Source organism: Apus apus, chromosome 8, assembly GCF_020740795.1.
Source record: "Apus apus isolate bApuApu2 chromosome 8, bApuApu2.pri.cur, whole genome shotgun sequence".
Lineage (NCBI taxonomy): Eukaryota > Metazoa > Chordata > Aves > Apodiformes > Apodidae > Apus > Apus apus.
Genome location: NC_067289.1, coordinates 9,150,503 through 9,425,657, shown reverse-complemented (window position 1 = coordinate 9,425,657; position 275,155 = coordinate 9,150,503). Strand labels below are relative to the sequence as shown.

General features: G+C 40.0%; 3 protein-coding genes across 12 annotated transcripts in view; 2 read left to right on the top strand and 1 right to left on the bottom strand.

Annotated features, from left to right (window-relative positions):
• Positions 1–98,872: 98,872 nt before the first annotated feature.
• DOCK10 (dedicator of cytokinesis 10) lies at positions 98,873–245,552 on the top strand. 10 transcript variants are annotated; one of them, XM_051626315.1, is made up of 56 exons: positions 98,873–98,992; positions 155,956–156,075; positions 162,978–163,067; positions 170,894–170,976; positions 175,018–175,090; positions 175,404–175,535; positions 175,807–175,941; positions 180,207–180,390; positions 182,031–182,116; positions 184,286–184,369; positions 185,486–185,641; positions 186,849–187,070; positions 187,772–187,894; positions 188,506–188,588; positions 194,904–195,026; positions 196,314–196,393; positions 198,491–198,678; positions 199,295–199,360; positions 200,189–200,281; positions 202,133–202,256; positions 202,408–202,529; positions 203,170–203,256; positions 203,794–203,886; positions 205,408–205,526; positions 208,345–208,414; positions 209,924–210,037; positions 210,779–210,850; positions 211,103–211,249; positions 211,751–211,834; positions 214,571–214,667; positions 215,945–215,989; positions 216,417–216,592; positions 216,714–216,830; positions 217,540–217,651; positions 218,370–218,491; positions 218,577–218,691; positions 218,860–218,926; positions 219,259–219,306; positions 219,960–220,061; positions 220,731–220,855; positions 221,618–221,730; positions 222,891–223,028; positions 224,593–224,775; positions 225,347–225,457; positions 226,822–227,037; positions 227,735–227,792; positions 228,124–228,222; positions 229,708–229,814; positions 230,289–230,411; positions 231,297–231,410; positions 237,114–237,260; positions 237,759–237,969; positions 240,220–240,410; positions 241,079–241,179; positions 241,548–241,686; positions 244,828–245,552. In XM_051626315.1, the coding sequence occupies exons 1-56, from the start codon at positions 98,873–98,875 to the stop codon at positions 244,945–244,947; spliced, it is 6,570 nt and encodes a 2,189-aa protein (XP_051482275.1). In that variant the 3' UTR covers positions 244,948–245,552. The 10 variants fall into 10 exon arrangements, with proteins under 10 accessions (XP_051482275.1, XP_051482274.1, XP_051482284.1 ...); XM_051626314.1 differs by lacking the exon at positions 98,873–98,992 and adding an exon at positions 123,179–123,343; XM_051626320.1 differs by lacking the exon at positions 98,873–98,992 and adding an exon at positions 123,262–123,343 and having other exon boundaries at positions 185,501–185,641.
• A 10,637-nt stretch (positions 245,553–256,189) lies between these two features.
• On the top strand, positions 256,190–260,736 carry CCDC195 (coiled-coil domain containing 195). Its single transcript, XM_051626560.1, has 3 exons — positions 256,190–256,451; positions 257,741–257,996; positions 260,604–260,736. The coding sequence occupies exons 1-3, from the start codon at positions 256,190–256,192 to the stop codon at positions 260,734–260,736; spliced, it is 651 nt and encodes a 216-aa protein (XP_051482520.1).
• Positions 260,737–262,960: 2,224 nt separating this feature from the next.
• Positions 262,961–275,155, bottom strand: part of LOC127387964 (guanylate cyclase soluble subunit beta-2-like) — a 17,107-nt gene continuing 4,912 nt past the window's right edge. The window contains exons 7-17 of the mRNA XM_051626896.1: positions 274,762–274,865; positions 273,016–273,232; positions 271,112–271,432; positions 270,208–270,356; positions 267,924–268,070; positions 267,490–267,644; positions 266,661–266,875; positions 266,450–266,572; positions 264,204–265,678; positions 263,877–264,092; positions 262,961–263,469 (exon numbers count right to left, since the gene is read on the bottom strand). Coding sequence (XP_051482856.1) covers positions 265,527–265,678; positions 266,450–266,572; positions 266,661–266,875; positions 267,490–267,644; positions 267,924–268,070; positions 270,208–270,356; positions 271,112–271,432; positions 273,016–273,232; positions 274,762–274,865 — 1,583 coding nt within the window. The 3' untranslated portion in view covers positions 262,961–263,469; positions 263,877–264,092; positions 264,204–265,526. The remainder of the gene's footprint in view (positions 263,470–263,876; positions 264,093–264,203; positions 265,679–266,449; positions 266,573–266,660; positions 266,876–267,489; positions 267,645–267,923; positions 268,071–270,207; positions 270,357–271,111; positions 271,433–273,015; positions 273,233–274,761; positions 274,866–275,155) is intronic.

The window sequence follows — 275,155 nt, the reverse complement described above, 5'->3', positions numbered from 1 at the left end:
AGAATCAAGGTGCACCGTGCACCAACAGTTGGATTTATTTCTAAAACTAATAACAAATTATGGTGATAAAGTACCTTCAAATGTATATTCACATGAAAAGCAAGGCTAGGACACAACCAAGGCCTTGACTACAGAGCACAGGAGAACCTCCTGCAGATTTACTACCCCCAGACTAGAACATTAATGTTACTCCACATCCAAGAGCACTCAAGATAGCCACCCAGACACATTGCAAAACACAGTGACCTCCCTCTTTCATGCAGCAATGCCCAACACTGACATTGGAACCATAGCTGCAAAAAAACAGCCTTTTCCTAAAACTCCCTCTCCTATTCACTAGTAACTCACTCCACTGCCCACTGTAATAGCACATATCCCAGCACACTTCTTGCAACCTGGTGAAATGGCAGGGAAGCTTCCACATAACATCACCAAGATGCCATTTCAAAAGGCTGCTTTAAGAAGGATTAAAAAGACATAAAAACAGGGTCTGAAGATATGGAGTGTTTTTCTTCTTGTCAGGGAAAATTATCTGTAAAGAAAGTACCAACAGTGTAGAACTGGAGGCAGTCCTGGAAGGAGAGAATTCTTTCCCTAGCCCAGAGGCTAGCCCGTGGCTCTGCTTCTGATTTTCTCCTTCCTTGAAGGATACCTTAAGAGCATCTGTGTCTGAGTGGTAATTGGGGAATTCTTTGATTTTCATCAACTGGAGATTCCTGTCACATAATAGCCTCTTATTTCTAATACTCCTCCAGAATTGAAGACTTTCTCTGCCTCAAGTCATCCACCAAAATCAGAGAAATTGTCCAGATTTCATTCCATGATACTTTAAAACAAAAATATCACTATATAGTCATTGCAACTCCATAAGTCATTTAAAGAACTACACATTTTAATCCACAAGTGTGAAGCTATCTTAACCACATGGTTTGTCCCAGAAGTTGAACTAACCCAGATCATCTTAAAGACTACATATGTTATTATTGCATCTTTTGGCAGCTTCCACATCTTATCATTCTTGAACCAAGGTTTTTGGGGACCATATCTCCATCAGCTGTGGAAGGAAATGTCTGTTCTGCCTTCCAGTAGCACTGTGGGAAGGGCACTGGGGGAATATCATGACCTCTGCAAGGCTGGCAGTTCCATTCCTGGCTAAAGAACAGAAAAGTCCCTCATCCATCCCCACAACCAGACAGCATCATGGGATTTCCTGCATGGATGGCAGAAGAGCTGGATCAAAACCTGGGTAATCTCTTTTGTGTGTGTTTGTTCCCCCCCCCCAAAGTTTCTTATAGAACAGTGCTGTGATCATCTTTGAACATGTTTAATCACAAGCTTAATGACTGGTTTTCACAGCTTAGTTAAAAAAAGAGGCTAATCAATACAAATATATGCACCTCTCTAATTTACTATCTGTGTTCTCAAGTCTACACATGGCTTTCTGGTCTGCAGACAGCTATCAGTAGAGAACTATTCATTCCTGAGAGTAGCTGCCAATCCCCTCCCCCCATCTCCTTGCCTCCTAGTCCTTCTTGGTAGCTACAACCAAACAGAATTCTGGCACATGTCGATTATTTGCACTCACTTTGAAATTCTTGAAAACTTGTGCAAGGCTTCATTACGTGGCATATAGATGAACTGACTTTATGTGTATGTACAGGCTCACACACACATATATAACATAAATATACATAAAGACAGGGAGATATATCACTTGACCTGTGGCTGGCATTTGCACACTGGGAAAATACTAATAATCTGCTATGGAAATGCACACTGGCAAATTCTCATCTTACCTATGCTGCATCCTAAATCTTGGTTTAGCACTCACCCTGAAGCACCTTTAGCACTGAACTGCATCCATGAAAAAAGTTGCTTAGATTTTTATTTGGATTTAAAGCTGAGCTAGTAAATATATTTCTAAATGACAATGGGTTAATTTGACGAAAATGCATCTTAAAACCCTGGAGGTTCTGCAGTTGCTCCTTCCCCCACCCATATTTGGCTCCTTTTGCCTCTCCTTCCATCCTCACATGCACACTGCTGCCACAACAAGTAAAACCACACACAGGCAGAGTAAAGGAAGCTCTCATTGCTCCATCTCTATCCTGGCATTCACTTCAGCTGTTTCACATCCCTCTGTAGCACCCTTTCAGTTCCCTGGAGCACACTGGCTCTATTCCTCTCAGCAAATGTCTACAACTGTCACACACATTTATCTTTTCAGGGTACTGAGACAGATTCTTCTAAAGGTACAACAGTGGAAAGGTCTCCACCCATGTAAAAAGCCAGTTTAAGTTAAATGCTTAACTGCCATCTATGCCTTTAAGAGAAATATTTTAATTTTCCCCAGTGATCATTTTTTTTTCACATGGGACCAATTTTGCTGTTATTGCTTAGGCAAAATTCCCATTGCAGTCTATGAGGAACTTTGCTTGAATACAAGAATGTGGAGCAGAACCCTGTGTTTGTTTGCATAGACCACAAATCACAAAAATCATGTCCTGATGCAAGTGATTTATCCTACATGACAGCTGGTGCAACTGGGCTATTTTTAGCCATTATTTGTTTTAAAATATTTCATTACATTTACCATTCAAAAAAGTCAACTGATTTTTTTTTTTTTTCGTAAACTGGATTAGATTGAAAGATTCTGGAAGCCTTCCAAACCCATTAATTACTAAATGGTATATTTTCAACAGAAATGTTAAGCTATAAGTAGTTCTTCTGGAGCCAGTTAGCTCCTAGCTAAAATCAATTAAAGCTGGTAAAGATACATTTCTATGGTCAGATCCCAAATACAGACATCTGTATTTATTGCATAGTGGATGCTGGCAAAATCCTCCAACATAGATGCAGTCTTTCTAGAAAAACTGTGCTTTTACTGGTTAGCACATCAACGGCAGGAGGTGGGTTTATTTTTCCAGGATAAACCCAGCTGTGGCAGTATGGTTGCACTCACATGATGCTCTAGTTCTGCTACAGTAGCTTTGATTTCCAAGCCCCAAAGAAGCACCCTTTATCCTATGGAGTATAAAGGCAGGCAGTTTAAGCTTGCTTCTCACACCCCCACCCTGCTGCTCATTCCCATTTGTGTGGCCTTGCAGGGAACTAGGTCATGGAAATGATCCAGAACAGAAATAATTTTGGGTGGGAATGAGGGAGAATAAACAAAAAACAAAGAGGGTGTTCTTTTCAACCAAATCACTTCCTTGTACTAAACAATGCAGAGGGCACTTCACAGCGTGAGAATGGTACCCCTGCCAAAGTGGTCAATGACTTTTAAAGCGAGAAGTCCTTACACTACAGACACTACTAGTGTGCTTAAGCTTCTATCTGAATGACTCCAGTGCCCAGGCAGCACACATGCCAAAGCCATTTCATTGAGACTTGGCCTGCTAAGCCTTCAGAAGCAAAGAAAATCCTGCAGGCAGTTGGGGAGCTGACAGGCCATCCTCCCTGCCCTAGAAACTCCACAACAACTCTCACAAGCACATGCAACCACTTGATTCCTTTAACGCAAGCAGAGAAGGATATGAACACAGTATACAAATGTGACCATGAATGCGAGTTAAAAGTGCTTTACCAGAGCACTTGACAATCTCCAGGCATCTCAAATTTGTGTAAGCCAGCACTGCAAATTAAAAACAAAACAAAACACACCAAAACAAAACAATCTAGAATGTAGCTCTGCTTTCCTTTCACCCCCAGCTATTCCTCTGGCCTTGTGCTGGCACAAATGCTGCCTGGCTGTGTGATGAAGCAGATTGGGAAACTGGTCAAGCTGAGAACTAGCCTGGGATTTTGGCACCACATAGATGTTATTACTTGTGAGAGGACCACCCTGCCTATGTGATCAGTGGGCAGCAGAGAGCCAACACAGCCCAGCAGATGGAAGGCAGGGAAGTTGGGTCTCATTCAGGAGCAGCCAACTTCTTGCTTTCATCCAAACTACTCAGACTCAACTGTGAACAAGGAGCCTGAGTGAGCTCCATGGCATTTCTGAACTCTGCAAAGACAAAAAAGCTCGCAGAGCACAAAAATCTGTCAAAGTGACCCATGATGAAGTCTAGAACAAGAGGTCTGGGAATTGGAGAAATTTCCCACAAACTTGAAGTTTCCTATCTGCACTCAATATAATCCACAGTTTTTCTCCAGCAGTGCAGGTAAGTCAGTCCCATCTAGTTAAGAAATGGGCAAAAGTGGGGAAAGTCAGAGTTGTTCTCTTTCACCAAAAAGGCATCTGGGCCACTAAACAGCATGGTAAATACTGAAAGACATGGAAGACTTGGAGAAAAAAAATGCAGTTTAGGGATAGAAGCCTCATTTTAAGTGCTTGGGTGTCTACATACAGGCTGTGTAAACACTTCCCTTACCATCTCAGATTGAGCAAATGGAAAGAGCATTCAGAAAATCCTTATCTATAAAGACAAAAGCATTCAAGTCTGCAACAGCATATAAGTCATGATAAATGCTTAGACCAACATGAGCTATTTTTCACATGCTCAAATATAAACCAATTTTTTAAAATAGCAAATTATTCTAATTACTATGGAAACAACTTCCTGCATGCACTCCCTAGGTAAACTCTTAAGAAAAAAATCAGGGTTTTCCACAACTATAGCTGGATAATCACCATGTCAGTTAACGTATTTTTTGTACTCCCTCTTGCTTATTTTCTTGGAGAAAATATTGTGATCCTTTATATTCCTTCACTATAATAGCCATTCCTATCAATGAGAGGAGCCCAAATTGCCACCACTCAGGAAGAAAGGAATGCAAATGAGGAATACCAATTAACCCCTTTACAATTAAAAATATCTCTATCTATTATAGCACCCATTAGTGATACTCTATTTAATGGTCTGTCAACATTTCCATTAGACCTTTTCCCCCTGCTCCCACACAGAACTAAATCCTAGCTAATCACCTTGAATATACCTCTATGAATTTACACAATACATATACACACCTCAAATGAGGCAAAATACAGATTGTTATCTTGAGCTATTACATTCTCCAAAGTACCTGTTTCCTCATATCATTCTAAATACTCTGTATTCTAAATAAACTGAAAAATTATGGATAGGTTTTTTTCAGTGCTACAAATACTTCATGTACAAAACCTCCAAGTAATTACAAAGACCTGTCCTAAACATACTCTGAAAATTGTAGAACAAAGCTCAGTTCACAGCAGATTCCTTTTGTCCAATATTCTTCACATTATACCACCCTTTTTCAATACTAGATGCCAGACAGTGGGTTAACATTTGGTGCCATGTACTGTGAAACCTAGAAATGACAGGGTGAATTAAGGACAAACTTCAGCCTTAATAGCTTAAGATCCGCTCACATCCTTATGGTCTCACCACATTCTCCACACTACCATAATGTATTTTTTTGTGTGTCAGATTCATTACAAATGTATCACATTCATATATATTTCATTTCAACTCTCAAAATATACTTAAGAATTTTATAGTATGCTCATCAACCATCCTCAGTTAAAGTGCTGACATACTGAAGAGAATAAGAATTCTGTAACCAGTACCCAGATGGAGAAGAAGAGGTATACAAGATGAATCCAAAGCTATAGTTTAACCCTCATTGTCAGAACAAGATTTTTCAGTAAATTTGCAATGGTATTATTTGTTATCTATATGCACCTTGGCACCGTTTTGAGCACCAAGCTTGCACACAGCAATTAAATTATGCCAGGTTTTCCTGGCTTGTTTATAATCCTCAGATAGAGGGGTCCATAGCTCTGATGAAAACTAATTAAATACATGTTGTATACAGATGACCCTTTAGAAACAAGAACTGCACCCTGCTCACTAAACTTAACTGTTTAATATAGTGTGACTGGTTTTTGTTTGGAATTACTGTTGGCAAACTAATTAGATCAACTGAAAATGACTCACATTTTATATAACACAGCTCACAAAATACTGGTAGGAAAAACTGTTTTTCATACTCAGTCCATAGGCATACAAACCAATGCCACCACAGACTTAAGTGCTAGAAATACTGCTTTCTGCCAGCCCTGCCAAGGTATCCTTAATTTCGAGACTGGTTAATTTACAGTTCCCTTAATTCATGAGGCTATTCTAGTTCATTAAGTCAGAAACAGAACTGCTTGTAAGATCAGGACTTTTGTACATTTGTAACACCAAATTTCCTCAACCTATAGTTAATAATTCCATTATTTCTAGAATCATAGAATCATTTTGGTTGGAAAAGACCTTTGAGATCATCAAGTCCAACCATTAACCCAGCACTTCCATGTCCACCACTAAACCATGTCCCTCAGCAACACATCTACATGTTTTTTTAAGTATCTCCCAGGATGGTGATTTGACCACTGCCCTGGGCAGCCTGTTCCACTGCCTGATAACCTTTTTGGTGAATAAATTTTTCCTAATATCCAATCTAAACCTCCCCTGATGCAACCATTCACTCTGGTTTCATCTCTTGTAAGTTGGAAGAAGACACCAACCCCCACCTCACTACAGTGTCCTTTCAGGTAGTTGTAGAGAGTAATGAGGTCTCCCCTCAGCCTCTTTTTCTCCATACTAAACAACCCCAGTTCCCTCAGCCTCCCATCTTGTCTATTATAAAGACCACCAGAAACCTTCTGGGCTGCTATATAGCCATATACTTAACACAGCACTTCAATCCATGTCCTGGTTATCTTCTCAATCCCACAGCATGCTTTAAAGAGTAGAAGACACAATGCTAATCCCATTACATGCTTTAACTGGTAGTAGGAGGACACCATCAAACTACAGGACTCTGCATGACTGAGCAGTCTTATGCTACATCTTTCAAACACCTTGAGGAACTCTTCAAGTGATTATATCCTCCTCTACATAAGACTCCTCCATTGCTTTTGGTCTTTCACGTCATACTTTTAAAGTGGTTTTCATCCAGAAAGTTTTGCTGAATACCTCTGCACTACTCCAACTGTCCAAAGTGTTGAGAAGTCAGATCTAATGCCCCTGTATTTCTCTCACTGCTTCTCTGTCCACATTGCCTTAGGCAAACTTTCTTCAGAATACCACACAGAAATCTTTAGTAGGATTTTGGTTCCTGCATTCCAGATTAAGAACAAAGCTAAGTAAATTTCTTCCTAATATTTAATGTGAATCTACTCTTTTTCAGATTTAAACCATTACTTCTCATTATCCAAGAAAAAACAGTGAGTCTCCCCCTCTCCTTCCTTTATACCCATATTTCTCCAAGTTAAATTGCTCTGGCAATCTCTGAGAAATACATAATCTTTAGTAAAATAGGCCTTGAAGTCTCTCATTTCCATAATTTAAACAAATCTGAAGACAGCTCTGCGGTGGGATTTTTTTTTTTCCTTAATCATTCTTGTGACTCATAAGTAGGATATGAAATAGTAAAAGGTGATGTGAACTCTCTGCCAGAATAGGCACTCAAGAATGAAAGTGGCATTACAGTTCCTTATCTTCTGCTTCTCATTATTCTTGTTTCATGCCTCTTCATTGCCAAGATAGTTTAACATTTCTGATGCTTCATATTTTACTGAGGTTTAATTGCAAATAGCTTCAAGGGAGGAGGAAAAATGCAATAAAGGCAGACATAGGCTAAGAGATTACTGTTTAAACAGTAAATGTTGATGCTGTATAATTTAAAACAAATTAACTGGGAGGATAGCAAAACGGACTGAAATGAGACTTGACTGTTACCTGATCCCTAGCAGATGAAGGTCAGTGTGACAAAGGTCAACGTAACCAGTGCAGATTTTGTGTTCAGCTCCCAGGTTTTAGGGTTACAAAGATGCAATTCCAAATAACAAGGAACATATGTTTTTAAACAAGCTGACTTCCACATTAAGTAAGATAGAGGCACTGAGTAAATTTCCATCTACTAAAGTGGAAGGGTTTTACAAATATAGATGAGAATGTAAGAGGATTCCCAAAAAACAGTCTCAACAAATGAAGGAATACAGAAAGAAAAAAAAAAAAAAGCATCTAGATTAAACTTGAGCAGTGGGAATTAACTAACAGCACATTCAAGAAAGTCCCTTTCATTCTACCACTGGTCAGTATGATCTACACCAATACTGCTGCTCACCACTTACAAAACAATGTGTGGGATGAAATACAGACATGGGTGTTTGATACAGAGTTACAGCCAGACTCTGCCTCACAAGTGCATTAAGCAGTAAATGTGACTGGCCCAAATCATCTTGCATGGATCACGATAGTGCTGGCTTACCTGAAGAGCACAGAAAGCCTTTCCCTGCTATGGATTTCCCACTAAGCTTGCTCCCCTCTGAGCAATAATGTATTATCTGAATATCCATTATAACATCTTAAACCCCCTTGTAGGTATACAGGCTTACAAAAACATTTTCACAGGTATTTTCTGCCCTCCAGCACAAAGCAAAGTGTTTTGTATAATACAAAAAATCCTGGAGCCCCATCTTCAGAGGTTTGCTTCTAATGAGTCTGAGCGCCTTTCCTAGCTCTCAAGGAGACCCACTCATTGACCAACTGCATATTCTGAGGAGAATTGTGTAGATTGGAATGAGACTCTCTACATGACACTCCACTGCTCATCTCCCAGATAACATCTAAGTTTTCCTTAACCTGTACAATAAAAAAACCTAAGGAACAGCAAAACATTCCTAGGAAACTGATTTCCTGGAGATTTCTCACTCTTGCTATGAAAAAAATTGCAGAGGCCTGGAAGAAATAAAGGCTAGCAGTAGGAAAGTTTCGCTGCTGGACCAAGGTTTTGGTCAGCTATTGTGACAGGAAGGTAGGAAGGACTCCTATTCCAGTAGATTCCTTGGGGAAACTTTTACATCAAAAGGGATAAAGGATGAGGCCTGCTAGCACAAACACTGTGCTACACCTCATGCAGTGTACAAGCTCTCACAATGAAGGGTAGTATGATCACTACTAACAGTAGGACTTAAGTGATTCCAACAGAAATTTATCTGCTCTGATTTTGTCTCTGATCAGACAGCTGCTTTTACTGGATCCAAGAAAGGTCCTTCAGAAATGTTACTTGCCATCGCAGAAACAAGACTTTAGCTGTGGACAAAATTACCCCAAATCCCTGTCTTCACCTATGGGGCTTCAGGTTCCTTGGACAAACAGGATTTGTTTACTGTTTGGAGTAGTGTTGCTCAGAGGGCACTCAATCTAATTATCTACAGAATTTCAAATATCTGTAGTATAGTTTCCCCAGCCTGCGGTAACATCTCTGACAAGAGCTTTAGTTTAAAGCTTTGTGTCATCCAACAGCAAACCACAGTTTTCTTGTGTTTTTTGTTTGGTTGGTTTTTGTTTTGTTTGTTCATTTTTGGTGTTGTTTTTTTTTTTAATATATTCAGGACTTGTTCATGGCTGGAGCTGGAGTTTTCAGTAACCAGATCAAATTGTCTAGTGGTTGAATTAAGACAGTTATTAAATACTACCAACATTTGAACACCCTTAAAATAATTTGCACCCACTCATCCATAATTCTGCTATTCATTAATAGTTCGAACTTGACTTAGATTTTTGAAGGTCAGATGTCTGGCCTTGTGCTAGGTGTTTCTGTCAGTCAGGTGTCAGATCCAAGCTTAGACTCCAAACTTCCCATTCATTTACTGGACAAGTGACATTTGTTACTACTGAGCACTTTTGGAAAACTCTGCTGGTGAATGTTGCTGTGGCAGCAGGTTAAGATCTAAAAGCCAGAGAAAACTGTTTGTGCTGCTTTAAAAGTAGCTTCAAAATTGAACAATTTTTAATTATGCTTTTCCTATTTGAAGCATAAATCTAAAGCTATTAACAGGCATCTTTCTGTCCTAATATTTTTTCAGGATTGTGAATCATCCCTGTATTGAAGAACAAGAATCAGATCTTGCATGTCTCCACACAGATTTAGCAATGTTACAATAAAACTTAATCCCTTTTTCACTCTCCATATCTTTCTTCAGACCCAAAGCAGCATCTGGCATTGCTGTAATATGTAACTACTCTAAAAATATATTACTGTAGGCAGCAACTATGACAGTGAAGACCTGATGGAAAGCCACCAGTCCAGCCCCCGCCACATCTCACTTCTGATAGTGCTTTTTTTGCTCTCTACATCAACAGGAACAACATATAAAGAGCTGCACCCCCTCACAGCTTTCCTTAGATACTCAGTGACTTAACAAAATGGCATTTGCACTGTCTCACATGCCACAAAAGTTCATAGCACTTTTGAGCAGATGGCCCAAAATAAGAGGGTGGTAAGAAAGTCTGAATGAGACTGTTCAGAAGGACATACTACAGTTTTAACTTGGCAGAATTTGCCAGAAATACAATTCTCTTCCCAAATTCAGAATCTCAAGTGCCAACAGTTTTATACTTTAAACTTTGCTTATTAGTCTGAAGACAGGAGGGAATGACCAGTTTCTGAAAGTAGTGAGGTGACTCTGCAAGCAAGTCCAAGCTAGGACTACACAGAACGCCAGAGCTCTTGACTTCATTTTCAAACGGAGATAGACAATGCAGTAACAATACAACACTTGTCCTTTTATGTATCAGATTAAAAATACTGGATACCTGAAGAGAATTTTGTAGATTGCTCCAGGAGTTGGCTGGGCTTCTACAGACAAACTGAGTTTTCACATGTCTTCACTATGCTTTTTAGTTGTTGGTGGTGTCTGCTTATCTATACACATGCTGTCTGGAACTGTTGCTCATTCTGTACATGGTTCCAAGCAACAAGGACACCATCATTACAGATGAAGTTGAAAGATTTTCAGCATGAACGAAACTAAATGCAACAGCAGCATTATCAGGAAATGCTGTGACACATTCACAAAGTTACTAACGATATCCCTGTCAACATTAAGAGCTTAAAAAAAAATGCCTGCCAGTCTAAAGCACCAATACAGAAACAAACTCATTTATTTTCCTATCCAAAATAACCTCCAGTACTTCAGAGCATGACACATGACCAAAACCTGACCTTGCATCTTTGATTTGGGGCTAGAACAAATACGCACAAAAATTTACTTAACCACATTTTTGCTCAACTTTGATCTACTAAAACATATGCAAAATAAGTTCAAAGTTACCAGTGCAAAAGCAAGAGAGAAGAGAGTCTGGCTTATAAACAAAGGACTACAGCTAATTGTATTTAAGGCACATATGTATGGCTGAATATTTTATTTTCATTTCAGATGCCAATATTCAACCATCTGGTTTTCCTTGAGGCATTTCTTTTGTGGCTTTTTCTTTTTTAATAGACAGTCTTCAATAGCAAGGCACTAAAAACAAAAGAAAATCAAGTTCTTTAGTGTGAACCACTGCAGGCTACCAACCACCACTCTATTGTTAAACCTACATGAAACAACATCAAGAAAGTCTCTATTTTCTAAAACAGTTCTTTATTACCTAAAACATTCATTCCCCCTTTATCCACTAAATGTTCATCTTAATGGCCATATGTCTGGACATTTATAATTAACAACTTTTATCTAAATAAATACAGTGCTTTGAATTTTTAATAGGTTTGCTCATTAAGAAACCACAAAAAAAAGGCAAACAAAAAAATCTCTTTCTAAAACAAGAGCAGAGATGTGTGAATTTCATGAGGTGCTTGCAGGAAGGAGGCAGTAGATTCTATATGACATTGACCACTCACACTGAACAAGCACTGCATACCTGCATGGATGCATCAGTTTAAAGCAGATAAAATGCCCAATGAAAAGGACTTCCAGGCAGTGAACAAACCACAGACCCACTGCTTAGACACTGCAGGGGATCTTCTAGCTTGGACTAGCCTTGGAGACATCTGCAGCCAAACATTAGTCTACAGCACAGCACCAAAAGACCTCCATTTTTTTGTGACTTTACAATCTAACCATGCTGACTGATTAAATGTGCTTTCTATTTTTGATATAAGAAGTGTGAAAGGCAGAGAACTGAAGTCATTCCTCCAGCCTTCTCACACTGGTACAGTGCTGTCAGCACTTCAATGGGCACTGCACATGAGCACTCCCTCCTCACAGCAGGGGCTCTCAGCTTTCACTACCCATGCTGCCACAATGATTCGTGATGTACTAACAACCAAATTCTTGTTAGATTTCCACATCCACTTATTATTTCCCTTCCTTGTTTATATAAATTACCATGGCTTGTTATTTGTCAGGATTCATATCTGTGAATTTAATGGAACTGCACTTCTCAAAATCACCCACACTGTCAACAGCTCTAATTTGTTTATGTCAAATCAGACTGTTTTTTCCCCCATTTACCCTTCTGTTTCATACCATTTATATTAGCTTGTCAGCTGGGATTTTATTTATTTGCTTTGGAAGGTTTGCTTCTGTGAAACCCTGATGGCAGAAGAACTGCACAACTCAAGGGACAAGTAAAAATATATAAATGCTTTCAACACCAAGCTGTTACTTCCAGTTCAGTTCTGGTCAAGAGCAACAGAAGTTTTGGCCAGTTTTTGCATTTACCAGAAAAACGGACATGAGATGGCTTCCTTTTTTTTTTTTCCTGTTTTGTTGTTTTTTTGTTTGTTTGTTTTAACTAGGTAGATTGCTCTATTTTGCTAGCCACCACCCAAGAAAATGTTTAAGAAACACTAAATTTGTAATTAGAAATGTAGGCACCTAGAAATGTTATTAACTCTTCTAAACAACAACATTGTAAGAACTCAGAAGGCTTGCTCAGCACCCTTTCTCCTCTACCAATCTAAGCACGATTGCTATACCTCTTCTCTCAAAAAGGTATCAGGTCATAGGATAAAGAAAATAGAAATATTCTTTCAGTAAAAACTCTGCAAAAAGTTACTACCAAGATATCAATGCATATAAGAAAATTTAGTATGACCTAAGAATTGAAAAATCATTGCTCACACAGATGCACAGTATTTGCTTTTCAGTGTCATCCAAGGTGTGATACTGTAGACAGTGCCTGCACTGTACTGGGTGCTGCAGAAACCCAAAGCAAAGAGACAATCACAGCTTACACTGATCATATAAGAATGAGCTGCAGCCTGGCAAAACAAAACTCATCCTTTGAAAAACTAGAGGAATACTTAAAAAGAAGGTATTTTTGTCCAGATTCAATGCAAGTTACAGCAAATGTTTAAGGCTCTAGTGATTTAGAACAGATCTGGAGGTCTCTCCATTTAGTGCTCAGGATGAACCAAAATACAGAGAAAAAAATTACTCTCTATTACTCCCCCCTCCCCAGTCTCCTAAAAAAGATAAAAGGGAAATGAGAAAGCAAAAATTCAAGGCTGCAAATTAGGACTAGAGCAAGTTTAGTGGAGCAGGGAAGGGATAGTAATAGGGAGGAAAGTAACAAAAAATAAAGATATGCATGTTAATATAAAAATAAAACCTGCTATTAACAGTAGCAGATAAGAGAGTCTAAAGTTCCCACGTGGCAGAGCTGACAAGAAAAAGGCACAGGACTCATCTGGACAAAGGATGGAGTCAGATTCTGCAGAGTACCTGGTGAGCTGAAGACAGAGCCAGAAGCCTCCTTCCCACATGTCTGAAGGAGAGAGGGAGTGAGGGACCACCCTGTGTTTTATAGGGTATGGCAGAAAATGGGAGGGAATACTGAGGTCATCCAAACATTTTCTGTTCTGCCCCCTGTACTTCCTCAGAAATGCCTTCTGTCTCTCTTGGGCTTGGCCATCAGAGATCATCACATCAATGTAACAAAATAAGTTTCAGCCCCCTTGAGCCATAACAGAAGCTGAGGGAAAAACTCCAGTATTTTCCTAAACTGGATCCATGATCCTTAAAAACCAAATTATTGACAGAGAAGGTGATTCTGGTGGTTATGCAGTGCTCAGTATTTTTAAGAGAAAGAGACACATAACTCAAGTCATGTTTTTGAAAGGGCTTGGTCCCTAACATCTCATCCTACTCCATGGAGCCACAGAGGCTGTATCCCTCCTCTCAGGCACTTGCCATTCTCTCTCTGTGGCCTTCTCCAGCTCCATCATCACCCCGTGCAGAAGCATGCTAGCAGCCCTGTTCAACAAAGGAGGTGAGCATCTGGGCTCTGCAGGCAGGCACAAAAACCAGCTTTGCTGTTCTCCACCCATTTTTGTCCTATACCAATTTAATCAAGCAGCAAGCTACTTTTGTCAGTGCTCTTCGGCAGCAGCCTGACACACCAGCTCATTTGCTGGCCAACCTGCTTTTTAGACCTTTGACAATAGCTCAGCATTTTAAATGCTCAACACATCATATATTGCTATTGCAATGCTCTGATTCCCATTGCATTGTGGTACTAATTTTTTCCAGTTGTGGCAAGATTTACATGCTGGCAAAGCCTTAACAAAATGATCAATGGAAAGTATTTCTGGATATTATGACATAGTTCTGTTTAGAAAGAGAACAAAAGTCCTATATTGCAGTTATCACGCTGAAATCAACAAACACTTCTTTCTGTTAAAACACTTATTAGAATTTGTGCATTTTTATTTATTCTAACTTTTCTCCTGAAAAAAATATCTTACATTTCACAGCACCAATATTAGTGCAACTACAGTGTCATTAGTGCCAGTTGCTATTTAAGGAGATAATCCCAACTTTACAACAAATAGAAATGCTTTGGGCTAAATTTAGCTTTCAAGATTCTAGCATTTATGTGGAAGAGGGACTTGGAAATTGCAGTACATCTGAAGTCAGTGTGTACTTGCCAGATTTTAATAGGACAGGATTTATTCAGGTTTATTTGCTGAGTTGAGGAAAAAAGCACCTGGTAATGACAACAAATATGTAAGATCAAATTTTCTTGCTCATTTAAACAACATGCCTTCAGCTGTACATATGCATAACATGTACGGATTTTACAAACAATTTGAAACTGATTTAAGTCCTGAATGAGACATATTCTGAGTACCTCAACAGGGAGTTGCAATCATCATCATTCTCCTCGCAGCCTACTGAGACAAGACTGATCCCATCTGCTCAGGCAATGAAGCCAGAAATCGAAGTTGAGATAATGCAAAATCTAGACTGGTTTTTGTGTTTTGTTTTGTTTTTCTGTTTGTATCAGAGAGATCTAATCTTTGGGACAAAACAATCTTAATCTGGAAGCCTAATAAAATTACAGCTAAGATTTTAAAACATGCACAAGCAATTCAGCTAGACATCCAGATCATCTCTTTGAAAGATTCCACATGCTACAGAAAGTAAGCTTAGAAAAGCTGTGTCATCCATTGTCCTGCTCCAGGTCAAGAGGGGGATACATAATCCAACCCACAGGGGTTTTCTTAACCTAGCATTTAAGGCTTCCAACGATGGAGAATAGACTATCTCCTTGTGAAACCTGCTCCAGCCTGAAAATTCAGCTAAGAGTACATTACTCTGCTATAAATGGGAGACCTGAATAACAGGTCATCTTCCTATTTACAACAAACTTTCACAGACCCTAAATTATTCACCTCAACTTCTCCTCATAGCTTTTGTTATCTAAGAGAGATCTAAAGAAGTGTAGCCAGCAGATCAAGACAAGTGATTCTGCTCCTCTACTCTGCCCCGGTGAGACCTCACCTGGAGTACTGTGTCCAGCTCTGGAGCCCTCAACACAAGAAGGATGTGGACCTGTTGGAGCATGTCCAGAGGAAGACAACAAAAATCATCAGAGGGCAGGAGCACCTCTCTTATGAAGACAGGCTGAGGGAGTTGGGGTTGTTCAGCCTGAAGGGAAGGCTCCAGAGGGACCTTGTAGCAACCTTCAAATACCGAAAAGGGGTCTATAAGAAGGCTGGGGAAGAACTGTTCACTAGGGCATGTAATGATAGGACAAGGGGTAATGGCTTTAAACTAGAGAAGGGTAGACTTAGGTTGGACAATAAGAAAAAGTTATTTAATATGAGGGTAGTCTATCACTGGAACAGGTTGCCTAGAGCAATCATGGAGGCCCCATCTCTGGAGACATTCAAGGTCAGGCTGGATGGGGCTTTGAGCAATCTGTTCTAGTGTGAGATGTCCCTGCTTATTGTAGGGGGTTGGACTACATGACCTTTAGAGGTTCCTTCCAACCCAAGATACTCTATGATTCTAACAACAATCAAACAGAGCTAGAGTTTTTGTCTACATCTTTCTCAAAACACAGCTCCCAAAAGAGAACTTCTAGGACTCAATGTGGTGCATATGACGATCCTATTCATTCATGCAAGAGCAATTTGTTTGCCTTTTTCAAGCAGCAGAATGGTACTGGAGCTTTATGTTCCATTTGTGGTCTGCTAATGAGTATTTTTAGCAGTGCTGCTGCCTACCCAATTTTTCCTCATTCCACACTCGAACATTAATCCGCCCTTTTCTTCTTATATGCAGCATCACCTGGTGAGCATGGGTGAATCTGGCAGATGTATCATCATTGCTCACTAGTTCCCTTTTTAATGTTGTGGGGGAAATTACTATTCTTGTAAACAGGTCTTTAATACAAATAGCCCACTTTATATGAGAAGCCAATGGTTCCAACAACCAAGTAAGCAGCAGTAATAGCTGTTGCTTCTTTACTACTAATTCATGTCAGCCTTTGTAACGGCTTTTCCTTCATCATTACTGTTTGGTTGATATTAAGCACGAATTAGACTCACTTCTTTGCCAACAGAGCCCCAAGGAGGCAGTGAGGACACAGGAAGTGGTAAGGCCAGGGCTGGCAGATCTAAGAGTTGAAAATCATATTCTGCAATAATCCCAAAAAGAAAATACTGCATTTATTTTCTATCACTTCTTCATAGGGGAGTAACTCTGAGTATACACTGTTTCAATTGAAACAAGAGACCATTGGAGTAAATTGTGTATATAACCAGACTAGTCAAGTAAGCAAACTGGCATCCATGCAGAAGCACCAAACATAAAAATAGCTTTGATTTTTCCATTGGGCAAGAATCAGAAGCATTAAATAAGATTTACTAGAGGACAAACTTGGCTCATTCACACCGCCTAATTGCTTGATTGCTGTGGTAAGGCTTAAAGACCATGAACTGCAAACAGGTGAAACTATCATAGCAGGGAGATGCAAATTCAAGCCTTGCACTGAAAATCCTCCCCTTTCAACCCAGATACAAGAGGTTGTTAAAGACAAAGAAAGTGAATGAAAAATATATTAACTTCAGCACTCTGTGGATTTAGACCTATATGGACACAATAGGAAAGGATGCACTTCACACTTGACTGTAACTACCGAGTTATACATCCCCACAGCATCATCACAGATTTTGAGAGGACCCTGTCTGTTACACTTCCAATTACATTCTTAGCTTACATGGAGTCAAATAGGACCATAAAGCAGGATGACCTGGCTCCTCATTGCAGAGGTGACACAGTAGAGATCCAAATATTTGCATTGCTGCCTGTAATACAACACTTTAACAACTTAAGGTATGTAGCACAGTTGACAGTGAACACTTGTATCCAATAGCCTATCCTGGTTACATATCCCTGTATCTGTAGCAAAGGCTGCTTCTGAATTTGTTTTACAGGAACAAATTCACCACACCACCTCTGTTAAGTTACATTCTCATGAACACGAGAATAGCAGCCTGGTTATCTTGCAGCTCTGTGAACTTCTATATCTAGATCTAAACTCATGCTTTAGATTCAAACATCCTCCACTATTATAGCAGGACCTTTGCCATTTTTTGGGGTAGGTTAATTGAGAAGGCAGGTATTTCACATAGCCTAGCAATCAAAAAAACCACAACCAGGGCAGAACAGTGTATTCAACTTTTAAAGCAAAAAGGAGTTGTAAACAGTAACTAGTTGTATACTTTGTAGCAATATTTCTCAGCAAGTACATTTAACAGACAAAACACTTGCCTGAAACATTTAAGGCCCAGAGCCTGGTCCCAGCAGGGGTGGCTGTTTTCACTTACTAAATGTATCTAATGTATTCATTATGCAATTGCCTGCCTATCAATGTACAATCTAGGCTAAAACATGGCCCCTTGAAAACATTATATTTGATAACAATCATAAGGATTAAGTTGTCTCTGATAACAGCATCAGCTTCCATCATGTTAGTTAGTTATGCTCACCTCATGTTGCAGCAGCAATGAAGAAGAATTTGAAAATTTCTAAAGAAATATTGAGAATATCATGGAAATCTCATTTTCACTCTTGAGATTAACACACTTTCCCCCCAGCAGCTGAAAAGCATAAATGTATAAATACATTAATGCAAGCAACTTACAGCTCCCTTTTTTATTTAAAACTTGCTTAATTAAGGCATTTATATTTCTGCAAATTACTGCAAAGTGATTGACCTAGAGGTTACTCTGAACCTTACATATGAAAGAATTTACATGAACTTCTTTTCAACAGCTTTTTTCCAAGCTCATTTGATTAAAAAAAAAAAATTTTCAAAATGCTTCTTTTGATCATTACTGCTAAATGAAACTTTTTTAGTTAGCCAGAATGGGAAATTATTTTACCATCTCACCATGAATCTGTTCCTTAAAGCTGATTAGCTCCTATTTCATAACAGCTCTAAGCATTCCATTATCAGCAGTGACTCCCAAATAATCCCTTTGGACACTTAAAATGAAGCAAAATTTACTTTAAAGCAAACTATTGCAAATGCAGCATGCTTCAGATTTCCTAATGTCATTTTAAGTATTATTGCCTATTAGGAACAATAACAGCACAGCTGAAGCTGTTAATAAAAGTGAACACAAGTCACAGTTTTAATTGCAGCCTTAGAGCCATAATAATTAGATTAACATACCCTCTTCACATGGCAAGCAGGATGTCTGCATATCTGATTTCAAAAGTGATACACATCTGTGCAGAAGACTGCTGACTTCCCACACCTGTATGGTATCTCTGATGAGAACAGGAATGCTTCTCCTCTAAACTTACCAGCTAGGTAATGTAACACAATGTACATCTAGCAAAAAAACCATAACAGTTATACTTTGACATTTCGTTAATCAGAGCTTCAGAACAAGACGTAATTTTAAGTAACATACACCGATACGAAGTGTATTGACTAGCTATTCTGGCTATATCTGTCCCGTTGTAAGAAACAACATATTTTCAGTGCCAGATTTAAGCAAGCCAAACTTGCCAAGCAAAATCCTCCTCCAACTCTCAATACTATCCCTTAGAAACCCAGAAACACCTTACATGATATTATTTCCTCTGCTGAAAGGTGTCAGCTACTACACAGGGGTCATTTACATCTCTGGAGGATAAACAGTCAAGTAGAGCTGAAACACCACCCTGTTTATGTCAGCTCATGCAGCCTTCAAGGACACATCTTGTGTGTTTGTGCAGAAGTCGCAAAGCAGAGTTTTATAACCACAGCTGGTAATCGAGAGACTAACTGGGCAGCAAAAATCTAGGGATAATTATATAAGCTTGAAAAGGACCTAGTAAAAGATAAGAGTGAACAAATGAGGAAACAAGAATATTTGGTTGTTCTGAAATTAAATATGTCAGTTCAAAATGCAGATCTGGAATGCAGTACTTCTTACTGTGAGCCACTAGTTGTCTGCAAGCAATTTCCAATCTTTCAGTCATTAAACTTTTGGGAGGATAACTCATAGTCCATACAGGAACAACCACAGACTGGCAAACTCTTCAAACAATAAGAGATTAAACTCTAATGATGCCAGCTCATAAGCAGAATGAAAGACTGAAAACAGCACAGGGCAGAGATTCATTCCATCTATTCAGGCTCTAAAAAGCCAGGAAGAAACTCCAGTGACCAAGGGATTTTAAAGTTTCACTTCACCATCTATGTGCCAGTTGAAAAGGCATAAGCATGTTAATCTACAAAGGTCAAGTATTTCACATACTTGGAGAGCTACAAGAAAACATTTACATTGCACATATTATTATATTCCTGCATTCCTGAAACATTTAAGGAGAAGCATTATAAAAAAAAAAGCAAAGAACCAGTGCAATGATTTTAATAAATACATATATCTACAGTGTATTCTGCACTTGAACTCTGAAAAAAAGGTTCCACTTCCATGATTTATTTTTGTTTTCTATTGATAGACATGGCTAGATAGCTTGTGAGTGTCAGTGTCATCTGATGAATTTACACATTACCAATGACAGTACACTGCATTAGTATGTCATCCACATAAAGTATCCTCCAATGTTAACACCATATAGTTAGTAATTTATTAATTAGGAGATATGTTGAATGATTTTATTCCTTCAGAATGAAAACTAGTTTTCTCATTTGAAAGTCAGTACAAACATGAAAGGAAAACAGAAACCACAGAAATGTGCAACATATGCTGAAAATAATTTTGGCTGCACTACCAAACCATTTCAATGACTTGCAATTTACTGGAGAGAACCACTGCCAATTTCACCTAGTGAAATTAATTCTGTTACTACTTCAGTTGACAGCTGTATTGGCTTCACAGACCCTGCTCATGTCCTGCCTTTGGCTCCAATCTCATCAACCTTTAAAGGGTGGTCTCTGAGGAAATAAAGTTCTGTTCAGTTCTTAACTCCAGCCCTTCATCTTCAGTTATTCATAATGCATCACTGAGCTGCTGAACATCAAAATCACGTGAACAATAACAGCATGACACACAAAATGGTGGAAATAGATGGCAGCCCAACAGCCTCGCTATCACTGTGTTGCAAGTCCTCAAACAAAAGAAATAAGAAAAAAAAAAAACCAAACCCAGAAAAAGTTGAACCCTTTGGCTACCAAGACACTTCTTAAAACCAATTTGAATTTTAGGCTCTCTTCCTAGCCCATTCTAACTCACCATTCTCATCTTTCAATCTCCAGATTCAGTACACATATTTCTTTTGTTTGATTTATGAAAACAGTTCACATTTTGCATTTGATACCTCACACATCTAGCCCTGTTCTTCCTTGTTTCTTGTCCCCATTCCTCTTCCGCCAGACAAAAAAGTAATTTAAAAACCTGCCTTTAACTACTCTTGATAATTTTCCTCCAGTAGCATGGACTCAGAGCACTAATCCATACATCCTCTTTAATGAAATATAATATTCAGAAAAGCCATGGAACAATAATGCCAACCAGTTTCTTTTTCTACTGATATTATTCTAATAAAAAAAATGTGCAGTTTATTGATTTTTTTTTTTTTTTTCCTGAAGGGACCATTACAATTGATTCAAAAGCAACAAGAAGGTTCCTAGTGCTCAGCTGCAGAAAATATATCATGGACACCAAGCTTACTCAGCAAAAATTTGGAAATAATCTCCTCTAGGAAATCAGATTTTATCTTTTTCACTGCAAAATTTCAGTCTCACTTATTCCTATATCAAACCTGCTACAGATCTAAAGAAACAATAGGGGTATGTTCATAAACAAAGACAAGACAGCTGAATCACATAAAGCACCTGTGATGTTCTCACCTCTCCCAGCCTTTCACCTTCCTTTTTACGCTTGTTTTTGATTAAAACCTCTCAAGAATGAGAATTTAGCCTTGACATGAAGCATCAGACACTAAGCATATGATACAGTATGAAAACCAGTGATAGAAATTTCCAAATAGTAAAATCAGATAAAAGGCAGGAAAAGGAATTCAGTTAGGATCTGCTTTCCAAGATGCTTCCTCATCAGGTTTCAGAAGGAGCTTTGCATCCAGAGAAGTAGCCCCCTGCTGCTCCCTGAATAGTTCATTTTGCCATTTCCCTCCTGCTCCCATCAAGAAGTAATGCACAAATGCCTGCTCACCAGCATATCATCCTCCAGATGGAACACTTCTGCTCTATCTTTTTGTATTGAAGGGACAATTTCCACATTAAACCTGCATGAGCTACAGAAAACCCATTTGGAGTCTTACTTCAGTCTAGACTACTGGATCCTTTTCATTAAGGTTTACCTGGTATTTCTTGCCAGCAACCACTACCCCTGTTTTTTATAAAAACCAGTAACACATAACAGCACCATCTTTGAGAAACATTGAGAAGAAAAAGGGCAGGACACCAAAGGGAGAAAAAAACAGACAGAAACATGGTGTTTACTATGAGTAATTCACAGACCTGAGGCAAGAGACACACAGCATGATGTTCTGAACTACTGAAAAAACAGCACAATGTAGAAAACTGGCAATGTTTTCACTAAGTATCTCCGTGAAGGCCCCTGGTCAGTATCATAAACACAGGATTAGAAAGAGTTTGTTTAAGTACTTAGCTGAATTAAAGCACTGGAATAAAGATCTTGGATCCTTCCCAGACAAGTCACTACTTAGGATACAGATGTAATGCAAGAGTTAGGACTTGTAAAAGAGGCTTGGGAAATATGGTCCCTAACAGGCACCTTTGCATAAAGAAATTAATCCCAAACCTAGAAATTTAAGTCAGATGGTCTTCCTTTATTTTTTTCCTTAAGAAAGTCAAATCCTTGATTGTAGCCCAAACTCACCTTAAAGCTTAATTACTTGGATTCATCCCATACAACAAAACAAATTCTCTTTGTAGTGAATAAAAAACTATTTTCCTGCACATTAGAATGAGAGAGAAGGAGGAGGAAAAAAAAACCACCAACAAACAACAACCTAGATATAACCCACTCCCTCTTACATGATTTTATTTTGTTTTTTAAAACTCATTAGGTATCATGTCCTTCCTGGCAAAAAGAGATGTACATATCAAGGACATGTGAAGAACAAGCTGAAAGGACGATACTATCACAGGCTTCCGGCTGCTTGTTAAGACATTGGAGGGAGAGCAATAAACTGTGAGATTGTCCAGACCTCCCAGGTTCTTTGCAGTCTCACAAAGACAACTAACAAATTGCAAAAGCCACTGTTAAAGCCGTAAGAAACACTCTTCACAAAAGCTGCTAACACCTTATTCCAGGGTCCCCCATTGTGAGCCACTGCCAGCTGAGGAGAAGAGGCCATCCCTGAAAAGAAAGCTCCAGCTCTGGGCAACACACCTGAGCTTGGCCCCCCACCTGTGCCCCAGCTCTGCTGCTGGCTACTCATAGGACATTCTGAAAGGCAGAGGGAGTAACAACGTACCCGGGGGGGAAAGCAAAAGGCAGTGCAGCACACAAGGTGATGCACTTAACAGCATAAAGAGAGTACGTTCATCCCTGAACACTCACCAAGCACGAAGTGTTTTGTCTTCCAACAACTACAAATTACTAAAATCCAAAGCAAATACTTTGATCCTGCAAGATAGCCCCCTCCCCTAGACACAGGGCTCTTCCAAATACGATACGTCTCAAACGAGACAGATGAAACCAGGAGGCACATGGCACTGCCCGCCCCAGCGGGCGCTGGCTGGGGCGCCCGGGCCGCGCCCCCTCAGAGGCCGGGGCACCACAGCACGCGCACCAGGCCGGGTCTTCCCTCAGAGCCTCCAGCTCTGAGGAACCACGAGCAGCACTAGACAGCTCCACAAACCGCCCCTCTCTCACCACGCTCCCTCAGGCTCCCAGGCTGGACAAGCCCTTCCAGCTCTCCCCGGGCCCAGCTGACACCTCAGCCCAGCGCCCCAACCTACCTCCCCCCCAGCTGCCCCTTTTCAACGGCTGCGGCTGCGCCCGAGGCGCTAAACGCGGCCTCGAGGGCCCCGGGCGGGTGCCGGGCGCGCGCCGCCGCCTCAGCCCGGCACGCGCCCCCAGGGCGGGGCGGAGCGGCCCCCGCGTGCCCTGCAGCGCCGGCCTGAGGAGCAGCCCGGTGCGCGGCCGCTGGGTACTGGGGTCAGCGGGGTGCCTGGGCCAGTCTCGTTCCTACTCAGCCCTTGGCCAAGGAGAAGTTTGAGCTGGCTCCCCGTTACGGGTTCGGGCTGAAGGCGACTGTCCTACCTGGCCCAGGCAGCGCTGCTGTGCGGCTGCCCACAAGTGCCCCCACATCTAGCAGGAGCTACCGCTGAGGAGCACGAGCCGTGCGTGGTCATGAGGGAGACAAGGTTTGCAAAAAGGCTCTGTCTCTTGTTAAACCCAATGGCCTCAAGTAACTGGGGAAGCCTTGAGGTGCCTGCGCTGCCCCTCCCAATTCAGGGTGCTTGCTGCTGTGCTGTGCGTGGGGAGACCTGGAAGCGGAGGGGCTTGCCAGTCTAGAGCAGGCAAGCAATGGGTAATAGATAACTGGAAGCAGTTCTTGTTTGGCGGTGTGCAGGTAACTGCATTCACAGGCAGCTGAGTCGTCATGCCTCTGCTGGTTTGAAAAACACCCTGGGGTAGCTGCGGTCTGTGAGGAGTCTGTGTGTTGTGTGTGCCCGTGAGCTGTGGCCTCACGTGCGCACCTGGAAACGGCTTCACAAAGTAGGCAGTGCCAGCTGGTACTGGCTGGTAACTTCTGATTTTGTGGGGGCAATTAGGAGCGTTGACTGGCACCCCAGCCCCCGGGCCTGGCGCTTGCGCATCTCTTCCGCAGCACCAGCTGCGTGTTGAGTATCGTGCTGCTGGTGGGAGGATTTCCTGGCCCTGGCCTGCCCACACAGTGCCCCAGGCTCACCCTGCACAGGTCATGCGATCACAGCTTGAGGTTGTGTGGCTGAAGGCTGCAGTACCAGCAGGCTGCTGCCTTTGTAGTGACTCTAAGCCTTCTTCTGGCTCAGAGCAGGAGGAGATGAACAGGTAGTGAATGTCCCAAGAGTGAATACAAAGAGCAATTCACTTGCAACAGCCCTTCCCTCACTGTTGAAAATAGAGCTGCTTAATGAGTGTTATATTCCTCTAACAGTTTTTTCTGCTTCGTTTCTTGGGACCATTTGAGGATACTCATTTGCAAAAGAATACAGGCAATTGTTTTCATGGTTCCCTCCCACCATTGTTACAGTAACCATTCTTTTCTGTATTTTTGTATTATTTTTGGTGGCATAATGGAAGATTTTGATGTTTTCTTTCTTGAGAACCTTACTGGCTCCTCCATAGAGGTTAAAGTGGAGAATATCAGCCTTATTTTCTGCTTCAGATGTAATGCTGCTTTCCTGTAAGCAGCTGTGGGCTGGACTGCAGAGTCAGTATTTCAATGTGTTTAAAAATGTGGAAGCTGCAATAAATGCAATTGAAAGGTTTCGTAATCATGAGTGAAAGGGAACAAACTTGTTTACTTTGTCCTTCTTCCTCAGGGAAATTGAAAATGGGGAGGACTAGCTTAAGTACAAATGTAGGGATTTTTTTTTTTTTTTGGCTCTGTAGAACATATTTTTTTAAACAGCTATAACAGAAATTATTAAGTATGAATTACAAATATAGCATAATAGGAACCCCAAGGTTAGTATGTTCTCTATGTGCTATTAAAATACATATATATATATATATATATATATGTATTTGGAGAACAGTAATTATTGTTGATCCAGAGGGGTTTGGACAGCCTGGAATTCCATGGTTAGGACTCTTACTATAGGGTTAAACCGGGCAAGTCCATTTTCCATTAATTAAGTGTGAGTTTATTTGCATGGAGTTATAAAGAGTGTAAACTTACTATCCCTCTGATAACAGGAGTGATAGGCTTGTATTTGACACATCGTAAGTTTCCTGAAGATTCTGGCTATTCATGTAGCCAAATAACCTTCTTTTACAAGTGTATAAACACAAACCACTTAAATGTTTCCAGTTGTTATTTATTTATACAGGAAGGCCTCTTGGAGTAAACATTGAAGAGAATCCCCTCATGATCCATACAGACAGAATACATTACTGTATTAGACTTGGAATTAATTCTCTTAAGCCATTACTTTGCAAAGAGATCATGGATATCGCAATAAGCAAAGTATTTTCCTCTGAATTCAGTGCTATTTCTGTAAGGCAGTTTCTCAGAAAAATAGTTTTTTGTGTGTGGAAGTGTCTTGGGAATGAGGAGCTGGCCTCCGAGAGGTGAGGAGCTGCAGCAGAACACTTTAATCAGTTGTTTTGGCTCATGCCTGTTCATGCTGCTTAAAAATTGTCTGGTCATTTTTCATTACACGTGGGACATATTGCTGCCTGTTTTGTGGCAGCAACCTTTATAATTATTTATTTTTAAAATTAACTTAGTACTTAAAAAAGGTGTCAGTTTTATAACTTTAAACAGAGAGGGATTTTCAAACACCCAAAAATTCATGAAGCAGCTCTGAAGATCTTAGTCTTACAGAGGACTGAGGATAACAATCGTGTTTTCATTAGAATATTTTGGCTTTTTCAAAATCCATTTATTTTTCTTTGAAACAAAAGCAGGCTGTTAAACAGTGTTCTGGATTATATGATTTCAAAAAATATGTTTAGCCAAGACTTTTTTTGAAGGGGTGTAGAAGATTGAGCTTTGTGCAATTCATAATGATTCGGGCCAGAAAGGGACTTAAAGCCCTACATTTAGTTTCCAAAAGGCTATCCTATGTGAATTTTTTTCTCTTTCACAACAGCGTTGTGAACAGCATGCCTTGGAAAGATCAATATCTTCTTACCTGCTCTAGTTTGCAGAGACTTCACTGTACTTTCCCCCCTATGCTTTTCTTACAATTGACAACTATAATTTTCGTTCCTCTTCAGTCTTTAGCCTTTTTGTTGTGGCTAGATGTAGGAGCCCTGCTTGTGCACAGTGCATCTTTGTTTTACTACAGGCCTAGGCCTAATACTCTTAGGAAGTAATTTGCTGCCCCTAGTTCAGATTCCTGATCTGAAAAAGGGAGACACTGCTATTGCATTGTAAAATAAATAAATAAATAGTAATCATGCAACCTACTTATAAGAAGCCTATATTTATAAAATACTTTTTGATTTCTGAAAATAAGTGTCATTGTGATACTAACAAATTTTTTTTGTATATGGCAGGTCACCAGTTTCTCATATTGGTAAGCTTATTATTAATTAGAGTTCCTGCAGACTTTCACAATGTACTTTTGACTATATAATAAAACTATGTGCTTATGTATAGCACTTTAATAGATAAACATATGTAGGGAGATTTAATTTCTTAACAGAAATTGAGATAGGCTATTCTTCTTTATTATAGGGTGTGTTAGAAGCTGCAGCTGTTTCCTGTTATAACCTGGCACTGAATTATGAAAGAGCATTAAGAAATGCTCCTTTAGTGAGTAAGAATTTTTCTTCATCTTCAGGCATGAAGCAAATCATCAGCTAGTAGATGTGTAGTGTTAGGAGTACCTTATTTATGCTACATACTTATGAAATGGCACTGCTAAAAGAAAGACAAAATAAAATTGCTTTTTAAACCACCTAAACTATGTGCCAAGTATTGAAGTCCAATTTTGAAGTGACTCCTTTTCTTCTCTGTATTTCTTGCATGTGTTTTTGGTTTTCAGGTTGTAGATTTTAGTGATTCATTTTCATGAAAATGAAGTCACAAGCTGAAGTGTGTTAAAGGTAGAAAAGCTCTCCTTGAATACCCAGTAAGAGAGCTACTTTATCAGTATGAGTTTCCATGAGTTTTTGAATGACTGAAGTGACTGTGCTTCAACTGCTTCCCCAGAAACCATATTTTTATTAATTTAAATAAAAATATGTATTGGTTCTCATTCCATTATTGCTGTTTATGTTCAGGTATTTTTCTCTCCATAGTGATGTTTTTTCTATTGTAAATAATGAATTTATGCAGTCTTGTTCTGTTGTTTTTCAATCTTTACTTGGTCAAGCTCTAAATATTTATTCCACTTAATCTGTCTTCACTGCAATTGAGGTATGATATTCATACATGTCTTTCAATGCCTTTCAAGCATTCCCCTAGCAAAGCATACACCTGCTGTGTTCTTTGAGACACTGAGCCTTTAAGTTTAGCAGAGCTGAGCGGCATTATGTCTGTAGTTACCATGTTGAAGCTGCTTACTGCATTTATTTTATTTAGTGTTAGTTCCTGATGTGTGTTTCTCCATGTTCCACTCAAAGAGAAATTAACCCTTCGCTCATTTCTGTTGTCATTTTAGGAAACTTTCTCTGTCTCACTGTTGTGGTGAGGAAGCGGTGGCTATGAGGGTTTGATGTTGTCAGTCTTGTCAGATCTGGGTCATGTGGAGCAGAACTTGTGTACCTGCCTCGTGGTAGGTGGGTTTTGCAGCCCAGAATCGTGGCTGTCTTTGTGTGTGCAAACAGTGCTGCATACTCCTAGCTTACAGCCTGTTCACCTGCAGCTCTTGTTGAGTTGACAGCCAGCTTTTCAAGTGGAATAATAGTTTTTTTGTATCAGTAAGTCAAAATATCATAGTTTTCTGCCTGCTTGATGTTTACGTTTGTGCCCCATTTAAACTCCGCCTTCTCTTTCCTCCACAGAGGAGTGATTTTCAGCTCTTCTGTGTTCTCTAAGTACAACTAGTTATTTTTTTCCACATATGTCAGTGGCTGAAAAAAAGAACGAGTTATTTACAGATCTGTCTTTAGAGAATATGGCAGATATTCTCTAAACAGTGGATTTAAGATATAGCAGTTACTGCTGCAACATGTAGACTGGAGTGGGGAGCTTAGATAGGCATTGTCATGTAAGGCAGAAATAAATGAGGGAGGACGAAGTGCCCCACAAGCCAGTTTTGGCTATAACATGCCTTTTTGCATGAGCACAGTTCAGCAAGGATTGCATTTCTTTCATAGTGAATACCCAATAGTTTTAAGAAACTTATTTTCTATATTTTTATATTTTTTTTTGGCTTTGGGGTTTGGTGTCTCTCTTGCTTCTGTGCAGTAAGTTCTTAAGTTAGGCATTAAGAATTTACCTGTCAAACAAAGAGTTAAGCTTGCAAAAAGGCTTGTGCGTAATAGGTCTACTGCAGTTTTTTAAAACACAGTCCTCTCGGAGTATCGTCTATTCTTAAGATTTTGGAAGCTTTTGAAGCTAGTGATTTTGGAAAAGCTACCCAGGTTACTGAGCTAAAGGACCTGTATATTTAATAGAATTTTTTAGTTCAGTGATTTCCACTGCTGTGGTCTTTCCAGTAACTGGAGCATAAAGAATCATGCTCCACCTTAATGCATCAGATGGAATAGTTTTAATTTACCTTTAGCTTGTCAAGAGGCAGCAAGAAAAAACTGAAAGCCTTAACTTTTTGTGGTGAATATATGCTTAAAAATATTGTGAATGGCTCCATTTCAGTTCTAGCTAGTCAAAATATTCTTGAATGCAGGTAGAAGACCCTTCACCCAGAAACTTATTTCTAGTTAAGAAATGTGTACTCCCTTTTAAATTATTTTTTAATATTTTTAACCAACTTGTAGTCGGAAGTCCTAATGTTCATAAAGTCTGTTTCCATACAACTGTGAATGAAATGTCACATCAAATGTAATAACAAAATGTGGTCAATAGTATTTTTTCCTCCATCTTGCGATGAGTGGCACATACTCTTGATTATTTCTTGAAGTTGCACTTTTTGCCTTTCAGACAGTAAAAAAAAAAACAAAAGAACAATTATCATTGAAGTGTTTTTTATAAATATTTAAAATTTAGGATAGAGATTTGTTTTAACTAAAAGAGGTTGGAACTTTCAAGTAATTTTTATCTTTGTCCTGTGGTTGTAGTGTATGTGTATTAGTCTTAATTACTACTCTCAGAGGGACACAGCTTCCTAGACAACATGGCAAAAAGAGACAAGAAATCCTTTCCCAGTTTCAGTATAATCACAGCAATCCTCAGCACGGCAAGTAGTTGTCATGAGGATTTGGGATGTACTTTTCACTGTACCCTATTGAATGTAGGCTTTAGAGTGGCTTCAGCTGGTATGTTCCTGATGAGTGGAAGCTCTTGTCCTGTTGAAATTAGTCCATTGGAAGGCTTCAGGTTTTCCAGAACCAGCTGGAATGCAAAGCTGCCTTTGGAGCTCAGTTTTGTACATTCAAACACCTTTAGAATTGCAGAATTCACCACCAAACCTACAGGTTCTAAAGTGTCATTTGCTAGCCACCTTGCTGATCTCCAGGAGGCAGGAATTAGTTACCTGTAAGCCTTTGCAGACTGCTTGTGCAGCAGAAAATTGCCTATATCCCAAACAATTGCCCACATGGGGTGTTCAGATGAGTTACATATTTAAAAAAAGTTTTGCCTTTGAAATCTCATTATGATCATTAAGAAGGTTAGTTTAGTTGATAAACAGAGCATTGTTGTTATGGTGTTTTTAAGCATGGCTGCTTGTCCTTGTCAACTACTCATGATCTATCCTGATGAAGTGGGAATTTGGGGACAATGATTGATGATCTGCTGGGATGAAATTGCAAGGAAAGATTGTGTTTATAAAACAGGTAAGTAGTGACAAAGGAAAGGCTCTAACTATTGTGTAAGGGTATTAGAAAGTTGAGTAGGACATGAAGGGACATGAATTTTTTAAAATACCAAGAAATTTTATTCTGTGTTGGGAGGAGGAAAGGGAATTGGACTTCTATGAACCCTTATGCAGAGACAAAAGAATATTTTTCCTTTAGTACATGTTGTGGTCAGTAGAAATGCTGTAGCCCTTTACGGGAACTTTTTTCCTTAGCTATTTTTTTTCATCTAAAATAAGCCATTTTGTAGTTTGATCCTTGTGCATGTACAATGTAACACTTCTTCCTTTGCCTTTCTGCCTCCTGAAGCTCAGAGACAGACTAGAATAAGCAGCAGTGTACTGTGATGATAGTCTATCACACTACTCTTTTTCTTCCTTCCATGGGTGAGAGAAAGAGTGATATGTCATGGGCTTTTTGTCTATTGTAGAAAACAGAGTCTGCAGAGAGCCCAATGCACAGAGAAAAGGAGCAATTCTGCTGTAATTTCTGTGAAGTTCTGTGATGTGTCTTTGAATCAAAGTCATACAGTGATCAAGTGACTGATATTTCAAAAGTTGTTGTAATTTTATGAGGACAACAGACCAAAACTGAGCAGTCAAGAATATTATTATTTAAAAAATTTAAAGCCAGTGCTTTTTTGAAACTATTCATCTTGTTCAAGGTAAAACATTTGATTGAAAAAAATGAAAATCTCCCCTCCTTATCTGTACTATTGCTGTCCCAGTAGAAGGCCTCTCTGTAAGTTGGTGTTTGAGCAGTTAAAACTCACAAAACAGTAACTGGTACAATTTCTGATTCATCTGCTCTGATTTTTAACTGTTCACAGATTGATAAAGGAGCTGTAGTGCTGTACAGCACTACATATAACTGTGAGGCTCCCCCCCGATTCCTCATGCCATCCCTCAAGGATGACAGCAAGCGGCAGAGAGGGTTCAGGGCTCAGTTCCTCCAGAGTGGCAGAACCAGGTTCTTTGGTAAGAAAGAAGGGAAGTAAAAAGAATAAACTCTCCTCCTTTTCCAAACTAGAAATCAAATGAAACAAAGAGTGGTATCAACAGAAAGAGGAAAGGTGGTTTCTTATATTTCTTAGTGTGAAGGTGTCCAGACAAAAACATACGTTTCCTGACTTCCTCACCATCTGTTCTAACCTTCATGTGTACTTCTTGTGTCTGTAGGGAATAAAAGTGCTAACTTCCAATCTAGGTACCTAGCAGCTTTGCATATGGTGTCAAACTGACACCTTTTAACTTGAAACCTGGTTAGAGGAAATGAAGAGCCTTGGTGACAAATGTTCCACTGCATTATTAGGGTAGTGCTTTTTTGTGTGTGTTTTTTTGTTTTGTTTTCTTTTTGTTTGTTTGTGGTTTTTTTGCTTGTTTGGGGTTTTTTTTGTGTGGGGTTTTTTGTGTGTTTTTTTTGGGTTTTTTTGTTTTCTTCCATGGCTGGGAGATATTCCAGACCTTCACCATGAGCTTTTGGCAGAATAGACCATGATTAATCATTTACTGATTTCCTCCAGTATACTGCTGAGCCCATAAGAAAATATGGATTTGAGTATTGGAAGAATGTACATTGCACTGCAGCCTAACAGTTGGGGCATCAGGTTATACTGTGTAACAGTGGTCCTGAAAGATCTGAGACCTGGGACTAAATTTCCTGGTTTAGCCAAACTTGTACAAGAACAAGAAGAGAGAGCATTTTGCATTTTTTTCAAGTTATGTTTAGATTCAGCAACTGGAAAGCTCCAAAGACCTGATAGTTTTGAAACTGAAGGATGGGAGGGAAAAGTGGGTCGATTTTAACTTACTAGAACTAGTAAGAAGTAAGAATAAGAGAAGGAATTTAATACTTGATTGGCTTGGGTAAAAGACAGGAAATTTGCCATGAAGAATGGATTATTTTTTGTGGGATATCAGACATGATGGATAGCAAGTCCAACCTGAGATAGAGGTTTTTCCCGCCACCTCCTTCAATGATCTGATTATTTGATCCCTTTAAAAAAAGAAAAGAAAAAGAGCCTGTACACAGTTTATCAATAGTTTTTATAAAATGAGATTCTCTCTTTCAGAGATATTATGATCTGTTCCTTTGTTTCCATAGCTGCACCACCAGAACACTAAACCTATGTGGTCAAAATAATTTTAATGTACTTTATAGAAATAAATCATTTGTAAACAAAATCAAGACTTTATCTGTCTGCTATGACAACTGAGTCTTTTTCAGCTGTGCAAAATTAAAATCAACACTAAAAGCCAGGAATGATTTAAGGGAAATTACAAACTCACATTCTAATAAAGTACCTTGTATTTTAAGATGGGGGGAACCTAGACAAATTAATAGCTGCACATTTCTAGTTTATCATGAGTAAAGTAAAAGCATTTGTATAAAGTAATACGTACCTGACAGAACAGTACCTGAGAGTAGGTGGTTTTGTATCTTTAATGTCAACAACACTAATTTTTGCACTCCATATAAGTATTCATGTTTTGCATGAATATGAAATATCCATAATCCATATTGAACTTTTTTAAAATCACAGAACAAGAGCAAATGAGTCTGAGAATGGAGATTGAGCCCAAGAGCACTGGTCCTGTGCTTGCAGCAATAGCCCTCAATGATGGGAAGGAAGGAGTCAACCTCTGAGAATTCAAACTGGTTGGTCTCTGAGTTCTCAGTTGGTGGATTCTTCTCCTCAGTGTGTTTAGCTTCCAGAAGAAACCTTCTTGGTAATGCTGGTAAATGGGGAATAGAACATGAAACTTTGTTTTATAAACAAGCAATACATTTGGATTGCTTACCTCTGTGTTTTGGTGGATGCTTACTTTTTGGATCTTGTTATCTGTTTATCAGGTGAACTCAGGTATTCGTTTGTGTTTCTCACACTTTGACCTTGTAATTTTATCAGACTGGCTACATAATTTCCTGTGAAGTAGGCTCAAACTTCAAGTGAGTGTCCAGCCTCTCTGTTAGCTTTCTTTCCTCCTTCCTTACCTTTGCAATCTTTGTGTATTAAAAGCAACACAGTTGGTGTTCCTCATCAGGTTGCTTGGATACTGTACTTAGAAAATTATGTTGCTTCTGAGCACCTCATTTATCTTTGCCTGTTGGAATTTGGCAGTAAAAATTATTCTATTATTTTTTTGCATAAGTATAAATTGAGGGTAACTCCTTTGAGGATAGGGATGTCACCTGCCAGGAAAATCAAGACCAAAGTGTCCTGCTGTATTCATATCTCCCCCCTCTCCTTTTGCAGCTCTTCCATCCACTGTCTAGCCAGCTTCATTGTGGCCTTTTACTGTCTGTAATCTCAGAGCCTGACCCTATTTTAGAGCAAAGTACTTTGTTGTTGTGAACTCAATCCTCATTTTTTGTTTTGGTCTCAAGTTGTCCCTCATTTGTGCACAGCTTACAGAGTAAGATCTGACCTTGAGAAATGAGAGAAGGGACAGCAATAAGGGAATTAAGATCCTTAGAAGACAGGGAGCAGAAGTTCTTCAACCTAATGACTACAGTAAGAGTCTTGTGAATGGGGTACCAAGGAATGCTAAGGAAAGGTCTGGCTTCTCAGGAGGCTCCTTTGTAGCTCACAAGAGATCAAAGCTATGGGTAAAATCCAGTCTTGAAATCAGGGAAGCCAAGGATAGGTTCATTTTATATAAAGCACAAGGTAGTCTACAATAACAATGCCTAATCTGTGGGCCAAATGTGGCTATCAGCCCGATTAATCTGGCTGGATTTTTTCCCCACTTTCCCATAGGTTTTTTTTAGACATGAACATGGCATAAATTGTTGACATAAGTTAGATACATTGTTTCAGGAGCTTGATACTGCTGCCTTCCTTTTTGAGCCTTTCTGGCCCCTTCCTTATTGTTTGACTTCAAGAGCTCTTGGGATGACTTGGCCAGTAATCCACAATTCTTCTAGGTTTTTCCAGGCTTGGGCCCTGGAAGAAGTGCACTTCTGGAGTCTAACTTTACTTTTTCTTCCTTTATTTTTGATATAAGTGATAGAATTTTGACATCTTACCTGTACTATTGAAGTTGCTTTTTGTAAAGACTATACCTCTTATGTGGCATTGGTTTGAATTTTCATTTGATTTCTGATTATAATGTTCACACTAGCCTAATTAAATGCTATGTTTCTACTGGAAAGTTAAATTGTCTCAAATAATTAGACTGGCTGATGACCTGTGACATACATCTTCTTTCTTTGATTTTTTAGCTTGCTTTTGGAGGGCAAAGTTTGAGGTATGTCAGCAGATGAAAACTTGAGTGCAGTCAATGACAAATATTGTGTCTGTGGGAGATGGTGGGGGTGAGTTGCAAGGGTCTGAAACTCCTGGGTGGTGGACTGGAGCTTCAACAAATGTTGAGCTACTATTGTGCATTTGACTTTACCTTTGCAAAAACAGCTGGTGTTTCTTCCCGTGTTTCTTTTCAAAATCAAGTCTTAAATATTTCATTAAATGAAATGTAATTACTCTGGCTGAATGCATATCCTTTGTTTTATTGAAAAGAAGAAAAACTATGAAAGAAAAGTAATTATGTGAGGAAAATAATGTCCCTCATGAGTGGTGTTGCTTCTTTCAAATCCCTGGGTAGTCTTTCTACTGTATTTCTTCACCCTAATTCTTCTTTCTGTCTGAGCTAGACTTGAGAGAGGAGTGAAGGTAATGGGAAAAGTCTGTGCAGATTCTGGGGCTTGGTTCTCAAGATACATAATAACCAGCACAACTCAAAGCTCCCTGTAAATCAGAGGAGGAAGCTCAAAGGACTCAAGTGCACTGAATGTAAGCCATACTGTCTGTATGCTACAAAGCTGATGCTCTGGCCCATCTGCTGTGCTTTTCTAGTGGCAGAACACATTTGGCACAGAATACCTTGCACCAAGTGAAATTGTCCCTCCTGTCCAGCCTGGGAATGAACCAGCTGCATTGTAGGGAGGAAATCATCGATCACTGTGCCACATGATGCAGAGTGTATGTGCCATGTTGGGCAGCAAGAACAGGAGGGAAAGTAGGCTAGACCCCTGCCCTCTCAGAAGATTTTCTTTCTACCTTCTGCTTTCTCCATCAGCTGGCACCTGGATCTTGCTATCCTATGTGCAAGACCCTGAGTTTTCACACCAGGTGCGAGCTCCAGAGGCTGGACAAGTTTTGTTCATTGTGGAAATTTTCTATTTCCTTTCTTGCTTGATTTGTAAAAGGATAGACTGAGGCAAAGCAGGTTTCTCTTGCCTACATAAATTCTGAAGCGTGGTTGTTAGCAAACAGTCTTGGCAACAAGTTTTACTTTTTATTCCATCTTAATATATAGTATTATCAAGTAATGTTTTTTACTGCTCAAATTTAATTTCAAACTGGGAGAAGGACTGCACCATTGGTTTTGGGGAGCTGTTTTGTAGCAGGAAGTCATGTGGTTAGTAGGGTATCGTGTTTGGTAGGAGCTTAAGTCTGAGAGCAACTGGGGTATCAGTTTTGGTATGCAAGTTTATTTTATTATATACTTTTATTTTTTAAAGAGACTGTCTTGCATAAAAATGAATGACTTCCATATATAAGCATTAAAATTACTCAATTTGATAACTTGACTTGGGTAGAAATACTGTTCAGCAAGGGGATTACTGTTAGTATTTGGTGCTGGAACCAAGGTCTCAGTACAGTGTCAGGATTTTTACCTGTCTTATAAAGCATTCTCACACTAACAGAGACACCTGATACTATGCTGGAAGACTCCAGTCTTAAATAATTAGAAGTGATTATTCATTTCACTGTTTTTTAAGAGGATTCAGATTAGATCTTAACTTGATTTGCTGCAGGTGCAATACCTTACAAGGGAAGGAGAAATCACGTTCCAGTCCATCAGCTTATGCCTTAGAATTGAGAATGGATCATATGAAATATTTAGGCTTACAGTGCAAGATGAACAGTCCCACAGAGCAATATAATTCACTAAGTCTTTTGTGTAATGGTGTGTAACTAGGGAAGTCAAGAATAGACGGAAGAAAAAAAATATTCCAAGTACCTTCACTTAGATTTTTTAATTGCCTTCATTACTAATAAACAATATGCAGCTGTATTCTTTTTATTATTAAGAACATTTCCTTTGGGAAACTTGGCAATGCTAATTGAATTTATTTCCTACCAAACATTATCTGAAGACTCTAAATAAGCTTTATCCAAACTTTTCTTTGGGTAGGTAAGTGGTCATTTCAGGCAAAGCAAAGAAATACCTCAGAAAATGGAAAAGAAATTTATTACTTTGGGAATTTTTTCTGAAAACACTATTAAAAAATCCCTATCACTCAAAAGCTTTCTAAGAATCATTAAATATTTAAAGTTAGCTCATTAGGAGTAAAAAAAAAATAAGAATTTAAGCCTTTAAATCCTTTCATCTGCTTTGACATGAACTCAGGAATTTAATCATAGAAACCCTTGGATGCTTGCTGATGATGCACCTGTCAGCTTTCCTTTCCAGTGTAGAAAGCACAGTCAGGCTAATTTTTCAAACTTACAGTCACTTTTGAAGTAACTTTTAGTGTGTTGGAATGAATCAACAAATGCAATTAATACTTTAAAGGAATATTAAACAAAAAGAAGCTGTTTGGTATTAAGAGAACAAAGGGGAAGGGAAAATTTCTTAACCATATAATCTGCTACAGTGTTGGTAAATTCTAGGGGAAAAAAAAATAAACAGTGGAGCACAGGAAAGGAGAGGAAAGCCTACTGTGTAAGGAATTTGAAGTCTTGTAAAACAGGGGGTTTGAAAATGGCAAGCAGAGAAGTCATAACTTACCAGTATTTATTGTGCACAAGTTAGGCAAATAGGAAAGAAACACGCAAGGCTTTGTTTTAGTAAAGTTGAAATCTCTAATCCTTACACATGCATAGTTCCTACTGACCTCACCAAGTCAGAGATGCCTGACTGTCCCAAGCTGTATGGCTGCAGTGGCTTAGAAATCCTCCTGAAATATCTGGGTGAGCCTTCCACTTGTTTGCTCACTTTGTGTTTCAGACTTGCAGCTCACTTTCTCAGTGAGACACTGTGTGCTGCACTGCACTGGATTGTGCTAATGTGGTGATTAACTTGCTTACTTCAGAGGTTCACAGTACACATTTTTCTGCTTAATATCTGAGTGTTAAACATTGTTAAATTGCTGCTCTAACCTTGCTGTGTGAAAAGCCACCTGGTAGTGCTTACACGGCCTTGTGTGTGTCAGCATTTGTCTCTTGATAGTGAAAGCCTAGGTATCACTGCAAGATAGTCGGTCAGAAGTGGGGAAACCAGGACCAACAGAATCCCTGTACCTTTTTCTTGAAAAAAATCCTTATTTCTCCCAAACATACCGGGGAGGGTGAAATGAAAAGTCAGCAGATTGGTGAAACAATTGCTGCCCTAGATACCTGTTTTCTCCTTCTCTCCACCCTAACAGGGACTGAATGGACTGTGTGTGTATCTGCTTACAAGCACCTCCAAAACTACGCATTTATTTTCTTCAGCCTTCTCTACTGTGGGATCAGTAATCTTCAACAGGGGTGACAAGGTGTTTGGGCCAAGTATCTATCTTAGTAATTCCCTATCTCAGCTAAAGGATATCCATCTCTGGATCTGAGACAGGACTTTCCTAAGGCTTGGGACTATTTCACAGCACATCTATTATCCCAACACAGAGAAAGCTGATGAAGGCTTGGGAAGAAAGCTGTTTTACAGTAGCACTTCTGGTCCTTTTATGGAGAATATCTAGCCAAATATGACAGGAAAGCAGCATTATGCAAAGATTGCCTGTGGTTATGAAAGGGGAAATGTACAAAGTGATTAAGAATCAGGATGCACTGAAAGCATTGCATTCAAGCAGCTTAATTATTTTTTTTTGTTAGCTATTATGCATAAACCAGAATAGAAGGTAAAATACTACACAGACCATGGATTTACAACTCACATCAATATAGAGCAAATTCGTACAGAATTATTTTCCTCCACTCACTCCCTGCACTAACTTTTTCTTGAAAACAGAGTTTGTCAAGATCAGCATTATAAACTCAAATACTTTTGGCTCTACTTTTCTGGAAGTTTGTTTTTTTTAAAGTTTTACCACATTTGTTTCTTTTGTACACTTGGTTTCCATTTTGGCTGCTTTTTGTGACAGATAAAAAGTTTAACAGGAAAGTTTGGCGAACTCATCCATTGCTAATGAAAAGATGGAGAAGAGAATTTTTACTTACGGTCCCCCATTAGTCTGGGACAGAAATTACATGTGCAACACAAATGTGATAATTAGAACTCTTTGTCTTAAAAATGAGTAAATACAAACTAACTCTTCATATGTATTCTACATTTCACATTGTTGTCATGGTCACACTTAACACATCTTCTCAACTGCATCTTTCACTCAAGTGTTTCCTTTCTGTAAAGTGTTGTTCCTGTGCCTGTTAACTATAACTGAAGATGTCATGTTGGACTTCTGCTGCTCTTGTATGGATTATGCTCTTGAACATACTTTGTACAGACACCTCTGTGGTCTTGGAGATCTCTAAATTTGTTGTTATCAAGCAGTGGTGGCCTGTAAATTCCACTGGTGCTGTTTAACTTCCTGAAAAACTGGAAGATCCCTCAGATCTTTTGGTTTTAATACATAGATTATTTTCAGTGGCTCTGGTTAGATCAAATGGAAGTTATTTTTATGCTTTTGTGCTGACTTTCCAAATTTTTACATAAGCCATGATTAGTGGCTTAATCTGTTATTAGCAGTGAGAACTTTTGAAGACTAAAGTTTAATTTTATTTCCCCAAAAATCATTCCTGCCACAAACTTAAGCATTGCACACAGGATACAGTTCTGAGCCATATGGCTCAGATAGTAACCTACCTAAACAAAGATTTATTTATTTTTAACTATGGACATTTTTTTTTTTTAATAGTGGTTATATAAGCTCCTACATCAGACGTGTGAAGGATCACAGTCTGCTTTGGAAAAGGAATTAAATTAAGCAAATTAATGTTTCATCAGAAATATTTCTTACTTTTTTTTTGTTAAGTTTGTATAGATATATAGCTATGTGATTTAGCTGATAGAAGAGGGTAACTGCAGTGGAAACTTGAGTATTTCTATTCCACAACTTTTCATTTGGAAATTTTTCAAATGTTCAAATGTTTGAAATAGAAGACTACTGGCTGGGTAAATTCCTGCAGCAGAGCCACAGACCAGTGGTCAGAAAGATAAGCATTATTTTCAGAGAAACAATTCTGCCAGTCAGGCAACCTGACTCTGTACACTTCCAGGAATCCTGATTATAATTGCTTTTCATTTTTAGGGGACAGCACTCTTTCATGCTGGTCCTTGGAGCAGTCATTTCAGGCTGGGTCCTGCCAAGCTTAACGCACACATCTGGTTTTCCCCAAACAGAAGTGTAAGGTCATGCGTGTTCGACTTTTCTGCCCAGAGCACCTTGCTGTGTGTGGCACAGGATGGGGGAAGGGCAATGATAACAGCAGACAATAGAGAAAATGGGCCTAAAAGTGCCTTTGACTGTGGAAACCGCCGAAGAAAGGCTGGCATGTGAAAATATTTCCCCATTACTGCTTGCTGAAGTAAATGAGAGCACTGGTGACAGAAACGGTATAGATTTGTGTTCTTTCCTCATTATCTGCTCCTATTTCTGACAAGAACATCCCCAAACTGCATACTAGGCAAAACCTCTGTTGTGTGCCAGGAACTTGGAGCTGCTAATGAATGCTGATACAGGAGAAGTGCTCCAGTAATTTTTTCATGTAAATGGGATCGACAGTAGGTCAGAGACAAACATGAAAAGGAAGGCAGACATTTAAAGAGTATGATTTAGTGAGGTAATTTGTATGATATTTTATTCCTTTCATACACTAAAAGAAAAGCCTCTGAAATATATAAGTGAAAGAGGAGACTGCAACAGTCTGTGCCTGGGAAACTGCAAGACTCTGTATAGAAAGGTGACACTTGAATCAATTAGATAACCATCACATGAGATTGCTAGCCTTTCAGCTGAGTTTCATTGGGCAAGAGCACTGTTTTTTCAGCTTTTCTTTACCCTGCCCTCCAATCTAATATATGAAAGAGGGAAAAATAAGGTTCAGGGCATGTCACTCTCACTTAAGCCTGCCACAATAAAGTGATACAAATTGCATACTATGAGCCCTGTCTTAAGTCAATAACTAGTCAGATCCTCATTGGGCACAGATTACTTAACCCCATGGAGGTCAGCATAACAGAACATCAACATCAGTGGGCCACTTTGTCTGCTATTGTGTCCCCTGATGGGTAGAACAGATTTTTAACCTCTGATTTGTCATTCAGTAGATAGATGGTTTCTGAGATCACCTTCTGCATTGTACCTATGTTCCCCAGAGTGCAGCAACTGCAGGTACTTGGTCTGAATCAACCCAAAGGTGGACCACAGTACTGAAAGAAGGATGTAGTTGGGTAAATCCCTTCAATAATTAAAGGTATTTATGGAGTACTTGAAAAGGGTTATGCCTAAAGCCAAAATTCTAATTTGCCTTCCTTTCTAACTAATACTATGTATTGTGAAAATGAATAGCTGTTTTTATGAAAAATTGCATCCCTAGCTTTATAGAGAAGGAAATGTCATTGCAATATTGCTTTAACATTTTGCAAGATTTTCTGTTTGTATGGGTAATCAAACCATATTTTCTAAACAACACTGTCTGCCACAAGCACTGCACAAAGTAGCTGAAGGTTAGTATTTAGTGCTTTAAAATGTAGAAGTCTCCTTGAAAATGGGAAGGTGATGAGTTCTGTGATTGTGTCTCTATCGTATCTTTAGCATAATACAAAATTCAAAGTTATTCTGATTAGAATTTTTAATGATCAGAATAATTGCCTTTAGCTTCCTTATACTAAATGCTCTGCATCAATATGCAGGTGAGCTAAGTACATAACTCCCTCGTGCTTTGAAATGATTGCAGCCCTTAATGTAGAAGAGCCTCTTTCTGAGAGCTACTGAGTGCTTTTGCTTTTGTTGACTGCAGTGTGTTCAAAAAAACTTAGAGCTTCTCAAGAATTGCGTCTGAATCTCACTGGATCAGGACCTGAAAATATTAAAAATAAGCTACAGAAGAAAAAGCTTAGGACAGGACCTGTACGAGCCCTGCAGGGGTCAGTTCATTACAGATTCTATTAAAATAAGTGTCTGCTTCAATAGACAGAAAGTTGAAATGAAATCCATCTATGGACATTTGATTTCAAATTCCAGTGTCTCCAAGGAACACAGCATTTCCTCTAGGAGAAAAATCTTTCCTCCTCCACAAGCTTCCTGTCTCACAAAATGTTTTGTGGGTTTTTTTTCAGTTGGTGCAACTTATGCTTCCTTTCCCCTTATCCAAACAAAAAACTTAGATCTTTTATGAATTCTATTGTTTGACCACTTAAAGTGACATTTACAATGGATTGTGAATCCCATTCTCTTTTCTTACTGCATTGGTTAAAAAACCCTTCATTTTGCTGGTATAAATGAGTGCAGACTGAATAGTTGCCTTGACCACAAAGCTGAAAGCTATGTCTGAGTCAAAGTATGTGGAGTCTCAGGAAAATTGAAAGTGGGGGGAACATCCCCTATGTATTTGCTGTTTGCATTTTCTTCACTTTTTGCCACTGCTACAGACAGGTCTTTAACCTTGATGAACTGATATGGGCAGGTAATTCCTTTAAAGAAACAAACAAAACAGTGTAAAAAATTCCCTCTTTGTCAGGTAGCAGCTTGTTTTGTCCTCTAATGAACTGCACAGTGTGCAAGACTGAAATGAGTTGCCAGCATTTAGTTATTGTTGAAGTGACCATTGCTACAACTGATCAGGGTGTGACTACTATAAGAAGCCTAATATTACCTAATCTTTACCTAATTTTGGAGTATAGATTAAGAGCTAAAGCAAACAAAAACTGAGACCACAAACATCTTTATATATCTGCAGTTATCAAAAGCAACTTTTTCAAAGAGCATTGAAGTTCTTGAAGGCAAAACTGAAACTATTATTATTGAAATGGCTTTACAAAGATTTAGGGTTTTTAAGGAAAAACAAAACAACAAAACCTGAAGAGATGTGCAGAAGTGAATAAGAAACTTCTCAGAAAAAAATGAGTTCTATCTGTTAATAATGAATGAGATCTGGAACTAGGCTGTGTCTGTTATGCAGATGGGATGGTTTAGTCGTTTTTATTAAAAGTCAAAATGTGTGAATTACAAATATATGCAGAGACAATTTTGCAAAGGATATTAAAAATCCCTGTGAATTTTTCTGGCATGAGAAAACTTTTAAAAAAATTAAAAATGCTTTCACCCTGAGCAATAATGGCAGTTTAACTTCAATGTAATGGATATCTGAGTGAATGATCTGGTATTGCATTTGGTGAAAGTGAATAGGAGCATAAGAGCAGAATATGAGAGAGTGATAATTTATTATTTCTCACAATATTGAAGACAAAGAAATGGACAATGATATGTTGAGGTATCAGATTTAACTACTAAAAGAGAGTATTCTTTATGCACACCAGGTAATTAAATCTTGGAGCTCATCGCCATAGTAGAGAGAAGATATAACGAGTTTAAAACAAAATTAAAATTAGCAACTGGTAGCCTTCATTCATCATGGTGCAGTGCAGAGATCTTTCTAGAGGACAGCAAGACCTCCCTAGCAAAGGAAGGATTACACTTTGATTGGTATGACTGTTACATTCTTTATGATGTTTCCACAGCTGCCAGTTGTTGAAGGCAAGATGTTGATTTTGAAGGACCTTTGGTCTTATCCATAAGCATTAGTTTACAGTACCCTGGGTCCGTGAATATGGCTGTAAATGTTCCAGTCTGTGTTTAAGAGTGGTACTGTCTTTGCCTGTTTGTGTATCAGGGTGAGCCTATAAAAAGGGAAAAAGGTATTAACCTGTCACCGAGGGTATCTTGGCTGTCTGGAGGTTGTGATAGGAGCAGAGCAAGTAGTGGTGTGTTCTTCTGTACACCTGAATTTTCTTCCACAGAGAAGCTTGCATTAAGAAGGCATTTTTAATCTTCAAGGCAGTTTAGCCTTAGCCTGGGTTTGGTACAACAGCCAGTTTGAAGTCTGCAGTGTGTTCACTAATATCCATCAGAAAAATACCATCTGTATGTGCACTTCAGCAGGAGTCCCTTTTGCTCTACATGTTTGTAAAGTGCCTCATGCAATGGATCTTACAATGGCTGCAGCCTGTATGTATTACTACTTACACGCAACAAATAACAAAAATTAAGAATAACAATATTTTTAAAGGGAAAGCCACTGTCTCTTCTTATTATCCTTTTTTATTTCTCAGCTCAGGCAGCAGTTGAACTAAAATACACTGCATTCATAATGCTGGGGTTTTTTATTAGCCTTTGTGAAAGCTTTACTAAATGTCTACTCCAAGAATTAGACTAAATGCAAATGCAGAACTCTGCACAGAATTATAATACATTTAATCGTATAAGCTAATGCAAAAGATAGCAATGTCATTGATGCTAATTTTAGGGACACAGCCTAAAATTCTATAAATTTTAGACATGTTATCAAACATCAGAAGAATTTTACAAGTTACATTTTCATTTCACAATATATTAGTGGGACTAATTCTGACTGCTCAAAGTCTGGGTTCAACAGCCATTTCATGTTTCTCCTTTGTTCCATGACTCATTTGATTTGAGGATGCTTCCAGGGATTTCAGTTTCTCTGTATTACCTCCATAAAGAGTGAGAAGCTTCTCATTTTGCCTTCTAAACTGATGGAAAACCCTTTGCTGTTTTTATCATGAGCCTGAGCCATAAACAAAGCTCACTCTTACTGTTGGGTATTAAGGGTGTTGCATGTAGGTGGGCAGGAGAGGATCACCTTCTTTCATGACCCTGATTTCATGGCATAGAGTAACATATGTCCCTGATCTGTAGCAAAGCACATTAGTCATGGATTTCTTTCCTGCTCCTCTTGCACATTTTTTGAGGAATACAGAATGACCCACCCTACAACTGAACATCTGCAGGTGAATTTAGCCTCCAGTGATGCACTGTTGTGGCTCACAGATTAGGGAAGAAACCATGGTGCATTCAGGGAGATCATTGGAGGTTATTTTTATTTAATTTTAGTGTTTAGTTGGTATTCCAATTGCATGCAAACATTCAGTTTGGGTGTGTGTGTATGTATGCACACACATAGATAGAAACTGTGATGCTTGTCAGGGTGGTTTTGTCAGAGTGAAGCATTTTTCAAAACATGAAAGCAAAGTTAAATTATTGTTGCCATAAATCTGCAGAATCAATTTGTGCTATTACTGTTTATTGCTATAAATCTACATTGACTATGGTTTTATAATAAATCTTGTCGAGATTTTTTCAAGTGTTTACATTGTGTATTTTAAGATATAATAATCTAATCTTCATACCACATTAAACTCTCCCTGGATATTTCTTCAGAAGAAGCTGTTATCAGAGGACTTTTGAGATTTTAATTCCTTTTCTTCAAAAAAACTGGCACTTCAAAACAGCAATCAAGAACTTCAAACTACTGCTCATGAGTCATGTTCAAAGCCTATTAATTCCCCTAATATAACCCTGATTTACTGATTGAAAAGTCTGTTTCTTGCATTCTGCATTTAACTGTGAATTGTATGAGATGCCCGAAATTTTTATTGTGAAGAAGCCAGTAAATAAGAAGCCAGAAAATTCAAGCTAAATTAAATGAAAAATATAGTCTAACCTGCTGCAAAATCCCATAGATCTGAATTAACCTCAGCTGTGGCAAATGAAATGTGGGGAGTCTGCTTAGATAATTTTGAATATTGACAATTAGTAATTTTTTTAGAAATTACTTTGAGGTGACCAGGATTTGGCTGAAGTCACTTTGATAGCAGTGAACAGATCAAATGGAGGTATCATTATGTAACATCTCTTTTGGACAGCTTAGTATTACTTTTTCTGTGTGGAATAGCAGAATGTCCTTCTACTCTTACATCACCATAATAAAACTTATCTATTCTGAGGTATCCTCTAAAGTTCTAAAGCTGTAGGACTATAAAACAAGTTCTTGCCCCCTGCCCCAGTTTACTGCCATTTCACCTCTCATGTTAGGGGTCAGGACTTTAAAGTGTGCCACAGAGTCAAAGCAAAACAAAACAAGGAACACCTTCAAAAATGTTTGCTTAGCTTATTTGTTGCAGGTTTCTCAGCTCAATAAAGAAGGCTTATGGGATTCTAATGGTTGCCAAGTGAGTTGAGGCTGCTGCAGTAAACCTAGGGTTGACTTTCACAGCTACCTTTGAAGCAATAGGAAATATTTCTTGGGTTTTGAGTGTCTGATTTGGCAGACTTTGGAATCTGAACCTTTGTCCCTGGATCATTTTTTGTTGCTTCTGAGCAAAATTTAGCTTTGCACTAGAGAGTGTTACTGATGTCAGTGAACTTGATCTTGACTGTTTTTGTTACTGGATGATTAGAAAAAAAATTTTGCCCTATGAGGTGACTGTAACATTATGTAAACTAAGTATGTACAATGTCATAAATTGATGGTGACAAGGAAACAAAACCCAAGGAGCAGTGAGTGTGTACACTGTAAATGCAACATTTGGAAAATTAAAATGCAAATACTTCCAAGAGTCATAATTGTTTGAGATCATAAGGAAACCACTTCCATCCTTTTGGGTTTCACTATATAAGGACATAGACTGGTACATATTATATGTTACTGTATTTTATGTAGTCTTCCATTTCTGTTTTTGCAACACTCCATAATTTTGATGAAATATGAACCTGTGTGCATATAACTTTATTCTACGCTTTACTGTTTGCTGGTAGAAAATGACAGATTTATGGTGCTTTTTAATAAAAAGGGATGTTATGGCTACTATGGTGATCTTATTTAAACAGGCATTTTACCCTGTTATCTAGTTAGTTATTGTTGATGTAGGTAAAGCATACCTTTTAGAAATACTTAAGAGATCTCAAGTGATGGGAAATACCAATGTATCCCTAGATAAGATACCCACAAGGTTAGCCTACCTCACTGTCATGCATCGAAATGGCTTCTCTTTTGGTTTTTGGCCTTAGTAACTGTATTAGGTCAGATAAAAATGACAAAGGTGGATTTTTTTTTCCATTTAAAAAATATTTTCAGTAAAATAAATTCTAACTTCAAAAACTTTCCAAATGTAAAGCAAGAAAAAATTAAAAGTAAAAACTCTTCTTCAGCAATTGTTTACTTAACCCTGGGAACTGGCTCAAATTATTTCAAAATGGATAATTACTCTCAATGTCCAAATTTCCCATAGATGTGTTTTTGGTTTTTTGGTTTTTTTTTTTTCATTTCCTGATCCACTTCTATGGCAATATTCATGTGGTACCTGTTAGATATCTAGTAACTCAGTAGAAAAAACATTTTAATTTTTCTCTGGTTCAAACTGATTTGTGCTTGGGACCATAAGAATTTTCCTTATAATGTCATAAATAGATCAGGTGTGTGGTGTTGGTAACGAATCACAGTCAGGGTTGTTGTTTTTTTCCTTTGTTTCATAGAAAAAGCTATTTTCTTCAAACAATGGATAAGGAACCATATCAAATAAGGAAATGGGCAAATCTCTGTATTTTGTGTTACTGCTTTGCAGCAGAGCTGCTACCTAGAGTTTTTCCTAACTAAACTTAGCTTGGTCTTTACTGCTGGTTTACTATAAGGTATATGCATTGTGTCTATGATCCTGATCCCACTGAAGATGTTTCATTTATTTAATGACATTTTCATGGGTAGACCCACAGAAGCTATCACAACTAGGATTACAAAGTATGAGCACAGCCAGAATCAGGGAAAGCAAACATTCACTTCTGCACAGGGCGGTTCAGTTTTTTGTTGAACCTCTAAATGAGTCTGATGGCAGAATGTAGCAGTGGCTACATTCCTCAATGGTGAAAGTGATTGCTTCTAAAAGCTAGGGTCACTTCTGCCAATCTATGTCATCAAACAAGCATTTGGGGAAGGAAAATAAAGCTATGGCTGCTTTGAAAAATCTCAAAACAGAAAATGTCAAAACAACATGGTTGAAGTGCACTTTAATGAATGTGAATAATAAAAACCCATTTCTGTAGACAGGCTTTTCAGCTGAATAGTCACTTCAGTCTACTGCATTTCATTTTGTTAGCTTATCACTGACATTTTAACCAATCCTTCCCAGGGTCCATCTGGTGGTCCATCTGTCTTCAGCATCTACAGTTCACTATGTGACAAATGACATATAGACAATTAAAGAATAACAATTAGTTACAACATTAAACATAAAGGTTACATCCATTGCATACTTCTGTTAACAAACAGTGTCACACTAAGGCAAGAAGAATTTGGCAAGGCAGACACTAAATGTATATTTTATATACTCGAGCAAAACCTATTTAGGTCAAATTATTTCCTGTGATTTTTCCTTTTTTCCTACCCCTCAGGTCTTTTGAATAACAGATGTTGACTATACAGTGTTTTGGTTATGCAGAATGTTTTTAGTACAGTAGTGTTCATTGTAAAGGTCAGATTTACATTCAAAGGAAAATACTCATTATTCATCAACCAATTATTTGTCACTCACCATACGTTATTTCAGGATAATCACCTCAAAGTGGGGAAATTCTAGTACCCCTCTTATTTAAAGCAGCATAAAAAAATTCTGTACAGCTGCAGTGTGAGTTTAACACTTGTTCTATCTCTTCTGGTTCAAAATAATCTCTCCTCTGATAGAAGGAAAGGTTTTGTATGATCTGTGTCAAGTTGCCTGAGAGCAAAAGAGGGAAGAGTTAACAACTGAACTTTGTTCATTTGACTCCTGAATCTCTCTGCAAAGTATGAGTATATATCCATGCACATGGAGAAGAAAACATGGAGGAAGACCACAGCACTCCATGAATCAGACAAATGGTGAAGAAATTGCCCAGGGTGGGCTATTAGCAAAAGGCAGTACAAGAAGAATGGTGACATAAGGTTGAAAAAGATGAAAAAGGAAACCAGGGAAAGTGGCAGGATGATGACCTTTTCACATGACACTGTCTTTGGCTCAGCATGGTTTATTAGCTCAGTGAGTCTCTTTCAGTTATTTCTGCCAAAAAGTGGCATCTGTCCAAATTCCTTAAATGCTATTGATACATTCTGGTAGGTGCAGCTTTCCCACTGGTTGGCTCCTGTTAAAAGCAAACTGAATGCTTAATGAGTGCTTCCGACCTGGTAAAATGTGACTGGACTTTGCAAGTACAGCCTCACTGTAATGGATCTTGGAAAGCAGATGGAGAGGAGAAATCACATTCATACACTTGCAGAGTCGGGGGGTTTTTTATATGTATCTTTAAGGCCTCTTCTAGCACAGATTTTTTTAAATTCTATCATTCGGAACCCCACGATGAGCTGGAAAAAGAGATGTGGTCTTGATATAAGAGACTATCTTTTCTGACTCTGTCATTCTGGCCCCTTTCTCCTTGGAGAGACACATGCTCAGCTACTGCCCCCTTAATTTCTCTCTTCCCCTCTCCTATAGTTCACCTCATCACTGTCTTTTCATTGCATGACCTGATGACATGGAAAGAGAATGATACTTAGATTTAAGTACTCTTGTTATTAGATTGGTATTTCCTGATGGGAAAAGGTGGTTGCTGTCCTAAGTTCTGATCTTTCGGAGATTAAATAATGATAATTATTAAGAATATTGTTGTTCTTGCTGTTCTTATTAATAAGAAACATTTTAAACCCCCACTTTTATTTATCCTATGGGCAACAACAGGGACTGTGAAAACAGTTGCACAAACACTCAGGTTTGTTAGTGGTCAGTGGGACTGTTTATTATTATCAGTGTATCACATACTTTTTTCACCCTTTCAGGACTTGGCAAACCACCTTGGAATATGTGGCTCTTGCTGGACCTAGGTTGTTGTGGTAAATTAATATGCCCCAGGGGAAGCACAGCTATGACTCTAAAGAGATATGGAGCATATACAAGGTTACAGCCATCTGTTGACAAGCACAAAGAAGCAGTGACCTGAGAAGACCAGGTCATACATATTAGGAGAAAGCTTACAAGGGTCAGAACTAAGGAAGAATGTGAAGGAGGATTAAAAGCTTAATCACAAAATTGTTCTGTTCATTTTTCCTTCAGTGTTGGGCAGAAATGAAAAGTTGAGGAGAAGATATGTGTTTTCTTTCCTATGAGGAAAGAGTGGAAGAGATGACCTGGAAGGCAGCCGGAGAAGTAGGCATGGGTGCTGCCTTGGAATGGAGCTAGAGTCCCAGAGAGCAGGAGGCAGCATGGCAGCTGCACTGGAAGAAAGTCAGAGTTGTGTGCGGGGAAATGGAGAAGAGTTTCTGTCACACTGTTCTCAATGTTCTATTTTGAATGACTTTTGTGGGTTAACCCTTTCTCAGCTCCCCAAAATGATAACATTTTATTTGTAAGTAAGCTGGTAGCAATCAGCATGTGGAATCAGCCCTCTAAAAGCCTCTGATTATTCTGAACTATACTGTCAAAAAGGCTTGCAAATAGAAAGCAACATACTCCTCACATGCTGGGGTCTGCTTTGGTATAGAAGGACTTTGCAAACAATGGGGAAAGCAATAGGAGGAGTCCTTGTCTCTGATAAGGAACAGCTGGTCATTTTTCAAGAGCAGGAATTAGCTGCAGTGAGCTATAATTTTGTATGTGGAGTGACAATGTTTTTCTTGGTAAACAAGTAGAGTATGAGTGGAAAGGTGACAAAATTTTCTAACTAATCAGATTAGTCCAGGATAGGGACTTCAGGAAATCTGAATGAATGTTGATGACCCTGGCAGACTGATAGTGATATCAGTACTGCTGGACACAGAACTATGTGAATTAACAAGTCACAGCCTCTTTTTTATGGTAGAAGTTTACCAAAACACCCTTCTATGCTGAATAACGTGAAGAAAAGAAAAAAGATACCTGTTGTTCAAGGGGTACAAGTGATACATGCTCTGTAGTAAATGTTGGTAAGATTTGTACCAAGTGGCAGATATCCCAGTAGTGAACTTCACTGTGTTCGAATTTTACCATCCCCTCTCCTCTCCTACAGTACTGGCAGACAGTAAAATTGACACTCTCCACTGTGGAGATGGCCTCATTCTACTGGTGTGTTTAATGATCTTAGTCCACTTCGAGCATTTGTAAAGTCTGCAAGCAGTCCTCAATCCTTTAGGATGAAAGATGTTCTTGAAAGGCAAAGTAAAGCAGTGATGTAGTCTATCAGACTGTAGCAAAAATCATAATTGTACCTTAATATTTTCAGTAGTAACGATATTGCTATCACTATTTTTAATACCAAATTGATATATTAAAAGGGTGGGTGTTATTTTTGGGATTTACCAGGGTCACATTTCTATCCAAAACGTGTCAAGTTGTTTGCTTTTTCCAATAAAAGCTATTCAAAGCTTTCATACTTTTATGTACATAGTGAATGAAATGTCTGTGTAAGTCCTAGTGGAATGCTTTACTCATCTATTCAGTTTCTACAGTCGATAGTTGACATAAAATTTGTTTTCCCTTTGTTGATTTTTCAACAATGTAATACAGAGTGCCTAAATGTTGCACTTAATTTATTTTTCTGCTTGAATGATGAATGCCAATTTGTCTGGAGGCAACAATTTCCCTGTACTATCAGCTAGTATTTTTTTCTCAGCAACAAATGCAGAGTATTTTTTAAAGAAAATACGCAGTTAAATTGCCACTCTTACAAGGAAAATTTTAGAATAAAACTTCAAAGTGTCCAAATTGCTATAATAGATTCTGTATCTATTTGAAAAAATTATGATCAGGCCTTACATGTTATGAATGAGATTTTTATATATATTATGTTCTTAGAGGATGCTCTTCTATTCTCATTCATAGTTCTCAGTCTTCAATACTAAAGCAAAACAAATTAATACTTATCTACATGCTCTGCAATGATTCCTGTGCAGTCCTGCTCAATCTAGTTCAACTCCATGGGGTTAGGTACCAGTGGCACTAAAGATCTGATCCTAGGAGGGTTTCAGGCACTAACCTCTGCTGAGCAGGGTGGAATGTAATCCTTCTCTTTGGCCCAGCGCAGAGGTGTGTGTGGTACCCAGGACACCAGATTATCTCCTGCGCCCTGAAACACACATTGCTGTGGCTGTATGGCTATTGGTAAAGAAGCTCAGTACTTCGTGTAAGCCTACACCCCCTGCAGTCATCCTGCTCAACTGCAGTATAGACGTGGGTTAGCTTCGTTTGTTAAGAGTCTAATGAACTTCTGTGTAGTTCAGCAAGTGCTAGAAACAGGTGACACTGTGACTGCGTGTTAGCTCTATCAGTTGTCAAACAAAATTCATGTCAAGTCTGATTCCTATACCTGTGCAAGGAATTTAAATGTTGCATGGTTATGAAGACTGCACTGCATGGTCTGTGGATGAGGCTAGGGCAGAGCAGCTTCAGCTGCCCCCCATAGCCCCACTGATTGCACATGCTGCTGGACTGTAAAAGGAGTTGTTCATAATTTGCACCAGGATCCCCATAATTAAGGTCCAAGTTACCTGTGTTTCATCAATAACTAACCATTGAAGAGCTGCTGGACTTCTGTTCCACTTAACTAATGCCCTTCATAAGGTTAGGCTGCGTTTTTTGGTGTGTTGGGTTTGTTTGTTTTTTTTACTTTGTTCCCTGTAAAGGTGCCAAACTGATACTTAGAGAGTAAAATCCTCTTTTCAGTTACAAAGCAGATAACTGTGTGTGAAATAGCAGTGCAGGTTTCAGTCTTCACCTGCAAAGAGTCAAAGGAATACCAAAGACTATAATGTTTTCAGTTTATACTTAGATGAGATTGCTACCCAAGACAGTAAGTGCATCTGGCAATGATGCCGTGTTACAGACAGCCTTCCCTCCTTAACACAGATAAGTTTCTGCATGTCTTTTTGCAGCTGTCAGAACATCTCTGATATTCTGAAAGTTTTAAATTTGCAGTTGTTTTTTATTTGAAGCAAAAAGCTTTTTTCCAATGCAAAGAATATTTCTTTCACAAAAATATTATTTTGGAGCATTGAAGTAGTATGTACTTCAATAACTTGAAATATATCTCTACAAGGCAAAATGCTTCAAATTAGTAATGTTGGAATATGAAGTAATAGAATTTTCAACAGAACTGTGTTTTCTGAGGAGAAGCATTTTTGGTTTGTGGGAGGTTTTTTTGCCAGCACTATTTACTTAGAAAACCCTTCAGCAGTTAGTGGTATCCAGTAGGATCAGGATTTTGGTGCTGAGAGAGAAGTCCAGACTGATATTAAAGCTGCAACTCTTCCTGGCTATTGCTGATCTGAGGGAGATTCAAACTGATGAAATAAAGGTGAAATGCCATGGGCTGTCATATCGCCTGGTAGTGTCCCCTGAATGGCAGACTGAGTAAGGGAGTACCAGTTTTCCTTGAGATTCCTAGTCACCCTTCTTCCAGTGCTGTGCTCTGTCCTGATGGCATCAGTTCCTCTAACTGAGGAAAATGCTGATTTCCTTTGATGGTTTAAAACGGGTTCTGCACTAGCTGGGTTAAACCAACTAATAACACAGTCTACCCAGTGTAGCCAATGTTGTACACAGCCTTACGGTTTGTATTTTTTAATGAACCCAAATGTTTAATGAAGATTCAAAACTCCATTTTCACAGAGCTTCTTGCCACAGAACCTCTTCTTTTAGTCAATTTTTATGTGCTGTAATCAAGTAGAAATACTATCTCTGGTTGCAGCAGAGGCCTTGGATAACACAAAGTAATGGAACTCCAAATATAATTGATAATCCTATTTAAACAAAAACAGAATTTCCAGTGAAGGGCTTTCTACAGTAGAGGTAATAGTACCAGTCTACATACAAGTATTGCTGTATAAAACAGTCCTGAAGACAGTTCACTTTTTTACTCCTAAATACTTCGAGTCATTTGAAAGCTTTTTCCTTGATGTCAGTTGATCTTGCCACTTAGCTGATTTCAGGAGCCCTTGAGACAGTTTGTTTTGTTTTGTTTTTTTCCCAGATCAGCTTTGACAGCATGTCCAAGCCATTTTTTAAAGTAACAGGACTCATTTAATTGAGGGTTGGTCATTCTTACAGGCACAGCTCTATCTGCATCTCCTTTCTAATCACATCAAAAGGCCTCCCAGGTGTCTTGTTTTTTAATATTGAAAATAGTAAGCTTCCAATTCAATAAATGAATAGGAACCTCACACGAGGGGTGTACATGACATCATATTTGGTAGAGCTGACTGGCTGTGGTGCACAGGGATTTGTGAACAAAGCTGCCAGGTCATGTTGTTTCCTGAGAGTATTCAGCACTATCCTGAAACCTGTGGAAAAGCCCAGAAATCCCTTCCAAGTCATAAGCAAGAAAGCTATAATATTATTTTCCTTGCTTTCTTTCTGTCTTTCACGTTACTGCAGAGTTGGTTTGCTCCTTCTCTTAGTGAAAACAGCTTACAGGATCTGACCTAGAATTCCCAGGATTCTGTGTGTCAGCAGAGAGTTACCATCAACATAAGAGGGAAAAACCTGTGTTACTGTCAGTTGGCTTCAAGCTCAGTCATAAGGCTCCATTGCTACAAGGACCCATCTTTTTTCAACTTGTTTGTACACTGGGTAACAGTGGGATGCCCATCAAGGACTGGAGCTCTTAGACATTATGGTAACAGAAATGTGAGAAACAATAGCTGTGCTGGCAGAGAACTGAACAGGAGCTTGGCAGGGAGTCTTTCCTCAGCCCGGGACCCTTTTTAAAGGTGTGGGTAAGATAGCTGTGCAAATTTGCTTGTCCATTTTCTGGCAGAGAGAGGACAAACTGGATTTATCTAGCTTTTGCCTTCTGGTGTTAATCACCGTGCAATGGGATGTTTGCTGTGGCCTTCTCAAACACTGAGTAAGGCTGCTATGTGTGGGTACAGTTGCATTTGAAAGTGAATTCAAAGTTATGTTGAGAGGACTTTACAAATTTGTTCTGATTATGTCAAGAGTTTCTGTATTGAGAATCCCCTCCTAGGTGAATTGTTATCTTATACAGAAAAGGTTGTGTAACTTAAAGAGGGGGAAAAAGGGATAATGTACATTTGAGAGAAAAGCATGAGTGGGAAAATATTACATTGAAAGACTAATATGCCAGCGGCATCCTCTGTTTAAAGGAAGGGCAAATCCAGCAGTCCTCATAGGGGAGGCTCAAATTGAATGTGAAATTTTACCAAACTTTGATATATGTCCATAGAGTGGACATCTGTAATGTGTACATTTAATTTTCTGTCATGTTAACAACATAATTTATGCACTTACAAATACAAAATTATCAATGAAACGAAAGCCATCACTAATACAGCCACTACCAAACATCTGAAGTACGGGAAGTGTTTTGTGATACATGACAAATGCTCTTGTGTGGTTTTGCAAAACTCATGGTTAGCTTTTTTTAATTTTAGCTTGAATTTTCAGAAACTATTATTACAGCTGCATTACAACAAAGCAGATTATACACTATGCACAGAATTAAACTTAATCTGTAGAAGCATATGGTTAATAAGGTGTCCAGAGGTAGTGGGTATTAAAGAGAGGTGAATTTCAGCCAAAGTGTGTTTATCAAGGACTTTCATTGCCAGCTATTTGAAATTCATTTTTTGCCATTTGGAAATTTTAACATTGTAATTCTTACATTTTTCCAGACACAAAGTGCAAACGTATATTTTCTATGTGAATTAGGTTTATCTTACGAAGAGAGTAACAAACCAAAGCAAACCAAAAATTCCCTCAAAAGACTGCCCTGGTGTGGTTTTCTTCTCATAGTCTGGGCTATGATTTGCTTTGCTCCACAAATACAGGTTGCCTGGAAATGGGAATGAAAATGAGGGTTCCCACAGGTGCTGCTGCGTGCCCCAGTGCTGCGAGGAACACCAGGCACAAGGCAGAGTGGGTGGGTAGTTGGAGCAGTTTTCCTGCTACTTCAGAGGATTAAGCCTGGGATGTGCTGCCTGCAGCCTGTCCATCCTGTGGAAATCTGTCAGGGACAGCCCTGAGAAGGGGTTGTGGGGATGGTAACTGTGGAGGTGCTGCGGCAGAAGCCTGGAGAAGCGGGGAGCTCATCCCCCCTGCCGTGCTGGGGAGCGCTCTGGGGGGCCTGTGTGTCTCACACTGAGTGTTTCACTGGGAAAACATAAAATGGGGTTTGTAGCCTGTTTGGTTTATAACACAGAGCTAGGTTTCTTCAACAATAAAAATAGCATTTTGTGTTCTCTTCATACCTTGCTTTGAAGATTACTTGCTGCAAAAAAACACCTGTAGTATAGCAAGCTTGGAGTTCTCCAGATTTGTGTAACAAAAGATTGGTTTTCACACTTCAACTTAAAAATGAGATACATCTAATTTCCCATATCACACATACTTTGTTTTCTAAATGCTGCTTATATTGAAGCTTTCCCTGTAAAGAACATAATGTAGTTGTATTTATGCATAATTATGGATGAAGAATGCCTGACTTTGTGCTTTGTTTTTAAATCACTGTTCCTTAAACTGAAAAACGCGGCCACTGGAGTTTTGTTGTTTCTTGAAGACAAGTGACATGACGTGTTTCCCCAGTGCTGGCAGTATTTTCTGGGATGTGGGTCAGACCAAAGGTGGATCTGAGTCAAATGGGAGAGGACAGCGGTGGGTGTGGGGGGCGGGAGCCACCGTTGCCATGGGGACGGGAGCCCCCGGCAGGACGCTCGGGGTGGTAAACAAGTCAGTCATCTGATTAGGAAGGCAGATTTGAAGGAGCTGCTCCTCAGACTGAGCCAGCTACACTGATACCATATGTCTCAGACAGCAAAATTAAGATCCACTTACTTTATTTCCAATAAACAAGATGAAATTGTTCAGTGCCCAGTCAGAAATCTCGCCAAAAGCAGAAGTGCAAGGTGAATGGGAAGGTCTGACCTCCGTGTGTCCTTTAGTGGGACTTGGGAGTATTCCTTGTCCCATTTATCAAATTGCCATTCACTTACACACGAGGATGTATTAAAAAAAAAAAAAAAAAAAGGCTCCTCAAAATAGAAATGGCACTGAAAGCAGAGGTATATGGAAAAAGCTTGCTAACTTACGTCTGTTTGGATTTATTTTTAGATCTGCAAAGTATTTCTTGTCTTTCTGCTTTGTGTCAATGTCAGCCAACCTCCATGAGGTGCCCTGGCTCTAGTTCCTGTTAGTTATTAGCATTAAGATAGGAGCATTAAGAAGACTTCGGGTTGTGATGGTGTGTTGTCTGATGCTGTCATTTGAGCAGTCTGAGGGAGTCAGAGATCCTGCAAATGCTTCTCCTGTTAGTCTTACAAAGCTATTTCCATGTGCCAGACAGATTAATGCTAATACTTGTGCAGTGAAAAAGCTAAATCTCTGAGACCACACATTCAGTTTCTAATTTGTTTGCAGGTTCTTATTACTTCTTAGCCTACTGTGTCAACTCCAAGTTGACACCTGCAGTGTGTTCCAGAACTATCTTTGCACTAGGCAGCCCTATGTTGCTTATTGCATACATGTTCTATATTTATAGGCATTTCCTAAGGTGGGTAAGTAGTTACTGTGACTGGAAAAACATGGTAACTTTGCTGTTCTGACAAATACATGCCATGGGCCAATAGCATCTGCAGCTCCTATACTGTGGTGACAGGCTCTTTAGAAATCCAGGAATCAAAGAGCATGCTTTGACTTAACTCTATTTTAAAAACCAAAATGGCACACCAAGCCTGCATCCTACAGTGACAAAGTCTGTGATTTGATTATTGGCCTCTGTTTCACAAATGCAAACCTTGAGAAACAAATCGGATCATGCTGTAGGCACAGGGGGAAACAGACGGCAAAACCTCTTCCCCATACTAGCAGAAGTGTGGGACATTGTCAGTGTGGCATGCAGGGTGTCTGGACTTCAAGTAGCAAATTGGTTAGAGTGTCAAGGGCTTTACTAGGTCAGCACTGAAGTAATGAGAAGACTGGAGAGGATCGTAGAGGTGAAGTTCCACTCCTGGTCATTGCAGGCTCCAGTCCCTGCTTTCTAGGAAGTCAGCAAGCTCTTAAGATCGGGAAATCTGCTTTTGTTGTGCCTGTAGGGAGGCTGTTCCTCATGGAATAACATTCCTCTGGTTAAAAACCTTCTGTTGACATCTAATTTTCAGTTTATTCAGGGAAAGCTCACACTGCTTTATTCTTGTGCCAGCATCTTCTATTTTCACACACAGAGATCTTTCCCCTTCCTGGCATTTATCCCTGTGATGTATTTATAGACACTAATGGGCTTCTATCCATTTTCAGCTTTTGTTTGTTAGCAGAAGCAAGTCAAGCTTCACCAGCTCCTTCATTTGAGCAAAATTATAGGCAATATTGTAGTCAAAGCTGTTCAGGATCATATTTTCTTCCCCTACGCATTACCTGCATGCATTTAACAAAGTAGACAATGATGTCTTTGTTACTTTCACAGGTGTAACTCTGGCAGTTTGTTGTCATCTTACATTCACATTATATGCCCATATTCCTCTCAGTTACTTCTACCGTGATGAGCTCCCATTTTATGTCCCGAGGTTGAGTTTTTTATTAGGTCACTATGATCTGACTTTCATGATACTGGATTTCATTCTTTTTCTGTTACTCTTAATTTTTTCTGTTTAACCTTCCAATCTTCTGTTGCTGATACAGACTAAATTTATGTCACTGGCAAATTTCATTAGCAAGCTTTTTGTGGTAAGGTCATTAAAAATATTAAATAAAATGGTTCAGTATATCTCATTGTCATCTCCTATTTATCCATTTACCTTGATCTCTTACTGTTCATTTTTCAGCCCTCACCTTCTTCATTTCGGCTAATAAAATCCCACATGGTGCTCCACTAAACTCTAGATAGTCTGGATCTTTGGGTTAGAAAATCAGTTATCAAAGAAAGCCAAACTGGATGAAGCCAAAGTAATCTGATATGTCCTGTAATTTCTTGTCCAATCCACTCAGAATTTGGGGCTGGACATGACTCAGTTCCACCTGTTTAATTTTCTCAGTGCAATATATTCATTTGAGTTTTATTTCCATGCAGTTCCTGGTCATTTATATAGCCTAATTCCTTAGCCAATTTGCTTTGACTCTTATATACTTTTCCATTTGGTCCATGCTCTGTTTTCTTTCTATTCTGTGTGATAGCTGTTTTTTGAAAGAGCTTAATACTGAACTCCACCTGTAGCAAATAGTGTGATAGAGTGTAGCTGACACAATGATTTATATAGTCCAGAATGATGCCCCTTCCTAGTCCTCATGGTATGTGGTTGTGGATGACTGCCAGGGCAGCAGAAACTCTGTGTCCTGGCCCTATGCTAGCAGAAGATAAGAGCAGAGTCAAAAGTTCAGCTACTTGGAGGGGTGAAGACAAGATACACTATTTGCTGTGAGTTATGGCACAAAAGATGGCAGGCAGGGGAGCATCCAGCCATTTCTTCCCTGTCAGCCTTTCTGACCATGGTTCTTTTACCTATTATGACTTTGGATACATATGCCATACCCTCAGCATAAACAGTGGGCAGGTTCCATATACACTCAGGGTAAAACTTGGAAGAAAAATAAAATAAGAAAAAAAAAAATCTGGAATTTCTTCCTTTCCTCTCAAAAAATAATAATTGTAATAGTAAAAAAGACAGGAGAAGATTATGGAGATGGCTGTAAATTTAGCTACTAACAATGAGATGTCAAGGAGTTACAAAGGAGGCAGGCCTCAGTGTCTTAAAGGTAATAAACTGGTGGATGCCTGCTCCCTTTTGGAAATGTCTGCTAGAAGAGATGAACATAATCACCAGCAGGCCTGACCAGTGAGCTCTGGAATGAGCCCTCAGTGCACCAGGGAATACCCAGTCCTGGAGTGCCTATGCAGTTTCATTGTGTGATGCACCTTCCAGAATAGTTCTTGAACATGCCAACAGCTTCTTCTAGTCCGTTTTCTTCACTTTTAAGGAAGAAAGAGGGAAGGCACTTGGCACTGTGGTCGTCATGCACCTCAAGGTACACAAACGCCCCCCGCAAAAAAAAACAGTGGAAAAATCAAAAGAAAGAGGTTGATATGGACTACATCACAGGCTTCAATTTATCATCATGTCCACAGCAAGTTTCACATCATTACTCAAATAAGGAAAGATCTCAGTGGCTGCCTCACAAACAGAAATTTGTACAGGATAACTTTATCAGTAAAGATTTGGAGAAGTCTCTTTCCTGGAATGAATTTGACCCAATGAGTTTGAACTCTAGAATATTAAATGCAATTTTTCTGTATCTATTAGAACTCCTTTGAAATATTTGTTATTGATTTTCTTTGATACAATAGTGTTGGCTCAAAAAATAATAGTTCAATAGCTGTTACAGAACAACCAGTTATGTTCTTACTCTAACAGCCATCACAATTTCTATTTAAAATTCCTGGTTTTGTGGATTTATCATTTGGCTGTAAAATGTTCCAGACTGAAGCCTGGCATAAGGACATAGCTAGGGACTGTATTTATTCAATTAATCTGGATATTTTTTTATTTCAGAACTGCCATATAATACACAAAAAATCTCCAACTATTTTTAAAAATGATTTTTTTTTTTTGTCTGTAATGTGAATTATGCCACTGGGTATTCAAAATGTCAGATGGATTTTCATTACTAACGGGTTTAGCGCATGGTGCATTATTATATTTTCAGAAAACATTACATGCATTTCTGTCACAAAGCACAGTACCAAAATATTCTGGGCCCACTTCTGTGTGATGTTAAGGCTTGTTTTTTGTGATGAAAAGCTGTTGTGAAGTTGATTGTTTTGGGCAGATGATTCTAGCTGCTTGAGTGTTCAGATGGCAAGGACATCAAGGAAACTTGGGTGCTAAACTTCATCACATTATCTTGGTGGTTGGGATCAGGGTTTGTGTTGCTAACCTCCATTTTCTGTAGATAGTTGCAGCCACAAGCCAGTGTCAGCCACTCAATATAGCCATTCCAGTGCTGAGAAGTGGCTTAAAACCTGTCAGTGTGCAAAAGCAGATTAAAGTTGTCCTTCGCTTACCTTTTTGCTTCTTTGTCTTCTCTAGGTTTTACTTCATGCTTTGTAACAGGAGCAGAGAATTGGAAACACTATCTGGAGTGCAGAAAATCGTTCGCAAGTCCAAAGCACTGGATCCTAGACTGGTAAGCATAAAAGCAACAACAACCCCACAACCTTTTTTCTGATTTGATAATTCTTAGTACATATTTTATTCTAAGCAAAATGTCAACAGTGTATGCTTGTGATTGAAGGCCACAGTCAAGACCCCTAGCTCAGAGACTGACAGGATCTGTTGCAACAGTGTGCACAGGCTCTTGTCATGTATGTGATGAGCAGCACTTGAGCCACGTACAAACTGAACACAGCACAGGCACAGCAGCCTGTCTCCTTCCCTTTTTTTTTGTCCTTGGGTTTGTGCGGTATTGTTGTTCTTGTATCTGTAGAGGTAATGAGAAATCTAAACTGTGTATGTTAATGCTTCACATGTTTAAGTAGTTGTTTATGAATATGGATTAGCCCAGCCAGTGCATTTTAACAATGACAAATATCTTGTTCTTCAGCATTCTTTATCAACAGGTATTCCAAAATTCATGGTGGTTTTAACCTTATGATTTATATAGACTCTGATGTTCACAGAAGTCGATCTGTAACAAATTGCAGGCAAAACAAAGCAGCAAATTAAGTGTAGCAATTAATGTATTCAAGCATATTAACAAGGTCATCTGAAAGTAACGGACTTTAAGGAGAAGAGTTGCCTATGTTACCATTCAGCATCTCTGGAATACCATCTTTTGTAGCAAGTTAACAGTTATAATAATACTCTGAGGCTTTAATGGCTACAAACAGTCCAACAATGTTAGTTTCCAATCCTATGGGTACATTGCTTTCCAACTACAGTAACATACACATAATGCCCAGGTATGAATTTGGCCTTGCCACTCTGCCAGATTTTGGTCAGCTCTGTATGGCTGGTGGTCTTTTGAGGGTACACCCTGCTGACTTGCATGACCAAATTTCACCTACTTGGTGCAATTGAGCTGCAAGAGGTGTGCAACAAAGCACAGTGCATCCCTCCAAAAAGAGAATCACCCATCGCTTTACCAGTATAACTTTCACTTATACTCCTCCTAGAGGCCTGCCACTCAAGTACAGACCCACTTCTCTTATGAGTTCTGACAAGATCACAGCTGGAGATAGTATGGCTGCAGGCATTATGCATTTTCATGCTCTCTGAGTACTGTTTCAGGATGAGAGAGAGTGATAACAAATTTTGACATATTGAGGAAAAAATGAGCAAGTCACATGGACTGCAATTTAAAAAGACAAAATAATAAAACATGAGGCAGTCACATGGACTGCAATTTAAAAATACAAAAAAATAAACCCAAAACAAACAGCAGTAAGATGCAAAATTCTTTTGGCCACCAAGACTTCCAGCCTTTGAAACTTTTTTATTACATATAGTAATTGTACTTCTGTGAGAAATGTTGCAATTATTCTGAATTTTTGCCAGACTTCTTGATCTTAGAATTATCAAAAGCATCTTCTCAGATTTTTTCATAAGTTATATTTTTGTTGATACCTCTCCAGTACAAATGCATGCCTAAGTGGAAATAGAGGGTATGTCTGGATAAAGAAACAAGTAAAGAGGTATAAACCACAATAACAGAACAATTAAATGGAGCTGAAAAATTCATTACATTGTTTCAGGGTCATGGTTGGTTTGGATGGTTATGGGGTTGGGTAAGAGAGACCATGGTGACCATGCTTGTGTTGATCTCAAAAACAGAAACAGCAAGAAACACGGGGCGATGAGATGTAAGGATCTGTGGAGACAAGTCAGCTTGGGTTTTTGTATCATGCATGATAACTTGCATAGACCTAATAAACCATTCCAAGACATTTGAGACAAAAGTAAATAAACCCTAGACTGCATAGATGTAATGGCTCTGGTCTCAGCACTTAGCTCTGGACTTTCTAATCTTCATCCTTTTTCTTTAGATCGTGTCTTTAGAATAATTTCTTGGCTAGCACTTCCATCAGCAAGGGATTGAGGAGGAGACTTAGTCATGCTGTGTCACATGGAGCATAGTGTGGTTACTGTGGTTTTATATGAAACATGGAGGTTTGAGACAGTGAAGGTAACAACTAGGCAAGACAAAATAAGTAATACAGCTTTATATTCAGAAGAAAAATAATTTCTTATGGCAAGTTGATATTTTAAGGTTTGGATCAGAATTGTGGTTACTGCACATTAAGTACAGTGTGACCTGTAGAGCTGGGAATAGGACACTCTATAAAGTGATACATTGCAAGCTCCTGTGTAAAAACAAATGAGGCCATGAATTAGAGATAACTGGTAGAATTCAGCTTATTAGAATGTGTGATGGTATAGGAAATGCTTGGTGCTACCAAGATGCATCAGACTCTACCTCTTTTCAAATACAGACTGTGTATTTAATTGTGGTCAAGGATTTTGACCCCGTAGTTCCTTCTTTGTGCAGGGTTACAAATCTGTGTTATTGCATGTTTCTCTGTATTCCGGTAACTTCAGCTGATGATGTTCTTTGACGATCTCGTGTTCTACTCTGTATGTTGCTGTCTCGGTAGTACTGTCATAGAGAGATGTGGTCTTGCGAGCATTTGCTCTGTAGTTCTGAGCACAACCTGTGATAAGAACAGAGAGCCCATGTTTCTGTTTCTGGTAAATGTTTGTGCAGAGCTACATAAAGGGGGAAGATTACTTTCCTAAGAGATGTTCAAAGCCTCTTGCCCTCTTCATTTCTTGTTAGGAAATATTGTAGCTGAAACTCCTAGCTCCAGAACAATATTTTTAAAAGATCCTACTATATAGGAAATGGAAGTTTGAGCCAAATTCTGACTGTTTCTGAATGCCTGAATCCCCCTGCCTTAGTGTGTTCCTTGCTGCCAGCTCTGTGATTCGATGCTGTTCTGAGCAATTCTTGCTCATTTTTTTATGTTCCTTCTGTTCAGATCATTTATGTTTGGGCTCCACTGATTTTATACGGAGGTGCAGCCTTCTTATCTATACTGTGAGGAATGTTGACCACTATGCAAGGAATATAGCCATGAAGCTTGCCATTTTTTCAAAGTCTTTTTAATACTCTCACTGTTGTCTCCACTTTGTGATTGCTCTGAGAAGGACATAAAGAGTCACTAATGAAAACCCAAATACTGGAAAAACACTTGGAACACTTTAGAGGAAAATCCAAGCCTTTCACCTGAAATTCAGAAACTGTCTTTCAGTTGCAGAACTGATGATGATTTTTTAAGTAAAGCAAAGTCAGTGTATCTGGAAAAGTAATCAGTTACAAAAGTGTACACGTCCTTTCCAAAAACCAAATGTATGCTAGATGCAGCCAAGGACTGTAAGGTATCTTTGTGGAAAAATACTTTTCTAAACACTTGGGGTTTTATTCCCTTGTTATATACCTGCTGTTCTCTATCATAATTCTAGATAGGGCATTTGTTCTTGCAAGTGATTTTTCCTTGTATGTGTCCAAAGGCAGAAGAAAATCATACCAGTGGTAGTCAAAATATTTGAATTATAAATGGAAGGTTACTTGTTACCTGCAACTCAGTAATGCCACTTATGCTCTGTATCTTGACTAAAAGCCAAGTCAGATATCCACTGGCATGTTTGCAGGTCCAAGTCATCGCTACTTCTGCTTCTTCCACTTGAGTTTGCTCCTGATCCACTTGTGTGAGGTATATTTGTATGAATACTGGCTGGACTTGGACAAACACTTTTTCCTATACAGTTAAAACATGCATCCACTACCAGTCCTCTGGTTGGTTAGTAACTGAATTGAGTCAGAACTGTCAGGAACACCAGCTTTGGTTTAATTTTGTCTAATTTTGTTGACTCTCTTCCTGATCCACTTTTAAAAGAAGTGTCTTTAATGATTTCAATAATTGAGCCAACCTTTGTGAAAGAATTTCCCCCAGACTAATAGTCCCATGAAAGAATCTTGGAATTTTTGGTAAGGCAAGTGTTTTATCTCAGATAATTCTCATTAGTACAAATGAAGTACTGTCCATCTCTCAAAGGCTACCAAAAGCCTCAGAGTGTATTGGCTGAAGCCTTAGGTCTCTCCAAAAACTTTCCAGTATCAGGCTTACTGGATTTGTGCACTAAACTGGTAAAGTCACAGTTTTATTGAAAAGTTACAACACTGCCTCTTCTCCAGCAAGGTTGGAGCATAAGTAGAGAAAATTCAGGATTGTCTGTAAAAACACATGTATTATTTTAGAAAGGTTTTGGTACCCAAACTATGCTGCATGGAAGCTGACTGAATCAGTTCCTTCTAAATTACTGAAGAAAATGTAGTGGATTTTTAAAATATTTTAAAAATTATTTTTTGATTTGTGGAAGAAAAGACTTTATTTTACCATTGCTGATATACACTGATACCTGAAGAGAAGGCGAAAGAGGAGAAAAGAAAAACTGCCGTAGTCCTGAATTGGTGTCTGACCAGATAAAAAGCTCTTAATAAATCTCAAAGCTTACGTTATATTTATCTTAAATCAGACAAAGTTATACTTCATTATTACACTCAAGAATTTAGTATCAGCATTACTGACTTCCTAGAAATAAAGCACTGCAGTCTTTTGCTTTGATGGTGGAAGCAAATTCTCCTGGAGTCAGTGAATATAAAGAAACGGAAATCATGGAATGTGGTTTTCAAGTGAACTGGATGCTTTCCAGGTTTCTTTTAATGTAGCTGAAGCAAAGACTTTGTAGGACACCACTGAGTCTCTCAACAAGAGAATTCTAATGGAGCCTGAGATTGTGAGCTTTCTGTTCTGGCAGAACAGAGCATCTTTTCAGTGATTGTCAAGGATGAAACTCAGTTGGGTGCTTCAAGAGACCATGAAACAATCTTTCAAACTGCCTGAAATTTAACTTCTGGAAATATAAAGGCATTATCATGCATATAATCATAGAGCACTGAGAAAACTTGTATGAAATCTAGACCAAGAAGAAAATCTAGGTATTTTTTTTGTTTTTATGGTTCTAGACATCTTGGATGTGAAAGACACTGCAGGAAGAGCCAGAAAAGTGAAAATAAATAACTCAAATGCCCTAATGTCACAAGATAGCTAAGGACCATTTTGGACATATGACAGCCTAGTAAGAGATTTCAGAAAGCTAACATCTACACCATGGCAGTCAGTGCCAGATAAACAACTGAATTATGATGGTGTTGCAAAAGGATTTAACATACAGAAATCTAGAACATTGCTACAATTTTTGCAGAAGACAAGGTTTATCTCTTGTCCTTGTGAAAATATGCAGTATTTCTTTACAAAGAAAAAATAAAAGAATAAAAAAGCAAGAAGACAAACCAATTTCCCAGCATCAAATGGGATTTTTCATCTGTGAAAAATGCAGCTACCAATTTTTTTCCTCACTTCTCCAGCTAGTTTCCTCCCATGTCATCAAATGCTTATATGGATTTCATTAGACCAGCATCTCCTTTAACAATGTCAGATTCCTTTTTAGTACTAAATAAATACTAATTAATATTAATATATTCTTCTTTGCTTTGCTTTTTCTATCTTAGAGCTGCAGCAGATGCAAATTTTATTCATAGTGCTTATATTCCTTTGGAAGGCAAAAGAACATTTTTTTCATCGGATAAGGCAGGTTTCTTGATGTGCATGTGGAATAGCTCTATGTCTGCAAGCAGAAGATGATCCTAAACAAAAACTCTTTACAGAATATGTACAAAATTGTGCTTATTTTATACACCAGAAGTTAAATCTGCATGGGATCTTGTTCATAGGTACCTGGATGGCATCCTCGTTCTTTTCCCCTACAGGAAGCAAAAAGGAAAGCCTTAGATGACACTATGTAATGCTATCCCTAAAGACTTTCTTTTGTCATAGCAAAATGCAAAATATTTCAATGTGTCACAGTCATAATTTTGAGTTAGTTAAGGCAGAAAAAGTCAAACATTCCCAGCAAGAAAAGCATCTTACTCATTTATTTTCCATAACATTTGTTTCTGCATTGTTCAGTAATTTTTTATTTATTTTATTTATGAATGAAAAAACCACCTTGTTCATCTGTGGAGCATTTTTGGTATCATACAGTTTCAAATATGAAGACAGCTTATATTATTTGTCCTTTTGTAGTAACAGAAGTGGAATAAAGTTGCTGTGCTCTGTGATATTATTTTATCCATTTTTGCCAGTAGATCTAAAGACCCAGAGTTAATAAGTCACGTAAAGTGCTGGGGGGAGGTGGAAGACACTGGAGAAAGGATCATGTTGTAACTCAGCTGTGGAGAGCAGCATTTGTTAAGCTTTGTGGGTAATTTTTTCATATTTTGTTCAAAGGAGGAGAATATTACTGGAGTGAATTGCATTCCACTTCTCCCACCCAGCCTCATCCTAGAGGACATGCTTGTGTGTTTTACTTCCATCTGGTTTGTGCCATGCCAGTTTGGAGTCCTCTGTTTTTGCCCTGGCCTTTTCAGTTCTGCTATAGAATCTTTTGTGTCTAGAATAACTAGATACTTTATTCCTATGTTTGAAACTAACATGGTTGCTCACAGTCCGATTTATTCTTAAAGCACTAATTCTTGTCCACCCCAAAGTAATGTATTTGTTGAAAATTGACTTGATGGTGGGAAAGTTCTGCCCATTGACGTATAAAGCTGCTGTTAGGATGAGCTCTCAACTATTAAAGACAATGTAAATTTGGAAAGGTTGTGCTGCAGACATTTCCATTTAGGGTGGTTTTAAGTATCAGGTGTAAGAAATTCATGCCACAAGTTGGTAGCACACTTCCATTTGCTTTAAATTAGTTTAGCTTGGGTTAGGTTTGAATTAACTGGGGAAAGCATTAAGCTGTAGATACACACTAACTTAGTAAACAGCTCCAGCATTTCAAGATACATTTCTTCTTATGTGGTTCTGAATGTTTGGTTCATAGCTCTGCCAGATCAGAGCATGTGGGCACTTACTAATCCACTTCAGCATGAAATGCAGACACTTAGCTCAGGATCTGCACGGATCTACTACAGGGTTGTTTGTTGTTTTTTTTGTCTCCCATTAGATGTTTACTGAAGTTAGCCCAAATTACAACGTATTCTGTCTTTGATAATAATATGAAGGTAGCTGAAGGCAGAATTTGATTCAGTTCTTTTATTTGCCTTGAATCCTGTCTGAAGTTCACACTACTGGCTCAAAATAAAAACCTTTTTTTAAAAACCCATAGTTTATGGGCTCTACAGAGTGAATACTGAGTGGCATATTTGGCAAGTATGAGATCAATCTTGTTCAGGAAATCTGTATTTTACACTATTAGATTATTTTAAAAACATCCTGCCAAGAGAGGGTATAGCCAGAAGATCATTCAGTTATCCTGATTTAAAACATTTGCAGATGTCATTTAGAGCAAAAACCATTTATTTTGTTAGCATTCTGTAGTTAGCATTTTCCTTCTCCATATATGTGCATGTTTGCAGAAAACTGAAGATCTACAACCAGACCATGTTTTCCCAAGAGGGCTGGAGTCAGAGCAGAGACCTTGCTTCAGGTTAGGACCCTGTGGATCAGCAGCCTTGGGGCCTAATTTATACCAGGGTCTTGCCAGAGCTCTAGTTTGCAGCAGACAGGAATCCTGGTGTTAGAATTCTCCTTCTAAAGATTTAAGAGTGGTCAGGTATTCTCCTGCACACCTGAAAGTGTACAGCACTTTTTTAAATACATGAGCCTAAAAAGAACAATTGTAGATTTTAGTAAGATACATAAATTTCTAAGACTGGGAGCTTTCCACCTGTTCAAATTATCTGAGTGTTCAAATACAGAAGGAATGATCGGCTTAGTCACTAGTTTTTAAAATATTTAAGTTATGTTGGACGTAATTTGTTGTAATACTATTTTTTAATGCTTTGTACTTGTCCTGGTTTTACTCCTAGGGGTTGTTAGTTATGCTGTCAGGTTTAAAAAAAAAAAGTATTGTGGCTTAAAATAGTAATTTTTCTCCTTGGAATATCTCTGAGTGCACTGCTGTGGTGCATTTTAACTCTAAAACGAATTTGTTGAAAGGGAAGAGAGCAGTAGGTAGACACGTTTCATTAAATGTCCAATTATATTCATAGCTGGAGCTGTAGTGATTCCTCCCTGACCTTTAATAGAGAAGTTGCTCTCCTAATAATTATAATTGCTTTTTAAACTAACCTAATAGTGCAGTACTAGTCTATAAAGAGCTGTTTAAACTTGAGATTCAGGTAGCTCTTTCTAATTCTAGGCACCTCTTTTGTTCAGGCTAATAGAATCACAGAAGTTATTCCACTGTCCTGGAAGAGGAAGCTTTTTTTGCTTTACCATGCACACAGTGTCTTGCTCAACAGTTAAACAGCAACATCTCTAGCTGAACTGCCATTTTACTGATAACAAATACCACTAAATCTAAGGGCTAAAATAATTATAAATAACAGAAACCCCTTAAAATATGTGGTTTAGAATAGTTTAGGAATACTCTCTATTTTCTCTGTCAAATTTTATCAGGCTATACTAGGTCTTCTAGTTGTCCAAGTGTGGAATATCCCATTTCCAGTGGGAGTGAGTTCAGATCATAAGGAAAAAGGAAGCAGTTCACTGGCAAGATTGCCACACTAGATAAAAGAAAGCATATTGCTGGGGAGGAATGCTAACTAATATTTATAATACTATTAATTAATTAATATGTAATCATACTAATATTAACCTTGGCAATTTCAGAACAAATTACTTCCTACTTTTTAGTCAGGCAGCAGTAAAGAAGGCTGTGCAGAACTGTTCTAAGTGATGAGCATTCAGTTCGCTGATTAAACTGGGGGGAAAATATGGATTAAACTCAAACAGAACAAAACCCCCTGAACTTTCAGTAGAATAGATTTGCTTGGGAAAGTGTTTATTTTGGTTCTGTGTATCAAGTTGTTTCCTTTTCAAATGAAAACTCTCCTCTTATTTCCTAAATGTTCTTAGTGTTCCCCCCTCCTTTTTTTTTTTTTCCAAAACATCTCAACAAATTCAAATTTCCAATCACTTTGTCTGACCTGAATCTCTATCTTACAGCAAATCCATCATTTTCTTAATTTCCTCAACTCAAAGAGCACTGGTTCTCCTGTTATAACCTGAATGAAAACCTACAGCCATACTTGTGCTGAGTAGTTAAGAGTAAATTCAAAAAGAACTTGTTCAGAAAAGACTAAGAGGCCACACTGAGTTAAATGAGGGATAAATTAGAGTAAGCTTGTCAATAGTTATTCAGTTGGAAAGGTCTACAAAGTCCTTCTGTGTATGACCAGCTTGCGTACCTGTAAAAAAAGGGGGAAAAGGGAATACATTCAGAATCTAGTGTTCTCACAGAGATTGGTGAAATGAGCATCCTCCTTGAGGGAGGACGTGGTTTGCAGGTGGCAAAGAGGAACTGGAGATCTGCTGGTGTGAATTACCAGTATGGCATTCAACTTAACTCTGTCAACCTCCCAGCCAATTCCAGGTAACACATGCTGCGTGCTAATAAACACCTTATGGCTTTTTGGTCTGTGGTGGGAAGGGCCAAAGCTGCAAATTTTCACATACATGAAGTACTGCTCTGGTATTAGAAGGATGATTTAATTAACAGGATTCATTGTTGTAAATGCAGAGTATGGGCAAAGGAAATTATTTCAGAATCACAGCAATGTCAGAAGCTGGGCAGGGGGAAGTGGCTGATAAGCTGTTGTCAAGAGGAGAATCAGGCTGATGGAAAGTGCAACAGAAGGGCCCTTGAATGTCTAGATACATCTGCAGTATCTTCAGGCAGTCAGCATTAGTGTAGTAGTGAAATGCAGGAGAAAGTTAAAATATATTATCAGTAAGACATCATATGAAGGTTTCTTGGTTAAGGTTCTTTTATGTTATTTCTTATTTCAATCCATAGCAGCCACCAGGCAACATGAAATTCCTAAAATAATGCTATAAATTGCTTTATTTTGCTATGCTATCATGTCTGTCAGCTTCACTTGGTGATGTCAGTAGAGGAGCCATAGAAGGAGATGCATGTCTGGAGGGTTGTGGTTCTGTTTGTCAATAACCATCTTCCTTTTCTAGATTTTAACGGGTTGATTAAACTGTGTTGACTAGTATAAATATAAATATGGAAAGGTACTAAATGTTTGTCAGAAGTGTTAACAGTGAGACCCAGTTACAGCAGAAAAGACACAAAACAAGTATTCAAGATGTAATTATCATAAGTCTCTTTTTTCCAATCTCTCTAATTACCAGCTCTTTAGCCTCTGTGACTGGAAGTGCTTATAATCCAGGTCAATCAGGCAATGTATAGGAAATTAAAACAGAATTTTATTTTTGGAGGGAATGTGTCAATGTGGATTGTAAATGACATAGAAAAACTGATGGGACAACAGTAGGAATATATCAGTCCTTCAGCAGGAACTCACCTGTTTGCTGTTACTTAGAGAAGGAATCCTTGGGCAGGATTGAATTGTCTAGACTAGTGTGAACAGAAGGGATTTACACGAGCTAAGATTTTGTGCCACAGGTTTAAAATTCCACATTTTCTTTTATAACAAAACAGAAAGCCTTCATTCTTTTTTCTGAAAGAAAGTTCTGCTGGTTATATCTGCTGAAAGTTCAGCTTGTCTGAGGTCATCAGCTGCTTTCACTACTTTTTAAAAGGAAAAGAGCTTCCACTGAACTGTATTTTAAGAGTTACACATTTAGGATGCAGTGTGGTTACCTAGCATCCAGCTGTGGTCTGTAGCTATAGAAATAATTGTGGAAAACTTCAGCTGAATTCAAGAAAAATGAGTATATATGCTTTAGTTTTATCAGGGAGATGCAAACTCTTCCCAATCTGAAACCACAACAGGTGCAGCACTTGAAAAGCACTCAAAATTCAGGCAAATGGGGTATGAGAGGTGAGGTGATCATAAAGCAAACTGTTTGATACACAGATCACGGCTGCATCAGCTCAGATTCTAGTATGTTTGGGCAAGATGCTCAGGAGTTACCCACTGCATATGATTGAGTAAAACATATTTTCTTTAATGTAATAGCAATTCTTGTACCCAGCTTTCTAGGTCTTCATCATCATTAATTATTCTGGAGGAAGGAGATTATACAGAAGCTAAACTTTATACTGTTTGGTTTGTAAGGGTTTAGTATTAGAATCTTACAGACCTCATTTTTCACAGGCTTTCCTACTGGCAGTAAAAGGAATCTAGCAGCCCCTGCAGAGTGTGACTGTTCCAGCACATATGCCTTATGTTTTTTGAGTAACTTTAATACACTGAGGCACATCAGGCCAAATATAAAACTTGTATTTCTGAAATGAGCTTATTTAGGTCAATGTGTCAAAGAAATTAATTATTTTAGATTTCAATTATATTTGGTGAAGAACGGTTAACAGTGAAAAACTTAAAATTGTCAGACTTGAGTAGTGTGTTTATTTGAATCTAAGGTTTTACTGTCATGGAATTTTTTTTTAATTGAAAAAAAACAAAAATACGAATGCTGAAAACTATTTTAATTCCATTGTTTGGTTGAGAATATAAACACAGCTGTATGGAAATTCAGTGTGGTGGTTCCCACAGCAACTGTAGTTTCACCATAGAACACACAACAGTATTCTTACATTTTATTCTAAAACTGAAAATCTGCCACTGCCTGTAAAAAATCTGAGCAATTACACATGCATAGAGAGAGTTACATATATTTTTAAGGAACACCGTTATTGAATTTTGAGCTTCAAGAGTCTTTCATTTCTCATCTATAATTTTCCATTAAGACAGGGTTTTGTGCTACTGTATTTCCATAGAACACAACAATTCCTTTTACAGGCACTTATTTTTGTAGTATTTCAAATGTGAATATCAAAGAGATTAAGGGTTTCCATTTCACTGCAGAAGGACTAAAGGGAATTACTTCTATAATCAGGTTTAATTAAAACAATTTTTGTACTTCATGAAATGAGATTCAGATATTTATTTGAATGTAACTATAGCCATTTAATTAAATCATTAGCAATCACAGAGATGACATTATTAGTTCAAGCTCACTTAGTGTGTATTTTAGCTGGAGACAAAGCCATGGGCTAAGTTTAAGATGGGCACTTATTTTTTATTTTTTTTTCCCCATTGCATTAACATGAAATCTTGTGAATGTAGCATTATTATTAGTTTAGTCTGAGTTACAGCAAGCTCCAAGACTGGAATCCAATGTGCTGAGCCTGAGAGCTGCTTGGAAAAGAGAGCTGACAGGCACAGATACAATTTAAGTAGATAATGCAAACAAAGAACAGGATAGAGAACAAGCAGGTGCTGCTCCCAGACCTGCTGCCCATCACAGTGTATCTTCAGATGATAAGGTAAGATGTAGTAGCCACTGTACCCTCCAGCAACTCTGTGGCAGTTGGGAACTCACCTTCTTGATTTAACAGCTTTATAGGCTTTGGGGTTTTTTTCTGCCTGTATTTTGTTTGACTCAAAAGATGTAATTTCTACTAATGTGAAAAGCTTGAACATCTGTGTAAATTTGTTGTTTTGTTGTCTTCTTTTACTGTGTCCTTGTGCCATTGAAATTTTAACCTGATTTTGGTGCAATGGCACATAAAACTCTGGAGCTGAATTGGGCAGCAGTAATACTTCCAATGAAGAGTAGAAACCTTAGTAGATGAGCATAAAAGAAAAAGAGAGGAAAATCTCTTTGTGCGAGAGACTCCAGAGATGCAGCTTAACAAAATTGTTTCCAGCAGGGCTTTCCAGAACTACATCATACCAGCAGTGTTGCCCTGTGGTGTCTCAGTGCAGAGCCCCAAGCCCAACAAGGGCCGTGTGTTCCTGCGGGGCGGTCAGAAGCTACGCATTTAAAACTAAACCAAGAAATCAATTATTAGGGTATAGAAGAGTTCCAAGAGGAGATGCAATTTTTGTATTGCCAAAATCCAGCCCTAATGAGTGTTATAAAATGTGCTGGTTTTGAGGGAGGCGAGCAGGCAGAGACATTGAGAGGCAGGGATGAGAGCCAGAAGCCAAATTGCAAAGCATTAGTGTGCTAGTGTAGGAATGATAATAAGAGGGCTCTCCTAAAACCTGGAAAGACCCATAGGGAGAAGGGGGATACTTGGCTGTGGTGGTCTTGGACACGAGGTGTAATATGCTGGTACTTTATTCCAGTTCTCTCATTTGCAATTTATGAATACATGAGAAGAGCAACTAAAACCAAAATAAAAGTGGAATTGCCTTTTTCAGTCTTCATTAACATTCTCCTCTTGAACAGATGGGGCTTCACTGGAAATTCTTATGTTAAGTAATGTTCTGTCTGGGCAATATTATATTATTTTAAATAATAGCCAAATTTATAGACAGAATATCTGGATCGTCATGAATAAAAAGCTTAGAGTTAGGAGAGAACCATCTTTTTCATGTCAACTTAAAATTTATCTGAAATTTATATTCTTTCTGTTTTTACTTATAATCCTGAAACCAAGGCCATGTTTAGAAAAATATTCACTGTGGTTTACAGACCACATCTGCTCTGAGATCATCACTGCTGTTAAGTTTTGTTACCAGTTTGAAATTCAGCCTGTGTTATCTAAAGTGGTTGCTGAGACTTACAGACATAGACAGTGTCTGCAAACTCCACTTCAGCTGCACTCTCCCCAGGTGCGTGTGCTGCTGCTCTTTACATGTTGCTGTTTGATTGATCTGTAACCAGGAGGAAAACTCAAGGACTGAGATAGATCAGCAGTAAATTTTCACTCCTTTTTTAAATCTTGTTTGTTTGTTCAGTCTTATCGCAGTTATTTGCATTCACATGGCAGGATGTCACTGAATTAATAGCTGTTTTTGTTGCCATAACAGGTGTAGATTTAAAATAAATACTCTCAGAAAATCAGAAAAATCCTGGAAAACTGAAACCGAATTTGTCAAATTTGGCTAATATTTTTTTAAAGAAAATGAAGCAGGAATTCTAAAATGTTAGACTTTAGGTTTCATTCTGGAGTTGACAAAACATTTGATTTTAACAATTGTGATGTCATCTGAATGTGTGATTTAAGTAATATCAGTAGGTTAATGAGGCTCTAAATTTATAAAGAAAATATCTAATCTTGAGTCAAATTAACTATTTTAACTCTTTTATTGAGAACATCTAAAATGTTTAATATTGAATTAAATTTCTTTCAGAGTTGTTTTGGTTATACTTTCAGCTCTCAAACCAGAACATCATTCATTCTCTCTCAGAAAGCAGGTAGATGTGATCCGCAGGCTCTTTGTTGTTGGGAAGGCAGTGTGTGAAAGAGGCAGAAAGAAAAATACATTTCCTTATTTTTCTTGTTACAATTTGACCTTTGTGCTTGATGCAGCTCTGTTTCGTGGAGCAAGTGTTCATCATCATGAGATCTGTTCTGTCAGTTACACCAAACATTGGATTTCTTAAAAAAATCCTGACAGACATTCATCATTCAAAATATATGATGAAAAGAAAACAAGCTAGTATGATGGGAGAAATTTACCAAGGTGCTTGACTGAAACTTTCCCAAGTTGAAGATGGTGTGCAAAAGGCAGGATTTGGGACAAGGTGATCACTAGTTGCTGTTTTACTGATAGACATTTTCTGGCAAATACGAATCTTAGAATTTGGTTAATCTTTTGAGGAGGAAGGTAGTTTGGAAAGAATTAAAATTAATTCTGTTTTGAGGCAAGTGATTAGAAGGCTAATCTCTTCAGACACCATAGGGGCACTGGTAAGTGGGAATACATGCAGTGTAGATCTTGGTGTGCTCAGCACCCTACTCTTTCTATTGCTGATGCCATTTTCCAGTTTTAATCTGAGAGACTAGTTTTCTTGCTGTAATCAAGCAAGAGCCTTCAAAGAGATGAGAAATGCATGAAGAATGTGTAGAGAAATGCTAGAAGTTAAACATTTTCAGACCTTGATGGTTTCTGTGCTGGCCTCCTAAACCAGAGTGCACCTCAGGAACTTCCTGAGGGAAGAGTGGTTTCTGTATCTTTGGTGGATTTTCCTGCTCTGAACTTTTCCTGACTCACTTTAGATCCACACATGCATTTGACATCCCTAGCATCCCTTGTTTTTCAACCCAATCAGGATTGTAATGCTTCTCATCTGTTGTTCTTCCCTACTCCACACTTGATCTTTGCACGGTTGAAGGGCAAGTTTCCCAGCCAGCTGAGAGCCTGCAGCTCTTGTCAACTTCAATGGGAATTTGAGGAGCAGTTAGTAAGCTCAGCAATTCAGAAGAATTTCTAATGAAAGAATAACTTGAGATGTTAGTAATTTCCTCTCTAGTATTGTGCACAGTTCTAGAATATTTCAAAACTAAAAAGAGCAGCCCTTTCAGAAGCTTTCTGTAAAGAAACTTTGGGAAAACTCACGCTCTCCCTGTGGTGACTGAAATGAGAAGTGTCCCAGGTACTTGAGATCAAGGCTGCCTCTGGATGGTGCTCATTTTTAACTTGGTATAATCTGAATAATATCAACTATATCAAATATATCAGAAGGAGTTACCATTAATAAAACAAGTTCTTAGCATCTTAGTCTGGAGACCTTAATGCCCAACACACTTCACGCTGACTGTTGCAACATTTAAAAAGTTGAAGCTAAAATTAAGCCACGCATCTTGCATAATGTAATCCCATCTCTACCCTCTCACAACTGCATTTTTGAGGTCCAAATTACATAAATTCTGCTTTACTTAGGAGCACCTATAAAAAAATGCTCCAAGAAGAGGAACCTATGATCCCGACCTGTACTTGGAGTTGGTTTATTTTGTACAGATATTTGAGGTTGTTTTAATTTTGCTGCTGATTCTCCAGTCTTGTTAATTCTGTTGTACTTCACCTTTTTACCATTAGCACTCTGGGTTGCAGGGCCAACACCTGTGGTAAGATTGGTGCAAACTTCTCTGTAAATTAGAAATTAATGTTTATGGAGGGGGATGCATTTCACTGCTGCATTTTTCAGTATGTTTTTTTTTTCTTTTCTTTCCCTTTTGCTCCTGAAAGTTTTTTTTATGAAATTCCTTTCTTTGTCAATATTTCTGTCTACAGACTCAAAACCTTCCTACTGTTTTGAACAAGGTATTGATATGGAGTTTAACTCAGAGTGAATTTGGCCCAATAAGTTTAAAGTGTGATGTATATTTTACCAGTTTTTGAGCAAGATCAGTATGCCAGATGCCAATATATACCTAGCATTCATGTAACTATTAGAACAAGATCTGTGTCTTCCAGCTGCTGGATGTCTAATTTTCCAGACTTGTAACTGTGGATTGCAGATACTGCCTTATTTGGAACCTACAACTGTGTCACTAAGTGCAAATATAACACCTCTCTTATACAGTACCAGAATTTTCTTGCTGTTTCTGGAGACATACATTCCTATATAAAGCTGGGTTTTTTTGCAGAGGGCTTTTTACTGTATATAGAGCAGTATCTGACTTGTTATGTATTTTTATTATTTTGCTTCTCTCAAAAATAATTGTTGCAGTGAGGGCCTCATTGGGAGAAGCTTTGTACCAGTACCTGGGCAGAACCTATCTATGGCTGAGAGACTGTAGCATCTTTTTTGGGTTTGTTTTGCTTAGATGCATTTGTGATTTATTTCAGTGTTCCACAGTCAAAGAGTGTAATGTAATACTTAAATCCTTGCTCTGCTTCTCTTCAAGCTTGGTTTAAAGTATGCATTTTTATGGAGGCTCATAAGTGAAAAAACCCAACAAGGAATCCAAGATATCTTTTGGCTATTCAGAGACTGATCTGTGGGATCTTTGAACTGTCTGGTTCATGACGGGGAACACCTTACTTCAGGGCAGCTCAGCTCACAGTGGTTTAGATCACACTGATCCTTTATGGGACAGGGAGGGGATTAGGTGGCAGATGAAGGAGCATGTGTCTACCTTTTTGAACCTGGAGATAGCATCTTGCATTGTGTCCTGGTTCAGTGTTCTGTGATTGCGCACAAAGGTAGATATAGATGCAGGGAGTGAAGCTGAACTCATTTCCAACATTTTTTCTTCTTTTTGTATACACAAAGGAATTCAGTTCACAGAGCATGTAGGCAAAGAGAGGAGAGCACTAGGTTCAACTGGGGAAACTTGAATTCCAGCTGAAGTAGCTTTCCCAAAATGTAAGGCAAAGCATTTCTATATCCCAGACTGTACTTTCCCAGCTTTTGCAGTAACTGTAGTGATATCAATGTGCACTGTGAAGTACTTAGCACATTTCAACAATAGGAATCCTAAGTTAGGTTTTGTTATTACTGGGAGCAAGCTGCCAGGGTAAATGGAGTGAACTGTTATCACTCCAAATGATTACTGGAGCTAAGGGTAAAACATGGTTCACTGGTTTTGACTCCCTTTTTCCTATCTGGTATTTTAATGGCAAATGTCTGGTTTACATTTCTGGAGCCTCCCTTCTGACCTGCACTGTTCATATCTGACTCTCCTGTTCCATTTTCCAGTCTGCCAGCATGCAGGCTTCCTTCTTGAGCTATAGCTGTGTTTCTCCTGAGAGGCGTGTGGCCAGCATAGGTCCCCAAACTTTACTGGCAGTCTTCTTTGTAACATTAGTTTACTGTAGTTATTAAACTTTAATGAACTCAAGTTTCTCAAGTCTGTGTTGGTACCAAGGAGTCTTTGAAGAATTAGCATTGCCTCTACTGGACACAAATATGCTCTTGATATGAAGCTATGGGACAGGGTTTTTTTAATTCTGGATGGAAGCTCTTTTGTGCTGGAGATCTGGTATTGGATGCCAACAAATAAGACAGAAATTAGGAATTCCCAGGCTGTTCCTACCATATTACAAATATGGCCTTTTCAGCTATTTTTTTGGCATCCTTCCTTATTGTAAAAACTGTGTGAACATCTTGTCATGCTCACTAAACCAGGACTTTGAGAAGCATGCTGGAATATTCATCAAGGGAGGCCATGTAACTTGAAAATATGCACATCTTGAATAAATAATTTATTTTTGAAAGAGATGGAATAAAGCTTTCTTTCATCCTTTATACTAATTTTATTAATATTGTTTAATTTTGCCCTTTGTAATGAAAGAGAGTGGTTTTTTTAGCTTTATGTTGTATTCAATTTACCCTGTAGATGGGGGACAATTTTATTCTTAGTTTGAAACGGGATGTATAGCACATTCACAATGTAATAATATTAATAAGTATAGCTACATCTATATAAAATAAAAGGGAGGCTAGCTAATCCTTCTCTATCTACTTTAGATCCAGGAAAATAACACAGATACTGCTGTGGTAACTAGAACTGAGTACTCTACCAAGACTAAATTTATACTGCTCCTCTTGTTTCTTTACCTTGTTGAATTTCAAGAACCAAAGATTTCAGATGAGTGAGGCCAGGCCAACCATTTGTTTGTTTTTTTTTAAATAAAAATTAGATGTAATAATTTTTCATGGGATTGAAACTGCTCCAACATGTTTCTTGAAATGAATTTTCCTGCATTGGTCTTCCTGTTCACCACATTCTCTGTAGCCCTCTTTGGCTTAGTGAATATTTAATTATCTACTGAAAATGAAATAGTTCCAGCAGGAAGAGACAAACTCTATAAAGTCTACTGTTAATATTATATTTTCCTATTACAAAAATATATTGAATTTATGATTCTGATAACAATAATGTACTTGACCATGACTCACAACAGTCTGATATTTCCCTCTTGAATGTCACTTAGCTATTTTCTGTTGCCTGCTAACTTACTCAAAAAATTTTGCAGAGGAGAGTAGTTTTTACTCCTGTTTCTGTATGGCAATAGACCATTTAATCTGTTCTTGACCTTACTCCCTTTATGCTGCTAAGTCATGTCACAAATACAAGTAAAGGTCTTTACACAGTAAAGGAAATTGTGCTAATTCATGTTCAGGACATTGATTCAAACAGAAGGGGATCTGAACTTTCTCATGTTCCTCCCCACTAGGGGAAAGTTCTGGCTTTGGAGAGCTTTCATTTTCCAGAGGAATGAAGTTCCATCAGAAACAGAAATTCTGTATTAGTTCTCTAAAAGCAGTTAGCATAGAAGACCTAATAAAAAGTATTTTCTTGGTAGGTTACCTACATGGGTGAAAGCTTTTTCTTGATGGTGCTTTCCAGTCAACCACTGATCTAAGCCACTTTGCTCATGAGTATTTACCTTATTGCTATAGAAGCTGGTGGAACTTCCAGAGAAGTATGTTATTTATTTGATTAAATTTTCTCTACTCTGTTGAAGCTCTTTTCCAGCTCTTGCTATGCACAATTGGAATAATGCCAGGTGGTGGACAATTATACAACTCCTACCATCTGAATATAGCAGCCTTATGCAAGCAGTTTGTTCCTTATATCCCTCACATCGCCTCAGCTTTTAATAGGCCCAGAGTATCTTGGTGTGCTCCTGGCCAACGTTGTCCTCTGCAAAATGCACTACTAACTAGAAAACAGAAGTATGTTAACTTAGAGCTCTTAACTTCCTCATTCCATAATCCAACCTGAGCAACTGAGGTTAGTCTGTGCAAATATACCACAATTAGGACCCTTTTATTGCTCCACAAGACAGTTCATGTTCATATGTCTATATCTGGCAGCTGCTTCCTTGAGTGGCTGGAAGAAGAGCAGCCATCAGCTCTGCCTTCATTCCTTTTGTGTGTTCTTGTCTTGTGCTCTGTCAGGAATGGGCAGTATTGGTAGTGGACACATATAGTTCACCTGTTCCTTAGAGGAGTTTATCTCTCCCTGTGTTTGTCTCTCTTTCAGGCAGGTGTCAGTTCTGTAACACTGCTGTGGTAACTCTTGACTAGCATGTGCACAGCTGCTCTGGATACCATTTGATCCTTGGGACAGGGGATGTGCCAAGGTTCCTATAAAATTATGTTGGCCATAAGCTTCATATTTTGATAGTAGAGAAGCATGAGCCACTAAGTCTTAGCCTTTTCCCTTGTGACTGGAATGTCTTCTGCCTGCTGGCACTATTTCTAGCACAGCAGCAGAGAAATGGTGACTTCAGAGGAGGATGTGATACAGGCAGAGAAGAAATTGTGAAAAGGAAGATGATCCTATCAATAAAATGGTTATGCTTATTTTTTTAGGTATCCTACTGGTTGGTTTAAACTAGAAAGACCAGTAAAACTTTGTCACCTGAAAAATCTTTGAATGGAGAAGTATCTGCCTTTGACCAGCTGCACAGCATCATTTCTCTCAATGGTGTTACTTTCAGTTTGCAAGAAATCTGTGCTGCCCATTGAAGCATGATATCTTGGAAAGGGACTAGCTTGACACCTTTAGAGGAAGGGTAACGTTCTCCTTGGCACTGAGTATTCCTGTTGTGGAATACAAATGAAGGTTTACAGCTGGTCATTCAGTAAAGCTTATTAGAGTGAGCTTCATTAGCTCTTTTGTATGATTTTGCTAAAGGCTAAGCAGTATTCTTTATGTCTTTGCACGCTTGTATGCAATCTAAATATAGGAACCTATAGAGATGCAATTGGTTACAGAAGACACAGCTGTGGGGTTATTATTTACAATCAAATTAGAGAAAAAGAACAATTGAAGGGAACAGAGACCCCACTAATAACTGCTGGGAGCTTTGATTGAAATACTGTTTTTTCATATGTCCAAATGTATCATCAAGAGAGAAACAATACTCTGTGGTGGCTTTATTATTGGAGGACTAGATTATGTTGGTTTTTCATTGCCAAAATTTACTTTTTATCTATGTTGTTTACCATTTACTGTCTCGTATTAAGCTATTGCTTCCAATTTTTAATTGTATTTCTCTCATAATTTATTGGATTTCTCTGTGGTCCTCTAAGTAGAAAAGAATCCAAACCCCGTATCCCCTTTCCTTAATCAAAACCAAACAGCAGAGCTGGTACCACAGATATTGATGGAAACAGCAGAGCTGGTACCACAGATATTAATGGAAACATCACTTTCCCAGTCAGTGGTGTCACTGTCATGCCACTGGTGGGCAAAGAGGCTCAGAGACTGACATTGACATCTGAAGAAAAAACAAGCTCTGAAGGAATAGTGATTTTAAGCCCACCTTTTTATTAAGTCTGCTCAGCAAAATTCTCCCAGATACCTCTGTACCTCCATGTTGACTTCGTGTACATTTTGTCACAGCAATATCCTGCGGTGCTCCGGTCGCTTAACACCCTCCTTTCAGGTTGTGTTTAACACTCTGCTGCAACCTACTGATCCTCTAAGGAACTACATATTAGGCGATCCTTCATACTAAGCTTCTTCCCTCCTCAGCCCCACCCAAGCAGCAGATTTAAAATAATTTAAACACTCCATTTTCAGCACTCGTGGCATCATTGTTTGGAGGGGAATGCTCTTCTGTTTTGGCATTTCTATATCTGAAAGTTTCCTATAATGCAAACTTAAAATGAGATACAGGTTCTGAAAATGGCTCTCAAGTTTGATGAGCACAGCAGGATGAACAGATTGTAAAGTCACTAACATGACAAATTGTTTCCTTCACTGTTATATTCTTTTCAGAGCTCTAGTAAATTGTCTGAGTTTATGCAGAATGGTTAATAAAATCAGCTTTGATAACAGTTAGTAAGCACTCACTGTTCAGGAGCAGTTTGCTCAATGAAGCTACTGAGAATGATATGCTTAGAAAATAGCAGAGTTTTTCTCTAATAAGATGTCTTAATACCAAGGTGCCAAGATTGTTACTTGTGCTAGGGTGGCAATTGCTACATGCCCCTGTTAGCAGTTTGTCTTCAAAAAGCTGTGTAAAGATAAACTGAAATTCTCAAAGGCACATAGTTGCCAAGTCTTCTTAATGTTGGTAAAAATGGACGACCCGATGCTGCACTGGCCTGAGAAACAAGAAGATAACTGCCATAGTTGTAGAACTGAAATGATGGGTTCTTAAGAATATGACTGGTGAATATTAGAATAAGAGTAACAAGCAGGATGGTCTAGCAAAGGTGTACCTCAGACAACTGGACAAAGGTGACAAGCAGATGGGGAAATATCCAAATTCAACTTCTGAAATTATAGTACATGCACTGATAGGTCCAGGTGACAATGGGAGCTTGAGTGTATGATTATAAGGAAAATGTGTAGAAGAATGAATAAGTGGAAAGGGAAACTATGAACTTGACACTTGGGATCTGTGCCCCTGGGTAGTTGTAGTTTATGGTGTGCCTTTGACTAGACCAGCAATCCGGTGCATCTCTCTTTACATGCAGTCTGCACATGGCAGCTTGAATCAAGGCCCTGTTTAGTAGGGAGGGAAGCAGCTGGTGAGAGGGCTGACTCTGAAGAAGTTTTTGTTAATTGCTAATGGGCTACGTGTTATGGCCACACTTGGTAGTGAGTCATGGCCCATTCTGCAAGTCCCCTTACATGCCAGTCTGCAAGTCACCAAGTTGGTCTTCATCATCATTGCTAGAGGAAGGCAGTCACATGTTCCAAGCACCAGCCTAGAACACTAGTTAGTGTTCAAAATTAATTCAGTTTTAGTGAAAGGATTTGGGGAGGCTCACAGTCTCCCAGAAGCTGTCTTAGTGTACTACTTTGGAGGTTTTAGCATTTAAAATAGTTCCCAAATGGCAGACTAAGAAATTTATTCCAGTGGGTGCCATGCTTTCTAGTTCAGTGTACTAGAGCAGGAGCTGAGGAAAAAAAAATAGCATAAAAAGTCTGGAAAGGGAAGTGTTGCTCTCATGTTGGCATTCTGATTTCACCAGCCTACTGAGCCCCCTCCAAGTTCAAGCCTCAGATCTCAAGAGGAAGCTCATAAGTACTTGCTTATCTGTTATGTCCTTTACATTTGAACTAAAAGAATTCATTGTATTACAGGCACACAGATTACCAGTCTGAACTGTAGATCTTTGCCCTGTTAAATCCACCACAGTGCTGTTGAGTAGTGCCTCAATTTTTGTGAAAACTTTTGGAATAGAAGAGCCATATCTGGAACTGATTTGTGTTCCTACACAGAATAAAAAAAAAATGCTTCTGTATTTCCTACAACAGGCACCAGAAAAGAAAGAGGGAAGAAGCATTTTGAGGTTTAGCCTGAAAGGAGAATTCAGCAGTCTGCCTCCACTCCAGAGAGGGACCTGTCAGAGATGAGTGTTCAGCATTTCATATAGGACCACCTCACCATCTCAAGATGTAGTGTTCACACCCTGTGACTTACTGATCACCTCACACTGATCAGACCTCACTGCCAGTCTAGCAGTGATTTCCCAGTGAAAGCCCAATGTGATAGATTTACTATTAGTTGTTGTTCGGCTCAGCCCACACACTGGCTCCATTCAAGATGCACCATATAACCTTAGTCTTTTTCTGAAGACTGCCTTCAAGTAACTGAAGCCAGCAGCCTGTACCTGCCTGAGACAGGTAGAAGTTGTCTGTCTGGTATTGTGTTAAGAGTGGAAAGCAGCAAGTTGCAAGCTAACGTAAAGAAAGTGGATCATAGACCATGTGCTCCAGGCAGCTAGGGGGTGGCAGGACACTGGTGAAATGTCCTGTTCTTCTCACAGTACTTACATGCCCTGTCACCTGCTTGCGTCTCTGTGCCTGAGATGTTCTCTGTTAGTTTTGGTACCAATAACTAAACCAGAGTGAATCAGTTATTTCCCTAATAGGACTTCTAAATGTCTATTCTGCACTGCATGGTTTAGAAGAGGGAAAACTCCCAAAGGGCAATGACTTGGGAGCAGAAGATCATTGGGGTGTGGATGGCTTGGGTAGGCACAGCTGGGAGACAGAGGTATGAAATATTGTAGTAGTTCTGGGGAGTGGGAACTTCTCAATTATATTCTCTAGAGGGAAGATGATGCTTTTATTTAACACTGGCAGTGGAAGATGGATTATCTGAATACTTGGAGGAAACTGTGTGAGGAGATGAGTTAAGAGCAACTAATCAGCAGGGACTGATAAATTGAAAGAAAGGCAATCCAATATACTTCAGACTATCCTGGGCACCAAAACACTTACACAGATTGGGATCACAAGAAAATAATTTATGTTGGAGAAGTTTCAACCCAGGAGGAAATTATAAGCATATGTTTTGGAGCAGCTGTAACCTAGAGCATTGTGGAATATGATTCTTACTAATTAATATTGCAAAAGCAAGGTCACCAGCGTCTGCAGTGCTACCTTTAGTATATTAGCCAATTACTCTTAGTAATAGGAGTACTCCTAGATAACAGAGGACTTTGAGCCTGGTGCTAGCAAATTAACTGCATCAGAGAGAGTGTCCTGCTTATTAGGCAAAATGGCTGAATGGGAATGAAATAGACAATGTTTTCTATAGGCGGAAAATGTATTAGAAAAATGTAAAACATATGGAAAGCATTTGTAAGACTGGGAAGGGGGAAAATCTCTCAATCAAACTTGTGGAATCTAAAGTAAGAAATGTACTCCGTGAAGAGTAGAAGTTTCAAAGTTAAACAGAAACCTTATAGTTCATATTTTATGCCTTTGTTCTTCCTTTCTTCACTTCCTTATAAAATAGCTTTTCTTACAGGAACCCACTGGGCATAACCAAGCACAGGGTAGTGCCAGCCCACAGTGCCAAGTGTCACTCCCTTCCTACTTCTGAAAGCAGTAGGACTTCCTTTTCCCCCACTGTTGCAGCCCTGCACCCAGCCCAGCCTTCTCAACCACTCCAAGTGCCACTTGTCACTTGGCTCCACTTGGACACTGAACCATTAACCACAGCTCACTGGATGCGGCCATCCAACCAATTACTTATCCACCGAGTGGTCCATCTGTCAAATCCATGTCTTGGATTTGAATTCTCCAATTGAATGCTACAAATTTTGTCAGTTTGGAGACCAGACTATCACGTGGGACAGTGTCAAATGCCTTGCACGAATCCAGGTAGATCATGTTAGTTGCTCTGCCATTATCCACCATCTCTGTAGCCTTCTTGTAGAAGACCACCAAGTTGGTCAGGCATAATTTGCCCTTAGTGAAGCCATGTTGGCTGTCACCAATCACCTCCTTATTTTCCATGTGCCTTAGCTGATTTTCCAGAAGGATCTGTTCCATGATCTTGCTGGGCACAGAGGTGAGACTGACATGGCGTGTATATCCCTGGGTCTTACTTTTCCCCCTTTTTAAAAACAGGGTCTATGTTACCCTTTTTCCAATTGGCAGGAACCTCACCAGACTGCCATGACCTCTCAAATATGAAGAACAGAGGCTTAGCAACTGCATCCTCTAGGTCTCTCAGGACGCATGCATGGACCCCTTCAGGTCCCATAGTCTTGTGCACTTTCAGGTTCTTTCGATGGTCATGAACCTGTTCTTCTGCTACAGTGGGGGATGCTTCATTCTCCCAGTCCCTGCTTTCACCTGCTGTAGCCTTTGCAATGAGGCTGGAACACTTGCCAGAAGAGACTGATGAAAAGAAGTCATTGAGAACCTCAGCGTTCTCAATATCCTGCATAGCTAGGTCTCCATTTTCCTCGGTTGTCCCTTTATCCCCAACATACCTATAGAAGCTTTTCTTATTGCCCTTTACATCCCTGGTGAGATTTAATTCTATCTGGAATTTGGTTCCCCTGACCTGATCCCTAGCTGCTTGGACAACCTCTTTGTAATCCTCCCAAGGTAGCTACCTTAGCTTCCACCCTCTGTATGCTTCCTCCAATTTTATATTACTTTGACTTCTACTGAAGAGTTGAGAGAAACATAGAGTTTAAGTTTAGAAAAAAAGTAGAAATTAAAGTCTGTGAAATAGAAGGATACCTGCCAATGGAGGAAAGGAGGCAAAGATGTCCTATATGTGCAAAGCTTTTGGGTAGAATGGATGGTAATGGCTTACACCTTAAGGATATGAAGTAAATCTGGCACAGAATATGATGTATGCATTTTTCTAGCCAGCTGACTGTAGATAAATGTTCTAATGCTTGCCATTTTGAACAAGCAGTTGTGATGCTACAGACCATTGTTCCTTTCCCATATTCTCTCTAGAATGTTGCCAAGTAGTTTAAAATCTCTGCCTGTTTGGGGGCTACTAAGAGTTAACAGGAAATGGCCCCACTGTGCTGTTCCTGGAGGAGCTGCTAACCATCAGCTGTGTTTGAACACAGCAGGGATTTAAAGTTAGTTCCCAAAAAGGACTTTGGCACCCAGTGTGCAACCAGGTGGAGCTCAGGTGATTTTAGTGCAGCCCCTTTGAACTGCTTTCTGAGTGTCTGAGCAACAGACAAACCTGTTCAGTGTGGTAATGTCCTGTGTGTCCAACAGTATGTTTGTCACAGCTCACTGTGCGTGTTGAAAGGAGCAGGCTCACTTGTGGCTGTGCTTGTTTGAAGACACATTTCTTAAGTAAAAGATCTCCAGGAATTCCTTGTCCTAAACTGTCTTCTTTAAACCACTTAGCCTTTTGGTATTTTGCATTTTGGGTTGATTGTGTAGAAAATAGTAGATTGTTTTTCCCCTACTTGAGAGATTTCAAACTCATGTTTCCCATTCCTCTGGCTATATGGTAAGCAGCAGGAACTCATCTATCTCTTGGTGAAGTCCTGCCACTGAACAAAAATAATTCAGATCTCTGTGGAAATACAGAAACAGAATACACACACAAAGAAAGTGAACATATTTGGCAGTCTGCGGGAATGCTGAAGTATTCTATATCAAATAGTACAGCTATGTTTTTTGACTGGATTTTTGATCTGGTCCAAAGCCATTTGCTAGAGTTTGCAATAAAAATCCATGCCAAGGCTGGAACCCAAAACTAAATTTCCTGGCCTCAAGTCTTTCCTTCATACCTGAAAGTACTGTATTCTGATACTGACCATTTGGAAATGTAATTTCCTGCTGGTTTTTGTTTGTTGCCTGTTTTTTTTCATATAAATCCATGTTAAGAGGAGATGCCCCACTGGTGAAAAAGATGCAGTTATTTTTCACCTTGTTTGTTATTTTCTGACTTAAATGCTGATGATTCTGTTGCAGGTGTGTGCATGTGGCATTTGTGTATGTGTGTAGCTTCAGAACTTTAGAGAAAGTTTGAAAGCATCAGATGAGAAGCTGAGAAGGCAATTTGTTGGATTAATAAGGCAGACAAGCAGTTTAAACATACTAATAAACAATACAGAGCATTAAATATGGACTAAAAGTAGTCAATGATAATTGTAAGTAAGCAAGGACTGGGAGCAAGTGGGATACCCTGACTAACATGTGGTATCTAGTATAAAACTAGACATGACCCATGTCATGTTCTGACCAGCAAGATGAAACCAACAGGGCTAATTTTTAACTAGTCTGACATTTTCCCCTTGAAATTAAATGAAATCGATGTAAAATTTTAAAGTGTGTGATATTTGTATTAGAAAAGCTTTCAGTGGGAAGATGTCTGAAACTTATTTATTTCCAGCATATCATACATTACTCTCCAATGTTTGTGTTGCCTGCAGGACAACTCCTGAACGTAACTGTCCTATATATTCATAAAGACAATATGTGTGGTGGTGTATTTTTTAGACTCTGACTTAAAATTATTGATCTTCCAAAACTCATGAACAGGAAGAGCTAAATGTTATAGTACTGTAACATGTGTAAACACTGATCTCTACCATGCCACTATACACTGGATGGAGTTCTTTGGCACAGTAACTTTGCAGGTACAAAAATCAAATGGTGGAAAATCTTTGGGAAATGGAACACATTCTCTTGCTGATGCAGTACAGGATCTCACCCTTGCATTTGTGTCAGAGTTCTGTAGTTCTTATTCTTCCATCATAATTCTGAATTCTCCATCGTTCATAGGAGTTGGCTCACTCCAGGCCGTTTGTTGTCCTATTGCTCTCATCTCTCAACAGAACTCTTTTTATTACAGAAACCCTCAACCAGCCAATTAAATCCTGCTGTTTTCCAGACAGAAATAGAACATCTTTAGGAACCTGAATACTTATTAACTTGAAGCATTGTAAGCATCAGTGCTTTAGCTCTTGACTAGCTGGGCTGTACTAGACTTCTTTCAGCCCTTCTGTGCTATTCCCACACTTGGTCAAATCTAGTTCTAGCTACAAACTGTCTGAAGAGTATGCAGTGATCTCCATAGGAGACATGATCAAATTTCTTTGTGAGATGGACTTTAACCTTAACAAGAACATAACATACTTGTATTATTTGTTCCTTGATACTGTTCCTTAAAACAGTTCTCTTGGAATTGTTTTGTCTATTGCTGTATGTCCCTCATTAGCTACTTTGAGTAGGTACATCACTGATTAGATGTTTCTGCCCATTTTACTACTTTGAACCTGTGCCTAATTCTCTTCTCCTCTGTAGGCCTCTTCTTCCCCTCTGAACCCTTACCCTGCATTGTGTTGGGAAGAATATGGATCTGACTGGCTTTTATTGTTACTTGAAATACCTCACTGTTTCAGGATGCTGATTTACTGAAGTGTCTACCAAAAGCTGCTGTGAGCCCACACTAAATGAGACAAAGACACTGCATAAAAATCTCACTGATTGACAGTGGGATTTAGCACCATTTAAAGTTCAAGTACCTGGCTGCTATTTCCATACAAAATTAAAATTCAGAAGTCTTTGACTCTGCTAGTCTCCTGCTGTTAGTTATCTCCCTGTGATAGTGTCCCTGTCACTTATAAGCAAGGGCTTTCTGGAGCTGCACTTGGGCATGGTCAGTAAGGCTGGTCACAGGACGTGGGAAAGGCAGGAGCATGTGATCTCAAGTCTGTATTCCACTGCTGCACTAGAAAGCTGCAAAAGTTGCCTTTTTGATGTGTGCAGAAATCAAATAAGGATTGAGACAGAGGGGGTATAAAAAGCTAGAGGTACTGGCAATTACCCAGAAGAGGAGAGATATATAGATCTGTGGGGTTTTTTACATCCTGTTTCTTTTCTGTGTACTCTGTAGGCCAGATTGCCTAAGCAATAGATTTGCCAAAACATTTGCATTCAGACCTTTCCTTCTTCGACAGACCAACTGGCCTTCCAGAGCAGGGTTGTGCTGTATGGTATGTAAGTCCTACTGATAGCACATTCCCCCGTAACTTATAAACAGCCTAAGGCAGGATGGTCTAGATGCAATCATCATTAGCTGAGTACACGACCGGTTGAAAACTGCCCAATACTGTCCAGCTGTCCAATACTGTCCAACTGTTTCAGTTAGTTTGCTAAAACAGGAGGAAATTTCAAGAGAAAGTTACTCCACCTAAGTGTAACTAACATTTTTGCTAGTGATGTAAGAGTAGAACAAATATTATCTATTAACATTTGTAGATGATGCTGTGCAGGTAGTGGTTGCAAGTGCTTTGATGCAGAAGAAACAGTATTCAGAAATTTAAGAAAGTCTGAAATTCACCACTTGACATTCAGTCCAGGTCCAAAGCTTTGCATTTCAGAAAAATCAGATGCCCAAATATGAAATGGGAGAGTAACTAGCCAAGCAGCAGAAAGATTTTGAAGTGTTTGACACCTGGATAGTAGCACCAAGATGGTGATGTTACTGTAAAGGCAAATCTCTTATGGAGGAGAAAAAGCAGAGAGTTTGGTCCAGGAAGAAAAGAAAGTGAATGGTGTGTGGAGGGAAGGGACATAAGCCCTTGGAGATATCCTCAACCCTGTCTCCAAAAAGGCAGGCAAGCTAGATGAACTCTTACGACTCCTGTGACCATACACATCTTTTCTACATAAAGACTTCCTTACCTAACCTAAGGCAAGTCAAGGAAAAACAGGGAATGTAAAATGGAATAAATAATTACAATTTAATTTGTTTTTTAGTATTAGTGGATTATTAATATTCTTTCTGGTTTAATCGCATAGTGTAATTTAGCACTATAGGTGGGAAACCATTTACAGAGACAGAGCTCATCTCCCACCTGTGACTAATCAGCTGGCAAAAACTCAAGTGTCACCACCCCAAGTGAGGTCTGGGAAGGGATAGAGCTTTAAAGAGGGATTTTACAGTGTGAACCTACAGAGAAGGCAGAGACTGGTATTATCCATGCTTTTGTTCATGACGTGTTATGCCTGATTTGCACACATCATTCCATTTCTGTGTTAAGTGTAACCTGATGAGAAATTGGACCTAGAAATTTTAAGCTGTTGGAGTCCACATAAAATCAACGCTTAAGGACATAGTCAGGCACTCCTTGCATGTTAAACTGGAAAATCAGAGAACTATAATTGTTAATGCACCATTAGTGATAAATAATTACATTCTAGTAATAAAAATATTCTTTGTTAGCCCCTGATGCTTTTGATGTTATCTCTCAAAGGAGCTATTAAGTGTCACAGATTTGTGTCATCTTATGGCTGACTAAGGAGAAAATGGCTTATTCCAAAGAAAAGTTGAAGAAATTACCATAAGGAGGACCAAGCAGGTCACAAAACAGGGCAGCAGTCCAATTGTGATGGACCCAGAGGCACAGTCAAAGCCACCTGGGCAGCTTACCATGTATGCACATGCTGATGCTTGAGAGTTCTGTTTAGAGTTTGATATCTGACTGCTCAGCCCACTGATCCAGGAGAAATACCAACACAGTGTGCATGTGCAGTATCACATCCCAGGTGATATACTCATGCAGCCCGTAATACGTTTTTTATATATATTTTTAGTTCTCTTAAGGTGTTACACATTTAAAGTTGTATCTTTTTTCAGCTTTCCGAATGTAGTCATCTTGTAAAACAACTGTTTATGAAAATGCCATCTTTTCACCATCTAGGTCTGCTTTTTACACTTCTGTGAACTCCACCTGCTGCTTGCAGTGCCAAAGCATTGTCAGTCTCCTGGTCCCATCAGCTCTCTAGATATGGATGAGAGTGAAGCATCTCATTTCTGTTCCCGTGTCTCTGGTCCACCCATGGGTCATTTCTAGTTGATTGTTGCCTTATAAACTGCTGAGAGACAGTGAGGCTGTAGTGGAACATCATTTAGACCCTGATGCTACAGTGATTTGACCTGGTGGGAATATCTGTCATAGTTGGTAATAAATGTTGCAGTAAATGAATGTAAAAAACCAGGTGGTTTATTATCACAGGTGCTGAGGGAAAAGGCTGGACCAAAAAGATTCTCCATGACTTTTTACTGTAGGAAGAACAGTGAAGGTCATATTTTAAGCATAGTTTGTTTCCTGCTCTTGCGGGAAATGAGGAGCTCTATGTTACACTGCACAAATGGTAAAGGACAAGGTAGCATATAGATAAAGTAAGTGGTAATCATTGTAAAATTATTCTCTTGAAGGGTACACAGCCACATCTTAGTTTGTCCCTCATATTAAAAAGTCCTTTAGTGGTAACTAAGTTGGAATTTTTTTGCTTATGCAGGGGTGCTTGCCAAAGCCCAGTGAAATTAGTGGATTTAATCCCATTAATTATAATGAGATTTGATTAGCCTCAATAATGTGATGTGTTGTTACTATCGACTAAAATCAAGAATCTGATAACAGCTTCAAAAGTACAGTTGCCAGATGGTATTTAGCACTCTATTCTAGTTATGCAAAGTATATAGAGTTACCCTAAGCAAAGTACTTCTTTTTCCATCTTGTGGAATGTTTTTATTTAAGAGTATAGTAAAAAGAGAGAGATATTGGCACCTGCCATTGATACAGTCAGTGAGACAGAATTATTTTACATTGATATTGGCAAAGCTGATGTTCAGGTTTTCAGTTGGTCTTCTTGAATAGCTGTGTCCATAAGAAGTTATGCAACTATCATGCCCATCTGTGCTTTCGTTTTGGAATAAATTACTTCCTAATATTACAAATATACTCTATTAGTACTTCTATTTACAGTTGTTTTCATATGGACCCAAAGATTCAAGAAATTAATCATTTTGATGACATTTGATTCCTTAGTGTAATATGCTCACACTGCCTGCTGCTTTCATTTACATCATATGAGTTACAAACTGAGCTTGACCTCAAATTGACCCTACTGCTGGAGAGGTGAAAAGGACTTTTGTTTAAAATAAAATCAGTCACTTTAATTTCTTATGTATCTAAATTTAAATTACAAGTAAGCCTGTAGCCATTTTAGTGTTGCTGTTTGTAAATAGCAAGTGATTGCTCAAAGGCATACAAACTTTAAATATTTATATGTTGCAAGCAAATCAGACACAGAGGCAGGTTCTAAGCCCATAGAAACTAGATTTAACTCCAGAATTTCACTTAACATTAATAGGTTATAATCAGCTGTTAAGCCAAGAGTTTATACTTCAGTGAGGACCTTTTCCCCTCTTTCTTCTGCCAATTCATCTTAAAGAGTTGTTGAGATTTTTCTTTATTTTAGACCTGTTTGTGACTGGATAGGAGGGAGAAAGGGAAGAAAATTTGGTTACTTCCCATTACAAATTCCCCTGTAAGAGATGAACAAAGTGGCAACCTTTGGCAAAATAAGCTTTTAGGAAGTAAATTTCAGAATGCTTGCTTACTTTTTTTTGCTGCCACATGTTTATGGTGTAGCATTTTGTTCAGTTCATCTGACTCAAAAGTGGAGATGAGCCCAGGAGTCTTCTAGCTTGGAAAATACAGGTCCCTGGATGTCTTACAGAGTACCAGATTACATTGATTTTTCTCTTCAAAACTATTCTGACTGTTTTCCACAAATAAGTCATCTCTGTCAATGGTGGTTTTGCAGTGTCCAGATGAGATTCCAGCAAGGCTGTGGGAAGCACCTTAAATCTTTCTGCATTTTGGTGGCAAAGTGACTGGGCAGACTTGGTCTCACAGTCTGTGTTTATACATGTATTAAAACCAGAAGTGATGTCAAACACTTTGTGGGAGAAACAGGAAGAGAAATAAAGAGCAAAACTTAACCCAAACCCATGTGAGGTGGCCATGTTTCCACTTTGAGCAGTGAGCTTTAAAACCAGTGTGTGTGTGTGTGTGTGGCAGGGACTAGACTGTGCACAGAAGGCAAAGATGTCTGCTGGGGCACCCACTCTTCCATTTTTATTTTTAATTTTTTGCTCAAGTGGAGAAAAACAATGAAAGTTCTTCCCTTCTCAAAAGATGGTGGTAAATCATGTTACATAGACTTATACTTTCCACTCATGTTTTGTCATGCAGGATTTGCAGTCTCCAGGGTAGCAGTTTCCCATGGCTGCTCCTGGCCCTGGCAGCAGTACATCACTATAGGCATCTTTTTGCCCCCCAGCCAACCACTACATGAAGTGGGCAATGGTAGGCTCAGGCTTTACTTCCTACTGCTCTCAACTGGACCTGTACTCTATTGAAACCTACTCCCACCTTTTTTAAAAATATCAAAATATATACTGGCCTTTCTGTCTTACTTGCATTGTATGGATTGCTCTTTGGCCATGGTCAGTGTCTCCCTTTTCAAAGGAGTTGACTGCATTTGTGTATGTGCAATGCCCAAGAGTTTTGACAGAGGTAAAAAAAGGTTGCTGGTTTTGCTGATTATTTTAATACCATAGCCCTTATAGTCTATGTGCTCTGCATTTTCATGAAGGAAAGGAGATTTGTACAATATCTGCTTGAATAAAGGAAAATATGGCAAAGCATCCAGCTTTAACACAAGAGGATTAGCCATGCAATTATGTTTGCATTCAGCACTCACTCCAGTTCATTTCCATTGGTAATTTGTACCTGTGTGGTAGCAGGCTAAACACAATTTAAAATAAAATTTAAAGGTCACAAGACACATCCTACTAATCATTTCAGGCAGCAGAAAAATCAAGTGGGCTGTGTGTTTAGAAAAGAAAAAGAAGTCTCCTGGAATGCAATCGTCAATGCCAAGTACACTTTGTATAGAGTACCATGGAAAAACAGCATTTAAAAATGGAAAGGTCAGGATCTTGACCTGGTTAACTTCCACAAATGGTAAAATATGCTTACTGTGGAAGAAGAAGAATATGTACCATGGAGGTAAGGGACATGAAAGTGAGAATAATAGTGTGAAGACAATTGATCTTGTCTTTATTATCATCTATGAGTGAAACACATGCAGCTGAAGCTTTTACTAGAAGTTTCAAGGTGCTCTGAATATTCCTAAATGAAGACTGTGATCACATGGAATTACCTTAAGTTTCTTTTACTTTATATTTAGTTTTTCTGTGTTTTTTTTTCAAACTAGAGAGGTAGCTGTAATGATGCACATTTGTTAAGTGCTATGTGGAACAGGTAGAATTTCTACTTTAAAAGGTAAAGCCTGCTCGACCTGTAGTTTTATGTTGGTGATTATATACAGTTTCACCAATGCAAAGCATGACAAGGCTATACACCTGTTGTGGCAGCTAACCACAGTCTGTTTACCAGTGGCTTGTTGTCACAAATAATGAATGAAATTCTGTCAGTGATATCAAATGGAGTCTCTCAGCAATGAATATTTAATGGAATTGATAGTGGAGAAATATTTTTAAATTGAGAACACATCGGTCATCCAGTCATTAAGATAAACCTGAAATTTTCATTGTGATTTTCTTTGCAACTTCCATGTTAAAAATTTATGAGAATTTCTAAAATGGACGTAATGACAATGCGGAGATAGGATGTGAAGAATGAGTCTTGGAAGGGCCCTGCTGTTCAGTGCTGTCGTGCCTGAGAACTTGTAACAACTCTTTAGAATGAAACATGTAAACACCGAATGTGTTGTTTTCTGCACATGGAAGAGAAGCACTCTGTATTTAAAGATGTCTGTAATCCTGGGGGTGCCAGAGCACTTACAGAACATGACGAGTGTCCTGTGAATCCCTGATTAATGCTCCTGCTCTGTAAAGCTGCATCAATACATATGGGAGGTGGGGTGGAAGAGGATATTATCTCTAGAGTTCAGAAGTATGGATGAGGTCAGATCCACACGACATACTCATTTTTCTGGCTGCTTACCTGATTTTATGTTCTGGACAGGGATATTGTTTTATCTGTGTATGTTTGTTCTCATTGACATTTTGTACTTGAATACTACACTGTCCTTTCAATATAGCAGATTTTTTTCCTGCAGTGTTTTCTCCTCAATTTCTTATACTTAACATTCTAAAAGGGTAAGAATTTTGACCCAGCAATGTGACTAAATATGAGGTCAGATCTGGTATTCTATAATAAAGGAAAAATATTCTGACCTTGATGAGCCTGCAAAACAAGTACAAAGCCTGTTTTCTACAAGCACTGTGTTTTCTATTTTGCAGCTTAAAAATCCCAAGCAGTTTTTTATTCACTTTGCAGTTAGTGTGTGATGATAATAGAAACATAAAATAATTTTGGTTGAAAAATATCTGTAAGATCATCAAGTCCAACCATTAACCCAGCACTGCCAAGTCCAAGGTTGTGAACAGTGACAGAAGAGGGAGGGAGCTGGGGGAAGATGTTATGTTGATGGAAAAAAAATTTGCTTTGAAATTTCTGTCTCTAAGCATCAGGTTAGAGATAAAAGAAAATCACTGAATTTTTCACTAATAAAATTAGTGACCATTTCAGGGAAAAAGAAAATGTAGGTAAATTTTTTGAACATTTACACTCCTGAGTAACCTTCTGGCATGATCTGCAATCATCAGATAACAAAGTTAGATCTCTGCATTAGAAAAGTAAGACAATATACTAAGTAATCTTGCAGGTACAGGTATAAAAAAAATGGGAGGTTTCTGTAATCCACTTCAAAAGCCAGTACGATAAATGTTAGGTTGCCAAACCTGTTCAAGAAGCAAACCCTAACTGAATTTTGCTGTATGTTTGTTTTGCTGTGTGTTTGTTTTCTTGTACACCTGTGGGAGACGAGACTGGGGAAGGTGATACTTTGTTCCATTTGTGAGAAAGTGCAACTATTGTCTATTTCAGCTAACACACAGCTGTGAATGACATGAGTTTTCACACATGCTAAAAGAAACAAAACTCATATGAACTTACTACTTAATGCAACTGCAAAATGAAGATTTTGCTTTTGATTAGCAATGGCATTGAAACAAAATTGCTCCAAACATTCCTGAACTCTGAGGAAAGTGTTCCAGACAAAAAGCTGGTTTTAAGTTGGAAACCCAGTCCAAACACTTATTGCCAGCCGATATATGCCATACTAAAATGGCTCTCCATCAGTGATGCTATAATCATCCAACTCTCAGGGTCAGTTGGAAGTAGTTATAGGATTAGACTTCAAACTCATGTTGTAAGAATGCCTTGTTTCTATAATTCTAGACTTCCAGCCTAAGACTTACTGAATATCTGAAGTTACAACTCTGATGTTACTGTTATTTTACTAATGCTAATTACGTCTTTATCAAGTTTTTTAAGGGTGGGAAGTACACTATGGGATACTCAAAATCAAATTGAAAGTCTGTGGCCCCATGTAACTGCTGTCTGAAACCTGAAAAGTAGAGAACTTTTGAAATACAGAGGAACTCTGGGACAAAATAAATAATTATTTTTGCATCGTAATTATTTGATAAGCAACCATATGCATATAAAATCCTGGACAATTGTGCTTTGCATTGTGCCTGACAATTTCAGAGGCAGCAAACACAGCTCAAGTTTGACAAAGTTCCATGCTCAGACTATGACTGAATTTTTACTTTAAAGAATAATTTTAAAAGGGTTGTTTAATGTATCTACCTTTATCGCTCATTATTTCAGTATTTGTGGATATTTCTTGCTTTCCTGCAGGCTTGAAAATGTTTGTGGTGTGGAAGCAGCTGGTTCTTATATTTCTTGATGTCTACTAATAGACTTAAGCAGCCAACTGCTCACTGACAAGTATCTGTGTACTCACTCAACCCCCAGCTTGCCCATGTATAGTTGTGAAGGGAAAAGTCATGTGGAACTGCTTGACCACAGAGCTGACCACATCTGAGCAGGAGCAACAGTACTGTGCCCAAGCCAGGGACGGCTGCAGGTTCCTGACCTATATTATAGTGATAATTTTCTTAAAATAATTGTCCAGAATACACTGAATGGAAGAAACCACTCCTCTTCATTATTCTTTCTCACAGGTGCAATGTGTGTTTTCTTTGCTGTCTGCAACAAATTGCAGTTGAATTTATCATAAATTACATCTTTGTGCTGAGGCAGAATGCTTTCTTAGGGTCACTGAGGCTACTCTTGCCCTTTTTTGTTTTTTCTTTCTTTGCAGCACCCCGCTGTGGTTTCCTATAAACACACTTAGCTGGATTGTTTGCAAAGTGACTGGAGTCTCGTTTTTCCATCTCTCAGTGGCATTTTGTGTCAAGTTTCTCAACAGCAAGTAAACTTTTCCAATGCAGAAGTACTTTCTTACTGAGCTTTAGCTTTCAAACAAGTACTATCTCCAAGATATTACAAGAGAACACCTATTAAATGGTAGAAATATCTATACTAGTATTTTTAATTGTTTTAAAACTATTCTGGTGTGCTTAACACACTTCAGATAATTCACCTTGCTGGGAAATGTTTCCGTTCCAGAGGAATATTTATGCTCTGGTGTTGTAACAGTGTAACAGTGTCCTGTTACCATTGTTGGTTTCGGTATCTTTAATAAGTTTGGAAGAGAGAACTGCGAGCTTTGCAGGCTGCAGTGAATTTGTAGCACGATGTTACCTACAGTGACTTACAGCCCATGTGCTCCTGAGTGAGGATGTAAGCCAGGAGTTCTTGCAACATTCAGTTTCAATAGTCTAACTAAATCTTAACTGACTGGGTTGGGTTTTGTTCCTCAACACCTTTGCAGCTCCGCATGCTGCCCTCTCACTTGTGCATCATCACTGCCTTGTCAGGGATTACACCTGAAGTTCCTCAGGTTTTATTTCAATTTTGTCTTACAGGGCTTGACACGCACTCAAGTGTGTGATCACTCACGGTTGCCTCCTTTCCCAAACCTGCAGGGTAACTCAGTGATGAAAATTCTGCATCACAGAGGAGAACTTCACTATTCTTGTGCGGAAAAATCCAGACATGGCTTTCACAGCAATCTTGTATTTTCCACATTCCAGCTTGGTGTTAAGGCATAAAGTCATATTCCTACTAACAGGAGACACAATTTTTCTGCGGAGGAGGAGAAGGGGAAGAGCTGTGACTACTGTGTAACTTGTGTGGGCTTCAGTGGCTGCACGTGTCGGTGGAGCTCTCCATAGTGAAGAAACAGGGATGCCACACCAAGTGGCAGAAGAACGGGAAGACATGGAGCCTCACTCGGTGTATCAGACCTTGTTGCCTGGCAAATGCATCCCACCGGCTCCGAGAGTTGATTTCTCAGGCAACCTGGCGGCCAGGCTCTCGGTTGAGAGCTGAGCCCACGTTCCCACCCTGGCGAGCGGTTAACGCCAAGAGCAGCTCTTCCTGTGCCGAGCCCAACCCGCGGCCTTGCTAGCAGAGCATCCTTCGGTGGCCACAGGCACGGACCCAGGGCTGCCCGCGCTGCCCCAACTCCCCCCTGCACCCCGCTCCCCCAGCCCCCTCCGGCGGCCCCCGGCGGCGGCCCCGGCCGCGTAGCCTCCGCGGAGCTGCCGGGGCGGGAGAGGGGCCGTCCCGTCCTGCCCCGTCCCGCAGCGCCGTCCCGGTGCACATGGCCAGTGAAGGCGGCGGGGGTGCGACGCTCCCCCGGGGAGGGGCAGCCAACTTGCCGGGGGCGGGCGGCCCCCGCCCCGCACACCTCCCCCGCGCGGGGGGAGCGGGAGGGAAACCCCCAGTTCCGCTTCCTGACGGCGCCCGGGCCCGGGCGGGGAGCGGCGGCCGCGGCGCGGGGCTGCCGGCGCCCATGGCCGGGGAGCGGACCCGGCGCTTCACGCGGAGCCTGCTGCGGCCGGGGCAGGCGGCGGAGCTGCGGAGCAGCGCGGCCTCGGCCGCCGCCGCTGCCAGCGGGCGGCTCCCGCAGCGGGTGAGTGCGCGGGGCGGGGCGGGGCGGCCGCTGCGGGCACCAGCCCAGGTGCGAAGCGCTCGGGGGTCGGGGCAGGAACGGGGCAGCTTGCGGGACAGCGCTGGCTCCGCTCGCCGCCGGGACCGCCGCGCCTCTTGTCCGAGCCCCCTCGTCTCTGTGCTACCCGCGGCTGCTGGTGTCCGCGTCTCTCCTCGGGAGGCAGCCGGCTGCCTTCCTCTCTTGAGTTTCTCTCGTTTTCTTGTCTTTCGGATGAGCTTTGCATGGGCAGGTGAAGTGGAGCACGGAGACCTCGCTATCGGTGCCAAAATGAGCCCGGTGTGCTCCGGGGGTGCGGGCCCGAGCAACCCCGGCTCTCCAGACAGTTGTGAGGTGTCAGTGCTTCACAGCCCGTACGCTCCTCTAGAGACACAACTGCTGAGATGCGCGTCCGATTCCCACCTGGGGCCCGAGGTGCTGCAGAAACGCGGACCCTGGTCTTCCTAGGTTAAAAAATGCGTTACATAGGGCTTCAATCCCCACGTCTCTTCCTCAGTGGAATGGCACGAAAGGGCTGTGAACTGTTACCAAGCTGCTTTTACAGTATCTTCTGTTCTATTTACGTGGTCGTATTTAAGAACTCAGCTGACAGGCACAGATGGCAAATTGTTAGGGCTTACAGAGAAGTGTTGACTAGCCTTTTTCAAATCACTAGCCATTTATGAGTCATTCATTAGCCATTTTTTAATTGAGATCCCATTTGGAGTTAAAGCTATGTGTTACGAGAAATAAATGACTCCTTCTTAGATGATTAAACATATCATTTCTGTGAATCACGTAATTCAGATAAATATTTTCCTTTTTTAGGTTTTCAGGCAACGCAGTTCGTCAAGTAAACTAAAAAGCTGAAAGAGGGAAAGTTGTAAGCGAAATGTCATCACTCATCAAAGTTTACTCCACGCCAGTGCCTTAATGCAATGCACTTGCCCTGCATTAAATGGGAAATAATTCTGTGATTATGCTCCCACAAAGCTAATGGGCCGTTTCTGTCTTCTGAGGGGCCTTGCCCACTAGAAATGGAGAGCAACATTAAAACAGTCTCTCTTCTTGGAGGCAGCAGCCAGTTTATGCTTCCTAGCTGCTTGTACACCACAGGCAAGTTGCTTCTTTACCTCACTAGATTTGCAGTGCTTTTGCAGTCAGCTTTGAACGTCTTCATAAGGCATTTCCAAGTGTCTGACATGCAAAAGCTTCATAGAAACTTTATTTTATCTCCTGACTTCCCACACAGGTTGTATGTGTGATCAGCCCATGTCAAATCCTGAAGTGTCTCTACTACTTCACCACTGGCAGATCTGTGCCCTCTGGACGCAGAGAGTTTAGAATTCCACCCACTGTCAAACAGGATACACTGCACTGTTGCAGTTTTGGTGGAAACATTCTAGGAACCATCATGGTTGGGTTGAGAACCTGTCCCCTTCGAGAGGGTATTGAAGTCCATACAAGAGCTAAACTTGTGTTGGCTGATTTCATCTTAAAGTATTATAAATGAAATTCTATTTGAAGTGTATTTTACTCTGTTGTGTCTCTGGTGCAAGAATGGGGGGAGGGGGGAAAAAAGAGAGATTCATTAATTTAATGAAATCTGAATTTCATGTTCTGGTTCCCCCGAGGATAGTAGATTTTTGAGGTGTTACTATGAGATCTTATACAGATAACTTAGGAATATAGTATTTAGCTACTGCTCTTGCATTTGAGTTATATTTTAAAACATCAAGACTTCAGTCATGGGGTGGCAAAAATAATCTACCACTTCTGTGAGTCTGACTTCCTGTTGACTAATGAAATGTACTGGTGCTGGATTTCATCAGGGCTTTTGATTCAATATCTGAAACAAATGCAGCCAGATCTGCAAAGATGGTCTTTTAAAGATACTGAAGTTAAGATTTGAAGATGCCAGGCTGAATTCTGGTTTCAGTTATACTGCTCAGGGGGAGCACTTAGGGACTTCCAGATGTTACGTTTTATTCACCAGCAGTCACAATGGTTCTGAAGTCTGGGTTGCTTACTGTGTTGAATGTGTATGGCTCTGGGAAGCTTAATGAAGTTACATCTTTTTACTATACTTTTTGGGATTGCTGGTAATGTTGTCTGTGAAAGGCAAATTTTTATAAAATACCTTGTGCTGGGGACTCATGCTGGGGTACAAAGCTGTTATTTTGAGGGTTAAATCTTTTCTAACCTCATCAACTAAAAATCAGCAGAATTGACCATTTTGTCTTGGCTAACAGGCAGAAGGTCCCTTGGCAACTGTAACTGGGCTTGCTGCATGTCCATAGCCAGGTTTAGGGCTGCCACATGGAGCTGTGGCATTCGGTGCTGGGCAGTGATCATTGCCTCCGGATCCGTAACACAGAGCGCTGGGGCTGGCAGGTCTGTTGAGGTGTGTTTTCCAGGGAAGCTCCTCTGGCCCATGTGCCTTGTACAGGGGTGGCACAGCCATTGCCATAAGGCTGTTGTGTTGTTGTAGAAAAGTCCTGCAAGACCTGCAATTTCTGGCTGAATTGTACTGACTGGTCTTTTGCACCAGATGTGAGTATTCTTGAAGAAGAGAAAAAATCTCATCTATTCCACCTGGTGCATTGGTTCTCATCACATCTTGCTCTGCCTGTCTGAAAGCTGGCAGAGTCTGCAAGTAACTGGCTGCTACAAAGTAGGGAAAGTGTAAAGGTGTAAAAAATCAAGCCTTCTGGTACTGCTTGTTTGTCCTGTACCAAACTGCAGCTGGGCCTCTGTCAGCAGGGTTTGTAACAGCACCTGCAGTGGGGTTCATTCCTGTCTCGGCAATTTGGTAAGAGCCTGGGGATCAAACACCTGTTTGACACCAGCTGTTTTAGGTAAAAGTAGAGTGATGTTTCTTTAGGTCTTTGCTGTCTTCAAATATATTTCTTTTTCTTTTATGCACTTTGCCTTAGCTTTTGCTCCTAGTTATTAATTTAATATGGACAAAAGAGTTGCTAGTATTCAACACAAAAAATCTGTTTGTAGAAAGAAAAGCTGTTGGTGTAAGCAGGGGAAAGGGAATGGGAGAAATGAGGATGTTTATCATTTGGTGTATGAAAGAGGATCTCCTGTAGTACCCTGAAAGAGAAAGTTGAAAGGGAGGTTGTGGGTGGAATATATGTGTATATCTTGGGAGGGGGTAGCAGCTGCAGTGTTTAATCACAAGTAACACATTTTATATTAATTACCCAACACTTAAGCAGGTGGAGGGAGTGGCACTATCAGGTGTTTATGGTGTGTGGCAGTAGTTCAGGTTGTTTCCATAAGTGCCTAGTTAAGCTTCCATGTAGAAAACGCAATTCACCAAACCAGTCAGTGAAATAGATTAGGATCATCTAGAAGGTAAATAATTTATTGTATTTTGAAACTTTGTTGTGAAATTCTTTGTCTCCTCTAATAGAAAAGGCTTCTTTGAAAGTTACTTTACCAACATTTAGGAAAGCTGAATAGCTGTGCATAAGAAAGGGAGATTAATATGTGTGTTGCTTCGCTTGTGTCTGTAGGTGCAGCAATACTTCACTGGAAGTTGTTTGTTTTTTTTTTTTAATAGGGATGGGCTAGTCAGTGTTCTTAGAAATCATCTTGCTAGCTGCTTAGCTAATACTGACTTCACATTATGCTGTTATTTTGAGATCTCATTTAATTTGGCTAAGTACTGCTGGCTGCAATACTCATCCTTACTTAAAATATCATGATACTGTTTTTGTAGAAGGGCTGTGGGGGGCCTTGCTCCTCATCTCTCTTCCATACTTAAACAAGGTAATAGCAGTCTGGAATTGGTTTGTTGTTCCATGTGTCTTTTCTTTTTTTTTTTTTTTTTTTTTTTTTTTTTTTTTTTTTTTTTTTTGGCAGAAGTTTCTTTCCATAGCACTGCAGCCAAGCACAGAGTTGTGGTGTGCAATGACCTTGTGCTGGCTGTTTCTCCTGAGTGGAAGGCTGGATTTACATGGCTTTCTCTTCCTCACAAAATGGGTTTCTCTCTTTGCTGTTTTGCCTGAAGATGCTCTAATTCCTCCCTGAAATTATTGAGTACGTTTGTTTTCAGTGTGTATTTTATGTTGAACTGATGGTTCTGCTTTTGCAAGCCTTTGCATTTGAGAGAACTTGTGTTTTGCTCAGGGTGTACAATTTCTCAGGCGTATTTAGGGTATTAGAAACCTTATGTGAATGCAGTGCAATACTGAAGTATTCAACAACATCTTTGTATTTGTATTTTACCTGTGAGCTTTGTTAATGAACCTGTATTCCAAAATGTATCTTTAATTAATATCCTGTGTAACATCACTTACCTGTTCAAAGACAAGACTCACATTGTTTGCAAATAGAATCATAGAATTTTTTTGATTTAAAAAGATCTTTAAGGTCATCAAGTCCAACCACTAAGCCAACTCTGCCAAGTCTACCACTAAACCATGTCCCTCCACATCACATCTACACAGCTTCTAAATACACCCGAGATGGTGACTTCACCACTTCCCTGAGCAGCCTGTTTCAATGCCTGAACACCCTTGATGAATTTTTTTTTTTTCCTAATATCCAATCTAAACCTATCCTGGCACAACTTGCGGCTATTTCTTCTTGTTGTATCACTTGTAACTGGAAGAAGAGACCAACCCCTGCCTTGCTATAACCTCCTTTCAGGTAGTTGTATAGAGTAGCTGTTTCCTTTCTGAGCATTTTTGTTTTTGTTTGTTTTTAAGTGTTTGATGAGTAATTTTGTAGCTGTTCTTCGGTTGGGGTATCCCAAGGACACTTGCAGTGGTGTGGCCCTGACAAGGATCTGAAGGCTTTCAGCTGGCTGCTGGAGCCCCGATGTAAGAGCAAGTCAAGCAAAGGGCATGGGCAAGAATGCACTGCTTGCACATTCTCCAGCCACTGGGCTCCTCCTCTGCAGGCAGACAAAAAGGCCAAAGACTTGTCCTGAGCAATTCTGGGAACTTCCTCTGAGGCTGGCAGTGGGGATTCAGTTGATGCAGAAGTGAGGAAAAGGAGATAAGGGAACAGAGCCTTAAAGAGGGTGGAGGCAGAAGGAGATAAAATGGTTTAGAAAGAAATGTAAAAGCACTGAAGAAAATGGGGGAAAAGAGGAAAGACTTTGTGGGGAAAGAGAAGCTGAAGAAGACAATTAAACGAAGGAAAGAAATGAAGAGAGCTGTGGGAAAGATTTGTCAGGTTGGTGAATAACTCGTGCAAACAATTCTTTAATATGCAACCCCAGGCAGTTATTTAGTGGGTAGGGAGACCTAGACACTCAGATTTAGATGTAGAGTTTTAATGTTGTTTTGAATCTGTCACTTGACTAACACTTTGTTTTAAATTCATGGGAAGTGAGTCAGCTTGAGTAACTCAAAATGCTCTCAGTTTATAAAAGCTGCATTAACTTTTTTTTCCCTTGCTTACAAGGTTAAACAAGGGGTCTGGGGAACAAGAGAATGAAGAGCAGTAGAAAAGAGGAGAGTCTGGAAAACTAAGCCTTGTCTTGGCTTTGGAGAAGGATGGTTGAGCAGAGAGTTTTAATATTGTTGTGGTTTATAACAGGCAGTTTTGTAGCACATATGTCACTTCCAGAAGTCAAAACATGTTTATAACTTTTCTAGCACAAGGTCAAAAGGCTATGAAATAGTGACACAGATGTGATTATTACACAAATAACAAAGATTTGCTTTCAGTATGCAAAATGCAGGCAGTTTCAGACTGCCTGCATTTCACAGAACTCAACAATAATTTTCTGATGAAAGATTGTATTAGCTGTCTGTTTTATACCAACTGTGTATTCTTATACTAGAAAATGCTGACCTTATCCCTGTTTTTGTTGAGAAGAAAAACAAAACACCAGGAGCTAACTGCCCAAGATCATACAATAAATGTATAGTAAAAGCCTGAGCATGACTGTTTCTGAGCTCATCCCCATTTTGGGTTCTCCTGCCTCATATGGCTGAATAATTCTCTTGACTGTTAAGGCTGTTTCATAGTCTGCCCTGTTACTCTCATTGCTGATGTAGGCAATTTTTTCCCTCTCTTGTAAAATGTAAGAAAACTGAGAGCTGTCTGTCCTTTCTGTGCTTGCTTAGTGTAAATAACTTCTGCTCACATTGTCCTTTTCTGGGCAGAACACAAACAGGCACCAAATAGCAAGAGGGCACAAGCTGCAGTAGTGCTAAGTGGTAATGTGTGTCAGTGAAGCCTTCCAGAGCCCTTCTCTTACAGAAGAAATCCAGGATGTTTTTTCTTCTTTCCCACCCCTCCCCTCTCCTTTAGTTTTTAGGTTGGGCTCACAATGCAGCAGTCTATTATCCACACCACCCCCTCCTGCTGCCATGTCAATAATACATAATTACAAGCTAAACACATTGCTTAGATAATTTTAGGTAGATTATTTGTAATCTCTGCTACAATTTTTATTTTCTTTTTCTCCATTATACACACAGGCAGGATATCAGTGTTGCTTTTTTGTTCTTAAATTTTATAGAGTGCTTTAGAAATAGAGGGGGAGATTTCCCTTGGGGCACTGAAGATGGTGCTGCCCGGCCTATCCCATCAAGCTTGTACGGCGGGAATTAACATCCAGCCTCTTTGCTGGGGTAATGCCCTGCTACTTTTTAGCTGGAACCCAAATACTATGTGTTTTGGAACACAATGTAATGTTTTGAGATGATACAATGTAGCTGTGCTGTAAGCTTGTCTAAAAATACATGAGATGAGGAAATCTGGGTACATGAGTGAGATGCGTGGGCTCCTGCAGTGCAGACAGCAGTGCAAACTGTAGCTACAATCAGGATCCCAGGTGAGTGTAGGGAGATGGATGTCTCCCTCCAACAAGAATTGCCTGTTGCATCTGTGAAACAAGATTTTACCTCAGCAGACAAAAAAAAAATAAAAATCGTTTTATAAAAATTGACATTTTAAATTACTAGTTCACTCATTAATGAACAATTAGCTTAGTACCAGATTTTCTTCCCTCTAATGCTGTTGTGCAGTTGATATGATATGCATTGTAGAGAAATTTAGCAAGCTGTCAACATTGTAGTGATTTTTCTGGGTGTAGCTCTGCACTTATAACTTCATGTTTGGAGGAAGCACAAGGCAATTCTATCATTGTGTCTGGAATAGGATTTTCAGCTTTGAGAGTAATGTTGGTTGACTTAAATCAAACATGATTCTAGGCTACTTTGACATGTTGACCTACATTAAATTACGTAGATATAATGAAATTTAATGAATGAGCTAGATACTATAAGGGGATGGAAAAAAGCTTCCAAAAGCTTCCTTTTTTAAGTGCTATTGTTTATCAACAAGATTAATACTGAAATGTTAAGTATGAAACTGGAATGAGTAAGATGTTTAGTATAGCAAAAAAAGAAAAAAAAAATCTTTGATTACTCTCTTTGATTTTGGTTAACCATAGTGGATTTTAATTTTTAAACTGTCATGATTTAAATGCATTCTTTGCCAATGTATGTTCTCTGCTAGATCTCCTGCTTTTGCAACTGTGAGTAGGCTAATGTGTGCTGGCTGACTTTGAGGAGTATACTTCTAATTTATAGGCAATAATTAAATTCTGGTCTCTGAAGATGCTTCTGCTTTTTCTAGAACTGAGTAAAAGGCTCATTGTGTGGGGAGCACAGTGGCTATGCAGAGACAAGACCTAGGAACATCTTTGATCCAAAAGATGTCTGGAACATTCTAACTATGGGTTAAATGTGTCTGTGTTTTAATGCAAGTTCCTCAGTCATCTTTGTTCTAGACTGATTTTTTTTTTAAATTTATTTATTTTTTCTTGATTTGGAGGGAGAGGTTGGCATGGTTTGAAGAAAATATATTTCTAAAGTGTGGGAAACTTCCCCAAATTTTGAGGTTTTTTTCTTCTGATTAGAGTTTTTACCAGGCTTTGTGACAGTGTTAAGGGGTTTGTAAACCTTACTGGATTTCTTGTCCCCCCCCTTCAAATTCCTCTGGCTTTGACAAAGTATGTTCATTAAAATTCAAACCAGAGTTTTGTATTTTGCATGAGTGAAAATAATCATTAGTGAGCTGTGGTGATTACAGGCACTTTTCCTGTGACACCTTTACCAGTTCATTTCTATTTCTTCTTGATGTTAGGATTAATTCCTCTTGTCTTTCTCTCTCCTGGTCCATTAACTACTTTTGCTCTGTGACTAGAATTGATGCAATATAGGACCAGTATAAACTTATCACTTGGAAACTCTAAATGTGGGCTACTGTCTTGTGGGCCTGTGATGCACTGATTTTCTTGCACCTCCCTATTTCTTGCCCTAGTCACCCTCCCTGCTGCCCATTAGCTGTTTCCCTGCTCTTCCCTTTCTGCCCCAAACCCTCTCTCTGTTCTCACTTCTGCTGTGAGACACTTGCTGCTGCTTCCTCCTTACCCTCTCTCCACCCCCTGCCTTCTTGCCTTTTAGCCTTGTGCAAGCTCTGGCAGCCCCAGCAGAGAGTCCAAGCCAAAAAGTCAGCAGAATGGAGAAAGGAAAGGCTGCTTCTGACCAGATATTTCATGAAATGTGTGTGTAGTTTGAGGAGGGAAGCATGCCAGTCATCCGTATCCCTCTTCTCTGCCCTCTGGAAGGAAATACAGCACTCTTTTCTGTGCTATGAGTAGGAGCAGGAGAAAGTATCCAGGGCTTGTTAAGCCTTTGAGAGTGAAAGTGAGGGGCTGAAGTCAGCCTCAGGGGATATTTGTTTGATTGTGCTGGCTTAGATAATAAATAATCTTTGGAGTTCATCCTAAGAAAGAGCTTTCTCCAGTGCTTTGCAAGTACCATGGCACATGTCAGGCTTAATGTCTTTTGTTAGGAAAGCCTCTGTTGCATTTCACAGGCCATAAATTAACTTGTGATATTTGTAGCAATATTTGTCTCTCTTTAAGATAGACACGTACAGCCTTTTTCCTGGCTTCACACACACACACACACCCCCCCCCCCCCCCTTTTTTTTTTTTTTTTTTCCTTTTTCCTTGTTGTTAGAAGAGCCTCAAAAGTGGTCTCGAGTTTCAAAAGTGGTTTAGGGGCCAAAACTTGGGCATCCTTGGGATGGGACTGTTTCATGACTTTGAACTTTTAAGATATGCTTAAAAAAATACAGGAAAGTCCATGGTACAGGACAACTGTGCATTGACAGGGAGACCTTGGGAAAACAAGTCCTGGGTCACACCTCTGATTCTGCGTGCAGAGAGAAAGGGAATGATGAGTAAGTATTAAAAACAGTAATGAGCAGACTTTGATATTTATTCCAGAATATCATGTGGTCTGTATCTTTTGTATTCACATATTTGCAATGCATACTAAAATATGTGCTGAGCTATCATGTCTCTATTGTCAGTATATAGGCACACTTTTTTTCCTTCCATTCACATGTAGCAGGTGGACTTCCAGCAGTGGATAAAGACCAATTACAGTAACAGTGCCAAAGTGAAATATCATACACAGCTCTCATCTGAAAGCAAGTTACTAAAAAGCATCTGCCTGTCCCAAAGCTCACATCTCACTTTAAGCATCCATTGCCTTTCACATGACTAACTGTTGTTTTTCTCATTGAGCTGTGTGATTGCACAGTGCTTCTGTTCTGCTGACACCATTTCATTAAACAGCTAAAATTGCAAACAGTGGTGCAAACTAAGTCATAGAACATTAAGTAGAATTGAATGATACTGGTCTTTTCAGTGCTTCAGAATCAGTAAGAACTGTGAAGATTAGTTAGGACAACTTACCGAACAAATTCAGAAGATACATAGGCAGATATTTAGCTTATTCTCTTTCCTGGCCAAATAATAACCCATGGTTTAACAGGAAATCCCTAGTATACACACAAACAGTTGCAGTCTAGGTATTTGATAACTTTTCTTCAGGTGTCTTTCAGAAACCTTCATCTTTTTATATTTCAAATACATACCCAAGCATGCACATATTTCTGTAGACTTTGGAAAAAAAATTGAGCTCATGAAACACAGCAAATCAAAGTAGTGTAAATCTGCTCATTTTGGAAATGAAAGAAGATGGGCTGATTTTTTTTTAAAGTAGGAGTTATAGCTCCAGCTTGCTGTGGGTGTTGGCAATGAAATACTTTTTGCATTCTATGTATCCTTTCTCCAGAAAGGGTAAGGGGTAACCATTTGCAGACTGGTTTTAGGTGGAAGTTACGTTTTACTTCTGTTGCAATAAGCAGGAGCAGCAAGTAGTACAGCAGGACACAATAACTGATGTCCCTTGGTAGGAGGTTTATGTCCTTTTTTTTTCTTTTTAAAGTTGTTCTTGCAATGAGAACCCTTCCAATTGACCTGGCGTGGCCTGAGTGTTGCCCTTAAACACTATCTTATTTCTTCATTCTCATATTCACCCACTCCCTCGTTTGCTGCCCTCGCCCCTTCCAGGCTTCAGTCCCTGTTGCTCTCTTTGTCTTTCTCCCACTTGTCTGGGAGCCTCTGTTAATGCCTCTCTGTATGCAGGGAACAGTATGTCAGTTGTCTGTCAGGCACCCTATCTTTGCTTGCCATCCATGCCATCTTAAAACCCACTTCTTCCAGGAATTCTCCTTGCCGGTTCTTCAAACTGATAGTCTCCCTGCTCTGAACAGCTACCCCATGTTATTCTGTTTTGCCATGTGCCTCATCCCCATAATGTCTGGTTTTTTGGTATTTTGCCTCTCCTCTAGCTTCAGTGTAAGGTTTTACATTAAGCAAGTGGTTTTGAATAGATAATTGCTATTTGAATGACTGTTCATTAGAGAGAATATAATTGAAATGATAGGCAGTGACTTTTTGAAACAAGAACTTCTCTGCTATGTCTGTTTCCCTACAGAATTTCTGTATCAGTGGTTCCCTGTTCAGTATGGCATGGAAGACAATGGCATGTATTGGTATGAAAATGTCTTGATTTATAAGTATTTTAAAATACACTTAACTAAATAGGTAGAGCCAGAGCATCATCAAGGAAACACCAGTTTCCTTGGAATAACATGGCATGTGTGTTTTTAGAATTTTAAGCGGACATAGTTGGTACTTAAATTCCATGCTGGTGAGTACTGAGATGTGGTAGAACAAGCTATAAGGGCCATTGTATGTGGTCATTGTGCCCTGGCACTTCAGAGTCTCTGTTTCCTACTACAATTCCCTGCGTGTATTTCAGAGGAACCCAGCTCCTGATCCTAAAGGATCTGACAAAGATTCAGATTTGAAAATGCAGATTTCTTTCCTTTGGGGAAGTGTTTGACACAGAATGGGAGTCAGCAAATGACTTATAATTGAAACTTGAAAAGCTGAGGAACAAAACCTGTATGTTGCAGCAATGAGGGGTTGCTTCTTCATGTAAGTGGCTCACCCATAGCTCCAACCAATGTAACTGCCTGGAAATTTGCAGGCCTATTTGTGTTTCTTTTGCTGTTCTTTGGGGGTCTATGCTATGTTTTGGAACATGTATCTTCTTTTTTTTTTTTTTTTTTTTTTTTTTTTTTTTTTTTTTTTAAGTCCAGCTGAATGCTAGATTCTGATTTAGCAGCTTTATGTACTGACCCAGGTGTGCCTCAAGGCACAGATCTCACATAGCACATATTGTGCCTAGCACAATAGCACACCACTCTCTTCTAATTCTTGTTTGTGATGATTTTTCTTCCTTCCTTGAAGAAAAATACATGGAAGTAATAGGCAGTTCATTATTTCATTCAGTTAACTGGTGTTAACACATGTAGGACCAAACAGGTAAGACAGAAGGACAGTGGTCTAATATTTTCTTTTTGCCTGTGTTGCAGCTCCAGGTGTTCCCCATAACCAGGATGCCAAACAGATCATCCTATCATTAGCTAACAAGGACTGTTTTAAAATATCTTTCTCAGTCTTTAAGGGTACAAAAATAAATAAAAATTGAACCATGAGTAAGAAATAATACTTTCTTGTTGCTATTATTGTGAGCTCAGCTTAGGAGATTTTATTTTTGTTTTAGTGACTGTCAGTAAGATAACAGGAGTAAAGTTGGGTGAAGTGCAAGTGCTAACGGTACGGTGGCTTTTAGACAGTTTGGCAGGAAACACTATTTCCTGTTCTGTGTGATATTCTGTTGACTTTCTCATAAATATTAACCCATCTGGGGCTACAACATTTGTTGCTGCAGTGGGATAGACCATGTCAATAACAGCCAAATGTAAATGATTGGTTTAAATAGATTGAGCAGATTCTAATTTAAAAATACAGATTTTCCTCATTAATTCTTTTGATTGCAGAGTAACATCTTCAGATTTCTACCCGCATAGCTGAGTTGGGAAACAGAATTAGATTTACCTTTAAAGTATGGGCTCACATTGGTGTGGTTTCTTCTTCTGAATCCAATTAAGCTTCACAAAGTACTTGTGTCATAGACAGGTGCTGGGTTCCTCAGCACTTCTAAATCAAACAATAATTGTAGGGCTATTTGATAATGAGCTTCCCAGATCACTAGGTAAATCTGCATGTGGGATAGGATGAGGGATCCGTCTTCTTCATTACTTCCTTGAGATGAATTGTACCCTTGTCCCTTGAAACCCCAAGCAAACATTATCCACAGTCCAAAGATAGCAGCAATACCAAGATAGAGGTGAACTTCCCTTAGCCTTTCACTGTGTCTGTTTCTCTTGGTTGACAGTTGAATGAACATTGGTTCAGCAGGATGTCTTTACTTAGGTAAGGTAGTACCTCCTACCAGGGGGCAGCAGGCTTTTATGGCTGCCATTCAAGCTTGTGGTTTATTATCATCAGATGTTGGCACATAGATGTCAAAGCCAGAGGGTGCTTACTTCTTCACAAAGTGGTCAGATGTGCTGATAAGCTTTTGCTGGTAGAGGACATGTTCTCTGGGTGTGTCACCTGAAATGCTGTGGCTTCCATTGCTTGATACTTATTTATGCCACTGACAATCTGCCCCAGTGCTCTCCTCTGTAAATTGCCAACCTGATCTTTTATTAAGATGATGATTCTAGGAAGAGTAGTCATGTTGAATTTAGCTTTCCTACATCAAGAGTTAAGACACTGATACTGAGACTGAGTAGCTGTAACCAAGTCAGCCCTTATGCCTGACAGTGTGTTTTTAGTTGTGTGTATCTGCCTTTACTTAGATGTAACTGTTCCTAATTTGGTCAGCTACTTAAATATATATATATCTATATATATCAAGGTGAGAGCTATTCTGTTGGCTCTGACTCTTTGCTGCCATGAAATCATTGTAACAGTATCTATAAAGTGATAAATGATTGCTAACTTCTGATTTTAGTCTAAGTAGAGCACTAATTATATTTTGGAGTAAATTTCAGCAGAAATGAGCAGTTGCTATCTCTGTATCTTAATTTCTATAAAAGTTTTAAGAGAGATTTGAGAAAATTATCCCTCGGTGTAAAAAGGGGGCAGGTTTAAAGGGAGACTGTATGTATCATCATGTATTCACTTGGATTATCACAAGCTGTAACGAAAACTTTGGCAGTGCAGACAACCAGAGGGTTTACTTCCTTAAAAAAAAAAAAAATCCATCTTTAGGGTCAAAACTCCAGTGTCTAGTCTGTAACATTTGAGTTACTTCTGCATTTGCACTTTTTCAGCTGGAGTTACTTAACAGCTTGAGCATGTTAAATACCCAGCTGCCAGCAGAAGAACAAGGGGGTGGTCCAGCAAGTTGGTCATCTATTTAAAAATCTAATTGCATGTTCAGCACAATTAGAGATTGCTTCCCTGAAATAATTAAGTACATTTGTAAGCGTAAATAACTACAATTTCTTGAAAAGCACTATATAACTGCTTTGTTCCCTATTTCCTGCTGAGGTTGAGAACTTTTGGAAGACTAAATAGAGAAAAGGTCAATGGTTGGGTGCTACCTAAAATTAGCAGGATCCCTTGAAAGTTCTTTTGAGATGTGTCATAACAGAATAAAGAATTACATCATTTCTGTTATATACTAGCCCAATTTTGTTTTAGTAATGCTCTGAAAAAGAGATGGGATTTTTTTGGTAAATATCAGTTAATTAAAAAAAGTCAACAGCAGATACAATTAAGACTTTAATAATGAGAACAAATTACTTGCAACCAGATATTTCAGTCAGTGAGAATGAAAACTCTTTGCACATATGTGTATTTAGCTTATAGTTTCTACTCATATTTTAATCGCCTTTTACAGTTCAGTATTAATCTTTCAAAACACATGTTACTAATCAAAATATTATTCTACTAAAGATTTTTTTTGCCTGAAATACCAGCCAGAAGACATATGTTTTTAGAGACTTTGTTACAACTTAATAAATACAGACCAAACAACTTATAGTTGGGTTGGTTTTGCTAATTTTGTATTTAGTTGAATAAAGAGCTGTATGAATGTGAATGTTAATTGATACCAGCAATGCAGGTTCATTAGTTTTGGGTTTTGTATGATTATATTGTCTTCTGGAGTTCATGTAAAAGAAAGGGAGTGAAACCCTGACAAGAGACATGAAATGAAAAACACATGTTGCACAGAAAAGCTGTCCAGGGGACAGAACACCACAATGGTGCTCATTAGATGCTAGAATAGCTGTTACCCAGTTTGATATAGTGAGCACATTATTGTGCTCTGAAAAAAGCAAAACAATATAATTTCTAAAAAGTGCAGAATGTGGGGTTTTTTTGTTTGGTTGGTTTTGGTGTGTTTTTTTTCAGTTTTGCCTTTTGGGGTGCTTTTTCCTTTCTATGGTGATAAGGCAGTTTTCAGGCACTTCCTTAGGTGGGGCATGAGAGGTAGCAGAGCTGTGTAGGAGTTGTTCCAGGTATATCCTTTCTGAAAGGGCTGTGACATCGCAATGAGAACTGTTGATCTGAGGGACCTTCTGGTTTTTGCATGCTGTTGTATGGGTGGTCTTGCTGCTCCATTATGCAGTTTGGACTTTCTGGCTAGAATAAAATGAGGGGGAATATGAGCCTCCCTGAGGTTCTAGATCTGAGAAGAAATAAAAGGTTTTGGGACTTATCAGCCTCCCATTGTAATCAAGAGGATAACTTCTGTTGGATGATAGCAGCTGGCACTACATACTCACGGATCCCATTTCTGCGAAATGGCTTGGCTTGATGAGGCTGATGTTTATGCCACTAGGATTCTAGGTAGGTGGATACCTATGTAGAAATTCATTACTTGACCTGTGTGCTTTAGCCCCAGAAATGTCATGGTTTGGACATGCATGACATGATCAAATGGGGAAAGGCTGCTTGGTTTGTGCCCCCTGAACCTTTTAATCTTTGGGGTTGTTTTCTCTTGAGCAATATTTAAAACAAACAAAAGCTCTTAAGACCTTTTATTTAGTATTTATAGCCTGAAAACCTTTCAGTCCTGACTTTTAGCAGCTTTATTTTGGGAAAAACTACCATTGGATTCTTGGCACTGATAAGAAAAACGGGACCTGAAGCCACATTATTATAGAGCTAACGGAAGTAATCCGGATTCTTCTTGTGGGATCTTTTCTGTCAGATAAAAAGATACATCTGCAACTGCTCTCTTTTGGGGAGTGGGGTGATGGGACCTCAGCACCTGAGAAAACACCGTTTTTGCTGGCCCTTGTGTGTAGAAATTTTATTTTGGATTTCCTTTCTTTCTTTATCCACATTTTGTGCCTCATTTTCCATTTTGCAGCTGTAGAAGCTTATTCTTGGAAATCGAATGAGATTGTTCCTTTTGGTTTCTTGCTCCTGGCTGAACTCCTTGCATATGGAGTTTGCCTCAAAGTGAAATTATAAGCGGGGATTATACAGCTGACTTGGAGTTGAAAGAAGCCTGATTGGGAGCTGCTTTTGCTTGTTTCTCTGTTAGGTTAGCAACAGTGCAAAGTGAAATTGTGTGGCCTAAATGGCCAGTTTATATCCTCCTGCTCTTGTCTTTGTGTTAGCCTTTGGCTTAAGTAGTTCTTCTGCTTCACTTGTGTTTTGGGCTCTCCCAGACAGGGCACAAATTCAGGCTCTGGTTTGCTAGGCTGAGTAAGCCATGGTGTTGCACACTCATGGAGTAACTGTTTGGAAGGAACTTCTGGAGGTTTAAGTCCAGCTGCCTCCTCAAAGCAAGTCTAACTAAATGAGATTGCTCAGGCCTTTGTCCAGTCACATCCTGAGACTCTCCAAGGATAGAGATCCCTCAGTCTCTATTGTGCCCTGTTCCAGTGTTTGTCCACCGTACATGGTGAAAAACATTTAATTGGGGTTTCACTTGTCACAAGTTCTGTTTATTGTGTCTCATTCCCTGCCAGTGTATCTCCAAGAAGAGGCTGTTGTCTATACCTTACTGCTAGATAGGATATCAAGTGGCAAGATTTCCCATTGGCCTTCATTTTTTGAGGGTGGACAAACATTTTTCTCAGCATTTCCTCATATGTTTTGTCCTCCAGCCTCAGCCTATCTTGGTGATGATCCACCAGACTCCATCCAGTGTGTCAGTGGACTTGTACTGAGGTCCTGAGAACCTGACACATCAACCCAGATACTGTCTTCAAAACATTTGTTCTCTGGACACATCAGCAGGTCTTTTCTGCAACTTCTTCCCTCTTCAAGGTGGCCAGACCTGTCCATGTAATCTCAGTAATGTCTCATCAGAGTATTCCTGTCGTTACTATTAAATATAGTAGTATAGGTTCTAATTCTGTTAGAGCTATCTTGCATTATATCCAGGACTACATTCAACTCTGCTTGTGTCATAGCAGTAGTTGATAATCGTTTTGGCACTGGCCACTGCTTCCACCTCTTCCCCCGTAATTTTCAGCTGCTGAACTCCCAGTAGAAATTCTTATCTTCAAGGCATTTGATGCTTTAAATTAAAAATTTATTAAATTAACCTTGGAATGCTTTAGGCAGCTAAAATCCTGGCTCTCTGGGACAGTCCATCATTCTTGTGAGGGAGTTCGGAAAGGGGTTTCTTGGCTTGAAAATGCAAAAGCTTCCTGTGAACAGCACATGCCGAGCCAGATGGGAATTGCTGCTGATTTCTATCACATGCAATAGTCTGACTCAAAGGCAGAAGGTGTTGGATACTGCTCTTGTCCTGTCAGTCTCGCTTCTGAGAGAGAGAGAGAGAGAGAGAGCGAGAGAGTGTGAAAGAAGGTAGGGAGAGAGGAAGGGTACCAAAACTGGGAAGCAGGAGGTGAGCCAGTTTAACTTCTCTGGCCTGAGTTCATACATGGGGGGCAGAGGGGAAGAGGAAAAAAAAAAAAAAGTTGTTTGCTTTTTGTGGTGTGTTTTGGTTGGTTTGCTTGTTTGTTTTACTTGTCTACTTTAAAAATGAAAAAATGTGCTTGGGTACCAGATGCTGACATGCTATAGAATGGGAGAGTGTGTTGGAAAGCTCTGACCTAGGTGGAGGTGCCATCAAAATTAATTCTCTGCCTAAGATGCAGTGATGTGTGGGGAAAAGTTAATGCAATCCCTGGTAGACACTGGGTCCTCATGTTTGCAGAACTGGTGAAACCCTGTGTGTGCTGGCTTTAGGGCTCTAGGGAAGGAGACAGAGTGAAATCTTGTGTCCTGCCATCTTGCTTGTGGCCATTTTTTCACGTCCCATGCAAGCTGCCACTTAGTGCCACGCTCCAGTTCTCTAAGTAATTTTACCCTGTGTTCATTTGCAATCAATAACATCCCGATACTCCAGGCTCTCTGGCAAGGCCTGTGTTTGCACCTGTCTCTGAAAGCAGTTAGGATTTGTGTATGAAGCCTGACCCATTCATTTAATATCTGAATTCACTCTTGAGAATAAGCAGTTAATGTTTTTTTTTGTTGTGTGTGTTTATTTGTTTGTGGTTTTTTTGCAAACAATATGAGAGAGAATTAATTTCTCATTTAAATTCCTACCTCAACGTTTAAAGCATGTGCATTTTTTCCTACTTAAGTGAGTTGTTTGAAAAGTAAAGGAGCATATGTGTAGATAGGAGCAAGCCAAGAGATACCTTCCCTTGCAAACTCTCTAGTGAGCTGAAAAAGAGAGACCATTATTTTTTAAGTGTTAAAGGCTGAAAGTGTTCTGGTTACAGAGCAGTTCTATTTTTTGTTATCTGTTATTAGCTGGGTTGTCAGTAGAAAAATGTTGTTGGCTTGCACTGGAGGCAAACTGGAATAAGAAACGCTTTTTCTGACAAGATATCACTATCCTAAAATTCTGCTTTACCCCAGATTTGTGTCGTCTTTTTGTAAGTAACCCTAGTTTCCCTCTATTTGTTCTTGATTTCTATTTCTAGCCTGTATTTGAGCACAAATACTAATTTTGGATTGTGGCAAGTTTGTGCCCATTGCAGAAATAGAGACAAGGTTGCACATCCTGAAGATGAGATGTCAGCAACACAAGTTTTATGGCTCTTGTCCAAGGCTTGTGGATGTCAGTGAGTCTTTTTCTTTTTTCTTTTTTTTTTTTTCTTCTTGAAGGTGAGTCTGTGCATAACTTGTCATTCAATTTGAACTGTGTAGTATTTCAAAAGGGTAGATAAAACCAGCAATCCTAATTCTCCAACCCTTCCTTTGAGCTGTCTCCCTAGTTATGGTGAAGAACACCTCACTCATTTTTACAGGTTTTGGACAGTGCAGTTGCTTTTTAAAAGTTTTTTGTTTGTTTGTTTGTTTTAATGTAAAGAGAAGATTTTTATAGACACGGCAATTTAATCTGTTACTTGTCATACCCAGCAGGAGGAGCTGAGCCTGGTGGTGAATTTGTCTTTCTTGTACTACTCCCTAGAGGGTGCCATACACTTATTTTCTGTAGTCCTGTTTGCTCTGTAGCCAGGTGACATTGCAATGATTTTGTGGCAATCCTGGCAAGGTATCTTCTGAATGTTACACTAGTGTAAGCATGACTTACTGCTGTAAGAAATGAAGAGGAGAAATGTGGTGGTTAAATGGTTTAAGTTCCTCTCATATAGTCACAACCATATACTACTCTTTGGACCTTTTGCACTGACTGTAAATTAGTAAAGAATAGTGTTGGTCAAGGATAGCTTAGTGAGAATAAAATACAATCTCAAGATGAAAAAGTTGTGTGTCATTCAGGATCCAAGCTGACATATCACTGCAGCAAATGCCTGCTTTCCCAGGTCCTAAGGAACAGCTGGTGGAAACTAAAGGAATACAGAACCTGTGTACTTTTCAAGGTCTTAGTCATCTTTGGCAAGATCTGTGGGTCTGCTTTGCTGTTTGAGACCTCAGAGCTGCTGCTATTTAACCACTGTGAAGAAATGCTTTAAAATACAGTACATGAATGTTTTTAAATTGCTATGAGTGTTATGAGTGGAAGGCGTGAATACTATTTATGGCTTTTAGCAACTGTGAGTGCATAAGTTTCCCCACCCCCCAATATATGATGACAGTGGTTCAACCTAGTATTGCAAAGCCTCTTGTAGGCTACTGGGCTGGATGTGAAAGTTTTGGAACATAACTGTGTTGGAGGAGAAGACAGTTCTGGAAGATGGATTTTCATAGTCCCCCAGACATCCACTAGCAACCTGGCAGTGGACAGAGAGCAGGAGGTGGTATTGGAATGCTGCCTCTGTGGCAGCGAGAGATCCCACTATAATGTGGTATCTGCCATGTTGCTTTAAGAACACTAGAAAAAGCCACTGGAAGATAAGAGCTTGTGCTCTTCCTTAAGCATAAAACATGCAAGGGAAGGAGGCACATTAATGAGGGTTTCTGTCATCAAGCAGGCTATCATGAAGGCTACCCCTTGGACACAGTAGCTCACCAAAATGTGAGTGGTCCTCATCTGCATCAAGGTAGCCTGTAATTCTGTTATTGTATCTTGCTGCAAATGGGTGCCTGCTACTTGTGTAGGCTAGACCTTAACAGAAGTTTTACTCTAACTGTGGCTCTGTATGTGGAGCCGAGTGACAGCCACTGACCATGTTGCTCATGTGTTGTGGGGAGCTGCTCATCATCTATACCAGGCTGACGTACGTGGAATAGTAACTCAGGATAGCCTTGAAAACAGACTCACTCTGTTCTTCACAAGAGAATTAATGTTTTAAAATTGTTTTGGTCTGACTATGAGTTTAGGTATATGGTCCCGTGAGTCGGCTTCAGAATGCCAATAGGTTACTGTCGGTTACAGTAGCTTTGTGTAAATGCACTTCACACCAACAAATACCTTGCTCAGCTGGATACCTGGGCATCCTTTGCTAAGTTGTAGTGTTGGCACAGCATTATGGTCTGTAACAATGCTGTTCTTGTTATTTGTACTGTTATGCTGTCTCTAGTTCCTGTTAATGGCTTGGGGCTTTTGTGGGCCAGACTGGACCGACTGTCATAAGCAGTTCCAGTGGCATTCCTGTTTTTGTAGGTGGCTCCTGCAGTCGCCTGTCATTGCTGCTTTAGGATCATCACACTTCAAGAGTTCCTGTGTTGCTTCTCAGAGCGTGTCATGCAAACATGTCTTGGAGAGAAGGGCTTGTTTTCTGGAAAACAAAACCGAAACACAACAAATTCAAAACGGTGCATGCCATTTCTTCAGTTGAGCAGGTGTGGGCAAGTGTTCTTGTAACCTGCAGCCATCTCCTTGCTTGAGGAGAATGCAGCCTCCTTTGGGATTGGAAGGATCAGTGTTTCTTTTGGAAAGTCATCCTCTCACTAAAAGATACTCTCCAAGAGCTGTTTCCTTTTCCCATCCTGTTTTAAAACCCTCAGCTGACGACCAGCATACCAATAGGTTATATCCTGTTTATTCAGATCACATGGATTCAAATAACACAAAGAGAAAGTAAAATTAATGACATAAAGAAAGCTGTGGGAAGGAAATGAACTTTTAATATGGTGAGCTAAAGAGGTAAGAAACAAGAGTGTTAAAAAATATTTGGTAGCATCTTTAGAAAGTCTTGCAGCCTGTAGAAACAGAAATGCAGGAATATTGCAGAAGAGAAATAGCCCATTGCTTGGAAGATGAGGGCTTTATTCACTGTTGCAGAACTCCTGTCAGAGACAGTTTACCTCTTCAGGCCCTGACTGCCCATTTGCAGAGCATCTCTTTCATGTGGAAGCTGAGGCTGGATGATGGATAGCTGTTAGCTGGAGGATCCAGATGCCTGTGAACTGATTTCTTCTCATGGATTTTATAAGACATGACAAGTGTGACCCACTTCTGCTCTTACACAGCTTTGCTGCTGTGTGGACCCAGCCCTTGGAGTTGCTGAGGACTGGGTCAGTGAAGTCACCTGAGTTAAAACAACTGTCTTGCCTCTCCAATTCTTTTATTTATTTTTTTTTTTTTCCCACTGAGATACCTTTAGTGGTCTGCTTCCCAGCCTGTTTCTGTCAACCATTATGCCAGTGTTGCACACTAAGCACAGCTGAAATTAGTGGTGGCTAAAAATGGAGTGAGAGTGGGAGGCTTCCAGTGTGGATATTCCATAGCCCAGAGTTGTTGCCAGAGTCTTCATAATGGGGAGTTAAGGAATTGCTTGCCTGAAGGGACATTTTGCTTCCCAGGGTGTTTCACTGAATTCAACTTCTGGATTAAAGTGCTAATTAACACAAAATAGTGCTTGACTGCTTCACTGTAAGAGTAACTAACACTGTTGGTGTATAAGCATAATGTATGCTAATGAGATCCCTACATTTGAAAAACAAAGCTGTTGATGCTGCGTGTGTCCAGGCATTTTAATAGGCTGGGAGGTTTCCTTTCCAGTGATATCTCATGCTGCTGTGAGACTTCCTTAAAGCAGAAGTGTTTTTTCACCTCTTCAGTGGTTTCTTTTCCCCTGTGCTTTAGATATTTTTTAAGCTCTTGAATTTTGATCAAGGCCTAGAGGCTACTTTTAGCTGGCTTTGGCTTATTAGTTTGCTTGGTTTTGGACTAAGTGTAATTTTTCTCTCCTAAGAGAGAGCCAAGATTATGTCATTCCTGCTTGCATCTAATAATAGCTTAATCCACAAATAATTGTAATGAAGTCACTTGGGCCACTGGCAGAGAATAATTTGATCTAAAGACCACTGAAATGAACAGGATTCTTCACAGAAAGTGAAGTGAAGCTTTGGGTCAGACCCTAGGGTGCTATTCCGTGAGTGCGTGCGTGCGCGCACGCGCATCTGTGACGGTGTTGGGCTGTGCTATGGAAACAAATGTCATAAAAATCCCTGCCAGCTCTTCCAACTGAGCACTGGTGAGCAGAAGATGCCCTACAGGCAGGAGATGCGTTAGCAGCCCCCAGGGTAGCAGAGCAGTTGCCATAACAGCCAGCAACAGACGTTACCAGGTCTGTGTTGCTGCCTGTGGAATTAGAGTAGGAATGTAGGTCTTCCAGTTGCCAAGTGCATCTTCTGTGTGGCCAAGGTGCCAGTTGCAGTTCTGGAGTAGGGAGGGAACTGATGAAAATGTAAACAATAGCAGCAACAACAAGCAGGATTACTGCTTTGGTGCAGAAATTACTCAGCTGTGCCACTGTGCTCTTGTCCTTGCCTTAGGAAAGTCAAAATAATAACCATGATCTGAGCCCCCCTCTGGAGGGTATGCTGGTGCACAGGCAGCACATCCCATAAGCATGTGAAGTCTGTGCCCAGTGAGATCCAAGGGGGAAAAGCCAGGTTGGTGCATTGGCAGAGCTGTGGCTGATTTTGTGCAGTGACTGCCAGCGCTGCTGTTTTCCATATGCATTCAAAGCAGCTTAGTCTAAAGAAAGGAAGGCAAGAAATAATGACAATGAGCTTGTTGCTTTTAAAGAATAAATGTTAAGGGTTTTAGCTTTTTGGGCAAATGCTTTCATTAAAATGATCATGTCTTTTGCCAGATCGCTGAACAATTAAGCCAGAAGAAAGTATTTCCACCAAATGTTTTCAGTGCAATTCCTAATTGATATTGCAAGAAGGAGTATTATTCACAAAGATCTCAGTAACAGACATTATACAGTTGCTTATGCCCCCATGGGAATTGAGGACAAAACTGTCATGGCCTTTATTAGAACTCAAAGCCTTTCGATGCAAGGTAAATGTGGGTTTGAGTGCACATATAATAAGGTTATACATAAAGCTTAAAAGCAGCTTCTCTGGAAACCCTTTTGGAAATTCTTTGTTTTCCTAATGTGTAAGAGAAATCCATTTCTGTAGATATTTTTAGTGCTAACTTCCTCTCAAGTGCTGTTATCTTACACTCTCTGCCATTAGGGTTTGCTGTGTTTCCAGGTCAGTCATGTGATTGCAGAGCATCCCTGCCTGCTTTTTGAATGATTTGTCAGGCAGGAGCCAGAAGGGCAAATTGTTACTGCTGGCTGCTGGCAGCTTCTTCCCTGCCTTGATCCCAGTTGATAAAACACTAAATCATTTCCCTCTTACCCTTCTGGGAAGGTCATAGGTGTTTGGATCAGTGTGATACCCTGTCAGCAGAGCCCTTTCTCAACACAACCCTCCTGTGTAGATGTAAAAATATGTTACCCTGCAGAAGGCAAGCGTGTGGGAATGCACAACAACTCCACTATTGAGAGGCATTTCAGAGCTGCCTGCTGCTGTTTCTCATTGAGCCATGGCTGTTTTAGCATGAGCTGGATGAAGCAGTCCAGATTTCTGCATTTTTGTTACCACTTGTTACGTTTACAGCTCAGATGAGCTAACTGTGCTTCAGAAAAATGCAAGGAAGTGAAAATATTACAGCCCAAATCCCTCAGTGAGCTTAACTATGTCTTTTTTTTTTTTTTTTTCTTGTGGCAAAACACCCTAAGGCTAAGTATTTTAAAAACAGCAGTGCTGATAATGAGAGTTAATAACTTTTCAGATGTTTGCTATTTTGCTACATATGACTTTTTCAAAAAGGTATTTCAACTGATGCTGCCAGTTGTTGTGGATGCCTCTGTGTGCGTTTAATGAACAGCTGCCTCTTTCAAACTAGGAATTTTAATACTTTCAGTTCCACGAAACTGGAATCAGAGGAGGCAGCTGATTGTACAAGAGAGGGAGCACATTTTCTCATGTGAATTCAGAAGCAGGAAGGGAGAGACAAAAAGCATCGTAATATTGCGTGTGTTTCAGTGGATCAAATCTTTCCTCTGTCTGCATCCAAGCTATTTGGTTGTGATCAGATGATCAGGGCTCAAGGAAGTGATTGGAGAGCGAGCTGGCTGCAGCTGCACTGTAGGCTGTTTTCAGGGACAAGGAGCCACTGTTTTTCAAACACAGCATAAACATAGAAGTTATTTTGTAGACTTCAGGATGCAGATATGGGTTGTGCTGCCAGCATTGTTCTGCTCCAAGCCTTTCGTTCTGTGGTACAGAGGAACTGTCCACATATCTGCGGGCGACGACGACAAGAGGAGTTGTCACATGAAATCCTGCCACTGGATAGTGATGATGAAATGAGCAGACCCAGGACTCTCATCATAATGGTACGGTATACTTTAATTGGCAGAGGTGACAGAATCATCATTACAGATGTTACGTGAATATGTGTTTTTCCTTTAGCTGTGTTCATAGAGAGAGATAACGGACAGGCTGTTTGTCACTGTAGGTTAGTTTGCTGGTAGATTTGCTGTCTCGGTTGTGAAGCAGAGCTGAAATATTACTTTATAGGTGAAGCTGTGAGTTACAAATAAGCTCTAGATAAAGTAAATGTCCTGTTGTTTAATTGTTGCTGGGTTTTGTTGCTATATGTCAGATAGACAGCACTGGAGCCGGTAGTGTGCTTATGTTTTATTTCAGGCTTGGAATCCAGACAGCTTAGGAAATGTTTACTATGTCTGTTCTTCATAAAAACAGAAACAAATCCAAAAGCCAAACAAAACAAAACCCCTTTACTTTCACCCAGGATGCAGTTGGAATTTGTATCAAGTTATATGCAAATAAACTGCCATCTATCTTTGCTGCAAACTGTTTGCAGCAGTAAAATGTTTGCTGGATCACTGCTTCCCGGTTTGTTGAGTTTTCTCCGTTCTTTAATGAAGGTGGCTTGAAAGGCTCTTAATCTTTGAGAGTAATTTTCTTTCTGAATTGAATTGGATTATTTTTATTTTGTGGTGGAAATATAATAAGCACTATAGGCTTATTATGAATAAGTGACAGGGTTGTTCCTGATTGTAAATCACTGTTTCAGAATGAGCAATGCACTTACTGCTTAGTTACTGCTCTTCCTTGCCAAATACACATATGGTGAGTGTTTCCAGAACCCTGGGGCATTTTGGGTCTGAGGTAGCAATGATTTGGTACTGCAGGGCTCTCACTTGATAAAAATGTTACCAAGACATTGCAGATAGTACTTTTGTCAGTTTGTAAGGGCACTCGAGTATATAATTTGAGTGGTAGAGATTGCTTGTTGTTCATATGAAGTGTGTAATGATGAAGTCCAAAGTGCGTCTCCCTGACACTGCACCCTATCACACAGAATGGTAACTTAGTTGTAGGTGGGTGATGGTAACATTAGGGAATTTAATAGCTGTTGAGATCTAGCAGTGGTTTGAAGAGAGCACTGCTGCCCACAGAGAGGTGTGTGGTGCAGTCATGGCAACTACAGCAGCTAGGACCCTCAGCTGAGGGTATTATTCAGTGCGTGGGGGAGGCTAATGGTCATAAGGAGGAAGGGGATGGTTTTCATCATTATGAAGCTGATGTTAAATTTCTTTTGCTTTAAAATCCAGTATTTATAAAACCAAACTTTTTTTATTTTTCTTTTTGCTTCCAAGTAATGGTTAAATAAATAACCTCAAGAGCATTTAAATAACTTTCTACTTCCTGGTAGTAATTTCAAGCATAATGAAGTGAGAAGGGTCTGAAAGAAGTGGTAGCATGTCTGAGTATGGATAATTTGTGCAAGTTGTTTCAGTCACTGGAAGAAAAGTGTAGTCTTGGGTGTCATGGCAGCAAACAATGTACCAACCTCCCCATATCCAGATGCAGTTATCAGCAGCTTTAGTTGTGGTTGTTCATGTGGTAAATCCTGGGAGAGCAGTGCTCCAAGATCTACAGCAAAGGTCCCTGGGACTTCACTGAAGTGAAGCTTTACCACAGTGTGGAGAGAGCTGTGGAAGCTGTCCAAAACCCCCTAGAGCTCGGGATACCCAAAGGAGAGGCATGCTGGTCTGACAGTCAGATGGTCTGTTACTGATGTTAGATGTGGGCTTTCAGGGATCCCCTCCCAATCTCAGACACATCCACTTATCATAGTAATGGGGACTTTATATTTCCTATAGCAACAGTTAACTGGTCTTTGTCACATAAAAAAGGCTGCCCTTGCCAAGGAGATCTGTGGGATCATTTTCTCCCCCTTGATCCTTTGAGAAGAAGAGGACAAGCAGTTCAGCCCTGTCACGAGGATAGTGTAGGTGCAGGCAGGTACTTTGCAGGAAAGCTCCACAAAATTATCTTCCCTCACATGTCTTTGTCTCTTCTGAATTTGTATAGAAACAGTTAATCATGTAACTATCTAGAATAATTTGCCATTGAGCTTTGCAGTTAGGTTTAGTTATGATGTGGAGACCTGACAAACTGAGAACAAAGTGCTGCCTTGGAGCACTTCTGTGTCAGAGATGGATGGTCCTGTTTCCTCCAGAATTCATGTTACTTGAAAGACCAACATGATAAAGAGGGCTGGAGGCTACTGCACCTTAATAAAGCATATGTTATGGTCCTAACATTGTTTTTTCCCCTTGGTCTGTTGTAGATCACTAGAATTTGTCTGGATAATACCCTGGAGACAACTGTGTAGACAAGCAAAGAGTGTTTAGTTCACAGTGTCATTATGCACATTGTACAGATGCCAAGAGCTAAACTGATCCCAGTAAGATTACTGAATTTTCATGTCTGAGGGCAGTGAGTGATTGGGGTGCTGAAAGAGGAGAGACAAGGCAATCCTATAATGCAGAATATCTGAAATATACTTACATGCCTGGGTGCGATCGCCAGAGGCTGTGGGCTCCTGTCAGCTGAAGATGCAACATTTTATCTTTTCATGCCTTCAGATGAAGTAGTCCTCCTCTTTGCAGCTTGTATGCCACTGGTTATATGCTCCCTACTGAGAGTGAATGGCATTTGATAGGGATTTCAGCAAATAAACCACCTTCTTTTTGAATGGTTTCTTTAAGACCCTAGGCTGTACTTCTTGTTTTTGCAAGTTTGCCTGTCCCATGTGAAGCAAAAGAGAAGGCTACAGGGAGACCTTCCGGTACCTGAAGGGGGCCTTAAAGAAAGCTGGGGAATGACTTTTTACAAGGGCATGTAGTGATAGGGTGAAGGTTAATGGCTTTAAACTGGAAGAGGGGAGATTTAGGTTAGACATTAGGAAGAAATTCTTCACAGTGAAAGTGGTAAGACACTGGAACAGGTTGCCCAGAAGAGTTGTGGATGGCCCATCCCTAGAAGTGTTCAAGGCCAGGTTGGATGGGGCTCTGAGCAACCTGGTCTAGTGTGAGGTGTCCCTGCCCACAGATGATCTTTAAAGTCCCTTCCAACCCAAACCTTTCTAGGTTTCTATGATATAAGTAAAATGTCAGGTTTGCCTTGACATGTAAAGTATTCCTGCAGCAGGGAGAACAGCAGTCTACCTTAAAATACTTCCAGAAAGCATAAAGCTCTGTAGACGTGTGGTGTTTTCCCTTGTTAATCCCTGAAGGGGAACATTCTTGTAGGATACTCTTGTAGGAATTGTGCTTTGCCAGTGGCACTCCAAGTGGGAGATGCTGCGGGTGCACTCCAGGAGAAAAAAGGAAGAAGGCCCAAGTACAGCCTCCAGCTTTTGCTTAACTGGCCACCTACCAATCACTACATAAAACCTTCAGGCATCTCAGCAGGTACATCTAGCATTCTAGTCTTTGCAGAAAGTGAAAATTGATGTGTTTATTCACAGAAAATATTTTCCTCTTCAGTTTGTCAGTTTAGAAATCTGATTTTATCCTTGGGCAATACAGATTAATAATCAGGTTTATATCTTGGCTGGCTCTGCAGAGCAAAGAAAGATGTCAGAAAGGCAGAACTGGAAATTCTTTGTCGATTACTACTGTGTGTCAGCTTTGCTTGGACACAATCCTGGGAGTTGCCAGAGACAGGCAAAATAAATATCCAAACAACCTCTAACTAGATGTACAAGTTGAATCCATGTGTTCAGTGACTCTGCATTTAAAAGGCCACCTTGTTTTCTGTACCTTTAAGAGTCTGTAAGAGTAGGTAAGTCCATGAGATGTTGAGGTTTGAGATATTAAAAACCTATGTAGGGTGAATGCAAATGGCTGTATGTGCTGTTTCTGGAAAAAAAAAAAAAAAAAATAAAGAGGAGGAAGGTGCCTGTGGGAAGAAAATTTAGTACACAGGGTTTGGAGTGGGGGCAGTAATATTTAGGGTGACTCTGCATTTGGAACTTGAGACTTGAAAAGAAGTTGAGCTTAATCTAGTAGGTCATTCTTTGTTTTTTCATGTGATTTATCATGAACTGTGGCAGCTAAAATGTGTGTGGAAGATAAAAGGAAAGCATGATATTTGAGAATATGATCCTCCTCTCCACCCCCCTTCTCCCCTGCCCTTGGTAACCAGCTACACAAAAATGGGCTAAAATGTTTTGCATTTTGGTTAAAAAATTTGTAATTTGAACTGATGTGTTAGCTTAAACACAGCACCAGCAAGGTGACAATATTCAGTTTTTAATCTCTGAAAAGAAACAAATTTCAGGGTTTTTCTCTGCTCCTTCCAGTGACAGAAGTAGTAAGAGAACTTCCCCTACTGCACAGCTGCAGGGTGGCTGTTCTGCTCTGACATAAAGGCAGGGCTGGGGCGCTGCCTGAGCTGCTTCTCCAGTCACTTAGTCTTCTAAAAGCAGCAGATTCCCTGTGCACGGCTTTGAGAATTGTCCTCATCTAATACTAAAGTTTACCTCCCTAGTTGTGTCCCTTAAGCTTTGCATGATCTGTGTGAATTTTATGTTTCTAGTTGAAGTAACTCAGTGCACTCATTTCTTCATTTGTATGCACTTACCTACTGAAAATGTGTAACATGTGTACTAAGTACTATCAGTGATGGCAGCTCTCAGAATTGCAAGATCTCCAACTCATGACTTAGTGTTTTTGGGGTGTTTTTTGTAGAGGGGAATGTTGTCTGTGTGTACCCAAATTGGGAAAGACTTGCAGTAGTTTTGAAGGTTGTCAAGAGGCTCAACTCTGGGCAGAGAAGGGTGGTCTCTTCTGCTGTCTTGGAGAAGGGATTGTCTTTGTAAAACCAGGCTACCCAGGGCTGTAAAGTTCAAAATAAATATTTAAAATATTTGTCTTTTAGTTCAAATCAGAAGCTACAATATGCAATGCATTTTTAAGCAACAATAAATATATGTGTCTTTATTTGACCTTTGTCAACTTCCACTTCAGTGCTTGACCTCAATGGGAACAGAAACAGGCCCATGTTTGAATAAGTGAATAACATTAGAGTGTGAAGAGAGAACATAGTAAGTGATGCACAAAATGCAGTTCTATTTCAGAGCCATTTTTGCAACTGTTCTTGTTATCTTTGTCACTTAATTTGCCTTCATCCAGAGAAAGGCCACGAAGGTGATCAAAGGGCTGAAGCGCTTCTGCTATGAAGAGAGGCTGAGAGAGTTGGGGCTTTTCAGCCTGGAGAAGAGACTGCTCCAAGGAGACCTTAGAGCATCTTCCAGTACTGAAGGGGGCCTTCAGGAAAGCTGGGGAAGGGCTTTTCACCATGGAGGGTAGTGATATAACAAGGAGTAATGGTTTTAAACTGAAAGAGGGCAGATTTAGGTCAGCCATCAGGAAGAAATTCTTCTCTATGAGAGTTAGTAAGGCACTAGAATAGGTTGCCCAGGGAGGTTGTTGATGGCCCCTCCCTGGAAGTTTGGCCAGGTTTGATGAGACTTTGTGCAACCTGGTGTAGTATGAGGTGTCACTGCTCATAGCAGGGAGGTTGGAACATGATGGTCTTTAAGGTCCCTTCCAACCTTAACCATTCTATGATTTTGTGACTGATGCTCAACAGCTCTGGTAGTACCTTCAGGGCCTTTTTCAGCTCTTCCCTTCGAGGGTCAGGGGCTCAGCACTGTCCAAGCTGAGCAGCATAGAAGGGATGGATTCCATCCATCTTCTTCAGAGCAGCGATTGTTCTTCTCTGCTGATAAACCTTTGGTTTGGTTACGAACAGTCACAGTTTAGGCAACAGCTATGGCTCTTGGTGTAGTATCTTAAATACAGAGGAGAATGACCCCAAGCTGTGGATCTATTTTCATACTTTAGAGCATTGTAATTTAAAGTATGCATATGGTTGAAAAAGAGATGGCATTAAAAAGTCTTCTTCCTCTGAGCAAATCTTCTCCACTTGATTTCAGTACTCTAAGCAACAACGTTTTATATTGCTTTCAGTTCTTATTAGTGTTGCAGCAATGTGTGTAGTATGACAGTATGTGGAATGGAATTATTATGAATCTGTCAAATAAATTTTGATGACAGCTGATGAAGAGTGTGAACTCAAAACAATAAAGCAATGAAAACATCCTCCTACATAGGAGGAATTTATTATATATACTTTTTTTTTTTTGAGAAGCAATCTATTTATTTGTAAGCAATGTATACCTGAAAGAGTAGAGTATAAATTAAAGGAGCATAGAAAAGGCTGTGTAAGCAGTAGTTCTTGGGAGTGCTTTGGGAAGGCTTTGTGATTTCATGAAAATCACAATATAAGATGCATGTTGAAACTGCTTGTTGGGAGAGAAGATTGACCAGCAGAACGGCAGAGTAACTTGATTAAAGACAGGATGACAAAGAGAAACAAATGCACACAAAAAAACCAAAACGCTTCAGGTTTTTCAGGCACTGGCCATCTGCAGTCATGCTACTTTGTGTAATAAGGACATTTATAGACAAATCTATGCACACATGCTTGATTTGTTGCAGTTTTGCTTGTGATGCTCTGTCTGCAGTTCTGCTTGGCTCTAGCTCTGATGGGATGTTGCAAGTGCCAGCTTTCCATGTTTCCCTTTATAGTTTTGCCCTTTGGATCTTCCAAAGAGGAAGGTAGGAGAGTTAAGAAAAAACCCCAGTTATCTGACTAGTCTGGGATTTTGGAATTGGGTGAGCTATGGTTATAGGAAGTTTAGGCTATTTACATGGTGTAGTGCCCTTGTACACCACATCAGCCATGAGTGCAGATCTTGCATTTATGTTTGTCTGCTTTCCTGTGTTTATAACAATTTTAAATACTTTAATAGATTCTAAAGACAGGATAAACTCTGCATAAGAATAGAGATGAACACAGATTTAAATTGCAAGTGCTAGGCATAGGATGAACCATCTAAAATAATCGCAGTAATATCTTCGCAGTTATGGAGACTTCAGTAAAATGCTTTGAAATGTATTTCACAGAGAATTTATAGAGGTATTTTGTTTTGTGCTGTCAGTAAACAGTGTAGTGCTGGACAGAAATAGAAAACGTGTGTGTGTGTGTATATATATGTGTGTGTGTGTATATATATATATGCATTTGTGACTAGCAGCCTCTGGTTTTATTTTCAGAGACATTCTCTATTTTTCTGTGCACATCTTGGGCTGCACAAGTAGTTCTAGACTCATAACTCAGCTCAAATAATTTGATCTTTTGCTTCCCACAGCAAGGTTTTGGTAATGAGATGTGTGACTGCCCCTGGCACTATACTGACCAGGCTGTATGGGTAGGTTATGTTGACTGCTAGTATCTCCAGAAATGGACTGGAAGCAGTGATCCTGCCTGCTGCCATATCTTAGCAGAGAAGTGTTGTCCCACACAGCTCAAGCTCCATTACTGAAACATCTCCATTAGTGGTACTGCTGCCCACAGCTTGCAGGAGGCAGGTTTGGGCAGTGCAGGCAGTACATATGAACCAGAAGGATGCAGAAACCTACCTGTGAAACGTCATGCATGCTCCCAGCATGCCTTAGGGGTTTGCTCTGCATTACCAGGAGTGTGTGCCTGCAGGCAGCACAGCTGGAGCACAGACTTGTGCTGCACAGGGCAGCCAGAGAGCCTGGGGCTGGGGGATGTACAGCAGGGTGGCCACAGCAGCACTTGTCTTCTTAACGTCCATGCACTGTCCTTGGCTCAGACTCTGGTAGACTGGTTGTCTTCTCTTGAGTGTGGTGAGCTGCAGCTGGTTCAAGAAGCATACAAAGGAACAGTAGGTTAAACTCATGCCTTTGGAAAACGGTATTAGTGCCAGTCCACAGCCCTTTCCTCTCACTGGTATTAACTCACCACTGGCTGCACACTGAGCCAGGCTGGGCTTGATTTTTCATTACAGGATTCTCTGAGTAAAGCTGATCTGGATTTAAGTGCATATAGCTGAGTCCAGAGTCCATTTCAGGCCTTTGGCTACAAACGCAGGGTATTGATTTAGCTTGGAAACAATTATGCCTTATAAGAGGTACACTGAGTGAGGAAGGGAGCCGTAAAGAAGCCAGGCCCGTGGAGAACATCAGCCAGCTGAAAGTGCTGCCAAAGTAAGAGCTGCTGGGAGAGGCAAAGGGGAGAAGGAGACCTGTAGAGGCAAAGGCTGTGTAAGAGAGGAAGAGTTCCGCAGTGAGAAAAGAGAGAAGCCAAGTGGAAAATGCCATTTCTCCTCTTCTGAAATTAATTAGACACACGGCTGTTAAACTTTGGTAAGACTTGAGTTTTGAGGGCAAGCCACCACACATCAAGATATTCTGATACTGCTTTTTTTTCCTTTCTTATTCTTACCAAAAGCTTTGCTTTTGCTTCACAGTTTTGCTCCTCCCTTGCCATTCTTCCACGCCTTCCTTCCCGAAGTGGAAAACCATCTTCTGCTTTGACTTCAGAATAAATGCAATCCATGCCCCTCCTGAGTGGATTGAAAATCAGAATGGAGTGTGGCAGAGCCATTTCTGATATTTCTCACTTCAGTGAAGTTTCTTCTTTAAACAGTAATCTGAATACGCTGTATCTAAACCAAGTTTAAATAATTTCAGAATTCCAGTTTGGCACATTTCAGCCAAAAGCCTTATGCAAAATTTCGTTGTTTATGAGAGATGAAGAGATCTATCTCTGAGCCTTCATCTCCATGTTTCATACTCCTCCATCTATCCGAATCATTTGGTTTTAATGTATGTGGAAAGTCTTTTTTGCTCCATAGCCTCCCCAGCAACCTCTGGGCAGCAAAGCAGAATAACGTGGTATAGTGCAAGAGGAGTCATTTCACTTAACAGCAACTGCCAAACCCTTCCACCATCATTTGTGGCAGGAAGGTAAGTTGAGGAGTAGATACATTGAGTACATGTGTGGTGTAAACTGAAGTGTCATTACTGTGTGCTGTAAAACCTGGTGTGATGAGCACTGCTGGTCTGATCTTTCTCTGTGCATCCCAGGGGGGTTGCCACCTGATATCTAAAAACTCTCGAGAGATTCTGACTTCTAGATTACATTTCCTGAATCAGAAAAGGTTTTGATTAAAGGCATCACCACCTCATGACTATTAGATGACTACTGCCAATGTGTGGGTGTATACAGACTTGTTCCAGGTTGCAGTGCTTCTGTAGCTTAAGAGGAACTGAATAAACACAAGCAAATGGTTTTGATGTTCCCTGAGCCAAAGAAGGGATTGTAAAGGCAAAACACAGGGTTTCATTTTGAAGGCTAAGCAGCATTTCAATATATTTGAGCCTGTCAGCTAGTGCTCACTGGCAGCTCTGCTTTTGTGACTGACACTATAAATTAATTTTCTGCCAAAGTACCCAAGTAACTGAGCTCTTGTGTATCGCAGTACTGTTGTTTCAGGAACACAGAAACAGGTGTCTTATCTTCAGAGGGTTTGGAGCTAAGGAAGATGGAGAAAGAGTGTCTAGGAAATACAGAAGCAGCTCCTGTTTTTTTAGCTGTTGAATCACTTCCTTGAATAATTAAGGCTTCCAGCTTGAATTAGTGATTGGAGTGAGGAGTATCATGGTGTGGAAAGGATTAGGATTCAGCACCAGAAAGCATGTCACATGAATACTTCAGCGTGTTTTGGGTGGCAAGGGTCTGACATCATCTCAGAGTGCTCTTCCAAGTCTAGTCCAGCTGCAGCTGGCTCAGACCGTGGACCATGATCTCCTTCCCTGAGGTGTGGTAGCTGTACATGCACACATTTCTAATCGGAAAGAAACTGATTCCTTCATTGTTCTGGGGTTCAGTTATTTCAGTTCTGTAAGGGCTCTTACTTTACACTTGGGGAGCTCTGTAAATAAATACATGTTATGAAAAATGTTCTTTTTTCATCCTGTTAATTTGGTGCCTCTTCAGAACAAAATGTTATGTTCTGTCTAAACAGAAGTAATTTGTATGCAATATCTTCTACAATTACAATCTGTTAATAATTATTGCCGATTTGTGGTTAGCTTAAAACATAATAGATTCTGTGTGTGTGGTTTTTGATGAAAAATAGCCATTGTACTGTCTGTCAGGCTTCTATTTGCCTCAGGGTTCACTCTGAATACAGTGTATGGAACCAACTGAATTGGATGCTTCATGCCCTCGGCATTTGTTTTTGGTTACTCCTCATGTGTCAACTGTTGTGCTCATTTTCTTCTCATTAGTATTGATACTTGCTTGAAGATGAGATGGCCAGATTCAGTTCTCAGTTACTCGTGTGCAAATCCAGCAGAGTAAGATTTTGACTTAATGCTGTAAAATGGATCAGAAGTGTAATTCTGTGGTGCTTGCAGGTTTCTCTTTAAAAAAAAATTATCATGGATCAATCAGTGGTAAGCTATGAAATGAGGATGTTGGGAGTTGAACACCGTGTCATGAATCACTCATAACCTTCTTTGGCATTTCAATAAGGGTTTGTTGTTACCTTGATGTTTTCCACAGGTTGTGACTTCTGTGCTAAAATTAGCTCTTGCAGAGGGTAAACCTTAACAGTAAAGAGATTAACAGCTGAAATGTAGTTTCCTGAAACCAGGTGCTCCACTGTCCTTTTTGAGATGTTTCTTCCAATAGTAAATTGTGCAAACTTGAATTGCAACTATCTCTGTAGGAGATCCGATCCTAATGGGATTACAGAGGAGGACAAGTTCTTGGGAGAAACAGAGCTTGGAACTGAGCCTGCTTTTCCTCTCTCACTTTTGGATACTTGTGGCTTGAAGGTAAAGAATAAAAAGTGCTCTCCCACCTGCTCGAGGAGACTTTTCTCATCTCCCTAGAGCTCCCTAGAAAAAGCAACCTGGCACAGAGCATTCAGCTGCCTGTTGGGTGTCCACCTGCCAGCTGGCGCTCGTGCCTGGATTTGCTTATTCAGGCTGTGACTCTTCTGGCTTTTGCCGTGCTTGAGTTCCTCCAGCTATTGACCATTAGCTCTGGTTTAACAAAAGGGCAGAGGCCAGTTGGAGATGCAGTGATCTAGGCAGTAATCTAAAAGCTGCTTTGTTGCCAGGAATGTCTGGTTTCTTTGGCCTTACAACCTTGCAGTGTGTCGCCTTTTATTTTTTAACTGGCTTGGTACAAAAGAAGCCAAGTTTATTGTGGGCTGTCTGCTCCCAGGTGTTAGACATATGCTCTGTAGCAGTGTGAAAGACAGAGGAAAAGTAATCCTAACCTTGAATCTGGTACATCCAGCAGGAAACACTATTTCTACATGGACTTTTGATTAATACAATTTCCAATATTTAAGTTAAACAATATATTTTGTTGTTCATGATGCATCTGATTCTTCTTGGTGACTATTTGCACCTTGTAGCACCTGAGTTTGTTTCTACTAAGAGAATAGCAAAGGCATCAGTTGGGGAAGGGCTGGTGGCTGGAGTGTTTGTGCATCTATCACCTGCTTTTGTTCAGAAACCCTCCAGCCAAGCAGCTCTGACAGACAGCATGCTCATTCCTCAAACACTTGTGTAAATGCAAGATATTTTAGCAGAATGTATGGGAGTATAGAGAGAACCCATGAGCTGAACTGAAGAACTACTTGAAAATAATACAAATATTTACTAATGTGTTTACTTTTCTCTTTTTTTTTTTTTTTTTCATATATATATGTGTATATATATAAAGATGGAAGTGAACCCAAGCCTGGAATTGTACCAACATGTTTTTGCCTTACTTCTCCAAAACTTATTGGAACAATAAATACTGGTTAATAAAATGTAATTCTAAAGTTTTCACTACGTAAAAAAGCCAGTTCTTAAAGAATGCACCAGAAAGGACCTGCCCAAATGAAATGTTTCAGAGATGAGTTGACATAAGTTTGTACCAGCTCCTACTGTGAAGTTTCTTTACACAGTATTTTTAAGCAGCCAAAAGCTTTTGCACATGCTAAGTGCTTGCCAATTTTCCTTTTTTAAATTAAATCAAAGGCAATTTTAAGTTACATGATCCTGCAAAAAGAATCTGAATTGGTAGCTAAAAATTGCTTTTTGTAAAATGTATTCAAAACACAACTGTATTTCTTGGAAATATTTTCATAAAAGGATGTACTCCTTGAGTCAGACTATGTCTGCAGTGTTTCAAACAGAACAAGGAGCTGAGTGAGGAAGAACTGCAGCAAACTCCACTTCATTTCCCATCCACATCCTTTTCTGGCACTTCTTTGTGCCTGGCTTTATGCCTTTATTTGTAGGAAGTCAGAAGTTAACCTCTTAGCTTCTGATTTCCTGACCAATTCTTTTCTATCCATTTAAAGTGGTGCTTAATATAACTCACATTCAGAATGTTCCAGCTATTTCTACAGTAAAAGGGAATTTTCTGGACTTTCCAAAATGTCCAAATTTAAAAAAAATACACCCAAAATTTCCAAATTAAAAAAAAAAAAAGCCAGCAAACACAGAATTCTTGGCACAGAATCAGGCTGTTGAGGACCAGTTCAGGTTTGATGATAAGGCAAAAGTGAAAGTTCAAAGGCTTGTCTTTACATGTTGGACACAAAGAGCAAAATGTGGGAGTGAGGAGAAAGGCAAGGGCAGGAATTCTGGTTTATACTCATCCCATTGGAGAAAATAGTCTGGAGAAGGTGAAGGAAGATGAATTACTGATTCAGATCTCTGCTTTGCAGAAGCAGGCCCTGGAAGCTTAGAGCAGCTTTACTGTGTTAAGAATGACATAGTTTTGGTCCTGCTTTCCAGCTCACTGAGAAATTGTAAATGAATTTTGCCTTTTGATCTGTCTTTCAATCGCAGAGTTCCATAGCAGCTTCTTGGAAGGGCCTTAATACCTTGTACAATTCAAAACAGACTTCCTGGAATTGGAAATTACAGAGAAGGGTGAGGAGGATTGGTGAAGTTAGCCCATGACTGTGTGTGTAGACAAAGACTGGACCTGGACTGGCCTGGAAAATAACTATGAGGGGATGTGAAGAAAGTCATAAAAGTCAAGATTAGTCAGAGATATGTAGACTTTGCTTGCAGTTTCTTCTCTCAACAGAAGCAGGGATCATCAAATGGAACTATTGGAGAGGCAAGTTTGGAGGAGAAAAAAAAACAAATTAAAAAAAAAAAATTAAAACTGGATTTTCTTGCCCCAGAATGTTTTGCATCTATAGCATCTGTGTAGGTTTGAAGAATGACTGGACGAATTAATTAGAGAAAAGTCTTTGAGAACTAATAAATGTGTAGATGCCATCTCAGGCTGGGAACCTGAATGAGTGGAAACTGGAAGAGAATTCAGGAGAAATACTATTATACTGACTGCTTTCTGTACTTGTACCTGACCATCTGTTGATTCTTATGGGTGCAGAAATCTGGGTTAAATGAGCTTTCATCCTACCCGCTATGTTCATGCTTACATCAACTGGGATTTAGTGTGCTGTCCAGGAGAACATTCAGTACTTCTTTTGCTACTGAAATACTAGTGTGCTTGGCAGTATCTTGCCTCTTACACATGCAAGTCTGTCAGCGTGATTGACTCTGATCCCATGAGTTACTTTGCATTTGCTGCAGGTTGGTCCCTGTGTGTGGTCCTGTCCTGCGAGTCAATTGGTGCGTGGTACCTTGCCCATGCATCAGGACCTGCAGCAGTCCACTGGATATTCCTTGCTGTGAGCTTGAGATAACTGAAGGAGTAGAACTTGATGATTTATATTTCTTTTATTGCCAAGGTTGGCCTTATATTTAGTTTTGACAACTTTACACGGGCTTTCACAAGCTTTGCGCTCACACCGAGCACTTGAACACTGCCAGTTTGGTTGTTTCCTGGAGTTTTTATACTGAAGTGTGCACATACGTTATAAGTCATTAAGAGTTGGCAGTTTAAGAAATTCAAAACAAAGGATGTAAAATTCTCTGGGTGTACAGAAAGTTATGTCAGAGTGAGGAATACCGTTATCAGGTGTTGGTACTATCTCTTAGCCTACACTGTTTTGCTTTCTGTGTTCCAAGAGATGAGTAAGAGAAGGAGAATGTAAAAAGGATGCAAAAAGTCTTCTCTTTTCCACGTACAAACTTAGCTAAGGTATATATGACTTGCAGGGTTTTATATTTAATTTCTTTTTTGCTAAAATAAGAAAATAACTTTGTTTATCTGCTTTTGAGATGTGTTCTTTTTCTCTCTTCCAAAATGCCATTATTTAGCTCCCAGTTATGATGAATTATTATGTGCAGTTGCTTTCTTAATTGTTTAGGATGCCCACAGGCACTAGAAGAGAGTATACAGGAATTTGTAACATTGGATATATCTTACAAGTGATATCAAACACAATAATGGTCATACAGTCAGCTTGCATGCATACAGAGGGGAGTGTATATTAGTACTTAGAAAAAAACAGTTAAGAAATCTCAGGGTGTTTTATATCAATATTATGGCATGGTAGGTGTTGATGTGACCTGGAGTAAATGAGTGAGTTGCCTGACTTCCTTTTGCTTCTGTTATTCCTGCTGGAAAATTGGGTGAAAATGGGGATTTATTTATTTAATTTTTTAAATAAACCAGATGTTGCTTGACCAGAGCTGTTCTTGGTAAAGGAAAAGAAAAATCCTTTCTGCAATGTAGCATAGACATGAAGAGCAAGTACTAGAATTACAATCAGCAAAATCACAGCAGCATCAACATGTCTGGATATAGTAATTTTAGTTGATTAAATAATTTCATTGCCCTTTATGGTCCTTCATCACTATATGTTTTGTTATCAAGTGCTGATTCCAATCCAAGTAGATGAAAACAGAAGGGGTAATGTTTGTTTAAAATTTCCCAGTGGATCAAACTACAGAAGAAATTTAAGTAGCTGCATATTCTGCTTTTGTATAGATCAGCAGGACAACATTGCTAATGGAAAGCTTGTATTTCCAACGTGATTGCTGATGTAAGAAGCAGCATTTGTTTGCTAATGAAAGTATAGCCCTATTTCTGTCCAGCCTGTGCAGAGATACCCAAAACAAAAGCCTGTGATGCTCAGTTGGGCTGTAGCTGGAGGCATTTGAGGTTGCATCAGCTGGTTCTCCAAGGCCCTTCTCTGTCTACTGGCAAGGGAGTGTGTTATATGTGTGCCAGGTGTGGGTGGGTTTCTAGCTTGGAAAGCTGCTGAAATGATGGTGCTGTTGCATCTATGTTCTTGCTGGGTTAGGTGGTAGAAACATTGCTGTGGTAAGGAGAGAGTGGTGAGGTGTGTGCACATGGAGCAGCATTCCCAGGCTGTGGGAGAGGGAGGGACTGCTGTGGCCTCAGCCCAGTGTGCTTCCCAAGCAGGAGAGCAGCAAGGTGTTTTTTAGCTAGAGGGTTGTAAGTGGCCTTTGGAGCAAACTCTTGTGTGTGCTTACAAGGCCGTTTTGAGGTGATAAAACTCATGTGCTGTTAGGGCCCTTGAGTGCTGTGTGTGAGACCAGGCTGGGAGCTGCCAAACTGCCCTCCTCAAGGCCTTCTCACACCCCCTGGGGATACTTACCACGGATTAATCTTATCATCTCTGGCAATGCACAAAGAGACTGGCAAGTGCAGCCCATGGAGGGCGTCAGGCACCACCAGCTCAACTAGAATAGAAGGGTGTGTTTCAGCCTTTCAGGCAGGGCAGAGTAATGCAACAGCCTCTCACAGATTGTTCAGCATGAGTGCACCAGTATCTGGGGCACGATGTGAAGGTGAAGGCAGAGAGGAAGGAATAGCCAAGATCAGTGTGCTGTCAGACCAGAAGAGATGTAAGAGGAGTCACATTTGTCAAAAACCAATGTATCTCACTTTGAGTTGATTCAACACCACTGTGACCTTGCAAAAGGTGGCTTAATATGTAGTTTTTTCTAACTAATTTGTTTTACCTTTCTCTTTAAATTATTTTTGTTTAAAAAACAAAGAAACAAAAAAAAAAAACCTAAACAAAACAACCAACCCAAACCTTTTCAAAGCCAAGACCAGTGCTGAACTTTAAATTTGAAAAGACCTAAAGACCATCTACTCTTGATCTCTCTCCCAGTCTTGGATGACAAAGGGATTGGGAGGGAGATAACTTGGGTGTCCTGCATTACCTGGTAGCTCCTCTTTCTGGTCCCAGTGTAGTGATCTGCTTTACTTATCCAGCAGGAAGCTTTTAGGAAGTGCAGTTCTTACATGCATTTACAAACCCCTACAGAAAATGTTACTCCTGGCACCTGGAAGATGCAGATGGGAGAACCTGTGGTGTACAGCTGTGGACACCTCACAGCCCCATTAGTAGATTTCTGGCAGTCATATCTGAAAATGTGTAGTGTGTCTTGCCACTCACTACAATCAATTTCCTACCAAGCCCTCTGACCACAGAAAGGGGGGCAAATCACATGGGACAGGGCTTGTTTGTCCAAATGCATACTTGGCTTCTGGCAGCATTGCCCTGCCCTACTGTTTGGGGTGTCATGGAGTGTGCTGGGGACTGAAATTGAAGACCAGGAGAGGAATATGTTAAAAGAAACATCAGTATGTATTAATACAGCTTATCTGCTGGCACTGCCTGCATGTTGTAGGATGTTAACTGTGTTAATCTCCTTATTATTTGCCTCAGCAGCTGAGTATACCAGGAAGGTCTCCAAGTTTTATGACTTCTGCATCCTACATCCATAATATGGGATAGAGAGGGCTGGAAGGCTATGTGGAGGAAGTTTAAAAAAAAAATTTAAAACACTGAAGAGAATTAAAATAGGGAGCCCTTTCTGACACTCCACAGGGTACCATATGTTTCCTTTCTTTTCACCATTCCCAGAGCTTACGGCTGCCTGGTGGCCATGGGCTGTGGCTGCAAAGTGCAGAATTGTTTCTCTTCTACTCCAAAGTCTGGGTGTTTGGCATGGCTGTCATCCTTTGGTTTTTCTTCATCAAGTTTATTGCTGTGGTTCTACCAGGAACCCTGACATGCTGGCAATGCCACAAGCTGTTCAAGGGAGGTAGGTACCTTATCTGTACTCTGCCAAGTGGTGGAGTGTTAAGTTTGTCAGCCAGACTTCTCAGGACTGGTCTAGCCTGCAAAAGCTGCCTGAATAGTAGTGTCGCTGTCCCCACAGTGGTCTTAGTTTATAAATTGAGTTTTGTCCTAAGAGGTTTGCCTTTCACTTCAGAATAGGTATAATACGTAGTTGATGCAGCTTGTTCCCGGACTTTTCTTACTTGTTAATCAAAGTGACTTTCTCAAATCCGTTCAACAAAAGACTGAACTCAGGATTAAGTATGTAATGACTGTGGATGAGCAATTATTTATATTTATATAGGCATAACTCAAGGCTGTGTGTTTGACTTGCACTCTGTACATGTTAGCATTGCTCCTGGATAAAGTCCTGAGCTGAAGGGGAGCATTCATTCCCAGAAACTTGGTGTTAATTCAGTCTGCATGTGATTCTTCCCCACCCCCTTGCTCCAAATTATTAAAAAAAAAAAAAAAAAAAAATAGCCATTGTGTGGCTAACTGGAGCCATTTCTCAATCTTTCTTGTGAGAGATGGTAGATTATATTATTTTATAAGGTCAGTGTGGTGAATTCAGTATTTCCTACACAGCAAATCAAATATTTAGCCTGTTCTGGAGTTTCTTTTATGTTAATTGAAGATACTTTGGGAACTGAATTTTTGTATCTTGATATGGCTGCTAGCAAAGCACTAGTGAAATTCATTTTCTGATAATTGCATGACCTACTGTAGCAGTGGATTAGGTGTGTTTTTTTTTTCCAGCAGTACATTTTTACATACTGCTGCATATCATAGATTCGAACTGAAGTCAATGAATCATGACAGTGAACAGATTTAATAGACAAATACATTAAGTTGGCTAGAAACTCTAGAAGACATGTAGAAAAAGAGGATGGAAAAGTTATTAAAGAACTCAGGACCCCTATCAGAAACCTGAAAACTAGTGGTTCTGCAGCAAAGGTAATGCATAACTGTTCCTTAACAGGAGCAGAGATATCAAATTCTCCTATCTAGGTATCAGCAAGTTTTTTTAAAAATGCTGGGAGCAGATGAAAATACTCAACAAAGACAGAGCAGAGGGCAATTAAACACTGGATTTACTACATATTCTACATATTTTGTAAATTATTTTTTTTTCAACATCTGTATTTTGAGCATATGAATCTGATGCAGTAGTTCACAAACATGAGCCAAGGTTTGTGGATTTCCTCTGACCAAACACCTCTTTTCCTGGATTAAGCTTGAGGTATGGGTAGTACTTCTCACCTTATACATAATAGTTCAGAATTTAAAAGCAGTGCAGAAGCTTTATTCATAGCAACATAACCACTTATATGACCACCTTAATGTACCTGATGTCTTTAATCAAAGAGATAGATAAGTCTTTGAAGAAAAAAAAATTAGGAAATATTTTACAGTCATGTAGATGTTAATGAAGTTTGCTTCATACTTCTGCTTCAGGGCAACACATTACTAGACAATCAACTGGTGATGTTATTCCCCATTACAAGTGTAGAGAGTTTTGCATTCAAAACAGTGCTAAGAAAGTGGAATCTTTATTTGCAGTTGTTTTTTTACTATTAGTTCTGTTATATCTCTGTGTCAATGCTGTAGCTTGTTTTCTTATTTCATTGCTTCAACCTTTTAATGCCTTGGTGTTGAGAAAATGCAGTGCTCAGTGCCTTTAGCATCGAGTCTGAAAAACTGGTTGTCAGAGATATGGAAATAAATGAGGTTTAATAATATTAGGAATGAAAACCCTTTGGACAGAAGATAGTAGAGTTAATTGGATAAAAAACAGCTGGAAACTTGAACCTAAGTTCCTATTTTGTATTATTTGGGAGTAACACAAGTTCATCAAAGTTTCAGGAAGCAGTGGTCACCCTTATCTTGGTGGAAAGGATGCCCTGGAAGGGCTCCTCAGTGCTGCTGCAGGCAGGAAGGTGGGAGAGACCCTTCTAGAAGAAAGGAAAGCTGGAGCTCAGCTTGTTCCATGTGATACTTGCAGAAAGAGGTCAACAGGCAAAGGAACCTCTGAGAGGAATTGATACCTACTTAAATTTAAGCCAGCAGAACTGATGGATCCAGCATTAAATTTAACTTCTGGCAGGGACCTCTACTCTTGGCAGCTGCGTTCACAATGTTATGTGAGAGGCACTTGGGACTCAGCATAGATAACACAGTGGTTTGAGAGAAAACAAGGGTGATTCCAACTTGGTCAATGTTGTGGTGCTATATTGGTAGCCACTTGAAATGTCTGCATACCTTGGCAAAGGGTTTCCGTTGTCTTTTCTGTTTTCTGGTGCCAGATACAGATGCTTTTCACTACTAAGTAGGCGGACAGTGAAATCTGTCTTAAGCAGTAGCACAGCAGACTGGTAGCTCAGTTTAAAAGAGTTGATCTTGTCAAGGCAAAACTAAATGACAAAAGTGATGATGAGATGGGTTTTTAATTAATGGAGTTGCAACATGTTCTAATTGTGGAAGACAAAAGCAAACTAATCAGACCCATACTTTGTTTTGTAGTGCTCAGAGCAGACACGCTGGGCTGTGTCCCTGCTATCCTGCACGTGGGAGAATCGTGTGGAATTCTGCAGAGGCTTGTTACTTTGTACCAAATGTTATGAACACTGAAAGACGTGTGAATGAGTTTATAGAACAGAATTAGTTGCTGGAAAGCAAAAGGGAAAAAAAAAAAGGCACTCAGGGTAAAGTTGCAGAGCTCAGCCAGAGTACTTAGTTGAAACAAGTTAAAACCATGTAAAAAGGATACTTATTGTCCAATTTGCAAAAAATTCACAATGAGAAATCAGAAAAACTATCAATTTGTCATAGTTATGCACACTAAGTAAAAATTAAAAAAAAAAGCATGCATGCCACATGAAGACTATGTGCACAGGGGAATGCAGCTTTGCTGCTACAGCAGGATGAATCCTCGGCTTGAACAAAAGAGAAGAAAAGGGCCTGTGTGTGTGCATGCACATGTGTGGGCACTGAGGGGGTTTGTTCAGCTTTAAAAGACCTTTGTGCCCTGCTAGCCTTCAGACAGCTGAGCATTGGGCAAGTCTCCTACCCTCATTAAGAACAGTTTTGGTTGCCCATGTCACTGCTCCTATTGCCTTTGCAGTTCTGAGACTCTGAGTGAGTGGCTCATAACCAGTCAGGGGGCTGCTGTGATTGCCCCCCACTCCACCCCCATGGGGTTGTGAGGTGGAGGAGCTGCTATGATTGCCCTTGCATGGGGCATCTGGGGAGCAGGCTCTGTCTGGCACCTTTGCTCTTACCTGAGATGGGAGCAGGGTTGAAGCAAGCAGTGATTTTTTCTTAGCTGGCAGGTGACAAGAACTTCCAAACCCAGGTTTTTACAACCCAAAAATTTATTTTGGGTATTATAAATTTATCTCTTTTTCCTTTTTTATGACTGACTGCAGATTTAGGAGTTTGCAGGGTGCTTCCTCTTATTGACGTTTCACACCACTTTGAAAGGGGAACTGTTAACCTGGTCCAAAAGCAGAGATGATTCTGGGCCCCAGCAGCACAACCCTCTTGCTGTGTGCTCTGTGGTTGAAGTCTGCTACCAAGGGTCTCGGCTGGAGGTTGTTCTCTGAATTCCTGTTTTTAGCTTGCAGACATACGAGCACATGAAGTAAGAGTGCAGCCCTTTTGGCTTTCGAATCAGGGAGGTGAGGAGAAAGGATGTAAGGGGTTTTGAAACAAAGATAGATGTTCAGTTTCAAGCTTTTTTTTCTACAACTTCCTATTTTGATTTGCATTAGAGGCAGGGGCTGGTTGTATTTATGGTTTAATGAGACACTCTCTCCTTAATAGCAGAATATTATTCACAGGAAGAAATGAGTTATTGCTGGTTTTCTTCTTCTTTCTGTTCAGTTACTGTGGATACAGCGTGTAAGCTTTAGACATACTTCCCCTTGAACAGTACACGCAGCTTCCAGTTGTTATGCTGAAGCTGCTGAAGGAAAGAGGTTAAAGGAGCACAGCTTTTAAAGAGAGATTTGTTTGCTGCTTGAATTCCTACGGATGCAATGAGCTTTCGCGGGAGATTCAGAAGGGAGCCCAGTGAGCTGCGGAGGAAGAGAAAGACCATTAAGAGAGTGAATCAAGGAGAAATTCACAGACTAAGCTGCGTGAGTATGCACTCCTCCTTCCATCTCTTCTACAAAATTGCTTAGAAATTACAGCCCAAGCACTCTTCAGACTACATGTAGGAGAGAATAGGATTTATTCCTTGGTATGTACATAGGATTGATGGATTCTCATCAATCTGTGTGATGAGGCACTGAACGATGGAGCATGATTACTGAATGATTACTGAGATGAAGCATGGGGAGTTTAGGAGGTTACAGAGCTTGAGTGCATTAGGGAAACTTTTGTATAGCATCATGTTGTCGATCAGACACATATTGATAGTGGCCTGGTGTGATAGTCTCTCTGGCACCTGCTAATGCATGCTTGGTCATTACATGAAAATCAATAATGCTGCTTCTGGAGCAGAAAGTTATTTGGTGCTGTTTCAGATCTCATGATCTGCTATGGGCCATTTGTGTGTCTTGAGGCCAGGAGGAGGAGGAGGAGAAAAGCCACTGTTCTTCTTTTGTGAGGACAGGGTTTATCCCTTGGTGGGAAGCTGGAATACGGTAGGCTTTGCCAGTGCTGGCTTTGGGCAAAGGCTGCATGTCCTGGAACTTGGCCATGTGACACTGGGCAGCTCAAATCAACCACGGTGGGTCTGAGCTTTCCTGGCTGCAATTGAAAATGTAGGCAGTTTTAGGTGAAACACTTGGAGCCTTCTGTTGAGGAGCCATAGACAAGTGCTGGCTAGCAGCATGTTCTCTTAACTTGAGAGATTACTTTAGATGTCAAACATATAACAGCTTTCATAAGGATGATTTAGAGACAATGGATCCTTTTCTTCATGGCAAGAAGTGTTTGGTTTTCTTCTGTAGTGTTGTATATCCAATTACGAGCTGTATTTCTTGTGCATGCCAGAGGCTCTTTCAAGGCTATTTTGCATGTGCAGTTTAAAAATAAATATCAGTGAGAAGTACACTAAAGACTGTAATTCTCATTAACTTTTTTTAAATGGGAAGGAAAATAACTTTGCACTTGTAACACTTGGTCACAGATTGATTAAGATAGTTGAAACACAGCCTAATACCATGTTTGTGTTTTGCGTGTGACTGCCATTTTGGATAGACATTTTATATGGAAATTGGTCTTTTTTACTAAGCTACAGAGTAGTCCCTGCTGCCCTGAGCTACTGACATAGAGTTGAAGATACCAAGTTTAAGCTTCATGGTCTTGGTTTCCAAGAATGAATGTTGGTGGTGCTGCTGAAAGCAGCTAACCCTGGCAGTTCCCAAGACTTAGTTAGGAGGCAGGCACTGTTGCTCGACTTAGCCACTTAAATCCTGGTTAGGAAGGATTTTTGTCATTGTACAAATCCTGACTATATGTAAACAGGGTTCACCAGAAGTGGTTGAAGCTTTACAGGGAAGTATGTCTGGAAATGAAACAAAGCCTAAACAGTAACAATAAATCAGTAGCCTGTCTGTAGAAAAAGGAAAATACTTACTTTTACCAGTATTTTCTGGTAACAGAAGTTGAGAGTTTGTTAAATTTAGTGGTGCCAAAGAACCTTCAATTTGTTGTGATGTCTGAGAATCAATAAAATGTATTGTGCTCTGACCTAAAAATTAGAGCACTAGTAGCTGTGTGCCTGTTGCCTTTAACTTTAAATAGGTAACATGCCTCTTTCATCAGAGGCTTGTGGTTCACACTGCGTTTCCCGTGAAGTGGCTCACTGCTGTAATGTCAAGGACATAATTCATGTTTTCAGGAGAATCGGTTTGTTCTGATTTCTGTTCTTTTCAGGCGTAAGATAGATTAAGAGGTGGCCACTGTGTCATGTTACTCTGCAAGTGTATTTCTCAATAGTTTGTTTAGCCCTTAGGAAACACAGGCACACTTGGCTTTACTTTTGTGGCTTGTGACCTGTGTCTTTCTACCCAATATTTCATAATTGGAGCATGTTAAATCTTTGGCCTACAGGCACTTTTTACTATCAACTAGGAGCCAGTCTCTCCTTCATGCATCAGTCCTTCGTGCCCCCGGTGCTGCAGATTTCAAAATGGTGTTTGCTCCCAGTGCAGCTGTTAAAGGCTTTATTCACAAAGTGCATTTCTTAGTATACTACATTTAGATCTTTGTTTTCTGTAGATGGACTTGTATTATTTTCTGGAAACTCCTTTTTTTTTTTTTTTTTTTGTAAGACTAAATATGATCTGATTAAATTTAATTGATTGTAGGTTGCTGATTGAGCTCAGTGTGGCTGACCAAATTTTACTCTCATTTACATTCTGTGTGTAAATGATCTGATAGATAATGGATTGGGAGAGTAGTTGATGTCAGGGAAATTGTGAGAGCTGAGTTGATAATGGTCATGTATAGCTTATACTAATTTTTACAGATAAAGCCTCTGTGGAAATATTTACAATTACTTATCAGATATCTATAACTCATGAAGAGATACATAACCACAGTGTAGGCAGAAAAAAAGAGCTGTTCGCTGAGTAAAATGAGGTGGAACAGCATATGTGAGATGTGCCCCAGAGGACAGACACTTTGTAAGAAGCACTTGCTGGAAGTCAAATGGTAATTTTGAAGTTTGTTTAGAGGTAATGCAATGTTTTTGTAGTTGTTGTTGCTTCATGGGTTTCTGAAGAGGTTGAGACCTTTTTAAAAAAGCTGTTTGCTTTGCTACAGGTCTACGACTCCATACATCTAAATGTTAGTATTTAAGTGAAAATGGGCTATGTAGCTTGTTTATGTACTGTGTTGCAACTTCATTGTCAGACTTACAACAGTGATCAAAGTCTTTAGGATCAGAGCACAATATAATGAACAGACATTAGAGCTTTCCCTTAGGTCCTTAAAAAAAGTCTCTGGTGTATTCTAAAAACAAAGTCTTCTGAAAAGAAACCTTTATTTTCCAAGTAAATAAAAATGTTTAAAAGACAATTTTGTGCTGTGCATGTCTTTACACCACTGTTTTAGCAGCAGATTGGTGCTAGATGAGGCTGGTGGTGGAGAAGGTGGTGTAAAAACACCTGGTGTATCCTCCTTTCTGTCCTTCCCCTGAGCCTGTACAGAGCTGACCCCTGTTCATCCAGTTTGCACAAGCATAGGACACTGGTTTGGTCTGATCTTGTTGTTATAACCAGTTCTAATATAGTTGCATAGAAGCTATAGGTGTCATAGCCAGGTTTCTATCTATGCTGTGGGCGTTGTCTGAGTGCCACTTAAGGACAAAAATTTGCAGTGTCTTTTTTTAATGTAGATTTTCCTTAGACTACAATGACTATATGTAAGTCAAGTTATATATATTTGTGTGTGTGTATATACACAGACACAGTCAGAAGTGCTGTTTATGTAAACTTTGTACTGAAAGCTTAAAAGCTTTGGTCAGATTCACTACTTGCAGGTTGCAGGATGGTTTTGTTAGTAGTGTTCCTGTTTGTAACCATGAATCTGCCCACCTGAGACCATGCTAGAAAAGGGAAACATGAAGCAAAGAGTGTTTACAGAACAGTTGAACTAGGGTCACTCCAGCATCCCCTTTCTGGTCCTCAGGGCAGGGCAGTTAACTTCTCTTTCCCTGGGGTGAAGTAATTGCTAATGAGTCAAGTAGCTGTGGAGAGCTCCATGTCTGTGATGGCAGGTCCTCTCTACTCCCCCACAGCTCTCACCCCTTCTTCCCAATCCCCTTCCAGTTCATCCTCCCTGTCTGTTCAGATGTCTGTATGAAGATGAGTGAATGGCATCTTTGGCTCCTGCTTGCTTTCTTTATGAATAGATTCAGCGTGGTAGCTTTAAAGAAAACCTTTTGTTGCTATACTGCACTTTTTTTTCTGGCTAAGGTCAGGTGGGGGAAGTGAAGTGACTGAGTGTTGCCAGGTTAGAGGTCTGTGTAAATTAAACTTAAAAAAAACCCTTAAGATACTTTAACAAGACTTTCTTGTTTTTCCCCTGAAGTGACCTGTGGGCAAATATTTAGTCTAGGCTTCAGAAGTACTATTTAGAAGCTTTCATTTTTGACATTTTGAAAAGTTAGTACATGAAATTTAGTTTGAAAACTTAGAAGTTTATTTAGAGGTCTTGTTTTCAGCAGCAAAATAGTGCTGATTTTAGTAATTAAATTTATCTCCTTCCTAAAAAAGGGTTTCTAGCTACTGCAAAAAGACAGAGAACAAGTAAGCTGTTTTCTTGTTGCCTTGAATATTTTGCAGACTATACTGGTAGCTTTATTTAATGTCAAAAATGGCAAGTGCTGATCATTGAAGGTGCAAATGTGTTCATGCCCCATGCATACACCTTCCAGATTCAGAAAGCACTGCAGCAAGGCTGCAATGCCAGGAGTATGATCATGGCTGAGAAACAGAATTCAGGAAACTTACAACTAAATGGAGCATAACATAAAGCACCTCCTCTCTTCCCCCAGCATGGGTGCTTTGCTGAACCAACACGTTTTAACCATGAGTGAGATAGTTTTTATCAGACCTAGTGAGTGCTTTCAAAATTCATAATTAAAGCAATGATAAATTCTAACCTGAGAAGTGAAAGGTAATAGAGCAGGTCACTCCCAGTTACCTGAGAAGAGATCTCTGTGGTTTGAGTAGTCTTAGCCCTGGTTGCTCGTCAGTCAGTTTGGTGGAGATGTTACATGTCTGGGTGCCATTGAAGCCTCTGCAAGGGCTGCAGCTGGCCCATCAGCTAAAATGAGAGGTATTTCCATTTTTCAAATATTTAATGCACTGAATTAACTTACAATAACTTTTAAAGCTGGAAAATATGCTAAATAAGACTTTACAGATTTTAATCCACAAAATAATCACAATTTCCAATGCAAATAATTAGGATTCATCCCAGCTGTATTTGTACAAATAGGTGTCATTTAGTCTAGCAAATCCCTTCTTGGTGTCAACATTTTCTTTGAATAAAGAGGCTTTAATGAAAGAAAATTGCTTTCAACTTCCTGTATTCCCAGCAGGATCTTCCACAAGTTTCCCTGCTTTTGCGCTGCTCGAGCTGACAGGTACTATAGCATTTTGGAAACTAATTTCTCCTTCACTAGGAATTGGGGCACTGAATCTTTTTGTAATTCTTTGCCATTTTTTCTATACCAGAAACTGGCAATCCCCTTAATAAAACTTACTGGCATATTGGCTTCACCACTGACACTAAAGAGTCTATCAGTTGTTCTGTACAGCCCTAAAAGTCTGGCTGGATTCTTTCCAAATGCAATTCTCCAAGGTTCACTGAAAAACATGACAAATTAAACATTTTGGACCTGACAAGTGAATGTGTTTTAGGGTGGGAGTCTCTCAGAAATTTTTCTTTGTACTCCTAATTTTAACAAATTTGTTGACTGTTTTTCATATACTGAGCCAAATGTAGTCTTTGTAATGTGGCCAGAGAGTTTGTTGCCTGTATTTAGATGCATAGCAGGCCAAGCAGTTGTAAAAATGGTGAGTTCTAAAATAAAAGGAGGGACCATCTGCCTGCTGGTTCTGGCTCTACTTCCCTGTCCTAAAACCTTTTGCAGACCTTGAATTTTCTCCCCTGTGCTTGAAATGCAAAACTAATTTTCCTTGAAGAAAATCTGTAACATAATGTGGAGTGTTTTGGAAGCAGAGATAAGGCAGGCCTGTGGGGTGAGAGTGTTTTGAGTTGATGAGACCTGTGACTCCCAGCTCTGCTGCTTGTGAGGTTGGGGACACCATAATCCCCATGTGGCTGGTGTTTCTCAGCTCCCTGGGGTGCAGTGCTGTCATGGGACTCGCTGTCAGGAGTGTGTTGGGTCATCTGGGTGCTTGCCTGTGATCTCAACTGGTGGGGGTAAAAAAGTGCAGATACCCTTCCCATAGAAATCATCTCAGGCATCACACAGCTGTGCTGCCTAATGGTGAACAGAGATGTACCTTGGTCCTACAAAAAAGCAGAAGTTTTGGTGACTCCATAAAAAGAAAATGGTTGTCTAGTTTCAGATCCTTGAATATTCAGGCAGCTGTGGCTTGCACACCTCTGAGCTGCTGGGCAGCCTGTATCTCTAGCGTGTCTGAAGACAGGGTTAAATTCAGTCTTTATGCTACATCTCCAAAAATCATGGAGCCTTGACTGTTGTTTAGCTTCAGTTTGGACAGGCTTGGCAAAGAAATAATTAATTTAAATTGACCCACCCTGATGGAAAAAAAATTAACTACATATATTTACAGTATAAAAAACCCAATAGGTCATGTATTGTGCCAGAGACAGTATTTAACTGGGGAGAGGGAAGAAAAGGAAGAAGAAATGTGAGAAGCACTTCACATTGATGTCATCCCAGGAAGTAATTTATTTTGCTGTTGTAAGTTTTAGTAGGATTGGGATTGGTTAATAGCATCATTGAGAAGTCTATAAAAATGAAGGTGATGTTGTTACATCAATAAGTGGTCCTTTCCCTTAAGTCTGCCCATCTCAGTATTTTAAATGTATACTAGAAAGAATTGTAATTTTAGACAAGCCATAGCTTGGGTGAAAAATAAAATCAGAGTTCTGCTCGATCTTGACCAATCTGGCCATCACAATTCTTTTGACTCTCTTTATGAACATGTGGTGGATCCTCCTGTCATGAAGATATTTTAGTCCAGGTAACTCAAGTCCACCAGTGTAAGTTCTTTCTGTGTATCTGTTTCTGTAGTTTTCTTCTTCCTGGCATGGTGACAAGAAGAAATTTATTTAGACATCTGCATTAAATTCAATAAATTTTAGATACTCAGGATTTGGTGGGAATCATGCCTCATGAAGATATTAGAAAACCATAGCACTTGGTCTAGTTTATTTTTAGAATAGGGAAATGCTTGGGATGGCTATCCCATAATTTCCTGCCTTAGTGAGCGTTCACAGAAATAGAATTCAGGAGGATGATATATAAGTAATTTTATCCTATAATTATGAAGAGAAGATGGGTGCTAGCATCAGTGCACAGGCTGTGCAGCTGGAGGCAAGCCAGGTACCGTATCTGTTTCTGTAAAATCATTAAGTGGATACTTTGGGTCATTATAACTGGGAAAAATAATGCTTTTGTACCTAGACCAGAAGATGATGGCAATCAAGCTGTACATCACTGGTGGAATCTGTTTCACCCATGTGAAATTAAGTAGTGGTTATCCTTCTGTGGTGTTGGCTCTAGTGCTCATTAAGGATCTCTTCACTGTTCAAAGAGAGTTTGGAAAAGTTGGCTCAACAATATACAGAAATGCACTCCACAGCACTGTCAGGGTAAATGGTACTGCTGTGATTGTTGTAGCAGGTGAGGAGTAGGGAAGTGCCTTTTTACTACATGTCTTCACAACCATTTCAGTGCAACCAAATGTAATTCATTACTCACTTGAGATAGAGAATATAAAAAGCATTATAAAAACCCAAGCCAGCATAATTGGATCTTGGCACAGATTGCTAGGTTGGCCTGTTTCCAGAAAGAACAGACAAGTTAAATTGAGAAGAGGCAGGACTATGGTTATTAAATTAGCTTTAAATCAGCCCTTCTCATTTACAAATCCATGCTAGAGCTTGCAGGGAGAAATTTGCTAATCCAAACATCACTGCCTCTGTCTGCCTGTGACGAGAAAACTGAGCAGCCGTTCCAAGCCTTCTAGAGAGAAACTGCTAACAAAACCAGCTGCCACCTCCCCTCACAAATGCAATGCTGAGCATTGCAGTGCTAAGCTTGGCCAAATCCTGAGTAGTGACTCTACAAAGGATGGAGACTTTGTCCACACTGCATAGTCTTCAGATTTGTAAGAACATACAGGATTGATAAAGAGATGCATCATGTTTATTATATTGTCGTGCTTGATATTGGCAGGGAATGGGCTAGGTTATCTCTGCAGTCAATGTATTGACAAGGATGGGCTATTACTTGCATCTCTGATTTATGGGAGTTGCCATAATACCATACTGCATTGTTTACAGGATTTTGCTGTAATGCCATAGAAGGTTGAATGGCACTTGTTATTTCATCAATAGAAAAACATCACCATAAATATTGAAGTGCTTCACTGAAGAGTTTTTTGCAGTATGGCTGATATTATCACATCTACTTATATTTAGTTACATTTTGGATGTATAAGTTTTCTCTCATGACTTCTCTGTTAACATCTGTTAAAATGTTTCCATCAGATCATGCACTTGGCAGCACTGAGAGCAAGAGAATTAGTGCTGTGGGAACAGGGATGTTCATACTCTCACTGTGTTCCTCTGCTTTAGGGTTTTCTCAAGTTGCATTCTTGTTTCACGTAAATGACCTTGCAGCTGTCAAGGAGAAGCTTTCCCCTGGAGTGTTTCAGACAGCTATCAAGAGTGGCTTTCTGAGTGCTGCCAGTTTCTGAAGAGGCTTACCCTGCCTCCAGCTGCATCTGAACATCTGTTAACTTTGAAGAAGATGTAGCAATGTTCACCTCAACCTTGCAGGGATTTCTGGGGGGAAGAAGGAATGCCTCTTCATTCTGCCAGCCCCAGCAAAGGGGGTAGTTTCCACGGGCATAGAGAACCTGCAAATGCCACACATTTTTAATGGGATTCCCCCCATATCTCAAGAGAAGTCCCAAGAGCTGTGGGATTCCCCAGTTCTTTATTAGTCTGTGATTTCAATAGGAAGGTGGCTACTTATGTAATTTGCTTGCTTTATGGGTTTTTAAGACATTTTGAATGCTAACATTTATGATGTTTCCAAGGAGCAGCTGACCTAGATTAATACTGTGTTGACAAATCTCTGGTTTTGAAGAGTAGACGTTTATGGTTTCAGTGGCATACCTGACTTATCAAAAGTTGAGGTTGTTGAAAAGCCATTAGCTTAATAGTATCTGCTCTAGGAAGGGAGGGTTCTCGTAGTCAATGTCTATGAAAAACTTACACATTTTAGTAAAACCTCTACACAGGAAAAATGCCTGTGTGAAACACTTGTACCTCATAACTGTCATTGTGTGTATTTTTTCACTTTGAGTTTTCTTGTAAGTGGTTGCTATAAAGTTGCCTACTGAAGGGTAGCAGTTACACAGCTCCAAGTTTACTTTCTGCTAAAGCTGGACTAAGAGAACTGGGCATCTTTCCCAAAATGGGTGGTACAGCAGAGATGGTACAGTCTGCATGAACTGGTGTTTTCTCTCTGTGTTTTAACTCCTTAAAACTTATGTCTATATAGAATATTTAATAAATATGTACAGTGGTAGATTTAATGAAGGAGAGTAAAACCCATGACTAAAGGATACTGTGGTGACTCAACATAACTTAAAAGGAAACAAGCGTGCATGGCGAGATGGCTGGCTGAGCTCATTATGCTCCTGTGGGGAATACAGCTGCTACTCAGCCTCTGTTTCTGGAGAGTACTGGATATTAATGTGTCAATGGGTACTGGTCAGGGCCAAGTATTGGCTTGGGACAGTCTATGGTAATATGGCTGGGTTAATAGGAAGTCTCATGTGTCCTGTCACAGAAACTAAATAAACTTTAAAGCTGTCTCTTACCATTTGGGCCTTCTGTGTTTCACAGTGGCCTTACTCTAGGTAAGTTTCTTTTTTTCTATTAATCAATCTTAGGATTTATGTCTTATTCAATATCCCTGTCATATCACTAAGGCAAGATGGACAATTATCCTTGTACATCTCCAGATTCATCTAGGGAAGGATTTAGCACAGTATTTGTGTGTCAGAATCCCTTTTTATTTTATCCATACAGACAAATCTTTTAGTGGTTTCCTGGAAGTGAGTAGTTTAAAATTCACCATATTTAGGTAGCTCAAGTATTGCTTCTCTCTCCTCATTTTCCATCACACCACACAGCAACATTTGTGAACCAGTTTCCCTGGGAAAGAGCTTTTAAACAAGTTCTATTTATTACTGTTATGTGTTGATCTTGTCCATCTTTTATAAGTCTTCAGTGTCTCAGTATCAGGAGATAGTGCTTTTGGCCTATGAATACTAAATACCAGTGTTTTTTAGATGTTTATTACCCCTTAATCTGGCAAACGAGACTAAGAGTTACTAGGTCAAGAAGAGATTTAATAGACTGAACTGGTGAAGGAATAACTTCAACTTTTTAAGTTGCATCTCCATCCTTGGAAGTTTTCAAAACTCATCTGGACGAGTTCCCAAGCAGCCTGATCCAACTTGCCCTGCTTTGAGCAGGGAGTTGGAGTAGATGATCTGCCAAGGTTACTCTATGATTCTGTTGAATCAGCAATTGAGTTACTTTCTAGGAACATGTGTATCCCAGTATTTTAATCTATTTTTGTGTGGCTTTGTTACTGATACTTAATTAAACTTTCCATAGATGCATTTGATACCAAAGGGAGCCTTGAACTTAATATAGAAGGGAAACTGTTCACAAGGGCTGGGGGGAAGTTCTGAGATGACTAATTACTGAAAAAAAGAGGAACTCTCTAGAACAAAGTAAAAAGAGGGAGAGACTTGTGTATTTGGACCATTATATGTATAATGGACCTTATGTGAGTGTTATATATATATAATCAAGTAAGATGGAGAATAATGGGATTGTCCATCAGAGAAATTTGTTTTATGGGTATGTGAAAGCTTTCCATCCCAAGAAAGTTTAGGTCTGGGGAAGAGGGAGGGAGGGAAACGTTATATTATTCTGGGTAGTATAGTGCAAGAAAAGAGTGTTTAAAAAAAACCAACCAAACAAACAAAAAACCCAACAAACCCAAGTTATTTAATATCCACCATTGCATCAGACTGAGTAAGCGTTCTCAAGTGTTTCTGCATTTGCTTCCTACTAGTGTCCTTTTTCTCTCACGTCAGCTGCTTTCCCATCCCTTCTGGCAGTTATTTTGCCCTTTCTCATTTACTCTTTCTGATGCATAAATCTCTTAATTAAGCAAGTGTTGTCATTCTAATACATGACTCTTCATTTGCTTAATGAATTCTAGCATGTAAGATGGGCTTTTCTATTTTTGGGTTTTACTTTGACACAGTGTGACTTTTTTTTTTGTTCTGTTCCTATGGTGGTTTCTTACTTTACTGCTGTTCTGGGTAATAAGTGTCCTGTTATGATGATACTAATCCCATTTTTGATAAGAGAAACCATGGAGGTGGGTGCCAGATTGTTTTATTTTGGTAATAATCCAAGGTTATTCTCCTGAAATAAACTCTGTGGTACGTACATTCACAACCTACCAGCAGTTCAAGAGGTGGGACTGTGTAAGACAGTAAAGAAGTTAGCAGGTTACTTACTCTAAAAAATATTAGCTCAAAGTAATATCTATGTTTGGTTCAAATTGTGTCTGTCTATTTGCCTATGTGTGTTTATGGAGAAAGAGAGAGAGTGTTTCTGAGAATGACAGGTAAGGTAATGCGGTGGTTTTGGTCTCTGTAGTGAGTTAACACATTGCTCTTGAGTTATGAGATCAAGAGTGATTGTTAAAACTGGCCTAGCTTCCTCACTTCCACTGTTCTTGCATGAGCTCAGCTGCAGCAAGCTGGAAAGAATGACTGGGGGAGAGAAGTTATTTGTGCTTCAGTGTAAAAAAGAAAAACACAGCAGATCTCAGGTTTTGAATGGAAAAGAAGGTGAATTTAAGTGTAAAGAGATTACCTAATCTTTTTTTCTTTGTTTTTTTTTTTTCTTTTTTCCACACAGCAGGAGAAGCCCAAACTTTTGGAGCCTCTGGATTATGAAGCTGTTATCACAGAGATTGAAAAAAATATTGGGGATGACCAGTTGAAAGATCTGATATTATTCCCTGATGATGACTTTTCAGTAAGTACAAGGCAAATATATGTTATTCTTTCTCTTAGGCTTGTCTGTTCATATGTTTATTTTATCTTCATTACTAGAGAGTCAGAAGTTGCTCAAGGGCTTCCTAAGATTTTCTTAGTGTATGTGTAATGCCTTACTTCCCTCCCACCCTATTCACTCTTTTTTTTTTCCCTCTGACATTTGTATATGAGTTAGTTTACTGTTCAGCATTAGATAAAGCTTAAAGCTTTGGTTGTTCCCAAAAATATTTCAGGAACTCAGAAAACATGTTATTCCATAACATCTACTTGCATGTTTGCTCAACACAGTGGTAGTCTGACCAATGCTGGAATCTCCCCCTACTCTTGTAATGTAATTTAATCACACTTCCATAGCTTGCATCCATTCTTTATTATTCTATGCTGTTTAATATATTTGGCTGCTAGAATCAGACAGCCCATGATTCTTGGCCTTCTGCTCTCAGACAGACATTTTAGAAGATGACTGTGACATATTTTCAAGCTGTACTGTTGCCAACATTAGATTGCTTGAGAAAGATATACACACACACTTGATTTTTGTTTGGTTTAGGGTTGTCTTAAGTTCTTTTCCAGCAGGATTTGAGATCTGGCATCCTGAGTGATGGGTGCAGAATCCCTGGGGCTGAGGCAGGCTCCCATGGTGGGATGCTGACAGGCAGTGGATACGGGACATCACACTGAGGGAGCTGCCTGACCTCATCCTGGGTTCCCTTCAGCTTGTTCTGGAAAGCAGCAGAGAAATTGGGAACCTGGAAGGCCAGGACATCCCTCCCTGTGGCAGCAATGGGGCAGTGTGGGAGGGCAAGGGCTGCCTGCCAGGCAGCTGGGAAGGTGGGCTGCCAGGCAAGGAAGCTGGCAGATCATCTGCATCTTACAGCAACTTCTTAAAAATCAACTGATCTTTGTGAAAGCTTTACATTTTGGTGAATAGGTGTTCTCTAATGGAAATACATTTCAATTTGTGACCGATTTTTAACTGCTGTGTGAGGCCCCTTCCCATCAGCTCATGGCTCTGCTGCTGCCTTGTGGGGCCAGCTTAATCTAATCAACTGCTTTGTTTTGCTAAACGGCTCTATTTCCTTGGTGGCATTAACTCAGTTAATGTGCTCATGGGATTGAGAGAAAATGAAACAGAATGGATTTCCTCATCATTGTTAATTCCTTTATCCATTTTGCACATTTGTGAATTTATGAAATTAAAATTTAGCATTATAAAATGGTGGGGCTGTCACAAGGCCCTTGAGCTCCTTGATTTAGAGTAACTGAGCTCAAGACAGTGGAGCAAACCCTCTCAGGAAAAGAAGAATCATGTCCTACTGTTCAAGACCTCTCCCTGTCAAAGCACATTTTCATATCCATATTTTAATTTCATTTTAAGCAGTTGCTGCCTGTTTTTTAGTAGTTATGTCTATTTTGTTTTTTCTGTGCTATGCTTTGAAACTATTCTGCATAATCTATTTAAACATAGAAAAGAAGAAGAAGAAAAAAAAGATAGACAAGAGGTACTTGCATAGTAGAGGTGGCTTTTGCTCATGGAAGAGCAGAGGCAGTGGTAAGTAGGGTCCATATCCTTGCAATAAACCTGTCTCTGTTATCTTTTGTTGAAATCAGCTGCAATAACAAGAGCCTATGCCACCAGACAGGACTGCAGAACTGTTCCATAGCAGATATATTTTTCAGCTGCAGTGTGTCTATTTATAGCCCTGCTCCTCTTCCTGCTGAAATATCACCTGTACACAAAAGTCTGGGTTAGCCATTTGAGTAGAAAGTGATCCACATCTGACTGAATTATGAGATGCTCAGGCTTGCTCTGAGTGTTATTTAATGTGATAACGCTCCAGGAAATGGTGGATGTTACTGTTTAACTCCTAATGATTACAAATGCTTCAGACTCTGTGTCTCAGTGTTGATGCAGCCCCAGTTTGGGCCTGTGTGTTAGCACATCCTGTGGTCAAAAGTCTCTTCAGAGTGAAAATCCACCAAAAGATGGTGCTGAGACAGTGAACTGCTGCTGAGACAGTGAACGTAAGAGAAAATTCTGATTTTAATAATGAGTTCCCATTTCTGGAGCTGTAGTATTCACCACAGGCATCAGATGCAGGTCAATTACCATCATAGCTGCTTTATTGTCATGTTTCCCCTTTGATTTCTCTCTTTGCATACAATTCAGAGAGAAATAAGTTATTCTCACAAGACTGTTGGTCATTTCCAACATCTTAGGAGAAGTCTGGAACAGCAAAGAATTATTGGTAGCAATCTGAACCTGATAGACTGCATTCCTCTGTTTCCCTGCATCTCAACAGAAGTCTAAAAGATGTATACATCACAAAGATTCACACTCTGGTTTTACTCCAGCTGGGGAAAAGCTGCTTCACTTTTTTCTAACTTTGTTTATAATCCTTGAAAGAAAAAAATCATTGATTCATATCTGTTCCACTTCTTGCTTTCCTAGCAATGCCTTGCTTTCTGTCTCTCCTCCTGCCTGCCCCAAGTCAAATTTCCCTTTGAAAAAAAAGTGTGTCAACTCAGCTTCAGTTTTCACCTGCTCCTGGGTCCCATGAACAAAATGCGTTTCCACTGCTGTGCTGTGAAATAATGTGCTTAAGAAGAGGGGCTGAGTCCTGCAGTGCTGATACTCTCCAGCACTCCAGGTGTGGCTGTTTCCAGGCTTCTTTTTTGAGTTCTGAACAAGGAAGAGCCAAAATCTCCCTATTTTTCAGGTTGTGAAACCTCTGCTGTCTAGATGTTATGCAGGAACAAAAATGGCTCATTTGAATACAAAAGTTCACAACGGAACCATCTTTAGGGAGAGAGGGCAAGAGTAGGCAACAACACTCGCTGCCTCTCACATGAAAGAGACCACATGTGCCACAGGAGCAGCTCCAAGTGCAGGAATTACAGCCTCCTGGGAATTAACCCACTAAACCTGACTGTTATTTCTAAGATCTGAAGAGTTTCATTGGTGAGATCATGGGTTATTTTCGATAGCACATGACTTATCTCCCACTTTCCCATGTGATATTCTGTGCTCATTCTTAGAGGAGCAGAAACTGAGTCCATTATTGTCATGACTATAACAGGCATCCTTGATGTGCAAGCTCACATTGGCTGGAAGGGGCGGGAAAGCAAGAGGTATCTAGACTTAGAGGGATGCACTCCAGCTGTTTATATAGAGCTAATACAGCCAGCAAAACAAACACTGTGTGAGCAAAGCACAGCCTCTTACACTGACTGTGATTCAGTGAGTGGTGGGACAAAACCTGTGCTTTAAAAGTGCTCAGTGCTTCCTCTTCTTTGCTTTGCCCCCATAGACGTACCTCCTTGGTAAGGTCCATGCCCCATATAGGGGGGTATTTTTGCACCAGAGTTGCATCTTATTCTGCTTTTTAATTTGCTAGACTAACTCGGTACAGATTTTGATAATGTTAAGTAGATCTGTTTATTTGGAGGAAAATGGGGCTGAGCAGTTTTTCTTTAGTGTGATTTAATCTAAGCATTAACAGACAGGAACATTTCTACCCGTGTGTGGTTAGCTCTCTTAGAAGGGCTGCCTTTTCAGGAAGTGAATATAATAATTTTTTATGCATCTGTCTGAATATTTAACTAGTGTTAACATGCATTCAGCCTAAAAGCTATTACAATAGGTTCAGTGTGAAAATGTTTTGAAATGGCTAACGGAATTTGAACTCACATTTTCATACGCTAAATTCACTGTGTCAGTGGGAAGTAGACACTGTCTGAAAACATTCCTAATCAATTGTTGATAATATTAATATTAACTTGTTGCTTTCACTGTAGAAAGTGTTCGTAACAAACAAAAACACTGAATTAAATTGCATCTTATAACTAATCAAACACCTGTATCCAACAATTTATGCTAATGAGACAGTCTGGTCGAATGCCAGAAATAATTGTTGGCTTTAAGATATTTATGTAAAGTAGATTAAAAAATTAATTCAGAAGAATTATAGAATTTAATGTTTTAGGCTAATACCTCCATTATTTGATTATCACAGTTTGCATGCAGAAACTAGAAGATATTTGTCCTTTGATTTGAACAGACAATTGCTATGAATGCCTAAACTTTAGAAAATGAGGCTGCATTCAAGGCACATTTATAATTGCTGTTCTCTGGTAATAAAATCCTTTATTTTTTTTTCATGACCCTTTCAGAAGCACTTAGTCTGCTGTTGAAATCTAGTTGTTTTCTGAAGTAAAAAACAAAACAACAAAAAGTGGTGAATATGTGCTATGCCTGATCTGCCTTTAAGAGCATTTAACTTTGGAAGTAATAGACTATGAACAGGAAGCGTTTTTGTGGCGAGGCTTTTGCAGCTAAGTGGTTCAATGTAACTAATTCTCAGAAGGGAAGTGCTTTGTAGTTATTTAAACAAGTTTAAATATAACAGTACACAATATTTTCCATGTCCCAATTCTATGTAAATAAACCTGTGATATTCTTTGGCAAAGAATGTCTGCAAAGCCACAGGCCCAATGTTACCTGGTTTCTCTGTTTTGCATGGCTCTGTTTCTTTCTTTCAAGCACAGGTGTCCTGGTTTGAGCCAGGATAAAGCCAGTTTTTCAGGACAACAGGCTTTTTTGAGAAGGACAGGAGGATTATACCGCAGGAGAAACAGTGGCCTTAAGTTGTGTCTTGATCAGCTGCAGTTTTTTTAACAAGATGTGGAAGGGAAGGGAGGCACAAGGACCCCATTAAGACAAATGTTAGCTTTCTTGGTCAATGTGTTTATCAGTTGACAAGCATTGTATTAGGTAAAAAATTTGGCTTGCTATATGCCTTAACTAAAAAATCCTGGAAACTATCTTCTGTGTGATACATGGGGCAGATAAGTTTTGTTCTTGACAACCAGCAGAGGCTGTTGGTCATGCTGCAGCTTAGTCACCATCCCCACAGGGTCAGTGCAAGGCACAGAGTGCATCACATGCCTCTTTTTGTGGCCTCACCCTCTGCCCTTAGTCTGGAAAGAGCAGCTGATCTTCAGCAATGGTGACATCATGGCAGGAGGGTGTGCGTGCTGTGGGGCTGCTGCTGCTGACCTCAGTCCTGGGAAGGACTCTGTATGGTGGACGTCAGAGGCACCCATGGCTTTTCAGCTGTGCTCAGGGTTTGCATCTTCTCAGAACCACTTAAAAAAAAAGGTCTTAAAATGTCACATATCTGTTAAGTAAAAGTAATGAAGTGTGTTCCAGAGACTGTGAGTACTGCTGGGAAGTCCCTAACAACCAAGGATTCAGGCATCTTCACTATTACAAAATGTCATCTGAAAATTCATGCTTCTCCATCTCTTCTCTCTTTCAGTTACACACTAAAATGATTGTGTAAATCTCCACTGCATGCAGGCTTTGGTAGTATAGCTGGGCACAGCCCAGGAACCCACAGTTAGGAAACTGGACTTAGTTTGTCAGAGCAACAGGGGTTTTATCGCTTTGTGGTGTCTATGAAGCACCATCATTATTTATTGTAGCCAAAGTGTTTTAATCATGTTGTACCCTCTGCCATCCAGATGAAACAGAAAAAGGTTGGGGAATTCTGTGACGTTTGCATCTGCCTTTTCTTCTTAATTGCTCATATGGAAGTGATGGGGGGAATAAGTATGGTCTATATAAGCTGCAAGGGAAAATGCAGCCAAGAATATCGAGCCAGTTGCCTCTGAGACTCTGGGTGCTTCAATTTTTTAGAGGAAAAAAACCACTTTTTAGTCTGAATCTGGGTATTAAGAGGAGATCCTCTAAGGGTGGCACAGTAGGTACTGCAGGCTGCTTCATGGTATTAGTAAGTAGTGGTTCTTCATACTAAACTAAACTTTCTGTGATGGAAGAGAAAATGACCTTGGGAGATCAGATTTGTCTTGGCTTTAGTCCTTTTGTTGTCTTGAGTGCTGGAGTTGCTCCATTGTATCTAAGAGCATAATCTGGTCTGCTGGAGGTTGGTTTTGTTTGTTTTTCTCTCTTATGGCAGAGAAAATGAGTAGACCAGATTTGTGGATTAATTCAAAATACCCCAAATCTTCCTATCATGTTAATTTTGCAAAGTGGTTGCCTTTCCTTCCCTCAGCATGGAGGCCCTGGGTCACAGGGAGGAGCACTGCTGGTGGCCTTGGCCTCTCCTTGGCCTGCTGGGAACTAAGGGAAGCTCGTGAAAACCTTCTTGAGATCCACTTCTCTGTGTGGTTTCCTGCTGTGGGGCCTGACAAGCCAGCTAAGCTGGGAGCTGCTTTCAAAAATATGGCTTAATTTCTGCAGCTTCTAATAGTATGAAAGGAAGTAGCAAGAAGCATCAGGAGTCCCATGTCAATCCTGCTCTGCTGCCTGTGCCCGTGGGTAGAAATGCCCCACTGAGCAGTGGTGGCCTGGTGCCACTGGCTTTCCAACCATCAAGCTGTCCTGTGGCAGTCCTTTCACAACTTCTTGGGAGAACTTTCTGCTCATATCTTCTCCTTCCAAAAGAGTCAAAGCTTTTAGTTTGTTTCTTCATTCCTTAGTGAAAAGGCATGAGATGTAGAAGGAAAGTGGAGGAAACAAGTGACACTGTTGGATTTGGCATATGTTTCTGGGAGAGGATGTAAGGAAGACTTGGTGACTTTTTTGATTAGAAACCTCAGAGACTGAAGCAAGTTTGCTTGGAACAGCTTTGTTCCCAGAAGTCTATTGCTTTTGCTTGGAGTTAAAGCTTTAGCTGATAGTACTGCATAGCCTGTGTGGGCTGGAGCTGGGTTGTAGTTGTTGGTATGCGTGTGTATTGGCTGCATGAGAAGTTGAAAAATGCAAGTCATTATAAGGTTCTTAACCTCTTCATGAGACAAAACTGCTGTTCCGTCACTCTGACTAATTTGCTTTTTTGTTTGTTTGTTTATTGTCAGACAGACACAATTTCACTGGAAATCAGGACGCTGTATCCTTCTGTACCTGAAGATGCAGAACAAAAAGCAGAAAATTTATTTGTTAAAGAGGTAAATGTTTTTATCCTTTAATTTTAAATAAAACCGATGGTTTGGTGGTGGCTTGCTATGATTATAATGAACATTTTTTCCTTTTAATATTGTTCAGGTGATTTGGCTCAGGTTTTAATTTTGGAGGCTGGAAAGAGGGGGAGGGTAAACAGGATATCTGCAGGTGTCTATTTTGAATGTGTTTATCTAGAAAAAATACAAATTCACTAAACTGGCCTCATTCTATTTTTTTCCTGCTGCATTCCCTGTCACTACTAGTCCACAGATATCCATATCAATATTTTTACATTAGTGCTTCTCATTGGTGAACTGAATGCACTTTGTCCTTTGAAAATAATTTATCTCTTTCCAAAAAATATAACTATTTGACACTGTTCTAGACTGGTAGAGTTATTACAAGGTATTTTTCTTATTCAGAGGTGTATGTTATAGCTATCTGAGGAGTAGTTTTATCACTTTGAAGGACAACAGAAACTGCAGTGTTCAAAGGAATTTACTTTTGATGGCTCCCTGAACCTTCCCCATCTTTATATGGAGATGTTCAGTGTAGCTCAGTATTTGTATTAACAAAACAGATTTATGAAACCAAATTTTCAACCAGCTTCTCTGAAGGATTTACTTCCAAGTACTTATAATTAGCCTGTAATATGTGTGTTCTCTGCTGTTTTTCTCAGATTGCTTTTTTTTTTTTTTTTTTTTTTTTTGAGTGTGGGCTATTTTATATGCACTATAACTGCAAGGGAATTTGTGGGGGAAAAGTCAGTTACAGACAAACACTGGGACTAGAAAAATTAAAATCCAAGATTAGGCAGAAATGTAACTGTTGAATTGTATCCAACATGACATTTTACAGGCTGGCCCTATTTCTGTGCAGCAGGTCTAGTAACAACTTACTGCCAGCTCAAATTGCCTGAACCTTGCCATCTTTCTTAATCTGACAGGAGGGTTAAAAGGTAACATAGCTTGTGGACTTACCTACCTTCCCAGAAGCCTTGCTGCCCTTTCAGCACTTTGGGGTCTGCTTTCTTATTTTAAGGTTCCACAAGTTGCAAGGCCAGCCCTGTGCTCATTGCTTTACAGAGAAAGTGGTAGGTGTAAAAATTGAACATAATACACAGTGTCCAGGAATCGTTACAGCTGAGTGCTCCAAGAGGATGCTAATGACAACCTGTTAAAATACATATTGAGCACAACTATTAGCTTTCTCCGCAATACCAGTGAGGCAAGAGGAGGGGGAGAGAGGGGCCAAAGCAGTGTCAAAGAACAGTACTACAGAACTAAGCATGTACATGGTGTAGCAGCATTATAAGACCCACCATAAAAGTAATAATGCATATGTTCCATTTTGCCACAAAGCCAAAAGCTATATATAAAATAAATTAAGCTCCAGGAAGAGGATGGTTTCTAGACCAGACTGTAGTAAAATGAGCATGGGGTGCTGTGGAGGTCTGTGATTGTACTCCACTGCAGCAATGGCACCAATCTGTACTGACCCAGCAGCAGTCTGCTCTGTTCCAGGCTGGTATTCAGTACTTCTGGGTATATGTGGAGGAGTGGAGCTTGTGAACTTCACTTCTTTTCTGGAGTTGTGAAAAAGCCAACACATTAATCAATGAAGGAGTTTTCTCTTTCTTCAAAGATACTATGAAGCCATGAACAGTGAAGGCATGCATCTTGTGCATACTTTGCTGTCTCTTGATAACTGGACTTGTAACAACCCAGAATCAAATTGCTAATTCCTGATCAGACTGCTGGGGAAGCTTTACAAACGCAATGAACAGCTTCATCTTGCTGAAGCTATTTGGATGTTCCCCATAAGTGTGAAGATCTGTCTCCAACCACTAATCGTCTTGTCTATAAGGTCATGCTAGGTCATTTTAAAGGGTTGTCAGAAGTCTGTGATAATGCATTAAAATCCTGTCTGTCTCTTTCTGGGTGTTTGTTTCCTACTGATGACAATAGGAAAGCTTTACTTCCACCTCTAGCTCTTTCATTGCTTGAGTCCTTCAAGGATTGGGTTTTTTCCCCAGGCCTTACCAAAATCCATACATATGGCAGCTTGAGGATTTGATCAGCTTCCCTTTGCTCAAGCAATAGTAAACAGTATTTGCAGGCATGCCAGGGATGACTGGATTGCCTGTGCAGTATCAGTTTATGGGTGCAAAAGAGCTGACAAGCCAGATGAAGGAAGATGAGACTGATGTTGCAGAGGAGAGCTTTCAGTATGGATCACATTGGATGCTGTTGACCTGTAGCGGAAGGTTTGTGCCTCTAGTTGGCTAATTCACTTCTCTTAATTCTGCTTTTAGATTCCTCAGTAACCAAAAACTTTCACTGTTGGTGATGTTCAGATATTGTAGTAATGGGTGAGGCAGAAGAATTTACTTTAAGGTGTCTAACCTTCTCCTTTCTGCTGAGACTGTAAAACAAAAATTTAAAGTAAAATTAGGTGTCTTGAATAAATAGTCCTTTGATAACTAACTATTTTCTCTAGGATGCAAAGAGAATGAACATTTTATGATTTATTAATATCTGAGTCCCTTTATTAATTTATACCTAATTATTAGGTGTATTGTAAAGGTAAGACTTAGTTAATTATCTTTCCTATACCTGTATTCATCTTAGGATATTTTCCTTTTGGATTTTTCCATCTTAATTTTCCTTAGGAAGGAGGAGTTAGAGTAACTAAATCAGGTTCCAAAGAAAAGAGAAGTTTCCAGAAATTTTTAAAGCCAGAATAAAATTGTCTTCAATGTTTATTTTTTCTAAGTATTGCTGAGTTTCTTGAATTCTGTTCTCTACTGTTTCCTTCCAAATTCTGGATTTTCTTACTCCTCGAGGAGTCTGCTGCACGTATTTATGCTAGTCAGCATTGTCCTTGTGGTCCATAATTTTGACAAAGAGAAACATTCAATCCACAATAAACAAAATAAAATTATTGTTTTTAGACAGTGAAAACATTCTTAATATCACCGTTCCCAACTCTGTTGGGAACTGAATCTGCACATCAAATGGCAATCCTTGGAATTTTTCCCACATTTCATTTGGAAATACAAGGGGAGAGAGCATTTTGCAATTCAAAGTTATATTTAGTTTGAGGAACTTAAGCTATATCTAATTGCAACATATTTAGGCCCACAGTAGTTTGCATCAAGCCAGTATTTTCACAATGTGTGCAGGCACATACACACACGTGTGTGCTGCTTGTGAGCATTGATCTGTATGGATGAAATCTTAAGTATATATTAAAAAACAAATCCAGAAAGTAAATAAACATTAGCTGTCAACTGTCGTTTCTTAAATGAGTTTAAGCCAGGTGATCCCTCAAAAAATGACAGGTGTTGCTTGGATATGGTTTTGGGAATCGTGTTTGCAGAGGAGCTGGTCCAGTAGATGAGGGGGGTGTGCCAGGATCTTTTCAGGGACAGAAGGAGGATGCAGCAACTTGCTGCAAGAGCTTTCCTAGGTTATACAGTGTAATTGTGGGAAAAAAAGCCCAGAGGAGCTTGAAAAGCTGTCTCATCCCTCCTCAGGTAGACCAGGTACCTCCTCACCCATCCATGTGCTCGAGGAGTCAGGAAGGGCTCGCCTGGGGTAACTTGCAGGGCCTTGGATTAGCTCGCAGTGCTGTCACTGGTGGTCTTGTCCATGTTCTAGCAAAGGTGATAGAGTTCACATTGCTTTCTTGTCACCACTGTTCTGTGCATTTCTTACTGGTCAGTGAGCTATGTTGCCTTCTGTTGCACAGATGGGCTGATGTGGTGCTTATTGGTATTATCAAAGGGCTGGTTGCATAGGTTCAAGTCAGGCCTGTTGAGCTGTGTTTGAGCACACTTGTAGCTTTAAAAGTCATTGTAGAGCCAACTGCTTCTTTCAAAACACAGACATCTAGGCAGTTGTCATCTCAGCAAGCTGTTGGAAAAAGCCTGGGAACAGAGGTGAGGTATTAATGGCAAGTGTGTCCTGACTGTGTCCTGTGTGTGGCATCTGGAATCTGCCAGCACATCCAGTGAGGGAGCCTGAATAAACCCAGGGCGGATACTGATGGTGCTCTGCTCACACAGCATTACTTACACCTGTTTAGTCACTCCATCTGATGTTTAACTTATGGAAAATGACTCAAAGATGAGGACAATGAAGAAACAAGCTTGCTAGGCAGAGCTGCTGAGACTGACCTTTCCTGCACCCCACTGTTGGCTACTTTTCATTGTGGGTGTAATTGTAGTCCTCACCCTCCATCCTTAGAGCAGTAGGGACCTGGCTGGCTGAAAAGCACTATATCAAAATGAAATAACTGTAAGAATTTTGAAATGTCTATTGATGAATATAATTTTGTCTGATATCCTGCAGTCTGGGGACACCTCTTACCATCTGTGTAGATTTTCTAGAATCAAAAGTTTGATTTGTCACTTTTAGTAAGTTTTTAGAGCCTTCTCCGTTCACCTGGGGGACTTTTTTGTTTGAGATTTTGCTGGCTGTGTCTACAGGGTCTGCAAGTAATTATTAAACGTGAGTTTTATTAACCATAATGTTAAGAGCCACAGCCTTCTGTATAACTGCTGCAAGTAGCTGTGTGTCCATACAGCTGATTTCTGAGCCTTTTTTTTTTTTTTACAGGCTAATCTGTATTGCTCTTACATATTTCAAAGTCAGATTAAAATGGGAACTCCTGTTGATATATGTCACAAAGTTTTATTGCTCATCACAGTGTACATTTTCCCAGCATCAAAACATAAGTGTTTTCAGTACTTTGAAGAACTGTAGTGTCAGGACAATGGTATATATTATTAAAGGACAGACAGTTTTTTGATAACACAAGAAATAAATGCTTAAAAAAAAATGTTTAGTACTTGAAAATAATAGTGTTTTAGCATTTTGGTGTGTTACACTGCTGTGTCACTGGACATTACTATATGTGTGAACTATGGTGATTTGGAAACAGCTTCAAGACCCCCAGAATGAAGGTCTGGGTTGATAGCAGGTAGCTGTGGGCTGCTTTGCTTGTCATGGGTGTAAGTGAGCAGGGCTGGACCTGGGGGGAGGGCTGAATTTCAAGCCAACGTGTTCACACCACCTCCCAGCTTCCCAAAATCTCATATGCTGCCTTTGGTAGTTGCAGCAGAAGTCCCAGGAGGGAGAGGTGGTTAGGAAGGCTTCATGAGCAGTGCCATGCATGTCCTCCACAGCCACAGGGCAGAGCACAGAGCAATCTCTGCAGCTTTCCCATTAGCACTGTGGCCACATCCAGCTCTGGAAGGATTGCTCTGTGCATGCAGTTTCTCTGCAAGAAGCCCAGTTGTTCCACAAATTACTTTTATCAGACATGGGTCTGTATTTCCATGTGACCATGTACCTGGCACATATAAGCAGGGGAGTTGCTTTCAAATGTTTCAAGTTGTTGCTTCATTTGTGTTTATGTCTCACTTCCCATTTTCCTCTGGATTATTTTTTTTGTCTCTGAAAGGTTCATTTGCTTTGCATGGTAAATCTTTTCTAAGCGGTAACCATCATCCTGTCATCACCAGAACCAGAGCTAAGAAGTTACAGGTGGAAAAAGCTTGCAGGATTGGCTGTCTCTCTAAGGAAAAATGAAGGCAGCTGAGCAACAAGGAAAAAAAAAAAAAAAAAAAATGACCTGGATTTGATAGGGCCCTTGGGAATGGGCTGTGCAGCCTGCCTGGTCAACAATGCAGTAGGAAAGTTCATGCAAACATGTGCCAACCCCCTCCCACGTCCCAAAACTTCCATTTCTCCATCTATATTTTTCCTCCCCCACGGTCCACTTGAGCTCAAGAGTCCCTGCACTGGTGCCTCCCCTCTTTGCCAGGAACAGCCAGTTCTGACCTCTTGATAAAATAGCTGCCTCTAGAAGGGTTTTCCTTGCTCCTCAAATCAGGTTTGTAGGTATTTTTCCTCGTTGTTAAAATTCAATTTCCAATAATAAATTCAAATTTTAAAAAAACCCAACAAAATCCTTAGTAGTCAGTACAGTCAGCAGAAATGTTTGGGGTTTAGTTGGGGTGTTCTGAAGAGCAAATGCTGTAAGTTTTGTGGTTTGTGTTGTTTTTTTTTTTCCTAGATCTAATTTGCATTAGATAACTGCAACAAGCAAGTTCATTAACAGCATTGGCTGTTGCACTGACTTGGCTTGCCTTTTGTGAATTTACTGTATGAAACTTGAATGTGCTGCTTGTCCCCTTTGATTTTTATTTTGATTAGCTTTTTCTTGGAGGAGCACAATAAACCTTTATAGTTGTAAGCTAAAACACTGTGGCCTGCTCTACATGTAATTCACAACTGTTGTTTTGAACACATCAGCCTATCATGTTTGCAATAAAAGACTGCATTGGGAATTCTCTGTGGGCTTTAATTGCATCTGTTAAGTAGAATACTTAGTAATGAAATTAGCACAGGGAAAAAGTGGTCCTTTCTGTAAAAGGTTCTGTTGGTTTAAGCTTGCCAAATAGAAAGCAAGTGAAGTGTGAATTTGAGGGTCTCTGCTCATCCTCCCAACATCCAATCAATGAGCTTTTCATTGGCTCATGTAGAACAGAGTAAATGTTGCTCTTGTGAAAGCATCCTAGTAGTTCAGATGACTATCAAGTATATGTAACTAAAATTTAGATTAAAAATTAGATCATATAAATAGAAGTGTTACCAAATTGTTTTATGAAGATTCACAAAACAGGCCGGGGGTTTTTGGGGGGTTTTTGTTGTGGGTTTTTTCCCCCCCTCTCTGTTGAAAGGCAAAGTGCGGTCAGCATTGGAGTGGGGTAGGACTGTGGCTGTCTGGGGTAGGCTTTGGATCTGACCCTGCAAAGTGCAGAGTTAGTCAGTTAAATGCTATAGTGCTATGTTCATTCTTGGAGAATATGCTACGATTTTATATTTTCTAACTCTCACGCTTTTTTCTGCATCCTGTAAGATAATGAGGGCTTATATCAGAATAGAAAGTAGATGCTAGATCCACATGGGATGTGTTTACTGTAGACTGTCTGCTGTACTTAAACTTATCAATATCTGTACATATTTCATGCATCTTGGTGCCTTTAAAAATGTCATGTTGTGTTTAATTGCATTGTTAAAAAGTATGCATGGAGTAAATCCCACAGTTATTCTGGTCTATTTGACAGCATAGCAAAGCACTTTGTTCAGGTCTGGTTGCCTTATTCCAGGGAGATTAATATATTAAGAACAATTTTAGAAGAAGAATGTAAAATCAGCAATAAGTTTTTTAGAAAATAAAAACTACAAGGAGATGATGAGATGACCAGACAAATTCACCATGAAAGGGGACTCTGGTGGGAAATGATAGTCCTATTAATATATTCCTGAATGTTGGTAAGAGATTAAAGGTCAATCCTTAAGGGCAAAACAAGAAGTAGAGGGCTTGTGCTGCAACAAGGGGGAATAAAAAGAATAGGGCAAATGTATTTGCAATGGAAAGCTCAGGTAATAGAATATGATGCAACAAAAAAATTAATTAAGTAATTAATGTCCATGGGGAAAGTCAGACCTAAAATAGGTTGTGTTTTTTGATGCAGTAGCCATAGAATTAATGGTATTTCCTACAGAGTAGATGGGAATCACTGAAGACTCAGCCCCCTTCTCCATCTTGTATGATTCAGTGCATTTGATTTAAAAGGGAAATCGTGCTTCAAAATGTGGAAACACACGACTGACTTTCCTGTAAGAACTGTGCACCCAGCTATACAGAGAAGAATATGTTCTCTAGCACAAAGGACTCCCTCAGATCTTTCTTGGTTCTGTAGCCTTCTTGAGTCTAAGTAATTGTAGTAATTCTTTTGTTTGTTTTTTCTCTTTAGGCTTGTAAATACTACAGTTCCCAGTGGCATGTTGTGAACTACAAATATGAGCAGTATTCAGAAGACTTTCGACACTTGCCACAGTAAGATACAGCATAAGTTTTTAGTTTTTATGCTTTCCTATGAGGTTTGTGTCCTTTTGTTGAGCTTTGTCCATATTTACACTTTCCTTTGTCTTATATGCTCTGCTTGTTTTACTGTATTTATAGTGCCTTGCATTTTTAAAAAGGAGAAGAGAATGTCCTTTAGCAAAAGTTCAAGACTCTGCAGAATTCAGTAGTATCAACAAACTCTGCTAGTGCTGACTCAAATCCTTAGAAGTGTGTTTGCATATTCAGAGCACAGTTGATACAGGAAAGCTGGCTTTCCATTTTCCTAAATAATGCATAAATGTCACTCACCTTTAACTGGGATTAATTCTCCTTTTAGTTACTCTGTGTAACAGTGGAGTAGGGTTTCACTTAATGCTTTTTAGCTGCACTGTACAAAAGAACTGGGTGCAGCTGGTGATCCAAGGCTGCCCATTAAAATCAGCATAAAGGTGCTGGGAGGAGACTGAACAAGTTCCTTGACTTGAGTGGAAAGAAATTAAGAATTTGGCTCTCATTGCTTCTCACATGACTTTCCACTCACACTCCTGTCGCTGGCAGGTTTGTACCCTCTGCCCTGAGGACTGTTTTCAGAAGAAGTTAATGAAATAATGGAATTTTCAAACAAGCTGTGTTACTGCCTCCTCTCCTGGAATTCAAGGCATAAAAACCATTATACCAGACTAAAAAGGTTGTTATGTGCACATAATGCAGGAATGGGTGCTCCAGGCTTGGTTTGGATGGAAACTATACAAACTAAGCATATTGTTGAAGGAATCTATAAACTGATTCTTATGGTCCATTTAGATGCTGTATTCAGAGGTTTTTGTGCTGCAAGTCTTCTCTAATTTCTGCATTTCCTCTTACATGTTGGTATTCTTATGAACAGTGAATATGATAGTATAAAAAGCCATTAAAAACAGTTTTGCTAATCAGAGATTAATAACATACCTTTCCTTCAGTACCCATCGAACTGACTGTTTTAGAAAATTAATGCATTTAGTGTTCTAGAACAATGTTTGCAGCACAGCAGTTTTCCACTTAAGCATCTTTACTCTTATGAAATATGCATTTGACAGATGTGGCTGCATTACTCTGCACAATAGTACATTTTAGCTGATTATCTATGTCCTCTGAAGGTTATTTTAATATGGTGCTTAATATAATTTACTTTCATGAGTTCATGCTCTAGGGCTGTTACAGTGTCTCTAACTTTTTTTCCCCCTTGCATAGAATATTAAAACAAAACAAGAGACCTGGTTTTGTCTTGTGTCAGCACATAGCACTCAGAAATTGTTTGGATGCAGCACTGGTTGATGTTTCAGAAGCAAAGTTAGAGCAGGAGTGTCTGTCTTTTGATTGCTGAAAGTTGTCATGCTTTTGAGCTTAATATACCTTGACCAGAGCTGGTTTGGAGTTCACCAAATTTCATACCATTTCCAGCCTCTTCAGCATCAGTGTTAGGAAGTTCAGTGTTTTAGACTAACTCTCCTGATGAAAAATAAAGTGGCTTGATACATCCTTATTGCAGTATTGCATCTCACTGTTGATAGCTCTGCATGCCCAAGTTCCACAGTTTTTGTTTCATTTTTGCAGAACTGCTGTCACACTCTCAGAAACCTGAGCATGTTGTATTGATTCCTTTACAGGAAACGGTTGTATCGGGGAAAGAGTGAGCGTTAGGTGTTTAGTTTTGCATCATGAGAAAGGAAGATAATTTATGCTATCAGATCGAGCTGTGGCTAAAGTACTTCCATTCACTGAGGGGGTGCAGAACCTTCTCATGGGCTTTCCCATTTAGAAACACAGAAATTGGAACTTAACAAGTCCTACTTGTTCCTGCTTGTTTGTACTTGAGGCCGTGCTGTGCTGTTTGGCAGTCATACAGCACGTTGAGGAATGGCTGCACGGTGTAGCAGCTTTGTCTCGGATATCCAAGTTAATCCTTCTGAATATTGACCCTTTTTGATTGGGGAGCAGGTGCAATATGCTGCTGACTGCCTCGGACAGGCAGTGAGGACTCAACGTGGCCATGGTGCAGCACCACTGAAGTAGTGGTGCAGCACCAGGCAAGAGCTCAACAAGTTCACAACATGACTAAAATGTTTAGCAGTTGCTTTATTTTTTCTTTGAGCATGTTTCTCCTTTGAGGTTTTCCTCTGGTCTTTCTACCCTTTAAATTCTTCTCTGTGAGTTCTCACTACCTCTTTTTACAGCATTTGTCATGCTTTGTGCTGGTGTGTTCTTGCTTCTCAAGCAAGTGGAAAGGTGGAAGAACAGGGTTTGCTTAGCATGTGCTGTGGTGGACAATGTGTCTGGGAACAGGAGTCGTCATTAGGCAGTTTTTTATGTCGTTTCTAGAAAACCCAGAACATCTGTGAAATATTTCAGGTCTGGTCCCTTGGAATTCTACATCTTCATATGGATTTAAAGAGAGTAGGCAGACAAAGAGAGGGTATACCAAAGAGGATAATTTTTAGATAAAAACCTACTGGCTTATTCATTATTTGTCTAAAAATGTGAAGGCTTGAATGGTGTTTTTTGTAAAAGGTGGAATTTGGGTTGAGGTTCTTTGATTTGGGGGGGGCATTGGGTGTTTTGGATAGGAGGGAGTGCTTGTGTAAGAATTTTTAGCAGCTGTCCTTGATTACATTGGAAAAGCTGCAATGGATTTCCATCACAGATATTCGTAATGCTTTTACAGATATCAATAGATTGCAAATGTTCCTTGTATACAAAATATTGATCAGTTGTTCAGGTTAAATAAACACTGGACAAACCTGGAACAAACTAAAACTGGGAATAAAACACTCCAGTCTTCTGTGTGCTTTGGTTCTGCTCTGCTGAAATGCTGACTTGGATTGTGGTGGGGTAGTCACATCATGAGAACACAGACTTTGAAATGGGGAAAGTGAGGAGGAAATGCAACATACAGATTAGGAAGGTTAGAGTGTATAAAGCAATAGGAAATGCAAAGGGTAAAAGTTACCACTTTTTTATTGTTGTTGTTAATTAGTGACATTTAATATTATGCGCTAGTGTGAGATAAGGGTCACTAAATTGAGAGAGAAGTCCGACTTCGGAGTGTGTGGTTTCTCAGCTTCTCTTTGGATTGACTTCCTTGCACAGTAGAGAGTAGTGTTGTGCTGCTCCTGCTCCAAGGCTGGGTAGATGCAAATAAGTTCTGGAGCAGTCAATCTTCCTGATAAGTGATGGCTTTTAGCATGACGACTTTTGTCGGTTTTCATATCATAACTGAAGATTCCAAGATGAGATTTGTAATCCTCAGGAATTTGAAAACAATGTTGGTACATCTCAGACCACAGAAAAAGCCCCTATTTTTCCTCCATTTAAAAATAGCTTTGAGTTTTTCACGTGTGCATTTAGCTGTTACTTAAGCTTTAGTTCTGCAACTTGTAAGTACTCTGAAATAAAGTAACAATTTATTTTGTGCTTAAAATTAAGCAAATGCTTAAGTGCTTTGCTTTTCATATTCAGTTTTGGTTTTAAGTCCACAATATGAAGATCTTAAGTGGCACCACATCAAAAAGACATCTGTGTATTTTTAAAAATTACTTTAAGACTGTGCTCCTCATATTGAATAGTAAAAATATATTGAAATATTAAAGAGACAGAGAAGCTTTAAGCCAAATGTTCTCATGTTGTTCTTGGTTAGGAAAGGCTATTAAGGAGTTAATTTTCATGCATTTTTAAAGCCTTAAATGGGATATCTCTTTGGAAATTCTTTGGGTTTTATTGCCTGTTGTGACAAAAGAGCAGTGAAGAGAACAAGAGGTGGTGTTTCATTGCTTGTACAGAAAGGATGCAACTCCACAGTATTGGAAAAAAAATATATCTTGAGCTAAATTAAAAAAGCTGTATTTGAACCTGTAGTGATTTTTAAAGGAGGTAGCAGGATCACAGCAATGGGTGTCCTGAAGATCCCCTGGGGGCTCAGGGTGGTGGCCTCCCTGAAATAGAAGGTACAAAATTATTTGAAATAATAATAAGTAAAGACTTTTCCTTCCCTTCCAGAAATGAATGTAGACCAGAGAAACTGCCATCACATTCCTTTGAAATCGATCATGAAGATGTGGATAAGGATGAAGTATGTGTTCTGTCTTTTGGTGGTTTATTTTTAGTTTTGTTTTTCTCTGGGAAGAGTTATTTCTTGGTTTAGTATCAAATAAAGAACGATAATGAAAGCTCATCATCTCATATGAAATATTTCATATTTTAAATAACTGAATTTAGTGGAAGAGCTTTGTCTATTATGTCATCATGTGCACAGCAGGCGTATTAATAACATTTTAAAAGGGATGAAAGGATGATTATTTGTTGGCAAGCAGATATTCACACATTTTTTCATCTTAAAATTCAAAAACCAAGTCCATGCAATATTAATCATGTCTTTCATGCAGGATACAACATCCCACTCCTCTTCAAAAGGTGGTGGTGGTGGAGGAGGAGGATTAGCAGCAGGAGTTTACAAGTCTGGGTGGCTTTATAAAGGGAATTTCAACAGCACTGTAAACAATAGCATTACTGTTCGGGTAAGGCCACAGCATCATTCTTTCTTTATTCCATGTGGATTTATACCCCCCACTGAGGCATGCTTCTTTGCTACTGTCATTTAGCTCTTTATGTCTCAGGTTTGATTACGGTACTTTAAAAGATAGTAGAGTAATATTGCAGTTGTCTGCAAAATAGTGCATTGAAGAGCAGTTGGGAGGTGCCTGTTGTTTAAACCCTGTGAGTGAAGTATGAGTGACAATGATTTGCAGTACAACAACTGACATTCTTTTTTTCTGTTTCCCACTTCAGTCATTCAAAAAGCGCTACTTCCAGCTGACACAGTTGTCGGATAATTCGTATATTATGAATTTTTATAAAGATGAAAAAATATCCAAGGAGCCAAAGGGATGTATTTTCTTGGATTCTTGTACAGGAGTCGTACAGGTAATTTTCTGTTTATTTCATTGTATTGTTTTGGTGTCAGAGAAATTTACAAAGGCAATTAGAAGATGGCATACTTTAATGAGAGCCTGATCTCCATAGCAGTTTCATTTCATGAAAATGCTCTTTAAATTGGGGCAAGTGCTCAGACCAACAGGTTACAAACACCACAGTTGAATTATGGTAGCAGATCACGCTCTTGGCCCATGGCACATGTGAGAAAAAAATATCCTAAAATGTTTTGTTTCACTGAAACTTTCTTAGCTGTCAGATTGTGCCTCATGCTTACTAGGAGCATACTTGCTTGTCGTGGGTTAAAAAGACTCAGGTTACACAGCTTTGGCTGTTGGGCAAGTGATAAATTAATCCTGTATCCTGAGCCTCTGTGAAGATCATCACTTTTGGAGGTGATAGAGAGTCTTAATGGCAGCAGGTAGGACAAAGCCTTGTTGTTTATTGTGGCTTAGATGAATAAATAGCCAGAAATGTCTGACACCACCTATTTTTTGGTGGGGTTTTTTCATATTTTTTTTACATTCTAAACAAGATGTTATCTTGAATAGTATGTTACTGTGGTTGATCTAGCCTCCTGTGTCACTAAATAAGGAAATTCCTTGGATTTTTTAGCTATACTTTATTCTTTACTACTCAACCAGTAAAGACTGGTAACAGTGCTAGTGCAGACTGCTTTGAAAAAAATCTTCCAGGTAATGCAAGGAAAAAGCCCTGATAAACAAAATCTATCATTGGTTAGGAAGTATCTCCTTCACTCCCAAACAGGCCCTTTGGAGCAAGAAAAATAATTGATGTGTAATTCATTCTGGAAACAATATTTGCTGACAGCCCCTTGCAGAACCTCGCTCCTGCACCCAGTAAAATAGGGCAGCTCTGTAGGGAATTACTCTTTCCCCTGTGTAGTTTGATAGGATGTGGGGTTGTTTTGTTTTGTTTTTTCCAAATAGGTGTAGGAAATGGTGGAGATAAATATGTAGAGGGACAATGATGTTTGCCTGCGTCAGTCCATTGGCTTGAAAGACCCTAACAGGTAGCTTGGAGGTGTGGCAGAAGCCATAGAGAAGGTTCTTATACAGAAATCCTGTTTAGAAATTACTGCTTGCTCCTGCTAGCTGGGAGTTTGTGCTTTCTTTTAGGATGGGTCTCAGCCACAGTTCCAGTTAAGCCCTGAGCATCCCTGTAGTGTAGTTTCAGATACAGATTTTGATATAGCTGTTCCAGAGGGTGCCGGTGACACTCCATGATAGCCGAAGTGTCCTGGCCACAAGATTTCTGGCCTTTTTTATTAACCTCTGACAAAAAAGCTCAAGAAATATTTTATATCTTCCTCCTGAACTTTGACAGCTCCCTTCTAAATCTACAGTGTTCCTCCAAATTGTCCCAAGTGGTTTGAACTTTATGGTCTCTTCTCACTTACCCCAAGACTGTTCTGTGACTGACATTTAGAATGGGATGCACCAATGTGTGAGCTATCTTCACTATCAAAAAGTGAGAGCCTTGGCCAAGGGGCTAATACAGCACGTGTCATCAGCTGTCAAAGTCTGTGATGAACTTAGGATCATAGGACAGAAAAACAAAATCTGGGTTAGAGTTGCCATAAGCAGGGAGACCGTAGAATATGGACAAAAAATTGGGTAGAACTGAAGATTTAGAGGAACACTGTGATGTGAAAGTTCTGATTTAATGAGTTTTAATACCACTATAAATTGTTTAACTCTCTATTAATTACTTTGAGCTTCTGTTTTATAGAGTTTGGATATCTAAAATTTAGTACACATCCTTGAAAAACCATCTCCAGATAAAACACAGAATATTTCCAAACAATTCTGTTACTTTGGAAGAATGACCCTGCAGGCAGTAGACTTAGCATGATGTTTCATTTATAGCTCATCTGTAGTAGTTTCTTTTGAATCTGGTATTATTTCCTTCTGGAAGAAACTTTAAACTTGAAATTAAGTGTTGAAGTTCACCAGTCAACCTCAAGGTCCATATACCATGTGGAAGGACTGATAGAGAAACAAACTGAGAAATGGTACTTTTTCCTCCCACCTCTTTCCCCCCTCCCAGCCCCGGTAACTGATCAGGAAGAAAATAGTCAGCTTTAGTCTTGAAACCAAGACTTTGCTGTAGAGCTCATCTGCTTGCCAGAAGTCTGAAGTGCAGATGGAAAAGTGGATATTGAAGTTTTCCTGCCCTAAGGCTCTGAAGATTCACCATGTGAGATGTATTGCTCTGTTAGATAATGTCTAAGAGTGTTACAGTTCCTGCTTTCAAGATGTTGGCCATGTCTGTAGGGGAAGTACATAATAGAGATAAGAAATTAATTCATTTTGATGCTCTATCTACTTCATGAAGATAAATTGAAACATAGCATTTTCTTTTATAGATGGTGGGTAAAATGGTGTACATAATCCACTTAACCATATAATCTATCTTTAAAAGTTTTGAATGGCCATTACCAAGATTCTTGGCATAGTTTTGTTAAATTCTAGCTCAGTCAAGCCCTCATGTTATATCAGTAAAACCACTTTCAGTCACATTTTAGTCATTGTTTTCCATTAATCTGAGTGTATGAAGTGATTGGAGGACTAGAGTGATGTCAGGATCAAGAAAAATACTGGGACAACCAAGAACCAATTGCTACAAAACCCAACCCTATTCTTACCCTGTGTTGGGTGAACAGAGAATTCCAGTAGCAGAACCAAAAAATAACACAAACGCATGCACATACACACATACAATCCCAGGTCAATTTGAAAAGCCAAGGTTTCACTGACAGTTGACCCAAGTAGCTCTAGAAGAAGTTGTTCAGTCTTAACTGATTCCTGAGCTGGATCATGACATGTGATATAAGGACTGGAGCAAGTGATTAACAACAGATTGAGTAGAAATCTTCTAAATCATCTCTGCTGCTGGAAAAAAAATTGTTCATGGAAATTTATTCTCAGTGTCTTGGCTTCTTGGTCTCCATCTCTGCTAATCAGTATCAGATTTTGCCTCTGTTCCTCTTAAAAATATCACTATCATCTCACCATCTGGTTTAGAAGCTACACTTAGTAACTTGTTGATATAGGACTGTACTGAGACATGGTTATAGTCTGTAGAACTACAGGATACAATTGTCACATTATTTGAGACTATTAATCAAGAAACCAACAATATATTGAAGCAGCCAGTTATGGGGTGGATGAATTGTTGTGGGGTTTTTTTGTCAGCATTGCTCCAAGGTTAGATGTGTCAGCAAAAATGGTGGCAATTTTCTGGAATATTGAATATAAAGTGGTGGCACTGATTTCCATAGCCAGTTGTAAAATATTAATGAAGTAATAGGAGGTAGGACATATTAAGAGTTCTTTCAGATTTAAACAAGGAAGAGAGTCAATTGATGCAACTACTTCCATAAGACAAAGAGATACAAGCCTCACTGATTTGATACACATGAAGAAAGAAGCACATTCTATTAGATCTTACCACTTTGTTTAATATTATTTAGCTGTTTCAGTAAATAAGCACTGGTTAATCCCTGTGACAGAACTTGATGGATTAACCATCTACTGCAGGTAAGGTCTGGTGATACAGATCTTGGAACTTGAACTGTTGCCAGTATATTGGGCGTTTTGTGTTATTCTAACTTCATGAGATGTTCAGAAAATGTTACCTTTATGTAGCTTGTTAGCAGCATCTGTAAATATCTCAAAACAGAAGATTTTATAGGTTGTTCGTAATTAGTTTTGAGTTTGTGTCCACATGCTGACTTTGCTTGCTAATTTGAATTTGGTGAACTCGGTCCTGTTCCCATTGTGGAATTGTTCATACAACTTAGCACCACTTAGGATCTTTTTGAGTGGTGTGCTGGTAAGGTATAGGAGACTTGGGCTTTAGAGATGTGCTGACCAGACAGCTACAGCTCATGTAGCAATGCTGTCCCTTTACATCCATGGTCTTCCATTGTTCCACCTGGGAGGTATTCCCCAATGTAGTTTGAAGTGTTATTGTCCATAGTCTTACATTTCTATGGCTAAATAGACATATATTTGGCCATTGAAAATCTTAGATGCACAAAGACACAACAATACATTGACATAAATTTGTGTTAATATCACACTACTTGAATTTTCTTTATAGCTATTAATTTTGCTTAATGTTGTTTTTTAAGGAGTGCCCAGTTATACGTCCATCTTACAGATGCCTTTTTCAGTATCTTTTCATAATTAGGGCTAGTGTTTATTTTTGTTTTCCTTTTGTTCCAACAGAATAACAGGCTTAGGAAACATGCCTTTGAGTTGAAAATGAATGATCTCACATACTTTGTGCTGGCAGCTGAAAATGAGCAGGATATGGATGACTGGATTTTCACTCTCAACAAAATCCTGCAAATAAATCCAGAGGGAACCATTCAGGAGAGGAAAAGTGCAGATCTCACTGATCTGAAACTTGGTAAGAGTGAATAGTCTCTTGCATTTTATTTTTTTTTAATCAAATGCAAAAAACTGAACCTTCAGATATCACTATTGAATCATTTTAACTGCCTGAGTCTGTAATGTATTCTGCACCTATTGATTTCTGACGAAGCAGCACCAGCCTTTTGGCAGTCCCTGAACAATGTCATCTAACTCCCCACAGATTATTTTCCAAAGGCTGTGGGGGAGGTAGAGCTGCTCCCCACAAATTCAGCAGGAGTAACGTGGCTCTGTTTTGCATATGCAGCTCTTCTTAAATATAGTCCTCACTGTCAATGATCTTACTAGTACTTTGTGGTTTACTGTCTTTGGAGCCTGAAGGTTTTTAAGAGTTTTGTGCTAGAGAGGGGTTAGATCCCTTCTTTTTCTAGAGTTTTGTTTTATTTAAAAATCTGAAGCTAATAATTAAAAAAAAAAAAAAATCCCAGCTATGGTATAATGCTTTCCCTGGAAGTTTGAGTTTTCATTTCTTGTTTTTGTGAGTTTGCATATTAGTATGATTTCACTGTGGAAGAAAGAATTGGATGTTCTGTTACACACCACTCCTCATCTGACAATAACTCATTCCTCCACATAATAAATCCACATTCAGTTTGGATGAACCCCAGCTGAAGTTCTAAGCCTGAAAACTCTTGAAACCCTAGTACATACTTGAACTACTTGTGCTCTGAGCTGAGTCAAAGCTTTGAATCCATGTGCATTTGAATCTTGGGGAAGTTCAGAGCTAATTGAAGGCTTTAGCCTGATGTTTATAATAAATTCTGATTTTGAAGGGACAGGATACTCTTCATGTAGCCAAAGATGGTTTTTTGTAATTTGGAGGCACAAAAGACTTGCACTTCAGAATCAGAGAAGTACTTTTTGAAAATCCCACCCATAAGGTGGGATATTAATGAAATGGAAAGAAATATGTGCATAGAAGGTCAAAGACATAAGGCTAGCAGAAAACAGAAGTCTCTACTGGTAAAAACCCTGATAACAAGCAACAGGAATGTGCTATGGAGTTTAACTTGTCAAAAGGCATGATGCTTTCTTGGCAGAAGACCCCTAAATGGCTGAATTACCTAGTGAAATCAGAACAGTCCCTGGGGAGGTAAGTAAAGCAAAGGGACTGCTGGATGGTGCTGTTCTCTGCATCCATAGGTTTGCAGCTCATGGAGTTCAGAATCCATCCCTCCCCTTCCCAAATTGCTGGTGAGGTCCTGCCCACCTCACTGAAGATTCACTTTACTGGGTGTCCAAAAATCTTTCAGTTGACATAAACCCCTGTTGTTGCGTCAGAAGGAGCTGAGAGAGCAAAGGAAGTGTCTTTGTTGTGGGCATGAATATTCGTCATGGAGAAATGTGTCAGATGTTTCACTTAGTAGAGTCAGGCCTCTTGTATAAAAGCTTAAATACAGAAATATAGACTAAGTTACAGTAAGTACCAGTGGGAGATGAGGTTGAGGAGGACAGAAGCTTACATTAGTATCTCTTCTATTTGCTAGTCTTTTGATACTAAAGGAAATAAAAAGAAATAGCACAGAGATAAATTTTTATCTTTTTTTTTCTTTTTAAACCATATGGTAATAGCAAGTGTAATAATTTTTTTTTGCATTTTTTTTTCTTCTTTTCAAGACACAGCAGAAGTTTCAATGAATTATGATTGCTCTCAAGAGGAGACTGACTCTTCAGAGAACGCCTTGCACCCAGACTTTGCAAAAGTAATGGATGGTCATATTTACCTTTACAGGCTTAGTGGAAAGTGCTACCTAGGTGAAAAAATGTCTGCCAAGAGATAATCATTAATTTTGTGAAAGGTCTGAAAATATAGCACAGCCCATTGTGATTGTTAAAGCCATGACAAATGACAGGGATAATATTTTTTCTGAACAGTTGATGGTTTGGTTTATATGAGAAAAGCTCCAGTGGATGTAAAGACAGTAGGTACTTCCTAGAGTGCTTTGATTTAGACCTGTGAAGTCAGTAAGGGTCTGGTCCCTGCAGTTACCTGTGAAATACTTACTCTTTTTAACTGCATTTCAGAAGAGTTTGGCCCTTGGAGAGCCAAGATTTCCTGTGTGGCTTACAAGGAAATGAGCTGTGAACTGTTCATTGCCTTCTGTAATGTCACTGAAAGATGCATGTTTTATGAGGGAAGGTGCTTTGTCCTCTGGATCACATCAACTGCCTCATGTGGATGAGATAATTGCAAATGGTGCTAAGGAGCTTTTTGATGAAACGCTAAACTGGAAATATTTTACTACTTTTTCTTAAATGAATGCACAATCTGTTTATAAGTTTCTGCCAGAGAGCTACTCTAGATGGTACCTATCTACGCAGCCAAAAGCTGTTTGAGGATATTACTCTCACAAATGTCAACTGAAAGCAGGACAGGATTTGGTCTACATTTTACCGTAGGTTGTATTTGTATGTATGAAGTGGTCATCTAGAATTAAAAAAAACAAACAACAAACCAAGAAAAAAACAAAACCACAACACAAATCTGAAACCAAACAAACAAACAAAAAAACAAACCCACAACCAGATAAAAATGTTAACTGAGTTTTTGTATTAAGGACAACTGTAGCATCTGATCTGTGCATAGACACTTTCTAATCGTTTAGTTAACACAGATATCTCAGAGGTATCTTAAAATATCTCAAAGACCACCGGTGGCCTGCAAGGCTAAAAGAGATGGTCTGCACGTTGTGTGATGCTTGTATCGTCCTTTATATGGTTCATGCCCGTCCCTCCCACCTTGCTCTATAGGCCTGGCTGCAGCAGTGATCTGTGGCTTGTGCCCATAGCAAGTCAATCCCATCCCATCTCTACCTAAACCACTGTATCAGAGACACATCTGGACCTGCCTCTGCAAGTGAGCCCACGGATGGGGCATGTTAGGAAACGAACTTTGTGCTCTTGGTCTTGCTGAGCTGCTCTGCTTGTTAGTTAATGTGTCAGCAATGTCATGTTGTTGTAAAAACATAAAAAGTTGAGTGGGACCTGAACAAGAGCATAGATTGTACCGTGTCAGGTAAGGTTTGTACTTTGCCTTAGGCAACGAGGAAAGCTGTGAACTCCATTAATAATTCAGAGATTGAAAAGTAAATAAAAGTTTGGAAAAACAAAATGAAAAAATGTCTGAAAGAATCAAACACATTTATACTGAGTAAAAAACATTTCCAAGATGTCAAGAGGGATCTGTAAGGGGAAGGGAATATGTAGGGCATGCTTCACGTGTTGATGAATAGGCTTAAATAATGGGGGGAAAATTATCAAAGTTAGACATGAGGATTAACTTTTAAAAGGCAGGGTAGGAAAACACCAGGTGGCTTCAGGAAGTGTTGAGTTGATTTTATCACAGACTTTATTATTAACTTAGGCACATGTCTGTCAGAAATAAGACAGACTGCTCCTGCCTTGTGGCAGAAGGGTGGATGGGAAGAGGACTACCAGCTTCACCTTTGGGTGACACACTGCAATCTGTCTAGCCACACCAAGGCTGAGATGCACTTCCCTCCTCCCCTTTCTGCCCTTCCCATGACACAGGTTTTCTGTGGGGCTCTTGGCTTTTTTTTTCCTCGACTTGGGAATCCCTAAAGTGATTTCAGTGCAGTCATTCACTGTTCTGACATCTTACACAATGGATTCTTTAGTAACATATTTGAACTTGAATTACTTAATTGATCTATTTTGGCATTGCTTAGAAGTGTATCATGACCTGAAATCCCTGCTTCACAAGCATATGAGCTTTAAGGTGCTTTGGGATAAGTACTGCAGAAATGAGAAGTGCTGTTTCAAGTAAAACATTGATCATTCATTTAGAAGTCTGACAACTTTATGGATTTCTGTTCTTGTGCAGAAAACTAATTTATTATCTGTTACCACAGTACATCACAGAAACAGAAGAATCAGTGAAAGCCTCTCGAAATACAGAGCGACTAAATCTTTTCTCTTTGGATCCTGATATAGCAGTAAGCGATTTATTATTTTTTTCAAGTTCTTAGAAGTTTTAAAATACAGGTGGTGTGAGCTAACTGGGTTAGCTAGGCCACCAGAGCAGGCTGGAGTTCAGCAAGCAGCTGTGTGTACCCAAGACTTCAGCTTTGAAGGGTAAGGGGAGTTATCTCTAGGCTGGAGAGATTTCTATATAGACTCTGCCCATATTTGATCACAGAATGGTTGAAGATGGAGCTTGGGAGGTCATCTAGTCCAGTCTAGCTAAGCTTCAGATTATTAAAGTGAACTGAAAATATTACAGTAGCAGAATTTTTCTTGACTGGGAATCTTACATGAACAGTGTTTCTATTGTTATGCATTACACTGAATTAGTCTGCAAAACCATGAATGGATATAAAAAGCAGTGGGGCAGTACAGTTGAAGGCACAAAAGGCTATCTATGTGAAGAAGTGTAGCTGGAAATTTAAGAATTGTAGGTTGCTTTTTGTTTTTTTAATTTTCAGCTTGCTTATAATTTAATGCCAGAGTTCCTGTTTCAAAGAGTGTTATTTCTTGCACTGAATGTACACTTATTGGTGATTTAACTGGAAATTTTATTTTTTACTTAAAAAGAAGACTTAAGTAAAATCAAGATAGGTACATATTCAAACTTGAACCTGTTTTCAGTCAACTGTAGTACCATTATGAAAAAAAATTAAGCAATTTGAAACAGTGGTGTGGTGTATGAGTAAGGGGAAAAGGGAAGGGGAGGGTCTGAAGGGGAAGGTGGGCACCACCTAAGATGTGGTGTTACAGTCTGAAATATGTTTAATCTACATCAGGAAATTAAAAGTTAAAGTTTCAGAAGCAGTAAGTAAACACGAACAAAAATAAGTTCTAAAATTATAGGAAACCTAACTTGGGTCCCTAATTCTGCCCCTGAATTTTATATGTCATCAGGCAGTCTTTTTGCTTTGCTTTCTAATGTATAAGTTAGGAACAACACTCATTTACTATGGTAATGTGAAGATATGAGCAGTGACCTTTTGAGGTTTTCATGCACTTTAGTGATATCAAGACCTTTAAAAGCTTGCTTAGTTTTGGAATGCCTTGCTTTTCCCACGTATAACAAATCACCCAACTTATTTCAGTCATTGAATCCTCAGAAAAAGGAGTTTCCAGGGACAAACTCAGTGATCAAACCATTTGAAGGAAAACCTGCAAAAAGGATCCTGATAACTTGCAAATCCCTCAGTTTGAACCTCCAGGCCTGTGTTACTGAAAATGAAAATGACCCTTCAACCAATGTAAGCTTTACTTATTTCCCTGCATTTTTTCTCTTTCTTCTCCTCCCCCGCTTCTTTCTTCTCTCTTTCTGTGTACTTGGTACTTTGGAAGGAGATGGTGAAAGGAAAGCTGTGTACTGTGCACCCTCCCTTGATCTCTGTGGATTGAATAATGAACTTTTCAATAAATGTTTTGAAGCTGATTGTTGGACAAATGAGAAAATTTAGCTTATTCTTCCTTTAAGAAAAAAGGACAGGGAAAAGCTGTCAGTTCATAGTTTTTAGCTAGTTTTCTTCTGAAGCAGAAAATTTTTGAGAACTAGTGTCCTGGCAACTGAACTTTCATACATTACATCTAAGGCATTGATTATTTTTTTTTTTTCATGACTTCTACAGTGAGTGCATATTCAGTATCATGCAATCAATACTTTATGGCAGACTGTAATAACTGTTTAAATGAAGTCATTATAACTGTATCAAGGGCATGAAATAATTCACTAGGGAGGCTGAAAAAGCATAGACTATGCTGCTTATATGTACCTGTCATATGTTGTTCCGTATCTCAAAAATGTTAAGGTTCTGATTTGTGGACAGTTCAGAAGGTGCTATTCTATTATGAGACTGATTTATTTCATCAGAACTATGAAGGGTCATTGAAGGACTTAATTTCCTGGTATTTTATGATAGAAGTGGCTACTGTGCAGGCCATTTAAATGCTCTTGGTTTCAAAACAAAATGGAATATGTGTTTCCCACAGAATGAAACACCCACACATTTGTATTCCACTAGTAAAAATCTTTCATCTACTTAACATTTGTCATCCTTGTGCCACATTTCTGACAATCCCTAGAAAGCCCACCCTCAGTCTTCTCTCTTTTATAATAACTATGAATCTATCTTTTAAAAACACTGTAACATGTTTCTCTGGGGCTCTGTTCATGCACTCTAATATCTGTGACAAATACATTTGTTTTTTATTCTGCAAGTTTCAAAGTCAGCTGTCAATTGCTGTTCTGGGTCATTTTTAACAAAGTACTTTTCAAAGCCCCTGAAACCACATAGTTGGAAAATTAGCTTTGGCAGGGGTGTGTGTGAGCCTGTGTTTTTAATTAATCTTATAATTTTTAAATAATATTGTTTACTTTTTTCTAGCTGCAGGGACCTATTAAAAGAGAGTTTGCCCCCTTACTCTGTTACCTCTATATTATGTTTCTGCTGTTTTCTCCAGGTAGAGCCTTTCTTTGTGAGTGTGGCATTGTATGATGTCAGGGATGGCAGGAAGATCTCTGCTGATTTCCATGTGGATTTGAACCACTCTCTCGTTAGACAGATGATTTCAGGTTCCTCAGTTTCGTTAGAAAATGGCACTGTTGAAGCTACAGACTCAAATGAAATGGAAGAACCACAAATCAAGGGGTTCCCAGAAGAATGGCTGAAATACCCAAAACAGGTATTCCACGTATGACTTGCATGGCTTAGTGACTTGTGTGGCTTATTTTAGGTCTCTAGTATTTTTGTCAGATAATTTATCTCTACTACCAGCGGTTCTTGTGTTCAAGAACATCATTTTGTATCAAGGAGCTTAATATTTGAGCTCCCTGCATAGACTTTAAAACCACTTACATTCAAAATTTTTTAAAAGGTTAGTGTCTGTTATTTAGAGAAACCACCCATGTTTCCTGTCCTCTTTGGGTTAATTTGCTGACCTCTCCCAAACCAGCCAAATAAAATTGCAAGTGACAGCTCAGTGCTATGTTTGTCTTAAAGTACTTCCATGTTTTGCTGTTGCTATAAGCCTTACCCCAAAACCCCATGCATTACCTTTTCTTCTCCATCACTTTCCTGAGCTGCGACTGATCTAGGCCAGCATTTAAGTACTGTCCAAAAGGAATAATAAGGTTAGGTGATGCTAACATGGTCATATTTCATCTTGACTTGAGACTGTCTGTTTGCAAGGTGCTACATTTGCACAAGCTTACTTGGGCACTTGCACAAAGGTTTCATTTTCCATCTGGCTGTATTGAATACGTAGAGATAATAATCATTTCTGACTTTGTTTTGTTACTTTTTTCCATCAACAGGGACCACTAGCAGTATTTCATTTCTCCAGTATTGCTATATATTTTTAACTGTTTTCTCTTTCATCAACAGGCCCTTTTCTCCATAAGTAATCCTCATTCTGAGATTGTATTAGTGGCAAAAATAGAGAAGGTGCTTACAGGAAACATTGCCAGCAGTGCTGAACCTTACATTAAGAATCCTGATTCTTTTAAGGTAGTGTAACAGGAACATATATTCATTGTTTGTCATCTTTAGCCTGTTGGAAGGTGAAGATACTGCAAATTGTCCTCACAAATCTCACCAGGACAAGCTCACAGAAGGCCCACACCTAAGGAAGCAGATGTCCAAGCTCCACTGATGGAATAAATGAAGTACCATATTGTCTGCAACATACAAATCCATTCATGGTGCATTCCTCTGCTAGTTGTCTTAGCAGAGTGCTACTCTCTTTCAGCACAATTTTAGAAATTACAAGTTAGTGCACTTCATATAAAAGCAAAATTGAGGGAAGTGCCTGTTTCTCTCCAAGAGCAGGTTGTGCATCTGCATGGGGTATATTACAGAAAACTGGAATAACAACCATAACTGATGCAGTTCTGACTGAAGGGATGGTGAAGGGCTTTAATTCATCAGTGGCATCATGTTCATCTGTGATGCCTTTGCTGTCCACCCAGCATTCTGTATTCTGTTATAGGCAGTATCAGGTTAAATTATTTTAGGGGCACTCTAACCTCTTCAGCAGAGGAGTACTTGCATGTAGTCAGTGCTGCATTTCAGATATTATAATGATATTGATGAAATAATTAAGATTCTCTTTTTTGTAGTGTGCACAGAAAGTGTTAAAATCCAATAAACAGTTCTGCAGCAAGTTGGGGAAATACCGTATGCCATTTGCGTGGTCAGTGAGGTATGTATTTATTCTTTTTCTAAGTATCTTATAGAGCTTATTTTTCTCTTAGACTTGTATAATTTTATTCTTGTGCACTTTTTGTGCCTGCAGCTAAGCAAAGCTTTCTGCATGATCCAGGACCCCAGAAGATTTATTATTATTATTTCTTCAGCTTTATTATTTCATTGCCATGTTTTTCATAAGGCTGAACATCAGTTACTTTCTCATTAAATGTTACTGTGGTGGAATCTTTTCTTCATGTATGTAGTAAGTTGTCATGTAAGTTGTCAGGGAGTAGCAAAGGTGGCTGTCAGAATATCGGTTTATCATGAGCTTCACCAGTGATTTGGTGCTAAAAATGACCAGAGAGATTTCAAAGTCACAGTTCTCACAAGGATTTCCTACAAGAGTAATTATGGTCTGAAATAGAGTTGCAATGGAAAGCTGCTGATTTCCAAATGTAAACATTTCTTCTCCTCTGTGGCTTCTGTTCTGACCATGGCAGGCCAGGTAATGGAGAGCTGTCTGAAGGTGCAGGGGGGAAGGAGGAGCGAGTATCATGTTGTGGCATTGCCCATGACTGTGAGGGGTAGCCAGGTGGCCAAGAGCTTCTGGTGTGGAGGTATGGAGCACCAGAAGTGCAGTTACCTCTGCTGTGTATAGGAGAAAGCTTGTGATTTTAGAATATGATGCTTAGATGGCAAAGGAGGATAGACACAGTAAAGAATGGCCATTTGAAGAGTTCATTTATTTTTAATGGACATTTTTGTCAATATCCAATAGGGACTTGAGAAGCATGTGCATGATCAAGTGAAAGCTGAGAATGTGTTTTGATAATTGCAAGCTCAAGGATTCTCAATATTTACTACTTCTTTGTAGCCAAAGAACCATTCATCACAATTATATTGATGGGTGTCTCTTGGGTTGACAGACTTTTAGTGTGTAATGGACTGTAGAATAGCAAGAGGTGCAGGTTTGGCATCAGACTGACTTGATGCTTTTTATTAACTCTGTCCTGCCTGTGCTCTGCTGCAGTACCATCAGGGGTGTGCAACTCAGTCATTCCTGTAGCTATCTTTAGAGGACATCATGATTTGAACTAGTTCAGGGTCAGGCCAGTCACTCATTCATGTGGAGGAGGCTAAAGCATTCTTCTGCATCTTCAGCAAATCTTATCTCAGAGTGCTTCCTGCCAAAAAAAAAAAAAAATACAGAAAGGTTTTCTGCTTATTTTGAAAGAACTGCATTTCCCTTTCACAGGGTGTGGGCAGAAGCAGGGTTGGGGCTGTGCTGGTGCTCAGCTGCTGGGCTGTGCATGTGCCATGGCCGCACTGCTCCCAGTTACACAGCACTGGGTCTTCGGCCCAGCATTGGAGCTGCAGGTCTGCACATGCTCTGCCTAAGGGAAGCCTAACAGACATGAAGGAAATTTTAATTCCAACTCTGTAAGGTGGATAGTGTCTTAAATGCCTGCCAAGCTAGGGTGCTCTGAGAAAGTGGTACTTTTCACAAGATTGTCATTTCAGATATTTTATCGTTAAAATACCAGCTGGCAACTCCTGGGCATCTCAGCCATAGTGTTATAACTGGATACATTTATTTTGTAATAACGAGCCACAGTAATCTGGAGTAAGGAATGAAATACGGATTAGATCAAGCTTGACTAATAAATCATTAAACCTACATGTGAGTTTTATGATTTTTAGTACCATGGTATACGATAGCATCAGCTTCCAGTCAGCACAGCCATGTGAGCAGAAGCGTTTTCTGTAGATGGATTGCTCTACTTAACTGCTGCTCATCAAAATGGAGAACGGTACTATTGGGTGAATGTTTGAACAGAGATTTTATTTTTTTAATTCCAAGCAGAAAGGTTAATTGGTGCAGTCTGGAATGTGGCAAAGGACATAAGGCAGAATGAGAGCAATAGGGCTCCATTTGAGAGGAGATTGCTTGGCTGATGCTCAGTGGGAATGGGAAAATCTGGGAGTCTGAGCCATCCTCACTCTAATTTCTGAGACTTTTTGTCAGTGGAAACTCTTGGTTCTAGTCCCATCCTTTCTCAGTTTCAGAGATTACAATACTTTTTTCACTGAGTATTCACCCCAAAATTTTAGGCTTCTTTTTCAGTGTGCAGCCCAGAGTCTTAGAAAATAAAATTGAAAAGATGTCCACATCATACTCTGTTTTTCTTTTCCGTAAGACAGGATCAAATAATTCCTAACTATGTTTTTCTGGCCAATATTTCTGGCTGTACTTTCCCAAATGTAAATGGGAATATATGCTTGCAGTGTTAGCGAATGCATGGTGAGTTCAATATTTTGCAGACTTACTGTTTGTGCATTACAGGGATGGTCTCCACGTGGGCAGAGGACATAACTCATGTTTGTGGACATCCTTCAGTTCCAGTAGGCAGTATTTTTGGATGGCATCCTAATTCAGTGCTTTTCTACCCATACGATTTAAACACTTTCTTCCCATCTGTAGAATTATTACAGAATATATTTTTTTATTTGTTTATCAGCTCTTAACATAAGTCACATTATAAGATAATATAGTTTAAAAATCATTGACCAAATACTCCATATGTATGGACTTGTTGACATCAGTGACGTTGCATTTGTTTAGTTCATTGGGTCAAATTCTGCACTCATTTACATCTGTTTATGTATTGGCATTGCTCAGGACTCTCTTTGGTAAAAGCAAAGTACAGTTCAGCTCTATAAAATGTATTTCTATTTTCAAATCTTGAAAATAGAAGTTTCCACAGGAGGCTATTGCACTACAAGAGGGAAAATGGTTTGACTATGATAAATAGCAAAACCCTGGGTTTGGAAATGTGTTTTTCCAGTTATTTCATTCTGGCGTTAACCACAGTCCTGGTTTTGTGTGGAAACTTTTCCTCCTTAAAGCAGTTACAGATGGTACAGTGCGATTGTTACAAATACATTCAGCAAGCCAAAATCTTGACAGCTGGGTATTGTGCATGTGACTGAAACTCTCCGTTAGCTGCTGCAGCGTCTGGTTTGTTAGCAACGTTCAAAAGCATGATTCAGGGTTCCTCCCTGATGTCTTGCTGGCGTTGGTGGGATCTGGTGTCTCTCTGCTCTCACAGGTACGATTACAGTGTATGTTAGAATTACAGTGTATGTTAGAATTACAGTGTATGTTAGAATTACAGTGTATGTTAGAATTACAGTGTATGTTAGAATTACAGTGTGTCAAATCCATCTTCCCTTCTCATATTGCTGCCAGAACTGCCAAAGTTTACAAATATGAGCCTAAGCTACATATCACAGGTGTGGGGAAACTTCACTCAGATTCATTTTTACACTCTGCGGTTCCTTCAAATATTCTCCACCCTTGTACACTTGACATTTTAGGGCCTAATATTTGAACCCTTCAATGGCTTGTGCAGCTGCTGCTTTGGTTCTCAGCTGGTGTAGGTCCATGTTGCTGAAGGCAGTGAGGCTGCACTGACTTACAGTAGCTGCAGATCTCACAGAGAACTGTGGAGGTGAACAATTTTTCCAGAAATCATAGGCCGCTACCTAAAAAGTAGTGCTTTTAACATTAAATTATGAGCATTCTGTAGTTTTTCTTTACAGTTGTGGACTATTGGCTAACAATGTCAGAATAATGGAATCAAAGGAACACTTTAAATACTGAGGTGATGTTTCAGTTTCTTCAGTGAAACCTGATAATTTATTTTCCCCTAAATTAACACCTTTAGAATCTCTTCAGGATTTTAGTTCTGTGAAATTTTTCTTATTAGAATCTCTCTGGTAAATAAATAGCCAGTAGTAAGGAGTCATCAATACCGTAGACAAATACTGGACTCCTGGATTGTTGTAAATACTTTACTGTATTTTGTTTTCCTCGATATGACAGTTACCATTCTCAAATGCTCCCAGTGTGCTCACTGTGACAAGGAGCACTCTTGCTCCACCTGTGCCCAGCAGCCTGAAAGGATGTAGCAAAATGTCAGATTGGAATTATCTAGTTGCAGACAGAATACACAGAATACTTTATTCTCTGACAGTTCTTCAGCTTCAACGAGTCAGGGAATGGAGACACCAGTACAGTTTGACCAGCAGAGAGCTATCTGTCTTCCCTGAGTGGATAAACATATCTGTTTTTAAGGGTTATCTTGTTTTCAACGGACATCTAAAATGCTCTTGTAGCAGCAAGAGCTTTACATAAATGGAGTATTGTGTGTAACTTGGAGGGATAAAAGTAACTATTTTGTATGAGATCTGGTTCCGTGCCTTTAATTTTGTCCTGGGGGTATTATTTAGGCAGGGATGTGCTGCTGAACAGGTGAGGAGCAGTTCTTGAGGCAGAGCATATGATACCCAGGGAGCACTGATGGTGGGGAGAAGTGTTTCTAGTCAGGAGGACTCTGTAAAGCCTTTCTGACTCCAAAACAGAGGGGCCACAGGGAAGGAGGTGACAGTGACATGACCCTGAGCCTCCCAGGAAGCAGTGTTCAGTGTGCTGATTTTCAGTGAGCTGCTTCCAGCACAGACCTGGCTTTTTTTCCTTTTATACTATGAGGATCCCCAGCACTTTGGTAAGTGCCCCTCCACCCTGCTGTGCTGAGCAGTGGTTTCCTTGCTGTTGGAACTTGCGCTGAAATTGGTTCATAAGCTCCAGCAGTGCCTGGGTTTGCTCAGCATCACCTTGCAGAGCCCACTGGCACAGTGGGAATCACTTGCTGAGTGGTTTAGTCCTCTGTGTTAGTCTGGAGAAGGAAGCACTGCTGAGCCCAAGAAATACAGTTTAACCAATACTGTAATAACTATTAAATCTTGTTAACAGGATTTGTAAAGTAAGTGGTGGCTGCCAGAAATTAGGTCTGATTTCTCTCTCATTTTTGACATGGCTTGTTGGTGTGAACCTTATTCCTTCTAACTGCTGGAAGCAAAAATACTGATAGAAGAGAGTTGATTATTCTCTACAGTTAGAAATAAATGAAATAGTGGTGCTTCTCTCAGTTCATTAAATTAAGGCATGGTGCATTTGTATTTATCCTTGGGATCCTATTCCAAAGGTTTACTCCATTGCTTTGCATCTGGCAACAATTTGTGCTGGCATCAATTCTTCTTCTCACTGGCAGTGGAACAGAGAAGTAAATTAAGGAAGCAAGACTGGCCAAATGATTCACAGAACAGCACTTAGTGTCAAGAACATTTTACTTTTGTTAAGCAATGTTTGTGCGTCCTGCGGTTGAATCCAAGGTTCATTACTTTGGATAGCTGTTACATTATCCAGTCCAGCCAGCGTGTGTGACCCTTGGGGATATACAAAGGGCACTAGAATGTCTTAATTAAAGCCTTCAAGTGTCAATGAGCAGGAATGGAAATACCTGGGAATGTTTTCCCGTGCACACAACAGCCTATACATACTGTTCCCATTTATAGACACGTTTCAGTCTGGCACTTTTTCACTGGTTCACCAAAAATTTAGTTGATACTCCACTACCCTGTTCTGTTAAGGGAAGCAAAGATCCAGCGAGTTGGTGTCATGCTCCGGGAGGACACAGAACAGATTTGCATATGAAGATTCAGTAGAGAACTGTAAATTGGTTCTGCAAAAGCATGTTTCTTTCCATGGTGAAATGTAACGGTTGGGATTTGACATCTTGCTACAATTTCTGCTACTTAAAATTATCATGGTTCTTGGGTGAAACTACCGATAGATGTAATTAGTTCTTCAAAATGCTTCCTTGAAATAAGGAGCCAGTCTCTTTGTTGAAGTGAGGAGTCATGTCCTTGGTGTGCAAGCAAGATTATAAAGCCAGGCTCAGGGGTGGTGGTTCATACCTAGGGATGGTCTCTCTAGGGCTGCCCCAAGGGCTTCCTGAGAGGCTGGAGAAGGCAGCCTTGCAGCCCAGAGGAAGGAGGGTCAGGTGGGAGTGGAGAGCTGGCTCCACTGACATGCTGTACACTTCCAGCTTTCCCAAGGGAGACTTCCCTTCAAAAGGTGGGGGGAAATGGTGTATGCTGAACTTGATGGTGATCTGTCACAACATTAAACCCCATCAATTCCAAACTGTGAGCAGCCACGATGCACCTGAGGTCTGCATCATGACAAATCAAACAAGGCTGTAAGTCCTTGCAGGATGTGCTCATGCAAGGAAACTGTGCTTGCCTTTGCTCCTGCAAATGTACTGCTCAGAAGAGCTTTCTTGTGTAAAACTCTGCAGGGAGCCCTTGAATTTGTGTAGGAGTTTGTATCATAAACTTGCTAAAAGACTACATGACAATTTCAAATATTCAAATATATGTGTGTGTGAGTGTTTCTAAAGGTGTCATTTTTCTTTCTTCATAGACCAGTGTTTAAAGATAATCAGGGAAACATTGACAGAGACTCCCGATTCTCGCCTTTATTCAGGCAAGAAAGTAATAAGATTTCCATGGAAGATTTGATTAAACTAATAGCTGAATACAGAAGGTAAGGAACAGTTTTTAATTTGGTTTGAGAAGGAATAAAAGTTTTTATAAAGCTGTGCAGAATAATTTTTCACAGTGTTTTTTCTTCATTTAACACAGTGTGCTGAAGTGGCCATATTAAATTCCTGTTTTTCACATTAGCTTATTACCTGCCAAAGAGGACTTTCCAGGAAAACTGAAATGTCATTTGGTACATTAGTAAATATTATTATAACCTAAAGATAATGATTCTTTAAATTATCTTCCATCAGGGGAGGTGCAGGTGAAATAACCAACAAGAGAAAATTATCTTAGGGAAAAAAGAATTAAAAAGAGAGGAGAAAAGAAAAACAGCTGTCTTTAATGGTTTCCTCAATTCTTGCTTTTGTTTGTTTGAGTCTCCATGACAAACTGCAGAGTGGACACTGGAAAGAAAAAGCTTCTCCAAATGTTTGACAGTGTGTAAATTAGTGAATAGCTGTTTGGCTGGATAGTCTCTACTCAGGTGTAAATCAGGCTCATTCTAGAGCAGAGTCTTTGTTTATACTGGATAAGTGACATGAGAATTGAACCATTAATTCCTTCTTGACACTTCTACTCTAAATGTGTCATTAGATGATTTAATCTAACTTCTTCTGTTCCATTTAGATAAAATCAGATCATAGAAAGACTGAGTGTCAAGTACAGGGATTGAATTCCTTAATCTCTTGTGCCATTTTACTGTTACTGGTTAGGAAACTTTACTGAAATTCTCACTACTCTTAGTAGGATCACTGCTGGCTTTGTCTGTCTAAAACATATCCTAAGTAAAAGGAATTTAGAGTCACAGTTTTGGCACTTCTCATATTGCTTGGGCACCAGGAAGATGTGTTGGTCCCTTTTCAGCGTGGCTTTTGCAGAAGCTATGATGCTGTGAACTCCTCTTGCCTCAGTGGTTACTGAATTACTTTTAGAGGAAATTTGATTCAGATATTAGAAAGAAAAAGTGGATAAGTTAGTTCTTACAAGGTTTGGTTCATCAGTTTCTTCCTCTTCTACAGAATATGCTTTCACAAGTATTATCACTTGTGAAAAGAAGGCACAAATGAGGCCAAGAAAGAAAACAAAGAAACAAACACAAAACCTAACCACATTTCTTTCCTGTTATTGCACATGATTTGATTTTAATAGCCAATGGGTGTATTCTGAATGTGTTCAGAATATTTATATCTTTAATCAGTGTCTGCTTTTCATTTTAGATTTATTACTATGATGGTTCCCATCTCCCTTGTTCTAGTTTTCTAAAATATTTTCATTTCTGTCATTGCAGAGCAGAGAAGATCAGCAAAATACAGACTATACCTGGCTGTTTGGAGATTGCAGTTGATTGTGTTCCTTTGGAACATCCAAGTATGATTCCACTTTTCATTTAACTATTAAAATTAAATACGACATTATCACAGCCTTTCCAGCCAGAATTGGTGCCTTCACACAGTTGTGGTAGAAGTGTCCATTGTTGTAGAGAAAAATGTACACAGGGAAATGTTCTTGATTTGTTTTCATTTGATTAGGCTATTCTTGGTTTCATTACGTACCTGGGCAGATATACCCCAGCAATGTACAACAAAACGTGCTGAATCTACATGATAAAGGTTCAAGGATCACTTTTTGGTCTTTAAGGGATTAGGCCAAAGAGCTGAGTGGAGTTCTGTAGCTGGAGGTTAATGGCCTTTCACTGTTGATGGGCTGTGATGTTCTTGTCCTCGGTGAATTAGCACATACGGGACATGCAGCATGTTTCAAGAATGCAGAGTAGATGGAGGACTTCATTGTGAGGCCACTCTGGCATCATTGCAGCAACTGCTTAGATTGATTCTTCTAACTGGATCCTTTTATGTCTTTTATGTCTTTTTAAATGTTCTGCTTCAAGGGCCACATTTCTGTGACCCACAGTTGCAAAAAGCTCAGGCCCATTGAATTCCTCTGAAGTCTGTTGTCTTTATACCATCTTCATATGGTATAAGACAAACAAAAGTTTCACTAACATTTCAAAAGCAATTTTTAGTTTTGAAAGTAAAAGTAACTGATAGCTCAGAGTAGGCAAAATGGTCCAATGCAGTTTCAGCCTTGTACTGTTACCTGACTTGGTGTGCACTGTGGCCATGTGAAAGTCTGGCTTTAAAGGAGATACACTAGTAAAGTGCCCACTTCCTGTGGAAAGGCAATGAAAATCATCTTTCTCTAAAGAGTAACAGCTTGAACATTCCTTTTGTATGGGTAAAATTTATCTTACTCTGAATAAGGCTGTAAAATAATTTAAAAACTCTACCAGAAAGCTTCCATGCTGTAGGATTCAGTAAAATCTGCACAAAAACTCCTGACTTCAGCCAGTTCTGAAGGAAGCTTTGAAATGGCAGTAATTGGTTCTAATGCCTCCTTCCCACCCAAAATAAGTCACTCTAGGCTGATGCTGAGATCCTTTATTGCCAAGAAAAGCTGCTGAAAAGGAAGTCGGTCAAGAGTTCGCCAGTACAGTTGTGGCTCTGGGGGCCAACACTACCCTTCACATTGCCATCAATTTGTGTCAGGCAACAGAATTAGATCTTTGCTTTTTGTAAGACTTCAGCTATGGCTACAAGAGCTGGAGCCAGTGGTGCAACAAGGGGTAAGGTTTAACCTGAAACAAAACTTCTGTCTTTTCTGCTGCATGGGAGAAAGCCAAACTCTCATAGCTCTAGCAAAGGGGGAGAGAGGAAAAAGGTGTGTATGAGGGATCACCAGCATCTTTCATCTTCCTCACTACAAATTGATAGGCTTTTTCTGTGGCTATTCTAGGGTTTGAGGAATTAATTTGTGGGCAGGACCTTCAGATAGCTTTTCACAGAAATAGCTTGGGGCATCCCTAAACTGGTGACCCTTCTCAGCTTCTTTTCTGCAAATAGCCCTTGAGTTCTTCATGCTGAAGTCAAATGGCTCACTGATTTAATGGCACAGGGAGGCAGAGTATACAATCTTGGTTTTAATCTCTTTCTGTCTGTGTGATCGAGTGTTTATTTTCATCTTCTGTTTCTTTATCTAATTTCAGTTATCCCAGTTACATCATATACTTAATCTAGTTCTGCACTACTTGCGTCTTTGTTTTGTTTACAGTATTATTAGATCATTGAAAAACTTAAATGAGATATTGAGCTGTAAAATTAATTAGGAACAGCATCACTTCAGAATATTCTGTTTAAACTGCCCATATACCAAGGGTGCTGAAATGCCATAAAATGCCATCAAACACTGTGTCAAAAGAGGTTTCAGAGATGTACTGTTTAACTCAGGTGAGATAAGCCATTTAAGCATGGTGATATACTGTAATTGTTCTGAGGTAGCACGGATGCAATTTAAAGCAGGATTTGACTGATTGCATTTTTATTCTTTGCAAGTTGAGGCAGGATTTTGGTAGTAAGACTGCAAAAACAAACATAATATGTGATGCTTTTCTTTTCTGTTCTTTTGGAGACTGTGTAACTTCATCTTTTATACCAGTCAAGCCCTTTAATGACATAAAGGAGCATCAGCCTACAGTGGAAGTTGAGGAGTTTGTACAGGAATCAACAAAATATTCTCGACCTTACAGAGAATACAAGAACCAAATATACATATATCCAAAGCACCTCAAGTATGACAGCCAAAAATACTTCAACAAGGTACAGTATGTGACCAGTTCAGACCAACGTTGGGTAGTAGTGTCCTGAATGAGCTCTCAATTAAATGAAGTAGTCCTCACAAAAGAGGGGAAACTGGTGATGCAAGTCACTGACTTGGCTTTTGATCTTTCTCTGTTTTTGCAATCATAAAACATTGGTACAATTATATTTAAACGAATCTGTAGATTAATTTTAAATTGTATCAGTGATAAGTGAGATAATGTGGTAATAGCTTTTTCACAATTTTCAGAAGGCCTGTATTTTGATGAAATAATATGTGCAGATAAAACACTCTGGGTATTTGTAGTTCTTAAACGAAACTTGAGTACTACTTGCGTTTTCATGGTAATTGAAAATTAATTAAGGACATGACACAAGTAAGTGTTGATCACTTTAAAATTTTCTTCTACGCAGTCAGTTTGAAACCTGACTTGCATTTGCCCATTCTTCTTGGAAATATTCTTTCTAGTGATATCCCTGTGACTTAAAGGCATTTTAAATGTTGATACACCATCTGCATGTTTCTCCTAGATTTTAAGAAGAGCTTATTATTTGCCTGTGTTTTTACAGGTACTCTGTGTCTGATCTAAGCTTTATTATATTTCTGTGTTTTCAGGCACGGAACATAACAGTGTGCATTGAATTTAAAAGCTCTGACAAAGAAGGAGCAAAGCCACTGAAGGTGAGCCACAACAAGAATATACAGAGAACAGTGTGCCTGAGGTCATTACTTAGAAAATCCAGGAACCAGGGCTATACTAACCCAGAACAGTTAAAGAGTGAATGTTGTCATTCATTCTTTTACATTTGCACTTTGGTTCTTTTTGATCGCAGCTAGTTATAATCATTCCAGCTCACAGTGCCATTTTGCAGTGCTGTCTTTCTGACTGGTGGAGGGAAAGAAGACAAGATTAGAAAACTTCACCATTTTTTGACAGTGCAACTTTCTTGTTCTAAAGTTTTCCATTTACCCTACATTTCTCACTGAGTTCAGGACACTTGACTGAAAAGAGTGAGGTGCCAAATTAGAACCTTAGACCTAAGTTTGCTATTGAGGGTTATTGCATAGTATGGTTGTACTGTAGTTTCCTCACCAATAAATAAAATTGCCATCACTCAAGAGCCTCTGTAAGCAGATTAACTGATGTAGCTTTTGTGATATTGAAGTCAGTAAAGACATTGTATTGTGTATGGAACTGCATGAAAGGAAAGCTGCTTTTGTAAGGCTTTATACAGAAAACTCTGAAATAGGTAACAGTAAGGAACAAGTCTAAGGAGCCTGCAGTCCTTAGGGGAGCATGGGATCTTTTCCTTAAAATCAATGGACTATTACTGGAAATGTGTATTAAAAATTGCAGGTTTGAGCACTTAAAATACATCTCAATATTTGGTCAATGTAATTATCAATCTTCCATTATATTCTTATCAATGTACATGCATATTAGATATACTAAGACTAGTATCATCAGCAGAATTTCACAATGTCATTAAAGCATGTTACTTCTATTAGTGTATTTATGGGAAGCCAGGTGGACCATTATTTACAACGGCAGCCTACACCGCTGTGCTACATCACTCCCAGAATCCTGATTTCTATGATGAGGTCAGTCTGCCTTTTCTTTCTTTACATCTCTGCCAATCCCATATGTTTGCCAATGAGACAGAAAAATTTATATATAAAGAATAATCCTATTACAATTGCTTGTGTTTCTGGATGGGTGTGTGCTATGTAGATTTACATACAATCTCACACTTTGTTTTTCTTTCTTAAATCAACTCAGTGAGTCCTTCTTTTTGTAAGATGTTCTGAGTACAGTTAATATGCTGTAGAATTGGTTAGGAACAGTGTAGCTTTCTAAAATGCATGACTAGAATACATTAAGCATCCAGCTGCATCTCTGAATTTAATAGACACAGTAAACATGCCAATGGAGTCAAATGTCAGAACAAATCCCTCTCTGAGATACAAGACCTGCATTGGGGCATTTTTGTTGATCTAGTGGCCTGCACAGAACGTACAGCTGTGTAGTGGCTGCAGCAAGTCATTTAGCTGGTGCTTTTGAGGATGCAGCTACAGAATAGAGTTCATATGTTGGCATTTGCCAAGTGTTGCTTGCACATGCATCTTTGTTTCACCAACACCAAGTACAGATTCCCTGAGCTTTCTGCAGGCTAACTTAATTCCATGCTTTCGGTGACTAATGTGTTTGATGGCCTGTGAATGTTCTGGATTTTCCACTGCTGCTTTATGTGTAGTGTTAAGGCTGGCAAACAGCATTTGTGTATAGCCAGGATTTTCCAAACAATTGGCTTGATCTTAAAAAAAAATCTTCCTTTTTCAGTAAAAATTTACGTTGATAAAATGGCAGGGGCAAGAGCAGCAGATAATGTGCAACTACATGTGAAGTATTGATTGTAAGATTCATGTTTAGGATCTGAGGCAAAACTTTAAGCATAACATCTTCAGAGATCTTGAACCCACCACTACTCCTTTGCAAGCAGTGTTTTGGATTTTAACATATCTACAAATGTCCTTCATGTGTGGCTAGTGGAGCCATCTGGTTTGGGCAGATTACTTTCAACTTGAACAAAGAGGTGAATTCAGATCTTAACAGCTGATTTGTCTGGAAGAGGTGTGTGCCTGTGTTCCTAGTACAGCAAGTGCAGTCTTGAAAAGTTTGTAGTGTGTTATCAAGAAAGTTGTCTTAATCAACATGTCTGAATGCCCATTTCATATCTATGTTTATGGTATTGGATTCTTAATCACAAGCTGATTTAACACTGGAAGCATTTATCAACAATTTCGAAACCTTTCTTTAATCATAGGTTTAGCCTGGATAAATTTAATAATAGCTCACAAGGGCAAGGGGTCTTTTTAATTAGTTCCTATGATAACATGTTCTGATTACTTTGTATTTTTATTCCAATAGGTTAATAATATCTCAACCTCAAACTTTATAGGGATTTGTGGATGACATTGTATGGTATTTAGGGCTGAGCAGAAATCATAAATAAAAGTTTATTTTAATGTCAGTCTTTGTTACTTGGTCTTTGCCATGAAATTATGATGAAGCAGTAGCAGAGATACTATTTTATCTTTTGGTTTGGTCACGCTGAAAATACGAGAATGGTGATGGCTCTTCATAGCTGCTAGAGTGCACGGGATCACTCTTAAGCAAGGTCCATCACTCTTCAGTTCTGTCCTTTTTCATCTTTTGCTCTTTCATCATAAATGCAAATATTCATCCACAAGACAGGAAAAAAGCTGCTGTAATTAAAAGTGATCGATGATAATCCCAAACAGTTTCAGTAAGCATCTGTTACCTATGCAGACACACATTAGCCTGTAGAGGCAGTCTGTACTTAGAACTCTGTGTCACTCATTTAAACCATCTCTGATGCCTGGTTTAATCAATTTTTAAACTAAAGTGAGGTGTAACATTTTACATTTCAGGTGAAAATTGAACTTCCCACTCAACTCCATAAGAAACACCACATTCTGTTTTCATTTTATCATGTCACCTGTGACATAAATGCAAAAGCTAATGCCAAAAAGAAAGAGGCTCTGGAAACACCAGGTACCTGTAGTAGAATTACTTTCAATTATAAATATAAATTATGTACATTCAAATAAGGATTGCAGAATTTCTGGCTGGATATAATTGTCTTCCTTTGAACTTGAGACGCTTGTTTTTCCAAGGAATCACACTGATATGTTCTTGTGTGTAGTGGGATATGCATGGCTTCCTTTGTTGAAAGATGCCCAGTTAGCTTCCCATGAACACCACGTGCCAGTGGCAAGCAGCCTGCCTCCCAATTACTTGAGCCTTCAAGAATCAACTTGTGGAAAGGTATTAATTAATACTTTCATGTTTTTCAAATGGCCCAGAGCATTTATTTGCCAAGGTTTTACATGAGATCAGATTTGCATTTGCACTTGCCCAGAAGGGCAAATGATAAATAGGATATTGGTTTTAGAATGTTCATGTGCATTATATATGTACCACTGGGCTAAGAATATGGTGCTGATTCAAATATGTGGATGGAAAAAGTGTACTTTATAACTGTGTATTGTACAACATTGTACAATGTTATACCTGACTTCTCAAAAAAGAACTCTTTTCACAAATGTAGCCATATGACATTCATTCTTCAGACATTGTGATCCACTGATCATGATTCATTCTCCAGTTTTGTGATGTGACATAATATTTTCCCACTGATCTTGTCTAGCATGGATTATTTCTGCCTCCTGATGTTTATTATTGTCATTAGGACAGGGTGGGGCAGTGGTCTGGTCCCTTGAAGGATAATGTTCATGGGCTTGTGCTGAAAAGTGGTTTTGTGTTGCAATAATTCTGTGGTGGTCAAAGCACAGTAGCCAGCACAGTTCACACAAGAGGATGTGCAAAGCTATGCAGTAAAAATTTGATTCAGGCTTAAATAAGTAGGAAATAAGTGGGACAATATGGTTTTTGTTTGTTTTAATAGCAGATCGGATGTGAAGTTAAATGGGTAGATGGTGGAAAGCCACTTTTCAAAGTCTCTACTCTTGTTGTATCCACAGTAAATACTCAGGTAAGCCAAATATCTTAGCTCTGTTACCTGCTTATAAACAAAGTGCCAAGGAATGTCTAAAAGATGATTTAAAATCTTGTATTAATTTGTTTCTCTGGCATGTAAAGGTTATTTGAATGTTGAAGGGCAAAATGACAACAATGAAACACACACTTAAAGGAAAAATATAAATTATTCAAGACTGTACCAACAGAAAAATTGTGGACTATCAGTTTAAACACCAACAAAATGAATTGTGAGCACCGGAAAGGAAAAAAAAAATCTGGCCACTGAAATCCCTTAGAATATGAGAAAAAATAATTGCTCACAACACTGAAAGAAGAGTAGTAAAGCTCCTAGAAATAAGTTGTATATAGCAAGCTGTGCTGGCCAATGGGTTGGGATAAATAAGAGGATCTGTCCTTCAGTGTCTTATGTCTAAGGCAGTTGGAACCAAGTGTGTTGTTTGGTGGCACAGGTGACACCTGTAACCCATTCATGAAGCTGAATTCTAATCCTTTCTACAATATAAATTAATGTGAATGTTTATCATTTTAGGATCCATACCTGAATAACTTTTTCCATCAGTGCCAAGAAAGGGAAAAGGATCTATCCCAGCCTCCTACCTCAATCTTTATAAATTCTTGTAAGGTAAAGTAACCTGCAGCACTAAGTGTCCTATAAAATTGTATTTAGGGCTTTTTCTCAGCTGATCCATCACCACACAGCTCTAACCGTGGTATAGACTTACCAAGAGGCAATGGTTTCCATGATAATTCCAATTAGATTTACTTGATGTGTCAGATGCACTACTGGTCACAGTGCTGTCTCCCATCCCTTCTCACTTAGGGCATGGCTGCATCTGCCCCCTCAACTTTGGTAACCCAGCCTATGCCAAGCCTCACATCCCATTAAGGGGTGGTGTAATGTTGCTCTGCTGCTATAGTAATGTCTGTTCCACAGTATTAGCTCTAAAACACCACACATATTACTTTTGTTTATTATTTTCCTTTTAGCAGTCTGTAAAATCCAACAGGTGTTTCAGGGCTTTGATGTTACTGTCTCGTAGGTGCTTTCCCCCTTTCCTTCTTCGTTAATGTTTTTCTGTTTGAATGCACCAGAATTGGATTTTATAAATCTTTTGGGAAAAGAGTTTGGCTTTGATAAGTGAACAATAAGTTCAAATAGATGATGGCAGTTCTCTGGGCAAGTCCCTAAAGGGGACCTGAAACAGGGTTGCTTTGGTTTTAAATACTGTCTTGATTCATGATTAAGGGATGTTATACCTCTATGGAATTAAGTCCTTAACGATTAATTTTTGGGACGCCACTGGGTATATTGAACAAAGTTTAGGAATCCATAAAAGTTTCATAACTTTCTAGGCACTAAGTCAGGTACCTAAACTACCAGAATTGCACTGTAGTTTTCTTGCTGTTTGTAGTTTACCTTTTAAAAATATTTCAGTAACTCTGTGAGAAAATAGGGACAATGTTGTTTGTGACAAGAGATCAACTATGAAATACAACCAGGGGTTAAGTGATCATCCCTGGCGTATTTTGCTTTTATTTATAAATCAGTAATACCTTTAAAGAAATTGTGAAATCATTTGGAAATTACTGAAATGACAAACTAGGCAGAGTTCAAAGGAGGGTTTTTTTAAATTAAAAGCTCAATATCCTCCTTGGTCAGAGAAGATAATGTCAGTCCAGTCAGGTTAGAGTTTTAATACTACTTTTTATCAATGTGCTTTTAACTTAAGTATTTTAGCCATAACAAGTTCAGTTTATCAGATCTCTTATAAAAATAGTTTTCTTAAAAATGTTAGGAAAAGCATGTCTTTAGAATAGTAATTAAGTTATTTTATTGTTCTTACATGTGTATCCTTAGTGAAATATGAAAATTGGGTTTGATTTCTCTTTTTTTTTTTCCCTGAAGTCAGGGTGGAGCAAAATATTGGAATTCTGAAGTTTGGACAGTGCCTAGTTGTGTTGATGGTTGTATTTAAAACAAACTCCGTGGGGAACTAGTCCTATACTTAGTTGTCTTGTTTTCCTACTGCTGTTACACCAGTGGCTGCTCTGCATTTTACCTGCTAAAGCAGGAAAGCAAATAAACAGCTTCCATTGCATGTATTTTCTTTCTCTCTCATTTTCTTTCTTACATCCATTACAGAATTTGCTGCGGATCGAGAAGATCCATGTAATTATGAATTTTCTTCCTGTAGTCCTGAATCAACTCTTCCAGGTTTTGGTGCAAAACAGTGATGATGAAGTTACAACAGCTGTGACCAGGTACCTGAGCATTTTCTGTATGAGGAGAAGAGCTCACTCGAGAGTGCAAATGTAGATGTTAGTCCAATTGTAGGTGCTCTTTAAAAGGCTGACTATGATGTTTAGACTTTAGTAGGTGAGGATGCCTGCTTCCCCCTTAACACAGGGCTCTGCAGATAATGCCTGGAAACACATAGTATCATGTGGCTGACTCTGATACCAACCAGGAAGCCACAGACCATGGTAAGCATGTCTCTGTACCCTGAGGCAATCACAGGTAAATGTCTCATTCTTAAGGAGCTACATGCTTCCTAACAAATCTGAATATCAATTTTGGTTTATGTTTGGATCTGAGGATGTGGAGTTCAACATAGAGAGCTTAGCATCTGACAGCATCCAATGCAGAGTCAAACAACAAGGTCACACCGATCTGGGGCATTTTTTAATTAAAGTAGATCAGTAATAACTGAAGAGTGATGGAAGCATTTTCCAGTGAGCAGGCAAACAACTGGAATGATTTGCTGAGTCTCTCACCCCTCACATAATGAAATTGTCTTTATTGATGCTGTTAATCAGGGCAGCAGGAAAAAAAAATACTGAAGAGATTATTATTTGTCTCTGTAGGACGGCAGAAAGTTGCATTGCCTTCTTTTTGGCCATAGTGGTGTTTTTGTTGTACTTCTGCCAGTAGCTAAACATGGGGACTACAATACAACTCGTAGGAAAAAATGATAACTGTCCTCAGCAACCCTGTTAGACTAATCTGCGCTCAGCATATTTTCTTTCTTTCTTTCTTTCCACAGACTGTTGTTCAGAATTAGTTCCTGAAGAACGATGAATTAGTAAAACTTAAAGGAGCAAGGAAGCAAAGTTCCTCATCTTAGCCTTGGAAAGCTAGAGTTTCAGTGTCCTTTATCAAAGCATCATGGCACCTTGCAGGGCTAAGTCTGGTTTTACCACACCTGGGGACTAGGGTTAGAAGAGCCTTTTTGTGTAAACACATGTGATCTCATCACTGCACGTTGTTTTCAAAGGAAGAGGCAGTTGGACCTTTTTTCAGGACCCCTTCATGGCCAAAAAATCAACTCATGTTAAGACTAGATAGAGAGAATGAAGAATTGTCCCAGGCTAGAATTTCAGTAGTGCAAAAATAAATGCTATAGAAGAACAGCTGTTTAGAAAGTAGATTTAATTATTAGATGGAAAATTGAAGAATGTGAATTTTTTTCATGCTTCAAATTTTGTCTATACACCTGCCTGGCCCAAAAAAAAGAGGGTTGCTCAGTGTTTTTCTGGTGTCTGTGGTAGCTTTTGTGCTGGTAGTGTTGATGTCAGGGGGAATACAAGTCTGCTGTGTGTGACATTCATTGATGTGTCCTATATATACACACACTGTATTTTGTTCTGAATAGCTTGAAGCAGCTTGTGTTGAACATATTTAAAGCAACAACAACAGAATGAGAGCATGAGTCTTGTGTGCTGGGGAGAAAGCATTATTCCTTTTATACTTTCTCATGGTTATTTACTTGTCTGGGGGCCCAGCTGTGTCGTCATTTCTCTGTCTCATCTTTGCCAGAACTCGTTACAAATTCGAGTCAGAATAAAGACTAAAGAATTGGAATGTGCACAACTAATTTTGTCATAGCTTTTGTTTTTTGCTACAAATTTTACTTCTACTAACAGCAAGTAAGTGAGATATATGGAAAATACTGACTTAAAACAATTAGAAAGCTTTTGAGAACAACAATAAGAATTGGCAAAAAACCCTCACATCACCAGGCTATTCAAAATGACTGCTTGTATGTGGACCACAGTCAAGCATATTACTAATCCATTTTATTCACACTTATTATGTATACCCCTGAATTTGAGATACAGTTCACTAACTTTTGACATTTGAGAATCAGTAACTGTTCTTCCTCATTCTTTTAACATAAAAATAAGCTTATAAAACTGCAGTCTTTTCTATATACATTATCATGAAAAACTGAGATCCTAGTTATCAAGAGGAAATTTCATGGTTAAGTTGAAGGAGACTTCTTGCTCAGACTTGTGTTTTCTGAGATGATTCAAGTACAAATTGAAGAGAAAACATTGCTGAAACACTTGTTCTCAAGTAGAACCATCTCTGCTGTTAGTAGAAGCTGAGGTTGTGAGAGTGGGTGCCAGCATGGCCCAGGCAATTTTCTTTCATGTTGCTCATCATCAAGCTGATCTGCAGAAGCTCAGAGCATCTGTGGTTGCACCAGGGGTCCAGTCCCCCCACTGCACAGTAAGGAGAGAGTGTTGTGCTCAGCCCTTTATTCCCAAGTCTTGGGCAGAACCTGAGTCTGAGGTTCTGGGCAAACAGTGCAGGAGAGGGTTAAGCTCGGGGTTGAGCCAGGGCTTGTGTTTGGCTTTGGTAAACAGTCATAAGCAAAGTATCAAAGCTCTACAGAACTACCAAGACTGGAGAGAACCTGACAAAGTAGCATTTGCAGAGAAAGAGGCTTTTGCCTTCTGTTTCATAAATATACTTCACTTCTTCCTATTCCTAATCATTCAAGGTCTGTATAAGCTTTCGTTAATAGTTTTCTCTTGTTGTAATGTCAGTACAGTTTAATCATTAAAACCGAGTGTGTTTTGTTAGATAAATGCACGTATAACAGCACAATCCATGCAAGTGGAGGGCCCGAGCAGTGACTGTATTTTCCCAGTAGGACAGTTTCTGCTCACACCGTTCACATCCCTTGTGGATTATTTCAAGTGAGCTTTCACTAACAGAACAATGTGATGCATCAGATAGACTTTCTCTGCCTTATGATACAAAATAGCTTTTTTTTCTTTTTTTGTCTCCCAGGGTTCTAACTAACATTGTTGCTAAGTGCCATGAAGAACAACTAGAGAACTGCATCAATTCTTACGTGTCGGTAAGATGGATGTTACACTGTTAACCATTTTATGCGAACATTTTTTGTTTTGTTTTTCTGCAAGATTTTTTACTGTTAGTTCTACTTATTTGTAGCTCTCTGCATTTGCCTCATAGCTTTCTGACACTTTTAGGCTGGGTAACTCTGGTAACTGTGGTAGGAGTTGGGTTACTAAATGGGAAAACTGTTTTAATTTCAGCATTGTCAACTGTTGGTTGATACTTCCATGGTATGGATTTACTTTCCTATTTCATGAAAGTATGTATTTACAAGTGATGCATCTCAGCATCTTGGTAGACAAATTTTAATCTCGGGTACTCTGACTTGAGCACAGAGGAGTTTTACTGAGGTCCAGGAGAATTGTTTTCTCAAAAATAGATAACCTTTTTGACATTTAAATGTAGTTAATTGAATGGGTCTTAACACCTCTTCTACTCAATAACTTTCCAAAATTGCAATAGACACCCATTGCAGCTAAAATATTTTGGAAATAACAGCTGATTATTAGGCCACATCAGAAGCTTGCTTTCCCATTTCCAGCAGCAGTCAAAAGCCAGTAACTATTAAACTCTCATCCATCTGTACGGAAACAAATACCAACTTCAGAAATTCTGTTTTGGGAATAGATAAGTTAAGAATTGTGAGTCACTCAGATGCAATAATAAAAATATGAAATTGCACTGATGTAAATAACTGGGCACAGAAGTGTCAAACTGCACAGGGAGAAGCTTCTGGCATCTGCTTTGGAAACAAAGCTGAATATTAATAAGATCTTTTCAAGTAATATTTCTTTCTTTTACATACCTGGTTGAACTGGAATAGTGTTTCATCCCAGCTGATACACTGGCAGAGATCTTGCTTTAGGGAACAAATAATGGATCCCAGCACCAAATTATTAGTTTAAAATGTTGAATAAAACTTATACTAGATTTATGAGCTTGAGCAACTTGATAGATAAATTTCTCTCCTGAGGGGTAGATTTCTAAAAGGAGTATAGTTTCCCCCTTCTCTCGGCTCTAGTGGTTGCTCTACGCCTTTCAGGATGAAACGAAGTTACCAGCTCTGAGTAGCTATTGCCACTGGAAGAAAGGAGCAAGTGAAAGGTGGCCCTGACTACGTGGTGGGTGAAAAACCCTCTGTACTTCCTCTGCTTGCTTATTCTTTTTTTCCCTCTGGTGAAACAACTTGAAAGGCAGTTTAGAGGTGTTAGGGCTCTACTGAAAAAATAAATTATAGCACTGATTTTAAGCTGAAATTCCTCTTGGTTCAAGTTAACCTGAAATCAATGTGAAGTTGTGTTTAAAACTTGGGGTTTGTAGGAGAGCAGAGTTGTGCCATTATTGCTAGGGGGATTAAACTTATGTGAATGTATTGTTCAATTAAGATACTTTGATGGCAAAGATTGTCAGCTGTTAGTAGTGTACAAATAATTTAATTTCTCCTACTGAGAGATTTTAAATTTGTTTTAATGTACATTTTGATAATTTTGATTTTTCCTTTCTTCTTCAGTATGTTTTCAGGACCAAATCCTTTGAAGACAGGACTGTTCATGAGGAGCTGGTCAAGAATATGACTGGTCTTCTGAAGTTAAATGACCAAGTAACAGTGAAACAGGTCTTAAAGGTGAAGAATAGCTTGAATTAGCACACTTGTAATTTTACTACTGGTTTTCTGCCTGAAACTCACTAGTTACATCTCTCTCTTCACTTCCCCCTTGCCTGGATTAGCTTTGCACAAATCACATCCTGCAGTGATTCAACAGAACAGACCTGCTACAGTTTCTCAATATAACACAATTCTCAGAATGGCATGGTTTGCATAGTAAGATTTCTCCTTCCTGTGACAGCTCCCTCTGAGTCAGAAACTAATTCTTAAGCAATATGATGTGAACGATGACTTTCAGGGTACCCTGTTTCAATTTTTATTTGAAAGATGCAGAGAGAATATTCATCTGGAAGTAGGACGTTTATATCTGATTTCACATGCTGCCTTTGATTGACAGTGACCAAAATGAGAATGTTGGAGGTTTCTTGAGGTTTCTTGTATCAAACCATGCCTAAGAAATTCATACATGTGCAAGCCCCATCCCTGAGTCTGTTGGTTATGGTATAAGAGCTAGGGAGTCCAGCTCAGGAGTTGCCAAAGGTTTAGAGTGAACCAGTTCCTGTTTTCTGTGCTGAGCCCCTGGAACAGCAAAAAGGACATCATCCATAATTATTCAAATACATGGCACTTGGGGCCATGTAGAGTTTATCACTGTGCATTACAGAGAAATGCAATTCATCTCTGAGGAATGGCAATGCATTGTAAAATATTTCTGAGATAATGATTTTTCCTAATCTCTTTTTTCCTTCTTTTGAACAGCATTCCTGGTTCTTCTTTGCAGTTACCTTAAAATCAATGGCACAGCACTTGGTTGATACAAACAAAACAAAGGTTTGTTAACCTCTTTTCTACTTGATTTTCAAAGATGCTCTTCATGTACCTGTGCTGGAATCTGAGGATAAGATTTCCCACTTTCCTATAGACTGGATCCTTCCTCTTGGGTTTTATACTCAGAATACATTCATGGGAACTCTTAGGAATATTTTTCTTCTACGTTGAATGACCTGTGGTTTATTGTCATTATTCTTGGCCTGAAAGTATTTCAGATGATACTCTCAAGTGACCATCTATTCTCTCTCTTAGGTTTCTCGAACTCAGAGGTTTCCAGACTTGTTTCAAACTGAGCTGGATACACTTGTGATGGTTGTAGCAGACCATGTTGTTTGGAAGTACAAAGATGCTCTTGAAGAAACCAGAAATGCAAACTACAGCACTGCCAAATTTCTCAAGGTGAGATGTTCTGTCATTACAACATATGCACTTATTTTCCCATACTTAATGCACACTTGAGACTATTCTAGTCTTGTCGAAGAGAATAAAAACAATTGTGGTAGAAAGACTTTGCAAGGAAAAAATGTCAGTATCTGTAGCACCGAGACCCTCAAAAACCTTTACACCTTCTGGCTATTTAGCTCCATAAGTCAGCAAGAGCAGTGTTCTCATAGAAATATAATATGGTGGCATATTTGCTACCAGAGAGATAATGATAGTTATTTTAGACTGCAGATGCAGTGAAAATGAAAACTTTGATCAGTTTATTATTACTGAAAACAATAAAGAACTTGAGTCAGATTGACCAGTTCCCTGCTTTTCTTTGCCCTGCTCCAAGACTTACATCACCTGCACAATGATTCAAGCTTATAGGTGATGCAAGGCAAACAGCCAGGTAAATGAGGCCATGTACTGCTCTTTTGGCTATAAAATAATACTTTTTTTTCCCCTCTTCTTTAGCGTTGTTTTACATTTATGGATCGTGGATTTGTGTTCAAGATGATCAACAATTATATAAGTATGTTTGGAACAGGAGATGGCAAGGTATAGTTTTGATATTGGTTTTGGTTTTGGCTCGGGATTTTTGTTGTTTTTCCTGAAGTGACTCACTAGCTGAGTATTTTTATATTGAAATTATTTTTTATCTCTTCCATGGCTTCATCATACTCAGTACTCAAGTCAGTGAAAACGTTTACTGTAAGTGTGTTAAAACCTGATGGGTTTTACCCATCTGTCCACTTTTCTGGGAAGAAATAGCTGTGTGCAAACAACTACTCGCTGAGCCCTGTGAGAGCAGACTCTGCAAAGCTTACTCAGAACAAAGCATGTGAAATGCTGGCCAGTCAGAAATTATATTAATTTAAACTTTGATTCTTTGGAAGTGCTTTGATCTATAAATATCAACAGCAAATGGCAGTACTTTTCTTGGGGGAGATTAAAGTAAGAGCATGTGAACAAGTTACCATTGTGTAAACTCAACTGAGAATGTAACATCTCAGTTCCCTTGAATGAATGGTGTGCTCCTACCTCACTGATGATGCAGGAAAGCCAGTCTGCTCCAAATTAGTTTGTGCTTTGAGGGGAAATTACCTGTAGCCTGAATTTCATCTATAGTACCTATAATATTCAATGATATAGTTTGAACAATAAATGTCAAACTGCAAGAGGTCCCCAAACTATTCAGCTCATTTCCTTTACTCTTCATCCATCAGGATGAGTCACATTTTTTCTCTTCCACAACAGGGTTTCTGAGCTATTACACTGGATCATGTAAGATGATAGAATGTATTCAAGATATGCACTTTGAATGACTTGTCTTTCCCAAAAAAGCTTACAAAACTCCTGTCCATTAGCTTTTCATAATTTTTTTAGTGGTGATCTGGGCATCTGTACATAATTAGTAAGATTACTCCATGTCTGTCTTGATTTTTACTAAAAAATACCTTCATGCTGCACTTGGGTCTTTCACCTAATCTCTGGGATAGATGTAGAATGGAGTCTGTCAATACTAATGTCATAGCCTGAAGTCTCTAGGTCTGCAAATTATATTATGCCATCTGAAAATGGTTTTCATGTTTCAAACTTCCCTAAATAAATTTAACCACAGAAACAGATGTTTAATTAAAAAGGCCAATTCATGGCCAGTAGAGAAGCCTGAAATTAGTGTGCAGAGAGAACGTAGCAACTCCTTGGCCGGGAGTGTGTGTGCAGTGCCAGGCACCCATTACCCATCCAAGGCCATCTGCCAGGAGGTGTGGAAGCTGAGACGTGTTCTGCTGGAACAGGCTTTGCAGCACTTGCAAACAATAGCCATGAAATAAAATCAGAGACTTCTGACCTCAAGAAGAGAGAGCCCTTGCACTCTTTTCATTTTCAGTCAGATGCCTAAGCAAGAGTCAGTCATTTCAATGTGCTACAGGATTTCTTTCTCTGTCTTTTACTTCTTTAATGACTGTTTATGTATCAAGAGGATGGAACTGCAATCTGACCTCTCTCTTCAGAAAATTTAACAGTGTAAATTGCTGCTTGAATAAACAATTTATGGGCATATCAGTCTATAGCATTGCAGTTTGAATTTATTTTAATTGTGAATGAGGCACCATCATTTCTGTTCCACAGAAATATCGCTAGCAGTATTCCATATTTTGACATCATTTTGAGAAAAATTTATTCAAAAGTTGAAATACCTCATTAGCATTCAGTTGTTTGTGTTCCCTCAAAATGTCAAAATGTTTTCCTTGGGAAACACGTTTCAGGTGCTTCATTTCTTTATTTGCCGTTAGACTCTAAGCTGCCCGTCCAGCTGTATCCTGATGGGGTGGTACAGTGCAATGAAACATTTCAGGGAAAAAGCCCCCACCATTCAGCCTATCTACCCTAGCCTGACAGTGGCAGCAGAAGTGCTACAATTTAATATTAGGGACAGACAGACTTAAAGACAGGGCAAATAGAAGACCTTAACAAGTGCTTTCTCATGCTAGAGCATGAGAGATGTTTGATAGAGATCGATGCAGTGTTGCATTGACCATCCTGAATGATGGCTTTCTGCCCCTGAGAACAGTGTGCTGAGAAGAGGGAAGCACAAATTTCTTACTAGATGTCATGTATCATCTTTATATCTCAGCGGCACATCATTATAGTGGGAATGAAAAATTCTTGAGGTAGCTGCAAGGCTCCACAAAAGATCATGGACGGCTTCTAGGGAGGAAGATATAAAGAAAATAATACCAAAATTATATAATACTCAAATTCCTCAGAGTTGGAACTCCCTGACATCAATCAAGTTTTCACCACTATCAATGAGTTTTGGATCTGGCCTGTGTGGCTGAAACTTTGTATTTGGTTGACCAAAAAAGGAGAAGAAGAAAAAAAAAAAAGAGGAGAAGAAAGGCATAATAATTGATGGTTCCAAATTTATGTGAACTGGAGAAGATGTGTTGCTATGATTATATGCTACAGAACATACCATCAAAAGATCCAGTGTAGCTTTAAATATACCTTAAATATTTAGCTTGGATCAAGCTTATATTTATCAGTACATCTTCAATAAAAAAATCATACTTGAAGAATCCAAAGAGCTTGTTTGACTGTGTCGAGTTTGTTTGAGAACAGAGACCAAAAAAAAGTGTATTATTTGTGCAGCTTGGCATAACAAGCCATAAGGTTTCAGTGTTGAATGTGAGTATGAATTTTGAGGCAGAGATAAGTAGTAGTGCAGCTCTGTCTTACCATTTTGCCTGTTTTAATGTGAACTGAGCCATTGCTTGTTGTGATTTTCAGACATTACATCAGTTTAAATTTGACTTTCTTCAAGAAGTCTGTCACCATGAGCACTTCATCCCGCTGTGCCTGCCCATAAGGTCTTCAAACATTCCTGGTAAGGTGCCCCAAATGCCGCCCCAAAATGGCTTCCGTACAATGATGAATTATTGAGAGGTTTAAAGAGCAGGTAACAATTAACTCCCTAAAGTGTCATGTCTGCACAACACGTACAGAGGCCCCACACAGCTTTTCAGGTAGTGCTACTTAAGCAGTGTGTAAAAATACCATCATTTCAGTATAGCTGTAAATAAATGCAAGTCCTGACAGCCCGGTTAGGTAGTGGGAAGTGACTCTTTTGCTGGAAGTTTTGGGGTGAATTAACTGGACTATTTGTGAGGACTAATTACTAAAGCCCTGGGAGGTGGGAAGCAAGGGAAAGGGCTGATCGAGCAGAGCAGGAAGGGGAAGAAGCTGAGGCAGTGTTAAGGGTGTTGTGAAACTTGCTTGTTTGGGAACGGGTGTTCGCGCTGCTTCTGGGACTATGGCTTGTCCATGTGACAGCCCCTCCTTTATGGAGAAGATCTGACCTGGACATGCAGCAGGAGCTTGGAAACATCCATCTTTCAAATAACAGACTGTTGAAGCTTCTGCCCGCAGAGTATCTCCAGGACTGGCAACAGGTTCCATATAACAGCCCTTACCTCCCGAGTGCATTTACTTTCTTGGCCTCTGGCAAGCCTGAACTTTGCAAGGTCACCACATACTGTACCTAGAGCAGTGAGACAAGAGAGGCCTATTTCAGAATCTGTTAGTAATACCTCCTGAGCTGCTTCCCAAGGCAAGGAATACTGTGTGTAACCTATGTTTTGCAAAGAAGCATCAGCAAGTTTTGCCTATCTCTGACACAGGAGACAATTCACCCTGGCCATGCCCCAAAGCCAGCAACCCCCATGCATTCCATTTCATGCATTGAAATCTGTTATTTCTAACCTAACTTTGTGGCCAATGCCCAGTGCTGGGAGCTTTTCCTCTTAGTTCCAAAGGTGCTGGGATTTTAGCCCTGGGCACAATTTCCAGTTCTGACAGTTTTCTGTGGACTCTGCGAAGTTCACTTGGCATGTGGTCCTTTAAGTTGTTGAGAGTGGAAAGCATCTTCTGGTGGAAGGCAGAATCATCTCTCAAACTTTGAGCCCTTGTCTCCTTTTTGCTTCAGGTTTCAGCACCAAAAAGTGAGCTGAGTTCTGACACTCAAAGCTTTCTTTAACAGTAGAAGCTGTTTCATTCAAATTTAAGTCACATTTAAATATATACGCAAACAAAATATGTTTATACTTCATAAGTTAAAAAATTCATGCTTTTTGTATATTTTTTTTATATTTATGAAAAATGAAGACCCTGTGACACCTTCAGAATCAACACAGGAATATCGAACATCAGGTATGAACAAAATGACTATGAGAAGTAAGCCGAATAGTGCATCAGGAGCCTGCCTTTGGCCACTGCACTGAATTGTGGCTAATGTAGGCAAAAAATATTTACCACTTTCAAAAGGGGAATTAGTCTGAATCTCTGGGGTAGAACTCTAAAAACTAGAATATGGGAACAGCAGTTTGGGGTTTGTGCCTCAAAGAAGTGAATAGTTTTATTATGTGCAGAACGTGTGAGATTCTCATATAGAAATGTGTATATAAATTGTCTTTTATTATCCGGCTGCAACAACTGCATGCTTTTGAGAATCAGATCAGGAAATCAAGGTTTAACAGTGGGATTAAATCAATAAAAGTTATTGAAAATTTGGGAACTAAAAGGGGGATGCATGTAACCTACGTATTAATTTAAGGATCCTTTTCTGTTCTGTTCCAAGATATTCCAGAGTACACACTGACCAATGAATTTTGCCGTAAACATTTTCTAATTGGCGTCCTGCTGCGGGAGGTTGGTTTTGCCTTGCAGGAGGACCAGGATATCAGGCACTTAGCTTTGGCTGTGCTGAAGAACTTGATGGCAAAGCATTCCTTTGATGATCGATATGCAGAGCCGGTAAAGAAACTGGCTGTTCATTCTTTTTTATCTGCTTGTTTGTGCAGTAGCTAAATGCATGTGAAACTTCCTTAGCCACTAATGTGCATTAATTAGGATTGTGCTGTGTCTTATTTTTTAGGCAAAACAGGCACAAATAGCAAACCTGTACATGCCACTCTATGGAATGCTTTTGGACAATATGCCAAGGATTTATATGAAGGATATGTTCCTTTTCAATATCAATACTTCCAATCAGGTAATTTTTGTTATTTCAGAACAATGAAATGGTCAAATTTGAGGTCTCACCCAGTCAATCTGGTGCGAAGAGGTCCGAGTTCATGCTGGTCACAAAGCAGCCCACAGAGCCTTTACAGGGTTGCATCATGAACCCATAAGCAGTTTCACTAGTACAACAGAGGGATAATGGACTACACCAGGAGGCAGAGGGAAAACATACAAATAGCTGAAGGAGGGAAGGGGTACAGAAGCATCATAAAAACAGCTTTGCTGCCAAAGAAAATGTCTGCATAAACTCCACATGTAGAGGACAATGTTTGTTGATTTCTTGAAAGATTAGGTGTGTTGTTATCATAGCCCTGATTTAAAAACTAGAAGCAGATTTCTGCAGGGGTGTTGTATCTTTCAGTCCTTCCAGCAAACTAGTCTGTTCCATCTTGATCTTTGCTAACAGCAGTTAATGCTCCTTTCCCAATGCTGGGCTAGTATTTAAGAAGCAAACACAGTTAGACTTGATCTGTCCTCTACAACTTCAATTATGAGAGGGTTTCATGTTGCAGGTGACTATTTGGCATATTATGGCAAGCCTTGATCTTTCAAGGCAGTCATGTCTAACCAACTCCAAGCAGGTTTTCAGGCTCAGTGTCTAAGCCTGTTGGGTGTGCTGTTGTCCTGAGTGTTGACTGATACCATTTACTGGAGTTGGTTCTGTTTCTTTCAAAATACAGGGATCTAGGGATGACTTGAGCACAACTGGAGGATTTCAGAGCCAGCCAGCAATGAAACATGCGAACTCTGTGGATACATCCTTCTCCAAAGATGTTCTGAACTCTATAGCAGGTATAAATGACAGATTGAAGATGCACACAAGTAGATCTCCATGTATCTCAATCCATCGTGCTTTCTGCTTAGTATTCATGGAGGTTATAATTAACCCATCTGAGACAATATTCAGGGAAGCATGATATGCAATGCTTCTCTTCCCTCTGGGTGTGTTTTGATTGATTTTGATTTCTTTTGTGATGCCACTCTTCTTCCACTGCTTCACTTACTCTTCTGCTTTGGAACGATGCCAGCAGTCAGGCTCTCATGCATCCCTGTGCCTGAGCTCATTCTTGTAGTCTCTGCCTGACTTAAGAATAGTTCCAAAGTTCTCCTGAAAACTCCTGAAGTCTTTTGGAGGCAAGTATTCTTAGTTTTTCCCAGCTTCCTGGAATGGTAGAAACATAACATACTTTTTTTTTTTTTTCACTTCCTCCAAACCCCATTTCAAAATTAAGGGAAGTCCGTGGGCATCTTTCCACTGATTTTTGTGTCAGGCCTTACAGAATGCAACAGGCCATTTAATGCCATGAATAACAGCAAAGTGAATCATTTTACTTCAACTTGTTGCATGTTTTCAGTACTAAACATACCCATCAATACCTTTGCTATTGGAAGTTTAAATCACTGGTGTCAGTCCAGCATGTGACACATTTTAAGTTTCCCATTTTTCTTGTCAGTTTTTGTATCCATAAATGTTTTCATTTAGCATGTTTGCTATGACTTTCATTTACAGCCTTTTCATCAATAGCTATCTCTGCAGCAAACCATGCTGACTCCAGAGCTTCCTTAGCAAGTCTTGAATCTAACCCAAGTACCAATGAAAAAAACAGTGAGAGAACTGACACGTGTGAAAAGGTACATGCGCAAATGTTGAAAATGGTTACTAGAGGTGGAAACCTATCACTGTACTTAAGAAAGCCCTTTGCTGTCATTGCAACAGATCATGAGACCTCTGTCTTTGATTGGATCAACTCTTCGTTTTGACAAGCTGGATCAAGCTGAAACTAGAAGCCTCCTTATGTGTTTCCTTCACATTATGAAAACCATTTCTGAAGGTAAGAAAACGTGCACTCGCTACCTAATTTACATTGTTGTAAAAATATTGTGAATGCTGAATCCAAACAAATATTAAATTGGAATAATTATCAATATATTTTATAGGCTTTGGGTCAAGTTTAATTCCCTGTTACAGATACATAATATATTTTAATATCTCCCTTTAGATGCGCTGATTTCCTACTGGTTACGAGCACCATTCTCAGAAATAACAGACTTTTTCAGCATTTTAGAGTAAGTTCACTTTGTGATTGGTTGCTGTTATGTTAGATTATGATGTTCTGACGTGACTGCTGCAAATAATTTCTCTTTGGGTTTTTCCACCTAGTGGAATAGGCCTTTGACTTTGCCCCTCACCAAGCAGAAATCTTCAACTATGGAGGAAAGGAACAAGGGTGTGAAAAGTGGTGCCACGTCTTGTGCATCCCTAGCCTGGGAGCTGCTGCATTCTGTTCTCTTTGCTTACTAGGACGTCCATATGCCATCTCTTTAAGGCACTGTGTTTCAGCACTTTTCATAATTAGGAAGCCATTAATAGACATAAAACGTGTTGTTTTGTCTTTCAGGGTTTGTCTGCAAAATTTCAGATATCTAGGAAAACGCAATATCGTAAGGTAATTCTCTAGTTGCAGACTCTGTTACTGTATTTAAATAGCACTGCATGACATTAGGCTTAAACAAGAATAATAGTGCATTTATCAGTTTTGTCCTGAAGGCAGCAGTCTGACATACTGAAGTGTATGAATGGTTCATTTTTAATTTTATGAAAATAATGTTATCTTGATGTTCTGGACATCTGAGTACACACCTGGTGTAAGATAAATTGCCTGTGATATGATAAGTACTGTTGCATTTATAACCCAGAACACTGGGTCATTCTCAACCATATTTCTGTGCATATGCCAAACAAAGGAACTCGAATACTGTATTTTCTATATGTATAATGGAAGGAATAGTTTTAATGGGCATAGAGAAATGTTCCCCAGCAATAAAAAAAATGTCTCTACCCACTCTCTGAAAAAGCATGTGATCATGTTACAGCTGTGAAATGTGAAAGGCATGCTTTGTCTCAGTTGATGTTTCATTTTTAATTTAATGTTACTGCTGTGGATTGTCTATATGTCACACTGTGGGAAAACGAAAGGTCACCAGATGCACCAGCTCATGCTTCATGGCAGGTTTTGTCAGGCCTGTATTTATTCTTCAGAGAAGTGGCAAAATCAATGCCACGTTCCATCACAGATTAACAGTTATTTTCTCTTAACAGGAAAATTGCTGCTGCTTTTAAGTTTGTTCAGGCCACCCAGAATAATGGGACCCTTAAAGGTTCGAACTCCTCTGGCCAGGCATCAGGTCTGCTCTCCCAATGGTAATGACACATTTTATTATTAACTCTTAGAAAAACACAATCTTTGTCATCCTCCAGCTCTCATACACTGTCAGTGTGGACTGAAAACAGGTTGACACTGAATTGTGTTTTTTTTTAATTCTGAAGTAGTTACAAATTCAAAATCCTTTCAAAAATCATAATACACATTGGTATTTTAGTTCTAAATCTCTTACTGTAAATTCATGATGCATTTCTCATCATCAGAAGGCTTGAAAGAGCACACACATATGAACATACTTTTTTCCTGTCACTGTCAGTTTGTCGTAATTTTTCCCCCCTTATCAAAGCTGTATTAGTTCTTTCATCAGCAGAATACATTTTTCTTGTATTCTGAGTTAACAGAACTCATCTCAGTTTCTCTTCACCCAAAGGCAGTTTTCTAAACAGTAACCAGCTAGTTAAGCTGATGCTTTTTTGCAGTGCACACTGACATTTTGTCTCCTGTTCCCTCAAGAAATTACTGCACATCTGCTTGTTTTGTCCACCTCACTGACTTTCTTATTCACATTTGTTTATCTGAAAAATTTTGCATCAGTTTGTTTAACCATTGGGAAGTACTGCAGAAAATTCTATCTGACATGGAAAAATTCTGTATAGGCATGTTATTTTATTCTTCATTTCTGTTTTTAATGGTCCTTTCAATTTCAGGATGCATTCTACTTCTAGTCATGATGGCCACAAGCATCACAGATCTCAAACATTACCAATAATCCGTGGCAAAAATGCACTTTCTAACCCCAAACTCTTACAGATGATAGACAACAGCACTGCAAGTAAGTAAAAAAAAAAAATCATTTGCTTCCCTCTGGAATTCTATGGTTTTTGGATCAGGCTCTATACAATTAAATGTTTTCATGAGGACCAGTGTAAAACAGACTGAAGAGAAGAGCCTAAATATAAATAGAGCTGCTGAACCTGCTTGGTGGGGTTTTTTGGGGGTTTTTTTTTGTGTGTGGTTTTTTGTTTGGTTGATTTTTTTGTGTGTGTGTTTCTTGTTTTTTTTTTTTCAGGAAACTTAGGAAGTCTGAGCTCAAATTTGGTTAAAGTTCTTTTAGAAACAAAATGTATTACAATAACCTGACATATTTAAATAGCCTTAATGACAAGTTATGCTCTCCTTCCCAGCATCTCTTGCATCTGTGTTTATGTATCTTGCTGTACAAGCAGATATACAACTGGCTGAAATACTACATTTATTCAATCTAGCAATAAAAGTCGCCTTTTCATGACATAATGTTCTTTAAATAATGAAATCAAAGTGATCTATTCCACTTTCCAATTAGGTTTCTCACGTCCTTTGAGGACAAAGAAACAGTGAAAGAGTATACTCACATCACTGGTTCAGCTGCTAAGTGTTGGCTCAAATTCCCTCCTTTTTCATCTGCTGTGTACAGCTTTCTTTAAAATACCCTTTTGGTTAAATGTGCAGTTAGGACCCCATCTCTGCTGTGCTGAGAATGACCAGATTGCAGAATGACATCATGTTTAACTACACTTGGAAGATCGTTTGTCATCTTGCTTTTTATATGCTGCAGGCAGCTCCAATGAAACAGATATTGTACAGTATGTAGACACAGAGGCAAACATTGCTACAGAAGTTTCCCTCACAATCCTTGACCTGTTGTGTCTTTACACTCTGAATCACCAGGTATGTTCTGCTGTTTCATTTTCTGCTTGAATTGGTGCTGGGTGGGATATGCGGTGCAAGGCAGGCCCAGGGGAGCGGGCAGACAGAAAACTTGAAATGTCTGAGACAGCAGGAGAGAGAAATAAGATATGCCAGTCCTCAGTGAGGATATTTTATGAAGGAATTGACTGGTAGTACCCAAACTGAATAGAAAGATGTGGAAGAAGAGCATCCTAAGTATCCAGGGTTATGTTCAGCCCTGCTCCGTATGAAAGTGTTACGCATCTACTAATATGTCACATTACCTACATTGTGCTTATCCCACTAGGTTTCAGAGATTTTAGACAAAATATTTCCTAACTGCTTATCATAGTTATAGAATGTTAGGTGTTGGAAGGAACATGCCAGGGCAGGATTACCTAGGGCCACACAGGAACACAACCAGGTGGGTTTTGAAAGTCTCCAGAGAAGGATACTCCACAACCTCTCTGGGCAAGCCTGTTCCAGGGCCATCATTCCCACAGTAAAGAATTTTGTCCTCATGTTGAGGGTGAAATTCCTATATTCTAGCTTACACCCATTGTTCCTTGTCCTATTACTCAGCACCACTGAAAAGAGACTGGCCTCTTCCTCTTGACACCAGCCCTCAGATATTTCAAGACATTAATAAGATCCCCTCTCAGCCTTCTCCTCTCAAAACTAAATAGCCCCAGTTCTCTCAGCCTTTCTTCGTAGGAGAAATGTTCAACTCAATCATCCTGGTAGCTCTCTGTTGGACTCTCTCCAGTAGATGCCTGTCTCTCTTGAACTGGGGAGCCCAAAACTGGGTACAATATTCCAGGTATGGTCTCACTAGGGCAGAGCAGAAGGGGAGGAAAACCTCCCTAGACCTGCTGGACATACTTTTCTTAATGCAGCCCAGGATACCATTGTCCCTTTTGGCCACAAGGGCACGTTGCTGTCCCATGGATAACTTACTTTCCACTAGGACTCTAAGGTCTTTCTCCATGGAGCTGCTTTCCAGCAGGATGACCCCTGCAAGTCAGGAGTCTGCAGCAAGCTGGGAATGCCTGATCTGCAGAGATATTACATTGAAAAAGCATCTCCCTAGGAACACGCCAATGTAAAGTTGACTTTGACTTTAATAACGAAAATATCCTGTCTTGTCTGTGAAATTTCAGAGGCAGCTTCAGCAATCTGATTGCCAGAATGCATTGATGAAAAAAGTCTTTGACACACACATGCTCTTTCTGCAAATCAACCAGTCAGCAGCAGCTCTCAAGCATGTCTTTGCTGCCCTACGGCTGTTTGTAGGCAAGGTAACTAAAGTTTTATTCTCTTTGTCTTTATTCTGTTAGTCTGACCTATTAGTATGTTCCAGCAAGTGCAGATGGAGGACAGTTGGGTACTTTGAAAGAGTTCTGAACCTCACTGTATTAACACTCATTCCTGACAAAGATTTTCCTGATGTATTGCTGATTTAAAAATGAAAAGTTCACAAAATCAAAAAAACTTTTCTGTTTTGGAAAATAAAAAATATTTCAAGAAAGTGCAACTTGTAAAGTAAATAGGTAAGTAGTGTTCAGGTCTATGTTATCTGGCTGTGTCGTTGAATTTCATGCTTTTACAACCCATGGAAGAAAGCTTGAAACTCTTTCTGCCATTTCTTTATGGCAGATGCCTGGGTTGTAGAATCCAGTGGTGAATGATTACTGCTGTCCCCAGAGGACCTATCAGGAGTGTGTTCCATACACTTCCCCAAAAGTTTGTCCAGACTAGAACAGTTTTACAAATACCTTGTTTTCAATGTAGAATAGACTAAAACATGCTTATGTGTCAAACTGTTTATTTGCTTGCTTTGCACATATGTAAATGGTCACAGGCAATTAGACACTTTGTGCCAGCTGTCATAGACCTAGATGAGCACCTCTTAAAACTAACCAGAATGTAGCACCCGGGTAACGATTGCTATGGGGAAGTGAGAATCAGCAAGGCTGGCCTGATCTCCCAGATGTTTCTGTGCAGTGCAGCAGTGTAGAGGCATGTGGTTATCTCAGGGGAACAGAGGAGGAATTCATGCTTCCCCAGTAACACAGCTTGAGGACATGGGGGAAATATAAAGTGAAAGATCCACAGACAGCTTTAAATTACATACCAGACAGTCAGGAGCAGAACAACTCTGTGGAATGGGGAGGACAAATGAATATCCAGGATTGCCCATTTCATTGATCCTGTAGCTCTTGGGATTGAATTGTCTCTTCATAGTTCTGTGGGAATAGGGCTCAGTCACGGTTCCTGCTGCAGAACCTCTTGGACGGTACTTGAGATCTGTAGCCAGTATGTGCATCTTCTACCCCTCCTCAGTCTGTCTTCTCTTATATTGACCCTGCTGATAAACAGTAGATATGGTTTGGAGAGCCATCCTTCACTCTCTGTTGTCTCCTGCTGTTCCAACCCTTGTCTGCTGGAAGTTTGCTGAGTTTGCTACTCATAGCATTTTCTGTCTCCTGAATAACTTGTTGTAGGTAGTGCAGAACCCCCCTGGCCTTGCCTGGTTTGCTGTTCTGCATTCCCTGCAAACAGGCTGCTCTGCTTGTCTGCTCACTGTGTGCCAGCTGCTGTCTGGGCTTCCCAGAGGCCAGTTTGATTGCTGCATTGCAGATGGTGTTTGTATGAAAACCTGTGTGCAGTTTTTACTTCATGTTAGTTTGCACATGGGATTATTTTTAGCCAGTGGCTAATTTTTTCACTAAACCCTGGTGTGAATGAATATGAGAATGAGAGTTGCTTTTAGTGAAAGCTTAAGAGCAAAAAGTATTGACTCAGAATAACTGTAGCAAGGCCTGAGAGTAGTGCTAAACATCTTAATATTTTTTTCAATAGTTCCCATCAGCATTCTTCCAAGGACAAGCAGATCTCTGTGGTTCACTCTGCTATGAAATCCTGAAGTGTTGTAACCACAGGTCACGTTCAACTCAGACAGAGGCATCTGCTCTGCTTTATTTTTTCATGAGAAAGAACTTTGAATTTAACAAACAGAAGTCAATTGTCAGATCACATCTACAGGTAGGTGAAGTGTGAGATCATCAGTATTGAGCTGATGTGCATCGGTTTTTATAATTATTATTTTTATGCATTTTATAGCAAAGCAGTTCTTTTGGAGCCTCAGACAGGCAGTTCTCTGTGGCAGCTTTATTTTCCTGCCAAGTTTGAAGACATTGGGCTGGATTCTCCACTGGTTTTGGGCTGCGGGGCTCTGTTTGAGGCAGAAACAACAGCTGTGAATGTATCTGCAGAGCCAATAAACAGCCAGAGAAATGGCTATTCTTGATTCACGTGCATGGCTCACAGCAGTGAGAACACAGCTGATGAAGAAACTACACAGAATCTGCTAGTACAGTCACAGAAAATTGAAGTCCAGTAACAATGCACTTACTCTGCAAAATGTGTGCAAGGATAAACACTGGAAAGATTACTCACAGTCCTTGTGTTTGTATATGTTTTCTTGTTAAGACAGGTATAAAAGTGCATCTCTGCTAGCCTGGAACATCAATTCATACTAAAATAGGGATTAAAAACTGTTCAGACACTTGGATTTCCTTTGCTGATTGCACCCTGTGTTTGTTCCCCCCTCCAGCTCATCAAAGCAGTGAGCCAGCTGATAGCGGATGCAGGGATTGGTGGATCTCGTTTTCAACATTCACTTGCAATTATAAATAATTTTGCTAATGGAGACAAGCAGATGAAAGTAAGAAACATTTTTTGTCAATCACTACCTCTTGCAAAAGGTCAACAAGTGGAGCAAGTGTTTTCACCGAATAAAATTGCTGGCTTTTATCAGTCAGTGACTTACGCATTCACACTGTGCCGTTTTCAGGCAGCCTGAAATTCATGAAAATGTTTGTGACTCAGAAGCTTAATAATTGAAAGTAATTTTTAAAACAAAAATAATTTCTCATTTGAAAATTTTATCATTGTTATTTATTGCTTATTTTGTTCATTTGCCTGCTGTCAGGGAAGATAACATGTATTGTCACTAATGAAATACAATTGCAGTTGACAATTTTTAGTCTGCAAACTGGCTCTTTAGTCTGTTCAGTAAATGTGTTGCAAAAACCTGCATTAAAGTTGGGCTTTGTAAGCACTTGTTAGCCCCCTGAAAAAGGCACTTAGCTCTTAGATTAGTTACCAGTGCTATTCTATTAGTTGTCTGTACTGAAAGTATTAGAAAAGGATCTGATTTTTTTATTTTTAAATTCCTGTCCAAACACTTGCCAACATGCGTTTCGAATTTTATACTTTGGAGGTGTTTTTCCTTCTCTGAAGGTGACTTTAGGGTATCTCCACTCAGGTTAATAATAACGTTAGTGTAAGCATATTGGTAGATAATTAGCATAAGTAATTTCATGTCTTGTTCAATGAGATTCAGTTGCAATTGTATTTGTTTCCAAAGCCCAGCTTTGACTTCCCAGCATTGCAGTCAGTCGTACTGCTTCTGTAACATGCTCATCTCTGCATGTTGTAGAGGAGGGAGCTTTTAATTTCATTTCCTTTTTCTGGATGTTTTTACTTTTAAAAAAACAGAACAAGGGGGAAGAAAGTCTAAAAAAGGAAATGTATTTCATTGCCCATCTAAACAAGAGAAACTGCAGAGCCAGGTTAGCTATGTTGAGAACAGCTGATATGAGTAATACAAGGACTCTGCTTTCATCCTGCACAGTTTGAGCAGGCCAGGAGCCTGGCTGTTGGGCTTTATTCTCTGTGGTGAAACGTGCTGTGGGTGTAGTTCAGCAAGACTATCTGTAGTGCACTGTGCTGCTGAGAGCTGAAACTGTCTGGAAATCCAGTCCTGGATCCAGTAGGAAACCAAAGAACAAATGTTTCAGTTTGCTGACTTTGGCAGAGGTGCTGCATACAGGCAGTGGTACAGATGGCTGACTGAGATATCTAGTAGGTGCTATGACACATCAGTAAATAAATACAAAGTACTTTTATACAGTGTATACCTACCTTGGAACTGCTTTAGAGAAAGGGAAGAAGGTCTTCCCAGGCAGGGTGCTGCATGTGACTCTTTGGATGGTTTTAGTGATGTATGGCTTATTTTTCCCAAAGAACGTTAATTTCCCAGCAGAGGTGAAGGACCTGACCAAACGCATAAGAACTGTTTTAATGGCCACAGCTCAGATGAAGGAGCATGAGAAAGACCCTGAGATGCTTGTGGATCTGCAGTACAGCCTAGCAAATTCATATGCCAGCACACCTGAGTTACGTAGGACATGGCTTGAAAGCATGGCCAAGATTCATGCAAGAAATGGAGATTTATCAGAGGTAATGTAAATAAATGGATAGAAAATCTGTCTTTATGCTGAGATGTTTGGATTAAAAGGGCTCTGAAAGACAACAGTAGTGATTTAAGAGAATCATGCACTGTCATATGCTTGAAAAGAGGAAGACAGGTTTGAAAAACACCTAGATATGTGGTGTGCTCATTACCCCAGTTTGTCTAATTTGTGACTACCTGATATGTCCTTGAGCAAGACTTGAAAATACCAGATGAGGAAGCTGTGGTCAGTATCGTGTTAGCATCTCTGCTGCTGAACCCTGACAGGCACAGTAGTTGTAGTGTATGTGAGGTTATGAGCAGTTTTTAAATTCCGTAAAGGATTTTCTTCTCTCCCACTACAGCATAGAGTGGAGCTTTATTTATAATGCATTGTCCTTCTCATCAAAAGCTAAAGGGGAGATGCAAAACTCCAGTGCATAACCCAGGAATATCTTATTTACTATGTAAGCTTAATGGTTTTCTTGAGCAAATCTATCCTTTTACCTAAAACACCTAGTGAAATTAACACTCGAGAAGGATTTCATCATTTAATCCCTTATTTTCATACATCATTATATTAATTTTGTCTCCACTTCTCTGCAGCATGACTTGTCAGTGATACAGTGTGTGCTCCTTACCACAGGAATGCTGTAGGTCTCAGTGCACTGCAACCTATTCACGTCTCTTGGTCTCTCATTCCAGGCTGCCATGTGCTACATTCATATTGCTGCCCTCATTGCAGAGTACCTGAAAAGAAAGGGTAAGATCAATATATCCAAAATCAACTATTTATCTATAAACATTATTGTTGAAGCTAAATTTTGGCTGTCCTACTTTCCTTTTCTCATATATAAAGTACTCTTAAAGCTGCTTGAATTCTTCCCAAGTATTTTGGTTTTAAAATATATCATAAATGCTAGTCTTAGCACTGGAACAGTGAAAGTGTGTGTTTTGTGTGAAGAGGGTTAATGAAATGTTTAGTAAGCTAGCGCTAAAAGAGAATGCTTCACTTGTTAGCCTGTTGTTGTTAAATATGCATGTATTAACACATATCAGTAGCAGTGTACTAATACCATCTTACACTATCATAGGTTACTGGAAAATGGAAAAGATTTGTACCTCACGTATGCTCCTGGAAGATGGTCAAGTCTCTGATAGTAATGTGTTACTAACAACTCACAATGGAGGAAGTGAGTGCTCTAACCGTGCCTGTTTATGGGTCAAATAACTTAATTAGGGAATCAAATTACTGTTCTTCAGCTGATCTGGAAAAATATCTACCAAAGCAAAAATATTTGCAGTGCATGTTGATGGCTGTAATAGCAAGCAAGTTGTATGTTACTTTCCTGATGCTCTTTGGCTGGTTTGATGAATTGCTCAGAATATCTCTGGTTAAGGGCATTTTCAGAGCAGCCTGCTCTTCATCAGCAACAGAAATCCCTCTCAGGTCAATTGGTGTTTAGCATACAAATCCATGTCCAGTTCCTTTACTAGCCAAAGCTGGGAGGGCACAGGGATGGAATAAATATCTAGTTATCCATGTGCAACTTAGCATAGATAATTTTATTTATTTTTTTTTTTTTAAATCTGTGATGCTTATCAGAGAAATACAGTACTGGCTTGTGTTATTAAATGCTTCTATGCCAGTGGTTATTTTGTTTATGAAATGTGTATTTCAAAGTAATTCTCAGCATGAGAAATTTTAGCAGTTTTCACAAAGAGCAATTTAAGGGGCAAGGGATAATGTGTCAGGAAGAGAAAACTGTTAGCTGTGGAAAGGCCATGGTTCCCTGATACACATGGAAGTGTCTGTGGATGAGATGAAAACTGCATCTTTTTAGAAGGAAGCTTTCTGTGCAGAGCAGTATTTCAGAGATGGTTCACTAGTGATAAAATGCTTTGAATAACAAATCACGGTAGGTGGAGTGAAGAACTTTTGGGTCATTTTAAACCTATGTTTAAATTATTTTCAAAGCTTGACAGAGGGAAAGGAGACCCTCTGTCTCAATGTGCCTCAAAGTTTAGCTTTCTAATTGTGCCTTATTGGCATTTTCCTCCCTTCAAATAGGAAATAATACTTGTAAGCTCAGTTCTAATCCTTGCAAGCCTTCCCTTCAGCAGCTCCTGCCACCAGCCTGAGTTTTCTACAAGCAAGTTGCTTGGTGAGGGCTGTGGTGGCCCTGCTGACCATGGGCAAGGTGAGGAGAGCCCCTGCCAGGGTATCCTCAAGCTCTGCAGTGGCCATCTGCCCGAAGGCTCCTGTCACCTTGGGGCCACTGTGTCCCTCTTGCTTCAGAACCTGATGGGTGGAACGAATGCAGGTCCCGGCATGGAGCGTTAAGTATCTGTAGGTCAGGCCAGGAGTCAGTGCTGGTTTCACCAGTATAAATCATCTCACCTCAGCCTGTGATGGTAATTCCTGTATAGATGAGTGTGGCACATGTAGTTTTACCAGGAGTGCCAGTACTGTACAGCTCAGGAACTGAAATGCCAAAGAGAGGAATAAGATTGCATCAGGAAATTGTTATCATTACCATTTGCTTGGACAAGGGGATTTATATTGTAGAGAAAATGTGTAATAGTTTCATAAATTCAGTCCAGTCCCAGTGTTTATTATGACTTTTTTAATTATCTGGTTATTCAGTTATTGACATTGTTATGACTTGCACTTCAAGGCTTATTTTCCATGGGATGGCCTGCTTTTCTGAGCATTACCCCCAACATTAAAGAAGAAGGTGCTATGAAGGAAGACTCAGGGATGCAAGATACTCCCTATAATGAGGTCAGCAGCATTAACATTTATATTCCTGTTCTGTATTAACAGAGAATGGCTGTCTGTGCATGTTACAACAAATGACACTGAGAGTGCACTTCACACAGTAGTAGAAGATGCACAGCTTTTGAATCAAATGTTAAAGCTGTTGTACTAAGTAGCAGAGAGAGGTGTTTAGCTAACCAGAACATTAAGTACTAGAGCTGGAAGTTAGGGCAGAGGGGTGCCCACAAAGCAAACCCATTCTTCTGAATGAGATGTCAAGTGTTCAAATATTTCCATGTTACTGTTATTTCAGTTTTCTTATCTAAAAAAAAGCTAGGTCACCAATACCTGATTAAACATTGTGTCACTGAAATAAACCTTAATATAGAAGATACCCACTATTTCATTTTTATTCTGTATGTCCTTTTGATGCATTGCTATTTATTAAATGTCACCAGCTGTTGAGTCACTGAAGTGTTTGTATTTGTGGAATTGCAGAATGTTCTCGTGGAGCAGCTGGAGTTGTGTGTTGAATATCTGTGGAAGTCTGAGAGATACGAGCTTATTGCTGAGGTTAACAAGCCTATCATTGCTGTTTTTGAGAAGCAGAGGGACTTTAAAGTAAGTTGCTTTGGGGTGTTTTTGTAATTATCTTAAGACAACAGTAAAAATCAACTTCTTTTTTTGGGGGGGAGTGGAGGGAATGCTTTTTTCTTCTTGTCTGTAATTTCTCCTTTTAATACATTGTGCTGTGAGTAAATGAAAAACTCTGCTATTTTACCTTCTGCTTTTTAGTATAAATACAGCAGTAAATGAACAAAAAAAAAATTGAACAAACCTCATGTTAGGCAGTGAATGTGAATTTTTACATGTTTTTAAACATTTGCCTGGTATTTAAGTTTAGAAACTGCTGATAAATTGTGTGATGTCTTTAGAATTCCACCATTTCTTCATTTCTTATTTTCTTGGCAATTTAAGTACCTAATAGGTAAACAGATTATAATCTCATTTACTGATTTGTCTGGTTTAAAATTTTAAAAAAGGCAAAGAGGTAGGTAGCTGTAAGCAGTACACTGAAGAAGCAGGTCCTCAGATTTAAACTTAGTTGAAGTTCTGGTTCACTGGCCTGAGAAAGTGCTTTGTAGTAGTAATGGTGGATAGCATATCTTTGCACAGGATTGGGAGCTGATTGGAGTTATTGGCACCCTGCTCTCACCTGCACGTAGGACACCTGGGTTCTCTGACCTCTTCGTAGGTGCCCAGTGTTGGGATGCCTGCCTTCCTGTGTGACTGTACACAAAGGCACCCACTGCCACAAAAGTGTGTGCTCAGAAGATGACAGAAATATTGAAATGAATCTTATATAAACCTGAGCACGCGCAGCCACCTTTGCAAAGGTTTGGTAATCCAGCTAAAAGAAGCTGTGCTTGTGTAGAGGCTTAGTGTCATTTCCCAAAGTACTTGTGCTCTCTCACTTCCCCTGGCTCTCCTTGTCTCTTAATCTAGAGACTGTCTGATTTGTACTACGACATCCACCGCTCATACCTGAAGGTTGCAGAGGTTGTGAACTCTGAGAAACGGCTCTTTGGGAGATATTACCGTGTTGCATTTTATGGGCAGGTAAGTCAACTTATGTTCTTTTGTCTCCACAGATTCCCAGATTTCAGCCACATTCTTCTAAAGCTGAAACGGGAACATTTGGCAGTGAATCATGGGGTAGAAAGTGTCTCATGGGTTGTACTCCAAGGAGGATTTTGCTCAGAAGAGCAAGCCCTCAGTTGCGTCCACATAAACTGCTGCTATGGATTTGATGGTGTAATGGAGAACAGACCTGTACATCAACTTTAGTTCTTGACTTCATTAAGCAAAACTGAGGCAGGGCAGGTTTTTTTGGAGTAAAACTTAAGTAAAACCAGACTCTCTTCAAATAGAGTTTAAAGCAGAGCAGTATGCAGTGGATATTCTGTTCTGTTTCTTGCTGACTGTGACTTCTGCTTTCAGGCCACCTATGATGCTGTGCAAAATACTATAGAGTAGTTTTATTCCCTCTTCTGTGCTTCAGCATCCTCAAAGCATTATTTTTTGCTTCTTTCACTACAAACCAATGTAGCAGTCCAGCATGTTCTTTTAAGACCTGGTTTTGGCAACCACACAATCTCATTTACTCTAAAATAATAAGGTGTGTAAACAACAGATTGATGTGAATCATTCTGTTTGCTAATTAGATTTTAACACAGAAATTTGCTCTTTTCTCCTTTTGATCTTATTCAAGGCTGTGGTAAGTCTAGTTCTTTTGCATGTTTTATTTAATTCTCCTCACACATCCTCCATCCTTCCCTGTACTGTTACTTAACATTAACTCTCCTGTGCTCTCGATTCTTTGGCTCGTGGCAGATGAAATAACATCATTTCAGTCGTTGTTGCATCCTGCAGACTAATTTTTGTTTGCTCAGTTACCTGGATTACCAAGCTGTATCTGTCACCATGTTGTGTGTGCACTGTGGGGCCCAATGCTGCATCATCTCATCTCAGTGAAAACTTTTCTGTCAGCTTCACTGGGAGTTGGATTGGACCCCTTCCTCCTCTGTTGAAAAACTTGTTGTAGCATTAATGCTGTTTGAATGCAAGCCTGCTTTCCTGGCCTGTGCAGTCTGTGATGTGTGGCTGGGGTATCTGGAGCACCCCGGGCATGGTGCATCCACCAGTCTGATAGTCCCTCTTAGTGGCAAGCAAACTGGGAGCCACAGGGCAACAGCAAGTCCTTCCTCAAAACAAGGGCAGCAGAGAGGGAAATGGCACTTTCCTGCTTACAACTCCTTGCCAGGTCTCTCCCTGAGGCAGCTACTTTTAAGCGTGTCATTTAGCTGCAGCAGTTCTGCTGAACTGGGTTAAAATCTCTGTTACAGTTCAATGACTTTTCGGCTGCCAGTGCCACAAGGACAACTTCATTTAAACAGCTTTACTGCTCTACAGCACATGACTTCTTCATAGCTGCGTATTGCTCGGTCTGGTCCCTGGTGCCCCTGGACACTGAGCTCTAAATGCAAACAAGCACAGCTTCCTCCTTTCCTTTGGCAGAGGGGATGTTAAGTGATAGGAAGTAGAACCGTTCCATATTGCTCCTTGTAGAGGCATATTGACAAAAATGTATTGCACAGTGAAAATAATTAAAGGTAGATCATTTCCATCAGCATTACTTATCCCTCATTTACCAAGGAAAATAGGAGTGGGTGTGCAGAACCAATTAAGGAGGCTTACAGTGCACAGAGCACCACGGCAGGGAGGGAGCTAAGGGTCAAGCCTGACCTGGAAGGAGAGACAGAGACAACAGTTTGTTCCCATATATTGATTATGCCTGCATATTTTCCTCATTGGAAGGTTTCCTATCTGTATTTCTGTCAAGTCCCTTTCTTCCAGGTGCCACTCGCTTCCATTGTGGCTGTGCAAGTGGAAAGGGACGGGGCTTTGTGGTCTTTCTGTAGCCAAGAGTGTTGCAGGTCTCCATAATGAGAGTGGTCTCAGAGCCCAATTCATTTCAAACATTAAAAAGCAATTCCCATTTCTTTTTGTGCTTCTGGCAGACTTTGCACACTTACAGTGGCACGTTTTGCTACTATTACACACTTACAGCAGGGAACAGCACCACGAACCGCTCTGCTTGGGTCACTAAATGCCACAGCATGAAACTCAGAGTGCAGGTGTGGGATGCTCAGTGTGCAGGTATGGGGTTCCTTTTCAGTCTTACACATACACTGCTCTATAAAATACCTGTGGGTATACAAAAGCACACACACACAAAAATGTAGTATTACACTTATGCTTTTATTCATTAAACATTTTTTTCAATTGTGTCAACAATAAATATATACATGTTGTAAAAATGGAACACTGTTGTTTCTTAACTGACACCGAAACTGCAGAGAAAGCAGATTAAAGGACCAAAGAATACTGCAAATACTGTTTGCAGGGAGAATTCGGGGGTTATTTATGGAAAAATAAAATCTGCAGCTGCACCTGAAAACCATTCTTCTTTATGCAAAGGCAGAGACAGTATTTCGTGACAGCATTGCTGCAGGGACCCTCTGGAAGGGTGGTTTGAACGAGTGTCTCCTCAGGGAGGGTGTAGTCGGTTGTTTTTGCAAGAGAGGTTTATGAGCCGGATCTTATGGCTGCTGACTGCAAATTCTGTTAGGGTCTTTGGTGACAACATCTCATTGCACCCCCAAGTGGCCACACTAGCCAGTGCTTACGGTTTTATCAGCGGTAAAATGGTTTGTGAAGGCAAGATCTTTATTGAATTAAAAATAAGTAAATAAATAAAAGCTGTTAAATAGTTTAACACTCATTGTGCTGATAAGTAAAGATATTCAAGACCTATTTTGTGAGCAGCGTTAGGTACACTTAAGTAGAGGTAGAGCTGAGGTTTTGTTCTCCTGTTTGTGTGAGAAGCTGTAGGAGTAGGAGGGCAGATTTCCACATCAGTAAGTAGCAGTAAGCTGACTGTGGGTTTATGTCTGAAGATCAGATGATGTGTCCCCTTTTCCAAATGTGATAAAACAACTGTATCTTCCTTACCAAACAGTGCAACACACTCATTTACCATAGGTGATGCTCACTCGATAGAGAAGGATCCATGCAATGTTAATTCTTGGCAGGTAAAGCAGAAGGCTTTGCCTTAGCACAACACCTGTGGGGACAGTGCATTCTCCCAGCAAAGAAGAGTCACATTTGCTGTGAGCTCCAAGGGCTGTGACAGGGCATACGGGGAGGAAGAAGGGCCTTTTCAGCACTCCCATGTGATGATCCCAGGTCACAATTTGACTCTTAGCACATCAGAGCACAGTGGAAAACAACAACCTACTGTCCAGGACATTGTCTCCCTTCCTTTGCGTTTGACTGCTCTGTGTAATAATTTTCACCTGTAAGGCTGTGTTGTTCTTGCTGGGCAAAACCAACCACTATGAAAATAATTTAGGGATATGCATTGATAATGTGACCTTGGCTGCTTAATATTTTAAAATCCTGAAACTGGAAGATATTTGGCTCCTAGGAAGCATTTAATCTTACTTTCAATAGTCTTTGCCAGACATATGGCTGACACAGTTATTTATAGCTCACAATTAATGTGCTTGTCACTTTTCAGCTGAAATACTGTAGGGAATATATACTTAAGTGATGTCTCTCGCATCAGAGACAACACTAAATTTGTTAGTTGTTTGTTTTCAGGTATTTTTTCAAGCAAAACCATTAATACCGATAGCATCTTCATGTGCCTTGCAGTGTTAGCACAGAGATTTGGCACTTATATATAAACAGTGTTCCAGCATGCAAACATACACAGAATCAGTACTGAAAAGCATAAACTATCTTCTAGTTTGCTATGTGATTAATTTGGAAAATATGAAGTTGTTGGGGGTTTTTTGTTGAAAACATCAAATAGTAACAGAAAACAGATGTTTTTGACAGACGCAACCCTGAGTAGCATGTTTGAGTATGGTTGCATGAGACTAGTGAGGTTTTCCCACATAAAAAAGTTTTGCTTCAGTGGAAGCAAGATCAAAAACTAGGTTATGATCCTGCAGATCTTTTCTCAGTTAAACCATTAGGAAGTCAATTGCCTGCCCAGCTCAGTAAATGTTTATAGGGTGTCAGCGCTGGAGCTCTAGATTGCTTCTCTAATTACCTGTGAAGTAGTTCATATGCCTATGGAGTCTAATTGATAAGACTGTTGAAAATTATATGATGTTAGAAGGTCAGTGTGAGGCTGATGAAGACACTCTCAGACAAGCTGCAGTTGCTGCTATTAGTTATTGGTTTCCAGTAATGCCCACGTTCCTGTTGGCATTTGCCAAATTAAAAGGCAGTTTTATTGCCCCTTCTCCTCAGTGAACAAGAAGACACAAATGCACATATTTGATAATCCTTATTGAAATAAAGTTGTGGAATTTTTTTTAACAAACATTGAAATTCACAGGTATAAATTTTGTGAGGTTTTGCCTAGTCTATAGTTCTAGTGGCAGAAGTTGAAATACACTTCAATGTGAAAAGGCTGGATTTTGCATGAGTACCTTCCAAAGAGATTTTGGAGGTATCTTGACTTCATTCATTTGTGCTTCTGTTTTTCAACACATGGCAGGTTGCCTAGACATATTGTAGAATTAGCTGTCCAAGTCACATCATGCTAAGTTTAAAGGACTTTGGGTCTTACATTGTTAATGCTGTCTTCCTTTCCCCTTTATGCCTGCAGTTTCAGGTATTTTTCCTCTGGGTCACTTTGCATCAAGGTGAAAGGAGGAAACTTTGGGAACAGCTGCAGTGGTTAACACTGCCAAGTTTCAGCAGCAGCATATGAACTCCTAGGAGGAGAGCTAGGGCTGCTCATGGCTTTGGGATAAATCCAGACTTTCTTAATGGGGCACCTGCTGCTTTCTGCTCAACTGGGAGAAATTCTCCTGCAGTGTTGATGTACATGTTCATCATGTAGCAGTTGAGTGTCTCACCTGCACATATCGCAATGCTCCATTAATTTTCTGTGGTTGGCATTTCTTCTGAAGCCTGAAAGGTTCTTGTTCAGCTCTTCAATGGAGACTTTTACTAAAGCTCTGCCAAGTCCATCCAATGTAGTAAGTAAATGACCTTGAGAAGATTGAGCTTTTTTGCAAAGGAGCACAGTCTGTCTTTTTATTTATTTTTTTTTCCTTTTCAAATGTAAATAATATACTAATTGTCTCTGAAAATGCTGCAATTCCACATGGCCTTTCAAGATGCCACCAGAGTTCCTCTTCAGCTCCCCTGAACAGATGCAGACCAGTTCACAGGTGTTTCCTGTATCATGGTGCTGTGCATCACCATGTGCCATGCCCAGCCTTTGCCTACACGTGTAGCTCCCAGATAGGATATGCTGCACACACCTCAACTGGGCAGGGCATCCAACAGCTGTTACACTTGTGTTTTGTTAGCATAGTGCTTCCAAAATAGCTAACCAAATTATTAAAACATAAAGATTTTTTTAATGTCCAGTTTTTAATTCTTCAGTGTTTTTTCATCATACACACATCAGCATTCTCAAGAAAGCACTTTGTCGCTTTAAGTAGCTAGATCTCTTACATTAATAAATGTGTACGAGTTATTTCCTGAGTAACTTTGGAGATAAACACAGGTTCTAGGTATGTGTCTGCCAAGAGTGAAGTGGGGTAAGCTGGAAATGGCATACTGGAGTCTCTGGTGGGTATACAGGTAACCTTGACTCCTGACGCAAGCACCTTGTTTAGGCTTTGTCCTGCCTGTTGTGTTCACTGCATCCTTCCATTTCTTTCCAAACAGGGGTTTTTTGAAGAAGAGGAAGGTAAAGAGTATATTTATAAAGAACCCAAACTAACCGGCTTGTCTGAGATCTCTCAAAGGCTGATGAAACTTTATGCGGACAAGTTTGGAATAGATAATGTGAAGATCATCCAGGATTCCAACAAGGTAGTGAAAGATGTTTGGTTCTTGTGGGAGTGGGAAAAGTGGGTGCATGGTTCATGTTTTTAGAGATATGTTTTGAATGAATGTGAGCTGAGTGTACATGTAAACTACCATGACATTGTTTGACAACCAAAAAAGACCCTGCTGTAATATCTTGGCAGGTGCTGTATGGAAATGCCAAAGTTATAGCAGGGCGTGACGGCCAGTGGGAAGAGAAAATATTCCATCATATGCCTGTAGAAAGCATGCACATATTTACTGCAATGCAGAACCATGTTGTTTTCTCTCTCCTTTAGCTGTCATACACTTTGCCAGTGGCTATATCCAAAAGTCCTGCTGTTCTTAGTGGCCTCTGCTAAATATCTTTGTATTAATCTGCGGTCTGAATATTACATTTGGAAGTCTCAGTTTTAATCGGCATCACTATCATAGGTAAGAGCATCAAAAATATAATGGATGCCTCACCTCACTTAACAGAGTTTGTTTGCTACTGTTACACAGGTCAACCCCAAAGACCTGGATCCAAAATATGCATATATCCAGGTGACATATGTCACACCTTTCTTTGAAGAGAAAGAAGCTGAAGATCGAAAGACTGACTTTGAAATGCATCACAACATCAACCGGTTTGTGTTTGAAACTCCCTTCACGCTCTCAGGAAAAAAGCACGGAGGTGTGGAAGAGCAGTGCAAGAGGCGCACCATCCTGACAAGTACGTGTGCTCAGGCTGCTTCCCCTCCCGTCCCACTGCAGCACGGGCCACGTGGCCGGGGTGCTGCAGTCAGTGGGCACAGCTTGTTGTGCAGAACCATAAGGCGTCTTTTCGGTGTGTCCACTGGAAAAGTATGTGCTTGCTTACGATCCTCCTGGCCATCCTAGGGAAAGTTATTTTCATTTATGGACTCATCAGCTGTCTTAGTTTTCCTTATTATTGACAACTTAACTGTTCTTGCAGTGATGTAATTTGGGAGTGGTCCTGCTGGAGGCACCTTAGCACTCAGAACCATTGTTCTTTTATTTACAACAAGTCAAAGAGCAAAGCAAGGTGCATCTTCTGCTAAGAAGGGTAAAACTGAGCAGATAAAGATTTTTTGTTAAAAAAGTGAGCCAGATATGTTATATAGAATCTTTTTAAAGTGAGAAGTAAGATTTCACCTGTTTTAAGACAGGAATGTCAGGAGCACTAGGTATGTCGGTTCTTACTGAGTCATATTAAACAGAAAATGTTTAGTTCTTCATCACAATTGAAATCTCTTTCTTTAAGAGGCATGATTTAAGAAACTACTACTGAAACCTGACCTGTATGAATTTTTGTCTGGGAATATGAGAAACTGTCTGAGATTGAGGTGTTGTTCTCATGGGCAGCTGTGGGCAGAGAGGCTGATGTTCACAGCACTCCTGAGTGATGGAAAATCCACTTCCTCACTGATTTGACTGCATCTGCTTCCCCAAAAGGGCAAAGTGAAGAAAGCTGCTTATAGTACAGGTGTAGTCACCTGAAAGTTTTGTTCTGACAAGTCAGGGAAGAGGCAGTGATGTCTGGAGGCATCTTGTTACGTGATACAGCTTTGCTTGCAAGAAGAAAGGAGGAGAAGCTTGTGTGTGTTTTTTTAAAGTGTTTGAGAAGCAGTAGGTGTTTTGAGATCTGTATTAAGGCAGGTGCTTTCACTGAATTGAAAGTACAGCTGTAAGGGTACATCTGGCAAAAACAGAGAGGGGTGTTCCTCCAGCAGAACATTTTCCCTAGCTTATTATATGCTGTTGTCAGCTCCTACTGCTCTCAGCCTGGCTCCATCTTTGGAATTTGATGACCTGATCATCTTCTCTGTTTTTCCCTCTGGACCCTGCCTCACCTCCATGCTATTCTTTAAAGGAAACATCTGCCTTATTTTGGTTGTTTGTGTGTGTGTTTTTCTTTTTTTCATGTGTTTTCATTTGCTTCCTATGTAAAAAGAAGTGGTTTTAGTTTGAGAAGAAAGCAAGACTTACCAGTATGACTGGAGAAGCAGTGGAATTTAATTGTACCGGGGGCCTGGAATGGTGCCTGCTCAGCATCGCTGCTCCACAGCCTGCTGCCTGCATTGTGCAGAGGACAAGGGCAGTCTGGCTGCAGTCAGAGGGTCACTGGCTCTCTGCTGTGTCTGGGCATGACTTGTGCTTCCAGAAGCCCTGGGTTTCCTGCTCTCCAAGGACACAGCCTCCCTGGAAGCTGGAGCTCATTTATATCTGAGCTGACTGGCAGCAGATGCTCACCAGAGTAAGAAATGCATGGAAGATGAGAGGCCTTCCAACGGGTGTAGGGCAATCAGGAAAAGACTGTTAGCTTTGATCAGGCTCCATGTGCCATAATGGAACCTTTGCCAGACTCCCCAAGGTCTGTGAAAAGGCCTTGACAGGAAGGAAAGGGTTATGACAATAAATAGTTCCTCTGTCATCTCCCATAGCAGTGTTTAGGTTGAATATTAAAAGTAACTCCTTCCTTCTTTACGGTTAATATTTTAAGAGTTTTAATGTTTTTAAGAGTTTTAATCTGTGGGTGAGCTATACCCAGTTCAGCTCAGCTAGAGACTCCTACCTCTAACTTGAAACATGTTTGGTGGGATGTTTTGAGCTGTTTGAAGTTAAGCACAGGCTTATCATTCTGTGTTTTAACTCAGAAGAGGAAGAAGAAATTTTAGAGTTCTAAATTCTGGATGGTGAGAGCTTTTTGCCACATGGGTGTGACAGAGCTCAATAGCAAACAATGCTGAATTCAAAAGGAAATGCTTTTCCAGTGCCAGGCACATCAAAATTCACTTTGGACCTGCTGCAACACTTTGGCTCATTTGGTGTTTAAAACTTAATCTGTGTGGGTTGATAGAGATTGACAAAGTCAAAAATTCATACTTTAACTTAATTGCTTTTTTTTCCTAAATACTCTCTTGTTGGGTGAGTTTCTGATACATTTCTTGCTTTTGAGCAGCCAGTCACTTGTTTCCCTACGTGAAGAAGCGTATTCAAGTGATAAGCCAGACCAGCACAGAGCTAAACCCTATTGAAGTAGCCATTGATGAGATGTCCAAAAAAGTCTCAGAGCTCAATCAGCTTTGCACAATGGAAGAAGTGGACATGATCCGACTGCAGCTCAAACTCCAAGGAAGTGTCAGTGTCAAGGTAATGACAATTTGCCTTTATTTCTTCCCAGTGCATCTACCACAATTTTTATTCTGATTTTCATCATGCCAGACATTTTTGTCTATTTTATATTTCTGGTCATTTATTGTATTCCAGTATTGCATTCCACTCTAAAAATGCAAGGGAATGGGAAGGTTTTCCACTGATGCTGATGACCGCTGGATTTATGTGTAAATACAACTATTTCAGTCAAAACTTCTCTAAATAAATATTGAGACCTTCCAAACCAGACTATTTCATGTCACTTGAGATTACAGCCCGTCAGACAGCCAAGCATGCAGATACTTCAAAGGGAGTTTTGTTTTGGGTTAGTTTTGTCATTTCCTATTTAGAAAAGAAGAGATTGGTGAGAAGTGCATGTATTTCTGGTGTCCTCGTTAAAATGTCTCTAAATGTATAGCCTTCTAGATGGTTAACTACCTGAGGACTTGCAAAGGCCAGCAGAGATTTGCTGTTTGTGAGAAGATGACTAGCTCCCTTTTCTTCAGTAGAACAATTCAGGTTTCATCCAGGTGACAAGAGAAGTGAGGGGATGTTCTTCACACAGGCTTGGTTGCCTGAGGCCAGACCCCAGGCCTTGGAACATAAGAGAAAAGGACAATAAACTGCTTGTTCTCTGCACCTAAGCTGTGTCTGTTTGCCTGCAGGTGAATGCTGGACCAATGGCTTATGCTCGAGCCTTTCTTGAAGAGACAAATGCTAAGAGATATCCTGATAATCAAGTGAAGCTTCTGAAAGAAATCTTCAGGTAAACATTAAGTTTAGACTTTCCACCCTCTCCATAGTAACTCATAGTACTAACTAGTGATGAATTAACCATACAATATGAGTAGGTGTGATGTAAATCGGGCTGAATGGAAACAGGCTAATTTCCATCTGCATTTACCCCATCTTACAAGTCATTCCCAATAAGCTATTTACTGAAGTTTTGAACTATCCTAGTAGCCTACGTTGCTCTTGATCTGAGGATGAGTTCTGAAACTCACTTCAAACAAGGTGTGATTTGCAAGGGGGGGAGAGACGTACAGTAGTGTGTGTGTGTATATATATGTATAGAGAGATTTTTTCTTTACTACAAAATTGTATGATTTTGCTTTGTGGTTTTTGTGCTTGTAGGCAATTTGCAGAAGCATGTGGACATGCTCTTGATGTCAACGAACGCCTCATTAAGGAGGACCAATTTGAATATCAGGGAGAGATGAAGTCTCATTATAAAGATATGCTCAGCGAGCTGTCTGCAGTTATGAATGAACAGGTTAGATCATCTATTTTGGTGCTGGTTGGGCTGAATGATGGTGGCTAATTGTGTCTCCTAGTGACAAATGAAGTTGTAGAGCAAATACTAAAATCTGGCAGTGCAACAGTCATTGAGATAGCATAGCTTAGACCTTTTTTTCTGTCTTTTTTTCTTCTCTCTCTCATATAATACAGCTGGATTTAAAATATAATTAATCTGATTAATCAACAAAGATTTTCCTTCTGCATATTGAAAAGTTGAATGTTCATGAGGCTAAATGCAGATTGATGTCTACAGGCACAAAAAGATAAGCAGTTAAACTGGTGTTTTATGCTTTGCTTTCTTTATCTTACATCTGTGATGTATTTAATTAAAGCAGTAAATTCCATTTAAGACCCAGTTTATAACTGGAGAAAGTATCTTTATAGTTTCTATTTGTATTCAACTTTCAGAGCAAGAGGGGTTATTTATTTTTTATATTTAAGTACGCTGTCAAAATAGATGCCATGTTAACACTCTAGTGCATCTGCCAGCAGCTTCAGAAGGCTGATTGTGCAGGACTATATGAAGTGCATTCCAAAATACTGAACTGGACTCCAGTGCACATGTGCAGCTATTCTACTGCTGTGTCTAGGCAGATTATTTTTGTGTTCTGTTTTATTTTAAATATTCAGTGATTCTTCATACTAAAGTAAAATGAAATATTTTTTCTCTGCACACGTGTGTGTTTGTGTGTAGGTCACCTTAGACTGCATCTGAGAAATAGTTATTCTCAAGGACTTGCACTGTGTTTCCAGGTGCCTGCAGCCCCCATGAGCACTCTGTGTTCAGTTACTTTATTCAGCCATTTATATCAGTGATGGCATCTCACAGAAGTGTCCAATTAGCACCACATTACACCATGCTGTATTCATCATCTTTCACATGGGAGGAGAATACGGATTTACAAGAAATTTTGGCCAATTGTTATTCTTGCTGTGTGGCTGAGCTCATTTTTCACAGGGTGTAAAGCTGGGTAATCATGTTGAAGGCTTGGTGTGTGCTGGGGGGTGGGGTCGAGCTCAGGAGGCACTGCTGTTCTGTGCATTGTGCTCCCTTCCTGTTTAGATGTATAAAGATTTGTGAGCCTCAGGCATTCCAGTAATTTTATCATAACTAAAATTTATCACTGTTTGTTATATTAAGTGTGTATGTATTAAGGATGTAATTTGTTATTCAGTGTTCATGCCTCTCCCATGAAAGTTATTTTAGCCATCCAGTCAATGTGCACAGGCAACACTATATGTCTGCTGTAAAGTGCTGCTCCTGACAAGAATGGAAAATGTATGGCCATCCTAAAGGAGGCCTAAGCAGCCCACAAGTTTCAGCATTCATTAATTATTTGGTGATAATGCTCACACCTGTATTTATATCAGTGAGCTCTGAGTTTTCTTCATGTAAATGAAAAGACAAAATAATACAGAATTACTTGTACATAACAATGTTAGTATGTAAAGTTGAGACTTCATCCAGCAAAAGTAAAAATCTTCTTACAACAAAATCATCTGAATTTGAAAGTCCATGTGGAAAAACAGTCTTCCTGTGGGACAGCTTTACAAGCAACAGCTCAGTTTTCCATCAATATGGCTTTCTGGGAAAACTCTATTCCTCTTGCAACAAATGCATGACCACTCAACTTCTGACAGAGTGTTGCCTCAGAGAAATCCCGTGCTGCAAAGGGTGGCTGAAATGCTTACCTCGCAGTTGGAAAGCTTGAGGCCCTGTTGGAACTGTGCTGTGTGCTCTGCACCAGCAAGAGCTGCCATCTTTCCCATTGTTGTATTCAAGAGGGTTTTGTTTGCTCACCCACTGACAGTGACTCTTTCATCACCATATGTTTTTCTCTGTTTTGTTTTGTTTTTCTTTTCTGACAGCTCTGTCATGGTTCTTGCTTATACAGCTTCTCTTCCTCCCTGTCTAACATTTCCCTCAATACTATAGCCAAAAGTGGTATGTTCATTTTTCTTACATCTATTTTTTTCTTTTAATGTCATGTCATGTACTTTCCTCACTTGCTTGTTTTTCTACTTGGTATGTTTGTTTAGTCTCATATCTAATGACTCCCTTGCTCAAGGAGTTAAAAAAAAGACAAGGTAATTGTGTCAACTATTGTCCATGAGCAGTGCTGAGATGCACGTTCTTCAAGATCTTGTCATGAACTTGAGGAGGTCAGTGGGGCAGTTTGACAAGAGCCTCCTCATGCAGAAGCACGGCTGGGGAGGTGCCAAAGCTGCTGATGCAGGCAGTGAAGCTGTACATGGTGACAGCATGGTCAGGTCTGCCCAAATAATAAATAATGAGGCTGACCTGCAACCCTAATTGATGAAAACTGGGATTGATGGTTTAAGAGTAATCCTGAAGCTTGGTGAAGGGGAAGGGTTTCTTTTCCACTGCTGACAGCTGCGTGGTCAGTGGGAGTGGCTCATGTGTCTGCTGTGGATACTTCAATATAGTGGCAGGTTTTCAGGCTATATTTGTACAAGTAAGAAAGAAAAATGGCTGGTACCAAGGCTAGAAAGAACTTCAGAAAAAAAAAAAAATAATAATAATACCCACCAAAATAAAACAACTTCCTTCTTACCGTAGTCTATACGTAGGACAGGGCAGAGCAAGCTTTCACCACTGCTCCTCCCTGGGAGTGCATCTCTGCCCACAGCCCCAGCCTGGGACATTATTCCAAGTCCTGCCTAATGGATGGGTTTTTCCATCTACTGTGAGTATGAAGCTATCTGGGGATGCTGATGCCTGAATGACTGTGTGGGCAGAGCTGCGGCAGGTCTGTGCCATGGTCAGCAGGTGCTAGTGCAGGTGTCTGCTGAGCTTATAACATGTAGGAGACTTGTGTTTGTTTGAGTTGTTAGTGAAACATAGTTGAAGGAACCCCATGAAGCTCAGCATGGCAGAAGATGGTGGCCCCAGCCCTGTTTATCCCCTCAGCTCAGAGGACCCTAGTTCTCTCTGCAGCCTCCAGGCAAAGTTCCTTTTCCTCTGCCAGATCCTTAGCACCATCATGTCATGAACAGAAAATAGGAAATCCCTGGTTAGGCAATGAACACTTCAGACACTGAACTATTTGGATCTCTCTCACGGTTGCGTTTTTTTTCTCTTTTTTATGAGAAGATTGCATACAAGGAGGAGTCAGCAAAGCAGCAAGGAATGGAGCGCACTTATTCTCGAGTCATCAATAGAGCCAGCTCGTCTGTGCCAGCAGCAACCACCCCAGCAAATCCTGATGCTTGACCACAGCGTGGGGAACACATAACCTGTCCTTGTTTTGGTTTAGGTTTTTTCCTTTTAGATTAATAGTACTGAAAATTAATATGATCACGGACAATGCCAAGAAAAGCATTTTTGGGTTATGATTTTAATTTATTGGAAGCCTTCACCATAGTGTTTTTTCAAACTGCAAGCTTGGTTTGTTTTGTTTGGGGTTGGTGGGGTTTTTTGCATTTTTTTGCCCACCCCAAGATTTGCACATTCCCCATGGTTTTTTTCATTGTCCACTTTTGGTTTTGAGCAGCCTTTATTAAGCCAGGCTGATTATGAAATTCCCATTGAGCAGATAAGTACACAGCAAACCCTAAGTTTGCTATAAATTATAATATATCTAATACTAAGTCCTAGTATACATATATTTTAAAGGTCAGAGTGGATGTTTTATAACATTTAAGTATATTGCAATTGTAAATAGAAGATGTGTAAAATATGTCATTTTTACAAAATTTAAAAAAATATCTTTTTAGTTAATTATGACAGTACTAAGAATATGGATAACATTTCAGTTACCATTATATTAAAATATTTGTGTATGTGTATAAAAGTGTCCATAAAATTTTCTCTTTGAAGGTCTGTGCATTGGTTCATTCTCACACCAGCACTTCCCTGAGCAGTGGAGATTGGGATGCACCTGCATCCTGGTGGCTGTCTGCTGTGTGGCAGTTGCTGATAGGGACATTGACCATCTGCAGAACATGGCTTCAGATTCTCTCCTTGGCCCCAGACTGAGGCCATCCTGGGAAACAGGGACTCAGTGTAGTCCTCCTGCTTGGGTTTAAGAGAGCTTTGCTCTTCCTTTAAAGTTCATAGTCCCAGATTTTGCCCAGGGCCTGCTGGGAAACAGCATGCCTCTGGTGAGATGTTTGTTTCAGTTTCTGTATCGTGTTGGGATGAAGTAGAGCAGTTCTGCCAGGAGTTCCCTGTGGCCTTGGCACTCCTACATTTTCTTTCATGTTCATTCTTTGCCCATAGAAGATCCCTGCTTTTAGTTATTTGGGCTTGTTGTGCCTGTATGTAAGGATCCCTCTCTTCTCTGTATGTAGTCCCTACAATTCTGCTAAGGTGTGGTTCATTTTCCCTGGAGAAACTCTGGTGGTCTCCACAGGTTCATGAGTGTTCGTTTAGGTCAGAGGCCAGTGCTCTTACTATGTGAGGATGCCAGCAGGGTGTTTCCACTGTGCTCCCTCATTCTACCCTACTGTTGCCTTTCCCTGTGTCACTTCCATGACACCCCCTAGTTCACAACTGATGCATCCCAACTCAAGTTGTAGCCCTGTAGGTAAGAGCTGAGAGAGGCCTCTAAATGCACCTCATCTATAGGTGCAAGCTAGAAGTGCCCTTATCCAGTCTCTGCCTACTTGCTGGTGCTGCACATGCTGCCAGCACTGTCTGCCATGTCTCACCTTAGCAGATCTGGGATTGGTACTCTTTCCTGGTGGGGGAAGGAGGGAAGCAGTGGGGATGGCCTCCCCCATGGGTTGGGATGGGCACCCTGTGGGTTGGGGTGGGCCCCACTCCAGTGTCAGCATAAGCCCATGCCTGTAACTTGACCTGAGCCCAAGCTCTGGTCCATATGCTGCTCACCAGCATTGACCGTGCAGCTGGATGGGAACCTGGCACCTTCCTCATCCTCACCTTGAAAAGCCCAGCTCTGCTCTTCTGACACAGCACTGTTGGAAACCAATAGTCTGCTGAAAGGAATGATTCTGGCCCAAATTTTAACCTGCTTTATACTGTACATGTAGTGGTAGATGAAATTACCTGCTCATTTGTATGCATGGGAGGAGCCAGTCATCAGTGGCAACCACAGGAACCTGCAGTATGGAGGAGGTAAGACTGAGCATGGAGCCCTCTTGTCCCTTCATCTGTCAGTCTCACTGGACTTATTTTGTGTTTGCCATGATTTGTATTTATGGATGAGTACTTAAGTAGCCATCAAGGTGACTTGGAGATAGACTATGTTCATTAAATCTGTTGGGCATCTTTGGGAATAACTGTGTTGCAAAGGTGTGGTTTGCACCAAGGGGATGCTGCAAGCTGACTCCAGGCTGCTCTGAAGCCAAGCTGTGGTCTCTAAAGCAGAGGTAAGGAGATCCCTGGATTGTTTTTTCAATAGCTTGCACACAAAATGGGATCTAAGTCTAAGTGTTGAGGGGTTTGGTTTGTTTTCAGCCACCAGCTCTGCAGCCTTCTCTGGGGGTTTAAAAATCCAGTCCATATTCTGACTGTTACCTTACTGCTGGTGTTACTGATGCTTGGGCTTGAGTGTAGCTGAGTCATTCCTCCAGATGGCTCCTCCTTCCCTGCTGTGTTCAGGCACTTTCAACACAGTGGCATGAAAGAAATTAGCAAACACAAGCATTGAACCAAGAGCTGACAGGGAGAGAAAACAAAGCATTTGAGGGGTGAGAATGAGAGAAATACAGAACGTGCATGAGGCCGTTGGATTATTAAAAAATGGAGTTTGGCCCTTCACTGCCATAAAATCCAGTGACTAAAACTGCAGAGGACAGATGTGTTGGTGCTGTGTCCTTTGCCCACCCCCATCCGTGGGCTGCAAAACCATCCCAGGACTGAACAGTTACCCAGACTCATGCCTGGTGGGCACTGCACGCACAGGACAGGCGCTGTAAGAAAGGGCTCTTGTACAATTGCTGCTTTTCTAACTCTTGGGATTACATGAGGTCTGCAACATTTTTTTTTTCTCCCCAAAGCTCCACTCTGAGATTCCTTTTGTCTAAGGTGGCCACAAGAACATGGTCAGCTGTTCTCGGAGCTGAGGTTTTCTCCAGTAAATTATTTCTCTGTGTATTCTTACAGCTGGATTTAGTTTTCAGTCACTTTTGAAAGTGATTCTCTGGACTTGCTTTATTTCAAAATATTAGGATAATTTTAAAATAACCACACAACAACTTTCATTTGTTTTTTTTTATGCACAAACAATCAGCTCTAGGTGGGCAAAACACACAGAGAAGAGCATCTCAGGGAGGGAAACAAGTACAAGAGGAGATGCACTTTCCCCCTGGTGACATTCATAGGGTTTATTTTTACTGCAGGATGGACAGGGCCTCTGTGGCCTGAGAGCAAAAGTCCGAGGGGACCAGGCAAATGCTGCACTCAAAATTTTGTTAATTGTGCTGCTTGAAAAAAAGAAGGGTAAAGATGGACAGGGAAAATGGGTGCCAGTACTTCTTCAAGTCTTCATCTAAGTTCTTGATAAGGTGTGGAATTACATAGGCACTTACCTTTACCAATTAAACTTTGACAAGGTCTAATTTTTAGGCTATAAGCAAGATCATTAATAATAAGCAAAAAAAATATATATATGCATATATGTGTTTGGTTGGTATCCCCACTGATGCCCTGCATGTTCAACTCTTTCACAATTCAGATGACTTGCGTAAAAAGAAAATCTACATTTTTGTCCATCACAGCTGCATGGCAAACAGTTCTGCACAAAAAAAAACTTTAAAGTGCAGGCTGAGAAGCTCTGACACAGAGAAGGAATCACGTGAGGCAGCCAGAGGAGAAGCAGGTGGCAGAGGAGGAGGTTTGGGGCAGCACAAAGCCCCACGAGGAAGCAGGATTCAAGGGGCAAAAAGGTGAGGGCGAAGCGAGGCTCTTGTCCCTCTGCTGCTGTGGGCAAAGCTGGTGAAAGATTTCCTTTCATCTGAAGAAAGAGATCTTCCTGTACCAGCCTCAAATTGAGCTACTTTAAAAACTTTTTTAAAGTGCAAAAGAAATTATTTATGTTTGTTACTTAGTGGAAGCTGCTCCAACACCCCAAAAGGAGTTAAGCATTATACATATTTTATGTTTAATCACATCTTTAGTGACACCCAACCACAAATGAAGGCTTAAATTTCAATTAGAGGGAGGTGTATTAAATGTTTAATAGGAATCATTCCTTGCAGGGTAATTATATCTTAACATTCACTGGAGAGATCTTGCATTGGCAACATTTTTTTTTCTTTTTTTTTTCTTTTTTTTTTTCTTTTTTTTATGAGAATGAGAAGCAGGAAGATTATCTGTACTGTTTCTACTCCAGAAACAGTGTTACTATGCTGCCCAGCCATGGGCCTGTATTGGGGAAAAAGGAAAATTACCTTGATACGTAGTCTTGGACATGGATTTTTGCATCTTGGTGTGAAAAATTTTGTCCCGTGTGTGCTGAGAAGCATCAGGCTGCAACTACTTTTTACTTCAGTTTTGAACATTTTTAAAACTGGTAACTGACTACTGAGTATTTCTAGTATGGGAAGATGAATCTTCATGAGAGATCATCTCTCAAGGACATCTTTAAAGTATTTGCTACAGGTTTGAATATGTTTCCCAAATTTTAACTAGTTTGGCATGCATGCTAAAGATTTTTCTTGTCATATTTAGGTTATCACAAAAATAATCAGTGTTACATATTCCCAATGAGAAATTTAAAGCCATTAAGTGAATTTTGAACCCAGGCAGTTAAAATCAAAGGATGTTAAAATCAAATACCAAATAAGAGCAGAGAAATGAGATTTGAGAAAACCATCCAAAGCTGTAGAGAAGGAAAGTGGAAAGGGAAAAAAAACTAGAATGTATGAAGGACCCTCAGCTCCACCACTGCTGGATCCACTCCTCTTTAGCTTGAGCTGCTGGAGAAGGACCTGCTTGGCACAGCCCCATTGGCCCCATACTGGTTTTCTGCCCCTCCTGCCCTGCTTTCCTCTCTGGAGGCTGTTGCAGGGCAGGCAGCTTCTCCTCCAGCTGCCCTCCTTGTGGTAGAGATTGCTGAAGGACCTGATGTGGCTGCTTCTGGGATGTAGCAGAAATCAGATGAGCTGATGCCCCTCCTGGGGCAGTTCCTGCACTATGGGGTGTGTGGTGGGCTGGGCAGTGAGCTGAGGTTGATGGTGACTGGTGCCAGTCATAGCTAGCCTGTGGCTGTGGGAGCACTGGGGGCTGCCAGGCCACAAAGCATTGCCAGCAGTGGTAGGGATAAGCAGTCTGGTTGTGTTGTCTGCTTCTACACATGATTATCTCAAATGCCTTCTTGGGGTGGGAGCTGGAAATGCTGCCCACAATAACCATGGAACAAAGCACTCGGAATTGCAGCAGAAACTAATGAGCAAACAGAAGGTGTGAAAACACCATGAGCTGTCAGAGCTCGGGGCTCTCAGGCCTGCCTGCAGAGCTGAGTTAGAGCAGAGCAGTGGTGAGGCCACCACCTTCCAGCTCACCCTACAATAAAATCCTGGAGCTCTGCTAATGGAAGGTGGCTGCCCTGAGGCAGAAAGGGACAGCAAGAGCCAGCAAGCTATACTGACACCTGAGAGCCAACTGAGACAACACGAGTAATGAGAAATGTGATGTTCTTGGCTATTACTTTCTTTTGCTTTTCTTTTGTGGTGGCCCCAAGTGCCTACATCTCGACAGGAAAGGACACAGCTCCTGCTCCGGTGAGCTGTGCAGCCACAGAGAGAGAACCTGCAGGCACATCCGTGGGGCTCCAGAAGAGCAGAGGGTCAGCTCCTCTGTGGGAGGACACCTGCTGGGCCTCTGCTCCCCCAGCTCTGAGGGAATGGCAGCTCTGCCTGCACAGGACAGAGCACTCCTGGCAGGAGAAAGCTTGGATGCAGATGTAGTGATGTCTGAAGTTCAGGATGGTGGGTCAGTGCTCCACAGAGATCAGACATGCTGGAGCAGTCCAGTTTCCCAGCTCAGTGCCTGCCAAGGTCAGAGCATTTGGATCATGAGGCCGCAAGGTTTTTAGCTCCTGCCTTGTTACACACCCCATGTAGTGGCAAGTCACACAGCTCTGCTCCTGCTGCCTCCATCGGGGCTGAGTCAAACCTCTCTTGTCCTCAAACATGTAATCCTTCTTACTGAAAAACACAACTAAAATTATTTGCAAATTCATACTGAACAAAATAAATCATTTTTGCTTGGGAATGCAGGAAGCACTAGCAACCATGACTGGCACAGGGGATGAGGTTCTCCCTTGCATGGATGGATCCAGGCAGTCACCCCATATGGGGAACTTCCAGCACTTTGTTACTTCCAGGCTGCAGAGACCGGCTCTGGCAGCCTTCGGCTTGTAGGGCAGCTCAGGGTGGAAATGAAAACATTATTATTCTTCTCAAGAGAAGTCCAGCACCATTCCTTGGTGAAATATTAGCTATGGGGAATAACAAGTAACTTTCCTATCTCCTAGGCACTTTTGAGAGTATTTGGTGATAAAAAGTATAGTGAAACAAGCAGGGTGAGGGGAACATTGTGACAATGTCTAAATTATCAGGCCAAAAGAGTGTGGTTTTAAGGCAGAATGGTAAAAAGCTCATTCAGGAGAGCCTCCTAGTTAGAAGGCTGTATGTCACTTTTACAGATTCAGAAAAGTTTGGCACCCGGGCAGTTCTGGCTCAGGGCACTGCAGGAGAAGGTGCTGCCGCCCCTGTGGGAAAGCTGTGCCTGACAGAGGCTTGGGATCAACCCTGGGCAGCCACCCATCTCCTATGCCCTTAGGAGCATCCCTGAGGCCCACTGAGGTAGGAGTTAGAGTCCTGGGTGTCCTTCAGGCCAGGAGTCATAGTCTGCATGGGATACGTGTGTGGTTGCTTCTTTATGGTGACAATGTACAGGCATTTTTTGAAAATTCTCAGTAATGCAAAGTTGCAATCATAGTTACTGACTTTTCTTCCAGGTTGATGATGCTCATCGTGCACTTCTTAATTACTCACTAAAACAAGTATCCTGAAGTTGTCAGGATGAACATCTCCCCTGAATGTTAGCAAAGAAATGTGTTTCCCTTTCTTCTGGTTAATTATCCCCCAGCTTTATAGAAGACACAGTTTCTGTGTGATTTTTAAGTTGTGCTTCCCATATGCTGTTTCAATTATCTATAATCATTTTTTTTGTTGTTAGAGAGCAGCTGTGAGGGTGTTGCTTGCCCTGTGGTATGTTTTTGTGGCCTGCAAATGCCACGTGGTGTTCTCTATAGTTCTGAGTCACATTTTAGATGTATTTGCAAAGATTGCATATGGTGCGATGTCTTATAACTCCACAGATCCAATAACCTCACATATGTCTTATATGGTATGTTTTGTTTGAAAAAAGTAAGAAAGAATTATTATTATTTTGAACTCTAAGGTGGATTTTCTGCTTGGGGCTGCTTTGCAGTCACGAGGCTATCTCCCATGAGTCATGGCCTGTTTTAATTTGGAAGCTATTGCAAGCTCTGTGCAGGTAACTGTGCTCCCAGTTGCATGCTCCTAGTTAGGAAAGTCTCCAACTGAGCACATTGATTTTCTTGCGTGAGAAATGGTTTTGTACTCTGTAGCATATGTTGTGCTTGTAGGGAGCTGGCATAAAACAGATTAATTCTGATTATTCCAGACTAACTTTAGGATGCATTTAAAGGGAGAGAGACCAAGAGACCTTGAAATGCAACATGGAGGCTCTCTGAAAAGTCTGAAATATTTCTGTAGCCTTGCCACGCTGCCCGCCCAGTCCAAAACTGTAGCCAAGCTTTCTGGATGTGGCTCATGTATCTCAGAGTTTCTATTTCACCATGTTCAGGTTAAGTCTGGTTTTTTGAAAGTATTGAGCAACCCCTACTGGAAATCAGACCCCTTTCAGAAACTTTGAATACTTAAAATCAAAGCAACACTAATGGGAGTATTGGGCTGTGTATGCCAAGCTAAAGGTTCAGCAGGTTGCACAGGTATTTGGTTCCCTACAGCCTCTGAAGCAAGTGGAGGTTTCTTTTAACAAGGCTTCTGTGGGATTTTCTGTGTATGGAGGGGGTTAAGGCACAGTCAGGCAAATGGTCCTTGCAAAAGAGAAAGGATGTTTAATGGATGTTAACAAGTTAAACAATTCCCTGTTAAATATACAAATCAAATAACTTTTTGTTCCATTGTTATCTGATCAGATCATGAAACCTGAGAATGCTTTAAAAGCTGGTTTTTCTCATCTTTCTTTTTTCAGGGAGGTAGTGCAGCCGGCTCCCCACAACTGCCTTGCTGCACCCAGCAGGAGCAAAAGCCACAGCTCAGCCGTGGTTAAAAGGGAGCATTTAAATAGTCATGAGTGTAAGGAAAGATTTCACTGCAGCACTAAAAGCAGCCAGCTTTGTACTCTCTCATGCCTGGATACACGTGAGGCCAGGGAACATTTCTATGAGATCTGCCCTCGCTTCCTCTCCAGATGCCACTGGTTATGTCCTTGCCCCAAAGCCAGCCTGTGTCCCCATGTCCCTGCATCCCACTCCCACCCAGTTTGTTCTGTATTTCGTATCTCTCCACTTCAATGTCAAGGGGAGAGTGCTGGTGCAGACTTGCAATCACCTTCTCAGGCCCATCCTGCCAATCCACTGGGTAATTTTCATTCTGCCTGGAAGCTGCTGCCCAAGCACCTTCAGAATGGGTGCCCCATCCCTTCTGCTTCAGCAGGGGCTTAGGATTTCAGTTTTAGCAGGTTTCAACTGCACAATAGCTTGGAGCCAAAATTCACACTTTTCAGAATAAGTACGGAAAATTTTCAACATTTATACTTGTGGGAATGTGCCAAAATGGGCCTCTGGGCTTCTCTGTTCAGCTGCAGAGCGATGCCAGCTCAGAGGAGAGGGAGGTGTTCCCATGGCTAATACAGGGGCACTCCAAACAGCCCCAAAATGTATTTAGCCAGTGAATAATTAGCTGATGGCTGCGGTGAAGGATGCAACACTCCACGGGTGGCCTCACCAGTGCTGAGTACAGGGGGACAATCACCTCTCTACTCTCTCACATGCTCCAGCAGTCACATACGAGTATTCCTGTGAGGCTGCTTGAGCTCAGCAGCTGTCAGAAACTCCACCTCTGTGTTTGGTTATTTTTCCTAGTGGAGAGGTTTGGATGTGACTGAGGGTGAATACAATTTGACCAGGTTCATGTCCTACCGAGCACAACTTGCTGAAGCAGCTCAAGTGGGAGAAACTCTGTCCTTTCTGTTAAATGACTTCAAGTTGAAGTGTTTCACAGTGAGGTTACAAGACAAACACCATTTACTTGGAAGTCTCTGGTACAGCAAAAGGTCTGTGCCTGCTCCGGTCTTGGTCCAGTGGAGCAGTGGGCATGGCATCTGAGGAGCAGATGCCTTCAGTTGCTGCCGAGGTAAGCTAATTGCTGAGCTGGCAAGTGTCCCCTGCCCATCTGAACCTGCCAGCTACAGGATCAGCAGCAATATTATAATTACACGTGAGTGCTGTCGCTGCTCCAGTACCTCATCCTCTTGCTGGAGAAACAGAACGAATTTGAAACCAACATGGAGGGTTGCTGCTGTGTTTTAAATCCTTAAATTACTCCCAAACAGAGGGGATTTGTGTTTCTGTTCCAGCAGTTTTCCTCACCAAATGTTGTCTCCAGTACAGAGGCACCTGTGCTGTTATTTAAGCCTGATTCCAAGCCTATTTCTGACTCTCTATGTTGTTATACCCTCAGCAACATGCACCTTTCTAGAAGGGAAGAAAAAGCTGATACTTGTTGATACGATCTGGATGGGCTGGAGAGAGGACAGCCAGGAGCTTCCCAGAGCTTCACCAAGGTTAGTGCCAGCACATCAAGCCCAGGCTGCCACCAGCCTCACAGTGGGCTAGCAAATACAGCAGGGCCTGGCATGCTCTGTCCCTTGCACTGTGATTTCAGATCACGGGTGCTGTGGGCTTTGTTTGCAGCCTGAAAAATCAGATCCTTTTCACCTCTCTGCCTGCAGCCCAAATCACACAGAGGCCTCTGGAGAGGTTCCCAGGTGATGAAAGGGCTGCCTGTGACTCCCAGTCACCAGCTTTGTGCCCATGTCACTGGAAAAATCATCATAGCTGCATATTCCTGCGGGTCTTACAGCAAGTCCTACTTGCCCTTGCCTGGCACGGTGTGTTGCTGCAGGTCAGAGGGGGGAGCAAGCACAGAATGAACCACAGGAGCCACTTTGTCCTTAGGAAGCGCTTTTTGAGGATGCTGCTCCCAAGAGGGCAGCACCACTCACACGGAAACATGCCTGTGGGCAAAGCTCCTCACAGGTATCCCTGGTTTTCTCTCAATTCCAGCAGTTTCTGCCGAACTTCCCGGTAGCTGCTGGGCAGCAGCATTTCCTCACAGACCCCGTGGCTTCCTCACCATAACCCTCCTCTGACACGCTCTGGAAAAATAAAACTTGAGTCCTCTCTTGTTTCGAGCACCTCGCACCAGCTCTCCTTTCTTCCCCAGCCTCCAGCAGCAAAATGGTGAAGTGCATACAGCCAAAAGGTCTTTTTTTCCCCTAAGATATTCCTAAGTCACTGTTGAGCTACTGGAAAGCGAATGATCTCAAAGCAAAAGATGTGTTAAATTATTTTCCTCCTGGCTTTCTGGAATTCTCTGTTTTGTATTTTGAAGTAGGTGGCGGGGGGTGGGAAGAATGTTCCACAGGTTTTTGTATTTTAGTGCCAGCAGAAAGATCACTTTAGGGACGAGGTGATTTGAGCAGCATGGAGGATTGTGTTTCCCTCCCTAATGCAAGATTTATGCCCAGTCTGTCTCTCCTTACGCTCCCAGGATGCTGGTGTAGGTGCCTCCCTGAGTGCCTGGGAAGGGGCAGTAGGCTCTGCTGTGGCCATCCAGGGGAGCTTTAGTTTACCTGCTGTGTGCTTTGCTAATAGCCAGGGGCTTGCATTGGATCAGTGTTCCTTCAGGAATTTAATTTCCCTTTGAAAAATTGTGAGTTTATTTCCAGGTAGACAGAGTGAAAACAATTCCCCTGGTGTTAAGGGAGACACAAGTTGCTGCCCAGCAAAGGCAGCCCCTCCCTCAGTACCACCAGGGCAGTCACTGGCCTTTTTGGGCAAACCAAAGTCAATGAGCTCTGTCCTGCTTGGTCCTTTTGGAGAACACCAATGCCTGAGGCAAGTGAGGGGGCAGGAGGGTTTGTGGGCACTGCAGTGATCCTGTGTTGACAGTGATTTCTGCAGTGTATCAGAGGCCAGCTCTGCTCTGAAAAACGAGACCCTGGATGAATAAATCATGGGCTCTCTCCTAGTAACTTGACAGCTCCATCCAGCCCTGCTGGTGATGGGAGCTGGCGTGAGCCTTGCCTGTGGGGAGGGACTCTGATTGTCCAGAGGCTTTTAAGGACACGGTCCGTCCATTGCTGGCTGAGGAGCTTTTCTGCAGGGCGGGTGTGTTGGTGGGGGAGCCAGGAGCCTCGCTGCTGGGTCATGGAAGGAAACACCCACCTCCTCCAGGTCATCCGTAAGATGCGTTCCCAAATCAACAAGCTGGAGAGTGAAAACAGAGCCCTGAGGGGAGAGCTGCAGGTCTGTGTGCAGAGAGCTGGGCCACTGGAGAAAGAGGCAGCAAGAGGAGGTGGGAGCATCGTGAGAAGCCTCAGCAGTGATGGGGAAGGACCGGCTGGCTCTCCAGCGCTCCTTCCTGAAAGCAGCGTGGCTGGTCCCGTTCCAGCACCAAAGCAGCGGACAGGTACCGAAGAGCCAGCGCTGTTTGTGGCACCCTTGTGCTGCTGGTGTGGGATCTCCTAGCCTCCTGTTACGTGTCTGCAGGGAACAGGAGATGAGCCACTAGTTGTCTGTCTAGTCAACTTGGTGTGCATGCTTTCAGTGCCTAAACACGCCTTAACCAGGTGTCTCAACTCTGGTCTTTTTAGGGGGCTACCTGCATCTTCCAAGCTGAGCTTAGTGGAGTATTTTGTTGCTGCTCAAGCAAATAGGTGAATTCACAAGCTGTTGTTCTGTTCCAGACAGAAAAGGACCAACAGTTGTCATTATGCCATAACCTCTCTTGTCTTAGTTAAAATACGATAAAAACTCTTACAAATAGTAAAAATTAGTGATGGGTTGCATACACGATGCCAGATGTGCAGTTTCTTTTTTTGCAGATAACACAGTTAATTTTGGCTGAGGGAGAAAAGGGCCAATACATAGGAATGCACTCTTTTCACAGTTCTATCAGATGGGGAAAAATGGAAATATTTCTCAGTTACAGAAGTCTGGTTGGGAGTTCTGGAGGATTTAATGAAGTAGGAGTTAGAGCAAAATGCTGTCTGGTGAGAAGCAGTTGTCTAGAACAGGATGTGGTTATCGGCAGGGTCAGGCTGTTAGGTATTGTACACGCCTTGTCGCCTTCTTGTCTAGTATCTGCCATGTCCAGTCTGCTTGGAAAACTGCTTCACTAACACAACTTCTTGGCTTCAGCATGGTGTGTGTTATGAGTTGCAGCTGCTGCTGCAGTCCCCATGCTCCACAGGTCTGGTGGCTGGCCTTGCCTCAGCTCCCCACCAGCTGCCAGGGGAGGTGCAGGCTGTGGAGAAATGCCCCCACAAGTTCTGACAGACAAGCCTATGAAAAGAAATTAGATGAGAGGCTGAACAGTACTAGTGGAGCTAGAGAGGTGCTGCAGCTGAGTAATGCCCACTGACAAGCCCACCAAACCCAGTGGTCATGTCACTAACCTGAAGCCTCTTAAACTGGGCCTGTTAGTGGCTGTGGATGTCCTCAGCTTGGGAACAGCTGACTGGTCTTTCAGCAAGCGTGAAAGCTGTGCAAAGTGCTTTCCAAACTTGTGGCTTTTCCTCTCCAACTCCCAAAGCTAGGATCCAAAAGGGCAGTTCGGCCTCCTCTGCTTTTCAGCCTCCCTATGTACACATCTTCTTTTATCCAAAAGACAGTGATTAAAAACACATCCAGGGTATCTGAACTCTCACAATTTTTATTATTCTTGTTCCTAGTTCTGCTTATGTCTCTGCTCCTCAGTTACCACCATGACAGTGCGGCGCTACTCCACCGCTTCCCCAGTGCCTGCTGCACCAAGTGCCAGGTCCCACCAGCATGTCAGCAGGATTCTGGGTCCCACCAGGGCACCAGGCAGGGCTCTGCCACCAGCACCTCCTTCTGCAGCACAGCTCACCAATGGAGAGGACAGGAGACTTGAAGAAACAGCAGCCAACTGTCTTTCCTACAGTAATTCCAGCAAAACGAAGCTGCTTCAGGAGCATGTCTGTAAGTGCAGGTAGGTTCAGTTTGCCTCACAGCATTGCCTGCCTGGGCTGTTGCGGGTTTCACCTAATAATGTACATAGAAATTGCTTTGGGTTTAGTTTATCATCAGCAAAATCTTTGTTTGAATGAATATGGGCATTGGGCAGAGGGGACACCTCTTTTTGGTGAGTTGTCCTGCTCCTCCTTGCAATGCTTTAAGATTGCTGGTTTTAGCAGTTTAAATTTAGTATGGAAAGGTGAGGCTAAGGAGAGAGTGAAGGGGGTAGAAATCTCTCTCTGTTAAAGCCAGGCAGAGTTTTTCAGATTGATGTGGTGTTCTGACAAGCAGCTAAGCTTGGAAAGGATTTTTAAACTTTCAATGAAAAGCATGGAGCTATCACGGAACCCTGAGCTATGATTTTGAAAGTGTGATTAATATGGCTCATGGATTTGGATGTACTGTGTCCTATTTCGTCTGTAATTGAAGGATTACAAGTTAATGCTTTTAGCCTTGAGAAAAAAAATATTCTCAGGATGGCTTCTAAATGAGGTGAAATGGCTGCTGGACAAGCCCCGAGTGCCTCTGCTCATTGATGAGAAGCTTTCCAGCACAGAGCAACAATCAAAGATAGAAGCACAAATAATGAGAGCGATACACGATAGTCCTGGTCACCTCCTGGTGCTGAGATACACACCCCAGGAAGCTGTGTAGATTTTTTTTTGTGCTCCTGCAATGCTCAAAAATGGTCCAAATGGCCTCAAAGTAAGTGTATTTGAAGAGGGAGAAGCTCTTGGGTCTGCCCACCCACACAAGTCCAGGGCAGGGCTTGAGCAGCCTCTGCCCAGAGTCTGCAGGGCTGCAGTGGGTTGTGTCACCTGCGTTGACATACCTGTCCCATGGCACATGGTGGCCACTGTCATTCTGCTCCACCCTCACACTGCAGCATGTCTTCAGAGCAGACAGGTGCACAGCCCCTCACATGCCAGGTGCAAACCTGGGTGGGAGGCTGCACCTGGGTGGGAGGCTGGAGGGGACAGCAAGGCCAGCTTCTGTAGGTACCTAGGTCTTCTTGTAGGGATGTTTGAGGGTCAGATGTTTTACAGCATTTTAACACCTGGCAGGGAACTTGTATTGTTTTTTAACCTGACCCTGTAACTCTGGATTTCAGCATAGGCTTCACCAGGTTCAAGGAAACTTAAGACTCCCAATGCCCACAGACACTTCCAAGAGCTTTGCCCCAGAGCCAGCTCATGTGAAAGACTGTGTGTTGGGAAGCACAGGCTCAGTGTGCAGGAACAGCAACAGTAAGGGCTGCTGCTTTCCCATCAGGGAGAAGAGCTTTCAAAGCAATCTAAGTAGCCACACAGCTCTATTACACGAATGCCTTAGGATGGACAGGTTTAAAAGCACAGATTACCCAGCACGCAAAGAATCGGTGATGATTAAATAATCATCAGTAATCCCAAATAATTTTATTGCTATCTTCAGAGATGTCTTCTCAGCTGTGAACAGCAATGAGTGTGACACCAAGACTCGCGTCCACACAGGGCTGGCTCTTTTAGAAGAAATCTCTATGGAAAGAGCTTTTTACCTAATCCCCTCAGTACACTGTGTGATATTCTGGAACATGAAGCTTTGTGTTTCCTGTAATAAAAACAGTTTAATATATTTTCTGGCCACAATGATGGATGTTTCCATTACATGCACCAAGGTCTGACACAGACAAAAGTCTTAGTAAGCTTTTAACTAGTAGGATAATTTGTGGCAATGAGTTCAGCAGGCTAATTGAGCTTAATTTTTTATGGTGATGACATTTTTGCTTCCCAGCATGTTGGGTCATGTCAGGCTGTCCTGTTCTTTGTCTGTTGTAGTTTTCTCACATTTTGCTCCAAAGCTATAATCCTATATGTAATACAGAATATTTTTGCTTTAAAATTAACAGCATAGAAGTATCGCCTTGGATTTAGTTAGAGTGGAGTTGCATCCAAATCATGACTAATTTGCACATTTACAACATTTTCATTCATGTACGTTAAAGCTGAGAGTTGAGGCTGTTCAGCCTGGAGAAGAGAAGGCTCCGGGGAGACCTCATAGCAGCCTTCCAGTGTCTGAAGGGGCTACAGGAAAGTTGGGGAAGGACTTTTTACAAGGGCTTGTACTGAGAGGACAAGGGGTAATGGATTAAAATTGGAAGACGGGAGATTTAGGGTATACATTAGGAATAAATTCTTCACCATGAGGGTGGTGAGACACTGGAACAGGTTGCCCAGTGAAGCTGTGGAAGCCCCATCCCTGGAAGTGTTCAAGGCCAGGCTGGATGGGGCTCTGAGCAACCTGATCTAGTGGGAGGTGTCCCTGCCCAAGCAGGGGCATTGAAACTAGATAATCTTTAAGGTCCTTTCCAGCTTGGTGGAAAAAGGCAGATGGTCCCAGCAGACAAACAGGCAACCAACACTATGCTTGGTCCCTTGGAAAGTCTGTGTGAGCCCAGTCACAGTGAGGTATGAAATCCTGCCTCAATGCAGCCTGCAAGTGCTGAAAGTATTTACCATTTGCCTGCTGGGTTATTGGTTTTTTACTTTCTTTGCATGTTCTGTACATTTGTAATCCTCATGAATGCTTTCTCATTTTTGTCCAGGGGTAAAGTAAAGGCCGTTAGTTTCCTCTTACCAATGGATATGTCATCATATGGTGATAAGCAAGGTTGCCTCAAAAGCCCACAAAATCAGAGCACAAAGCAGTTAACCACCATTGCTGAAAAGGATATGTGAGCTGGTGAATTTCTAAAGGCCCATTGATTCTGGAGATAAATTGGCCTCAAATAATAGCTGTGTGTCAGGTTCCTTTCCTGCAAGATGCCTGCAGAGAATCACCCAGCCTGTGTCTCGGGTCACTGGCCTGATGTTTAGCATGGAAATGGAAGCCCCAACAAAGCCAGATGGAAGTTTATACACCATGATGAAGCTACACGATAACAAAGGTACCACCACAAAGCAGCTTCTGCACATTTCAAGGATCCCTCACCCTAAGGACTGCTGTGAACAGGGAGTTGAAGCTGGTTTTGATGTGTTTGTCACCAAAAGTAGAAATCATGTCACCGCTCGTGTTCGCTGATTGCCTTGCTAAATACCTTGCCAGAAAAGTATTCAGTGCAAATGATAAGAGCTATGAAAGAGTCTTTGAGGTTTTTCCTGTATGTAAAACTTTTTAAAACTTCACAGTACTAATTTGGCAAAGTTAAAAAGATGTTACAGGGTCAGTTAACATTACTCTGAATTTCTGCAAAGTTTGGCGATGACTGTTGATGTCCACTTGTGGTTCAGGTCTAAGGGAGTGCAAGTACTAATCATGTGAGTACAAATCTGCTTCTGACTTGGTGTGTTCACTCAGCCAGAGACCAAAGGCTGTACACCAAGGCAAAACAGGAAGAAATCTGACTATCTGAATTTTTCAGGAACGGCTTCCCAGCACAGCTCAGATCAAAAACCATTCACAGAAATTCAACAACCAGGTGCAAAATAAATGTGAGAGAGAACTACAAACAGCTTGTAAAAAATGAGGAGTGCTCGCTAGTTCTAGTCATATGAGTAAAGATAGTGTCTCTCATGTTTATTTTGATTGCAAGTATTGATGGAACCAAAACACTGCACATTGCTGTTTCTTTATGTACTGGCAGCACTGATGACCGAATATTGTAGAGAGAATGCATGAACAGTAGATGATTGTACTGGTAACTTAAAAGAAGGTTTTCATCTCATTGCCTACTCTTAAAGTCTTGAGCTTTCAAAAGTGAAAGCAGTGACCTGGTGGAAAAAAATTCCTTCTGGATTTTTCTGTGATGTTGTATACTAGCATAAAAAAATCTGTGCTCCTTTTTTCATTTTGAAATTAATCTTGTTTTGTATATTCTCACCAATGAAGCAATAATTTCAATTTCACTGCTATTTTATTTATGGATATTCATGTTCAGCTTGGGTCCATATAGAGCTGCATTGTAAGGTCAGAAGTAATGAATCCATGACTTCCAGCAAATGAGGTTACAGTTTGCAAAGTTTACTGAACAGCTTGTCTTAGAAGGTATTTACAGGGAAGTGCTCTTAAAATGTTTTAAAGAAAGCTTCATTTTCAGAAACTAGACATTGCATATGTGTTCAGTTAAGTAGTTAAATTCAGTTGATTTTACTTAGCAAAGTAACAACAAAAGTCTGAAAACCTGGCCCCAGACCTGTAAGGTTCCCAAGCTTTTGACAATTCATGCTGAAACAACAGATCTAATGGGATGTGGGAAGCCATATCCTTTAGACAGCTTTCAAAAGTCTCAACTTTTAAGTTTTCAAAGCTTCAGCTTCCAGGAAGCAGCAGTGGGAATTCCCTTCTCTCACCCTTTTCATGTCAATTCAACATAGATAGGTCACTGACATATTATGACATATATATCATCTACATGACTGCATCTTAGTAAGCATATGACAATGTCAGTTGTACTGGGCTGCTGATTCTGATGTCACATAAATACATAGAACTTTGTGCATGGTCACAAGATTAAACTCACTGGATATTTATTAGAGCTATAACAGCCTCAAACTTCTGTACAATTACAGGGGAAAAAAAGTGGAAGGGAAAAGAGGGAAATTAATCAAAGTAGTCAATTATAAATTGCAGTCAGTGTATCAATGGAAAGATATATTTTTGAGTGATAAGTTTGCAGCCTTTTGCAGTGCCCACATATTTAAGAACACATGATGATGCAGAGGCACATTAATTTTTAAAAGCAGTTGTGCAGACTTGACCTAGATCTGCATCTTCAGGAAAATCAGATTGTAGCAGAGGCCACAGAGAAATCACTGAGCACATCAGCTTTACCACAGTACAGCATGAAGTAAGTTATCATGGAGCACTTACTGGCAATTAAAACACTCCAATATTAAACATTCATAGATTGTTCAGTGCAAAAGGGGCAGGTATAAGCAAAGCAAGTGTTATAATTTGGATGCGGGCAGCAATTAAGCCATGGTCTGTTTCTTTCTTCTTCCCAAGAGGATCCATAAAAGTTCTGAGGAGCTCTGGGCTTCTACCTAAAACCACTCTGGAATCTATATTAAAGCCTGGAATATATACTAAATCCTATTCACTGATCACCAGGCTTGATGGACTACTTCCAGTTGGAAATTCTTCCTTTCAGAGAGGTGGTCAGTGGTATCCAGCCACGCAGGTGTGGGACTGCAGGAGGTTCAGTTCTGCATTAGCATTGGCTACCAAGAGATGTACACACTCCTGGTCACACTTGTGCTTGGGGTTAAGTGGCTCTATATCTCCATAGTGAATGCTGACAGAGTCCACCGCTGCCATTTGTTAACTGACCAGTTCTCCATTCCATCAGCATGACTACTCAAGAGTAGTGAAACGTGTCTCTAGGTTGGAGGCAAAAAAGTCTTGTCAGAGTTGATTCTTGTCTTAACTCAGTGGGATGGTGCCAATTCAGCTGTTACTTCACATTTAATCCACTGTAAGTGAAAGGGAAATTGGGTATTATCTTTCTTTAGGAAAGTCTTTTTAAAGCTACGGTCATAATTCAGAAGTGCCATGAGCAGTTACGAAAGATAAAGGTGAAATTTAGACATTGTGTGTCTGACAGAGTCAAATGTTTAAAATCTTGATACCAAACTTAATAATAATCCTTAGAAACCTACAGTAGATCTCACCCTCACCAAAATCTCAAACAGTGCCTAGACAGCAAGATCCTTACAAGTGAATAAATAAATCTTGCCATTTATAGAACTTCCCTCTCCCAGAGTGGTGCTGCTCAGCTGTGCTGTGGACAGTGCTACAGTCACCAGGTGCATCTACATCAGCATTGCAGCCAGAGCCACCAGGACCTTCCTCAGCGAGTAACCTGGTCAAAACCACTTACCATACTTTGTTTCACATTGTAGAGTGGTCTCAAAGCACACAAATGGATCTCTTCTGGATCAAACTGAGTCAGAGGATGTGCCGATAATAGCACTCCAAAAGCTAACAGGTATTCAGTGCACGGGACTACACCAGCAAGCCCTCTGAGATACCTGTAGCGTGGACAACAGCACTGATGGTTTCAGTCTACACAACCTTCTCTGCTGGTCTGCATCACCTACAAATGTAGAGAGAGTTGTAGAGATATTTAACAAGAAAAAATAAGCAAGTGAAATTTCATCTTGTTATACTATTGAGAGGAGGAGATGCCTGTGTTCTTCAGTCTTACCTCTCTGATATTTAAAGAGCCTCACTCTTGCAGCAGATGTGGAAATGTGATGTTCCATGCTGTAGCACAGGAGTAACATCATCTTCTCCAATGAGTTCTTGCTCAAAGTTCAAATGGGCCTCATGCTTGCATCCTTAGAGAACGAATCCATGCCCAAAGGTAATAAATCAGTGTGTGGGGCACATCTGCTATGAAGTCCCCAGGTACAAGGACATTCCACCTACTCCTAGCTCCATCTACAGGAGAGGACAATTTATCATGTGCAAGATTGTCCACAACCTTTATATCCATTGTATTTTTGCTCCTACATCTTAATTCCCTGACAGCTGAACTTCAATATTTCTCTGCCATTTCCAATGAGGCATAATCTAGGAATTTATCAGCATGGAAGTAATTCTGTGGACGAGCCTCTGACATCAGGTAAGTGATGTTGATCTTTAACACTGTTATTTTCAATTATGTTAACGTTAATTTCAGCACTGACAGACTCCGTCTGTAGTTCTGCAACTTTAATTTTGTTTAGCTCAGGCGAGAAAATGAGAAATATACTTGCAACTCTTTTGAAGGTCTCAAATAGTTCACAGGCCTTGAACAAGCCATCAGTGTGATGAATTGGATGCTACGAAATTCCACTACATGCATGTCCTTCTATGATCTACTGAGCACAGCATGGACAGCTGGTTCAGAGGTTGCAGATGGGTTTTCACTCTTGTGTGCTATAAATTATGCAATATTGTCTCCTCAGGATGGAAAAATTCATGTTGTATTAGATGTATGCTGCCCCTCTACTGCATAATGCCTTTACCCAATGAAAGACCTGTTAAGAGATGAAACTGTCATCACTGTTAAAATGTAGATCAAACTCTGCTAACCTTACACAGGGTAGTTGCTGGCTGTGCTCAAGTCCAGACAGATGGTCACTTCAGGGAATGTTTGTTTTATGGCAAATGCTTATTTGACTAGGAATATTTCTAGCTGGATGAGTCACCCTTTCCCGATTGCTGCATGAGATACCAAAAAGTGATTTTTACATAGGGATATTCAAGACACCAAAGGCTGAAAAATACATCTTCAAAGCATCTTGCAAGGGTTTCTTTCTCCAGTGAGAGTATTATACGCCATGTGTAGATTGATTTTTAAAAACAAACAATCCTCAGTTGTTTTCTTTTTGCAGAAGATCATGATGAAATGTCCCCCCCTTTTTTTTTTTTCCTTTGTTTTAAACAAAATCATGTGGTACTTGATATACAAAATCAGTCCCACAACAGCAAAATGCACTAAATCATAATAAAATTGCTCTGTTTGATGTAAAAACAAAGGAACTTAGAGTAAAGTGCAAAAATTAGAGCGAACATTTCTCATCTGTGGCTCTTCAGTAGCAGGTTTGACTCTTCCCCGGTTTAGAGGACCAGGACCATCATCTGCATGCTGGTTGCCATGGAGACTCCCATCACTTTTGGAATCGTAAGTTTTGCCTGAAAGGAAACACTCCTTTAGTGTGAGTTTTTAATTACTATGGAGGTTTCTGTTTGTCAGCACATCATGTACTAGATTAACCACCACGTCTAAGCCAGTGGAAGGGAAGGGAGTAAGGAAGGTGTATCTTCTAGTAATCGGTGACAACATATTTACAACAGAAAACATGTCAATAGAATTACAGGACTTCCTGCATGAGATTAGACTGTTATGGCAGCAAACCCATTATTTCTCTTTAAGTATCACCTGATTCAAAGGAGAATGAACTTTGGCCACAGAACATGTGCACAGCAATAAATCTCTTCTGACTCCTGCAGGAGGCTGGCTTGAGGACTGCCAGGTTGCACAGCCCATGAGGTCTCTGTTTCTAGGACTGAGTTGATAAGGCCTTCCCCATAACAACAAATAATGACCGCTCTTCCAGGAAAAGACATGGACCTGAACAATTGGGTTTGTCCATGGGAAGAACTGTTTAACATTTATCCATTCCGTGTGCACTGCCAGAAGGACTTTGGGATTTGACAGCTATGTCTGCTTCTTTCTCCTCTGGTGCAGGTTAACAGCTGGGATTGCTCTGCCTCTGCAAGTGAATTTGTTTGGCCCTGACCAGTGTGCAAAATGGTTAGTTTCACCAACACGGATATGTTGGCATGAATTTCTGGCTTGAGTAACACAATGGTTATTCAGAAGAGGAATACAATAAAGCTGGAAGATTGAGCCTCAGGTCCTTCCTAGATCTTGTTTTTCCTTGATGGTAACTAAATAACTACCTGTTAAGTCCGCAATTTTAGCTTGATTTCTTCTTTTGAGGCTGTTTTGTGAATCTGTGGGGCCATCAATATACTTCATTGCAATGGCTGGGGTCTGGTCCTTCTCTGGCTGAGTCTGAGTAACTGAAAGAAGAACAGAAAAGGATCTTAAATTGAATTGCATTAATGTTTATTTGTTCAAGGAGGGAAAGATATCTTGAGTTGATTCTACCTGGCTGATGACAACTTGGTATTGTTTCAGTCCTGCCTTCTTGAAAGGACTGAACAGATTCATGGCCAGAATCCAAGTCTTTCATTGGCCTTCCCATAATCTCATTCTCAGTTGCAGTTTTATTTCTAACGAGGAAGTAGGTGTGCATTTTCCCTTTGCCTTTTACTTCTATTTCTCCTCTCTCAGTCATCTCAAAATTCTTGTATTTTAGGCATCTAAAATATCAGAAGCAAAATGATATGTGAAAAATCCACGTTAGCAAAAATGACACTGATATTTTAGAAGAGCTATTGTCAGTGAGGTAAACAAATCACAGAAGTCTGGGAAAACCAGTATTGATCCATGAACAACTCAGGGTTTGTTTCAATTGTTTATTCAAGCCTGATGTGCTTTTACGGCTTTACACGTATAGCCTGATCAAAAATCAGTGGATCAGGTAGTCAAATACTTCACTATGATGGGTAGTTCTTATTGACCAGTAAATAGAAATTAAGAACCAATGCAGTCCTATCAGTTAGACAAAACTATCTCCAGTCATTTCATCAGAGAAGGCAATCTGATTTGTCAAGCATGATTTACTCCTCCTAAATCCCCCAAAGATGACAGTCAGCAGCACCACACTGCCATCATCCAGCTCTCTCATTACCTTTGGAGGCATTAGTTTTAGGACAGTAAATGAAACTCTTTGCATGCAGTGATTTTTCTTGATATGCTGAATGCTGCATAAATCAGTGACTAAAGACATCATCCACCCTGAAAGCTGCAGCTGCCAAGGCAGTGGGTTTTAGCATAGCTTTTAACAGGCCAAGTTTCCATCATCGTTACTCACTGATAGGCACTGGAGCTTAGATGAATTTTACTTGGGACACCATGACTCTCCATCCGGGAAGCTATATTCACCGTGTCTCCAAATAAGCAATAACGAGGCATCTTTTCTCCAACAACTCCAGCCAACACAGGACCTGTATGTATCCCAACTCTAATCTTTAAAAAGACATAAAACACCCCCCCAAAATGTCATTTAACATCTTTCTTAATGCTATCCAGCCACCTAAAAGTTCATCCTAACACCACACTGGACACCAGTAAAATATCAAATATCCACAGGGAGAGGCTCTTAATTAGAAATGGACCCATGTGGGCCCTGCCCAAAGTCACAGAGGAGTCAGAAGCAACTCATTGATGTCCTACTCCAAGACATTAACAAGAAGCCCAACCCAAGAAGCAGACAGACACATGTGCACCTTTGCATTAACAACTTACTTGGATAGGGTTTCCAGAAACTGGGTTCTCTACTCCTTTCGCTGCTATTATCATCCCCAAGGCAAAGTTAGCAACTCTCTCAGCATGAGTGGGTACAGGCACAGGGACCCCACCTACTACCATATAGGCATCTCCAATCGTCTCCACCTTTAATTGAGAGGGAGACAAGCATATCAGCGTGCCATATTTATCTTGCTCAGGTTAGTGCTTTGCTCTTTAGGGCTCTTCTTACCTGCATCATCTCTCCCTTTTTTTCTGCAAGATGTTTCCAATCACCAAAAAGCTCTAGCACATGTGAGTTTCCTTGAGATGGGGAATCCTTTCCTTGACTCTACATTAAAAACTTCAGTGGATTCTGTCCCTGCTAACCTGACCCATTTTAGATATCAGTGCGAGACCCTAAGGAGTAAGGGAGTCTGTGAAAGTGTCAGACATTTTGCACTTCTCTTACATCAGGCACAGAGTCCTGAGCCAGGAGGTTACCTGATAGCTAAGTGCTATTAATTATCTCTTATTCACAATTGGTGTTAGTAGCGTATTTCTTTTTAAAAAGAGCTTTCTTGTTAAAGAAGTCACAAGACAGCAAGGGCTCTGTTCACTGGTTCATCCTTCCTTATGACCAGTCGTTTTCCCAGAACATGCTGCAGCCTGTGAGACAAATGCTGAAGGGTTCATCCTCCTTCAGGCAGCCAGGCTCCTTGAAGTGCATGGTAAGGCACCTGAGAGACACCTGGGGGGCTGTCCCTGTACCAGAGATTTTGCTGGGAATAAATAGGCCTGTTTAAAACAGAGAATTCTGAAATGTTAAAAATTAATTGTAGAACACTGTTACATGGTAAGGAAATTTTCTAAGCTGCTCTTACGAGACATCATTGTTACATCTACTATCAGTCAATAAGAAGAGATCATGTAGAAATAAGTTAGATTAATTGAACTGATTAAAAATGAACACCAATAGGGAGCGCAGGAACATGGTTTCATCTTTGGGTTTGTTCATTAACATAAGGATTTCAAACTGTTCAGCACATTAGACTCAAAAAATGTGTTCCTGTATATGTTTTTTATCAAACAGCCAACTCCACAGTAATGCCAGTGAATTTCTGTAACTGAGTTAGAGCAACTGTAAAAAGCTACTAATGCAAATACATACCCTAATTATTGTTCAGCTGTAGTAGGAGATTTAATGTTACAAGATTCTTTCATAACTTCAGATACTTATAATCTTGGGCCAAGTTTCTTTGATCAATTTCAATATTTCATTTATTTCTCATTTCCCTGAAATAGTAACTTCATCTCTCTGTACCCTAGTAACCTCCTTCAATACTACTCAGAGTTATATACAGGCATCAAAAGGAGATTATTATAGCGACAGGTCATTTACTCATGATGGATGATTCACATAGAATATGATGCTGGTTTATCCTAAAATCCATGGGCAACATCCTGGATGCTTCAATAACTACATATAGCTTTCTGGCCAAGGCAGAAATGCTTCTGATTTCCCAGCACAATTTATTGCGGGATGAACCGCGTGCCTTGCTGGAGCAAGGAATGAATGAGATTTGGATTTGACCCTTTACTATTTCTGCCTTCCTGAATATTTAATGTGCTGGGGACAGACAGAAACTTACGACTTTCTCTTCAGCTCATCAAATCTGGGTAGTTCTGGAGATATTAATGACGCTATTATTGTATGTCAGCCAGGGCTCTGCTCCTTCCCACACGGTTTGGAGGCAACATGTCCATTACAGTCTAGATCTAACCAATGCCCTTTGGGGTCAGCAGGAGATCTACACCATTGCCTAAGACCTTGAGGAAGCAAAACAAAGGTATTACCTGGGTATTGTTTATAATGTTATTTCCCACCAAAGAACACACTTCATGACACAGTGACTGACCTATTTACAACAGGTTGGAATAAAAGAACTATGAAAATTATTCAAACTGGTCTGTAAAATAGGATATCCTGTCATGTTGAGTAAACATTTGAGAAAGGAGAGAACTGTATGAAAGAATGGCCATTCTGGTGTTAGAGCTGTGGAAAGAGACTCTAGCCTGTCATAAATGTTACATTCCTGTCAAAAAATGTTAAACTTACTTAATCACACCCGTGCCTCTTATTTAGTTTCTCTGTGTGGCCACTACAGCTATGCAATATTTTATGGTTTATCAAAAATCATGCCAGGGGAAACCGGATTTAAATGCATTTAAAAGCAAAAAATCTAAACAACAACAAAACTATTTTTCCAGACCATTTCTTCAGTCTGTATCAGCCCGGACCTACCTTGTACACATCATGCACTGTGGTCAGTCTGTCAAATCGCAGGTACATGGAATTTAACATGAGAACTATCTGAATGGGCTCACATTGGGCACAAATGTTGGTGAAGGTCACAACATCACTGAACAATATTGTGCACTCCTTGAACTCTCCTGTGGGCAGAAGAACCAGCAGTAAGTACTTGTAACGGCTGGACAATCACAATATCTGTTTGAGACCTGCTTGCAAAGATTATTTTCTCATAATTCCCTTAGGACATACCACCTAACACCTGACATCAAAGAGGAATGTCAATATAAAAGTACATAAAACATAAGAATAACTCTACATCTCAAACAATCCAGACTTCTGAATTCATCCCTTTGTCCATCCATATTCAGGATATGCTTAGCTCTTTAACCATAACTTCATCTATGTGCTTACTAAAGGGAATTTAAGCATACCCTGACTTGCTATCCTTAATAAAAATGAGAATCATGATGATTCTGGATTTATGAATAGCATAGAGGAACTAAGAAAATGTTCTAGGAAAGACCAATTTCTTTATTCCTTTCATTTTTGAGCTCTCATTTCCCTGTATACCCAGGTTAAAAACAAAATCTCAGTTTACTGTTGAAACATTGATTTATTTTTTTTTTCCCTTGAATGGGCAGCTGCTACCATCTTTCACTTCCCAAGGGACAATTTTGGCAAATACCTCCCAAAACTTTGTTTGAAAGAACAGTCTAAGAATAGTCTTATTATCTGCAGAATTAAGGGTCTGTGGTCCTCCTCCTACCCATGAATGCCACCAAGTAGAGAATGTACTCTGTGACAGTGGCAATGGGGCTGTGCCAGCACCCCAGTCTCTCTATCACCATCACTGGGTGCACAAATCATGCATCACAAGTGCATCCTGTTCATTCACCTGCCTCAACTCGCTTCCCTTCCTTCAGCTGGTTGGCCACGTGCTGAGGAAGCATGGCGTAGAGCAAAGCTTCAGTCTTTTTCTTCTCTTCCTCCAGGTGCTTCGACAGTATCCTCAGTTCTTCCTTCTTCCTCTCCAGCTGGTTAGAGAGCTCCATCTCTGCCAGGCGCTGCTGATTGAGAAGAATCAAATCCCTGGTCACATCATGAGGTGCAATGTCTGCAATATGCATCTGGCGCTCCTCCAGTTCATGCAAAGTGCGAAGCAAAGGTGAGCAGAGATAGAGCATGCACTGCAGGGACTCCATCCAGATCATCTGGCCTGTTTGAAACAAACATTGGTAAGAGTCTTTTGCAACTTGGGCTTTCGTGGGTTGCTCAGTATTACTTATGTTCATTTTAGCTAATGAGTTCTAAAGACAATGGCTTTTTTTAGGGTCTGGGCCATCACAGGAACTACTGTTCCCTGGAATTAGAGGTGGATTTGTTTGGAGAAGGTACACAAGGCAAATAATAACATTTCAGGATCCTGAAGGCAGTCACTCATCACAGCTGCTACACAGCTGCTTCCTTTTCATGGGGAACCCCAGGGCTCACCACTCTCCTTTGCCACTAGTTCTTGAGCTGTTCCTGAAGCCAGTCTCAGCATCATCCACAGGGAAACTGAGACTCACAATAATAAAATTAAACATTTAAAGTTTAATTTCACAGTGGGTAATACGTGGCTCTCAGTAAAATCAAGGGAGGTTCCTTGCTGGAAGCTGCTGAAATATGATATGGGGAAGTCCATGGTACTCAATGCCTTCTTTGCTTCAGTCTTTGTTGTAAGAATCACCCTTCAATCTCAGGGCTGTGAGACCAGTGGGAAAGTCTGGAGTGATTACAACCTACCATGGGCACAGGAGGTTTAGGTTATTAAACACTGAGCAAATTGGATATACAGAAGCCCATTAGAGCTGATGTGATGCATCCAGGAGTGCTGAGGAAGCTGGCCAGTGTCATTGCAAAGCCACTCTCAATTTGTTTTGAAAGGACATGTCCACAGGGGGAGGCTCCTGAGGACTGGAAGGAAGTAAATGTCATTCCTATTTTCAAGAAGTGAAGGGAGGAGGACCTGGGAAGGATCTGAGCATCTGGCATATAAGGAGAAGCTCAGAGAGCTGGGGTTGTTCAGTTTAAAGAAGACAAGCCTCAGAGGGAGCTTATCGTTATGTAAAAATACCTGACAGGAGGGAGCACAAAATTCTTTTTTCAGTGGTATCCAATGAAAGGACACGAGACAAGGGGCAGTAATTGAAATGCAGGAATTCCCTTTAAATGTAAGAAAAAACCTGTTTTACTGGTAAGGGTGGTTAAACACTGAAATGAATTGCCCAGGGAATTTGTGGAATCTCCATGCTTGAACACAGTCAAAATGCAACTAGACATGCTCCTGAGTAACCTGCTCTAGTTGACCCTGCATCGAGAGGGAAGGGACTAGACAATCTCCAGAGTTCCCTTCCAAACTCAACTGGAGTTGACTCAGTTCTGCAGCTCTGTAAATAACTGAGACTAGAGGCAGTTCAGAAAACAAGCTAATCCTCCCTTGGCTTCACCTGTTAGGAAACCTGCAAAGATTTTGCAGCATTAGAAAAACACTCTTTCCAAGCCCTTCAAATGGGAGAGCAGGTGGTGTTTCTGACTGAAAGCCTTCAAAATCTGGTGAGGTAAACAGCAGTTTACCTAAAAGCATCATAAAGTACTGTTTCTCTAAACAGAATCATCTAATCCTCTCCTCCCTGCACAAAGACTAGGTCATTTATAGGACATACGAGAAGCCAGGTGTCCACAGAAAGGCCTTAGTTCAACTCCAGCATAATTTCTGATTTCATAGGAATACTTATGCAATTGAAAGCAGGGAAGTACCTCTCAGCTCTAGCATTGGCCGTTGTTTCCATGTCTCTGGCATCATCTCTCTTCTAGTCTGGAAAACAAACTGGCTGTTGATGAATTTCTGAATGCTCGAGATGGTGAAGGGCACTTCTGGGTGAACGATACTAAAGTAGTGATCCAAGCAGATGCCCATGGTCTGAAGGCCAGGTACAATCTTTTGAATGCTCACCCCAGCTTGCTTCACTCTGAGCTTTAAAAGAAAATATGGACAATGTATTATAATTCATGAGCCCCCAGTGGGGGCTCATGCCCAGTGACAGCCAATCACTGGTGATCCATGTTCACACTTGCTGTACTGCACGGCTTCTTTCTGAGCAGTTTCTACCTCATTAGCATATCACCACAAAGCTCTGATGAGTGAGTGTCCTTCATGGCAAGACAAAGCCCCCAGAAAGGAATGTTATAACCCAAATGCTCTTCCCTATCAATTGTTCAAAACAAACCCAAACAAAACAATCTGCTATTATCCTTGCTTGCCATGTGTGTAGGCCTAACAAGCAGCCTTCCCGGTAGCTGCAAGGGGAAAACAGAGATACCAGAGCATGTCATGCATTCCAAAACCAAAATAAGTGAGGCATAAAACGTCTTGGCAAATGTTACTTTTCTAATGAATGTCACAGGTTGCCTTCTCTTAGCTCTTACTGTGCAAAGGTTTAGGCATTCTGGTTTAGCCTGCTGACCAGACATGAGCTCTTAACTCCTGCAGAAATGTCCACCCTATCTTCATTGCTTGTCATCAGTTACTGAAGCTCTGACCTAGCTACCAATGATGGGTTCAGGACTTCCCCTTTTTCCACACTAATAATTTTATCAAATTATGCAGGCTGGATGTCTTTAAGGGTTTAAAACTCTGAGCTTTGGCTAATATGGACAGTGGCATGAAGCAGACTGTGTGCTCTGCAATCTCTTTCAGCATGATGCCAAAACATGTTCCCAAGTAGCTGTATTAGCTTTCTTCTGCTGTCCTATTCTCAGCTTCTCCTTTATTTGCTCCTGTCTTAAGCTAATATTATCTGCATGGAATTGAGAACAAAAGGAACTGTAGCTTGGTGGAAACCCAGGCTAGCTGGAAACCAGCCACAGGGCAGTCCGTGCCAAGGGAGAGCAATTCTACTGCTGCAGAGTATGTATGCACAGGTGAGGAGGTTCAATCCTCCCCTGGAAGATAATGAGATTTTGGGGTCCAGGTCCTACTCGATGAGGTTGTATGCTGCCTGATTTAGTAGGTAGCTGGGTTTTCCCAGCAGAAGCATGTAGCAGTAGACTCAGGAAGCATGCAGAGCCTCAGTTGCCAGCAAAGCCTTACAAATGCCTTTGGCTAGATTAGTAACTGGGAGGAGAGGGTGAATAGCTCTAACTACAAGGCCAAGTTTAAAGGATAGGTCATGTCTCTGGCACATCCAAGGTCAGGAAGGTGGCCAGAAATCTCAGAAAATTACGTTAAATGTTTGGTAATGGATAGACTGCTGCAATACACCTTGCTGGCCTTTCTGCAGCTGTTTCAGACACAGTAATCTCAATAAATGCAAATGAAACGATCCAGATCCAGTTGCTATGACTTTTACTTCATGTCTCTACAGAACACTTCTGTAAATGCTACCAATGAGTGTGCACTGCATACAAAGCCCATGCAGCACTGAACTGTGGGGCAGTCACAGCAGAAGGTAATTACTATACGGTTCATGCAAATTAAAGGCTCTTACCACATGCTTGTCCTACCTCTTTGTCAAAAACCATGTGAAAAGGAAGTCCATTGCAAAATGTTTTTGCGTCAATCCAGAGGGTCTTGGGATAAACAGGATCAAATCCCCTCAGGAGCTTACCTGTGGCAAGATAAAAGTGCAGTTTTAAATGAGGTTGCACCTCATAAAACCAGACAGCACTGCTTTTTAGCACTCAGTAAGACAGGACTGAGTGAAGATGGAGTAAAGTGTGTGTGGGTCTAGAAATGTGTACACATCTGTGCCAAATTCTCCACAGTTTAATACACAGTTGATTAACAACTAATCTGAGTTAATTGAGAATTTAAAACCTAACCACACAAAAAGCACAGAGCATTAGATGCATGAAATTATGTGGAATGAGTTAAGTACAGATGAGTAATTGTAGATGT

Bases quoted from the DNA above. Each gene is read 5' to 3' on its own strand.
- DOCK10 (XM_051626314.1), top strand. From the start codon at position 123,179: ATGGGTTGTGCTGCCAGCATTGTTCTGCTCCAAGCCTTTCGTTCTGTG. The intron at 214,668-215,944 runs GTAAGGTGCCCC...TGAAAAATGAAG, and splicing joins AAGGTCTTCAAACATTCCTG to ACCCTGTGACACCTTCAGAA. The intron at 241,180-241,547 runs GTAAACATTAAG...TTGTGCTTGTAG, and splicing joins CTTCTGAAAGAAATCTTCAG to GCAATTTGCAGAAGCATGTG.
- CCDC195 (XM_051626560.1), top strand. From the start codon at position 256,190: ATGGAAGGAAACACCCACCTCCTCCAGGTCATCCGTAAGATGCGTTCC. The intron at 256,452-257,740 runs GTACCGAAGAGC...TCTGCTCCTCAG, and splicing joins AGCACCAAAGCAGCGGACAG to TTACCACCATGACAGTGCGG. The intron at 257,997-260,603 runs GTAGGTTCAGTT...ATTTTTGTCCAG, and splicing joins GAGCATGTCTGTAAGTGCAG to GGGTAAAGTAAAGGCCGTTA.